At 43.8% G+C, this 231053-nt stretch overlaps 2 protein-coding genes across 6 annotated transcripts; one reads left to right on the top strand and one right to left on the bottom strand.

Annotated features, from left to right (window-relative positions):
• Positions 1-12861: 12861 nt before the first annotated feature.
• On the bottom strand, positions 12862-28323 carry Zscan2 (zinc finger and SCAN domain containing 2). Of its 5 annotated transcripts, XM_045145661.1 has the most exons (4): positions 28200-28272; positions 27583-27722; positions 24808-25301; positions 12862-14409 (listed from the first exon to the last, which is right to left on the bottom strand). In XM_045145661.1, exons 3-4 carry the CDS (start codon positions 25205-25207, stop codon positions 12965-12967), a joined length of 1845 nt encoding a protein of 614 aa, XP_045001596.1. In that variant the 5' UTR covers positions 25208-25301; positions 27583-27722; positions 28200-28272; the 3' UTR covers positions 12862-12964. The 5 variants fall into 5 exon arrangements, with proteins under 5 accessions (XP_045001596.1, XP_045001597.1, XP_012804152.2 ...); XM_045145662.1 differs by lacking the exon at positions 27583-27722 and having other exon boundaries at positions 24808-25304; positions 28200-28323; XM_012948698.2 differs by lacking the exon at positions 27583-27722 and having other exon boundaries at positions 28200-28317.
• A 77537-nt stretch (positions 28324-105860) lies between these two features.
• Positions 105861-225137, top strand: Iqgap1 (IQ motif containing GTPase activating protein 1). Its single transcript, XM_004658206.2, has 38 exons — positions 105861-105990; positions 109635-109734; positions 147342-147498; positions 150482-150559; positions 155503-155579; positions 160708-160775; positions 161989-162102; positions 163604-163782; positions 167443-167527; positions 171623-171786; positions 173341-173425; positions 175018-175181; positions 175342-175502; positions 176191-176315; positions 177572-177735; positions 188756-188846; positions 189026-189193; positions 190667-190809; positions 193958-194128; positions 195241-195324; positions 195424-195495; positions 195591-195660; positions 195999-196207; positions 196913-197068; positions 197309-197472; positions 198558-198782; positions 200939-201079; positions 201169-201253; positions 202472-202704; positions 203648-203780; positions 206455-206557; positions 207191-207326; positions 207620-207707; positions 210354-210566; positions 211385-211551; positions 212674-212796; positions 217670-217778; positions 222803-225137. The coding sequence occupies exons 1-38, from the start codon at positions 105936-105938 to the stop codon at positions 222914-222916; spliced, it is 4974 nt and encodes a 1657-aa protein (XP_004658263.1). The 5' UTR covers positions 105861-105935; the 3' UTR covers positions 222917-225137.
• The last annotated feature ends 5916 nt before the right edge of the window (positions 225138-231053 follow it).

Below are 231053 nucleotides of genomic sequence, written 5' to 3'. Positions count from 1 at the left end.
CAAAATTTTATTTTAGTTCAGTATCATGGGGTTTGGACTATCAAAGGGAGAAGGCATTGTGGAGCAGAGCAGCTCACGTCATGGCAGTCAGGAAGCAGAGAGAAACAATGCCTGTGCTCCAGGTTTTCACCTTTCCCCCTTTATCCTATCCAGGCCCATAAAGGTGCTGCCCAAGTTTAAGGTAGGTCTTGCATGCTTAGTTAATGTTGCAGTCAGGTTCACATTGCTGGCAGAAAACACCAGGACTAAGGTAGCTTATGGGAAAAAAGGTTTGTTTTGGCTTACAGACTTGAGGGGAAACTCCATGATGGCCGAGGAAAATGGTGGCATGAGCAGAGGGTGGACATCACCTGGTCAACATGTTATGGAAAACAACAAAGGGAGAGTGTGCTAAACACTGGCAAGGGGAAGCTGGCTATAACATCCATAAGCCCGCCCCCAACAATACACTGCCTCCAGGAGGCTCCAATTCCCAAATTGCCATCACCTGGGGACCTAGCATTCAACACACCTAAGCTTATGGGGGATACCGGACTCAAACCAACACAGTTAATTTTCTAGAAAGCTCTTCACAGACACATCCAGAGGTCAGCATTAGTAATGTAGGCCTTTTGCAGTCTTAAGTGATGCACACTAATCCCAGCACTCAGAAGGCAGAATGAGTTCAAGGCCACCCTGAAATTACCGAATGAATTTCAGGTCTGCTTGAGCTAGAGTGAGACCCTACCTTGAAAAAAAAAAAGTTTGGCCAGGCATGGTGGCACATGCCTTTTATCCCAGCACTTGGGAGACAGAGGTAGGAGGATCACTATGAGTTCAAGGGACAAGTTGGCACATGTATCTGAGTTCCTTTAAAATAATATATTAGGCCAGATGTGGTGGCACATGCCTTTAGTCCCAGCACTTGGGAGGCAGAAGTAGGAGAATCGCCATGAGTTTGAGGCTACCCTGAGACTACATGGTGAATTCCAGGTCAGCCTGGGCCAGAGTGATACCCTACCTTGAAAAACAAAACAAACAAACAATAATAATAATATATATGTGTGTGTGTGTGTGTGTGTGTGTGTGTGTGTCGGGCTGGAGAGATGGCTTAGCGGTTAAGCGCTTGTCTGTGAAGCCTAAGGACCCTGGTTCGAGGCTTGGTTCCCCAGGTCCCACGTTAGCCAGATGCAGATGCACAAGGGGGCGCACACGTCTGGAGTTTGTTTGCAGAAGCTGGAAGCCCTGGCGCGCTCATTCTCTCTCTCTCCTTCTATCTGTCTTTCTCTCTGTGTCTGTTGCTGTCAAATAAATAAATAAATAATTTAAAAATAATAATATATTTTTTTAAAGAAAGAAAGAATCTGCTAAACCACCTTCCCAGCCCAGGGTTTTAGGTTTTTTGTTTTTAATACTTGTATTTATTTGCCAGGAGAGAGTGGACATGCCATTTTTCAAAATATTTGATTTATTTATTTATTTAAAGAGGCAGATAGAAAGAGAATGGGATCTCTAGCTACTGCAAACTCCAGACACATGCACCACTTTGTGCATCTGGCTTTACATGGGTACTGGAGAATCAAGCCTGGGTCATTAGGCTTTGCAGGCAAGTGTCTTAACCACTGAGCATCTCTCCATCCCTGTTTTGTTTTGAGCAGAGTCATGTTCCTCAGGCTGGTCTTGAACTCCTGCTCCTCCTTTCTTCACCTCCCAAGTGCTAGGACTCTAGGTGTGCACTAACACACCCAGCTCTCTGACGATGTCTTAAGAAACACAGCATCTGCAGTTATTCTTTCCTTTAGATGCAACTAATTTGGTTCTCACAGACCCAGGCAATCAGCCTCAGTTTATATGCTACGCATTCCAAGTGGAGGGGAGCTGAGCTCTCTACCCATATTCCTCACTCAGAGGGTCCTTCCAGCCCTCCCCAAAGAAGGTTCTACCTTCCCCCCTCACCAGCTGCTGCTGACTGCTCCAGTGGAAAGGTGGGAACTCTATTTTGGGGCTTAGTTCAATTATATACCACTGGTTCTGGTTGCCAGCTCTTCACCACTGCCTAGAACAGACAGCATTCTACCTATGCTTGCTTGCTTGCTTTGTTTTCTTTTCTTTGATTTTTTTTTTTTTTTGAGGTAGGGTCTTATTCCAGCTCAGGCTGACCTGGAATTCACTGTGTAGTCTCAGGGTGGCCTCGAACTCACAGCGATCTTTCTACCTCTGCCTCCTGAGTGCTGGGATTAAAGGCATGCGCCACCACGCCTGGCTCATCTGTGCTTTCTTTGAATGATGTTTATGGAATTCACTACTGGTTCTGAGTGCTTCTAATTGCATATCCCATCTACATCCAAGGACTGAATGTCACCAAGTAAGAACTAAAACTCAAGACACAAAGAACCAAAGGATAAAGCCAGTCTGATGCAAACCCTCCCAACAGCAGAGTGTGGATATGTGAAGGACTTCACAGGGCCAAGGCCTGGCATGCAGGCCCATTGCAACCTGGCCAGACAGCTCTTGGCTGCCCCTACCTGCCCTGACCACCTTCCTTATGCAAAACATATAGTACGTCAGCTATTTTGCAATAGACTTAGTAGTGCCAATAAAGACCACTGAAACACTTTGATTTCAGCTGGCTGTGGTAAAATGACAGCCAATCTCCAAAAAGTTACCCCTGTTGTACTGACACTCAGAACACCTAAAGCTGGGCACTTACTGAAGAGTCAGTCCATTAGGTTATCTATCAACTCAGGCATCCTGTATGAGCACTTTCTCCCACACATGATGATTTTCGCTGGTGAAGATTACATAAACTTTAAGAGCAAAGATAATAAACATAGGGCAGGAGAAATGTCTTAGCGGTTAAGGCGCTTGCCTGCAAAGCCAAAGGACCACGGTTTGATTCCCCAGGATCCACGTAAACCAGAGGCACAGGGTGGCACATGCATCTGGAGTTTATTTGCAGTGGCTACAGGCCCTGGCATGCCCATTCTCCTCTCTCTTTTTCTATTCTATCTATATCTCTATCTGCCTCTCTCTCAAATAAATATTAAATAAGAAAGAACTGGACATGGTGAAGCACACCTTTAATCCCAGCACTTGGGAGACAGAGGTAGGAGGATTGCCATGAGTTCAAGGCTACCCTGAGACTACATAGTGAATTCCAGATCAGCCTGGGCTAGGGTGAGACCCTACCTCAAAAAAAAAAAAAAAAAAAAAGATTTAGCTGGGCATGGTGGGGCTCAGGTCTTTAATCCCAGTACTAGGGAGGCAGAGGTAGGTGGATTGCTGTGAGTTCAAGGCCAACCTGAGACTACATAGTGAATTCCAGGTCATCCTGGCCTAGAGAGTGAGAACCTACCTCGAAAAAGCAAATAAATAAGATAAAAAACACAGGAACACAGGATGTTAGCATTGCAAAGAAAGCTGATACTCTGGCTTCAACTCTTGTTGCTGAAGGAATCCTGACTCAGAGATTCCAGGGACTTGCCCAAGGATACACGGCACTTTTGGCCCACAAAGTGCACAAGAGTTGAGCCCTTTGATCAAGGACTTAGTCTGGACGACTACTCAGCTCCGTAAGCCACCCTCCACCCTCTCCACAACCTTTTTTGGCCCTGAATACAAGTGTGTTGGAGGCTCCAGGAAGGTCCTCACCACTAGGGACTCCTTCTGCCACAGGTCTGTGGGGGTGGGGTGGGGAAAGCCAGGTGGAAGTCCTCTTAGACCCCAAATGTGCCACGCCCACCTGGCGGGATGGCCCTGGGCAGGGGCAGCGAGCCGCTCCTGGCCACTCAGAGACTCGCTGGGGGGACTTTCAGCACCATAACCTCTCACAAAACTTGAACACTGAGCCCACACCCGAAGCCCAGCATTGGCAAGTCCACTGACACCCTCCCCCCACACCCCAAAGGGAGCAGCAAACCACAGGACTGTTTCCACCAGAACTACATTTCCCGAAGGCCTCCACACCTAGACTGACAGCAGCATTAACCAATAATATACGAGAACGTCCAGCAGCTTAGTTCCCTCAAGGGACTCATTGGCCTCGGCGGGACCTCCTTGCAGTTCACTCAAAAGTGTTTTCACTGTGGCTGAGGGCAGAGCTGTTTCTCTCTGGTGTACCAGTGAATAAACCATGGCCACAGTTGGAAAACAAGCTCTCTGTCAGTATGGAGCTGAAAGTCCAGGTACGTTTTCTGCCACTTAACGATGTCTAGCTGGCAGCGCTTCTCACCTACAATGACTGGCGCCCCAAACGGGCAGACACTTTCTCTTTTGCAGCACACAGAGCCCTAGTTGGTTCTTTTGTCCTTTTGATGTTTTAGTCATTCAACAGCCAATGATGGAGCATCTACTGTGGGACAGAATACACAACACTCCTTTAAAGGAGTACAGTCCAGTAAGGGTGCATTTTCCAAAATGCTCTTCTGAACAGTATAAATGAACTACTGTGCAGTGTGCTGAGTGCTAAGTGTACGTGTGTTCAAAGTAAATGCTACCTAAGGACAAGGTGAGCCCAGGAGGGAAAAGGTGTGGCTTCAAGGAAAGGGGGCCGAAAGCCACTTCGTTCATTTAACACCTATTTTACGGATGTACTAAGGTTATCTGGGGCTATTTATGTCTGGACAGAGGCCTATGCCTGCAATTTCAGCACTCAGGAAGAGGCTGGGAAATGGAGACTTCAAGGTTAGCCTGGGCTACATAATGATCCTTTGCCTAAGGGGGAAAAAAAAGAGAAATAAAACACCATTTTTTGTTATCTGGGTTTTCCCTGTTTTTGGTGTTGGCAACCAAACCCAGTGCCTCACACATGCTAAGCATATATGCCGCATCACTAGGCTACACTTCCAGCTGCTTTCAGTCCCTGTGTAACAGGGAAGGTGTGACAGGAAAAGCAGCCTGTGGAGTGATAAGGGAAGGACAGGATGACAAGAAAGGTTTTTGAGAGTCTCATTTGCAAGACTGGGCCTTGGAGGATTATTTATTGTCTGCCTGCCTTTCTTTGTCACCTTAGGGTCAGGAGTTAGAAAAGGCTTATGTCAGCCTGCCCACACTACTAGCTGCTAAACATTCCTGGACCAACCCAGGATTCCACAAAATTCCCTCAGGGACCAACAAGATGGGGCAAAGGTGTAGCCCAGGAGAGGGATTGGGGCTTATATCCTCACCACCAGGGCTGCTCTGTTTTGACATGTTTTACACCACCTTGAGCTATGAGGAACCTCTCTCCCAGTGACAGTTCTCTCAGCTGTCTCAGGCCTGTGAGCAGATGGAAAGTTTCTCCACTCAGAGACAGAAGAGTAAGCAGCAGAGAGGGAGCCTGGGGCAGGTGGGCCCTGGAGCCACAGCTTTTGCTCAGATACCAGCAGCATAAGTTTAACTGAATTTACACAGGAGTGGAAAGCCAAAGGGAATTAACTGAAGTCTCCTTCCACCCATGAAATTTTAGTTCCACTTCCTCTATGCTTTGGGCTGTTTCAAGAGGATTAGATAGAGGAAAAACAGCCAAGCGTGGTGGCGCACACCTTTAATCCCAGCGTTTGAGAGGCAGAGGTAGGAGGATCACCATGAGTTCGAGGCCACCCTGAGACTCCATAGTGAATTCCAGGTCAGCCTGAGCTAGAGTGAGACCGTACCTTGAAAAACAAAACAAAACAACAACAACAACAAAAAAAAAAAACACCAACATATTTGATCTGAAAAGAGGTTTGGGGAACAGTTCAGTGAAATCCTTGCTTTCTGAACTCAGGCCCTCATGCTTGCATGGCCAGCACTTTACTGATTGAGCCATCACCCATCTGAAGATGTGTGTGTAGGGGTGGGGGTAAGCTTGTCTAGGTACACAGGTATATGTGAGTGCCCCCTGCCTTCAGAGATCAGAAGTACATACCAAGTGTCTTCCCCAGTTTCTCCTCATCTGTTTTTTGTTTTGTCGAGGTAGGGTCTCACTCTAGCCCCGGCTGACCTGGAAGTCACTGGGTAGTTCCAGGATGGCCTTGAATTTAAGTGATCTTTCTACCCCTGCCTCCTAAGCCCTGGGATTAAAGGTACATATTACTTTTTTTTTTTTTCCAGTCAGGGTCTCCCAGTGAATCTCAACAAACCTAGAGACCTCTGATCTGCTAGCTAGCCAACAGGACCTGGAGCTCCTCCTGCCTCCACCTCCCCAGCACTGGGATTGTAGGGGTGCACTGCCTCTCCTAGCATTTTAGATAGGGTTCAAATTCAGGTCCTCACACTAGAGTGTCATAAGCATTTTGCCTACAGAGTCATCTCCCCACCCTCATGGTCTTATGTTTTTTTGAGACAGAGTAGTATCACACAGCCTAGGTTAACCTTGAACTCTGTATGTAGCTAAACCGGGTGTGGTGGCGCACGCCTTTAATCCCAGCATTTGGGAGGCAGAGGTAGGAGGATCATCATGAGTTCAAGGCCACCCTGGGACTACGTAGTTAATTCCAGATCAGCTTGGACCAGAGTGAGACCCTACCTTGAAAAAAAATAATCTATATGTAGCTAAACTGGCTGTGATGATCCCCCTGCCTCCTCCTCCCAAGGGTTGGGATTATAGATTTACTGAATCTGTTGCTTGAAGGTTCTAGATAGTAAAACTGCAAATTATTTTGAAACAGACCTGAATGTGGGATTCTTTTTAGTGACTTCTTGGCCAAGGAGGTCCCTGATGCTCCCAAAACATTACAGGCCAATGCCAAGTCTCTTGGTTACTCACCAGAAACACATGGTTAAGACCCTATTACTGAAGATGTCACATGCTTATGCTACATGTCATTGAGAAATCAAGTTGGAGCTGAGCTGGAAACCTCCTCCCTGTTGACTAGCTGTCAGAAAGCTGGAAAGAGCTATCCTGCAAGCCTTTAAGGTGCAATAGTGGCATGTCTGTTGGGGGGAACCAACTGCTAATTGGACTAGAGGCCCACTCTATGGAAGGGACTACATGCCTGGTAATGAAAACCTAGTCAAAAGCCTGTGGCTGGGGTGGTCATGAGCTCTAGGGGATTAACAACTGCTGTTGTCTGGCTAAATGCATACATTTGCCCACCAAACGGCCCTCTAATCATTTTTTATGTTTAAACTCGATATAGTAATGCTTTTATTCAGGTGTCCCCCATAAATTTAGGTGTTCTGAATGCTAGGTTCTCAGCTGATGGAAATTCGGGAATTAACGCCTTCTGAAGACAGTGTATTGGTGGGGCAGGTTTATGGGTATTATAGCCAGTTTCCCCTTGCCAGTGTTTGGCACGCTCTCCTACTGCTGTTGTCCACCTGGTCACCTGATGTTGGTGAGGAAGTGATGTCCACCCTCTACTCATACTATCGTTTTCCCCTTCCATCATGGAGCTTCCCCTCGAGCCTGTAGGCCAAAATAAACCTTCCCCCCAACCCTTGCAAGCATGCTTTTGGTTAGGGGAGTTCTGCCAGCAATGTAAACCTGACTGAAATATACATACATGCATATATATATATATATATATATATATATATATATATATATATATTTGTTTGTTAGTTTATTTGTTTTTTGTTTTTCAAGGTAGGGTCTCACTCTAGCCTAGTCTGACCTTGAATTTAATATAGTCTCAGGGTGGCCTCAAACTCATGGCAATTCTCCTGCCTCTGCCTCCCAAGTGCTGGGATTAAAGGCACACACCACCACACCCAGCCAAAGCTGTTTTTAAACATACATTAAAGACAAAATCAGGGGGGAAAAGGACAGATTTGGGGGCTGGAGAGATGGTTCAATGGTTAAAGTGCTTGCTTTCCATTCCCTAGTACCCACATAAAGCCAGATGCACAAGGCATCTGGAGTTCCTTTGCAATGGCTAAAGGCCCTGGTGCACCCATTCTCTCCCTTTCTCTGCTTCTTTCGCTCTCTCAAATAAGTAAATAAATAAAATATTAAAAAAAAAATAGGCCAGACATGGTGGCACAAGCCTTTAATATCAGCACTTGGGAGGCAGAGGTAGGAAGATTGCTGTGAGTTGCATGACAGCAAGGGCTAGAGCAAGACCCTACCTCAAAATAAATAAATAAGTAAAAAAGCAAATGAATGGCAGAGAGACTCCGAATCTGGGCATGATATTCCATACATATAATCCTAGCATTTAGGAGACTGAAGTAGGATGACAGCAAGTTCTAGGCCAGCCTGGACTATCATGCACCGTCATACCTCCAAAAACAAACAGCTAGAAGAATGGTACTCTACTTTATTGGACAATAATCAGCACCCGTCCTCAGAAAAAGACTCCTGAGCAGAAGCCCCACGTGGAGGTGGTAGTGGTTTCACATTTCTCAGACACCTTATCTACTCTCTTCCTAACAAACGCCCTTACCAACTGTCATTCCATTCTCCTGTCTTCATTCATTCAGGTTCAGGGTTTAAGAACAAAGCCCTGGAAGCAACCAAGGTTACTGTGAATCTACAGGTCTAACTCATGATTCAGGCCCAAATCTCTCCAGAGGATTTTTTACTGTTTTTTTTTTTTTCTCCCGAGGCAGGGTCTTGCTCTAGCCCACACTGACATGGAATTCACTATGTTGTCTCAGGCTGGTTGATCCTCCTACTTCAACTGTTGCAGTCTGGTTCACATTGCTGGTAGAAATCACCCAACCCAGAGCAGCTTGTGGGAAAAATAAATTTATTTTGGCTTACAGGCTCAAGGGGAAGCCCCATGATGGCAGGGAAAAATGATGGCATGAGCAGAGGGTAGACATCAGCCCCTGGCCCACATAAGGTGGAAAATAGCAACAGGAGAGTGTGCCAAACACCGGCATGGGGAAACTGATTATAACGCCCATAAGCCCGCCCCCAACAATACACTCCCTCCAGGAGGCATTAATTCCCAAATCTCCATCAGCTGGGAACCTAGCATTCAGAATACCTAAATTTATGGGGGACACCTGAATCCACTACATCAGTCTACTGAGTTCTGGGATTAAAAGCATTTGTCAGTATGCCCGGCTTCTTCAGAGGACTTTGTTAGCCTCAAACTCAGAACTTCTGGGCTGGAGAGGTTGCTTAGTGGTTAAGGCATTTGCCTGAAAAGCCAAAGGACCCCAATTTGATTCCCCAGGACCCATGTAAGCCAGATGCACAGGGAGTGTGTCTGGAGTTCATTTACAGTAGCTGAGGCTCCAGCACACCCATTATCTCTCTGTCCCTCTCTCAAGTAAATAAATAAATAAAAATTTTAAAAAGAGGGAACTTTTTAAAAAAAATCAGAATATCCTTAAAAAGGATGCTGTTAGTATACAACGTATACTGGGAAGCATTCTGAGGCTGCATATATAAAACTGAAAATTATAAGGTGTTGGAGATGTAGCTTATTTGGCAGAGTGCTCACTCATCATGCAAAAGGTCCTTGGTTCAATCCCCAGCACTGTATAAATGGGGTGTGGTATCTGGGGCCTGTAATCCTAGCACTTGGGAGGTAGAGGTAGGGGGATCTGAAGTTTAAGGTCATCTTCAGTGAAATAAAGACAAAAAGAAAAGGAGGGCTGGAGAGATGGCTTAGTGATTAAGGCATTTGCCTGCAAAGCCAAAGGACCCAGGTAAGCCAGATGCACAAGAGGGTGCATGTGTTCATTTGCAGTGGCTAGAGGCCCTGGTGCACCCATTCTCTCTCTCTTTCTGTCTCTCTCTCTCTCAAATAAATAAGTAAAATATCTTAAAAAAAAAAAAAAGAAAAGGAAGTGTGGTGGTTTGATTCAGGGCAGGTGTTCCAAATGGTAGGTTCTCAGTTGATGGAGATTGGGAATTAATGCCTCATGGAGGCAGTGTATTGTTGGGGGCGGGCTTATGGGTGTTATAGCCAGTTTCCCTGAGCCAGTGTTTGGCACACTCTCCTGTTGCTACTGTCCAGCTTATGTTGGCCAGGGGATGGTGTCTACCCTCCTTTGCTCATGCCATCAGGGAGCTTCCCCCCGCCACCACCCCCCGGAGTCTGTAAGCCAAAATAAGCCTCTTTTTCCCACAAGCTGCTCTTGGTTAGGTGATTTCTAACAGCAATGTGAACCTGACTGCAACAGTAAAGTGGTACCGAGGAGTGGGATTGCTGCTAGACACCTGACTGTGTGGCTTTGGCCTTTTGGAGCTAATTTTCAAGAGGAATATGGAAGGAGTTGAAACCTTGGCCTAAGAGACGCCCTGTAGTGCTGTCTTGATGGACTATTCTGGTCACAGTTGAAAGACTGGATGCAGTAAGAACCATGGACTGTGAGGTTTGGCTGATGAGGGTGAGAAAAAGCTTTGCTTGAACTGGGCTAGCAGTTTGTATTAGAAGCTTGCTCATATGCCCATGTCCTGAGAAGTTGTGCAGGGTTGCTTTGTGTAGAAATGAGCTGGTGTGAGCAGAGGGATTGGCACAAAAAGAAAAATCTCTGGGTGAATTAATGCCTGTTCAGTTGCAATTGAGAGATTATAACCTTTGAGATTGGGCCAGCTGACCTGCACTGGGGCAACAGGAAGAATGTAGACTCCTTTTGAAGGGGCCTGAGTGCTCAAGGAGTGTCCTATTCTTTCAAAGTCTGCTTTTATTCCCCCCTGGATTAACAAACTGGTACCCTACCTGGTATTGTGGAGTATAAGAAATGCAGGAAAAAGAAGGTCATTGAGTTTGCAACACAGTCTTGTGTTTTGGAAATGACCATGGGCAATGTGAAGCAGGTTTGCTGGTTGCCTGCGCAGAGACCCCATGGGGCCATGAGGATGAATCGTGGATTGCAGTGGAGACCCAGTGGAGATGCCAGAACCATGAGGGGGCTGCTAAGGAAAGCTGCTGGCCCTGATGAAGTTTTCCAGGACTGTGAGTAGCCTAGCTGGAGGGGTGGAGTTGGAATTCCAGAGACTTGTTGCTGGTTAGAATTAATGGACTTGGAGATTTGTCACTGGCTAGAGTTGTTGGACTTGGAGCTAGAGTTTGATGTTTGCCCTGTTTAAATCATGTATTGCTTGAGTATTTCTTTGCCATGCCCAATGCCATCATTTGCAGTGTGAATGTTTAGTCTGTGCCATAATGGGATTTTTAGGGATGTTTTTGGTATTATGACTAAATTAAAAGACCTTGGACTATGGGGACATATGAACATCACTGGGATTGATTAAAAACTACAGGGATGCTGGGCATGGTGGTGCACACCTTTAATCCTAGCACTTGGGGGGCGGAAGTAGGAGGAGGATCACCATGAGTTTGAGGCCACCCTGAGACTCAATGGTGAATTCCAGGTCAGCCTGGGCTAGGAGCCTACCTTGAAAAACCACACACAAAAAAACAACTATGGGGACTTTTAAAAGTTGGACTGAATGCATTGCATTTTACATCATGGATGTTTATCAGTTTATGGGAACCAGGGGCGAATGTGGTGGTTTGATTCAGGTGTCACCCATAAACTTAGGTGTTCTGATAGGTTCCCAGCTGATGGAGATTTGGGAATTAACACCTCCTGGAGGGAGTGTATTGTTGGGGGCGGGCTTATGGGTGTTACAGCCAGTTTTCCCATGCCAATGTTTGGCATACTCTCCTGTTGCTATTGTCCACCTTATGTGGGCCAGGGGGTGATGTCCATCCTCTGCTCATGTCATTGTTTTCCCCTGCCATCGTGGAGCTTCCCCCTTGAGTCTGTATGCTAAAATAGACCTCTTTTTCTCACAAGCTGCTCTGGGTTGGGTGATTTCTACTAGCAATGTGAACCTGACTGCAATAGTAAATAAAGTTCAGATAGATGATAAATAGGTGAGTGGTAGGTAGATAAGGAGAAAACAAGTGTATAGAGTAATTTAGAAAACAAAAAATATATTTTTTTTCGTTTTTGGTTTTTTGAGGTAGGATCTTGCTCTAGCTCAAGCTAACCTGGAATTTACTCTGTATTCTCAGGGTGGCCTTGAACTCCCATATTCATCTTACCTCAGCCTCCCAAGTACTGGAATTAAAGGTGTGTGCCATCATGTCTGGCTAAGAAATTCTTAACATAGTGTGCAGGGCTGTTTCATTCTTGATAGCAACTACCACACAATGTGAGCAAACACAAAACCACATGAGAACCATTGTAGAAAAGGTGGTAGGAAAAATGTAACAGTCAAAAGAAGGGGAGAAGTGCCTAGAATACTGCTTCCAGACACAAAGTGGCCTTGGTATTCATGACCTCACAGTGATGATGCTACCTACACAAGACTTGCAAAACAGAGGGGGAAAATGATCCCATCATCTGGGATGGAGAGATGGCTTAATGGTTAAAGCACTTGACTGAGAAACCTAAGGACCCAAGTTTAATTCTCTAGTACCCACAACCTGGTGCAATACGTCTGTAGTTCATTTGCAGTGACAAGAAGGCCTGGCGTGCCCATTCTATCTGCCTCTCTCTCAAATAAATCAGTAATATTTTGAAAAGTGATATCAAAACAGAAGAGAGACTAGGACAAAAAGGAACTAGTGGAGGGGGATTCTGGAGGAACAAAAAGGAGGGTGGTGGGAGGAGATTATAATCATGGCACACTGTCGATATGTACGGTATAAAAAGTTTTGAAAAAAGCTACATGAGAACAAGTTAGCTTCCTCAGCAACTGACATTGACCATCAGCAGAGAAAGGCTGGGTGTGGTGGCACACACCTTTAATGCCAGCACTCAAGGAGGCTGGTGAGCTGGGAAATGACATGAGCTCAAAAGCCTTATATCTGGTTTGGTTTTTTGTTTTGTTTTTCAAGGTAGGGTCTCACTGTGGTCCAGGCTGACACTCTGTTTTTGAACTGCACAGGACTTCACTCTAACCAACTAAGATGACAGTGTCCTAGAAATGAGGATGAGCAATGACAAAATTCTGGCAAAAAAACCCAACCAAACAACAACAACAACAAAAAAACCCAAAGACTGTTTAGGAAAAACGTCTCTTTTAAAGGAAGGGACATCATTGTCTGGGGCAGGGTGGCAATCCCCTCTCCAGAGTCAGTCCCCCCACTGCCCCGTGACTCCCACCTCAGGAGAGTTTCTCTTTCGTGTGAGTTCTCTGGTGTGTGATGAAGTTGGAGCTGTTGCTGAAGCCCTTGCCACACTCGGGGCATTTGTAGGGTTTCTCGCCGGTGTGAATTCGCTGGTGTATGATGAGAACGGAATTCCAGCTGAAGCCTTTCCCGCACTCGGGGCACCGGTAGGGCTTGTCTCCCAGGTGGGCTCTCTGGTGCATGACCAGGATGGAGCCCCTGCTGAAGCTCTTGCCGCACATGAGGCACTCGTAGGGCTTCTCGCCCGTGTGGGTCCGCTGGTGCACCACCAGCTGGGAGCGCTGGCTGAAGCACTTGGCGCACTGGGCGCATTTGTAGGGCTTCTCCCCGGTGTGGATCCGCTGGTGCTTGATGAGGTTGGAGCTCCAGCTGAAGCTCTCGCCACACCGCAGGCACTCGTAGGGCTTCTCCCCCGTGTGCATGCCCTGGTGCGCGATCAGGCTGGAGCTCTGGCTGAAGCTCTTCGCGCACACCCCGCACTTGTACGGCTTCTCCGCCAGGTGCGTGCGCCGGTGCGTGGCCAGGTTGGAGCTGCGGCTGAAGCTTTTGCCGCACTCGCCGCACTGATAGGGCTTTTCCCCCGTGTGAGTCCTCCGGTGGGTGATGAGAGCCGAGCTCTGGCTAAACCGCTGCCCGCAGTCGGTGCACTTGTACGGCTTCTCGCCCGTGTGGATCCTCTGGTGCCTGATCAGGTTGGAGTTGTAGCTGAAGCTCTCTCCGCACTCCTTGCACTCGTAGGGCTTCTCCCCGGTGTGGATGCCCTGGTGCGTGTTCAGGCTGGAGCGGTTGCCGAAGCTCTTGCCGCACTCGGGGCAGGAGTAGGGCTTCTCCCCGGTGTGCGTGCGCTGGTGGGCGATGAGGTTGGGGCTGCGGCTGAAGCTCTTGCCGCACTCGGCGCAGCGGAAGGGCTTCTCGCCCGTGTGGATCCGCTGGTGCGTGATGAGGTTCGCGCTGCGGCTGAAGCTCTTCCCGCAGTCCCGGCACTTGTACGGCTTCTCGCCCGTGTGCGTGGTCTGGTGCCGGCTGAAGTTGGAGCCGTCGCTGAAGCTCTTCCCACACTCGTCACATTTGTAGTACTTCTCTCCCGTGTGGGTCCGCTCGTGGGTGACCAGGTGGGACTTGCGGCTGAAAGTTTTCCCACACTGGGGGCACTCGTAGGGCTTCTCGCCCAGGTAGGTGCCCTGAAGGCCTATGAGCTGGCCAGCTTTTCGGCCCTGGGATGACACCTCTCTGTGGTCCCCACCTGGGGCATTTCCCTCCCCAGGTTTCCCTGAGCCACGGTCTCTCTCAAAGTCACTCTCCCTGTCGGACTGTTGACCTTCTTCTGCTCCAGGCACTTTCAAGAACATCTCATGTGATTCCACGTCTTCAAATATATCTTGATTTGAGTTCTCCCCATTTTCACTCTGGATCTCAAAATCTGAAACAATGAAGAAAAACATATAATGTCCACTCAATTCTTCATCATGATGAGAAAAGGAAACCAAAAGGGAAATTAAAAAGAGAGAGAAAGTTTTGAAAATTAAAACTTCTGCTGAAAATAAAAAAGGATAAAAATTCTCAAATTTAAACCGGGCGTGGTGGCGCATGCGTTTAATCCCAGCACTCCAGAGGCAGAGGTAGGAGGATCACCATGAGTTCGAGGCTACCAAGACTACTTAGTGAATGAATTCCAGGTCAGCCTGGGCTACAAGGCCCTACTTTAAAAAACAAAAACCAAAAAAAATCTCAAACTTTCAAAAGCCAGACTAAGGGCTAGGAGTGGAGTCCAATGACTTTAGCATGTTTGAGCTCTGAGTTCAAATCTCAACCAACAAACCAACAACCACCACAACAAAGACTCCACAAGGAAAAGAAGGTTCATTTCCTTCCAACTGGTTTTCAGCAGCTCTAGGCCTCATATCCTATGCAACCCCCCAGGGTTCCAAGTCTTAAAGATGTGAGTTCTGGGGCTGGGAAGATGGCTCAAGGGTTAAAGGTGCTTGTTACAAAGTCTGCTGGTTTGGAGTTCAATTCCCAAGCCACCCATATATAAGCTAGATGCAAAAAGTAGCACAAGCATTTGGCATTCACACACATACACACGCGTGCAGATTAAAAAAAAAAAAAGTAAAGAAAATCTTCTAAAAAATTGGATTTCATGTTTCTGCATGAGGCAATGAAATCAGACAATGATTTTACAAGCCCAAGAAGGGTTAGAGAGATGACTCAGTGGTTAAGGATGCTTGCTTGCAAGGACTAGAGGCTTTTCCCCAATACCCACATAAAGCCAGATGAACAAAGTGGCGCGTATATCTGGGGTTCATCTGCTGTGGCTGGAGGCCCTGGCTTGCTCATTCTCGTTCATCCTCATTCCTGCTCCCTCTCCTCTCTTTTAAATAAACAAGTAAATAAATAGATAAATAATAAAATTCCAAGTAAAGGACAGTGACAGTATACATAATGACCCTCAACAGTCACTATGGTAAGCAGGGCCTGGTGGCACAAGCCTTTAATCATGAACTTAAGAAGTTGAGGTAAAAGCCTGTCGTGGAGATGCATGCCTTTAATCCCAGCACTTGGAAGGCAGAGGTAGGAGGACAGCCATGAGTTTGAGGCTACCCTGAGATTACATAGTGACCCTGCAGTGAGTTCAAGGCCAACTTGGGGCTACAGGGGGAGCTCCACATTCACCTGGGATAGAGTGAGATGCTAGCTCAAAAGAAAAAAACACGGTCACTATGGTGCCTGGAGCTCAGTAGGTGTTCAATTAAATGTGACAAATGGATTAGAGAGCTTTTGAAAAAAAATTGGATATCACAGAAATCTGCCTGTAGCTCCTTGTGATAAAATGTATCTGGTGTTCGTACTTATTGTTTGACAATTACAGAGCACAGACAAAATGAGAGTCCTTGCAACAAAGAGCCTATATGCTTATATATAAAATGACTGAAAACAAGCGAACAGTTAAGAGTCCTTAAACTTGTCTGTAGTGGGAGTGGTAATGCAAAATAACTATTTTCTTTGAAACTGTCAAACTCTCTACAATCCAAAACTTGACAAGTGTCAAGTGATGTGGTGCAAGTCTTTAATCCCAGCATTTAGGAGCCAGAGGTATGAGTTCAAGGCCACCCTGAGACCACATAGTGAATTCCAAGTCAGCCCAGTAAAGCAAGACTCTACCTCGAAAAACCAAAAAAGGAAAAAAAAAAAAAAAAAAAACTTGACAAGCACTTGGATGAAATAAGTATTAGACAAGAGACTAAAATCTACCCTGGGATAAAGCTAGACCAGGAAGCCGCTGAAAACCTGGATTGCACTGTGTTGTGCTGTGCAGAGATGTGTTCACTGAACAAGGTGACTTAATGGCTGACACTGATGTTTACTCAAAGAAGTACATGCCATCAGAAAGTAATGATTGCCAGGAACACTGATGTTGCCAGGAGGTTGTGGATGACATTGTTATGCCATTCAATGTCCTCTTGATGAGCCTAAAGAGGAAGTTTCTTCTTGACCTTAATTCCAAACACGGAGTTTTCTGAGCAACTGATCTGTGCTCAGTGACGCAGTGGTAGCTGCCGTTTTGCTCTGCCTGATTAGAAGCCAAAAGCTTAGAGGAAGAATACTAGATGTTTTAATAGCATGCATTTTGTTTACTTTCAAGCTTATCTTCCCATTGTTTCCTTTTAATTATATTTTCCTTGTGCTCTAATTCTATAAAATAGCTCAAATTCATTTTTAGAATTCTGTGCACACAGACTAATAATTTTATTGGTAAAGATGGTAGTCTATTCCTAAGATCAACATCAGACCTCTTAAGAAAACAAGAAAGACAGGGCTGGAGAGATGGCCCAGCAGTTAAGGTGCTTTCCTGTGATGCTTAAGGACCCAGGTTCCATTTCCCAGAACCCACATAAGCCAGAAGCACAAAGTGGTGCATATGTCTGGAGTTGGTTTGCAGCAGTTAGAGGCATTGGCACACCCATTCTCTCCCTTCCTCTTTCTATCTCTCACAAATAAATAAAAAGAAAACAAGGAAGATATTAGTAAAATGACTACTCAAAATCCTAGGGGCATTTTCTTTTTTTTCCTTTTCTCTTCTTTCTTTCTTTTTTGGTAGGGTCTCACTCTAGCTCAGGGCTGACCTGGAATTCACTATGTAGTCTCAGGGTGGCCTCGAACTTACAGCAATCTTCCTACCTCTGCCTCTCAAGGGCTGGGATTAAAGTTGCGTGCCACCATGCCCCAGCTCTTAGGGATATTTTCATTATAAAGACTAATAAATGGGGGCTGGGGCTGGGATATAGCTCAGTTGTAAAGAGCATTGCCTTGTATTCATAAAGCTATGTGCTCAATCCCCAGACCACAAAAAAGGGCTAATAAATGGTTACTGAAGGTGAGATACTCAATTCAGTAATTGTTAGCTTATATGTGCAATTTTCCACCCATTATCATGTCTCAGGCAGGATCTGGGTTCAATCTATGCCATCAGTCCACACAAGATCATATTTAGTGGCTTTGGCACAGCTTGGTGCTATGGTGGTGTTTAGCATACACAAGACCCTAATTTCAAGCTCTAGCACACAAAAGAAGGGAAGAAAGGAGTCAGGTGTGGACACACCTTTAATACCAGCATTCAGGAGGCAGAGGTAGGAGGATTAGTAAATTTGAGGCTAGCCTGGGACTACAGAGTGAGTTCTAGATCAGTTTGGGCTACAGTGAGACTCTACCTTGAAAAAAAAAAAAAAGAGAGAGAAGGAAGGAGAAAGGAAAAGGAAAGAAAAAGAAAGGTCAGAGAGGGAGAGAAAGAAAAATCATATTTTAGAGCTGGGCATGGTGGTGCACACCTTTAATCCCAGCACTTGGAGGCAGAGGTTGGAGGATCACCATGAGTTTGAGGCAACTTTGAGACTACACAGTGAATTCCAGGTCAGCCTGGACCAGAGTGAGACCCTACCTCAAAAAAACAAACAAACAAAAAAAGACTTGAGCTTGTAACTTGGGCCTCCAGCAGGCCAGCTGGAGGAGGTAATGCTGGAGAGTGGATCTTGGTATGGTCAGAGCTGTTTGAGCTTGCTGGTGCTGGTGTTTGCTTGTTACAGTTGTTTCACTTTGCTTGGGTGGATGGAAGTATATAGCTTCTTCCACCACTGATGGTGTTCCCCTGGACTCTGTAAGCCTAAAATAAACCCCTTTCCTCCCATAAGCTGTGTCTGGTTGGATGTTTGTCCCAGCAAGGAGGAGCTGACTGCAACATGGGATGAGACTGAAAGTTCTAGTTAGCTTCCAGGTAATGGTAATGCTGTGTAGCTGACTTGCTATGCTTCCCTTCTTCAGCAGACAAAAGCTGCAATCCTAGGTTGGTCTAAAGCAATGACTTTTGAGTTTTCCCACCCTTGACATTCTCCAGGACTTCAGTGCACAGCACATTCCTATAGCTGATTACAGGCCCTGTGTATTTCCTGCCCTGCTATGGACTTCCTTTTTCTCTCCTGCAACAGGAAGTGTTTCAGGATATGGGTGAAGGAAGCTAATGTCCATGTGGTAATAAACCTAAATTTGAAACAACAACAATTTCCTGCAGAGTAGTACTCTCACTTTTTTTTTTTTTTTCAAGCTTTTTGAAGGCTGGGTCTCACTCTAGCCCAAGCTTATCTGGATCCTGCTCTGTAGTCTCAGGCAGGCCTTGAGCTCACAGCAATTCCCCTACCTCTGCCTCCCAAGTGCTGGGATTAAAGTCGAGCTCCACCACACTCATCTTAAATAATTTTTTTTTCTCCTGTTTTTGGTGCTGAGGACCAAACCCAGGGCCTTGAGGTTGCTAGGCAGCTAGGCAAGCACTCATCCACTGAGCCAAATCACCAATCCCGCTTAAATAACTTTTTTTTTCCAGGTAGGGTTTCACTTTAGCTCAGGCTGACCTGGAATTCACTATGTAGTCTCAGGGTGACCTAGAATTCATTTATCCTCATACCTCTGCCTCCTGAGTGCTGGGAGTAAAGGCATGTGCCACCACGCCCATCTTTAAATAAATTTTTAATGTAACAGTTATAACTTGTATTTTAGTTGTCAGTATCCTACTGTATTTAATTTATAAACTTTAGGGTTTTTTTAGAGAGAGAGCTGGTACACTATAGGTCCTCGGCCACTGAAATTGAACTCCAGATGCTTGCACCACCTAGTGGGCATGTGTGACTTTGTGCTTGCCTCACCTTGGTGCATCTGGCTTATGTAGGATCTGGAGAGTTGAACATGGGTTCTTAGGCTTTGCAGGCAAGCACCTTAACCACTAAGCCATCTCTCCAGCCTACCTCCAAAAAAAAAAAAAAAAAAGAGGATCACTGGGCTACAGGTATGGCTCCGTTGCTAGAATGCTTGTCTAACAAGCGTGAAGACCTGGGCTCAATCCCTAGCACCACATAAAACTGGATGTGGTGGCACACACCTGTAATCCCAGCACTGGTGAGATGGAGGCAGAAGTGTCAGAAGTTCAAGGATATCCTCAGTTAAACAGCGAGCTTGAGACTAGTCTGGGAAAAACTGAGACCCTATCTCGTGTGTGTGTGTGTGTGTGTGTGTGTGTGTGTACACGTGCACACACGCACCACCACGCCTAGCTTTTACAAGGGTAATGGAGAACTCATGGCTGCACGGCAAGTACTTCACTGGCTGAGTCATATTCCCAGCCCCAGAACAATTTCTTTTAATTTAATTAAGTTAATTTTTTTGTTTTTGTTTTTTTGAGGGAGGGTCTCACTCTAGCACAGGCTGACCTGGAACTGGAATTCACTAGGTAGCCTCAGGGTAGCCTTGAACTCATGGAAATCCTTCTACCTCTGCTTTCCAAGTGCTTAGAGTAAAGGCATGCACCATGACACCCAGCCTTAATTTTATTTTTATTTATGTATTTATCTATGTATTTATTTGAGAGAGAAAATAAGAACACACACACACACACGTGTGAACCAGGGCCTCCAGCCACTGCATATGAACTCCAGGTGCATGTACTCCCTGGTGCATCTGGCTTACATGGGTCCTGGGGAATTGAACCTGGACCCTTTGGCTTTGCAGACATGCATGTTAACTATTAAGCCATCTCTCTGGCCCCCAATTTTTTTTTCATTTATTTATTAGAGAAAGTGACATAAAGAAGTAGATAGAAAGAGAGAGAAAGAGGTAGAGAATGGGCATACCAGGGCATGTATCCACTTCAAACGAACTCCAGACACATGAACCACCTTGTGCATTTACATGGGTACTGGAGAATCAAATCAGAGTTCTTAGGCTTTGCAGGCAAATGCCTTAACCACTGAGCCATCTCTACAACCCCAGGACAAGTATTTTAAATTCAGGATTGTCCTCAAAAATCTAGGTTTTCATTCCCAAAGCATTCACAATGGGGGGGGGTAGGGGGAATGGAGAAACAACCGCTGAAGTGTTTTGGTTTTTACATCAGTGAGTTAGAACTGGTTACAGATGTAGCTAACACTGCATAAGTGGCCTTTCAACAAGCCTGTGGTGGACTGAAAGTACAGCTACCAAACATGAATGATGTGGTCAATGTCATCCAAACCTCAAGGCCAAGCCACTGAAGAGCTGGTCTCACAAGGAACAGGGATGGCCTTTTGAGGCTGGATCACCTATACTCACCCAATTTCAATTTCCACTGAGGAACATTCACCGCAACCAGGCCAGCTCCTCCGCTCCAAAGGCTTTGGGACAAATGTTCTCCCCCACCAGTACAGATTCTCCATAGCCCAAACGTCCATTTAAGTAAATGGGGTCCATCTCACATACTAGGACTGGAGTTAGCTTAGAACAAGAGTGAAAGAGCCAGCCAGCAAGTTCGTATTCAGACCAGGAGGGGCGATCTCCTGAGTTTTTGTAACGTGAGAAGTGAAACTAGCATACCTCTTGACTCAAAACTGGGCTGCCTTAAACTCTGTATTGACATACATGACGTACTCATTGGATAGGCTGAATATAAGCAAAGGAGTAATGTGCAGCTTGGAGAATGAAAAAACCCTGAAGTGGCACACTCTCCTGTTGCTATTGTCCATCTGATGTTGACCAGGGGGTGACGTCCACCCTCTGCTCATGTCATCATTTCTCTTTGCCTTCATGGAGCTCCCCCTCAAGTCTGTAAGCCAAAATAAACTCTTCCCCCTCCACCCCCCACCAAAAGCTGCTATTGGTTGGGTGATATCTGCCAGCAAAGTGAACCTGACTGCAACAGTAAGTGGTACCAAGAGTAGGGTTGCTGCTAGACACCTGACTGTGTAGCTTTGGCCTTTTGGAGCTAATTTTCAAGAGGAATGTGGAAGGATTTGAAACCTTGTCCTAAGAGACACCTTGCAGTGCTGTAAGTACAGCTTGATGGACTATTCTGGTCAGAGTTGAAAGACCTGAATGCAATAAGAACTATGGACTGTGAGATTTGGCTTATGAAGGTGAGAAAGAGCTTTACCTGGACTGAGCTACAGTTTGTAAAATAAGCTTGTTGTCCTGAGAAATTGTGCAGGGTTGGATTGCGTAGAAATAGACTGGTGTGAGCAGAGGGATATGGCACAGAAATGAAATCTTTGAGCTGAAACTTCTGCCCGTTCAGCTGCAATTATATGAGAGATTACAACCTTTGAGATTGGGCCAGCTGACCTGCACTGGGGCAACAGGAAGAATGCAGTCTTTTGAAGGGGCCTGAATGCTGAAGGAGTGTCCTGTTCTTCAAAGTCTGCTTTATTCCCCCTGGATTAACAAATTGGCACCCTACCTGCTATTATGGAGTATAAGAAATGCAGGAGAGAGAATGTCATTGAATTTGAAACATGGTCCTGTGTTTTGGAAATGGCCATGGGCAGTGTGAAGCAGGTTTGCTGGATGCCTGCATGGAGACCTGATGGAGCCATGAGGATGGACCATGAGTTACAGTAGAGACCCAGGAGAGATGCCGGGACCATGAGATGGCTGCTAAGGAGAGCTGCCAGCCTGATGAAGTTTTCCAGGACTCTGAGTAGCCTAGCTGGAGGGGAAGAATTGGAACTCCAGAGACTTGTTGCTCCAGAAACTTGTCAGACTTGGAGACTTGTCACTGGCTGGAGTTCCATTGCACTTGGAGATACGGAGTTTGATGTTTGCTCTGTTTAAATCTTATATTGTTTGAATATTTCTTTTCTATGCTCAATGCCATGTTTTACAGTATGAGTGCTTCTTCTGTGCCATTATGTTTTTTTTGGGGGGGGGATTTTTTGGTATTATAGTTCAGTTTAAAAAAAAAAACAAAAACCTAAGCCGGGCATGGTGGTACATGCCTTTAATCCCGGCATTTGGAAGGCAGAGGTAGGATGAGCGCCATGAGTTTGAAGTCACCCTGAGATTACATAGTGAATTCCAGGTCAATCTGAACTAGAGTGAGACCCTACCTCAAAAAACCAAACCAAACCAAACCAAACAAAAAAAACCCTGAAAACAAAGAGTGAATGCTTTTTTTTTTTTTTTGAGTCTAAACTGCCTGACTTGCCTACTGCCTGAATATTTCTCTAGGTCTACAGTGCTTACTCTCCCTTTGCAGGTTTGGAAGTATCCCTGACGTGTGTGTATGGAAGCTAGAAGAAAATCTAAGGCTTTCTCAAGTGCTGTCCATCTTTTTAGAGACAGGGTCTCACCAGGTAGGCTAGACTGGCTGGCCAGTGAGCCAAGCCCTAGGATCCACGTGTCTCTGCCCACCTCAGTGCTAGAATACAACCATTCTCGTCACCTAGTCTGGCACTGTTTTTTTTTTTTTTCATCTTTTACATGGGTTCTGGGGAACAAACTCAGGTCCTCATGCTTGCAAGCAAGTATTTTACCAACTCAGCTCCCTCCCCAGACCTAGCTGCATAACCTTAAAGTGAGTTATCTAAGTTCTCTGAGAACAGTAAGAATCCACTTACCTCACATTAATGTGAGTTATACATATTAGATGCTTAAGCACATTGCCTGCCCTGCAGAAAGAACTCAACAATGCCAGCTATTTTTACTAGCAGTTCTTTCTCACAAATGTCTGATCTCATATTCACCCACTGTGGTCTCTACCTTGAAATGAACCCCCTCACTGCATGCCGGATGACCAGGTCACTTCCTGGCTACTCTCCTGCTTCCAGCCTCGCCCCATGCTAATCAAACCTACATCCTGTTGCCAAGCACAGCTTCCTCCCATGCCTCATGGCCCTTAGTTCAAGAACCTTCCAGGCCCAGTAGCATTTAGCTCAAGCCTCCATCCACCCTTCCCCTAAACTCCTATCACTTCCTAAAAACAATCTTTCCATTCCAGCACGAAAACGACCATATCTCATGGGTCCTGAAACTGTCCTAGGGCACAGGTATATCATAATCAATATTTGGTAATTAAGTGAGTACAATTTACCACTGAAAGTCACATCGAAATAGAGTTGTTAAATTGCCAGTATCCTCCAATTAACAGAAGACAAGTACAATAACCTTTGTAATAGCTGTTTGAATTTTTTTTTCTTCAGATAGGGTCTCCCTAAGTAGACCAGGCTTGAAATCCTCCTCTCTCTATCTCCTGAGTACTGGATAACAGGTATACTTATCCATGCCCAGCCAATAATTACTCTCTCTTTTTTTTGTGGGGGAGGGGGTTGGAGGTAGTAGGGTCTCACTCTAGCTGAGGCTGACCTGGAATTCACTATGTAGTCTCAGGGTGGCCTTGAACTCACAGCGATCCTCCTACCTCTGCCTCCCAAGTGCTGGGATTAAAGGTGTGCGCCACCACGCCTGGCCTCAATAATTACTCTTCTAAGAGTCTAAGATGACTTCCTATCACAGAAAGTCCCTAGGTGTTAAGTGATTTACTTTTATTTTATTTACTTTACATTTATTGTGGTTTCACAAAAATAACCAGCTTGAAAAAATTGATTTCTTTTAATAACTGTTACACAAACAACTGAAGGTGACAAGGGACATATTACATAGGTCATAGGTTGCTTTTCCCATAGCCTTTAACATTTGTTAAAAAAAATTGTTTTGGGCTGGAGAGATGGCTTAGCAATTAAGTGCTTGCCTGTGAAGCCTAAGGACCCCAGTTTGAGGCTCAATTCCCCAGGACCCACCTAAGCCAGATGCACAAGGGGGCACACGCATCTGGAGTTTGTTTGCAGTGGCTGGAGACCCTGGCACGCTCATTCTCTCTCTCTCTGTCTCTTTCTCTCTGTATGTCTGTCGCTCTCAAATAAATAAATAAAAATAAACAAAATTTTCTTTTTAATTGTTTTGGCCGGGCATGGTGGTACACGCCTTTAATCCCAGCACTTAGGAGGCAGAGGTAAGCGGATAGACAAGACTTCAAGGGCACCCTGAAACTACATAGTGAATTCCAGGTCAGCCTGGGATACAGCAAGACCCTACCTTGAAAAACAACAACAACAAAAATTTTTAGGGCTGGAGAGATGGCTTAGTGGTTAAGGCACTTGCCTGCAAAGCCAAAGGATACAGGTTTGATTCCCCAGGACTCACATTAGCCAGAAGCACAAGGTTGCACATGCCACATGCATTTGGAGTTCGTTTCCTAAAGGCATGCACCACCATGTCCTTCTAAAACAATTAAAAAAATATTTTTTCAAAGCCGGGTGTGGTGGCACATGTCTTTAATCCCAGCACTCAGGAGGCAGAGTTAGGAGGATCGCCATGAGTTCGAGGCCAGCCTGAGACTACATAGTGAATTCCAGGTCGGCCTGGGCAACTGCCATCACCTCTCCATCTACTCCTCCTCCACAAACACTACCCTTCTCCACCTGGGGCGGGGGTTGCTCCCACCCTCTCCTTATGTGGATCTATGTCTTACCACTGTTTTGAAGGGTCTGGGTCAAGTCTTCTACCAGGGCCACAGCCTCCTCACTGCTTTCAGGCCGATGCTCTTGCAGCCAGGCCTGAATTTCCTTTGGCAGAACTGTTAGCATCTGTTCCTGAGTGTGCACCTCTGGCCGCAGCCAGCGCCGGCAGAGTTCCCGAAGGCGGCCAAGAGCACCTTCTGCTCCCCCAGCTGTGCCCTCCTCCTGTGGCCTGCCCTTTCCAGCTCTCTGGGAAAAGGGCTCAGATTCAGGGCCGTCCTCCTGCAGCACGGCTTCTTGCACCCAGGAGTCATCCTCTAGGATCATAGTGGTGTCCTCTGTCTGTTCATCTTCTTGAGGTACCTGGACTAAAGGGTTGAGGGGAGCAGTCACTGTCGGAACCTCCATAGCCATTGCCCACCTTCTTGGGCAATCACTCAGGCTTCAAGTCTTACACCGCAGTCTTCTCCAGGCAGGCACCTCTTTCCACAAACCTCAGTAAGAAACTCTGCTGAAAAACAAGACAGAGACCCAGAATCGCTAAGTAGACTGTCCTAAAACCATCTAAGTCACAGCAGCCTAGAGCAGGCCACCAAATGATCTTTACATCCGCAAACCAAGAGAGGCTTCCGGTCCCTCATAAAGGAAGGATGTCTTATTCCTAAAAATATTATCTCCCTTTGCAAATCTCTCTCTCTCTCTCTCTCTCTCTCACACACACACACACACATACACACACACACACACACACACACACACACACACACACACACAATGGGGGGGTAGAGAGAGAGAAAGAAATGCAACACTTATTTTCAAAAGACAAAAGGAGTATTGGGAATGCAAAAATGCCATGTTCTTGGGGGGGGGGTAAGGGTAGGACTAAAGTATCCTGACCTGAGTCAGCTCAGACTTGATGCAGAGCAAGTGACCTTGACTTGACACACAACTTAAGTCATTCAACCTCAGTGACCACCTAGTAAACAGAGACAATAACACTCTTTCTTCTTAGTCTTTCAGGGCCATCTAAAGATTTCACAATGAATCAGATGTTCAAGTGAACTTCAGAAGGTATTACTGCCAGATTTTTTTCTTTTTGAGTTTTCATGGTAGAGTCTCACTCTAGCTCAGGCTGACCTGGAATCCACTATGTAGTCTCAGTGGCCTTGAACTCAAGGTGATCCTCCTACCTCTGTCTCCCAAGTGCTGGGATTAAAGGTGTGTGCCACCATACCCAGCCATACTGCCAGATTTTAAAGTGCAATCAAGCCTCTTATATAAATGGCACAATATGTACTTTAAATCACTCTAGACTATATATACCTAAGTATAAATACTAAGTATAAATACTATGTAAATAATTGCTACTCTGTATTGTTTAGAAAATGATAAGGAAAAAGTCTGTACTTTTTTTTGGCTTTTTGAGATATGGTCTCACTCTAGCCCAGGCTGACCTGGAATTCACTATGTAGTCTCAGGGTGGCCTTGAACTTAAGGTGATCCTCCTACCTCTGCCTCCTGAGTGCTGGGACTAAAGGGGTGCACCACCACGCCTGGCCTGTTCTATATCCTAATTTGCCAGCTGCTGCAAAAAAAAAAAAAAAATAGCATGCACATGGAATTTAAGATTTGAGAACTTTTGTGGTGCTGAAGCTAGACTGGGCCTCAAACAGGGCAATCACTATATTATAGTAACAAAGATTATTAATCACTACTGATTTCAGGTAATATTCCTGATATGAAAAAATGTATAAAAACAAAACCAGGGCTAGAGAGATGGCTCAGCAGTTAAGGCACTTGCCTGTGAAGCCGAAGGACCCTGGTTCAACTTCCCCAGTACCCACATAAACCAGATGCACAAAGTGGCACATGCATCTGGAGTTCATTTGCAGTGGTTAGAGGCCTTGGCACATTCTCTATTTCTCAAGTAAATAAAAACATTTAAAAAAACCAAGCAAGGCAGAAACACCATAGACAGTAAGATCCCAATTCCCCTTTGCTGTTTTGTTCATTGAGACAAAGTCTCTTGTAGCTCAGGCTGGCCTTAACTCTGATGTAGCCATGGATAACTACTGATCCTCCTACCTCTCCACCTTGTGAGACTGGGATTACAGGCATGGGTCATGTCCCACCCCATTTCCCAATTCTCTTTAAAAATTAACACATATAGCTGGGCATGATGGCGTGCCTCTAATCCTAGCACTTGGGAGGCAGAGGTAGGAGGATCGATGTGAGTTCGAGGCCACCCTGAGACTACATAGTTAATTCCAGGTCAGCTTGGACCAGGGTGAGACCCTACCTCGAAAAACCAAAATAAAATAAAATAAATGAACATACATGGGGAGGAGACCTGAATAGCAATTTTACAAAATATTTGAAGCAATGGAATTAAAAAATGATTTAAACATAAAAGTTATGAAGATAAAAAAATTATTTATTTGAGAAAGGGAGGGAGAGGAAGAAGAGGCAGGTAGAGAGAATAGGCATACCAGGGCCTCCAGCCGCAGCAAATGAACTCCAGATGCATGTACCACCTCGTGCATCTGGCTTATGTGGGTTCTGGGGAATCAAACCTGGGTCCATTAGGCTTTGCAGACAAGCACTTTAACTGCTAAGTTATCTCTCTCTCCAGCTCTGCTCCCGGAAAATTTATTTTTATTTATTTGACAGATACAGAGAGAGAGAGAGACAAAGAGACAGAGACAGAGACAGGGAGGGAGAGAGAATGGGTGCGCAGGGGCCTCCAGCTACTGCAAACGAACTCCAGATGCATGCTCCCTCTTGCGCACCTGGCTTACGTGTGTCCTGGAGAATGGAACCTGGGTCCTTTGGCTTGGCAGGCAAGCGCCTTAACCGCTAAGCCATCTCTCCAGCCCCCGAAGATTTATGTTTTTAAAAACTCTTAATACATCGAAGATTCAGATAATACCTTCCTCAACGGAAAAACAGGAAAAGTAAAAATAGAGCAACAATCAAAAAAAAGCCGAGTGGAAAATCAAAGCTCTCAATGTGAATTTACCAGCGATCAGATGAAACACGAATAAATATATCAGAATTTCATCCTGGTAAGTCTGGGAAAACTGAGCCTAGACAGCTCATTCGCGAAACCGGACAAGACACGCCCCCTCGGAACCTCAGTTTCCCCATCTGTACAATGAGGAGGCTCCCCGGGGATGTCGTCGATTGTACCTTTGCAGTATAAAACCTGCGCTCCAAGGTAGGATGTGCAAGTTCTGGCGGGAGGAGAGTCGCGGCGGCTCCCAGGAGCCCGGCCGCGGCGGACAGCGCCCCCGACGCCCCTCCCCCAGGAGGGCTTGCCCGCCGCTGGCTCCAGGCCCGTTACTCGCCAGGCTCGGGCTGCCGGCGGCGGCGCGCGAGGCTCCCGGCCTGCCTCTTCCGGGCTCACCTCTCCCGTCACCAGGTCCTACGCCTGCGGCCGCTCCGCAAGCCCAAGCGCACGGGGTGTCGGCCCCGCCAGCCCCGCCGGATTCACCTCCGCTCAAGCCCGAGGGGCACCGAGAACAATGGACGGGAGATGTCCGCCCGCTACCACACTCATTGGCTACCGAGGAGAACCCTTGGTAACTCTGCTCCACTATTGGTGGAGATAACGCCCAGCTGGGCGGAGGGAGGGAGGTTGCGCCCGAGGCATTGTGGGAAATGTAGTCCACTCAGAGACAACCGCATTCCGGTCTAACAAGTGTGTGTGGGGGCGGTGGTGACGGCGGGGGTGGTTGATAGCTAAGCGACAGTGCCTTAGTTAGGATGACAGCAAAGTGTTGCCCAAGGACTTGACCTAAGACAAATTGTTTCACTTCTTTGAGGCCCGCGTGTATTTGTTTATAAAAAGTGAAAGTTGGATGGGATTACGTGAAAGTTTTTTGTTGTTTTTTTTTCCAGTTGAGAAATGTGTGGCAAGTGATAACCTTGGACCCGTTGTCAGGCAAAAGCTGACTGAGCAGAAAAGAAATCTGCGCAGGAAAAGTCCCTCGTGGTCCAAGCCAGAACTTCTCCCGCAATTTGCAGCGATGCACATGCACCCGGCTGTCTTAGACCCCTTTGTTTTCACACGTGGTATTCCTACGTCTACAGGAAAGCCCCGCCCCGCTCTCTCGGCCCAAGAATTCCCATGCTTTCTATCCTCCCCCATTGGAGCTGGCCATAGTCTCACCTTCCTGAGGCCATCCGCCCCTAACACACTTGCCCAAGGGGCTCCATTGGAGTACTGATCTGTCACAGGACAGCTTACCAGCTCACCTCGGCACTGGGTGTGGCTACCATTTTGGTGTCCCTTGGTGTCACAGCAGCCCCTTGGTGTTCCTAAGATGGGTGCTGTTGAAGAAATTGCTCCCTCAACACTGCATGAAAATCAGAGTAACTACATCTCCACCCAAGTGGGAAGTCTAAGACGGGAGAAGAAGTCACCCTCCAAGGTCTGTGCAATTACTGAAGGCACGCATAACCAAATAACTACATTTTATTTATTTATATCGTGCGTGTGTGCAGGTGCACGTGTGTGGGTGCATGGGGAGGCCAGATGACAACTTCGGCTGTTATTATTCCTCAAAACCTTGTCCATCTTTTTAAAGACAGGTAATATTTTTGGTCTGGAACTTGCCAATTAGGCTAGACTGGTTGGCCAGCAAGCCTCAGGGATCTGCCTCTTTCTAGCTCCCCAGTGCTGGCTACCACACCCAACTTTGTTGTTGTTAATGTGGGTTCTGGGAATCCAATTCAGCTCCCCATGCTTTTAAAAAATGTTTATTTATTTATTTATGGAGAAAGAATGTGTGTGTGTGTGAGAGAGAGAGAGAGAGGGAGAGAGAGAGAGACTGGGTGCACCAGGGCCTCTTTGACACCACACACAAACTCCAGATGCATGCACCACTCTGTGTATCTGGCTTCACTTGGGTTTTGGGGAATCGAACCCAGGCTGTCAGGCTTTTCAAGCAATTGTCTTTATCAGCTGAGCCATCTTTCCAGCCCTCATTGCTTTTGAGGCAAGCACTTTACTGACTGAGCTGCATCTCCCTAGTCCTTCAAATGACTACATTTAAAAAAAATTCTTATTTACTTATGAGTGTCTTACAAATGTCTCACGTTTATTGGTGACTTTAATCTTGTTTTCTATGAACTGATTATTCTTACCCTTTTCTCATTTTTAAATTAGTTTTATTGCTGGCAAGGTAGCAGGTAATTGTAATCTCGGCATTTGGGAAGTGGAGGCAGGAAGTTCAGGAGTTCAGGGTCATCTTCAGCTACATAGTGAATTGGACACCAGCCTAGGCTACCTAAGACTCTATCTCAAAATAAATAAATAATAAATGAAAGAAAGAGTTGGGCTTGGTGGTACATACCTTTAATCTTGGGAGGCAGAGATAGGAGGATCGCCATGAGTTCAAGGCCACTTTGAGAGTACATAGTGAATTCCAGGTCAGCCTGGGCTAGAGTGAGACCCTACCTCAAAAAACCAAAAAAAAATCATAATAAATAAATACAATAAAGTAAAGAAACTTTTAAAAAGAGCAAAATTTTAAAAGCTGTGTGGGGTTGGAGAGATGGCTTAGTGGTTAAGGCACTTACCTGTGAAGCCAAAAGACCCAGGTTCAATTTCCCAAGACCCATGTAAACCAGATATGTCACATGTGTCTGGAGTCCATTTCCAGCAGCTGGAGGCCCTGGTGTGCCCATTCTCTCTTTCTCTCCCTGCCTTTCTCTTTCTCAAATAAGTAAATAAAAACATATTATTATTTTTGTTTTTTGTTTTTTTTGAGGTAGGGTCTCACTCTGGCTCAGGCTAACCTGGAATTCACTATGTAGTCTCAGGGTGGCCTTGAACTCTTGCTGATCCTCCTACCTCTGCCTCCCAAGTGCTGGGATTAAAGGTGTGCACCACCACGCCCGGCAATAAAAACATATTTTAAGAGAGAGAGAAAGAAAGAATGGGAGGCCAGGGCCTCCAGCCATTGCAATGGAACTCCAGATGCATGTGCCACCTTGTGTGCACGTGCAACCTTGCACGCTTGTGTCACTTTATGCATCTGGCTTATGTGGGACCTGGAGAGTCGAACATGGGTCCTTAGGCTTTGCAGGCAAGTGCCTTAATCACTAACGCTAAGCCATCTCTCCAGCCCTAAAAAAATATGTTTTTTAAAAAAGCTATTTGGACTTATTATTTTTTCTTTTCTTTCTTAAATGTGTGCTACCTTGCCCAAATTCTTTTGTTTGTTTTGTTTTTTGAGTTTTATGTACCTCAGGCTGGACTTGAAATAACTGTGTAGTTAAGAATGGCCTTGAAGCCAGGTGTGGTGGTGCACGCCTTTAATCCCAGCACTCGGGAGGCAGAGGTAGGAGGATTGCCATGAGTTCGAGGCCACCCTGAGACTCCATAGTGAATTCCTGGTCAGCCTGGGCTAGAGTGAGACCCTACCTCAAAAACCAAAAAAAAAAAAAAAAAAAAAGAATGGCCTTGAACTCATGATTCTCCTGTTTCTACCTCCCAAGTGCTGGGATTACAGGCATGCACCACCAAGCCCGACTCTTTGTATAGTATTGTTAAGCAGGAGGTTATCTCCAAGAGGGACTGACTAGTAGGCCCTGGAAATAAGACATGAACAATAGTAGGTGGTAATGGGCCAGCTCAGGGACCAAAAACAGGAAGTAAAGATAGTGATGCTGGTCAACAAAACAGGATGTAAGAACAGGAATTTAAGAGGGTCAACTACAGAGGGACCAGCTCAGAGCAGCTGGAAGGACTTCCTCACCAAGGAAGCATGCAGAGTCTCCTTCTCTAGTGAACTTTTCAATTGCAGGGGTACTTAAATCTCTATATAGTAGCTTGGCATGGTGCTGCATGCCTTTAAACCCAGCACTCAGAAGGCAGAGATAGGAGGATCACTGTGAGTTTGAAGTCAACCTGGGACTACAGAGTGAATTCCAGGTCAGCCTGGGCTAGAGTGAGACCCTATCTCAAAACAACTACTACAACAACAAAAAAAGTCTGTACATATTCTTGCATTGTATACATTTATTTATGATAGACTACATTCTGGGTACAGTTGGCTTCCTAGAAAAGCACATCCCCTTCCTGGAAATGCTACCGGGGTGCAGGGGGGAGGCACAAGAGTGGATAACAGGGAGAAGAGAAATACACCTGCCAGAGCCACTACTGCTTGACTCATCCCATTGTACTCTTTTTCTTTCTTTCTTTTTTTAGGGGGGAGGGTATTTTTGAGGTAGGGTCTCACGTTAGCCCAGGCTGACCTGGAACTCACACTGTAGTTTCAGGCTGGCCTTGTACTCACAGCGATCCTCCTCCTACCTCTGCCTCCCAAGTGCTGGTATTAAAGGTGTGCACAACCACACCCGGCTTTTTTATTTTTATTTATTTATTTATTTGGTTTTTCGAGGTAGGGGCTCACTCTAGCCCAGACTGGCCTGGAATTCACTATGGAGTCTCAGGGTGGCCTCGAACTCACGGTGATCCTCCTACCTCTGCCTCTCGAGTGCTGGGATTAAAGGCGTGCGCCACCACACCCAGCTCATTTTTATTTATTTTTTTTCAAATTTTTATTAGCAACTTCCATGATTATAAAAAATATCCAATGGTGATACCCTTCCTCCCCCCACTTGTCCCTTTGAAAAACTACATTCTCCATCATATCCCCTCCCCATCTCAATCAGTCTCTCTCATATTTTGATGTCATGATCTTTTCCTCCTCTTATGATGGTCTTGTATAGGTAGCATCAGGCACTGTGAGGTCATGGATATCCCGGATTTATTTTTATTTTTGAGGTAGGATTTCACTCTAGTCCAGGCTGACCTGGCATTTACGTAGTCTCAGGGTGGCCTTGAACTCAGGGTGATTCTCCTTATTTTGCCTCACAAGTGTTAGGCTTAAAGGCATAGGAAGAAAGAAAAAGAGTGGGGCTTGCTGTGGTGACCTGGCCCCACTTTTTCTTGCTTCCTTGCTTGTTCCAATTAAACTCTTAGCTGCTTCTCTACTACTATGCCCCATCTGAAATTTTCTCTTTCAGGTGTACATGACCCCAGAATACTGCTGGGGTTGAGACCAGAAGCAACTGAAGACTCTCCCCCCAACCCCATAACAGTAAAAAAAAAAAAAAAAAGTAAAAGTATTTCCTTGAGCTGGAGAGATGGCTTAGTGGTTAAGCACTTGCCTATGAAGCCTAAGGGCCCTGGTTCAAGGCTCGATTCCCCAGGACCCACGTTAGCCAGATGCACAAGGGGGCGCACGCATCTGGAGTTCGTTTGCAGTGGCTGGAGGCCCTGGCGCACCCATCCTCTCTGTCTCTATCTGCCTCTTTCTCTCTCTGTCACTTTCGAATAAATAAATAAAAATAATTTTTAAAAAGTATTTCCTTGTCACAATCACTACTATTTTTCTCAGTCTGTTGCTTGCTTTTTCATGGTTTATCAAGAATAGAAATTTGGGCTGAAAAAAAAATTTGGTCTGGGCATGGTGGCACATGGGAGGCATTCGGGAGGCAGAGGTGGGAGGATCACAGTGAGTTTGAGGCCAGCCTGAGACTATATAGTGAAGTCCAGGTCAGCCTGGGCTAAAGTGAGACCCTACCTCAAAAAATAAAAAAATAAAAAATAAATAAAAAGAATTGAAATTTGGGCTGAAGGGATTGCTTAGTGGTTAAGGTGCATTCTTGCAGGCCTGATGACCCAGGTTTGAATCCCTAGTATCCACATAAAGCCAGATGTACAAAGAGATACATGCATTGCGAGTTTCCATACAGTGGCAAGAAGCCCTGAAGTGCCCATTCTTTCCCTCTCCCTTTCTCTCTCTCCCTCTCTGCTTCTCTCCCTCTCTCTGTCCCTCTCTTCCTGCTTGCAAATAATAATAAATTTATTTTTTTTAAGAATAGAAATTTGAAATTTTTTTTGGTTTTTAGAGGTAGGTTTCACTCTAGCTCAGGCTGACCTGGAATTCACGATGTAGTCTCAGGGTGGTCCGGCTCAGAAATTTGAAGTTTTAAGCCGTGATTTGGGGTGGGGGGTAGATTTTTAAAAGGTGTTTTCAAGATAGGGTCTTACTCTTTTTCTTTTTTCTTTTTTTCCAAACACAACCGTTTTCAAGGTAGGGTCTTAGTGTTTTTCTTTTTCTTTTTTCAAAAAACAACCGATGGATTATTTAACCAACATGCTCAGTGAAAGCTGTACACAAGACTGCATCTTCTCAAGTGTTTTCTCCTTGTTTTTGCCCCTTTCCTGTGCTACTTGGGATGATTTCGCTTTCAGTTCCAGGATCTTCCTTTGATCTTTATCCATTCTAGCCTGGTGATAACCACCCTGCTGGGGTGAATGCCCACATGGACAGTCATGCCATTAGCCTTTTCCCTCTGTACCCATTCAGTATAGATGGCATGCTTCTTCCTGTAAACCTGGGCTACTTTGCCATCTGCTGACCTTTACAGTGTCCTCCCACAGCCTGAACTTCATCGTCCTTTTGATTTTTATTTATTTATTACATACAGAGAGAGGGAGGGAGAAAGAGAGAGAGAGAGAATGGGCCTGGTGGCACACACTTTTTAAGATATATTTTTCATTTTTAAAATATATTTTATTTATTTGAGAGAGAGAAAGAGGGAGGGAGAGAGGGGGAGAGAGAGAGAATGGGCATGCCAGGGCATCCAGCCACTGCAAATGAACTCCAAATGCATGTGCCCCTTGTGCATCTGGCTTACATGGGTCCTGGATAGTCGAACCAGGATCCTTTGGCTTTGCAGGCAAACACCTTAACCACTAAGCCATCTCTCCAGCCTGGTGGCACACACCTTTAATCCCAGCACTGGGCAGGCAGGGTAGAAGGATCGCCATGAGTTCGAGGCCAGCTTGAGACTACATAGTGAATTCCAGGTCAGCCTCGGATAAAACGAGACCCTATCTCAGAAAGCAAAACAAAATAAAACAAAAAGTCACAAAGGGATTGAACTTTGTTTTGGAGCTGCCACTCTGGCGATGGCTGCTGAAGGGAAGAGCTCACTCTTTGTGTAGCTTCTGAATTTTGTATTAGAAAGTGCTCTGTGCCACTACCAAGATCATTTGAAATTCACATTTTTCATTAATTAACCTCATTAATTTAGATTTGTTACTGGAGATAGGATTGAACCATATCACCAGTGGCTACACCCTGATGGAGTCTTGCTTTATTAAGCCTAAACTGAGCACATGTAAAGACCGCCATCTCCAGGCCAGCCTGAGAATTAAGTTCCTTGGTGCAAGTTCCCCTTCTGGCGTCAGCGTACTCAGAGAGGGAGATCTAAAGATGATTGAGGGAATGATTTTATATTAACAAGGATTTATTTCTCACCTAGTCATCCTCACCAGAAATAGAAATTTACATAAAATGCAAAAGATTTGATGGTATAGTGAACTCGTTGGTCTAATTTAAGCAAAAGAGACTTATTGAATGTCTTTCAAGGAATAGATGGGAGCTGGAGAGGCAAGTCTGAGAATGTCTGGGAACCAAGAAACAAAGTATAAGGCCCCAAGAACCACAATAACCATCTCTTAGCAGCAGTGCAGCCTGCCTGGTCCATGAGCATGGGGATCCCATACACGTCTGTTTCCCTGCTTTCCTTACTTTATGAGTGGCGAGGAAGAGTATTTTGTAGGCTGAGTCTAAATCACATGGCCACCCCCTGGATGTGTCAAGTGGAGAAGGGGGTTGGGTCTGGCCCTCAGCCTCTCCTCTCTAACACTCTACTTTATTCTTTTTTTTTTTTTAAATTTTATTTATTTATTTATTTGAGAGCGACAGACACAGAGAGAAAGACAGGTAGAGGGAGAGAGAGAGAATGGGCGCGCCAGGGCCTCCAGCCTCTGCAAACGAACTCCAGACGCGTGCGCCCCCTTGTGCATCTGGCTAACGTGGGACCAGGGGAACCGAGCCTCGAACCGGGGTCCTTAGGCTTCACAGGCAAGCGCCTAACCGCTAAGCCATCTCTCCAGCCCTAACACTCTACTTTAAAGCAGAGTCTACAGCCCAGAGACTGAAGGCCTTTGAGGAAACAGCTAGACAAGCAGAAACTACATGTGTCATCATTTATGTTTCAGATGCTGAGCAAGAAGGGACCTCACAGCCGGGCATGATGGCGCACGCCTTTAATCCCAGCACTCAGGAGGCAGAGGTAGAAAGATCCCCATGAGTCCCAGGCCACCCTGAGAATACATAGTGAATTCCAGTTCAGCCTGAGCTACAGTGAGACCCTACCACGAAAAACCCAAAAGAATAAATAAATAAAACGAGGTGAAGGTCCATATACGACAGTCTTTCTAGTTCTGTGATTTTTTCCCCCACCTTTCATCTCTCCTCAAGGCCTTAAAACTGGGGGATCCAGTGAGCAGATAGGAAGTTTCTGCAGGACAAGCACTTTTCATGCATTTCCAGTAAGTTCACAACTTACTCTCAAAATGTAAAAGTAAGCCGGTGTCGTGGTACATACCTTTAATCCCAGCACTCAGGAGGCAAAGGTAGGAGGATCTCCATGAGTTCAAGGCCACTCTGAGACTACATAGTGAATTCCAGGTTAGCCCAGGCTAGAGTGAGACCCTACCTCAAAAAATGAAAGTAATAATAATAATAATTATAATAAAATAAATAAATAAGAAGGAACTTCACCTCAAAAAATGCCCAGCCCAAGTCCTTCTGAGGTCCTTAGTTCATCTAGATTTGAGGGAAGTAAGGAGTAGGGACAAGGAGTGCCTACTTCTCATGACACTTGGTCACAATCAGGACCCAAGAACCCCAAGGAGATGAGGCTCAGGCCCTGCATATGCCGACGGTACTTCTTTCTACCTAACACCCCATCATTGCTTAATCAACTGATTTCCCCAATGTCAGAGAAGGAAGGGAGCCTCTTATGGTTGTATACAGAGGGGCTCTCTCTCTCTCTCTCTCTCTCTTTTAAATATATTTTATTTACTTATTTGCAAGTAGAGAGAGAGAATGGGCACGCCAGGGCATCTAGCCACTGCAAAGAAACTCCAGACTTATGTGCCACTTTGTGCATCTGGCTTTACAGGGGTGCTGGGAAATTGAACCCAGGTCGTCAGGCTTTGCAGACAAACACATTATCTGCTAAGCCATCTCTCCAGCCTTCTCCCTCTCTCTCTTTTTGAGGCAAGCCTAACAGATTGGCCTTCTTTAATTTTTTTTTAAATGTGTAGCCTAGGCTGGCCTTGAACTCTTGATCCTCCTGCCTCTGCCTCTGCCTCTTTAGCAATATCTTACTGGTGTGCGCTACCACAAACAGCTGCCGTTTTTTGTTTGTTTGTTTTTGTTGGTTTTTTTTATATGAGAGAGACAAAGAGAGGGAGAGAATTGGCACATTGGCACATCAGGGCCTCCAGCCACTACAATCAAACTCCAAACTCATGTGTTACCTTGTACACATGTGCAACCTTGCACGTTTGCATCACCTTGTGTATCTGGTTTATGTGGGACCTGGAGAGTCGAACATGCATGGGTCCTTAGGCTTTGCAGGCAAGCATTTTAACTACTAAGCCATCTATCCAGCCCCCTCCCTCTCTTTTTTTGAGGCAGGGTCTCATTCCAGACCAGGCTGACCTGGAACTCTCTGGGACCCAGTCCTCAAATTCATGATCCTCCTATCTCCACCTTCCACGCACTGGGTTAAATATGTGAGCCACCACATCTGGCCCAAGGGGTCTCATTTTTGCTAGTTATGGGGTAGACCCAAAGCTACTAAATATGACTTGCATCTAGGTGTGGTGGCGCACTCCTTTAATCCCAGCACTCAGGGGGCAGAGGTAGGAGGATCACCTTAAATTCAAGGCCGCCCTGAGACTACATAGTGAATTCCAGGTCAGCTTGGGCTAGAGTAAGACCCTACCTCACAAAACCAAAACAAATAAATAAATGTGACTTGGAAAAAAACATTTAAATGGCCAGGGTGTAGGAAGGAAGAGGTAAGACCAGCCCAGGGAAAATGAAAAGACAAGGAAGGATCACTCATTGTGAAAATTCTGAGAAACTGGGCAGAAAGTTCAGGGAAATACTTATCTTAAGGAGGGAAGAGTAAAACTCAGTTTAAGGAAGTGTCACTGAATCATTGTGAAATGCCACATGACACAACGTGACATAATAGGTGAAGAAAAGACTAGAGGAGAACTTTCTTTCTTTTTTAAAATTTTATTTATTTATTTATTTATTTGTAATCAGAAAGAGAGAGAGAGAGAGAGAGAGAGAAAGAATGGGCACATCAGGGCCTCTAGCCATTGCAAATGAACTCCTGATAGATGTGCCCCTTTGTGCATCTGGCTTACGTGGGTCCTGAGGAATTGAACCTGGGTCCTTTGACTTTGCAGGAAAATGCCTTAACCACTAAGCCATTTTTTCCAGCCTTTTTTTTGTATTTTTGAGTTAGGGTTTCATTCACTCTAGCCCAGGCTGACCTGGAGAGAATTTTCTTTTTTGTTGTTATTCAGTCTTTTTGTTGTTGTTCTTGTTGCTGTTGTTTGTTTTGTTTTGTTTTCAAGGTAAGGTCTCACTCTGGCCCAGGCTTACCTGGAACTGTATATAGTTCCAGATTGGCTTCGAACTCAAGTGATCCTCCTACCTCTGCCTCCCAAGTGCTGTGATTAAAGCTGTGTGCCACTATGCCTAGCTTCAGTCTCGTTATTTATTTATTTGAGAGAGAGAGAAAAAAAATATGGCCTGTTGCTACTGCAAATGAACTCCAGATTCATGAGCCACTTTGTGCACCTGGCTTTACAAGGGTACTGGGAACTGAACCTGGAACGACAGGTTTTGCAAGCAAGTGCCTTTAACTGTTGAGCCATCTCCCAGACCCTGCCTCAAAACCAAACAAAACAAAAAAATTGGCATGCCAGGGTCTCCAGCCACTGTAATACAATTCCAGATGCATGAGTCCCCTTGTGCATATGTGCGACCTTGCATGCTGTGTCACACTGTGTTGAACATGAGTCTTTTTTTTTTTTTTTTTTTTTTGGTTCTTTCAAGGTAGGGTCTGGCACTAGTCCTGGCTGACCTGGAATTCACTATGTAGTCTCAGGGTGGCTTTGAACTCATGCCGATTCTCCTACCACTGCCTCCTGAGTTCTGGGATTAAAGGCATGTGCCACCATGCTTGGATCTTTTTTATTTATTTGCATGTGTGTATGTGTGTGTGTAAGGGCATGCTAGGGTCTCTTGCCACTGCAAATACCAGACTCATGTGTCTGCCTGTACATGGGTACTGAGGCATTGAACCCAGGCTGGCAGACTTTGCAAGCAAGTGCCTTTAACTTGTGAGCCATCTTCCCAGCCCTGCTTTCTTTTTTTTTTCTCAATTTTTATTAACATCTTCCATGATTATAAAAAATATCCCATGGAAGCCGGGTGTGGTGGTGCATGCCTTTAATCCCAGCTCTTGGGAGGCAGAAGTAGGAGGATCACCATGAGTTCGAGGCCATCCTGAGACTCCATAGTGAATTCCAGGTCAGCCTGGGCTAGAGTGAGACCCTACCTCAAAAAACCAAAATATATATATGTATATCCCATGATAATACTCTCCCTCCTCCCACTTTCCCCTTTAAAATTCCATTCTCCATCATATCCCCTCCCCATCTCAATCAGTCTCTCTTTTATTTTGATGTCATGATCTTTACCTCCTCTTATGATGGTCTTGTGTAGGTAGTGTCAGGCACTGTGAGGTCATGGATATCCAGGCCATTTTATGTCTGGAGGGAGCATGTTGTAAGGAGTCCTACCCTCCCTTTGGCTCTTAACATTCTTTCTGCCACGTCTTCCGCATTAGATCCTCAGCCTTGGAAGGTGTGATCAAGATGTTACTCAGTACTCCAGTCACTTCTTTCCAGCACCATGACACCTTCTGAGTTGTCCCAAGGTCACTGCCATCTGAAAAGAGAAGATTCTCTACCCAAAGATAAAGTAGCATTAATATAAGGGTATGAATATTACCAGAAGTGCTTACTGGGCAGTTTGATAAGCATAATATATACATTTATCCAGACATCAGCAGATGTTACACCTCTAGAGCTCATGACTACACCTGTTTTAAGTTTTCAGTATCAGGGATGTATTCCCTCCCATGGAGCAGACCTCCAGTCCAATTAGAGGGCAGTTGGTTTCCACCATGACAGATGTGCCACTATTGCACCCGTTGGCTCATTTTACCTGGCTGGCCAAATATAAGGCTTGTAGTGTCCACTGTTAAGTATCTTCACTGGTGATTTCTCTCTCTCCCCCATTGAACTTCATGCAGGATGGCTTCTTCTAGCTTTCTGTCAGCTGGTCTACATGGAGGAGGTTATCAGCTCAGTTCCAGCAAGATTTCTCAGTGGCCTTGCAGCCCAAGTATGTGGAGTCTTCAGCAATAGGGTCTTACCATCTATTCCTGGTAGGAAACCAAGGGCCTAGGCAATGGCCTATAATGTTTTGGGGGCATCAGGGACCTCCCTGGCCAACAACTCCCATGATCTTTTAGCTGAGCCATAATACCAAAAAATAACCTCAAAAAACCTATAATGGCACAGAATAAATATTCACACTGCAAAAGATGGCATTGGGCATAGCAAACAAACATCCAACCAATACAAGACTTAAAACAACCAGGGCAAACATCAAACTCTAGCTTCAAGTCCAACAACTCTAGCCAGTGACAAATCTCCAAGTCCAATAATCCTAACCAGTAACAAGTCTCTGGCATTCCAATTCTACCTTTCCAGCTAGGCTACTCATAGTCCTGGAAAACTTCATTGGGGCCGGCCACTCTCCTTGGCAGCCATCTCGTGGTCCCGGCATCTCCACTGGGTCTCCACTTCAATCCATGGTTCATCCTCATGGCCCGATGGGGTCTCCATGCAGGCAATCAGCAAACCTGCTTCACACTGCCCATGGCCATTTCCAAAACACAAGACCCTGTTGCAAACTCAATGATCCTCTCTTTCCTGCATTTCTTATACTCCACAATACCAGGTAGGGTGCCAATTTGTTAATCCAGGGAGGAAATAAAGCAGACTTTGAAGAACAGGACACTCCTTGAGCACTCAGGCCCCTTCAAAAGAATCAACGGCCCCAGCTCAGGTCAGCTAGCCCAGTCTCAAAGGTTGTAATCTCTCCGTTGCAGCTGAACAGGCAACAGTTCACCCAAAGATTTTTCTTTCTGTGCCATATCCCTCTGCTCATACCAGTTCATTTCTATGCAAAGCAACCCTGCACAACTTCTCAGCACACAGGCATAACAGAAAGCTTCTCACACAAACTGCTAGCCCAGTCCAAGCAAAGCTCTTTCTCACCCTCATAAGCCAAACCTCATGGTCCATAGTTCTTACTGCCTTCAGGTCTTTCAACTCTGACCAGAACAGTCCATCAAGCTGTACTTATAGCACTGCAAAGCATCTATTAGGCCAAGGTTTCAAATCCTCCCACATTCCTCTTGAAAATCAGCTCCAAAAGGCCAAAGCTACACAGTCAGGTGTCTAGCAGCAATCCTACTCCTTGGCACCACTTTACTGTTGCAGCCCAGTTCACATTGCTGGTAGAAATCACCCAATCAAGAGCAACTTCTGGGAAAAAGAGATTTATTTTGGCTTACAGGCTCGAGGGGAAGCTCCACAATGGCAGGGGAAAATGATGGCATGAGCAGAGGGTGGACATCACCCCCGGCCAACATAAGGTGGACAATAGCAACAGGAGAATGTGGCAAAGACTGGCATGGGGAAACTGACTGTAACACCCGTAAGCGTGCCTCCAACAATACACCACATCCAGGAGGCATTAATTCCCAAATCTCCATCAGCTGGGAACCTAGCACTCAGAACACCTAACTTTATGGAGGACACCTGAATCAAACCACCACAGCTCCCATGGAGCAGGCCTCCAGTCCAGTTAGAGAGCAGTTGGTTCCCCCATAACAGACATGCCACTATTTCACCCATTGGCTCATTTGGCCTTGCTGGCCAAATTTAAGGCTTGCAGGATCCACTGTGATTTCTCTCTCTGCTGTTGAACTGCATGTAGCATAGCTTTTTCCAGCTTTCTGCCAGCCAGTCTACATGGAAGAGGTTTTCAGCTCAGCTCCAGCCCACCTTGCAGCTCAAGTATGTGGAGTCTTCAGCAATAGGGTCTTACCATCTATTCTTGCTGGGAAACCAAGAGCCTTGGCAATGGCCTCTAATGTTTTGGGAGGTACCAGGGACCTCCCTGGCCAACAACTCACTGGAAGGCATCCTATCCCTGTCACTGAAAATTTTCTAGTAACAATATATGGCTTCTGAATGTTCCATTGTCCAAAAAAGTAGGTTTCCATATGACTTATTTATATCCTCTTAGATTTTGAGTAGCCCTCCCTCCACCTTTTACCCATTCTCTTCCCCTGACCTCACTTAGGCCTTTTCAGCCCCATTAATCTGTTCTTTTACTTAAGTATATACGGTACCATAATATTAAGTGCCCCCTCCCTCCCTTTCTATTCCCTTTATATCTCCTTTCTTTTATTTTATTTTTTTTGTTTTATTTTTATTTATTTCTTTGAAAGCAACAGAGAGAAGGAGGGAGAGAGAGAGAAAAAGAGAATGGGCATGCCAGGGCTTCCAGCCACTGCAAACGAACTCCAGATGCGTGCGCCCCCTTGTGCATCTGGCTAATGTGGGTCTTGGGGAATCGAGCCTCTAACCAGGTTCCTTAGGCTTCACAGGCAAGCGCTTAACCGCTAAGCCATCTCTCTAGCCCTATATCTCCTTTCTAGCTGTTGCAGTCCGGTTCGCATTGCTGGTAGAAATCACCCAACCAAGAGTAGCTTCTGGGAAAAAGAGGTTTATTTTGGCTTACAGGCTCGAGGGGAAGCTTCACGATGGCAGGGGAAAACAATGACATGAGCAGAGGGTGGACATCACCCCCTGGCCAACATAAGATGGACCATAGCAACAGGAGAGTGTGCCAAACACTGGCATGGGGAACCTGGCTATAAAGCCCTTAAGCCCACCCCCAACAATACACTCCCTCCAGGAGGCATTAATTCCCAAATATCCATCAGCTGGGAACCTAGCATTCAGAACACCTAAGTTTATGGGGGACACCTGAACCAAACCACCACACTAGCTTACTGGTTTCTGCCACTGAGTTTTATTCCTACTCACATAGAAGTCCAATCATTTGTAGCTAGGATCCACATATGAGTGAGAACGTGTGATATTTGGTTTTCTGGGCCTGAGTTACCTAAGTATAATCCTTTCCAGATCCATCCATTTTCCTGCAAATTTCATAGTTTCATTTTTCTTTACCACTGAGTAGAATTCCATTGTGTAAATGTGCCACATCTTCATTACCCACTCATCAGTTGAGGGACATCTAGGCTGGTTCCATTTCCTAGGTATTGTGGATAGAGTGGCAATAAACATGACTGAGCAAGTATCTCTAAGGTAATGAGATGAGTCCTTAGGATAGATGCCTAGGAGTGGTATAGCTGGGTCAGATGGTGAATCTATTTTTAGCTGTTTCAGGAAATTCCACACTGATTTCCACAATGGCTGGACCAGATTATATTCCCACCAGCAGTGTAGAGGGATTTCTCTTTTTCCGCATCCTCACCAGCATTTATGGTCATTTGTTTTCATGATGGAAACTAATCTGACAGGAGTGAGAGGAAATATCCATGTAGTTTTAATTTGCATTTCCCTAACTGCTAGGGATGTAGAACTTATTTTTCAGATGTTTATATGCCGTTTGTATTTCTTTTGAGAACTCTATTTAGAACCATAGCCCATTATTTATTTATTTATTTATTTTCAGTTTTCTGAGGTAGGGTCTCACAGTAGCTCAGGCTGACCTGGAATTCACTATGTAGTCTCAGGGTGGCCTCAAACTCTCAGCGATCCTCCTACCTCTGCCACCCAAGTGCTGGGATTAAAGGCATGTACCTCCATGCTCAGTTTCATAGCCCACTTTTTAATTGGGTTGTTTGTTTTATTGTTATTTAGGTTTTTTGAGTTCTTTGTATATCCTAGTTATTAATCTTCTGTCAGATATATAGCTGGCAAAGATTTTCTCCCATTCTGTAGGTTGCCTTTTTGCTCTATTCAGTGTCCTTTGCTGTACAAAAGCTTTGTAATTTCATGAGGTCCCAGTAGTTATCTGTGTTTTTATTTCCTGAGCCATTGGGGTTATATTCAGAAAGTTTTTGCCAAGACCAATATGTTGTAGGGTTTCCCCTACTTTTTCCTCTAGCAGTTTCAGAGTTTCAGCTCTGGCATTAAGGTCTTTGATCCACTTGGACTTAATTCTTGTGCATAGAGAAAGATAAGGATCTATTTTCATCCTTCTACAGATACATATCCAGTTTTCCCAGCACCATTTACTGAAGAGGCTGTCTTTTCTCCAATGAGTACTTTTGGCTTTTTGTTTTGTTTTTCGAGGTAGAGTCTCACTGTAGCCCAGGCTGACCTGGAATTCACTCTGTAGTCTCAGGGTGGCCTCAAACTCATGGCAATCCTCCTACCTCTGCCTCCCGAGTGCTGGGATTAAAGGTGTGTGTCCACCATGCCCAGCCAATTTGTATCCTTTTATGTGTGACCCTTGCCTTATTGCTATGGCTAAGACTTCCAGTACTATATTAAATAAAAGTGGGGACAGCGGACCCTCTTGTCTTGTTCCTGATTTTAGTAGAAAAGCTTCAAGCTTTTCTCCTTTTAGTAATATGTTGGCTGTAGGCTTGTCATAAATAGCCTTTATAATATTGAGATATGTTCCTTCTATTCCCAGTCTCTGTAGGACTTTTTTTCCTGAAGGGATGTTGGATTTTGTCAGGTGCTTTTTCTGCATCTAATGAGATGAGCATGTGATTTTTGTCCTTCAGTCCATTTATATAATGTATTACACTTATAGATTTGAGTATATTGAACCATCGCTGCATTTCTGGGATAAAGCCTTCTTGGTCGAGGTGAATGATATTTCTGATGTATTCTTGTACTCTGTTTGCAAGTATTGAGAATTTTTGCATCTATGTTCATGAGGGAGATTGGTCTGTAATTTTTGTTTTTTTATTCTATATTTGTCTGGTTTTGGTATCAGAGTGATGCTGGCTTCATAAAAGGAGTTTGGTAAGATTACTTCCTTTCCTATTTTATGGAAAAGTTTAAGAAAGCATTGGTGTTAGTTCTTCCATGAAGGTCTGGCAAAATTTACTAGTGAATCTGTCTGGGTCTGAACTTTTTTTAGTTGGAAGATTTTTTTTTTTTTTTTTTTTTTTTTTTTTAGTTTTTCAAGGTAGGAGTTGGGAGATTGGATCTCCGTACTTGTTATAGGTCTATTTAAGTGGTTAATCTCATCTTGATTTAATTTAGGTAAGTCATATAAATCAAGAAAACCATCCATTTCTTTTAGATTTTCAAACTTTGTGGAATATATATGTTCTTATAGTGTATCCCAATGATTTTTAAAATTTCTCTGATATCTGTTGTGATGGTGCATTTTTAATCTCTAATTTTATTAATTTGTGTCTCTTCTCTCTTTCTTTTGGTCAGATTTGCTAAAGGTTTATCAATCTTGTTTAGCCTTTCAAAGAACCAACTCTTTGTCATTGATTCTTTGGATTTTTTGGGGGGGAGGTGTCTATTTCATTAATTTATGCCCTAATATTTATTATTTATTCCCATCTATTGATTTTTTTAGTTTGCCTTGTTCTCCTTTTTCCGAGGCTTTAAGATGAAGCATTAAGTTGTTTACTTGAAACTGTCCTAATTTCTTAATATAGGCACTTAAAGCTATAAATTTCCCTCTCAGGACTGCCTTCATTATGTCCCAAAGTTTTGGTATGTTGTGTTCTCATTATCATTTGACTCTATGAATGTTTTAATTTCTTTCTTAATTTTTTCATCGACCCATTCATCATTTAGTAGTGTATTGTTTAGTTTCCATGATTTTGTGTATGCTCTATAGCTTATCTTGCTATTGATTTGTAGTCTGATCCCATTGTGATCAGATAGAATGAAAGGAATTATTTCAGTTTTACTGTATTTGTTAAGATTTGCTTTGTGTCCTAATATATGATCTATTTTAGAGAATGTTCCATGTGCTGATGAAAAGAATGTATATTCTGCAGCATTTGGATGAAATGTCCTGTATAGATCTGTTAGGCCCATTTCTTCTATGACCTCATTTAATCTAGATGGCTCTGTTTATTTTTTGCTGGGATGACCTGTCAATTGACGAGAATGGGGTGTTGTCACCCACTACAACTGTGTTTGGTGTTATTTGTGACCTTAGTTCTAATAGCATTTGTTTGATGAAGTTGGGAGCCCCCCATTAGGTGCATATATGTTTAGGATTTTGATATTCTCTTGTTAGAGTGACCTTCCTTATCTTTCCTAACTACTGTTGGACTGAAGCCTACTTGTCAGATATTAACATAGTGAACCCTGCTTCTTTGCTAGGCCCATTTGCTTGAAACACTGTTTTCCAACCTTTCACCCTTCCTTTCTACAGAGTTTTTTATTTCACTGACTGTTCCACATTGCTCATATTTCTGACTGGTTTTTCTTTATTATTTTCATTTCCTTATTCATGTCTTGTATTGACCTCCTTATTTCATTAAATTGGTTTCCTGTCTCTCTTTGATTCCTTTTATTTTTTCCTTGATTTCTTTGAGCATTTTAAAAATATTTTTTATTCATTTTTATTTATTTATTTGAGAGTGACAGAGAGAGAGAGAAAAAAAAAACGAGTGAAAGAGGCAGATAGACAGAGAGAGAGAGAGAGAAAAAAAATGAGTGCACCAGGGCCTCCAGCCACTGCAAATGAACTCCAGATGCATGCGCCCCCTTGTGCATCTGGCTAACGTGGGTCCTGGGGAATTGAGCCTTGAACCGGGGTCCTTAGGCTTCACAGACAAGTGCTTAACTGCTAAGTCAGCTCTCCAACCCTTCTTCAAGCATATTTATAATCATTCTTTTGAACTATTTCTCAGGCATTTCCTCTAAATCAGTCTCACTGGAGGTCATGTCTCATGGATTAATACTTTTTGGTGGATTTATATTGTCTTGATTTTTTTTGTACTATAAATTAGATATTTTTGCATCTTGGATTAATTTAATGCTTGGGTTTTCTAATTATCTGCAGTATTAATAGCTGTATCACTTAATCTGATGTTATATATCTTCAGGGTAGGAGCTTAAGGTCCTAGGTGTGGCTCTTAAGACTCTAAGAGTAACTACAAAAGTGACCCTAGGTGTTGAGTTTGCCTGCTGTAAGAGTATTATAGTAGGCTGAGTAGAACAAAATACAGGCAAATTCTAAATTTTAACTAAACAATATACACATTCAATGAAAAATAGCACAAAGTATTTATACAAGAGTAGGTATTATGACAACCAGGTCCTCTAACAAAGTCACAGTCCCTAAGGTTGTATGTTGTCCCATACCCTGAATTCTGTCAACTGGGAGGCTGAGATTTCTGGTCTGTAGAGGGTTCCAAGTCAGCTTGTGACCAAGTGAAACCCTTCCCCAATGAATGACAGAAGAAGAGACAAAAGCACTCTAAGTCAGGAAGCAACAAATAACAAGCCCAAAATATAGCTTATTTAAGAGTTACAAATACAACCATCCATCAGATTTAACACGTAGTTTACCCTGACATAGAAGGTGCAATTGGCACTTTCAATGCTAGCCTACATACCAGGCTGTTTTGGCGGTTCCTGACCTGGTGGGATCCCAGTTACCTTTTGGGATGGCTTTGGGCTCAGCTATGCTGTGTGCCCACTTGGATCCCCCTTTGCTGAGCTATGGGCTCAGGTAGGCTGGCTGGGTCGCTGGATCACTGCTCTGATCGCCTGTCCCGGGTGCTGTGTGCGCCCTTCCCCAGGTCTCTGGTGCTTGCTGGCGGTTGTGCTGGTGGTGGGGGAGGGGAGGCTGTGGGTGGTGGCTGAAGTTCTCCCACTGGTCCCTGAGATCCTCTTCCTTACAGCCGCTCCATTGTTTCCTGCTGTCCTCCCTTCATGTTTCTTGAGTTTGCAAGCAGGTCGGTGTGAGTGGAGAATCCTATCACCTGCTCTTCCTGCACGCCACGGACCCCCTGCGGCGCTGCTGGAGCCATTTCTACCTGCTTCTGTGGTCTGTAGATGCGCTGGGTCTCTCCTACTTCTCTGCTGTGGTTGATAATTTCTTATACATCTCACTTTCCAGTACAAGAGTGTATCTTGCTGGTTTTTTTCCCCTACTTTTTCTCCCTTAGGCTGCTTTGGCGTGGTTCTTAACTGGAAGTCTCCTAGTCTTGTTTTTTTTTTTTTTTTTTTATATTTATTTATTTATTTGCAAGCAGAGAGAGATAGAGGAGAGACAGACAGAGAAAATGGGCGTGCCGGGGCTTCTAGCCATTGCAAATGGACTCCAAATACATGTTCCACCTTGTGCATCTGGCTTTACATGGATACTGGGGAATAGAACTCTGGTCGTTAGGCTCTGCAGGCAAGTGCCTTAATCACTGAGCTATCTCTCCAGCCCCTAGTCTTGTTTCTTTTGATACAGGGTTTCACTGTGTAGCTCCCACTGGCCTTAAAAGACCCTGTGTAAACCAGGCTGGCCTCTGATTTGTTACGATACTTCTGCCTCTACCTCCTGAGTGCTGTGATTGCAGATAAATGCCACTATGCCATGCTCTTTCTGGTTTTCTAAGAATGGAATGCTGTCATCCACCAAACCACTGTATTGTCCCGCTCCTTGTTCATTTATTTATTTATTTATTTGAAGCAAGGTATGCCTCTAGTTCAGGCTGATCTGGAACTCACTCTGTATCCCAGGCTAGACTTGAACTCACGGTGATCCTTCTACCTCAGCCTCCCGAATGCTGGAATTAAAAGTGTTTACCATCAGGTCCAGCTTTTTTTGCTTTTTCTTAACGCTTTGCCTTCACCGTTTGGACCTTGTGTTACTCCTCGGGGGGCTGCTGGATTTTCTCTAAATTGTCCTGTGCTGGCCTAGGCTTCTCTGGGACTGGACACTCAGGCCTGGTTCCAGCCCTTTCCTGCCAAGAGGAGGGAGGAGAATGGATTTACAACCTCCGGCTGGTTCCCATGCCCTATTCTGAACTACTCTATTCAAAGATAATTGTGGGAAGGCACAAGAGTGCTTTGGGCTACACAAAATGACTCAGAGGCAGCCCCAGGAAGAAATGGTTCTTGCCAAGACATGGAGACAAGTGTGGCGCCAGAGATGGCTTGGGACAGCGTGCATTTTAGAGGGGATTTCTTTCCATAATCTACAATGCTCTTTAAACTATTACAAATAAAGACTAATTATAAAGATAGGAAGGAAATAAAAAGAAGGCTAAATGTAAGTAACATACACATACCCACACATGGTCCCTTTGCTATAGAAAAAAAAATTGTTCCTAAAATAGTTGGCCACAGGAAGAAAAGAAATCATATAGCCTGTAGCAAAAGCAGTTTCCATACAAGTTCCCGAACCAGCTTGTTAAGCCTGATGCTGTCATAAGCTAACCCTGTGAAAATTACTGAAGCTAAAAAAAAAATAATAATTGAAGCTGCAAAGGCAGGTATAGTGGTGCACACCTTTAAACCCAGCACTGGGAAGTCTGAGGAAGGAGGATAGTTGTGAGTTTGAGACCAGACTGTGGCTACAGAGTGAGTTCCAGGTTAGCCTGGACTAGAGTGAGACTCTACTTGGAAAAAAAAACAAACAAAAAACAAGGACTGAAGAGATGGCTTAGTGGTTAAGGCACTAGCCTGAAATGCCTAAGAACCCAGGTTCAATTCTCCAGTGCCCACATAAGCCAGATGCACAAGATGGCCCATGCATCTGGAGTTTGTTTTCAGTGGCTCAGGGTCCTGCCACACCCATTCTCTCCCTCTCTCTCTCTCCCCCCCTCTTTCTCTATCTCTCATTCTCAAAAATAAATTAATAAATAAAATATTTTAAGAAAAAGGAAAAATCAGGGTCTAGACAGATGGCTTAGTGGTTAAGGCATTTGCCTGTGAAGACTGAGGACACAGGTTTGATTCCCCAATACCCATGTAAGCCAGATGCACAAGGTGGTGCATGTGTCTGGAGTTCATTTGCAGTGGCTAGAGGCCCTGACATGCCCATTCTCTCTGTTTGCCTTTCTCTCTCTCTCTCTAATAAATAAAATAAAATATTAAATGAGAAAATAAAAAGGAGGGCTAGAGAGATGGCTTAGTGGTTAAGGCACTTGCCTGCAAAACCAAAGGATCCAGATTTGATTCACCAGGACCCACGTTAGCCAGATGCACAAGGGGGCGCATGCATCTGAGTTCGTTTGCAGTGGCTGGAGGCCCTGGAGCACCCATTCTCTCTCTTTCTATCTCTCTATCTTTATGTCAAATAAAGAAAGAAAGAAAAAAGGTGAAAAAAACAAAATAGAGCATCCAGGTGTGGTGGCACATGTCTGTAATTTCACTAGTTGAGAGGTAGAAGGATCAGGAGATCAAGGCCAGGCTCAACTACATAGGGAGTTTGAAACTAGCCTAGGTTACCTGAGATCCTGTATTTAAAAGGGGGGGGGGGAGGCTGGAAAGATGGCTTAGTGGTTAAGGCACTTGTTGGCAAAGCCAAAGGGTTCATGTTTGATTCTCCAGTACACACATAAAGCCATATGAACAAGGTGGCACATGTGTCTAGAGTCCGTTTGTAGTGGCTAGAGGCCCTGATGTGCCCATTTTTTCTCTCTCTCTCAAATAAATACTAAGTAAAATATTTAAAAACAAAAAAGCAAAAAAGGTCACCTAAATCCACCAAACAATTAAAAAGTAGATTGGATACAATCACTGCACAGCATATTTACCTAATATGAGGGAGGCCCTGGTTTGATCCTACAAGGCCATTCAAAATAAAGGGAGGATGTACTATTGAGATGGCTTAGCAGTTAAGACACTTGCTGGCAAAGCTAAAGAACCTAGGTTCGATTCCCCAGTACCCACATAAGCCAGCCAGATGCACAAGGTGGCACATGTGTCTAGAGTTCATTTACAGCAGCTGAAGACCCTGGTATGCCTTCTTTCCCTCTCTCTTCTCACTCTCTCTGTCTTTTTCAAATAAATAAATAAAAATAAAATACTTTTTGAAAACTTAAAAAAAAACCCAACAAAGTAAAGGGGGAAGAGAACCCATAAATGAAATCAAAAGACATACGACAAACTAGGGGAACTATTTGTAACACAAGATAAAGGGCGAATTACTATGAATTTGTACAAATGAGCACAAAAATGAACAAAGGCTGAGGATAAACAAGCCACAAGAGAGGCAGGGGAAGTTCAAACTCACTTGTAGTTTGAATGTTTTGGGATTTTATTGTTTTTCTGATGTTTTAGAGTAGGTTACTTTTGTTGAGGGGTAAATAGTGACTTTGTGTGCATGTGCGTGTGCTTGTGCATGCATGCATGCTACTTGTTGCAGTCAGCTCCATGTTGCTGGGATGAGCATCCAGCCAGACACAGTTACGGGAGGAAGGGATTTCAAGCTCACAGATCCAGGGGAAGTTCCATCAATGGAGGAAGAAGCTGGTTCCCTTTCATAGATCCAAGCAGAGGGAAACCACCAACAGCCAGCCATCACCATAAAGCAGAAAGCACAAGCCACCAGCGTTCAAATTGCTCTCCACACAAATTTGGGCTGAAATTCAGATCCACTCACTGCCCCTCAGCGAATTTTAGTAAAACACCTCAGCCTATGGGGCCGTGCATTTGCTTTATGACATTCAAACGACCACTCCACTGTACAGGTGTGAAGGTCAAAGATGTCAGTCCTTGCCCTCCACCTTGTTTGGGGCGGGCTTTCTCTCTCTTGTTCAGTGCTGCCCATGCCAGCCTAGCCGACCTGCAAGCTTTTAGAATTCTCCAGGCTCCACCTTTCTTTGTACGCACTACCACTGAGCTATATCCACGTTCAGGGATGGTTCTTTTTTATTTATTTATTTATTTATTTTTATTTTTTGTTCTTTTTCGAGGTAGGATCTCACTGTAGCCCAGGCTAACCTGGAACTCTGTGGACACAGGCTGGCCTCACAACTCACAGCAATCCTTCTACCTCTGCTTCCCAATTGCTGGGATTAAAGGAGTGTATCACCACGCCTAGCTCAGTTCTGGTTCTTTTAAAATACATTTTATTTATTTATTTAATAGAGAGAAAAAAGGAGAGAGAGAGAAAAAAAGAGAGAGAGAATGAGTGTGCCAGGGCCTCTAGCCACTGCAAACGAACCCCAGATGCATGCACCCTCTTGTGCATCTGGCTTATATGGGTCCTGGAGAATTGAACCAGGGTCTTTGGCTTTGGCAGGCAAATGACTTAACCAATAAAGCCATCTCTCCAGCCCTTGTTTTTGTTTTTTTGAGGTAGGATCTCACTTTAGACCAGGCTGACATGGACTCACTATGTAGTCTCAGGCTGGCCTCAAACTCACAGCAATCCTCTACCTCAGCCTCCTGAGTGCTGGAATCAAAGGTGTGTGCCACCACACCCAGTTTCAGGGCTGTTTTAATAGATTTTTTTCTTTTTTCAAAAATAGGTGTGCCTGGTGGTGCATACCTGTAATCCAACCACTGGGGAGACTAAAGCAGAAAAATCTTTAGTTGAAGGCCAGCCTGGGCTAGCGTGAAGCACTATCTCAAACAAAACAAATTCTCAAATAAATGAAATTAAAGCCAATTCTAATTTTAGCTAATTCAGCCATTAGCCAATTACCTTTCTTTTCTTTTTCTTTCTTTCTTTTTTTTTTCTTTTCTCTTTTCTTTTTTTTGAAGTACGATCTCACTGTAGCCCAGGCTGTCCTGGAATTCACTATGTAGTCTCAGGGTGGCCTTGAATTCACAGCGATCCTCCTACCTCTGCCTCCCAAGTGCTGGGATTAAAGACGTGCACCACCCACACTTGGCCAATTACCTTTCTTGCAGCTGTCCTTTCTCCAGGATTGCCCAGGGCTGAGGAGCAATGCAATTCACAAAGGAGACCTGTGGTGAACTCTCAACACCTACTGAGAAAATTTGTCCAGGTATCCTGAGCATTGGACTGTGGCTGCTTCTGTCATTGCTATCTGCCACCACAAGGTGTCACTCTTTGATGCTCCTGCAAGTTCCCACCAGGGTGACTTGACATGGCCGTAGACGCAGACAGGCCAGTGAGGTCCCACTCTGCGCAGCTGACTCGAGCCCCTTACAGGTCCCCAGGCTTGATTCTGACCCTCTCGTCCTTACCATCTTTCCCACTCCACGGCTTCCCACTTCCTCCAGCGCCATCTCAGAACTGGCTCAGACAAGCAGCAGTTTCAGACTTTCTCTTTCTTGTCCAGGGGTTTTCAACCCTTAAATCCAGTCTTATTTATTTGTCATCCCTACTGGACCATAGAGATATAAATTCTACCAACCCTCAAAGATGACTTTTTTGTTTTGTTTTGTTTTGTTTTTTTTCAAGGTAGGATCTCACTCTAGCCCAGTCTGACCCAGAATTCACTGTGTAGTCTCAAGGTGGCCTCGAACTCACGGTGATCCTCCTATCTCTACCTCCCAAGTGCTGGGATTAAAGGTGTCTGCCACCACCCCCAGCTCTTTTTTTTTTTTTTTTTTTTTTTTTGAGACAGAGTCATTTGGCCCAGGCTGGCCTTGAATTTGCTATGTAACTGAAGATGACCTTGAACTCCTGATTTTCCTGTCTCCACTTTCCAAGTGCTGGGATACAGCATGTACCACCACATCAGGTTGATAGGTGCCAAGGATCCAACTCAGGGCATCTTACATACTAGACAGGTGCTCATTAGCTGAGTTATATCCCCAGCTTGTGTTGTTTTCTTTAAAAAAAAATTATTTAAGGGCTGGAGAGATGGTTTAGAGGTTAAGCACTTGCCTGTGAAGCCCAAGGACCCCTGTTCAAGGCTCGATTCCCCAGATTCCCCACGTAAGCCAGATGCACAAGGGACACATGCATCTGGAGTTTGTTTGTAGTGTCTGGAGGTCCTGGTGTGCCTATTCTCTCTCTATTTGCCTCTTTCTCTCTCTGTCTGTCGCTGTCAAATAAATACATAAAAATAAACAAAGCCAGACATGGTGGTGCATGCCTTTAATCCCCACACTCGGGAGGCAGAGGTATGAAGATCGCTGTGAGTTCAAGGCACCCTGAGACTCCATAGTGAATTCCAGGTCAGCCTAGGCCAGAGTGAGACCCTACTTTGAAAAACCAAAAAAATAAAAAAATTATTTAAGAGCTAAACAGAGGGAAAGAAGCAGACAGAGAGTTGTCATGCCTCTAATTCCCAATTGCCGGCATTACAGGAGTCTGCCACCTTACCTGTTTCTTCGTGAGAGAACTAGTATTAGAATTACTAAATTAAAATCATTTGTAAGCACTTATTTTATTTGTTTATTTATTTACTTGAGACACAGAGAGAGAGTGAGTATGGGTCTGGCAGAGCATCTGCAAACAAACCCCAGATGCATGCACTGTTTTATGCAACTGGCTTGATGTAGGTACTGGGGAGTTGTACCTGGGCCATCAGGGTTTGCTTGCAAGCACCCTTAGCCACTGGGCAATCTCCTCAGCACCTTGTAAGTACCTTTCTTCACATTGTAAGAATTCCTAGGGTTGGAGAGATGGCTTAGCAGTTAAATTGCTTTTGCCTGCAAAGCCTAAGGACCCATGTTCAACTCTCCAGATCCCACATAAGCCAGATGCATGAAGGTGATGCAAGCAGAAAGTTGTACATGCTTACTAGGTGGCACAAGTGACTGGAGTTTGATTGCAGGGGCTAAGGCTCAATCCTCTCTCTAAAATTAAAAAAAAAAGAATTCCTAGAAAGCTTGTACTATTTGAACTACCAACAAGGAATATTTACCTTACTGCTTGGTGTTTGCCCAGCATGGAACACAGCCTAGCAACACACACACATAGTAATTACAGTTTCTTGTGTAAGTGTGTGTGGTATGCATATGTGTATGCATAACCACATGTGTGTGGAGACCAAATGTCAAGTCAGATGTCTTCCTCAACTGCTCTCCACTTTGAGATAGGGTCTTTGGGGCGCGGGGGGGGGGGACTTAGAGCTCACCTATATGGTTAGACTTGCTAGCTAGTGAGTGCCTCTTACCTACCCGGGATTTCCTGTCTCTACTTCCTCAGTGCTGGGGTTATATAGACACACGATGATGCCTGGCATTTTATGTGTGAGCGTGTGTGTGTGTGTGTGTGTGTGTGTGTGAACTCTGGTGCACTCATATTGTCCCTCTCTTACACTTGCTCAGACTGACCTGGAACTTGCTCTGTAGTCCCAGGCTGGCCTCAAACTCCACAGTGATCCTCCTAACTCTGTCTTCCAAGTGCTGAGATTAAAGGTGTGCACCACCACACCTGTATATATGTATATGCATATATGTATGTATATATATGTATACACACCACACACACACACACACACACACACACACACACATATATATATATATGAACTTTGGGGGGCTTTTCAAGGTAGGGTCTCACTCTAGCCCAGACTGACCTGGAATTTACTATTGTTGCAGTCAGGTTCGCATTGCTGGTAGAAATCATCCAACCAAGAGCAGCTTCTGGGGAAAAAAAGGTTTATTTTGGCTTATAGGCTTTAGGGGAAACTCCATGATGGCAGGGGAAAATGTTGGCATGAACATAAAGTAGACAACAGGAACAGGAGAGTATGCCAAATACTGGCATGGAGAAATTGGCTATAACACCCATAAGCCTGCCCCCAATAATACACTGCTTCCTGGAGGTGTTAATTCCCAAATCTCCATCACCTGGGAACCTAGCATTCAGAACACCTAAGTTTGTGGTGATCATCTGAATCAAACACATTCTGCTCCTGGCCCCCATAAACTGATAACCATATATGATTTAAAATGCAATGCATTCATCCAACTTTAAAAGTCCCCAAAGTTTTTTTTTTTTTTTTGGTTTTTCGAGGTAGGGTCTCACTCTGGCTCAGGCTGACCTGGAATACACTATGTAGTCTCAGGGTGGCCTCGAACTCACAGCGATCCTCCTACCTCTGCCTCCCGAGTGCTGGGATTAAAGGCGTGCACCACCACACCCGGCTGTCCCCAAAGTTTTTATGAATCCCAATGATGTTCAAAGATCCCCATAGTCCAAGATCTTTTAACTGAGCCATTATACCAGAAAAAAATCCCCCCCATAACCCATAATAGCACAGAGCAAATTCACTGCAAAAGAGGACATTGGAAATAGCAAAGAAATACGCAACCAATACAAGATTTAAACAGGGGCAAACATCAAACTAACTCCAAGTCTAACAACTCTAGCCAGTGACAAGTCTCCAAGTCCAATAATTCTAACCAGCAACAAGTCTCTGGAGTTCCAATTCCGCTTCTCCAGCTAGGATACTCACAGTCCTGGGAAACTTCATCTGGGGCCAGCAGTTCTCCTTGGCAGCCACTCGTGGTCCCGGCATCTCCACTGGGTCTCCACTGAAACCTATAGTTCATCCTCATGGCCCCATGGGGGTCTCCATGCAGGCAACCAGCAAACCTGCTTCACACTGTCCACAGCCATTTCCAAAACACAAGACCTTGTTGCAAACTCAATGACCCTCTCTTTCCTGCATTTCTTATACTTCACAATACCAGGTAGGGTGCCAATTTGTTAAGCCAGGAGGAAATAAAACAGAGTTTGAAGAACAGGACACTCCTTGAGCACTCAGGCCTCTTCAAAAGAGTCTACATTCTTCCTGTTGCTCCAGTGCAGGTCAGCTGGCCCAATCTCAAAGGTTATAATCTCTCAATTGCATCTGAGCAGGCAGAAGTCCACCCAAAGATTTCTCTTTTTTTCTGTGCAATATCCCTGTGCTCACACCAGTTCATTTCTACGTAAAGCAACCCTGCACAACTTCTCAGCACACAGGCATAACAGCAAGCTTCTCACACAAACTGCTAGCCCAGTCCAAGCAAAGCTCTTTCTCACCCTCATAAGCCAAACCTCACAGTCCATAGTTCTTACTGCATTCAGGTCTTTCAACTCTGACCAGAATAGTCCATCAAGCTGTACTTACAAGGTTTCAAATCCTTCCACATTCCTCTTGAAAATCAGCTCCAAAAGTCTAAAGCCACACAGTCAGGTGTCTAACAGCAATCCCACTCCTGGTACCACATTACTGTTGCAGTCAGGTTCACATTGCTGGTAGAAATCACCCAACCAAGAGCAGTTTGTAGGAAAAAGAGGTTTATTTTGGCTTATAGGCTCCAGGGGAAGCTGCATGATGGCAGGGGAAAATTATGGCATGAGCAGAGGGTGGACATCACCCCCTGGCCCACATAAGGTGGACAACAGGAACAGGAGAATGTGCCAAACACTGGCATGGGGGAACTGACTATAACACCCATAAGTCCACCCCCAACAATACACTGCCTCCAGAAGCCGTTAATTCCCAAATCTCCAACAGCTGGGAACTTAGCATTCAGAACACCTAAGTTTATGGGAGACACCTGACTCAAACCACCACACTGACATTATTATTTTTATTTTTAAAAATATTTTTATTTTATTTATTTACACGAGAGAGAGGGGGGCAGAGAATGGGCATGTCAGGGCCTTCAGCCGCTGTAGACCAACTCCAGATGTATGTACCATCTTGTGCATCTGGCTTATGTAGGTCCCAAGAATCGAACCTGGGTCCTTAGTCTTTCCAGGAAAGTGCCTTAACTGCTGAGTCATCTCTTCAGCCACCAAACTGGCTTTTTTTTTTTTTCAAGGTAGGGTTTCACTCTAGCCCAGGCTAACCTGGAATTCACTAGGGAGTCTCAGGGTGGACTTGAACTCACAGTGATCCTCCTACCTCTGCTTCCTGAGTGCTGGGATTAAAGGCATGTGCCACCATGCCTGGATTTTTTTTGGGGGGGGTGGATTTATTTATTTATTTGAGAGAGAGAGGAAGGAGAATGGGTGCACCAGGGCTTCTAGCCCTGCAAACGAACTCCAGATGCATGCACCATCATGTGCATCTGGCTTACCTGGGATCTGGAGAATTGAACCTGGATCATTAGACTTATAGACTTTACAGGCAATCGCCTTAATCACTAAACCATCCCTCCAGCCTCCAACTGACATTCTTTTTTTTTTTTTGGTATTTCAAGGTGGGGTCTCATTCTGGTCCAGGCCCAACTGACATTCTTTTTTAAAAAGATTTTTATTTATTTATTTGATTATTTGAGAGTGACATAGAGAGAGAGGCAGATAGAGAGTGAGAGAGAGAATGGGCGCGCCAGGGCTTCCAGCCTCTGCAAACGAACTCCAGACGCGTGCGCCCCCTTGTGCATCTGGCTAACGTGGGACCTGGGGAACTGAGCCTCGAACCGGGGTCCTTAGGCTTCACAGGCAAGCGCTTAACCGCTATGCCATCTCTCCAGCCCCCAACTGACATTCTTAATTACAGCATCAAGAAATACTAGGATGAGCTGGGCGTGGTGGCACACACTTTTAATCCCAGGTCTCAGGAGGCAGAGCTAGGAGGATCATCATGAGTTCAAAGCCACCCTGAGACTACATAGTGAATTCCAGGTCAGCCTGAGCTAGAGTGAGGCCCTACCTCAGAAAAAAAGAAAAGAAGAAAGAAAGAAAGTGACATGGAAGTTTTTTTTTTAGCTTTATTTTTATTTATTTGAGAGAGAGAAAGAAAGAGATAGAGCATGGGTGCACCAGGGCCTCCAGCCACTACAAATGAACTCCAGACACATGTGACCCCTGGTGCATCTGGCTCACATGGGTCCTGGAGAGTTGAACCAGGATCCTTTGGCTTTGCAGCAAACGCCTTAACCTCTAAGCCATCTCTCCAGCCCGACATGGAAGTTTTTATGCACAAATAAGGGAAGCTTGCAGGTCTCAAGAAGGAAGGAAGTGAAACAGGGAGGACTGGAAGGGGCACAGGTGAGAGAAGAATCTGCCCTAGGCCAGGTAGCCCAAGGCACTGATCCCAGGATGTTTGTATCCTTTTTGAATTTTTCTCCATCTCCTCTCCACTCCTCGGGCCAGTCAGATGACAAGGCCCCTGACAGCTGGGAGGAAAGAGACTGTATGGAATCTGGCTTGAGCTGTGCTGGCTGGTCATGCCCCTCTGGGCATGTGGAGGCCATGTCTACCAGCCTGAAAGCTGTAGAAGTAGGTGGTGGGGAATACTCTACTTGGAGATGATGCTGTGAGTAGATTAGAAAGCTGGAGAACAGGACCTCTAGGTAGAAAGATCCCTTGAGCCCAGGAGTTTGAGATCAGCCTGGGCAACATAGTGAGAACCCATCTCCATCTTCAAAAGAAAGAGGAGCAGAGATGTAGCTCAGTTGCCTAGCCTACCCAAAGCTCCTGAGCTTGATTCACTGCATAAAACCCAGCGTAGTGGCCATGTGTGCAATCCTAGCACTACGGGAGGTAAGAGGATCAAAAGTTCAAGGTCTGGCTGAGCGTGGTGGTACACACCTTTAATCCCAGCACTTGGGAGGCCGAGGTAGGAGGATCACTGTGAGTTCAAGGCCACCCTGAGATTACATAGTGAATTCCAGGTCAGCCTGGACCAGAGTAAAACCCTACCTTGAAAGAAAAAAGAAATTATTTATATATATATATATATATATATATATATATATATATGTATATATATAAAGTTCTATTTTATATATAAAAATAAAGTTCAAAATTAGGGCTGGAGAGATGGCTTAGCAGTTAAGGCACTTGCTGGTAAAGCCTAAGGACCCAAATTTGATTCCCTAATACCCATGTAAAGTCAGATGCACAAGAGGGAGCATGTGTCTGGAGTTTGTTTGCAATGGCTAGAGACCCTAATGTGCCCCCCTGCCTATTTCTTTCTATATATTTCTCTCAAATAAACAAACAATATATTTTTATAAAGTTAAAAAAAGGGGGGAGGGAGGGAGGGAATTAACATGGGATATTTTTATAATCATGGAAAATGCTAATAAAAATTTTTTTTAAAAAGGGGATGGAGAGATGGCTTAGTGGTTAAGGTGCTTGCCTGCAAAACCTAAGGACCCAGGTTCAATTTCCCAGTACTCACATAAGCCAGGTGCACAAGGTGATACATGTGTCTGGATTTTTTTTTTTTTTTTTTGCAGTGGCTGGAGGCTCAGGTTTTCCCATTCTCTCTCTCTCTCTCTGCCTCTCTTCTCTCCTTCAAATAAATAAATAAAATATTTAAATTTTTTAAATGAGTCAATGGGGAGGAGAGAGAATTATCATCATTTATTGTCTATAACTATGGAAGTTGTCAATTAAAAATAGTTGTAAGAGCCAAGCACCTTAACGACTAAGCCATCTCTCCAACCTGGAATTCACTATGTAGTCTCAGGGTGGCCTCAAACTCATGGCAATCCTCCTACCTCTACCTCCCAAATGCTGGGATTAAGGGTATGTGCCATCACATCTGGCTCCGAAATACTTCCTGGTTTTTTTTTTGCAAAAGGAAAGAAGAGGGGCTGGAGAGATGGCATAGTGGTTAAGGCGCTTGCCTGCAAAGCCTAAGCACCTAGGTTCAAGTCCCTAGAACCCCACATAAGCCAGATGGACAAGGTGGCACATGCATCTGGCGTTCATTTGCAGTGGCTAGGTGACCTGGCACACCCATATTCTCCCTCCCTCTCTCATAATAAAATAATAAGATATTTTAATAACAAAAGGAAAGGAGAGACAATTGAGGGAGAGAGGGAAGAAGGAAGGGTGGGTGCCGCACAATGGACCAAGCAGAGGCGCTCCGCTGACACCTCACAGCAGACGGCTGTGGTCATATGCGCAGGAGGTTGGGGCGTCCTCAGAACTTGTGCCAGAGCTGAATCGTTCCATCGCCCACGTAGCAGCTGCAAATCCAACTGGAGATGATGGGAGCCCTGGGGGTGCGGGTGGGAGCAGAGTTTGGTGGGTGGCAATGGGGAGGCTGTGCAGGGGTCCTGCTAACATGGCATTGCTCTTGGAGTTGGGGGCAAGTCAGTAAAGCGCTCCCCACTTTTCCTCACCTGAGTTTGCAGTTGAGATACAATTCATTCAGATGGATTACTCACTTGTTCAAAACAAGCAAAAAAAAAAAGTATAGTAAGCCAGACATGGAGGTACAAGCCTGTAATCTTAGCTACTCAGGAGGCTGAGGCGGTCACGTTGCAGGTTTAATGTTAGCATGGGAAATCCAGTAAATCCTGTTTCAAAATTAGAAATCCAAAATAGGTTGGGGATATAGCTCAGCAGTAGAGTGCTTTTCTGGATGTGCAAGGCCCTGGGTTCCACCCCCAGTACTAAAAAAAAAAAAAACCACGTAGGGTTGGAGATATGGCTTAGCAGTTAAGGAGCCTGCCTCAAAGCCTAGGAACCAGGTTCAGTTCCCCAGGACCCATATAAGCCAGACGCACATGATGGCACGTCCATTCTCTCTCTATATGCTTCTTTCTCTCAAATAAATAAATAAAAATATGAAAAATATATATTTAGATAATTTGTGAAATTGAGAGCTATTCTGTATTTTAATTTTAATTTTATTTATTTATTTGGCTTTTCAAGGTAGGGTCTCACTCTAGCTCAGGCTGATCTGGAATTCACTATGTAGTCTCAGGGTGGCCTCGAACTCACCGCGATCCTCCTACCTCTGCCTCCCAAGTGCTGGGATTAAAGGCATGCACCACCACGCCCGGGGTATCTGTATTTTCAAAAATGTCGTATATTAGGTATGTTGGACTGGGATATGCTGATGATTCAGCCATGGGTAACCCAGCAGTGCCTCTCCTTCACTGAGCTTACATTCTAACTGAAGACTGAGACAGTCCATTTGTCAAAATCCGATATGTTAGAATTAAACTAAAGGAGAGAGGAGGCCTGAAGAAGCTGGGTATAGTGTTGTATATAAGGGCCAAGGCTGCACTCCACTTCCGTCCTTTAGGCCACACGACCATTACTTTCTCTCGTCTCCCTCCCCCACCTCATTCTAACTCCTCACATCCTTTTTCTACTCCAGTGTTAAGAAACCACAAACCACATATCCTGGGCTGGAGAGATGGCTTAGCAGTTATAGTGCGGTGGTTTGATTCAGGTGTCCCCCATAAACTTAGGTATTCTGGATACTAGTCTCCCCAGCTGATGGCAACTGGGAATTAATGCCTCCTGGAGGCAGTGTATTGTTGGTGGCGGGCTTATAGGTATAGTAGCCAGCTTTTCCTTGCCAGTATTTGGCACACTCTCCTGTTCCCATGTCTACCTTATGTGGGCCAGGGAGTGATGTCCACCCTCTGCTCATGCCATTGTTTCCCCCTGCCATCATGGAGCTTTCCCTCGAGCCTGTAAGCCAAAATAAACCTCTTTTTCCCACAAGCCGCTGTTAGTCGGGTGATTTCTACCAGCAATGTGAACCAACTGCAACAGTAAAGTGGTATGGAGGACCGGGATTGCTGTTAGACACCTGACTGTATGGCTTTGAACTTTTGGAGCTGATTTTCAAGAGGAATGTGAAAGGATTTGAAACCTTGGCCTAAGAGATACCTTGCAGTGCTGCAAGTATAACTGGATGGACTATTCTGGTCAGAGTTGAAAGAGCTAAATGTAGTAAGAACTATGGACTGTGAGGTTTGGCTTATGAGGGTGAGAAAGAGCTTTGCTTGGACTGGGCTAGAGGCAGTTTTATGAAAAGCTTGTTGTTATGCCCATGTCCTGAGAACTTGTGCAGGGTTGCTTTGCGTCGGAATGAACTGGCATGAGAAGAGGGATATGGCACAGAAAAAAAAGGAAATCTTTGTGCCTAAACTGCTGCCTATTCACCTGCAAATTGTATGAAAGATTACAACCATTGAGATTGGACCAGCTGACCTGCATTGGGGCAATGGGAAAAATGTAGAGTCTTTTGAAGGGGCCTGGGTGCTCAAAGAGTTTCCTGTTCTTCAAAGTCTGCTTTATTTCCCCCCTGGATTAACAAATTGGCACCCTACCTGGTATTGTGGAGTATAAGAAATGGAGGAAAGAGGATCATTGAGTTTTCAGTGTGGTCTTGTGTTTTGGAAACAGCCATGGGCAGTGTGAAGCGGGTTTGCTGGATGCCTGCATGGAGACCCCCATGGGGCCATGAGGATGAACCATGGGTTTCAGTGGAGACCCAGTGGAGATGCCGGGATCATGAGATGGCTGCTAAGGAAAGCTGCCAGCTCTGATGAAGTTGTCCAGGTCTGTGGGTAGCCTAGCTGGAGGGGCAGAATTGGAACTCCAGAGACTTGTTGCTGGTTAGAATTATCAGATTTGGGGACTTGTCACTGTATATTCTGTAGCATTTGGATGAAATGTCCTGTATATATCTGTTAGGTCCATTCCTTCTATGACCTCATTTAGTCCAGATGCCTCTCTGTTTATTTTTTGCTGGGATGACCTGTCAATTGATGAGAGTAGGGTGTTAAAGTCACCCACCACCACTGTGTTTGGTGTTATCTGTGACCTCAGTTCTAATAGCGTTTGTTTGAGGAATTTGGGAGCCCCCATGTTAGGTGCATATATGTTTAGGATTATAATGTCCTCCTGTTGGAGTGTGCCCTTAATCCATATAAAGTGACCTTCCTTATCTTTCTTAACTAATGTTGGACTGAAGTCTACCTTGTCAGATATTAGGATAGCAACCCCTGCTTGTTTTCTGGGCCCATTTGCTTGAAACACCATTTTCCAACCTTTCACCCTAAGATAATGTCTATCCTTTGTAGAAAGGTGAGTTTCTTGGAGACAACAAATTGTAGGATCCTGCTTTTTAACCCAGTCTGCAAACCTATGTCTTTTGGTTGGGGCATTGAGGCCGTTGATATTAAGTGATATTATTGAAAGGTGTGTATTTATGTTTGCCTTTTCTTTTGTGTGTGTGTGTGGTTCCGGTTCTACCTTTGCTCTCTTGTGTTAACTAGTATTGAATATTGCTTGTTTTTTCCAGGTTCCTTATATGTGTGCTTTTCCTTTTCTTCAGCATGGAGGATTCTTTCAAGTATTTTCTGTAGAGCTGGTTTTGTCTTCAAATACTCCTTTAACCTGCTTTTGTCATGGAATGTCCTTATTTCTCCGTCTATTCGAATGGATAGCTTTGCAGGACAAAGTAACCTTGGTTGACAGTTGTTATCTTTCAGAACTTGGAATACATCACTCCAAGCCCTTCTGGCTTTTAAAGTTTGTGTTGAATAATCCACTGTAATCCTGATGGGCTTGCCTTTGTAGGTAACTTGATTTTTCTCTCTAATTGCTTTCAACATTTTTTCTTTGGTTTGTGTGTTTGGTAGTTTGATTATAATATGGCAAGGAGAAGTTCTTTCCAGGTTTTGTCTGGCTGGAGTTCTAAAGGCTTCCTGTATCTGCATTGGCACCTCTTTCTTAATTTGGGGGAAGTTTTCTTCTATGATTTTGTTGAAGACGCTTACTATGCCTTTGGAGTGGAATTCTTCTCCTTCTATTATGCCCTGAATTCTTATATTGGATCTTTTCATAGTGTCCCGAATATCTTGAAATTCCCACTCATACTTTTCTATAAGGTTGTCTTTCTCTTTGTTGGACTGTATTAGATCTGCCACCTGGTCTTCTAGCTTAGATATTCTGTCCTCTCCTTCATCCATTCTACTGGTGAGATTTTCTACAGAGTTTTTTATTTCATTAACTGTGTTCTTCATTGCTAGTAATTCTGACTGGTTTTTCTTTATTATTTCTATTTCCTTATTTATGTCTTGTATTGCCTTCTTTATTTCATTAAATTGGTGTCCTGTGTCTTCTTTGATTCCTTTGATTTCCTCTTTGATCCCTTTGATTTGTTTTTTGACTTCTTTGAACATATTTACAATCATTCTTTTAAATCTTTCTCAAGGAATTCCCTCTAACTCGTTCTCACTGGAGGTCATTTCTGATGCATTAATACTGTTAGGTGGATTTATATTGTCTTGCTTTTTAGTGTTTCTTGTGTTATAATGTATATATTTTTGCATCTTGGATTAAGTTAATGCTTGGATTTTCTAGCTAGCTGGGTATTCTTAGCTGTATCAATTGATCTGATGTTATATATCTTCAGGGTAAGAGCTTAAGGTGTTAGGTGTGGCTCTTAACACTCTCAGAGTATCTACAAAGGTGCTTCTAGGGGTTGAGTTTCCCTGCTGTGGGAGTATTCAAGTAGGCTGAATGGAATAAAATACAGGTAGATTCTAAAATTTAACTAAACACTGTACACATTCAATCAAAATCAGCACCAAATACTTATGCAAGAATAGTTATTATAACAACCAGATCCTCTATCAACAAAGAGGTTAAGATTTCTGGTCTGTTGAGGGATCCAAGTCAGCTTGTGACCAAGTGACACCCTTCCCAGGTGCAATCCCAGTTACCTTTTTGGATGATTTTGTTCTCAGTCAAGTTGCTGGCTGGGTCGTTGGGCTGCTGTTCTGATTTCTGGAGCTGGGCACTGGCTTTTCCTGCGGGGCAAACCGAGCCTGGCAACTTTGGCCCTGCAGATGGGCACCCCCACTGCTGGAACCGCTACTGCTGCTGCTGCTGGATCTGTCGCCGCTGCTGCTAAAGCTGCCACTGCTGGATCCACCACTGCTGCTGCTGCTGCTGCCGCTGAAGCTGCCACTGCTGGATCTGCTGCCCTGGGGCTGCTGTTGCTGGTGCCTGAGCCGCTGATGTTGCTGCTGGACTGTGCTCCTGCTTGGGTCCCACTGTCTGCTCAAGTTGGCGTGGCCGGGTCCCAGGACTGCTACTCTGTTCACTGGAGCTGGGCACAGGTGATGGGGGAGGGGAGGGTGCTGATGCTGCTCTAGTTCTCTCTCTATTATACGTGTTTTTCTACCTTGTGATCTGCTCCTCCGTTGCTCACTGCTGCTCTCCCTTTACGTTTCTAGAGTTTGCAGAGAGCTCTGGTGTGGGGGAAGCTCCTACACCTGGCTTTTCCTGCCTGGCCACTTTCTGTTGCGCTGCAGCCGCCCTGGTTGGCGGAGCTGCCGGAGCCGCTTTTGCCAGCCTGTGCGGGCTCTGGATGCTCTGGATCTCTTCTACTTCTCCGCTGCTGTTTCAATTTCCTAAACATCTCGCTTTTCAGTAAAAGTGTGTATTTTGCTGAGTTTTTTGGTCTTTCTCCCTTCTAGGCTGCTTTGGCATGGTACCTACGCCACCAAATTAACCGGAAGTCTTCTTAGTTGTTTTTTGAGGTAGGGTCTCATGTACCCAGGCTGGCCTCCAATTCTCTCTCTTTCTTTTTGTTTTTCTGAAGCAGGGTCTCACTCTAGCACAGGCTGCCCGGGAATTCACTATGTATGTCATGGTGGCCTCAAATTCACAGCGATCCCTCTACCTCTGCCTCCCAAGTGCTGGGATTAAAGGCATGCACCACCATGTCCAGCCTTCAAGTTTTCTTTTTTTTTTTTTAAATATTTTTTGTTCATTTTTTATTTATTTATTTGAGAGTGACAGACACAGGGAGAAAGACAGATAGAGGGAGAGAGAGAGAATGGGCACGCCAGGGCCTCCAGCCACTGCAAACGAACTCCAGATGTGTGCACCCCCTGTGCATCTGGCTAACGTGGGACCTGGGGAACCGAGCCTTGAACTGGGGTCCTTAGGCTTCACAGGCAAGCGCTTAACCGCTAAGCCATCTCTCCAGCCCTCAAGTTTTCTATTACAGGAAATATATGCAGCAAGACAATAAAAATGAATTGCTGTTTTTTTGTTTTTTGGATGGTAGTATTTCTCTCATTTTTACTTATCTATATTTCATTTTTTTAAGAGAGAGAATGAGAGAGAAAGAAAGAAAACTGGAGTACCAGGGTCTCAGCCTCTGCAATCAAACTCCAGATGCTTGTACCATCTAGTGTACATGTGTGACCTTATGTTTGCATCACCTTTATTCATCTGGGTTATGTGGGATCTGGAGAGAGATTGAACATAGATCTTTAGGCTTTGCAGGCAAGTGCCTTAACCTCTAAGCCATCTCTCCAGCCCTGTATTTCTTTTTATTTTTAATTTTTAAAATATTTTATTTTTATTTACTTATTTATTTGAAAGAGAGAGATACAGAAATAGGCAGGTAGAGAGAATAGATGTGCCGGACCCTCCAGCCACTGCAAACAAACTCCAGATGCATGCGCCCCCTGTGCATCTGGCTAACATGGGTCCTGGGGAGTTGAACCTGGGTCCTTTGGCTTTGCAGGCAATTGCCTTAACCGCTAAACCATCTCTCCAGCCCTCCAGCCTTGTATTTCTGGGGTTTTTGTTGTTTGTTGTTTGTTTTTGTTTTTTTGAGGTAGGGTCTCGCTTTAACCCAGGCTAACCTGGAATTCACTATGTAGTCTCAAGGTGACCTCGAACTCATGGCAATCCTCATACCTCTACCTCCCATGTGCTGGGATTAAAGGTGTGAGCCAGAATGCCTGGCACCAGCACTGTAGTTCTTAACAAAATGAACTTTGTGGTTGGAGAGATGGTTTAGCAATTAAGGTTAAGGTGCTTACTAACAAAGCACTCAGGTTCGATTCCCCAGTACCCACTTAAAAGCCAGATGAACAAGTTGGCACATGTGTCTGGAGTGCCCATTCTCTATCTCCCTTTCTCTCTTTCTCAAATAAATAAATACAAATTTAAAATGAACTTATATTACTTATACAACCATAAGATGCACAAGGTGGCACATGCATCTAGAGCTAGTTTGCAGCAGCTGAAGGCGCTGGCATGCCCACTCATTCACTCTCTCTCTCCCTCTCTCAAATAAATAAATAAATAAAAATAAAATACTTTATACAACCATAAAAATGTCCCATAAGAAGAAACGAGAAACTCCCTATGGTGGTCTATGTGAGTTAAACATGCATCTCAGAGAATAAAGAATTTCTTGTCTTGTAGAAATTAGTGTATTAGGGTCACAAAGACTTCCTCATAGTGATCACAGCAACAAAGAAGTCTTTTATAAAAAATATGAGGTTCAGGGGCAGAGAAGGAAGTTGGTTCTCAGATCTTGGCAGGACATGGTAGGAAGCCCTCTAGAAATCTCTCCTTGTCTTTGTGTGTGTGTGTGTGTGTGTGTGTTCCACGTGTGTGCACATGCATGTGGAGGCCTGAAATTGATGATGGGTGTCTTCCTCAATAGCTCTCCTCATTTCTTTTTTTTAAAAACTTTTATTTTATTTTTATTTATTTGAGAGAGAGATAGAAAGCAGCAAAGAGAGAGGAGGAGAGAATTGGCACTCCAAGGCCGTCAGCCACTGTAAATGAATTCCAGATGTATGTGCCACATTGTGCACCCAGCTTACGTGTGTCACGGGGAATCAAACCTGGGTCCTTTGTCTTTGCAGGCAAACCACTAAGCCATTTCTCCAGTCCCCTCCTCTTTATTTCTGTGGCAGGGTCTCTCACTTGATCCCAGAGCTCACTGATCCAGCTAGTCTAGCCAGCCTGCTTTCATGGAGGATTCTGGGTCTCTATCTTCCACATGCTGGGATTGCAAAACGTCAGGGTTATTTCTGGCCTCAGTGATCCTGGACTCAAATGCTCTTGGGAGTATCTCAGCTTGTGCTCTCTTTGAGTCCATTCCTTTCCCTCAGGCTGCAAGTCAGCTGTCAGGAAACATGACCTCTGTAGCCTGAAGCCTCACCTCCAGCCCATCTTTACCTTCAGAGGGAATGAGTTCAGCTTGAATCACCTATGACAATTGTTATAGACAAGGCAGAATGGTCCTATAATTGGCTCAGTTTGGGTCACATGCCCATCTTTAATAAAGTGTTTTATTATTATTATTATTAATTTATTTTTAATTTTTATTTATATGAGAGAGAAGCACGGGGGGAGGGGGGACACAGGGAGAGAGAAGGGGCACACCAGGGACTCCAGAAACGCAAACAAACTCCAGATGCATGCACCACCTTGTGCATCTGGCTGATATGGGTCCTGGAGAATCAAACTGAGGTCCTTTGGCTTTGCAGGCAAACGCCTTAACCTCTGAGCCATCTCTCCAGCTCCTTATTATTTATTTTTGAGAGAAAGAGCGAATGGGCATGCCAGGGCCTTCAGCACCTGCAAACGAACTCCAGATGTGTGCGCATGTGCGGCATTGCTCCCTTTGTGTTAATGTGCGTCTGCTTGTGTGGGACCTCGATATTCGAACTTGAGTTCTTAGGCTTTGCAGGCAAGTGTCTGAACCGCTTAGCCATTTCTCCAGTCCACATAACCATCTTTAACGCCAGCCCTAAACCAGGTGTGGTGGTGCACACCTTTAATCTCAGCACTCAGGAGGCAGAAGTAGTAAGATTGGGTGAGTTCAAGGCCACCCCGGGACTACACAGTGAATTCCAGGTCAGCCTGGGCTAGAGAGAGACCCTACTTCGAAGGTCGAAGCAGTAAACTGTTCAGCACCTGGGAGCGGAGGACATGCTGGGTCGCTGGTGGGTGGTAATTTGGTGAGGCCAGAAGGTTCTCCTCTCAGGCCCTACTCTGGAAGTACAGCAACTCTGGGTTTAGCATTTGTCGGCCACTTGTTCTCCCTCCATCTCTCCCCACTCCTCCCTCTCAATTGACTGAACCTACGGCTTCAAATACTGAGCTTAATCCGCAGCTCACTTCCACTTGCCACTGCTTGAAACTTGGGTATCCCAAGACTCCCAGGCCTTTGAAGTCCAGTCAGAGACTACGTTTCCCATGAGGCTCTACGGTGACTGACAGCCACCGTACCCAATAGACGGGGGAATAATCTGGTGAGCTAAAAGCCAATGGCAAGAAGGCAGGGGTGGAACCTAGAGTCCCACCTGAGTCCCCAGGGCCCAGTGGTGGTGAATCCTGGTCTCATCTGGGAGGGAGCGGCTCCGGCGGGGGTGCTGGGTGCGGCTCTCCGCGGGAGGACCTGCTGGACCGGCTCCATCCCGGGCTGGGCCCCGGGGCCCTGGCTGTCTGCGGGGTGCGGGGGTAGGGATCCCCGGCAGTGGAGATGCGGTTTCGGCGCCAGGCTCCTCTGCGGAGGTCCCTGGGTCTCAGCCTGTCTCGGTGACCGCTGCCCGCCGCTCCACTGTTAAGGTCCGGAGCCCCTCGCGGACGAGCTCGGCCCCTCCGGTGCGGTCATGGTCCTGTTATTAATAAACCTGTGCTTCTCGCAATGGCACTTAGTCATCGCACCGGCAGCTCGGCGTAATAGTGCCTTTGGGGCAACCTGTACAGAGGGAAGGCGTTAGTTTCTACAAACATGACCAGTCGTTTCCTCTCCCTCAGTCTTCTGGCAAGTGGCCTGTTTCGTTATGAATATTATAAGAAAAATAATATCTATATTTAAAACCTCCATTACAATTTTTAACCTCCTTAATATCCTTTATGTTTGTAAAGGTTTTAACCCGGAGAGACGAAATTGTTCATTGGTTTTGTTTGTGGGGATGGGGTCTTAAAACGTCAGTGCCTTGTAAATAATCAATATAGCATTGTCAGTAAATACATAAAAAGGGGTGTGTGTGTGTGTGTTGATGTAGTAAACAGGTGATTTGGTGGGAAAAATAAAGTATAAAAGATTAGCCAGTCATAGTGGTGAACATTTTTAATCCCAGCACTCAGAAGAGTTTAGATAGGACTATTGCTGAGTTCGAGGCCAGCCTGGGCGACATGAGTTTCAGGTCAGCCATGATTACAGTAAGACTTTGCCTCAAATAAAAAAGTATGAGAAGGGCTGGAGAGAAGCCAGCCGATGTGGTGGTACATGCTTTTAATCCTAGCACTGGGGAGGCAGTGGTAGGAGGGTTGCTGTGAGTTCGAGGCCAGCCTGAGAATACAGGGTGAATTCCAGGTCAGTCTGAGCTAGAGTGAGATCCTACCTCGAAAAAACACACAAAAAAAGAGGGGGCAACATGGAGCCCTCCCATAGAGGGAGAGCAGGAGCCCTTGGCATAAGAGTCTTAAACATGGTCTTGGATGGATATGTAGGAAATAAGCCTGTGTGTGTAGAATGTGGGGAAAGCTTTAATCAGAGTTCCTATCTCATAAGACACCGGTTTTATGGCAAAATTCCCCTGCTTTAAAAGCAGTGAACAACTTTGCCAGCTTTTATCCAAAGCAGCTGGGACAACTCACAAGAGAAGGCATGGGGAGGGTCATCAGGTACATGAGGTCTTGTGGCCTCAGGGGGACATGTAAAGTATATAGAGGGTAAAAGATCAAGGAATGAGGAACTCCATCTAAGTAGTGTCTTCAGAGTCTCCATGCTCTGAAGCCCTCCTCCTGAGACTGAGGGAGGGGCATCTGTGATGGTGGTGAGGGTAATCCCAACATAGTAACTGAAGTGCTGCTCTGCACTCCCATTCTCTTGGACAGGGACAAGGAGCTCATTGAAGTGACCACAGGGAAGTTTTCATTCAAGATAGGATGAGACTTCTTGGTGGTGAGGCTGTTCTGGGGTTCCCATGCTCTATAAGTAAGACTTCATCCTGAGGCTGAGGGAGGAGCGCCGAGGAGTACTCTTGACCCAGGAGGCCCCATCAAAGTGGCTGCTTGGGAGGTTCCACATTCCTATATGTAATTCCTCTTCTTACTCTGTAAGTAATCCCAATAAATTTGTTGGTTCACCAAACTGGTATTAGTGTGGTCATACTTTGCTATCTGATCCCTATTTGGGGTGAAGATTTGTCTCCTCAGGGGAAATGTTTCCTGAAACAACACCTAAGAACCCATACCGGTGAGAATTCATTTATTTATTTAAAAGTGATAAGGAGGGAGAGAGAGGGGGAGGGAGAGAATGGAACTGCCAGAGTCTGTAGCCGCTGTAAACAAAGTCCAGCCTCCAGACGCATGTACCACTTTGTGCATCTGGCTTCCATGGGTACTGGAGAATTGAACCTAGGTCCTTTCTTTGCAGGCAGAGCCTTAATTGCTAAGCCATCTCTTCAGACCAGTGAGAGGGCTTTTTTTTTTTTTTTTAATGCACTGAGTGTGGCAAAGGCTTCAGAGTTAAAATTTTTGTCATTCAACCCAGATGGCAGCCTTACCAATGCAGAGGATATGAGAAAAACAAACTGAGTGACAGCTCAACAGCCATCAAACATCAGAGATGCCCACGCAGATGAGAGACCCTTTGAATACCCAGAATTCAAGAAGCCCTTAGGGCTGAGGCCACATCACATGCACCAGAGAACCCACACAGGGGAGAAGTCCTACACATGTCTTGAATGTCATAGAAGCTTTAGTTGAAACTCCCATTTAATCAACCACCACAGAATCCACACAGGGGTGAAGTCTTATATGTGTAACCACTGTGGGAGCATTGTAGCCAGAGCTCACACTCAATTAAGCACTAACACACCCACGCAGGAGAGTGGCCTTTTCAATGTCCACAAAGCAGGAAGGCTTCAGAGACTGGCCTCAAACTCACAGCGATCCTCCTACCTCTGCCTCCTGAGTACTGAGATTAAAGGCATGCATCACCATGCCTGACCTAAGAAAGCGCCTCTTTTATGCCATAAAAACACTTGGTTTAGGGATGGAGAGATGGCCTGGCAGTTAAGGTTCTTGCCTGCAAAGCCAAAGAAATCAGATTCGATTCTCTAGGACCCACATAAGCCAGATGACACAAGGTAGCATATGCATACAGAATTCATTTGCAGTGGCTGGAAGCCCTGGTGTGCCCATTCTCAATCTCTCTGTTTCTCTCTCTCTCATACACACACACACACACACACACAAATAATAAAAATAAAATATATTTTATTTATTTAGGTGTGGTGGCGCACGCCTTTAATTCCAGCACTCAGGAGGCAGAGGTAGGTGGATTACTGAGTTTGAGGCCAGCCTGAGACTACATAGTGAGTTCCACTTCAGCCTGGGCTACAGTGAGACCCTACCTCGTAAAACAAAAAAACAAACAAAAACAGCACTTGGTTTAGGAAGTGGTCTTTCATGGTTCTGCTGCTCCCTCCAAATCTCCACTGCCTCTGTCTTCCAGTATCCCAAGTAGAGCAAGCCTGAGCATGAGAGACTTGTCAGGCCCCAATCTGTTCTCTCCTTTCTGTTATAGTGAACCAGCCAAACTTACAGGGTCCAAATAACGTCCTAAACACAAAATACATTCATTAAGTGCATATGTCTGACTCTTTCTTTTTCAAGATAGGGTCTCGTTCTAGTCCAGGCTGACCTGGAACTCACTCTGTAGCCTCAGGTTGGCCTCAAAGTCTCAGCGAGCCTCCTGCATCAGCCTCCCGAGTGCTGGGATTCCAGGCCTTCACAATGACAAGGTGAGACCCCATCTCAGTCTCTGCCAGTGGCTGGGTGTGTAGTTTAGTGATGGGCTACTCATCTAGCATGTGAGTGGGTTTGGAGTCAACCCCCAGTATCATGAAAAAAGCAGAAAATAGAGCCGGGGGGTGGTGGTGCATCCCTTTAATCCCAGCACTCGGGAGGCAGAGGTAGGAGAATGGCTGTGAGTCTGAGGCCACCCTGAGATGACAGTGAATTCCAGGTCAGCCTGAGCGAGAGTGAAATCCTAACTCAAAAAAAAAAAAAAAAGAAAAGAAATCAGAAAATACCTTTCGTGCAGTTCCTGGCCTTTAAAATATTCTCAGTAATGAGTGTGGTTATTTTAATGAACCTTATTACAACCATCCAAGTCCTGAATTTGCAAGAACGTAGATTGGAACTAGAAGGGTCTAAACACGTAGATTCAATAAAATGGAAACTCCCACGGCAGTGCTATGCCGTATGCCGGCGTTAGTCACCACCGCTCTCATTGCCGTGCCCAGGCAGAAGCATGCTAGCGGATGTTTGTGGTTTTGTGACTTAGACGATGAAAGGATCCCAGAAGCTCTTGGTACAGCAGTGGACGGTGCTTTTGCCAAAGGTTCGCTGTCATCCGAGTGTAGTAAACATCCTCTGGTGAACAAGCCAGGGGGACCTGGAGGAGTTCAGTTGTGGAAGCAGAACTGCTGAGGCCAGGGCTCCTTCCTTTGGCGTTTAGCCAAAGGAAGCAATTCTTGTTTTCTAAAGTTGCTGGGTCACTGTGGCTCTTTAGTGTGAACGCCACACTCTCTGATCCCTTTGGGGCCATTCCTTTTATGCATGAGTCCATTTCTGCATTTAATTGAAGTAAGGTGAGAGAAGTCAGTATGATGGAAAGAACACTGCCTTTGGGGCTAAGGAGGTAGCTCAGTTGGTAGTGTGCTTGCCTGGCATGTGGGATGCACTGGATTTGATCTCCAACACCTAAAAAAAAAAAAAAAAAAAAAAAAAAAAGAAAAGCCAGGGGCTGGAGACATGGCTTAGTGGTTAAGGTGCTTGCCTGCAAAGCAGGAGGACCTAGGTTCACTCACATAAGCCAAGCGCATAAGCTGCAGCACGTGTTCGGAGTTCGTTTGCAATGGCTAGAGGTCCTGGTGTGCCCATTCTCTCTCTCTAATAAATAAAAATAAAATATTTTTTAAAAATCCTAGCTGGGTGGCACTCAGGAGGCAGAGGTTGGAAGATTGTAGTGAGGTTGAGGCCACTCTGAGGCTACATAGTGACTTCCAGATCAGCCTGGGCTAGAGTGAGACCGTACCTCAGGAAAAAAACAAAGAAAAAAAACCCCTTTCACAGACATTGTAGAGCCTCTGTTACCTCTAGAGTAACAGATATAAAACAGTTTTCTGATTTCACTTTCACTGTGGAGGAGTGGCTGGAGGCAGACAGTAAAAGATAATTTTAAAATAATTTTTGAATGGGCAAATGCAGTATTTATTCATAGATGTAGCTAATATTTGGGTGCAGATGGGAGAGATACCACTAAGTGATGAACAAGAGAGACCAGCTCATGAGGGTCAGATGTGGGAGAGAGTGTGGTCAGGGGGGAGGAAGTAGGAGCACTGGAATTTTAAGGTCATCCTTGGCCACATAGCAAGTTTGAGGCCAGCCTGGGATACATGAGATCCTGTCTCAAAGAAGACTGGAGGCTTAGGTGGGAGCAAAGCCACAAGTTCAAGGGTCAGCTTCAGACAATGGAATAAATTACAGGTCAGCCTGGGCTAGACTGAGACTTTGCCGCAAAACAAAAATTAAAAAAAAAAGAACTTTATTGTTGGGCCTAGTGGTGCATGCCTTTAATGTCAACACATAGGAGGCAGCGGTAGGAGGATCCCTGTGAGTTCAAGGCCAGCCTGAGATTATATAGTGAATTCCAGGTCAGCCTGGGCTAGAGTGAGACCCTACATAGAAAAACAAAAACAAAAACCCCAAACAACGGGCTGGTGAAGTGCCTTAGCAGCTAAGGTGTTTGCCTGCAAAGCCTAAAGACCCTGGTTTGATTCCCCAGGACCCACGTAAGTCAGATGCACAAGGGAGTGCATGCGTCTGGAGTTTGTCTGCAGTGGCTAAAGGCCCTGATGCACCCACTCACCATTCTTTCTTTCTATCTGCCTCTTTCTCTCTCTGAAATAAATAAATAAAATATTGAAAAAATATTTAAAAAAACCTAAACAACAGCAACCCCCCCCCCCCAAAAATAATGCTATGCCTAGGCATGGTTGGGGATATAGAGTGAAGTCCATGTTAGCACAGGCTAGAGGAAGGTCCTGCCTTGAAAAAACAAACAAAAAAGATACTGGCTACACTGCAAAGGTAAAGTGCTTGAGTCTGACCCAGATACCTTTCAGTCCCAACTTAGGCCCACCATATCAACTTCACAAGATTGTGTTGAGGGACAAACACACACACAGACACACACACACTTTGTTGTTAAATAGCTATAATGTCTCTGAAGTTTAATGGTACAGTACTTCTGCTAATGCCTTTTTTCCAAGAAATTTTATTTCTCCAGGGTCCCATATTCTTTTATAACCGCTATATATACATATATATATATATATATATATATATATATATTTTTTTTTTTTTTGGTCTTTCAAGGTAGGGTCTCACTCTGGCTCAGGCTGACCTGGAATTCACTATGTAGTCTCAGGGTGGCCTCGAACTCACAGTGATCCTCCTACCTCTGCCTCCCGAGTGCTGGGATTAAAGGCGTGCGCCACCACGCCCGGCTAACCAGTATATTTTTAAAAAGAGTTCTATTTATTTATTGGAGAGACAGAAAGAGAGAAAGAGAAGGGAAAGAGAAGGGGTGCACCAGGGCCTCCAGCTGCCACAAATGAACTCCAGACACGTGCACCACCTTGTGCATCTGTCTTATGTGGGTCCTGGAGAATTGAACCTGGGTCCTTTGGCTTTGCAGGCAAGTGCCTTAACTGCTAAGCCATGTCTCCATCCCTCCAGTGTCTTTTATTTATTTATTCATTTATTTTTGAGGCAAGTCCAACAGACTGGCCTTTAATAAAAATTTTGTTTGTTTTTATTTATTTATTTGAGAGTGACAGACAGAGAAAGAGGCGGGGGGGGGGGAGAATGAGAGAGAGATGCCAGGCATCTCTCAATGCCAGGGCCTCCTGCCATTGCAAATGAACTCCAGATGCATGCGCCACCTTGTGCATCTGGTTTATGTGGGTCCTGGGGAATTGAGCCTCAAACCAGGGTCCTTAAGCTTCACAGGCAAACACTTAACCACTAAGCCATCTCTCTAGCCCCCCCTTTTTTATGAGGGAGGAATGGGCGCAGCCTTGTGCCCTTGCTTTACTGTGTGTCTGGCTAATGTGGGACCTGGAGAGTTGAACTGGGATCCTTTGGCTTTGCAAAACTAAAAACTAAATAAAATGAAATAAAATAAAAACGAAAAACTAAAACTAAAACCAAAACCAAAAACAAAAAAAGAATGTCACTGTGGTCATTGCCTGTGAGGGATCCCAGCTTTAGGAGGCAGGGCATGGGAGCCACCCAGAAGCAAGGGGGCTGACGGCTCAGCTTCTACTTTGGATGCAGCTCTACACCAGCCAGCTGTCTTTGTCAGAGAAATTCGTCGCTCTAGGCATTAGTCGGTTGCTAAATCAGATAAAGATTCCTCTCCAGAGCCCAGTACGCCCCGCGATGTGAGAAGGCTCTTCAACATGTACAGCTTTATACACAGAAAAGGCACCAGCAGGGAGCCCCGAGCCCCGCTCCCTCTCTGGTTCCCACTAATCAGCTTGCCCTAGCCCCTAGAGCAGAGGTGAAAGCTCAAGGCTGCCAGTAAAGTTGCCAGATCCCTTCCAAATTAAGGAAACACAGCTTAGTGGACTTCACATGTGTTGAGTGGTTTCTTTTCTTTCTTTCTTTTTAAAATCAGGGCTGGAGAGATGGCTTAGCGGTTAAGCGCTTGCCTGTGAAGCCTAAGGACCCCAGTTCGAGGCTTGATTCCCCAGGACCTACGTTAGCCAGATGCACAAGGGGTCGCACGCATCTGGAATTCATCTGCAGTGGCTGGAGACCCTGGCGCGCCCATTCTCTCTCTCTCTCTCTCTGCCTGTTTCTCTGTGTGTTGCTCTCAAATAAATAAAAATAAACCAAAAAAAATTTTTAAAAATCATTATTGGGGCTGGAGAGATGGCTTAGAGGTTAAGGTACTTGCAGGCAAATCCTAACGACCCAGGTTCGATTCCCCAGGACCCACATAAACCAGCTGCATAAGGTGGCACATGTATCTGCAGTTCATTTGCAGAGGCTGGAGGCCCTGGAGCACCCATTCTTTCTCTCTTTATCTGTCTCTTTCAAATAAGTAATAAAATAAAAGTTTAAAAAATATTTATTATATGTTTATTTGAGAGAGAAAGAGGTGGGGGTGGGGAAGAATGGGCACACCAGGGCCTCCAACCATTGCAAACAAACTTGTGCCACCTGTGCATCTGGCTTATGTGGGGGAATTGAACCTGGGTTATTTGATTTTGCAGGCAAGCACCTTAACCCTTAAGCCATCTCTCTAGCCCCCTTTCCTTTAAATATATATTCTGTCTCTCTCATATATATGTATATATATATGAGAGAGACAGAAAAAATCAGAGAGGTAGAGAGGTAGAGAGGGAGAGAGAGAGAAATATCAGGGCCTCCAGCCACTGCAAACAAACTCCAGATGCATGCACTACCTTGTGATCTGGATCCTCTGACTTTGCAAGCAAGTGCCTTAACCACTAAGCAATCTCTCCAGCAGACAACCCCACCCTTTTTTGATTATTTGTTTGTTTGAGGTAGGGTCTCACTGTAGCCCAGGCTGACCCAGAATTCACTATGTAGTCTCAGGGTGTCTGAACTTACAGCAATCCTCCTACCTCTGCCTCCCAAGTGCTGGGATTAAAAGCATGAGCCACCATGTCCAACCTATATGTGAGCTTTTGAGAGACAATGTATGAACTTGCTTTGTGGTCCTGCCACCGCCTTCTCCTCCATGCTATTCCCCACAATGTCATGAATAGAAATAATTAAAAAATATATATATATATATATATTTGTTGTTGTTGTTGTTGTTGTTTTGGAGGTAGGTAGGGTCTTGCTCTAGCACAGGCTGACCTGGAATTCACTCTGTATTATCAGGCTGGCCTTGCACTCACAGTGATCCTCCTATCTCTGCCTCCAACGGCTGGGATTAAAGGTGTGTGCAACCATGCCTGGCTTAGTTTTTAATTTTTTTCTAGATTTTATTTTTAATTATTTATTAGAGACAGAGAGAGTGAGAGAAAGAGAGAGAGCAAAAGATTGAGAATGGGTGCACCAGGAACTCTAGCAAACAAACTCCAGACACATGCACCACCATGTGCTTCTGGCTTATGTGGGATCAGGAGAACCAAACCTGGGTCCTTAGACTTTGCAGGCAAACGCCTTACCACTGAGCCATCTCTCCAGCCAATATTTTATTTTTAATTAGTTACTTACAAGATAGAAAGAGAATGGGAGCACGGGGGGCCTCTAGCTATGACAAACTCCAGATGCATTCACCACCTTATATAGCTGGTATTATGTAGGTTTTGGGGAATCAAACCCAGGTGGTTAGGCTTCACAAGCAAGCGCTTTAACCACTGAGCCATCTCCCCAGCCCCCAGAAATAATTTTTACTTTTTTGTGATGCTAGGGATTGACCCCAGGATCTTGTGCATGCTAGACAAGTGCTCTACCACCGAGTTATACCACAAGTCCAAGCCAGGAACATTTAAATGCTATTCATGGGCTGGAGAGATAGCTTAGCAGTTAAGGTGCTTGCGTGTGAAGTCTAAGGACCCATGTTCTACTCTCCAGATCCCATGTAAGCCAGATGCACAACGGTGAGGCAAGTGCAAGGTCAGACATGACCACTAGATGGCACAGTGTCTGGAGTTTGATTTCAGTGGCTGAGGCTCTGGTGTGCCAATTCTCTATCTCTCCTCTCTCTGTCTCTCTCTCTCTAAAAGAAAATAATAAATGCTATTTATGACAGAAGAGATAACTACCTTTCCATGCTTTTCTTTTTTTTTCTAGCATATGCACCGGTGGCTAGTGTTTTGCACATGCTCCACAAATTCTCTGTCCTTCACCTTAAACTTGAAGTCATTACCCAGCCCTCTCAGCTTTGCCTGTCAGAATCCTCTCAAGTCAATCAAGTCTCCCTATCGCTGCCGTTACTATATTGGTCTCAAGTGACCAGTTTCTTATCTGAACTGCAGCAGCCTCCTGAGCTTCTAAATTTCATTTTGCATTAATATCCTCTCACAGATCAAGGCTGATCTTTGAAACCTCTAAATCTAATCACATCCCCTCTCTGCTTAATATCAATAGCTTGCCGTTACTTTAAGATGAACACTCACATTTTTTGTTGTTGCTGTTTTTTGAGGCAGCTCAGGCTGACCTGGAATTCACTATGTAGTCTCAAGGTGCCTTCAGCCTTCTTCTCTTCTGCCTCTTTCTTTTTCTCCCTGTTTTTTTTGAGATGAGGTCTCATGTAGCCCAGGCTAACATTGAACTCCCTACATAGCTATGTAGCTGTAGATGCTCTTGAACTCCTGAGCCTCCTGTCTTTGCCTCCTCAGTGCTGGGATCACAGGCATGTGCCTCCACACTCAGCCACTCCAGCCTCTTCTGATGCTATCTTCCCTTTTTGTGCCTCGGCGCTCTTTGTTCCTTGGTCATGACAAGGTTAGGACCTGGGTACCAACTTTCCTCTCTGCCATCTCTCCAGCCCAAGTTCTGTATTCTTGCTAGTCCTTTTCAGATACCTTTCCCTGGCTCCTCCTCTTCTTCTAGATACGACTCACCCCCATTTTGGTCTTTTGTCTTCTCCTTTTTATTCTTTTTTTTTTTTTTTATGTAGGGTCTTACTCTAACCCAGACTGACCCTGTAGCTCAGGATGGCCTCAAATGCTTGCTGATCGTCCTGTCTCAGTCCCCTGCATGCTGGGACTGAAAGCTATATCACCATGCCCAGCTAGTCTTTTTTGTTTGTTTTTGTTTTTTGAGATAGGGTTTTTCTCTAGCCTAGACTGACCTGGAATTCACTATGTAGTCTCAGGCTGGCCTCAAGCTCAATCTCCTACCTCTGCCTCCCTAGTGCTGGGATTAAAAGTGTGCACCACCACGCCCAGCCTACACAGTGATTTTTATTCACCTGTATATTTTCTTTTTTTTTCATCTTTCTACATTTTCATTTTCTGTTTTTACACACCAGTCTCATGGCTTTGACTATTATCTTTCGGGACATGACCTGGCTTGGCCGATCTGGGACTTCAGACCTATAAGTCCAGTTGCTTGGGAAATACTTGCTAACAATAACTTGTTTGAAGTAGAGAAATAGCTTAGTGGTTAAGGCACTTGCCAACAAAGCCAAAGGACCCGGGTTTGATTCCCCCCACACCCATAAAGTCAGATACACAGGGTGGCACATGTGTCTGGAGTTTGTTTGCAGTGGCTAAAGGCCCTGGAACACCCATTCTCTCTATCTGCCTCTCATCTCTCTCTCTCTCTCTCAAATAAACAAAATATTTTAAAACAGATGACTTGCTTGCCTCTCAAACCTAGAATCTCCAATGGCAGTCAGGCTCTCCTCCCAATGCCTCCCCATGGTGTTTGCTATTCTGTAGAGACCTCCTGCTCAGCTTGGGGAGTCTTTTTCTTCCGTGTTTTCTTTATTTTGCTGGTGCCAAGTCTTGTAGTGTCTGCATGTGGTGGCTTGAACCAGGTGTCCTCTCAGAATCTTGCTCCCCAGCTGGTGACAATTTGAGAGGTAGAGTCTTGCTGGACGAGGTGTCATTGGGGCGGGGGGCAGATCTTGAGGTTTATTAGCCCCTAGTTTGCCAGTATTAGTGGGCACACTCTTCTGCTGTTGTTGTCCCCTGATGTTGGTAAGGAGTTGATGTCCAGCCTCTGCTTGAACATCTTTCCCCTGCCCTCATGGAGCTTCCCCTTAAGACTGTAGACCAAAATAAACCCTTCCTTCCATGAGCTACTTTCAGCAGATACTGTGTGCCAGCAATGCGAAGGTAACCGCACGGCCTCTACATTGTTTCTTTCTATAAGCATTGTAACGTAACGTGTCTGTTGGCTGACCTGGAATTCACTATGCAGTCTCAGGGTGGCCTAGAACTCATGGCAATCCTCCTACCTCTGCCTCCAGAGTGCTGGGATTAAGGTCATGCACTACCATGCCCGGCCTCTTTTTTAAGTTTTTATTTGTTTATTTATTTATTTGAGAAAGAAAGGGAGAGAGAATGGGTGCGCCAGGGACTCCAGACACTGCAAACAAACTCCAGATGCTTGCCCCCCCACCCCCCAGTGCATCTGGCTTCCGTGGGTCCTGGGGAATTAAACCGCAGTCCTTCAGCTTTGCAGGCAAATGCCTTAACCGCTAAGCCATCTCTCCAGCCCTGTTGTAAATTTTTTAAAATACAAAAGTGCCCAAGATAAGAGAATGGAAATGCCTTTTTTGTTATGTATTTTTTATTAGTTATGGACGTATGTAAACAGCACATGTTGGTTCTATCCTTGCACTCATCCCTGCCCCCCTCCAAAGGGACCCTCCTCATTGGGGATACCAGTTATCCCCATGGGGATTGTGGGTTGTGCATTGTGGGGGTAGCAATCAGTTACGGGGAAGAAGCAATGACTCTGTGTGTAATGTCTCAATTTGCGGCTCTAACACTCTTTCTGCCCCTGGAAATGCCTTTAGCCTTCCCCTGTCTCTCCCCGAGTCTCACTCCCTGAATGTCAGGCCAGCATGCTGCATCATGTTTCCAGCGCTTCTTTTCCATTCCCACGGCCATGATCTGAACCATAGGAACGGGTTTCCATCTGGTCTCCTTGACTTTTCATTTCAGTCCAGATCAACAAACATTTCTTGAGTGTCTTCCACACACCAAGTCCTGCCCTAGATCCTGGAGGTGTGAGAACAAGCTAGATCAAGAGATCTGGGGGAAAAAAACGGAAAAAGAAGAAGGAGCCAGGCGTGGTGGCTCATGACTTTAATCCCAGCACTCGGGAATCAGAGGTAGATGGATCACTGTGAGTGGGAGGCCACCCTGAATTCCAGGTCAGCCTGGGCTAGAGTGAGTCAGGGAGAAAGAGAGAGACAGAGAGAGAGGTCAGCACTTAAACACTGCTTAGCTTTGGGCGAGTCGCTTGGTCTTACTTACTTCTTTGTAAAATGAGGGTAGTCACTGTGCCTTCTTCATGGGCCTGGGTGAGGACTGATGAGATAACAGAGAGCCAGCACAGCACCTGGCATGTCATATCTGCTCCATAAATGTTCAGTGACAACAGCACTAATGATGACCTTTTGCCGTGGAGGGACTTCCAGTTTAATGGGGAGGCTGGAAGGATAACTAGGTAAAGAGATGACATGGTGGCTCATGCCCAGGAGGAGGTAGCCTAGGCTGACCTGGAATTCACTATGTTGTCCCAGGCTGGCCTCATACTAACAGGGATCTTCTACCTCTGCCTCCCAAGTGCTGGGATTAAAGGCGTGCACCACTACACCTGGCTTTTTTGGACAGATGCTTTTTTGGAAAAGGGAGTGAAACAGTATAAATAAAGTTAAAAGACTGAGGCAAAGAGGAGATTGAAAGTATGAATTTGGACTTCGTCCTCTAAGACACAAATTCTCAAAATGTGGGCTAAATACAACCTATGTCAATTTTACCTGGGTGCTAGTTCAAAGTGTGTACTTAGTGACTTCAACTTTGAAGTAGTTGGCAATTCACATTGTGAAATACTATATATCCAGGGAAAGGAATGAGTTCTAGTTCCAACCACTAATACAGATAAACACTGGAAAGTCAACACTGAATTCAAAAAGCAAGACATCCAAGTATGGTGATGCATCCCAGCAACTGGGAGATGAATACAAGAAGACAGAGGAAGAAGATAAAGAGTTCAAGGCTATCCTTGGCTACATACCAAGTTTGAGGTCAGCCTGGACTACATGACATATCAGAACATCTTCCTTCCACAAAAAAAGAAGACAAGACAGAAAAATATATGCAAGGGCTGGAGACATGTCTTAGTGGTTAAGGCATTTGCCTACAAAGTCAAAAGGCCCAGGTTCTAATCCCCAGGACCTACGTAAACCAGATGCACAAGGTGGCACATGTGTCTGGAGTTTGTTTGCAGTGGCTGGAGGCCCTGGCATGCCCATTTTTTCCTCTCTCTGTACCTCTTTCTTTCTCTCTCTTTCTCAAATAAGTAAATAAATAAAAATAAGAAAAAATATATGCAAGCTGGGCATGGTGGCGCATGCTTTTATTCCCAGCACTTGAGAGGCAGAAGTTGGCGGATCACCATGAGTTTGAGGCCACCCTGAGACTACATAGTGAATTCCAGGTCAGCCTGAGCTAGAGTGAGAACCTACCTTGAAACCCTCACCCCTGCAAAAAATGTACTATAGTAGAGGCAAAATGCAACAGAGGGGGAAAAAATGTTGACTGGAGAGGTTGCTTACTAGTAAAGGGTATTTGTTTGCAAAGTCTGATGGTCCTGGTTTGATTGCCCAGAACCCATGTAAAGCCTGCTGCACAAAGTGGTGCATAAATCTGGAATTGGTTTGCAGTTACAAGAGGTTTTGGTATACCATTCTATCTCTCTCTCAAATAAATATAATAAAAATAGTGTTTTTTTTAAAGGGCACAATTAGACAGAATCTTACTTAAGCCAAGTATGATGCACACAAATTTTCATGAAAATCAAAGAAGTTGCCGGGCATGGTGGCACATGCCTTTAATCCCAGCACTCAGGAGGCAGAGGTAGGAGGATTGCCATGAGTTCAAGGCCACCCTGAGACTACATAGTGAATTCCAGGTCAGCTTGGACTAGAGTGAAACTGTACCTCAAAAAAAAAAAAAAAAAAAATTGCCAGGCGTGGTGGCGCGTGCCTTTAATCCCAGCACTTGGGAGGCAGAGGTAGGAGGATTGCCATGAGTTCGAGGCCACCCTGAGACTACATAGTGAATTCCAGGTCAGCCTGGGCTAGAGTAAGACCCTACCTCGAAAAACCAAAAAAAAAAAAAAAAAAGAAGAAAAAAAAATCAAAGAATTTACCAATACAAACTTTAAGATCATGGTTAACTGGAATAAAGGAGAAGGAAACTAAATTTCTGTTTCCTGTGCTAGGTGCTGGCCACACTAGTTTCCTTTTTCAAATAATCGTTCACATTGTTATTAGGTAGTCTATGTACCTTTCATGTGTAATATATTTTACAAGAAAAAAAAGCAAACAAGCAAAAAAAATCTAAAGAGGAGAGGTGGGTATGGTGGCTTACACCTCTAATCCAAGCATTCAGGAGGGAGAAGCAAGAGGATCTAGCAGGCTCATCCCAGCCTGCTCTGCACGGTTCCATGAAGCCAATGCTGCTTAGCAAGACCTTGTCCCAAAAGATCAAACACAGCCAGGCGTGGTGGTACAAGCCTTTAATCCCAGCACTCGGGAGGCTGAGGTCGGAGGATCACTGTGAGCTCAAAGCCACCCTGAGACTATATAGTGAAGATCAGCCTGGGCTAGAGTGAGACCCTACCTAAAAAAAAAGGGGGGGGGGATCAAACACAACAACAAAGAACAAACAGGAAAACAGAACAGACTTCCAAAGACTGACCTTTTCTATTTGAATCTCATAAAGCTGAGTTATACCAGGGGTGGGGCAAGGCAATCCATGTTCCTGGGCCTCAGAACAGACACCAACAGCTTCCCTTCTCCTGACCCTTTTAGTTTCCCATAATGCAGGGGACTGGACCCGGGGCTTCACACACGCTAAACAAGCTGCGTCTGAGTCACACATACCAAGCCATCCTTTATGTCTGTCAGTCAGTGCCCGTTGAGAAGACTGAAAGCTTACACATCTATAAATAACCCAACTTAGACCTGCTGGCCGAATAGGAGGTGCCTGCTGTGTTAGCATGGTTCATGTGAACAGCTTGGGTTGTTTCCCCTCTGGGAAAAACTATTTCCCCATTTTACATTATTCCCATGGGGTGTGAGCATTTTTGCAGCTCTAGCTGCTGCCAAATCATTTTCTAAATGTATTGTACCAGTTCACAATGTTATCAGCAAAATGAATGACTGCTGGTTTTACCACACCCTCAGCTTTAAAAAACAAATTTGCTAATTTCATAGATATGAAATTACACAGATATTCTGTTTAAATATTTGAGAGGAAGAGGTATACACACACACACACACACACACACACACACACACACACATATGTATATATATAGAGAGAGAATGAAAATGGTGTGGCAGGGCCTGTAGCCATTGCAAATGAACTCCGGACACATGCCCCACCTTGTGCTTCTGGCTTATGGGGGTACTGAGTAATTGAACCCCGGGTCCTTAGGTTTCGCAGGCAAGTGCCTTAACCACTAAGCAATCTCTCCAGCCCTGCATAGATATTCTTACATGTGGTTTTAACTTACATTTCTTTGATTACTTGAGAGACTGAACGTTTATTTTTCCTGTTAATTGCTTTCTTGTATTTATCCTGTTGGCGGTTATTTGTGAACTCAATGCAGGATAGGGAATCAGAAACTTGACTATTGGATTTTGAGAAAGTCATTTACTTTTTTTTTTTTTTTTTTTCCTTTCGAGGTAGGGTCTTACACTGGCCGAGACTGATCTGGAATTCACTATGTAGTCTCAGGGTGACCTTGAACTCACGGTGATCCACCTACCTCTGCCTCCCGAGTACTAGTATTAAAGGCATGTGCCACCATAACCCGCTAAAATGACATCTTTTTTTTTAATTAAAATACTTTTTATTTGCAAGGAGAGAGAGACAGAGACAAAGAAGAGAGAAAGAAAAAGAGAGGGAATGGGTGCACCAGGGCCTCCTGTCACTGTAAACAAACTCTAGACACATGCACCACTTTGTGCATCTGGCTTTACATGGGTACTGGGGTATCAAACCCAGGCCATCCAGCTTTGCAAGCAAGTGCCTTTCACTGCTAAGCCCTCTCTCCAGCTCTTTGACTTCTTGTTTGAGTTCTTCCTGCTGAACTGTTACTCATGCTTGCTCCCTTTCCCTTCCTTTCCCTTCCTTTCCCTTCCTTTCCCTTCCTTTCCCTTCCTTTCCCCTCCTTTCCCCTCCCTTCCCCTCCCTTCCCCTCCTTTCCCCTCCCTTCCCCTCCCTTCCCCTCCCTTCCCCTCCCTTCCCCTCCCTTCCCCTCCCTTCCCCTCCCTTCCCCTCCCTTCCCCTCCCTTCCCCTCCCCTCCCCTCCCCTCCCCTCCCCTCCCCTCCCCTCCCCTCCCCTCCCCTCCCCTCCCCTCCCCTCCCTTCCTTTCCTTTCCTTTCCTTTCCTTTCCTTTCCTTTCCTTTCCTTTCCTTTCCTTTCTAGAAATTGCATCCAGAACCTTGCACATGTTAAATACTTAGTCACTGAGTCACATTCTTAGCCTCTTTCTATATTCCTGAAAAAAAAAAAACTTAAACATAGGCCTGGGCAAGTAGCTCGGTTGATAGAGCGCCTGCCCAACATGACTGAAGCAGTAGGGTTGACCCTCAGCACCGAATAAAACTGTACTTGACTGATAGGTTCACAGTACCACACCTGGCTACCAACTACAACTGGATGTGGTGATGCACGCCTGTCAGCTCAATGTTGGGGAGGTGGAGAGGGGAGGATCAGGAGTTCAAGATTATCCTTGGCTACAGAGTGAGTGTGAGGGTTTGAGGCCAGCTTGGAATATATATATTTTACTCATATGTATATATGTGTATTATATTTACATAGATATAGGTGTGACCATAGCACCCAGCTTATCATGCGGGTGCTGGGGTCCAGGCTCAGGTCCTCATGCTTATGCAACTGCTGAGGCATCTCTCCAGCCCTCTCTGTCAGTCTTTACTGACTCAATGGTGACCTAATTCCTGCAATAATTCTGCATTGCCCTCGTTTGGCAATATTAATTGGTGTAGAAATGTCCCCAGTTGTCTTTTTTCTTTTTTTTTGGTTTTTCAAGGTAGGGTCGCACTCTACCTCAGGCTGACCTGGAAGTCACTATGTAGTCTTAGGGTGACCTTGAACTCATGGTGATCCTCCCACCTCTGCCTCCCCCCCCCCCCCCCCGGTTGTCTTTAATCTTATGAGAGGTCCAGTAAGATTTTTCTTCCCTCCACTTATTGGGGATGTAGGGGTTGAGATAGGACCTCACATAGCTCAGACTGGTCACTCAGTATGTAGCTGAGAATGCCCTCGAACTCCTGATCCTGCTGTCTCTACCGTCCCCCATTCCACTTAAGGCTATGTGAGAGAATTTACTACTTTGCTCCTCTGACCATATAATAACAACCTGAGTAGAATATCAAGAGCCAAGTGTGGTGGCTCATACCTGTAATCCCAACACAATGGAAACTAAGGAAGGGTGATTGCCAGGAGTTCAAGGTTAGCCTGGGCGGCATAGTGACTTCCAGGCTAGCCTAGGCTACAGTATGAAACTGTCTCAAAAACAAAAACAAAAAATGTATTCCAAAGGTTTTGCCTCACAGAAGAGGGAATGTTAGGCCAGTGTCAAAGTGGCAGATAAATGGTTATTAGGATTAAAGAGGGCTGGAGGGATGGCTTAGTGGCTAAGGCATTTGCCTGTGAAGCCAAAGGATCCAGGTTTGATTCCCTAGCACCCAGTAAGCCAGATACACAGGTGGTGCATGCATCTGGAATTCATTTGCAGTGGCTGGAGGCCCTGGTGTGCCTATTCTCTCTGTTTCTCCTTCTTTCCCTCTCACTCAAATAAATAAATAAAAATAAAATGCTTAAAAAATTTAAGAAGAGGATTAAAGATAGCCCAATATCATTGTGGCTCTGGATCTGCAACATTCCAATCTTCCAGGTCACGATGTTCTAATCAGCCAGTCTGCAGAGTCCTCAACACAGGTACAGCTTTTCTAGAGAACACAGCCTTCTCTCTGATACGCTGTCCCTACAATGACGGGTGGTGTTCAATGATGATTTGTGAGCAATTTCAGATCATAAAGGCCTGGGCTTGATTCCCAACTCTAACGCCTATGGCCTTGAGCAAAATACCTAACTGCTTTGTTGCAATTTCCTCATTTTACAAGTTACTATGAGGATTAAATAAGACCTTGTGTAGGGCTGGGATATAGGTTGGTTGATAGAGTGCTTGCCTTGCATGCACAAAACTGTGGCATGATGGTTTATCTCCACTGTCAATTTGATTGAATCTAGAATCACCTATGAGGCAAAGCTCTAGGCTTGCCTGTGAAGGAGTTTCTAGATTCAGTTGATTCAAGTGAGATGACCCACTCTAACTATGGGCAGCACCATTCCATGGGCTGGGGACCCAGGCCAAATAAAAAGTGGCCTGGTGCCAGGTGTGGTGGCACATGCCTTTAACCTCAACACTCGGGAGGCAGAGGTAGGAGGATTGCCATGAGTTCAAGGCCACCCTGAGACTATGGAGTGAATTCCAGGTCAGCCTGAGCTTGTGTGAGACCCTATCTCAACAACAAACTAACAACAACAACAAAAAAAAAGTGGGCTGTTGAGATGGCTCAGCCAATAAGGCTCCTGCCTGCAAAGCCTAATGACCCAAGTTTAATCCCCCAGGACCCACATAAAGCCAGATGCACAAAGTGGCACATGCATCTGGAGTTTGTTTGCAGTGGCTGGAGGCCCTGGCACACCCATTCTCTCTCTTTCTCTGACTCTCTCTCTGTCTGTTGCTCTCAAATAAAAAATAGATGAGGAAACCTAATTGTCATTGCTTAAAGACATGTGAATTCAGGCTTGGGTATTGCTCAACTGGTCGGGTGCTTACACACCAGCTTGCCCAAAGTTCCAGCACTGCCTAAGCTGAGAATGGTGTTGCATACCTGCTATCCCACACTCACGAGGTAAAGGCAGGAGGACTGCAGGACTTGAAGCCAGCCTGAGCTATGAAGTGTAAAAGGAGAGTTGTCCTCCAACCTACACACACACACACACACACACACACACACACACACACAGGATCCTGTCTCAAAAAGCTGGGGAAAGGGACCGGAGAGGTGGCTTAGCAGTTAAGGTATTTGCCTGCGAATCCTGAAGACCCAGGTAAAATTCCCCAGGACCCAAATAAGCCAGATGCACAAGGGGCACATGTGTCTGGAGTTTGTTTGCAGGGGCTGGAGGCTCTGGTGAGCCCATTCTCTCTCTATCTGCTTCTCCCTCCCTCCCTCCCTCTCTCTCTCCCCTTCCTTCCCCTCTTCCTTAAATAAATAAATGAAATATTTAAAATAAAAAAAACTGAGGGAAGCTGAGCATGGTGGTGCACACCTTTAATCCCAGCACTCAGGAGGCAGAGGTAGGAGGATCGCAGTGAGTTCGAGGCACCCTGCCTCAAAAAAATCAAAGAACAGAAAAAAAAAAAAATCTGGGGGATAAAGCCTATCTGATTTCAATAGAAAACTAACCCATGTCCCTAAGGGCATTGGATGTTTGGGGAGAAGTTTAGGGTAGTTTCTAAATAGAGTTGCTAAATATGTTTCAAAAAATTTGTACAAAGAAGACCATGAGCTGGGCTTGATGACTCATCCCTTTAACCCCAGCATTTGGGAGGCAGAGGTAGGAGGATCACCATAAGTTCAAGACCACCCTGAGACTACACAGTGAATTCCAGGTCAGCCTGGGCTAGAGTGAGACCTTACCTCGAAAAAACAAACAACAACAAAAGGGAATACATGCCTGATACTGAAAACCTAATCAAAAGCCGATGGCAGGGGAGGTCATGAGCCTTAGGGATATAAAGCCTGCTCTTGACAAATGTATATATTACTCTCACCAAATTGCGTGAATACACTACACTTAATGTTCATACTCATATATTAATGCTACTCTCACTTCTGGTTAGAGAAGCTTCTCTTTTCAGATGGCGATGACCACTGGGATGGAAGAAGGAAAGGAGGAGTGTCCAGCACTGAAACATCTCACACCCTCCAAGGCTCAGGGTCCAGTGTGGAAGAGGTGGCAGAAAGAATGTAAGAGCCAAAGGAAGGGTGACACTCCCTACATACAACTGTCCGGACAGAATTTGGCCTCGATATCCAAGACTTTGCAGTGCCTAGCAATTCCTTCATAAGACCCTCATATTAGGAGAAAAAGATGATGACGTCAAATTAGAAGAGAGAGGGGATATGACGGACAGCAAAGTTATAAAGGGGAAAGTGGGGGTGGGGAGGGAAATGCCATGGTTTGTTGTCTGTAAGTATAGAAGTTGTTAATAAAAAAAATATATTAAGGGCTGGAGAGATGGCTTAGCAGTTAAGCGCTTGCCTGTGAAGCCTAAGGACCCTGGTTCAAGGCTCGATTCCGCAGGACCCACGTTAGCCAGATGCACAAGGGGGCGCACATATCTGGAGTTCGTTTGCAGTGGCTAGAAGCCCTGGCACACCCACTCTCCTCTCTCTCTCTCTCTCTGCCTCTTTCTCTCTGCCTGAGATCTCAAATAAATAAATAAAAATAAACCAAAAAATTTTAAAAATACATATATATTAAAAGCCGGGCGTGGTGGCGCACACCTTTAATCCTAGCACTCAGGAGGCGGAGGTAGGAGGATTGCCGTGAGTTCGAGGCCACCCTGAGACTCCATAGTGAATTCCAGATCAGCCTGGACTAGAGTGAGACCCTACCTCAAAAAAACAAAACAAAAAATTTATATATATATATATATATATATATATATATATATATATATTTTTTTTTTTTTTTAGGCTAATTGCTTAAGAAAAAAAAAGATTATGCTCTACACCCTGCTTCTCTCTGACAGGGTGATGCAGCCCATAATAAATGTAGGCAATCTCTGAGCTCATTGTTTTTTCCTCTGCCTATAAATTCAACACCACATAGCAAATTACAGCATACCACCAAACAGGCCTCTTTCAAGCACCAGTGTTAAGCTTCTAAGTGTTAAGCGTCACAGCAGAACCCTCCATTACCCTTTGCTTGAGGAGAAGCTAACTTGCCTTATCCTTCGGGTGCTCAGATAGCCCGTATCTTGTACATCTGGCACAGCTCCTGCCAGATCTAACTTCAGATCTTTCAACTCTTGAGTTTGCAGAAAGGAACAAAAGCATTTAACTTACCTTTTTGTGTCGCGGCCATTTTCTCACTATTTCCATGTTCCCAAACATGCTAGTGTTTTACATACATGGTTTCATTCACTGACTCGTCTTGTTTTTTTTTTTTCATGTGTGCGGGCAAGTGCCTGCGGTGTATGCACATATAGGTGTCCTGATAGTATCCCATGCCCAAGTTGGGCATTTGTCGGTAGTGACAAGAACAGAAAGTCGGGTCCCACTCCATCACTCTTTCCTCCCATTCTTGTTTAAGCCTGTGTCACTGGAGCTTGCTGCTTTTCATGAGCCTGGGGAATTCCCTGATCTCTGCTTCCCATGCCGGGCAAGGTTACAGGTGCATGGGGCCACGCCCCTCTGTTTACCTGGCCCTCATGCTTGTGTGGGAAATGCAATGAACAGCAGCTGAGCCATCTCTCCACCCGCTATTTACTTTTTTTTTTTTTTTTTTAGATAGGTTCTCATATAGCCCAGGCTGGGCTCAAAACTCTCTATGGAGGGCTGGAGAGATGGCTTAGCGATTAAGTGCTTACCTGTGAAGCCTAAGGACCTCGATTTGAGGTTCGATTTCCCAGGACCCATGTAAGCCAGATGTATAAGGTGGCGCATGCATCTGGAGCTTGTTTGCAGTGGCTGGAGACCCTGGCACGTTCATTCTCTATCTATCTGCCTCTTTCTCTCTCTGTCTGTCACTCTCACATAAATAAAAATAAACAAAAATAATTTAAAAAAAACTCTCTATGGAGCCAAGGATGACCCTGAACTTTTTTTCTGAGGTAGGATCTCACTCTAGCTCAGGTTGACCTGGAATTCACTATATAGTCTCAGGGTGACCTTGAACTCACAGCGATTCTCCTGCCTCTGCCTCCCAAGTGCCGGGATTAAAGGCGTGTACCACCACGCCTGGCTTGACCCTGAACTTTTTTTTTTTTAAATTTATTTGAGAGCGACAGACACAGAGAGAAAGACAGACAGAGGGAGAGAGAGAGAATGGGCGCGCCAGGGCTTCCAGCCTCTGCAAACGAACTCCAGACGCGTGCGCCCCCTTGTGCATCTGGCTAACGTGGGACCTGGGGAACCGAGCCTCGAACTGGGGTCCTTAGGCTTCACAGGCAAGCGCTTAACCACTAAGCCATCTCTCCAGCCCATTGACACTGAACTTTTTAAGCATTTTATTTATTTGAGATAGAGATAAAAAGATAGAGATGTAGAATGTAGAGTATGGGCACGCCTCCAGACACATTTGCCACACTGTATATCTGGATTTACATGGGTACTGGGGAACTGAACCTGGGCTGGCAGGTTTTGCAAGCAAGCAACTTTAAGCACTGAGAAATCTTCACAGCCTCCTTTTTTATTTTCGTTTTAAAAAATATTTTATTTATTTATTTTATAGGTAGAGAAAAGAAATGCGCAAAGAGAGAGAGAGAGACAGAGAGAGAGAGAGGGAGAGAGAGAGATGAGAGAATGGGTGCACCAGGGCTTCTAGTCATTGCAAACAAACTCTAGACACATGTGCCTTGTGCAACTGGCTTTATGTGGTACTGGGGAATTGTAGCTGTGTCCTTTGGCTTTGCAGGCAAGCTCTTTAACCACTAAACTATCTCTCCAGCCCTTTTCTTTTGGGTTTTTGAAGTAGGGTTTCACTCAAGCCCAGGCTCACCTGAAATTCATTATGTAGTCTCAGTTTGGCCTTGAACTCACAGCAGTCCTTCTACTTCTCTCTCTCTTTAGTGCTGGGATTAAAGGTGTGTGCCACCATGCCCAGCCACTTTATTTTTTAAGTATTTTTATTTATTTGCAAACAGAGAGAGAGAAAAAGAGATGCAAGTGCCACTTTGTGCATCTGGCTTTCTGTGGGAACTGGGGAGCCTAACTGAGGCCACTGCAAACAAACTCCAGATGCATGAGCCCCCTTATGCATCTGGCTAACGTGGGTCCTTGAACCAGGGCCCTTGGGTTTCACAGGCAAGTGCTTAACCGCTAAGCCATCTCTCCAGACCCCTAGCTTGGTTTTTAAAATGCCGATTCTAGCCCTTGAATGCTTTTCACTTAAGTGGCCGGCTGTGTTTCAAACCTTTACTATAGCTTTGCCCTGCATAAAGTTTCTTGCTGCTTCATTTGTGTGTGTAAGGTAGGTGTGCATGTGGGGGCCAGAAGAGAGTGCCATGTGCTCACCTGCATATTTTCTTGACTCGGGGATCTTTCCCTCAACTCAAAGCTGCTGTCACTTAGAGAGCTCCAGAGATTTTTCTGGTCTCTTCTGCCCCCGGACTTTGGGGTAACAGATATGCATGGCCATGGCCAGTTTTTTACATGGGTTCTGGAGTTGAAGTTGGTGGTCTCTGATAGAGAGGGCCTCTCCTGTTTAAGTGGCAAGTACTCAACCACTGAACCATCTTCCCAGCCCATCTTGATGCTTCAAAATAACAAACAAACAAAAACTGATTCAAAGACTTATCCTGATTTCAGAAGCATTTAAATGTGAAAGACCTTGAGACTTATTTTTATATTGCTGAGTAATGTTACTGGGTAATGAATGAGGAAGTGATTAACTTAGGAGAAAGGGGTGACATTTGAGGTGAGTCTGGGTAGTTGAGCTGTATTTCTCAGACAGACAACAGGCTAGTTATTCCAAGCCCAGGGAAACTTCTATCATGGTCCTTATCTCAAGCTATTCTGTTCATATTGCTCCACTCCCATCAGCTTGTAAATTCCTTGAGGACAAGAACTGAAAGAACCAATTTAAAAAATAAGCCTGGTGTGGTGGCGCACGCCTTTAATCCCAGCACTTGGGAGGCAGAGGTAGGAGGATTGCTGTGAGTTCAAGGCCACCCTGAGACTCCATAGTGAATTCCAGGTCAGCCTGGGCTAGAGTGAAACCCTACCTTGAAAAACCAAAAATAACTAAATAACTAATAATAATAATAAATAATAAAAATTAAAAATAAATTAAAAAGGCAGGAGTGGTGGCTCATGCTTTTAATCCCAGTATTTGGAAAGCTGAGGTAGGAAGATCATCATGAGTCCAGGCCATCCTGGGGTTACAGAGTGAGTTCTAGGTTAGCCTGAGCTAGAGCGAGACCCTACCTCAAAAAAACAACAAAAAAACCCCAAAAGAACCAATTTTCTTCCTCCCTCCCTCCCTCTCTCTCTCTCTTTCTTTCCTTTTTTCTTTCTTTCTTTCTTTTTTCAAGGTAGGGTCTCACTCTAGCCTAAGCTGACCTGGAATTCATTATGTACTCTTAGGTGGCCTCGAACTCATGTGATCCTCCTACCTCTGCCCCCTGAGTGCTGGGATTAAAGGCGTGAGCCACCATACCTGGCCAATTTTATTTCTTAAAATGACCATATATCCCACTATTTTGTCACTTAACTTTTGTTTACCAATCAATTTTATATTGAATAATTTTATTCAAATATATGTTTATTGGCAGAACCATATTTCTAGTACTTCTAGTACCACTTTATGCATCTGGCTAAATATGGGTACTGGGATATCAAACCCAGGCCACAAGGCTTTCCAAGCAAGTGCCTTTAATCACTGAGTCATCTCCCCAGCCCTTCTTTTTTTCTTTTTTAACTCAGGGTAGAACTATGTAGTTCAGGTTGGTCTTGAACTCATCATCCTGTCTTAGGGCTTCCAGTGCAGGAATTGGACACATGTATCACTACATCTTTTTGCTTGTCTTTAAAAAAAAAACTGAGAGGGAAAGAGAGACAGACAGACAGAAAGAGAGAGAGAGAATGGACATTCTAAGGCCTCCAGGCACTGCAAACAAATTCCAGACACATGTACTGCTTTATGCCTCTGGCTACATGGGTCATGGAGAATTGAACCTGGGTCCTTTGGCTTTATAGGCAAGCACCTTAACCACTAAGCCATCTCTCCAGCCCATTTTCTTATCTTTTCCTTATGTTGTGTGTGCATGTATGGGGAAGAGTCAGAAAGAGACACATTCATACTTCATATAGCCCAGGGTGGCCTAGAACTTTTGGCCACCCTCCTGCCTCAGCCTCCCAAGTGCTGGAATTACAAGGGGGGAGCCACCATATCTACCTCTGGCTTCTTTTTTGTACTCACATGCATATTTCTATATATGTGTATGTGTATGTATGTATTTTGAGACAAGAGTCTTATATATTCCAGGGTGATCTTGAACTTGCTATATAGGTGAGGGTGACCTTGAACTTCTGATCCTTTTGCCTTCATCTCCCAAGTGCTGGGATTACAGGTGAATATTATCATGCCTAGTTATCTGTGTACCCTATTTTTATTTATATTTTTGAACCCAAGTTTTTTTAAAGTTTTTATTTATTTATTTGAGAGTGTGAGTGGGGGGGGGGACAGAGAGAGAGAGAGAATGGGAACACCAGGGCCTCTAGCCAGTGCAAATAAACTCCAGATGCATGTGCCACCATGTGCATCTGGCTCACGTGGGTACTGGATAATCAAACCTGTGGACTCAAGTTTTTATTTAACACTAGGAGAGACTGAAGGGATCTGAAGTAAAAGTGAGGGAAACCTTAGCAACTCTGAGTAAAAAAAGGTTATGTACTTTTATTTATTTATTTTTATTATTATTGATTTTGGTTTTTCAAGATAGGGTCTCACTCTAGCTCAGGCTGACCTGGAATTCACTATGGAGTCTCAGGGTGGACTCGAACTCACTATGATCTTCCTACCTCTGCCTCCTGATTGCTGGCATTAAAGGCATGCACCACCACACCCGGCTGATTATGTACTTTTAAAAAGTAAAAAATTCAAAAAAATAAAACAAAAAAAAAAGTAAAAAATTTCTCAGACCTAATGGCATAATACTTCCCCTCCCCCAGGTAGGGTCTCACGCTAGCCCAGGCTTACCTGGATTCATTATGTAATCTCAGGCTGGCCTTGAACTCACAATGGTGTGCCATCATGCCCAGCATGTCATAAACTTTTAACTCTAGCAACTGGAAGGTTGAGGTAGAAGGATAGCAAGTTCAAGGACTGCCTGGGCTATAGAATGAGTTCAAGGCCAGCCTGGGCAACTTAGTGAGATTCCATCTCAAAATAAAAAGTAAAAAGAAGCCGGGAGTGGTGGTACACACCTTTAATGGGAGGTAAAGGTAGGAGGATCGCCATGAGTTTGAGGCCACCCTGAGACTACATAGTGAATTCCAGGTCAGCCTGGGCTAGAGTGAAACCCTACCTCAAAAACCCAAAAATAAGTAAATAAATAAATGAAGTAAAATAAAAGTAAAAAGAGGGATAGTGAGATGGTTGCATGGTTAAGGCACTTGGTTGCAAAGCCAAAGGACCCAGGTTTTTTTAAATTTTTTTGAGGTAGGGTCTCACTCTAGCCCAGGCTGACCTGGAATTCACTATGGAGTCTCAGGGTGGCCTCGAACTCATGGTGATCCTCCTACCTCTGCCTCCCAAGTGCTGGGATTAAAGGCATGCGCCACCATGCCCGGCTGGACCCAGGTTTGATTCTCCAGTACCAACATAGGCCAGATGCACAGGGTGGCACATCTGTCTGGAGTTCATTTGCAGTGGCTAGAGGTCCTGGTGTGCCCATTCTCTCTCTGTCAAATAAATATACAAATAAATATTTTTTTAAAGTAAAAAGAGGTTGAGGATATATGGTAGAGTACTTGCTTACCATGCACAAGATCCTGCATTCAATTTCTAGCAGTACAAGAGAAAAAACTATGCTGCAAATATGGTTTCATAATACATTTGTAAGTTTCAGATTTGTGATTTTTTTTTTAAATTTTTTATTTATTTATTTGAGAGCGACAGATACAGAGAGAAAGACAGATAGAGGGAGAGAGAGAGAATGGGCGTGCCAGGGCTTCCAGCCTCTGCAAATGAACTCCAGATGCGTGCGCCCCCTTGTGCATCTGGCTAACGTGGGTCCTGGGGAATCGAGCCTTGAACCAGGGTCCTTAGGCTTCACAGGCAAGCGCTTAACCGCTAAGCCATCTCTCCAGCCCCAGATTTGTGATTTTTATTTAAGCTTTGTATCAGAAATTTGTATTTGTTTGCCTAGCCTCCTCCCCATCCCCCAAGGCAGGGTCTCACTCTAGCCCAGGCTAACCTGGAACTCACTCTGTGGCCCCGGGCTGGTCTTGAACTCAGGGATCCTTCTACTTCAGCTTCCAGAGTGCTGGGATTAAAGGTTTGCACCACCATTGGGCTGGAGAGATGGCTTAGCGGTTAAGCGCTTGCCTGTGAAGCCTAAGGACCCCGGTTCGAGGCTCGGTTCCCCAGGTCCCACATTAGCCAGATGCACAAGGGGGCGCACGCGTCTGGAGTTCGTTTGCAGAGGCTGGAAGCCCTGGCGCGCCCATTCTCTCTCTCCCCCTCTATCTGTCTTTCTCTCTGTGTCTGTCGCTCTCAAATAAATAAATAAATAAAAATTTAAAGGTTTGCACCACCACACTTGGCCTTAGCCAGTCTCTTACTAAAGAAATATAGATGTTCTTCTACTTGTAGTGTTATGTCCAAAAATATTCACATAAATTGAAAACATGGAAAATTAAAAATGTATTTACTTGGGGAGGTAATATGATGGAGAATGGAATTTCAAAGGGGAAAGTGTGGGAGGGAGAGGGAGGGAATTACCATGGGATTTTTTTTATAATCATGGAAAATGTTAATAAAAATTAAAAAATTTAAAAAAATGTATTTATTACAGCTAACTTAATGGATGTCATGACCTAGTCTAATAGTGCCCAGAGCACTAACCTTATTATAAAGTTGGGATCTGGCCTGAAGAGATGGCTTAGCGGTTAAGGCAGTTGCCTGTAAGACCTAGGTTTGATTCCCCAGAACCCACATAAGCCAGCTGCACAAGGTGGTACATGCATCTGGAGTTTGTTTGCCCCAGCTGAAGGCCCTGGTGCACCCATTGTCTCTCTATCTGCCTCTATTTCTCTCTCTCTCTCAAATAAATAAATAAATAAAAATTTAAAAAATATTTAAAGTTGGGCATCTATTGAATATCTCTAGCTCAAGATTATACTTTATTTTTTTTTTTACCATATATATTTATTTGAGAGATAGAGACACAGAAAGAGGCATATAGAAAGAATGGGTGTGCCAAGGCCTCCAGCCACTACAAATGAACTTCAGATGCATATGCCACCTTGTGCCTCTGGCTTATATGGGTCCTGGGTCATTGAACCTTTGGCTTTGCAGGCAAAGTACCTTAACTGCTAAGCCATCTCTCCAGCCCTCAAGCTTATAATTTAAAATCCAAAGTATGGTACCTACTGAACCTGTATTGCTTTCACATTCACACCATAATAAGTATTATAAGTCTTTTTTGTTATTGTTATTGAAACAGGATTTTACTAAGTGCCTTTGGCTAGCTTCAAACTTGAAATCTTTCTGCACCAGTCTTCCAAGTGCTTGGATTACCAGATATGTACCACCATAAATAGAGCCATGTGGGGACCATCTGTAATGCCCAGCTTATGGATCTCACTATGTAGTCTCAGGGTGACCTTGAACTCACAGCGATCCTCCTACCTCTGCCTCCTGAGTGCTGGGATTAAAGGTGTGCACCAGCACGCCTGGCTAGGTTCTCTATCCTTAGTTGGGTCTGCCTCCTCATCACAGATAATTGAACTAATAGATCAGCATCTAAGCTGATGGCAGCCCACCTGTGTGTGTTCGTGGGTGCACCTTTGGGGTGAAAAGAGGAACTGAGTCAGTTTAAAGCCATTCTATAGGCTATGGAATTGGGCAACTAAGATGGCCTTCAATGGAGAGGAGGACAATGGTCACCAATAGCGTGCATGAGCAGGGACCCTGCAGACTACAAAATCAATCAGCCAGACAAGTACACACTTACACATTAGTGGCACACAGCCTCCGAGGGGAACCAACTATTCTCTGATTGGACATGAGGCTGGCTCAGTGGGAGAGAACTCATATCTGGCACTGGAAACCAAGTCAGAATCCCATGGTCTGGAAACTCAGACTTTAGAGAGAACCCTCTACTGGTCTCTGGAGAGGAAAAGTGGGCTACCACACACACAAAAAAAATCTAAAGATCTCAAATAACTTTGTATAACCTCTTTAACCCAAGCTGCTCTCACTCTTGTTTGGAGAATCTGCTTTATTTTAGTACTGACAAAGAAAATGGAGGTGAACCAAGATCCATCCAAGAAGACAAGAAGATTGTTGACTTCCCACCATGAGGCATGCCACCTCTACCACATCTGCCAGAGCTCAGGAGAAATAACAGAAGAAGCAGAGACATGAATACTACTCTTTTTTTGTTTGTTTATTTTATTTATTTGAGAACAACAGACAGAGAGAGAAAGAGGGAGAGAGAGAGAGAGAATGGGCGCGCCAGGGCCTCCAGCCACTGCAAACGAACTCCAGACGCGGGCGCCCCTTTGTGCATCTGGCTAACGTGGGTCCTGGGGAATTGAGCCTCGAACCGGGGTCCTTAGGCTTCATGGGCAAGTGCTTAACCGCTAAGCCATCTCTAGAGCCCATGAATACTACTCTTACTGCTAGCCTGACAACCAGTTCTGGGGTGATGGTGAAAGACATGGTGATTAATCAAAACCTACCAAAGCAGAAATCCAGAGGCTACAGAGAGCTCAACACTAAATCAGACAGGCAACAGGCCTGTCATGGCCCAAGAAACATTGAGGAAGAATGAGCAGAAAGATCGTAAGAGTCCTCTCACTTGCTCTCTGTCTTTTTTTTTTTAGGTAGGATCTCCCTCTAGCCAAGGCTGACCTGGAATTCCTTATATAGTCTCAGGGTGGCCTCAAACTCATGGTGATCCCCCTACCTCTGCCTCCAGAGTGCTGGGATTAAAGGTGTGCACCACCATGCCCAGCTTTCATTCTCTATCTTTCTCTCTGCCTCTCTCTCAACTAAATAAATACATAGAAAAAATTTAAAAAGGGATGGAGAAGGCTGGGGATATGGCTTAGTGGTTAAGGCAGCATGCCTGTGAAACATAAGGACCCAGGTTCAATTCTCCAGGTCCCACATAAGCCAGATGCACATGGTGGCACATGCATCTGGAGTTCGTTTGCAATGGCTAGAGGCCCTGGTGTGCCCATGCTCTCTTTCTCTCTTTCCTTCCCTCTGTCTCTAATAAATAAATAAATAAAAATACAATCTATTTAAAAAAACAAGGGATGGAAAGATGGCTTAGTGGTTAAGGGACTTGCCTGCAAAGCCAAAGGACCCAGGTTCAATTCCCCAGTACCCACATAAGCCAGTTGGACAAGGTGGTACATAGATTTGGAGTTCATTTGCAGTGGCTGGAAGCTCTGGTGCACCCATTCTCTCCCCACTCCTCTCTCTCTTTGCTTCTCTCTCAAATAAATAAATAAAAAATAGAAAGAGTCACACAGTAAGTAGGAATACTCTGAGGCATGGTCCCTACCACACTACCCCACAACAGGAACTGACCCAGACCTTCATGACCTCACAGTGAATACCTTAACCCCACTGAGAAGGGCCCTGGGTATTGGGAGCAGGGGCGAGGGGATAAAAGAGTATAACCTGTAATAATATGTGTAAAAATTTTTTTGAATGTGTGGGGGGAGGAGTGATAAAAAACATTTAAAATTGGGGAATGGGGAGATGGCTTAGTGGTTAACAGCACTTGCTGCTTCAGCATGAGGGCCTCTCAGCCAGAGATGCCAAGTCACTTACATGAAAATCTGGAGATGGAGCTAAAGAGATGGCTCAGCAGTTAAGGCACTTGCCTGCAGAGCCTAAAGGCTGGAGTTTGATTCCCCAGTACCCACGTAGAGCCAGATGCACAAGGTGTTGCACACATTTGGAATCTGTTTGCAGCGGCTTGAGGCCCTGCCGCACCTGTTCTGTCTGTCTCTCTTCTAGCTCTCTTAGCTCACAAATAAATTTTTTAAAAAATGTATTTTCAAAAACTTGGGCATGGGTCTGCAGAGGGTGGAGATGGAGGAATCACTGAGGCTCACTGACAGACAACAAATCCAGGGTGAGGTAGAGAGTCCATCTCAATAAAAGGAAAATGTGAATGAGCAATAAGAGGACACTCAACACGTCCCTCTGTCCTGTACATGCACAGACATGGGGTGCACATATCTGAACACACATGTGCATACATTATACATCACACACACAACAGCACATGCACATGCGAACAAGTTAAAAATGTACCATTCATATTATATTGCTTAGTATCAGTGTTAATACAAATATAAAGCTTTTCGCTCATGTGTGGATATTCCTTAAAAGCCAAGGAATATGGCTAGAGAGGTGGCTCAGCTGCTAAGTGCACTTTCTGCCCAGGCATGAGGGCCTGAGGGGGCCCAAGACCCCCAGAATCAAATCTCTAGATTGCACATAAATAGCTGAATGTGGTCATGTTCACCTGTAACCCCAGTCTGGGAATCACAGGATCCCTTCAAGCTCTGGAGACTCACACTCACAAAAACCAAGGTGGGCTGGGCATGATGACACACACCTTTAATCTCAGCACTTGGAAGGCACAGGTGGGAGGATGCCATGAGTTTGAGGACAGCCTGAGACTACATAGTGAATTCTAGGCCAGCCTGGACTGGAGTGAGACCCTACCTCAAAAAAAAAAAAAAAAAAAAAAAAAAGATGGAACAGTGATGGAGCAGGAAAGCAGGACACCTTATGTTCTGCTCTGCCACAATAGTTCAAGGTCACATTTGGCTACATGATGAATTGGAGGTCAGCTGGCTTCATGGCATCCAGTCTCAAAAAAAAAAAAAAAAAAAAAAAACCAGGCTGGCCTGGCACTTGCTGGAGGCATCCTGCCTCTGCCTTGAGAATACTTGCATTGCAGGTGTGAGCTGCCACACTGGCTTCTTATGGGTTTCAAGTATCTTCTTACTTAACTAGTTCAGGGCTTCTGATAATTGCTTAGTAGTAGAGTACCTGCCTAGCATGCATGGCCTGGATCCTCAGAACCACAGAAAGATAGCGTGAAGGAAGAGGAAGTGAATTGAAAATGGCTGGAGCAAAAAGCCTGGAAGGAAGTAGTAGTGGGCTTACTTAGCTGCTAAAGAATTTGAATCATATTGTGAAGGAAGTAATAGAAAAAAATATGTATATATGTTAAATAGAGCACTGCATTTGCAGTTTGGAAAGAGCACCCGGTGACTGAGAATCTGGTTGGCAAAAGGGAGAAAAAGAGATAGTGATAAGCTAGGTATATGCCGCCACACCCAGCCCCTCCGATACTATAAACAGTTTCATCACAAGGGGGACAAAAGCTGGACACAAACCAAAAATACAATATGTTGAATATAGGGTATGAGGTGAAGCAAGGAAGCTGGGGTGTGACGGGGTCTGGTGTTTGAGTACTCATGTTAACGGAGAATGTAGCAGGATGTATTTCTAGCAGTTTTCACCCAGTCTGCATCTCAGCCAGAGGAACAAACTCAAAAAAAAAAAAAAAAAAAAAACACCAAAAACTCACTTGTAAGGCAAACTTTTCATTTCTGGGTCAGGGTAGTGGGGAGAAGCTCAGAAAAAAAAAAAAAAAAGATACCCAAGACTTTAAAGAGGAAGAGAGAAGTCCAGGTCACCAAGGCCAAGTACAGAGCTGGTGTAGTCTGTTTTCCTGTGAGAACGACCAGCTGCATCTGACAGAGGTGGGCACTAGAATAACTTCCCACCCTGGCAGTCACATCAGGTGCACCCAATGGCAGTCACATCAGGTGCACCCAATGAAAAGAGAAGTAGAAGACCCCTCCCTTCCCCCAGCAACTTTGAGCATTAGAAGTCTGCAGGGACTCCAGGTCCAAGTTCACCTAGGGCCAGCGCTTATGTTGGACAGAGGTGATGCCAGGTGGGCATCTTTCACCATCCTTCTACAGCCAAGGAGTGACTCTGCAGACATCCTGAGGCAGACAAGGCGAAGTGAAGAAAGTGAGGAAGAGATTGGCTGATGCCTTGAAGGCAGACAAACTTGCTAAGGAGGCAGACTGAGGAGCTAAAAGGAATTGTCTGAAAAAGAGATGAAAAACTGAAAACAACACTTCAGAAGTTTGCCAATGTGGTGGCCTCCAGAGAGCAGCTCACCATGAAGGAACATTGTTTTACTCTTCTATCTTAAATTTCTCTTTATTAAAATGTTTTTTTTTTTAAACACACCAGAGCTGGGCATGGTGGTGGCACATACTTTTAATTCCAGCACTTGGGAGACAGAGGTGGGAGGATTACTGTGAGTTCAAGGCCATCATGAGACTATATTGTGAATTCAGGTCTGCCTGGACTAAAATGAAACTCTACCTCAAAAATCTCCCTCCTGGGCTGGAGAGATGGCTTAGCGGTTTAGCGCTTGCCTGTGAAGCCTAAGGACCCCAGTTCGAGGCTCGGTTCCCCAGGTCCCACGTTAGCCAGATGCACAAGGGGGCGCACGCGTCTGGAGTTCGTTTGCAGAGGCTGGAAGCCCTGGCGCGCCCATTCTCTCTCTCTCCCTCTATCTGTCTTTCTCTGTGTGTCTGTCGCTCTCAAAAAAAAAAAAAATTAAAAAAAAAAAATCTCCCTCCTGGGCTGGAGAGATGGCTTAGCGGTTAAGCGCTTGCCTGTGAAGCCTAAGGACCCCAGTTCGAGGCTCAGTTCCCCAGGTCCCACGTTAGCCAGATGCACAAGGGGGCGCACGCGTCTGGAGTTCGTTTGCAGAGGCTGGAAGCCCTGGCGCGCCATTTCTCAATCTCTCTCTCTCTGTCTCTTTCTCTCTCTCTGTCACTCTCAAATAAATTAAAAAAAAAAAGAACAAAAAATAATTTAAAAAAAAATCTCCCTCCTCAAGGAAAAAAAAGGCAAAGGAGGTGTCTCATCAGTTAAAGGTACTTGCTTGTTAAGCCGACCTGCGGGGGTTTTAATTTCCTCTTACTTGTGTAAAGCCAGATGCGCAAAGTGGCATTATGTGTCTGGAGTTCATCTGCAAGAGGTCCTGGCATGCACATTCTTTCTCTCTCAAATAAATATATAATTTTTTGAAAATAGAAATTTGGCTGGGTGTGGTGGCGCACGCCTTTAATCCCAGCACTCAGGAGGCTCGCCAAGAGTTCAAGGCCACCCTTAGACTACATAGGGAATTCCAGGTTAGCCTGGGCTAGAGCAAGATTTTATCTTGAAAAAGCAAAATAAATAAATGAATAAAATTCTAATGTGTATGGGCTGCCATAACAATTAAGGCGCTTGCCTGTGAAGCCTAAGGACTCAGGTTTGATTCCCCAGTACCCACATAAACCACATGCACATGGTGGTGCATGTGTCTGGACTTCGTTTGCAGTGGTTAGAGGCCCTGGGGCGCCTATTCTCCGTCTATGTGCTTCTCTCTCTCAAATAAATAAGTAAATAAATAAAACATTTAAAGATTCTAATGGGTATGCATGTGCTGTATATACAAACGTGTGCACCATGTGCCATGCACGCAGTATCATTTCCGTGAGAGTGAGCCTCTCATCTCACTGAACCTGAGCATGTTGCTTCATGTCCAGTGGCTGACCAGCGAATCTCAGGGATCCCCTTGTTTCGGATCCCCTCAGAGCTTGGGTTACAGGCACGCGTGGTCATGGCTTGGCTGTTTACGTGGGTGCCTGGGATGGAACCAAGATCCTTCTGCTTGAGCAACAAGCGCTCTTACTTGCTGGGCCATCTCCCCATCCCCTGGACTCTGAGGTCCCTAGGGGTGACACGCGGAATGTGAAGTGTCTGCAGGACACATGGGGTGAAAAGTGCTCATTAGACAGTCTGAAAAATACTGAGGGCTTTCAGATGGTCTGGATTGTAAAATACTCTTGAAATCGCCGAGCAGGGGCCATTTAAAATTTTTTTTCTTTTCCTCTCCCTCTCCTCTTCTTTCCTTCCCCTTTAAGGATAAGTTTTCATTCCGTAATCCAGGCTGATCCTCCAGCCTCCGCTCCTCAAATGCGGGGATCACACGCGTGCGCCACCACACCCTGAAGTTACTGGGAAGGGACAGAGAAAAACCAAAATAGGTTGAGGTCCTATTTCCATTGAATACCGACAGGCCGGCCGAAGGGCAGCGGAGAGAGGCACCACTAATCACGGCGAGGAGCCCCTTGAGAAAGAACTAATTGCAAAGAGCAGCAGGGAGTCCCCATCTCAAAACCCTCGAGATGATTCAACAGTTCGGCGACCGCCGGCGAATCTGGGCGAGGAATGAGGCCAGCTTGACAGCATGTGGAGGAGCCTGGGATCGGAAGTCCTTCAGGGCAGTTTGGGTCCTGAAATTAAGTGTAACAGGAGCACCCTGGGCCACCTGAGCAGAGACCTTAAGTCTCCGAGTCCCGGTGCAGAAGGGTTCAACTCAGCAGGCCGGGGAAAGGGAGCGGCTCCGGGCAGCCGCTGACAGTGCCTGGAGGCTTTAAAAGCCGAGGAGCGGCAAGGCGGTGGCGGGAGTGCCCGGCTGTGGGACACGACTGGGCGCGAAGACCGCTGCGGTCGGGCGCGCTCCGCCTCCCGGCTTCCGTGGACGGCGGGGCGGGGCCTCGAGGAATGGGCGTGACCCACACATGTGACCACGCCCCCTTCCGCCCTCTGCCGGGCGGTGCGCGGCTGGGCGGGGGCCCTCGGGTGGGGCCTGCGGGGTGGGACTAATGGCGCGGGGCGTGGCCTCGGGGACCGCGACTAGCCGCGCACCCAGGCAGGAGCTGCAGCTGCCGCCGCCCGCGTCTTCGAGGGCTCACCGCTTCCTCACCAGACACCCGGGCTCGGCCGCCATGTCCGCCGCGGACGAGGTCGATGGGCTGGGCGTGGCCCGGCCGCACTATGGCTGTGAGTGCGGGGGCCTTTCGCGGTGCGGGGCTGGGGTGTGTGGGGGGCCGGCCGTGTCGGGTTCCCTCGGGGGTGGCGGGGGTTGTGGGGGGAGCATGGCCGGACGGGTGCGGCCAGGTGGCAGCGGGCCGCGGGGACCCGGAAGAGCCGGCCCGGCTGGGTGGCTGGCGGCCAGGCGCTGCTGCGCCCGCGTGCCCCCCATCCCCCCCAGCCCCGAGGCGGCGGGTTAGGACCCCGGAGGCCTCCTGCGCCCCGCCTGGCGCGGCTGCCGAGGAGCCCCACCCAGCGCCAGTGCCGCTCGGCTCGACCGAGATTGGGGAAGAAGGACCGGGGTGAGGTGGCAGGAGCGCGGTGCGGTGCAGGGCGTGTCCCCGGCTTCCGAGATCGGGGCTGTGCTGGGCTCGGTGGGAAGGTGCCGTGCCTGCGAGAGCCACGCCGGGGCTAGCCGTGCGCCGCCTCAGGCTGCCTGCGAGGTGCAGTTTGAGCAAGCCACATAAGATTTCTTGGGGTTCGCTCACTCGTCAGGATTTCAGAAGTAAAATCACATACACACACACACACACTCACTCTCCAAAAACCTGACTTCCTCATTCTCTGTGGCCATTCCTGGAACATCAATGAACCCTACGTGGGACAGTTGCCATTGACTGCAAGAGGGTCCTTGGGGGGGGGGGTCTCTAGGGTTTCGATTTTGTGTTCTGGGAATAGTGTGTTTTTAAAGGGTCCTTACAGTCATTCACAGTTTTTGTTTTGTGTGTGTGAGATACTGCCACGTTTGTGGAATTAGAGATGAGTGAGACAAAACCGTGTCTTCGAAAAATTTTAATCACAGAGACAAACAGGTGTACAAATGAGTGACAAGATGCAGTAAAGATAAAAGATGCGGGAGCTCACTAGGTGTAGTCAAGAGTAACTTGGGCGAGGAGAAGGGACTGGGGGAAGCCGTCTGAAGTCAGGTGGTGACATTTGAACCGAGCTTGAAATGATGCTGTGTAGGGCAGGGTGGGGTCAAGACATGACTTAAAGAGGAAGCAGCTGAACTAAATGTAGTGTTGAGGACACAGGGCACTGTGTGTGTTGGAAACTGAGTCAGTGTGAGGACTGGACAGTGATGAATGGAAGGACAAAAGACAGGGGTAAAAATCATTTCCAAGAGCAGCTGAGGTCAGACCGGGAAGAGCCTTGTCTGCTTTTCCAAGGCTTTAGGAATTTATTCCATAGTTTGGGGTGAGCATGAAGGAGGCAGATAGCTTCAAGGTTAAGTCCACAGGCCTTGGAGACAGGTGGATTTGGATCCAGTCCCCTTCCTCTTATTAGCCCTGGGGCTAAGTTCACCCAGCCTCAATTTCCTCATCTGTCAAAATAATCACAGGATTGTTGTGGGCTTTGGTGAGAGAATGCATGTAAAATGCTTAGCACAATTACTAACACTTAGCTCTCAATAACTGTTGGCTGTGGCTGTTAATAAAAGGGGAAAGCATGATGAGATATGTGATTAGAAAGACTTCTGACAAACAAAGGCAAAATCTCTAGTCAGTACTTTGAGGTTACAATAAAACGAAGAACATGGGCCTAGAGAGATGGCTTAGTGGTTAAGGTATTTGTCTGCAAAGCCAAAGGGCCCAGGTTCAGTTCCCCAGGACCTATGTATGTAATCCAGATGCACAAGGTGGCACATGCCTCTGGAGTTTGGGTTCCCCAGAGCCTCTAGCCATTGTAAACATTCATTCTCCCTCTGCCTCTTTCTTTCTTAAATAGAACGTGTACATAGGACCATACTTTTTTTTTTTCTCTTTTATTTTTTGAGGTAGGATCTTGCTCTAGCTCAGGCTAACCTGGTATTCACTATGTCTTCTCAGAATGGCCTTGAATTTATGGCAGTCTTCCTACCGTTGCCTTCCAAGTGCTGGGATTAAAGGTGTGTACCACCATGACCAGCTAGGACCATACCTTTTTTTTTTTTTAAAGTCTTTATTTTTCTTTTTTTCTTTTTGTTTTGTTTTTTCGAGGTAGGGTCTCACTCTGTCCCAGGCTGACCTGGAATTCATTATGTAGTCACAGGGTGGCCTCGGACTCATGGAGGACCTCCTACCTCTGCCTCCCGCGTGCTGGGATTAAAGGTGTGTGCCACCATGCCCAGCATCTTTCTTAAAAAAAATATTTATTTATTAGAGAGAGAGAAGGCAGAGAAAGAGAAAATGGCCACATCAGTGCCTCCAGCCACTGCAAACGAACTCCAGACATGCACCACCTTGTGGCTTAGGTGGCTCTTGTGGAATTGAACCTGGGTCCTTTGACTTTGCAGGCAGGTGCCTTAACCACTAAATCATCTCTCTAGCCTGGACCATACGTTCTTTTTTTAAAAAAATATTTTATTTTTATTTATTTATTTGAGAGAGGGAAAGGCAGCTAGAAAGAAACTGGGTGTGGCAAGGCCTCCAGACACTGCAAGTGAACTCCAGGTCATGTGACACCTGGTGCATCTGGCTTATATGGGTACTGGGGAATCAAACCTGGGTCATTAGGCTTCACAGGCAAGCACCTTAACCACTGAGTCATCTCTCCAGTCCTGGTAAGGTCTCACTCTAGCTCAGGCTGACTTGGAATTCACTATGTACACTCAGGGTGGCCTTGAACTCATGGCAATCTTCCTACCATTGCCTCCCAAGTGCTGGGATTAAAGGCATGCACCACCACGCCTGGCTGGACCATACATTTTTAAAAAAATATCTTAGGTCTGGAGAGAGGGCTTAACAATTAAGCACATGCTTGTGAAGACTAAGGACCCTGATTCGAGGCTTGATTCCCCAGTACCCACATAAGACAGATGTACAGGATGGCGCATGCATCTGGAGTTTGTTTGCAGTGGCTTGAGGCCCTGGCGCACCTATTCTCTCTGTTTCTCTCTGCCTCTTTCTCTCACTCTCTCTGTCCCTCTCAAATAAATAAAAATTAAAAAAAAACCTTATTTATTGGGCTAGAGAGATGGCATAGTGGTTAAGGTACTTGCCTGTGAAGCCTAAGGATGCAGGTTTGATTCCCCATTACCCATGTAACCAAATGCGCATGGTAAAGCATGCATATAGAGTTCATTTGCAGTGGCTAGAGACCCTATTGCGCCCTTTCTATCTTTTTCTTTCTCTGTAAATAAATAAATAAAATAAAATATAAGATGGCTTCTTCCATAAGAAAATGTGAACTATTATAGTTCGTATGAAAATAAAGCTACAAGATTTAAAAAATATTTATTTAATTGAGAGAGAGAGGTTGGTGGGGGTGGGAAGGAGGGGTTGCCAAAGCCTCCTGCCATTGCAAATGAATTCCCAGGCACATGCGCCACTTTGTACATCTGGCTTTACATGGCTACCTCAAACCCAGGCTGATAGGCTTTGTAAGTAAGTGCCTTAACAGCTGAGGCATCTCTCCAGCTTCAGGACCAACATTTTAAAAAGGAGCAAAATGAGTATAGTTGAAACCACATGGTTTTTTAAGGAATGTCTTTGTGGTACCCCTGCCTATCTACTTACCGCTCAGCTGTCCTGGCTCTCGCTGACTAGCAGGAACTTGATTGATGGCCATGGCCTTCTTTCATTGCTGAGGAAGGTACAGGTTTGAGTATTTACATTCTTTCCTTCATGTTTTAGCTGTTCTGGATAATGAGAGACTCACCGCAGAAGAAATGGATGAAAGGAGACGTCAGAATGTGGCTTATGAGTACCTTTGCCATTTGGAGGAAGCAAAGAGGTAAAGATGGGCTGGCTGGGGAGAAGGGTGATGCCTTGTGAGCACAAAGATACCTCTGTGTTGTCGGGGTGACCAGTGAGGCTGGTAGTTGAAGGAATAAGTGCAGGAAGAGTGTTGATTCATGGGATCAAGTAGCCATGGGAGCGTATCATGAAACACTATGATGTATATTTGTGTATGTTGAAAATTTTCTAGGTATAGTGAATATTTTGGGTACTTCCAGCTGTGAGAAATACTGCATTTTGGGGATTTAAAGTTCTTATTCTTAATGTTTTACTAATTCTACACTGGCTTTGGTTTATATGCTGAGTTCCCTCTTCCTATAACTTGTGGAGTAGGTATTAGGTTTTGGGAACTTTTACTATGTAATATTGTGTAAAGGACTGAGCGTGTAGCTCAGTGGCAGAATGCTTACCTCGTACACCCAAGGCCCTGAGTTAGATTCCCCAGTACCGGGAATAAAAAAAAAAAAGCAAAAATAAAAAACAACAACAAACACTGAAAACCTTGTCTGACCAGGGAAGTGCTACAGGTGTAGATCTAGCCATCCTCAATATTCACTGATGGCATCCTCTGTATTCTCTCTCCTCTTCTCCTTTGGTTTTTGAGGCAGGGTCGTATGTAGCCCAGCTGGCCTCAAATTCACGTAGCTACGGTTTGCTGTGAGCTCCTGATACTGTTGCTTCCTCTTTTAGGTGCTGGGTTTACGGGCATATGCCACCATGCCCGGTTCCTCTGCATTGCTTATGAAGTGCGGCTGCTGTGGATCTTGTGCTCTTAATTTTAGGTTGTCAGTTTGCGATCAGGTGTTCTTTTGCTTATGTTCCTTTGCAAGGTTTCGGGTTGATAGAATTGTAGATCACATATCCTATAAGTAAGCTTTGGTGAAAAGGTCAGTGAGGGATGAGGAAAGGTGTTTGTCATTAGAGTTTAATGAAAATGTTTCAAATGGGGCTGTAAAGCAAGGTTGGTTTTTTTTTTTTTTTTTTACCATTCTCTCTTAAAATGCTATAGGAAAGTCCAGATAACAACACAACAAACATACTTAAGTCCCAGAACTAACACTCAGCCTTTCAAATCTTTTTTTTTTTTTTTTTTTTTTTTCCGAGGTAGGGTTTCACTCTGGTCCAGGCTGACCTGGAATTAACTCTGTCATCTCAGGGTGGCCTTGAACTCATGGCAATCCTCCTACCTCTGCCTCCCGAGTGCTGGGATTAAAGGTGTGTGCCACCACGCTGGCTAGGCCTTTCAAATCTTGCCCTTTCTCTAAAAGCCATAGCAACTCCTGTTAATGTCCCCTCCATGCTCTACCCCAGTCCTGTTCTTCCTCCCTGGTAACCACTAACATGCATTTGGTGTCTTCTTTTTTAAATTTTCATTTATTTATTTATTTTTAATTTTTTTTTTATTTATTTGAGAGAACGGGTACACCAGGGCCTCTAGCCACTGAAAACAATCTCCAGATGCATGCACCCCCTTGTGCAGCTGGCTCACATGGGTCATGGGGAATCCAATCTGGGTCCTTTGGCTTTGAAGTCAAATTCCTTAACCGCTAAGCCAACTCTCCAGCCTATTTACTTATTTTTAAATCCTTTTTGTTTGTTTTTTGTTTGTCGAAGTAGGGTCTCACTCTAGCCCAGGCTGACCTGGAATTCACTGTGTAGTCTCAGGGTGGCTTTGAACTCACAGCTATCCTCTTATCTCTGCCTCTTGAGTTCTGGGATTAAAGGCATTGTACCACCACTTCTGGATTTAAATCATTTTTAAAAAATTTATTTACTTGAGAGAGAATGGTCACACCAGGGCTTTCAGCCACTGTAAACAAACTCCAGACACATGTGCCACCTTGTCCATCTGGCTTATGTGGGTCTTGGGGAACTGAGCTTGGGTCCTTTGGCTTTGCAGGCAAATGCCTTTACCACTAAGCCATCTCTCCATCCCTGGTGTTTTCTTAAGTTTAGGCTGCTTCTTAGAGTTTCAAGCACTTGGGAAGTCAGAGAGGGATATTAGTGATGATCTATATGAGCATTATTGATAATGCTTTCTTAATAAATGAAAATTTATAATTTCTGTGAAGCAGGGGGTCAAACTCATGGCCTCATCTATGCCAAGCACGTGCTCTACCACTGAGCTTTATTCCCAGCACCCTGACATGAACATTCAGATAGCGATGAGTGTGTTATTAGGAAAGAGAAGAGGTTTGTAAAGGAACAAAAATATTAAATCATCTGTCACTTAAATTGTGGACTTCTAGTTAATGTTAAAGTATTGCATACTGCTTCAGTCTGAGAGACCATCTTGTGCTTGATGAAGTCACTCTCTTGAGGTCAATTGAGATGAGAGAAATCCAGCTACTTTCCTTTTCCCACACACAGCTGTCCTGCCTTTGTTTCAGTGCTGGATTTCCACCATACTGGTATGAGGAGCTTCTTTTTTTTTGTTTGTTTTTTTTGTTTTTCAAGGTATGGTTTCACTCTAGTCCAGGCTGACCTGGAATTCACTATGTAGTCACAGGGTGACCTCCAACTCACAGTGATCCTCCTACCTCTGCCTCCCAAGTGCTGGGATTAAAGGCGTGTGCCATCATGCTCGGCAGCTAAAACCTTAAAACAAAAAAGTATTTTTATTTGTGAGGAGATAGAGGGAGATAGATTAATTGTCTGGGTTTTATTCCCCAGTATCCCTATAAAGCCAGATGCACAAAGTGGCACATGATTCTGTAGTTTGTTTGCAGTGTCAGGAAGTCCTAGTACACCCATACTCTTCCTTCTCTCTCTCTTTCTCTCTCTCTCAAATAAATAAATACAAATACTTGAAAACAAAACAAAACTTGGGGGCTGGAGAGATTGCAAAGTGGTGCATGTGTCTTGAGTTTGTTTACAGTGGTAGGAGGCCCTGCCATTCTCTCTCAAATAAATAAAATATTTAAAAACTTGGGGGGCTGCAGGGATGGCTTAGTGGTTAAGGCGTTTGCCTGCAAAGCCAAAGGACCCTGGTTCGATCCCCTAGGCCTTAACGTTAGCAAGATGCACAAGGAGGCACATGTGTCTGGAGTTCATTTGCAGTTGTTGGAGGCCCTGGTGCGCCCATTTTTTTTTTTCTCTCTTTCTCTCCCTCTTTCTCTTGTCAAATAAGTAAATTAATTAAAATTAAAAAAAAAATTGCAGCTGGGCATAGTGGTGCACACCTTTAATCCCAGCACTGAGAGGCAGAGGAAGGAGGATCACTGCAAGTTTGAGGCTACCCTGAGACTCCATAGTGAATTCCACATCAGCTTGGGCTAGAGTAAGGCCCTACCTCGAAAAACCAAAAAATAAAATTTTGCAATAGAGAGAACTAAGAAACCTGAGAATGTTATAGTCAGAAAAGACTAGGATTCCCACCAGTCCCCTAATGAGGCTCCTGACAGCTCTAATCATAATTAGTCAAGATTCCTCTCCTAGCTCTGTTGCCTTACTTGGGGAGCTGGGCTGCATCTGTATACTGCTAGGGCTCCTCTTTTCCTTTAGCACAGGGCCCAGTTTGCCTTCTTGGGTTGGCCTGGTCCTATTTCCTTTCAACTTGGAAGAGCCCCACGGTCTGGGATTTACAGTGCTCTGAGGCCAGGAATAAAAATCAGTGAAATCTTGGGGAAAAAGATTCCCCTCCTTGGTTCTATTTATACTCCCTCTGCTCCTCCTACTGAAAGCTCCACCTTTTAGTACAGCAGCCCTGTTGTGTGCCTTTCCCTTGTACCTTTAACCAAGCTCATTCTTGGGAAAAGAGAGGAATGTGTATAAAGGGATTATGAATGTGCAGAGACTGTGTGTGCACATGTCTGTGTGTGTAAAGATACTAGAGTGTGCTGTGGGTGTGGATTTGTATTTCCCTAAAAGGCTAGGTGGGAGAATTTTAAGGGTGATATTCATAAAAGCATGCACATGATAGAAAATAACATTTTTTTTGCTTGTTTGAAAAGTAGCTTCAATATGAAAATTAAGCTACTGTTATAATGAGTGATTTAAGGAATCAAGGCTTTTTGTTTCTGTTTTTTCAAGTTAGGGTCTCACTCTAGTTCAGGCTGACCTGGAATTCACTATGTATTCTCAGGATGGCCTCGAACTCTCCTCCTACCTCTGCTTCCTGAGTGCTGAGATTAAAGGTGTGTGCTACCACACCTGGCTGGAATCAAGGTTTTTTGCTATGGGCTGCATAGCAGAGCAAGGACTATAAAAGGAAGCCTCTTAAGTTCATACTTAAGTAAGAGTTTCCTTTTCCTTTTTTTTTTTTGCCTGCTCTGATTGGGATTTAGATTTGTTTTCGCTAAAGAGTCCTTGTATGTGAGAGGTGAATGTTATTTCACCCAGTTGAAGAAGGTGATGTTGAAATATGTGAAGTATGTAGGCAGTCAGGTCTTGGACAGGAAAATATGAAAGAAAGAAAGAAAGAAGACAGCTTGGGTAAAAAGATAAACAAACAAAAGGATAACATATCAGGCAGGGCAGAGGGAGGAAGGCCAAAGCTGAGAGAGTACGAGTGGTTTTAGAAGTTGAGAAAAACTCAGGTCATGGGAAGATGGTTAATTCTAGCACTCCCTGAGTTAGTCTAATTAATATGTCTTCTTTCAGACATTTTATGGTATAGTCTTTCAAATTTTGTCTGGACTACCTTCTCCACCCCTGTTTATGGGGTATAGACCCTACATACTCCTTGTAGAGGGACTGTACAGGCTGTGGCTGGTGGCTGTCAGTACAAGGTGTTAACAAGAGTTTAGCATTAAATAGAAGCACTTTACCTTTGGTGACTGAGGAGAACTTAAAAAGTGTGTTGGAAAGAAATCTGTTCTTGAGAACAAATTCTCTTTTGTGCATACATCTTTATTGTTGGCAGGGAACATTTTCTGGGTTGGTCTCTTCCTAAATGGCATTAAAATTCCAGGAACATCAAGACATTTCTAGGCTAGGACACTGAGATCATGAAAACAGACATTTAAGAGGCAAACAAACAAGATAGATAGGCCAGGTAACTAGGAAGAGTGGCATGCCCATTAGCTTCTAGAAATCTAGAAGGACAATTATTATTATTATTATTAATAGTAGTATTAGTAGTAGCAGCAGCAGCAGCATGATGGAGAGAGAAAATAGGTGTGTGGCCTGCTATAATTCCAGCACAAGGAATGGCAAGTCTGAGGCTAGCCTTAGCTACCTAAGACTGTCTTCAAAAATTTTTTTTTTTTTAACTAGTATCTCCCTATATGTAGCCCATGCTGTCCTAGAACTCACTGTGTTCTTCCTGCCTCAGCCTCCTTAATGCTGGTGCCAGAACATCCAATCCAAACACTCCTTTTACACATGAGAAAACTAGTCACTTCAAAAGACAGTAGTGGATGGGCTGGAGAGATTGCTCAGCAGTTAAGGCACTTGCCTCCAAAGCCTAATTAATACCCAGTTTCGATTCCCCGTTACCCATGTAGAACCAAATGCACAAAGTGGCATATATATCTGGAGTTTGTTCACAGTGGCAGGGGTCCCTAGTGTGCCCATTCTCTCTGTCTCTTCCCCCCCCACTCTGGTTGCAAATAAATAAATAAATATATTTAAAAAAAAAAAAAAAAACCTGTGTAGTTTGGTTCAGGGCCCATAGTATTTAGCTACTTACTGTCATGGTGAGATTAGAACTGAAAGCATTCATGTAATTCTAAGTATTGGAGAAGCATATGGTGGCATTTCTTCTTCCTCTTTATTTTATTTTATTTTTAAATATATATATTTTTTAATTTATTTGAGAGAGGGAAAGAGGCAGAGAGGAAGAGAGAGAATGGGCGTGCCAGGGCTTCCAGCCACTGTAAACAAACTCCAGAGGCATGCGCCACCTTGTGCAACTGGCTTATGTGGGTCCTGGATAGTCAAATTGAGGTCCTTTCTCTTTGCAGGCAAATGCCTTAACCGCTAAGCCATCTCTCCAGCCCTATTTATTTATTTTTGAGGTAGGGTCTTGCTCTAGTCCAGTCTGACCTGGAATTCACTATGTAGTCTCAGGCTGGCCTTAAACTCATAGCAAACCTCCTACCTCAGACTCCTCTGAGTTCTGGGATTAAAGGCATGCACCACCATGCCCAGGAATTTATTCTTAAATTGGTAAGAGATAGAAATACCTATATCTTGAAGTTTAATTTAGTGTGAACTGCCATGGACCGTCCTTTTTTTTAAAAAATTATTTATTTCAGAGCGACAGACAGAGGGAGAGGGAGAGAGAATGGGTGCACCAGGGCCTCCAGCCAGTGCAAATGAACTTTAGACGCATGTGTCACCTTGTGCATCTGGCTTACATGGGTTCTTGGGAATCAGGCCTCAAACCGGGGTCCTTAAGCTTCATAGGCTAGTGCTTAACTGCTAAGTCACCTCTTCATTCCCTCCCCCCCCTTTTTTTTAAATTTTTATTTATTTATTTATTTGAGAGAGAAAGACAGATAGAGGGAGAGAGAGAGAATGGGCGCGCCAGGGCTTCCAGCCTCTGCAAACGAACTCCAGACCTGTGCGCCCCCTTGTGCATCTGGCTAACGTGGGACCTGGGAAACCAAGCCTCGAACCGGGGTCCTTAGGCTTCACAGGCAAGCGCTTAACCGCTAAGCCATCTCTCCAGCCCCCCTCCCCTTTTTTTAAAGGCAGGGTCTCACTTTAGCCAGTGCTGGCCTCAAACATGCTTCAATCCTCCCATTTTAGTCTGAGTGCTGGGATTAAAGGCATGACTCACCACTTGGGTTTTGGACAGACTCTTATAAGAAATGGGTTACATTTAAAATTGTATTTGTTAAAGTGCTTGAAACTAAATACCTTCTCACATAATAACAATGTTACAAAGAGGTGCATGCTTTCCTAATGTGGTTGCCAAAAGCTCTTCATCTAGTGTCATCGTTGAAACACATCAAGAAATGTGAAGCTGGTGTGGTAGTGTTGCCTTCAGTTCAAACACATGTCAGGTGGAAATTTAGAAGTTCAAGGTCATCGATGGCTACTTAGGAAGTTCAAGGCCAGCTTGGTCTATGTGGGACCATCTCAAAAAGAAAAGAAAAAGAAATGTTGGGTGTAGTAGTGCATACCAATAGTCCCAGCACTTAAGGGAGACTAAGACAGGAGGCCAGACCTAGCTATGGCTAGATTCTGTAACATTAAAATTAAATAAATAAATAAATTGGATAGTAGTTTGGCATAAGGTAGTCAAGGTGGTTAACAACTGTCATTACTAAGAGTAGTCACATAACTACTCTCATGACACTTATAACTAAGTAAAACAAACTTAAAAGGTCTAAAATGTCCTTGAAAATCCCAAATACTAAGATATCTGGGTGAAGTGAAAATAATGAGACTTTCCATCTGGTCAGGTATGCATGAGCTTTCATTCTGGTTTTGCCAGCTGCTGAACCTTAGGGAGTGGGCCTACATGCACTTGGCAGACGAGGAATCTGCATTATAGAGTTGCTGTGGGGTTTAAGTGCTGGCCAGTGAGATATCGAAGGTACTTGTAAAAACACTGTTTATTCTGGCCCGTAGGCAAAAGGAGATTTAATATGAACTTGATGCAGTATAAATACACTTATGGGAGGAATTTTCTGGGTACTTTCAAGGTCTTAAAGGTTGGTAGCCCTAGCCTTTTCACTCCAGAGTTAATTTTTTAAAATTATATTTGTTAATTTATTTATTTGAGTGAGAGGGAGAGGGAAAGAGAGACAACTGTAGACCAAGGCCTCTAGCTACTGCAAACAGACTCCAGATGCATGTGCCACCATGTGCATCTGGCTTATGTAGGTTTGGGGAATTGAACCTGGGTCCTTAGACTTCGCAGGCAAGAGCCTTAATCACTAAGCCATTTCTCCAGCTCCCATTTTTTTTTTTTTTTAAAAGGTAGGGTCTCACTCTAGCCCAGGCTAACCTGGAATTCACTGTGTAGTCTTAGATGGGTCTTGAACTTACAGTGATCCTCCTACCTCAGCCTCCCAAGTGCTGGGATTAAAGTTGTGTACCACTATACCTGGTAAAGAGAAAGAGAGAAAATGGGCATACCAGGGCCCCTAGCCACTATACTACTGACCTGTAAGGACATAGTTTTTAGGTAGCTATAATTATAAATTCAGATTTTAAACAATTACTGTATTTCATAAATAACTTTTCTCAATTTCTGTATCGTATCTATAACTTATTGATGTTTATTACAATTTAAAGCGATATTGGTTTGATTACTGGCCAAATCCAACATTTTCAAGAAACATTTTTAACAGCTGAGCCATTAAGTTGAACATTTTCTTTTATACATACATACATATATATATGTACATACATATATATATGTATATGTATATGTACACACACATTTTATTTTTAGATTTTATTTTCATTTATTTATTAGAGACAGGGGGAGAGAGAGAGAGATTGAGAATGGGCACATCAGGGCCTCCAGCCACTGCAAACGAATTCCAGATGCATGTGCCACCTTGTGCATCTGGCTTATGTGAGACCTGGAGAATCGAACCTGGGTCCTTAGGCTTCACAAGTATGCACCTTAGCTAAGCCATCTCTTCAGCCCATTTTCTTATGTTTGTTTACCAGTTTCATTTGCTTATCCATATAGTCTCTTGCTGTTTTCCTGTCTTTTTAGAGCCATATTATAAATTTTTCTAAGCTGTCTTATGATACTGACCTTCTATCATATTTACTGGATGTATTGCTCTTTGATTTTTATGTTTTTTTTTTACTATGCAGTTTGTTTGTTTCTTTTTCTTTTTTTTTTTTTTTTTGTATTTTTTGTACGAGAGAGAGAATTGGTGCACCAGGGCCTCTAGCCACCGGAGTCAAACTCCAGATGTGTGTGCCATCTTGTGCACATGTGCGACCTTGCACACTTGTGTCACCTTGTGCGCTTATATCACCATCTGTGGTCTGGCTTATGTGGGATCTGGAGAATTGCACATGGGTCCAACTTAGGCTTCACAGGCAAGTGCCTTAATCACTAAGGCATCTCTCCAGCCCCTGTTTAATTTTATTTTGTTTGAGGTAGTGTCTCACTCTAACGCAGGGTAACCTGGAACTCACTCTATTTCAGGCTGGCTTCTTACACTCAAAGTGGTCCTCTTTTCTCAACCTCTTGAGAGCTGGAATTAAAGGTGTGGAGCCACCACACCAGGCCTTTTTCTTTTTCTTTTTTTGTAATTTCATTATTTTTTCTTTTTTTGATTTTCGAGGCAGAGTCTCACTCTAGCCCAGGCTGACCTGGAATTCATGCTCATTATGTAGTCTCAGATTGGCTTTGAACTCCGGGTGATCCTCCTACCTCTGCCTCCTGAGTTCTGGAATTGAAGATGTGTGCCACCATAACTGGATGTGATTTAATTTTTTAAAGACTTTATCTTTAAATATTATATTTTTAATTATTCTAATATTTCAAATCTCTCTTTTTTTAAAATTTGAGACAGGGTTTCATGTAGCCCAGGTTGATTTTGAACTTTTATCCTCTTACCTCCACTTCGCAAGTGCTGAGATTAAAGTTGTGTGGCTCAAAACTATCTGGTTTTTTTTTTTTTTCTTTACTATCAGCATTTGGTATCTAGTTTGTCAAATCTTAAATTATATATAGTTCCAGTTTGGGGCCTTTCTATTATGGTGGGTCATGTTTTTTCTCTAATAGATGTATATAACTTGATTTGTTTGTATCCTTATTTCTGAGAAGCTCTTTGAAAGCCAGCTGAATTTTAGCTTGTTGACAAGAATTTTGGTTTGTTTATCTATTTACATATGTGTGTGTGTGTTGTGCATGAAGGTGGAGACCAGAGGATGATATTGGGTGGCTTATTAAATTATTCTTCACCTTCCTTTATTGAGACACTATCTCTCATTGAACCTGTAGTCAGTCAACTTTTTTTTTTTTTTTTTTTTTCCTGAGGTAGGGTCTCACTCTAGCTCAGGCTGACCTGGAATTCACTGCATAGGCTCATGGTGTCCTCAAACTCATGGCGATCTTCTTACCTCTGCTGGGATTAAAGGCGTGTGCCACCATGCCCAGCAGGTCACCTGGTTTTTAAGTGGGTACAGGGGTGCCAAACTCAATTCCTTACTTTATCAACTGAGCCATCTCCCCAGCCCCTTGATTTGTTTTATTTGTTAACTTAAAATAAATTTTAAACTTAGAATTGTTCCTTGAAGTATAGTGTAAACCTTTCCCCAAGTTTTGGTATTGGCTTAGCAATGTTGTCTGTAATGTGCACTATTTTTTTCCCTAGCCCTGAGGATTGAACCTGGGGTCTTGGTATGCTGGGCATGTGAGGCAGGCACCAGCACTGAGCTCACCCCTCAGCCCAAGACTCCTTGATGATATAATGTCTGTTTCAAGTGCCCCCCTGCCCCATTTCCATTTTAAAATTATTTTTCTAGCTAGTGTACAAAGTAGTGGGTTTCATTATGGGATTTACATACATGTCATTATACTTTGTCCTAATTTGTCCCCTTCCTCCTTATCCTCTACCCTCCCTCTGTCTGGCTTCCTTCTTTCCATAATACCTTTTTAGTTTATTATGGTTCTAGGAAATTATCTATTATACTTTTAATAATTATTTCTGATTCATTGGTTCTGTCTTGGGTGTAAGATCTGCATAGTCTCTTATGACTATTCTTCATTTCATTTGTTTATGTTAAATCATTTAACATAAACAATCTTCTAGAATATTTATTCTAGGTGTGTGTTTCACATATCTTTTGTTTCACTGACTTGATTTTCTACTCTTGATTCCCCTCCCCTCTTGGTTCTGTTATTAGTAGTTGCTTGACGTATTAATTTTTAATTTTGACCTGTTAAGTCTTTCTCCCTTCTACTTTTGGTAAGAGTAGATGGTTGTGAAGAATGGGGATAGGGGCATACAGGCTGCCTTTGAGGTGGCAAAAAGGAGGGCCCTCAGGAGAACTGTTCTTTCAGTCAGGAGTGTTGAAGTGGATGTGACCACAGGAGATCAGCAGTAACTGGGCAGCTGAGTGTACAAGACTGTCCACCAGTCAGTGTTGGGAACCTCTTATAGGCTAATAATAAGCAGCCCATTCATTTGACCTAATTTGCCATATATTTCTTCTGGACTTGAGACCAAAGCAATCATTGTGTTTATGTATTTTATTTATTACTATTATTTTGTTTTTCGTAGTAGGATCTCCCTCTAGCCCAGGCTGACCTGGAACTCACTATATAGTCTAAGGGTAGCCTTGAACTCACAGGGATCCTCCTACCGCTGCCTCCCCAGTGCTGGGATTAAAGGCATGCGCCACTAGGCCTGGCTTTTTTTTTTTTGAGGTAGGTTCTCACTCTAGCCCAGGCTGACCTAGAATTCATTCTGTATTCTCAGGGTGGCCTTGAACCCATGATGATCTTCCTACTTCTGCCTCCCGAGCACTAGGATTAAAGGCATGCGCCACCATGCCTGGCTCTGTGTTTATGTATTTTAAACCCCAATGACAAAATAGTAAAAATGTATTTGTGCTCCCAAATTGGTATGCTGTAGGAATTTCATTTTTTCTAATCTTGCTTGGTAACCTGTCTCTGATATCTGTATAATTTCTTGTGCTTCACTGTGTAGCAATTTGGAAATACCTGTTGGTAGGTAGCAAGACTAGTTTTGAACTGACTTCAGATCATTTCCAATTGGAGCTGCCTAAATAAAACCCTTTGACAAGTATTTGTGTAAGAAAGTGCTGGTAGGCAAAGTGAGGCTTCCGGAAATGATTCATATTCCTGCTGCTGTTTGTTTAGTTTGGGACTTGGTTGCCTAGAGATCATATCTTTGAGCAAGCTGAGTGTGAAGTGCTAGTTTATTGCCCTTGGCCTACCTGATCAAGTAAATCAGAGCTCTGCTTCTGAATTTTGATTTTGGAAGGTTCCTAGTGGAGGTTTTTTTTACCACATAAATGGAAGATTTGGTTAGAGGTTTCTTTGAAAAGTAAAAATTTATTTAAGTTTGGATTTTTAGAAAAAAAATTATAATTGTTTGAACAGAATTGGTTATTTTAATAAGGCATTTTATTATAGGACACTTAGTACTTTACTTTTAAGACAGCTAAAAGGGCTGAAGAAATGGCTCAGTGGATAAAGCTCTTGCCAGCTCAAGCTGGAGTACTTGTTTGATCCCCGGACCCTGTGTAAAAAAAATAAGCCAGAAGCCATGGTGGTGGGCTTCTCTTATTCCAGGGAGCTGCTGATTCTGGCAGCAAGGTCGGAGGCAGAGAAAGGAGAATTTTCCTGAAGCCCATGGTGAGCACAGCAAAGAATAGCAGAGTTAGAATCCAGAGCAAGAAACCCTGTCTCAAATGTAGACAGGTGAGGACCAACCTGAACCTTGTCTTCTGACTGCACATGGCTTCGCTGCACTCATGCCTGAATGCGCACGTACGCGCACACACACAGAGATATATCTTTAAAATGAAAGAAAAGACAGTTAAAGGAATTTCCTCAGTCCTTATAAAGCTCCAGATCCCCCAAACCTTGCATTTTCAAGGCCATGGTGACTGAAGTGTTTCCCATGTGCTTTAAGGTCAGTGTCTTCCTTTTGTATGTGCCTTTTTTTAAATTATTTTTTTTAATTCAAGGTAGGGTCTTGCTGTAGTCCAGGCTGACCTGGAATTCACTATGTAGTGTTAGGGTGGCCTTGAGCTCATGGCAATCCTCTGCCTCCTGAATGCTGGGATTAAAGGCATGCACCATCACTCCTGGCTTGTATTTGCTTCTCCTTGCTGTCACCATTAGTATCATTTATTGGGTACTTACTATGTGCAGACAGGATGCTAAGCACCATATGTGTTTATCTGGTTAACTATTCTTTTTAAGAATATTATTATTTATTTGCAGAGAGAGAGGGAGAGTGAGTGGGTACAAATGGAGAGTATGGATGCACCAGGGTCTCTTGCTGCAAATGGACTCAGGTGCATGCTCCACTTTGTGATCTGGTTTTACATGGGTACTAGGGAATTGAACCCAGGCTTTGTGAGCAAGTGTCTGTAACCAATGAGCCATCTCCCTAGCACTGGTTCACTATTCTTGATGACCCATGAGGTGCTGCTTATTTACCTGTAGCAGAAAGCAGAGCTCAGAGACGTTCATCACCTATCTAGTAGATTTCAGGTTTTGCAAGGACTCCAAAGCCCTTGTTCATAACCACCATGTTTTTGCTGCTGTGGTACTAAGTCACCATCATTAATTAAGCTGAATGATGATGCATCGAATGTTATTGACATGAGCATTTATTTCCAGGAGGGAAAAATGAGTTAGTAACACTTGTCCCAAGGCCACTTTTAACTGTCTATACAGTTCAAGCTCAGGTCTGTCTGTGTAATACCAACCACTACTAGTACCCTTGACTGCTACAGGCCAGGAAGGAGCAACGTCAAGACAGCTGGTGTCTAAAGACATTAGGTAATTTGTCTGGTTGTCAAATGACTGACAATTAGAGCTGTTTCCTGCCTGCCTCTTATTACACCATGTCTTCCACCTTCCGGTCTGTATTAGGGCAATTCTCTGGCCTTAATCTCTTGAGTTGGTTGAAATTTTTTGTTTAACTGGATTATTGGATGCTTCTTCATTGAGCTTTTTTTTTTTTTTTTTTTTTTTTTTTAACTCCCTGTGCTTGGGATTGCACCTAGGGCCTCATGCATGCTAGGCAAGTGCTCCATCACTGAGCTATATCCCCAGCCCCTGTTTTTCTTCTTTCTAACCTGATGTCAGCTGAGAAAGTGCTCCTTCCTACCATATTCTCATCTGTTAAATAGTGACCTCATACAGACAGGAGTGGTAAGTTGGATTGGAAATTGTCTTGGATCATTTGGCAAGAACTATATTTTAGGAGATTGTGGGTGGAGGAAAGACTTGTCTAAAGACTTCAATTTCTTCTTTTACTCAGAATACCTTCCTGTTGACTCATTGGAAAACATAACAAAAAGCAGAAGGAACACTGGAGAGGCAGCTGCCAACCCATGGCAGCTGTTGGGGGACCGAGAAAACTGGGCTCTAAGAATTGTGAGAATTTTGTAGAAGGAAAAATAGAAGAAAATAATATTATTGTGATAGATAATTTAAAAAATATGGTCTTGGGCTAGGGCTCAATGGTTAAGGCATTTGCCTGCAAAGCCTAGTGACCTGGGTGATTACCCAATACCCACGCAAAGCCAGATGCACAAAGTGACACATGTGTCTAGAATTTGTTTGTGGTGGCTGGAGGCCCTGGTATTCTTGTTCTTTCTCCTCTCTCTCTCTCTGCTTGCAAATAAATTAATTTAATTTAATTTAAAAAATGAAGTCTTACTATATAGACCCAGGCTAAAACATTTTTTTTTTTTTTTTTGGTTTTTCAAGGTAGGGTCTCACTCTAGCCCAGGCTGACCTGGAATTCACTATGGAGTCTCAGGATGGCCTCGAACTCGTGGCAATCCTCCTACCTCTGCCTCCCGAGTGCTGGGATTAAAGGTGTGCGCCACCATGCCTGGCTTCAGGCTAAAAAATTTTTAAGATCAATTTGGCCACAATCAGAAAACAATTTTCTTTTTAAGGCAAGCCCAACAGATTGGCTTTTTTTTTTTTTTTGGTTTATTTTTTACTTATTTATTAGAGAGAGGAAGGAGAGAGAGAGAGAAATTGAGAGAGGATGCGTGTGCCAGGGCATCTAGCCACTGCAAACAAACTCCAGATGGATCTGACACCTTGTGCATCTGGCTTATGTGGGACCTGGGGAATCAAACCTGGGCCCTTAGGCTTTGCAGGCAAGTGCCTTAACCACTAAGCCATCTCTCCAGCCCTTTTTTTTTTAAATGAGAGAAAAAGAGAGAGAGCGTGAGAACATGAGAGAGAATTGGTACACCAGGGCCTCCAGCCACTGTCAACGGACTCCGGGTGTGTGTGCATGTGTGACCTTGCGTACTTGTATCACCTTGTATGTCTGGTTTACCTGGGATTTGAAGAGTTGAACCTGGGTCCTTAGGCTTCGCAGGCATGTGCCTTAACTGCTAAGCCATCTCTCCAACCCCTCATTTTTATTTCTTTCTTTAGAAGTGGTTGCACACCATACATTTTGTTTGGTGTCGTGAAACTCATCTCACATTGATGTGATAGAGATGCTGCTTCATTTTTATTTTTCAGTTACATGTTTTTCATAGTCATAGGTTTGACCACCAATAAACATCTTTCTCCTTTATCTCCTGTTATGAGCAGCACTGTTGTTTGTAATATTGGGTGTCGTATGTCATTGTGTGTGTATACAGAAGCTTGTATAAATTCTGAAATGGCATTTTCTAAGTTAAAGGGAACATGCACATTTAATTTTGATAAATATTACCAGTTTGTTTTTGGAGGTTGAACATGTCTGTCAGTAATGTATGAGAAGGTTATTTTCCTTAGTTAGAATGTTAAATATTTTATATTTGTCAGTTTTGTAAATGCAAATGTTATTCCATCATAATTTCATTTAGTATTATATAGTCATAATTGAGGCAGAGCATTTTATATATGTTTAAAGAACATTTGTTTGCATTTAATTTTTTAAAATATTTTATTTGAGAGAAAGGCAGAGAGAGAATGGGCACACCAGGGCCTCCAGCCACTGTAAACAAACTCCACATGCATGCGTCGCTTTGTGAATCTGGCTTACATGGGTCCTGGAGAGTCAATCCAGGATCCTTTGGCTTTCAGGCAAATGCTTTAACCGCTAAGCCATCTCTCCAGCCCCTTGTTTGCATTTTTTGGATATGAACTATTTTGACAGGTTTTGTTTGTCTGTCTGTCTTTTTTTTTTCTTTTCACAATTTTTATTAACATTTTCCATGATTATAAAAAATATCCCATGGTAATACCCTCCCTTTCCCCCGTCTGTCTTTTTTTAACAAAACTTTTCACTGTTTAGCCCAAGCTGGCCTTGAATTCATGACAGTCCTCCTATCTCAGCCTCTTAAGTGTGAGAATTACAGACATGAGCTACCATGTCCTAGAGTGAGACCTTGCCTTGGAGAAAAAAAATCAAAATAGAACAAAAACCAAAAAATAATTTAGCTACTTGATCTATTTTGAGTTTATTTCGGTATGAGGATTCAAGTAGAGATCCTAATTTATTCTGTTTTTTTCCAGGTGACTTATAAATGTTTCAGGTTCCCACTGCTCCTCCCCCTCAGTAGGGTCTCTCTCTAGCCCAGGCTGACCTAGACTTCACTATGTAGTCTCAGGGTGACCTTGAACTTAGTGATCCTCTTACCTCTGCATCCTGAGTGCTGGGACTAAAGGCATGTGCCACCACACCCAGCAATATTTCAAATTGTGAACACTGTTTATGGCTTTTAAGAAATTTTATTATTATTATTATTTGGTTATTCGAGGTAGGGTCTCACTCTTACTCTTGCTGTCCTGGAATTCACTGTGTAGTCTCAGGGTGGCCTTGAACTCTCAGAGAGCCTCCTACCTCTGCCTCCCAAGTGTTGGGATTAAAGGCATATGCCATCACGCCAGGCTTTTATGGCTTTTTGTTTTGTTTTTATTTATTTACTTGAGAGTGACAGACAGAGAAAGAGAGAGAGTATGGGCACGCCTGGGCCTCCACCCACTGCACATGAACTCCAGACACATGTGGCCCATTGTGTATCTGGCTAACGTGGGTCCTGGAGAATCAAGCCTCGAACCGGGGTCCTTAGGCTTAATAGGCAAACGCTTAACCACTAAGCCATCTCTCCAGCCCTTTTATGGCTTTTTAAAATTTTTTTATTTTTTAAAAATATTTTATTTCTTTATTAGAGACACAGAGAGGGAGAGAGAATGGGCATGTAAGGGTCTCTAGCCAATGCAGACAAACTCCAGACACATGTGCATCTGGCTTACTTGGGACCTGGAGAATCAAACCTGTATCCTTTGACTTTGCAGGCAAATGCCTTAACCTGTAAGCCATCTCTCCAGCCCTTTTATTTTAAATAAGCAAGGAAATATGCTATATTCTCCAGTTTATTAGCTGAAGTCTTAATTTTTTAAAAAAATTTTATTAGTATTTTCCATGATTATAAAAAAATCCCGTGTTAATTCCCTCAAATCTTAATTTTTTTTAAAAAGAACAAAGGGGTTCTAATTAATCAAGTTTTTGTAAACATGTAGCTTAAATATCATTTGAGGATTTAAAAAATACTTATTTTTTTGAGAGAGGCGCAGGGCGTGGGGGGAGAGAATAGGTGTGCCGGGGCCTCTAGCCACTGCCAACTCTAGATACAAGCACCACCTTGTGCATCTGGCTTTATGTGGGTACTGGGGAATTGAACCTGGGTCCTTAGGCTTCACGGGAAAGCACTCTTAACCACTAAGCCATTTCTCCAGCCCTCCTTTGAAGAGTTTAAAGCCAGTTTTGACCAGGATACTTCAAAGCAAGTTGGCACTAAGGAAATGAATTTTGGATGAATAGTTTTTAAAATTGTTATTTATTTGTAAGCAGAGAGAGAATATGGGTGTGTCAAAGCCTTTAGCTGCTGCAAACGAACTCCTGATGCATGTGCCACTTTGTGCATCTGGCTTTATGTGGGTACTGGGGAATCAGAACTGGGATTGTTAGGCTTTACATGCAAGCCTTTAACTGCTGGGTTATCTCTTCAGCCCCAGGATGACATAAAGTTTTGACATAAAGAGTGTGAACAGAGCTGGGGAGATGGCTCAATGGTTAAAAGCACTTTCTTGTAAAGTCTGACATCCTGAGTTCGATTCCCCAGTATACATGTAAAGCCAAATGCACAAAGTGGCACATGCATCTGGAGTTTGTAGTGGTAAAAGGCCATGGTATGCCTTTTCTTTCCCTCTCCATTGCAAGTAAACAAATTATATACATACATATATAAATTATATATTACATTATATATGATATCATATATATATACACACACACACATATATATATATATATATGACTGAAGAGATGAATAGACTTGCCAAGACTAACATAATTTATTTTTCTGCTGAAGGATAGTACAAGCTTGGGATTTGAAAACCTGTGTGGCTGGGTTTCTGTATTAGTACTTTTTGAGGAATATTAATGAATACTGCAGTATTAACGAAGAAGGGGTTTAGTGGTAAAAGGAGTTTTAGAAATGATGAGTCAGACCACATTACATTAACTGATAGTTTACTTAGAATCTTTTTTTAAAATTATTTTTATTTATTTATTTGAGAGCGACAGACAAAGAGAGAAAGCGGGAGACAGAGAGAGAATGGGTGCACCAGGGCCTCCACCACTGCAAACGAACTCCAGACCCGTGCGCCCCCTAGTGCATCTGGCTAATGTGGGTCCTGGGGAATCAAGCCTCGAACCAGGGTCCTTAGGTTTCACAGGCAAGCGCTTAATCACTAAGCCATCTCTCCAGCCCATAATCTTTTTGTTTGTTTTTTCAAGGTAGGGTCTTGCACTAGCCCAGGTTTGAGTTCAAGGTGGCCTTGAACTCAAGGCGACCCTCCACCTCTGCCTCCCAAGTACTGGGATTAAAGGCATGTGCCACCATGCCTGGCTTACGTAGAATCTTTATCATGGGGCCATAAATTGTGAATGTCTAAAAGTGTATGCATCATTTCTCAAGACAAACTTGATTACTATCCAATTCTTCTCAGAAATAATCTATCTTGGGACCATTCCACATGCTTCTGGTTTGGGAAACACTGTTCTCTGTCAGAATAAAGGATTTGAGCACTATTTCACAAATGAATTTGGACCATATACATGGTCACTCTGGTCCAGGCTTGACCTGGACATCACTATGCATTCTCAGGGTGGCCTCGAATATAAATTCTTAACATAGTCTGTTGTCTTATGTTCCTAGCTTATAGAATTAGAATTGAAACCACATTGTTTTCAAATTTGATAAGTATACTTGCTGAACTGTAGTCTGTGATCTTTAAGGCATCGTAAAGGACAGAAGTATGTTTTTTTTTTTTAAAATAGGAAAGTGAAAAAAAATATTCAAAAGGAAAAATAATCACAAATTCTGCTGTAGTAAACTAGTTTCAGGGAAAACATTAGACTGCAAAATGCCAGGGCACATTGTCAATAGATAGCTCATGAGGATCACCTAAGGAATGCACAAACATGGACTGCTTCAGGAAAGCCATGTTGCAGTAACATCATTTCCAATAATGATTAAGACTTTTAGGTGGGTCAATAAACCAGATTTTAGAAGGGGAGATGATTGCTTAGTGGGTGTAAGAATGATTTAGATACTTAGGGTGATTGTACAGTATTGTGAATATACTAAAAGTCACCAAACTGTGTGCTTCAAAATGGTTAAAAAAGGTGGCACATGCCTTTAATCCCAGCACTCCGGAGACCGAGATAGGAGGATCAGGATCACTTTGAGTTTGAGGCCAGCCTGGGGCTGCAGAATGAGTTCTAGACCAGCCTGGGCTAGAGTGAGACCCTCCCTGGAAAAAACCAAACCAAAACAAAAACCCAAGATACTACTTTAAGGCACTGGAAACCATTTTAAGCTCCTTCATGGTTTAGGACAGTGTGGTAGAACTGGAAAGGATTCAAAACTGAACCTAGTCCTACCATCAAAGTGTTTCCAGATTAATTGGTCAGACAGGACATAGACATTTGAAAAGTTAACTCGACATCAAAGAAGGAATGGTCTAAATGTCACAAGGCAATGTATGATTGCTGAGGGAATGATGCAAATAGTTACTGTGTGAGAGTTTAGATGGGAGGAAGTTTATTTGCTGGCTGGGTTTTGCAAGAGTGCAAGAAGAGAAAAACCTTTAGGGTAGGGACTTCATTCTTTTTTTTTTTTTTTTTTTTTGGTTTTCGAGGTAGGGTCTCACTCTTGTCCAGGCTGACCTGGAATTCACTATGGAGTCTCAGGGTGGCCTTGAACTCACGGCAATCCTCCTACCTCTGCCTCCCGAGTGCTGGGATTGACTTCATTCTTTTTACTTCTCCCCATAGCACCTCTAGCCACAGTGCTTTCCACAAAGTAGATGTTTAGGAATGTGGCTCAGTTGAATGAGTGCATAGTTGTGTGTACTGTGGGACTTTTGGTGGGTAGGAGGATTTCAGTAGTATGGTCATAATGAACTTGATGTAATTTTTGTTTTGGGTTTTGGTAAGAATTGAGGCCAGGAGTAGTATGTTCTTTAAGCAAGAGAGAATGAATGGTTGGTGTTTTTCAGTACAAAAATGAGGAAAGGATGTCACCCTCATGTAGGTAGATAACTTTTGGGAAGTAAAGAAATACAAGGAGGGCTGGAGAGATGGCTCAGCAGTTAAAGGCACTTGCTTTCACAGCCTGAAGCACAAAGTGGTGCATGTGTCTGGAGTTTGTTTGCAGTGGCTGGAGGACCTGGTGTGCCTGTACTCACTCACTCTCTCTCCCAAATAATTTTTTTTTTGAAAGATAGAAATAGCCAGGCATGGTGGCACATGCCTTTAATCCTAGCACTTGTGAGGCAGAGGTAGGAGGTTCACCATGAGTTCAAGGCCACCCTGAGGTTACATAGTGAATAGGTAGGTCAGCCTGAGCTGCAGTGAAACCCTACATCACAAAAAAAAAAAAAAGTAGGAGTTACTTAAGAAAGATTAGATGAATTTACAGCTAGAAGAGATTCTTTTCAAAGGCAGATCATGACAAAGGTGACTTCTGAGGTTTCATTTGAATTGGTGGGAATGGGTGAAGCTGATCAGGAAGACTTGCTCTGCCTTTATTCTTATGCATCCGTGGCTTTCTACATCTAAGCTTGATGACATCTGTTTTCTCCATAAACTTCCTCAGAGTTTGTTTCCCTCCCACATATATCCCATTTCATTTTATATGCTGTTTTGGCCACCTTCCCTGAGCAGAGGGAGAGCTTATTTCCTCAGAAGGTTCAACCTTCTTTCTGTCTATGGTCTGACTCCTGGCCCTTGTCTTGTAGGTTTTCATTTCAGTGTGATTTTCTTAACCATATCAGGCTCCCTTTTCTATTCCTTTCTGCATAGCATATCCTTTTGCATTCCAGATCCACTCCCTCAGTCTCAAGCTCTCCTGTGCTTATATCACTTTTTCAAGGAAAAAATCCATATGTGACTGTTTCTTCTTAAGTCCTATGGAGGTAACACTTGAGCTGTCTCCTCCCTTCCTGAAATTTCGTGCTCAAATCAACATTGACCTGATTGCTACGCACAAGGGAACTTTTTCAGTATTTACCTTCTGTAATCTCTGCTGCATATCTCACTTTAATTCTTTCATTTGGTGAAGCTTTATTATTATTATTAATATTATTGTTTTTTCAAGGTAGAGTCTCACTCTAATTCAGGCTGACCTGGAATTCACTATATAGTCTCAGGGTGGCCTTGAACTCATGGTACTGCTCCTACCTCTGCCTCCCAAGTGCTGGGATTAAAGATGTGTGCTACCACATCTGGCTGAAGCTTTCTTTTTTTTTTTTTATTATTTTTTTTTGTTCATTTTTATCTATTTATTTGAAAGTGACAGAGAGAGAGGGAGAGAAAGACAGACAGAGAATGGGTGCGCCAGGGCCTCTAGCCACTGCAAATGAACTCCAGATGCGTGCTTCCCTTGTGCATCTGGCAAACGTGGGTCCTGGGGAATCCAGCCTCGAACCTGGGTCCTTAGGCTTCACAGGCAAGCGCCCAACCGCTAAGCCATCTCTCCAGCCCTGAAGCTTTCTTTTAAGTGGAATTTTTTTTAGACTCTGAATTTTAAACTATGTGTTCAAATACTGTCCTATGTGAAAATATATTTCCTGAGCTGGGCATGGTAGCGCACGCCTTTAATCCCAGCACTCGGGAGGCAGAGGTAGGAGGATCTCCGAGAGTTCGAGGCCACCCAGAGACTACATAGTGAATTCCAGGTCAGCCTGAGCCAGAGTGAGACCCTACCTCGAAAAACCAAAAAAAAAAGAAAAAAAAGAAAATATATGAATATATGAATGGGTGCACCAGGGCCTCTAGCCACTGCAGAAGAACTTCAGACACATGCACCACTTTGAACATCTGGCTTTCCGTGGGTACTGAGGAATAATAGAACTCTGGTCATTAGGTTTTACAGGCAGCGAGCAAGCATCTTAACCGCTGAGGTGTAGCTCCAACCCAACTAACCCAACTTTTCATAGTTTTTTTTTTTTGTTGTTGTTGTTCATTTGCTTTTGTTTTTGGTTTTTCGAGGTAGGGTCTCACTGTAGCTCAGGCTGTCCTGGAATTCACTCTGTAGTCTCAGGATGGTCTCAAACTCATGGCGATTCTCCTACCTCTACTTCCCGAGTGCTGGGATTAAAGGCGTGTGCCACAAAGCCTGGCTTTTTTTTTTTTTTTTTTTTTTTTTCTTTTGGAGACAGAGTCTCACTCTAGGTCAGGCTGACCTGGATTCATCTGTAGTCCAAGCTGGCCTTGAATTTATAGCAATCCTCCTACCTCATTCAGCCTCCTGCGTGCTGCTTGGATTAAAGGTATGTATGCACCACAGTGCATGGCTACAGTTTGAGGATTTTATTTTTAAAGATTTGTTTTTATTTATTAGAGACAGAGAGGAAGGAGGAGAGAGAGAATGGGCGTGCCAGGGCCTCTAGCCACTGCAAATGAACTCCAGACACATGTGCCACCATGTGCATCTGGCTTACATGGGACCTGGAGATGTGAACCTGGGTCCTTAGCCTTCACAGGCATGTGCCTTAACTACTAAGCCATCTCTCCAGCCCCAGTTTGAGTATTTTATACGTTTCTCTTCCCTAAGGTGCTGTGAACCTTAGAGGGGAGGGTTATGTCCTTAATGAGATTCATAGTTAACCATTCCTCCTAATAATGTTGTTTCCAAGTAATAGATTTGAAAATCAGGTTTTTGATGTGCATTGCTGTAGAGACCCCCCCCCCTTGTTTCCAGTGCTCTAGCAGGATTTTATTTATTTATTCATTCACAAAGCTATACATGTATTGAGGGGGTGGGGAACAATGGGTGTTCCAGGACCTCTATCATCTGCAAAGGAGCTCCAGATGCACACACCACTTTATGCATGCAGCTTTATGTGGGTACTAGGGAACTGAACCCTGTTAGGCTTTCCAGGCAAGTGCTTTAGCCACTGAACCATCTCTTCTGCCCTCTAGCAGAATTTTGCTCTTCCAAAGAAACACATGCCTCCCTTTTATAGAGGACTCCTGCCTCCATATACTTTTCTAATTTTGTGGTGCTGAGGATCGCTAGTACTCTACTACTGAACCCCTGGTCTTTTTTAAAGAGCTGCTCACAATTAGTAATAACTGCTCTGTAGCTGCTGAGACTTAATAAATATTAGCTGTTGTCTGGGTTTAATTCAGTTGCAGAAATTTTTTTCTTGTTCTTTTGAAGTAGAGTCTTGCTCTAGCCTAGGTTGATCTGGAATTCACTATGTAGTCTCAGGGTGGCCTTAAACTCATGGCAATCCTCCTACCTCTGCCTCACGAGTCCTGGGATTAAAGGTGTGTGCCACTACACCCGGCTTTTTTTTTTTTTTTTTTTTTTTTTTTTGAGGCATGTTCTCACTCTAGCCCAGGCTGGTCTTGAACTCACCTCCTAAGTGCTAAGAATATAGGCGTGAGCCATCATCATGCCTGGCTTCAGTTTTTTTTTTTTTTTTTTAATTTAAAATGAAAAGGTCTTTCGTTGCTTCATGGTAAGTGGTAAGTTAGACAGGGATGGGTAGATAGATGACTGCACATGGTAGTGTTTTTCCAGGTTCTGGGTCCAAATCTAGATTTGTGCATAATAGTTAATTGCTCTGTGTGTGTGTGTGCAATGTAATATGTGTGGTGTGATGTGTGCATGGTATATGCATGTGCGTATATGCTCATGGGAACCCATGGGTTTACCTGCTGCAGTCGGAGGACATTGGGTTTCCATCTCCCATCAATTCAGCCACCTGCTTTTTTTCCCCAATTTTTATTAACATTTTCCATAATTATAAAAAATATCCTATGGTAATACCCTCCCTCTCCCCCCACTTTCCCCTTTGAAATTCCATTCTCCATCATATCCCTTCCCCATCTCAATCAGTCTGTCTTTTATTTTAATGTCATGATATTTTCCTCCTCTTATGGCCTTGTGTAGATAGTGTCAGGCCCTGTGAGGTCATGGATATCCAGGCCATTTTATGTCTGGAGGGAGCATGTTGTAAGGAGTCCTACCCTTCCTTTGGCTCTTATATTTTTTCTTCCACCTCTTCCACATTAGACCCTGAGCCCTGGAAGGTGTGATCGAGATGTTACTCAGTACTCCAGTCACTTTTTTCCAGCACTGTGATACCTTCTGAGTCATCCCAAGGTCACTGCCATCTGAAAAGAGAAGATTCTCTACCCAAAGTGAGAGTAGCGTTAATATAAGGGTATAAATATTAAGAGAAGTGCTTACTGGGCAGTTTGATAAACATAGTATATACATTTTTCCAGACATCAGCAGATGTTACACCCCTAGGGCTCATGACTACCCTGTTTTAAGTTTTCAGTATCAGGGATGTGTTCCCCCCATGGAGCAGGCCTCCAGTCCAATTGGAGAGCAGTTGGTTTCCACCATGACAGACGTGCCACTATTGCACCCGTTGGCTCATTTGGCCTGGCTGGCCAATTTTAAGGCTTGCAGTATCCACTGTTGAGTATCTTCACTGGTGGTATCTCTTTCTCCCATTGAACTACATGTAGAATGGCTTCTTCCAGCTTTCTGTCAGCTGGTCTACATGGAGGGAGGTTATCAGCTCAGTTCTAGCAGGATTTCTCAGTGGCCATGCAGCCCAAGTATGTGGAGTCTTCAGCAATAGGGTCTTATCATCTATTCCTGGTGGCAAACTAAGGACCTCGGCAGTGGCCTATAACATTTTCTTGTGGCGGAGTCTCATCATTGATTTGGAGCTTACTGCAAGTCAGCCTCAGCAATTCAGTGATTCTCCTGTCTCTACTTCCCACATGAGGGGTTACAGACTTGCATGACCGTGCCCAGCTGTTTATTTAGATTCTGGAGATCCAGTCTCTGGCCCACATGCTTATACAAGAAGTGTACTTAACTGATGAGCCAGCTCTCTAGCTGATAGCCATTCTTAACTGTTAACTTCTAAAAAACTTACTGCAGGGCTGGAGGATGGCTTAGCGGTTAAGCGCTTGCCTGTGAAGCCTAAGAACCCCGGTTTGAGGCTCGGTTCCCCAGGTCCCACGTTAGCCAGATGCACAAGGGGGTGCACGCGTCTGGAGTTCGTTTGCAGAGGCTGGAAGCCCTGGCGTGCCCATTCTCTCTTTCTCCCTCTATCTGTCTTTCTCTCTGTGTCTGTCGCTCTCAAAAAAAAAAAAAAAAAAAAAAAAAAAATTAAAAAACTTACACTTTTAATCCCAGCACTCGGGAGGTAGGAGTAGGAGGATTGCTGTGTGTTTGAGGCCAATCAGGAAGTATAGGTGGCTGGACTAGAGTGAGATCCTACCTTGAAAAAAAAAATATTCAAGTCTAATTTATATACCATGAAATTCACTTTCTTTTAATGATAATTCAATATTTAGTGAAATTGGTTGTGTACTTCATCACCAGTCTACTTTTTAATCATTCCAGTAAGAAAGGGAGCTCATTGAAATATGATCAGACATTTAATTTTGGCAAGAAGACTTACCTTCTCCAATTCAGCTACCAATGAAGTTATTTGTGCAGAAATGAATCTGTATTAGGTATAAATAGACACAGAAGTTAAGTGAGCTACTTAAGAAAAGAAAAACATTTTTGTTTTTTAAAAGTATTTTTATTTATTTGTGTGTATGAGAGAGAGGAAGAAAGAAAAGCCAGGCTTGGTGGCATACACCTTTAATCCTAGCACTCGGGAGGCAGAGGTAGGAGGATCACTGTGAGTTCTAGGCCACCCTGAGACTCCATAGTGAATCCCAGGTCAGCCTGAGCTGGAGTAAGAACCTACCTCGAAAAACAAAAAACAAAAAACAAAAAAAAAGGAAGAAAGGAAACCAGGCGTGGTGGCCCACGCACTTGAGAGGCATAGGTAGGAGGATTGCAATGCATTCGAGGCCACCCTGATGACATAGTGAATTCGAGAAGGAGGGTGGGCATGCCAGGGCCTTCGGGCCACTGCACACGAACTCCAGATTCTCCAGATATGTGTGCCACCTTGTGCATCTGGCTTACATAGGTCCTGGAGAATCAACCTGGGTCCTTTGGCTTTGCAGGCAAGTGCCTTAATCACTAAATCATCTCTCCACCTCTCTTGTTTTTTATTTATTTTTTCCCCGTAATTTTAGTTTTTAGAGGTAGGGGTTTCACGCTAGCCCAGGCTGACGTAGAATTGACTATATAGTTTCAGGTGGCCTTGAACTCCTACCTCTGCCTCCCAAGTGCTGGGATTAATGGCATCCACCACCACACCCAGCTCTCTCTTTTTCTCTCTCTTTTCTCGTGTTTTTCTGTTTCCTTTTCAAATTGGTTTAACTTATACCCAGAAGTTCTCTTAAAATGGACGCTATCAGGATTTCTCCTTTTGCTGGTATGGCTCAGAAACAAGCTTTTATTTTTTCTTACCCAAAATACTACAGCGCTTTCATGCTACTCTCCTCTCATTGACCCCTCTTCCTTTTCCATGCTGACTCTTAGATTGAATGCTTTCTTTATGTTGTTGTTTTTTATTTTTTTTTAAATTTTTTTTGTTTTTATTTATTTATTTGAGAGTAACAGACAGAGAGAGGAAGTGGCAGATAGAGACAGAGAGAATGGGCGCGCCAGGGCTTCCAGCCACTGCAGACGAACTCCAGACGCTTGCGCCCTCTTGTGCATCTGGCTAATGTGGGTCCTGGGGAATCAAGCCTCGAACCAGGGTCCTTAGGCTTCACAGGCAAGCGCTTAACCGCTAAGCCATCTCTCCAGCCCTGTTTTTGATTTCTTTTAAAAATATTTTACTTTATTTATTTGCAAGCAGAGAGAAATAGAATAGAGACAGGGAGAACGGACACTCCAGGGCCTCCAGCCACTGTAAAAAAACATCAGATGCACGTACCACTTGTTGCATCTGGCTTTACCTCGATTCTGGGGAATCTAACCTGGGTTGTTTGGCTCTGCAGGCAAGCATTTTAACCACTGAGCCATCTCTCTAGCCCTGTTTTTGATTTCTTGAGACAGGTTCTCCTCAGGCTGGCTTTGAACTCACTATATAGGTTAGGATGACCGTAAACTCATGATCCTCCTGCCTCCACCTCCCAAGTGCTGATATTATGGGAGAACATCACCCTGCTATTCCCAGTGTTAAATCTAATCTCTTTGTTCTTGTTTCACATCACCAATCAAAGGTCTGTGCATCCTCTTTCCTTTGTCTGACATACTTTCTTTCATCATACTCCTCATCCCTTAGCAAAGTCCTTCAATATGAGTGGGTTCTCTTTTCTTTGGGCATCAGCCTGCCTGCAAGCCTTCTTCCAGTGATGCAGAATACTTTCTATTTTTTTTTAAATTTTATTTTTTTTGAAGTAGGGTTTCATTCTAGCTCAGGATGACGTGGAATTCACTGTGTAGTCTCAGGGTGGCCTCGAACTCATGGCGATCCTCCTACCTCTGCCTCTCGAGTGCTGGGATTAAAGGCATGCACCACCACGCCCGGCTTCTTTTTATTTTTAAAAAGTTAAAAAATAATATATTTATTTGTTTATTTGAGAATGAGAGGGGTGCACCGACAGAGTGAATGGGTATGCCAGGGCCTGTAGCTACTGCAAATAAACTCCAGATGCATTGTGCCACCATGTGTATCTGGCCTACATGGACACTGAGGAATCAAACCTGGGTCCTTAGGCTTCACATGCAAGTGCCTTAACCATTGAGCCATCTTTCCAGCTCTGGAATGCCTTCTTACATACTCTGTTCCTTTTCCTCTGGCTGGCACCTGCCACACTACTGACATTCCGAGGCTATTTTCATGCCTACGTGGTACTCCAGTGTGAGAGTGGTTAATGGAATGCTGAGTGTAGGGACGGTAGCCGTATTTAGGAAGCTTTTAATGGAGGACAGTCCTGGCATGGGGGCCTGCTCTCCAGGATGGGCGTTGGTAGTACAGGAGTGGGTCTTGAGGAACCGAATCTCAGCGGTTGGAGCAGTCAGTTCCGGCATTGGTGTGTTCCCCTTCTGTATTTCACAGAGCCGGGAAACCACTGAAGTCATGTGCTCTGCAGAACTCGTTCAGCTGGTTTCCTCTTCACAGACCCCTAATTCAGATTCCCATCCCAATTCTTTCCTGCATATGTTCCTGGTCTGAACTTGTTTTAAGGCTTACCACAGTAGAGTTCTCAGTATAGTCATTTCTTTGTTTTGCTGGTGGCAGAATGGGTAGGGCTGAGTATTTATTCCCTTTGAAAAATGTTATCAGTAGGACAAGGTAGACAGGTATTATGTAAATTACTGAGCTCAGCCTCTAAAAGTAGGTTTATTTCTGGACATTATACTGCATAAATACATAGTTACCATTATTTAGAGCTTGTTATCAAGTGATCTCATCCCCACTTAATCCTCATGCAGTCTTGTGAGGTCAGGTATTGCTCCTAATCCTGAGTTACAGATAGGACATTGAAGCTCTGAGGGTCTCTCAGATAACATGTCATTCTTGCTCTTTGTCATTTCTTTCCCTCTTGCTCAGAGAAGAAGCAAGGTATGTTCCTTTCTACAACCAGTTGCCACCTCTGCACTTCTGAGCCTTGGTTTCTTTATTCTTGTGTTTTCAGTCCCTCCTTCATGTCCCTGAGGGTTTTTATAAAACCCCCAGTGAGAATACTCTTCACCTAAACCTGAAGAATGTTTGCTGCCTCTTCCTCCCCACTCCTTATTGTTCTCCTCGAGTCATTCTTGTGGTTTTCAGACTGACTTTTGCCTTAGTCCTTTTGTAGAGGTCACAGAAGAATGAACGTTCCCCCCTCTTTTTTTTTTTTGGTCCCACATCTTTTTGCCACATTTGAAGGTGGTGAAAGCCTCCAAATTCCTGAAATGTTTTCCTTCCGTGATTGCCACCATGTGAAAACCTCCTGATTCTCATTTTACGACAGCCACTTTCACCTGTTAGAGGCTCCTGTGCTCTGAGGCAGTTTTTCATTTTGTGTTTGTCTCCCTGGAGAACTCATTCACCTTTAGATTTGAAATTGCTGTTTTCAAACCTGCATCTCCCTCCCTAGTGGAGTGTCAGTCTGACTTGTATTGCCAGTTTGTTGCCTTAGGATGTCAGCATCTGGATGTACATTTCAAGCTGAGCATGCTTTAGATAGGAACTTATCCTCTTGGGTTTCTGTGGCTGTCCCTGGTCTTGTTTAATGGCATCATCTTTTATTTAGTCATCCATGTCATAAATTGCCAAGTCATTATTTAAAAATAAAACCTTTTCATTTTCCTTTTATAGAAAATTTGGTAAGTTTGAGATACGTAGTAAATGGTGCCAGATTTGTTTTTTCTGGAACTGTGTGTGATAATGTGGGTTTCCCCCACACACTGGATAAGTCATCTTCATTGTTGTCATTGTCATCATTATTATTACTGTTATTTTGGTTTTTCGAGGTAGGGTCTCTCTCTAACCTCAGCTGGCCTGGAATTCACTATGTAGTCTCAGGGTGGCCTCAAACTCACAGCAATCCTCTTGCCTCTGCCTCCCAAGTGCTGGGACTAAAGGCGTGTGCCACCTTATCAGGCTTCTGTTTTTTCTTTTATGAGTTGTCTACTTGTGTTTCTAGTCATTCCTTTGTTTTTTTTTTTTTTTTTTTCGGATTTTCGAGGTAGGGTCTCACTTTAGCTCAGGCTGACCTGGAATTCACTGTGTAGTCTCAGGGTGGCCTTGAACTCATGGTGATCCTCCTACCTCTGCCTCCCCAGTGCTGGAATTAAAGGTGTGCCCCACCATGCTCGTCTAGCCATTTTTTCTAGTGGAATGTTCGTTTTATTTCAAGTATTTAGTATATATCTATATACATATATGTGTATGTGTGTGTGTATGTATATGTATGCACAGGAAATTATTAGCTGTTTGTTGTATGTTGCATTTTCCCCTCCAGTCTCCTTTTTGTTTGTTAGTTTTTTTAATTTATTTGAGAGAAAGAGGCAGATAGAGAGAAGAAAGCCCCAGGGCCTTAAACCCTGCAAATGAACTCCAGACACATGCACCACTTTTGCATCTGGCTTATGTGGGTCCTGGGGAATTGAACCTGAGTCCTTTGGCTTTGTAGGCAAGCATCTTAACCACTAAGCCATCTCTGCAGTCCTTGTTGGTTTTTTGTTTTGTTCTGTTTTTTTTTTTTAGAGATGGGTTCTTGCAGTGTAGCCCATGCTGGCCTGATACTTGCATTATAGTCCAGACTGGTCTCTGAGTGTAGGGATTACAGCAAGCTCTGTTTTTTTTTTTTTGTTTGTTTTTGTTTTGTTTTGTTTTGTTTTGTTTTGTTTTTTTTGAGATAGGAGATAGGGTCTCATATAGTTCAGGCTGGAACCAAACTCACTATGTAGTGTAGAATGACCTTGCATTCTTTGTCATCTCTATTTGCCTCTACCTCTCAAGTGTTGAGGTTATAGGCATGGGCCACCACACCACACATGGTCTATCTGATGGTGGGGATAGAATCTAGGGCCTTGAGCCATGCAGACACCCTTCCAACTGAGCTACATCTCCAGCCCCTTTTGACTTGTTTTTGTTTTTGTTTTTGTTTTTGTTTTTGTTTGTTTCAAACAGGGTCTTGCTAAGCAGCTCAGGCTGGTCTTGGAACTCACTGTGTACTTCAAATGGTTCTCAAAGTCACAATCTTCCTGCCTTGGCCCTATGCTCAGGTCCTCTAGTTTGTTTTCTCTTAAAGTTTTGCTTTTTATAAAACTTTTTATTGGGGCTGGAGGAAATGGCTTAGTGGTTAAGGTATTTGCAAAGCCAAATGACTCTGGTTCAATTCTCCAGGACCCGTGTAAGCCAGATGCACAAGGGGGTGCACGTGTCTTGAGTTTGTTTGCAGTGGCTGGAGGCCCTGGTGTGCTCATTCTATCTGCTTCTTCCTCCCTTCCTCCCTCCCTCTCTCTCAAATGACTAAATAAGTATTTTTAAAAACTTTATTCACCGGGCATGGTGGCACACACCTTTAATCCCAGCACTCGGGAGGCAGAGATAGGAGGATCACCACAAATTTGAGGCCACCCTGAGACTATATAGTGAATTCCAGGTCAGCCTGAGCTAGAGTGAGATCCTACCTTGAAAAGCCAGGAAGCTTTATTGACAGCCTCCATAACTATAGACAATAAAACCATGATAATTCCCTCCTTCCACTCCCATTCCTCCCTCTGTAACCCATCCTCCATTGAATCCCCTCCCCCTTCTAATTGCTTTTCTTTTATTTTGATAAAATTGCTTCTTAGAAATTTAAAGAATTTTTTGGCAGGCAGGAGGTACTGGGGATTGAACCCTAGGCCTGTGTATACTACACAAGCACTTTACCACTAGGTTATTTCCTGAGCCCCTTTTCAAATATTTTTTTTCCCCGAGGTAGGGTTTCACTGTAGCCCAGGCTGACCTGGAATTCACTATGTAGTCCCATGGTGGCCTCGAACTCTTGGCAATCCTCCTACCTCTGCCTCCCGAGTGCTGGAATTAAAGGCGTGTGCCACCATGCCCCGCCCCTTTTAAAAATTTTGTGTGTGTATGTGTATGAGAGAGAGAGAGATATCTTGGGTTTTTTTGAGGTATAGTGTCTTTCTGTAGCCCAGGTCAACCTGGAATTTACTCAGTAGTCTTAGGGTGTCCTTGAACTCACAGCAATCCTCCTGTCCTGCCTCCCAAGTGCTGGGATTAAAGGTGTGTGCTGCCATGCCTGGCTTAAATTGTGTTTTGAGACAGAGTCTTATTACATTGTCCCTGCTGCACTTGAACTAACTCTGCTATTGGATGTCCTTCTGGCTTTAAATGGGCAGCCGGGGAATTGAACCCAGGCTGGTAGATTTTGCAAGTAGTGCCTTTAACTGCTGAGTCATCTCCCCAGCCTTCACCCTCCCCCCCCCCCGAAGTCACTCCATAGTCCCAGTAGGCCTTGAATTTACGGTTCTCTTGTTTCAACCTCCTTCATAGCTGTGCAGGCCTGTGCAGTTGCACCCAACTACATACTTTTTTTTAGGGCAGGGTTTCTTTTTGAAATATTTTATTTTTATTTATTTGACACAGAAAGACGGGGAGAGAGAGAGTGGGTCCTGGGGAATCAAACCTGGGTCCTTTGGCTTTGCAAGCAAGCACTTAACCGCTAAGCCATCCCTCCAGCCCAGCTAAATACTTTTTAATGTAGCCAGTTTATCTATCTTTTCCTTTCTGATTTCTACCTGTGTAGTGTTGTTTGAAATTTCTTTTCCATTTTAAGATTATACAACTCATTCTATTTGTGTGACACACACACACAAACACACACATCTATATTTATTTATTTTTATTTAAAATATTTTTATTTATTTTCAAGGGGGGGAGAGAGAGAGAGAGAGAATGGTTGCACCAGAGCCTCTGCCCGCTGCAAACAAGCTCCAGATGCATGTACCACTCACTTTGTGCATCTGGCTTTACATGGGCACTTGGAAATCGAACCTGGGTTGTTAAGCTTTGCAGGCAAGCACCTTAACTGCTGAGCGGACTCTTCAGTCCCCTGTTTCTTTCTTTTTTAAAAATTTTTTTTCATTTTCCATGATTATAAAAAATATCCCATGGTAATACCCTCCCTCCCCCCACTTTCCTCTTTGAAATTCCATTCTCCATCATATCCCCTCTCCATCTCAATCAGTCTGTCTTTTATTTTGATGTCATGATATTTTCCTCCTCTTATGATGGTCTTGTGTAGGTAGTGTCAGGCACTGTGAGGTCATGGATATCCAAGCCATTTTGTGTCTGGAGGGAGCACGTTGTAAGGAGTCCTATCCTTCCTTTGGCTCTTACATTCTTTCGGCCACCTCTTCCGCATTAGACCCTGAGCCTTGGAAGGTGTGATCGAGACACACATCTGTATTTAAATCTCGAAGTCACTTCTGGTCATGTGAGGTCTTAAACTAACTTTATGCATTGGGCATGGTATCACCTGCCTATAATCCCAGCACTTGGGACACTGGCAGGAAGACTGGGAGTTGGAGGCAAGTTTAGATTACATAGTAACAATGTTGCAACCTTCCTCCTCCTCAAAAAAAAAAAAAAAAAAAGAATTACTTAAAAATTATTATGTAGGGCTGGAGAGATGGCTTAGCGATTAAGGCATTTGCCTGCAAAGCCAAAGGACTTCAGTTCAATACCCTAGGACCCACATAAGCCAGATGTACAAGGTGGCACATGTGTCTGGACTTTGTTTTCAGTGGCTGGAGGCCCTGGACTGCACATTCCCTTTCTCTCTTTATCTGCCTCTTTCTCTCCCATTCTCTCTAATTAATTAAAAAAATTATTATGTAATTATATTCAAGATAGGCTTTTGTACAAGCACTCAGTTTTTCTCCTATTTCTGTCAATGTCAATCACCAAGGATTAATATACTCCCTTTGTCCCTCTTTGAGGGCGTGATAGTATGAAGGTTATTAATGAGGTTGAGACCTGTGCTAAGGATGCTTCTGGAAGCCCAGCTTCAGAACCTGAGCTTTTGTGAGTGTTGAGTAAGAGCTGCCTGTTTTCATTTTTGAAGGAAGCAATGATTACGAGTTTATTTTTTGATCACAACAGCTTAGGCTCAAGTGTAAGCTTACTAGTTAGGTGGCATTAGGCAGGTTACTTTATATTTTTGGAAATCTGTGTTCTTAACCTGTAAAATAAGAACAGCATGATTCTACTGAGGTTGGTACAAAAATCAAGACAGATAGTTTGTATATTTAGTCTCATCTGTGACATGGTGTTAAAGGTTTCTTTTCTTTAGTTTTATTTGTATTGAAAATGAGCCATTCAACCAAATGTTGTTATTCCATTGCAGTCATTGTTTCATGTCAGGACCTTTTGTCACTGCAAATGAATGGGCCATTTTGAGCATTTGGCTCTTAAGTGGGGACTGGGGAATTGAACTCAGGCCAGAAGGCTTTGGAGACAAGTACCCTAACCACTGAGCAATCTCCCCAGTCCTCCTGTTTGTTCTTTAACAATTCAGTAGTTGTGAATGATGTGAAGCTATAAAGGAGGTTAGTAATTTGGACAATAGTTAGGAGCCAACAGGTGCTGACCTTAGAGATAGTTACTGGCGTCTAACATGAAGAAATACAGAGACAAAGGCTGAAGAGATGACTTAGTGGTTAAGGTGCTTGCCTGTGAAGCCTGAAGACCCAGGTTTGATTCCCCAGTACTCATGTAAGCCAGATGTACAAGATGGCACATGCACCTGGGGTTCATTTGCACTGGCTGAGGTCCTCACATCCATTCTCATTCATTTTGTCTCTTTCTCTCAAATAAGTAGAAATAAAAAAATAAAATAAAACAGAGATAAGGGTAAGCAGTGGCTTATATGAGAATTATAGAGATAGGCTTTATCAACTTTATATGTACAAAAACCAAATTTCTATTGGTTGGAAAAGTACAATATAATCAGTTGAGCAGCTCTGTTTGTAGTTGTAGAGTGTTTAGAACAAAGGTCCTCGTCCTCCACTTAAGGCTAACATAACCATTCCTTGAAAACAGCATTCAGTTGGAGAATGTTCATAGATGAATGAGAAAGATTGGGAGGAAGGAGCAGGTCCCATGATTCCTGGCCGTGCTAGATGGCATTTTGTGTGCTTTCTCTGTGTCTGGCAGTGTTCTTAGTACTTTATGTGTATTTATTTGTTAATTTTTGGTTTTTCGAGGTAGGGTCTCATCTAGCTCAGGCTGACCTGGAATTTACTATGTAGTCTCTGGATGGCCTCAAACTCACAGTGATCCTCCTACCTCTGCCTCCTGAGTGCTGGTATTGAAGGCATGCACCACCATGCATGACCGTGTATTATCTATTTTAATTCTCCCAGTCACTCTGTGGGTAGGTGCTATTATTATTCTCTTCACAAGGGTACTTGAAGAAACTGGAATCAACGCAAGTGTCAGTGGTGGTGGCATGTGTGACTCATAGGAGGAAAGGCACAAGTATTTTTTTCAATCACGCACAAAGCACTGTGCTAGATTCTGTTTTACTTGCAATCTTAATGAACTTTTAATGACGAACCTATTTGGTGGAAGGTCTTGCATCCCCTTTCAACACATGAGAAACTCCAGGGCGTCCCTGCCCAGGCCTGTGATCCCAGCACTCAGGAGGCTGAGGTCGGTGGATCATGTTCAGAACCAGTCTGCACTACATAGTGAGACTTTGTCCCAAAGCAAAACCAGAAAACAAATGAGGAAACTGGTTAAGTGGCTTGCTGTCTTGATATGTGCCAGAGACAGCATATCAATCTAGGCCTCTTTCTAAGTTCATCATCAGTTCTAGTCACAAGATACTTTCATTCCTTACATTGTTTTGTTCCAGAACACAGCCTAGGGTGTCAGTGGAGAATTGTTGCTAGCTTCGCAAAAACTTTCTGGCTACAGGTATTCAGAAATGAAATGATTAGCAGGGTGTGATGGCTCACACCTTTTTTTTTTCTTTTCAAATTTTTTTTTATTAACAACTTCCTTGAGTATAAAAAATATCCCATGGTAATATCCTCCCCCTCCCCCCACTTTCCACTTTGAAACTCCATTCTCCATCATATCCCTTCCCCATCTCAGTTTCTCTCTTATTTTGATGTCATGATCTTTTCCTCCTGTTACGACGGTCTTGTGTAGGTAGTGTCAGGCACTGTGAGGTCATGGAAGTCCAGGCCATTCAATCCTGATTTAATTTATTTTATTCTCATAAACCATTGATGATGAACAGCTGATTTTGGTGGGTGAGCCACTCATGGTGACTGGAGGGCAGGATTATTTGTCTCTGTTTTAGCTTTTGCTACTGTTTATTCCTTTCACCAAATCACAGTTGGCTTTCCTACCTCTGTGTTTTTTTTTGTGGTTTTTTTTTTTGTTATTTGTTTGTGTGCATCTTACCCCGCTGCAGAAGACTTCCTAAGATAGGCATTAATCAGGACTGTTTTATAGCAGTCACACCAGGGAAGGCAAAGATAAAAGGTTGTGGGAGGTGTTACTAAAGCCTCTCATTTTGTTTTGAATTTAATCTAGCAATTTCGGAGAAGTGGAGTACATAACATGCCTGGTAACTTGTCTGTGACTCAAGGCAAAATAATCCATTACGTTTTTATCCATAGTCTGTCTTGTGTGTTGACATCATATTGAGAAAATAATAAAATATTTTTCTTTGTTATATGCTAGTAGGTTGCTTTTGGCTTATGCTGTAGTTGCTGCTCTAGTTGCTAGATTTGTCTCTGTTAATGAGATCCCAAATTCAACTGACCCTGAGAGCTGGGGCTGCAGCGGCTGTTTGCCAGAATGATTTTTATCTGTATTGTTTTTTAGCAGTAAAATATTGGAAAGAAAATGATAGGATAGGTGTCCTTGGCCTATAGCTCTTTTCCATATCAGCAATTGCCATTCTTTTCCATGTTGTCACCATTCTGATCTTTAGGCTCTTAAAAGGTAGTTTGAATTGTATATTGGTTGTAAGTGGTAACGAATTTAGTTACTATGACAACTCCTCTGCAACACTCATTTATTTCTTTTCACTCCCTTTCTGACAGTTTAAATTACTCTGCTACTTGAAAGAAAACCAGAGACACTTACTGTCTTGTGTTGTATTTCTTATAAATTTTTATTTTGCTCTTTTGAGAGCAGGGTCTTACTCTAGCCCAGGCTGACTTGGAACTTACTCTGTAGCTGCAGACTACCCTCAAACTCATGGCAGTCATCCTAAGTGCTAAGGGCCCAGGTTTGATTACCCCGAACTCACATAAGCCAGATGCACAAGGTGGTGCATATGTCTGGAGTTTGTTTACAGTGGGCTGGTGGCCCTGACTATATTTGCGTCTCTCTTTCTCTCTGCCTCTTTCTCTCATATAAATAAATATATGTATCTTTTAAAAAACCTCTCACTGGGCGTGGTGGTGCACACCTTTAATCCCAGTACTTGGGAGGCAGAGGTAGGAGGATCACCGTGAGTTCAAGGCCACCCTGAGACTTCATAGTGAATTCCAGGTCAGCCTGGGCTAGAGTGAGACCCTACCTCGGAAAAAACAAAACAAACAAACAAAAAAAAACCCTGTATCTCAAATACAAATAGAAAAAGTCAGGAGGTGGATGAGCTGGGAAGATGGCTTAACCATTAAAGGCACTTGCTTGAAAAGCCTGCCAGACCAGGTTCCCAAGCTATCCATGTGAGTCAGATGCAAAATGTGGCACAAAGCAGCAGCAGAAGACTCTGGCACTCATACATGCACACATACACACACAGTGTGCATACAGACGAATTTTTTTTTTTTAAAGAGTAACCTATTGGGGAGAGTCTTAAGGTTCATGTAGCAGTCAGCTGGCTGTGTCCTGGAGAAGGTGTCAGTCATACTCACTGTTTTAAGTTTCCACCATGCAGAGCTGAGCTGGTCAAATATGTGGGCATAGATCCTGAAAGTTTGTTGTTACATTCAATTTAAACTTGTCAGGGGCAATTGGAATTGAAATCTGTGAGGAAGAGTTCTGACCCTCTTTTTTCCACTTTTCTCTTGTAGGTGGATGGAAGCATGTCTTGGGGAAGACTTACCACCTACCACAGAACTGGAAGAGGGGCTGAGGAATGGAGTCTACCTTGCCAAACTGGGAAACTTTTTTTCTCCTAAAGTGGTGTCCCTGAAAAAAATCTATGATCGAGAGCAGACCAGATACAAGGTAAATTCTTTGCTTAGTGTTTAGAGATGGTTAAAATACTTATTCTGTGTGAGAGCTTTTGAGAAGTACATGTCAGGTATGTGTTTGTTCCAACCAAGTATAGCCTTTTAAAAGCTTGACAGACTAGAGAAAAGAGTGCAAAGGTAAAATGTAATAGTAAAAGAACTTCTCTGCATTTCTGCTTAGATTCTTCTAATGATGGTGTATATCTAGAAAGTTTCATAGTCCTGGTGAAGCTTCTCTTCTTCATTCTTAGAAAGTAGAGGAAGGAAGTAGGGGATTACCGCTTTGAACAATTTTAAGGTGTAGCTATGTCAACTTGGGAAAAAGATCACCCTATAATATCGGAGTTCAGGGTAGAGGGGAAAGGTGACTTGGGCTGGGAATAATTAAAGGGCTTTCCTTGCAAGCACAACGGCCTGAGTTTGGATACCCAACACCCATGTAAATGCCCAGAGGGCATGATGGCCTGCCTGTAGTCCAATGCTCAGGAGGTGGAGCCAGGGTATCCCAGGGCTAGCTAGACTAGCTGGGTCAGTGATTCGCCTCTGAGTTCAAGTGAGAGATCCTGCTTCAGTCAGTAATGTGTAGTGTGACCAAGTTAGACACCCAGTGTCAACCTCTGGCCTCTGTATGCATATTCACAAACATGCATACATGCACATGTAAAAAAAAGTGATTCGATTTTAGGAAACTGAAATAAGTGAAAGGGTATGATTACTATGGCTCAGGGCATAGAAAAGATTAAGATGTTGACATGACCCAGGTTCTCCCCTTGGCAGAGCTACTAAAAGGAGCTCGCCTATGAATTCTCACTTGAAAAAGGATGACTGAACCATAGCCAAAGACTACATAGCCAGAGTGAATGTAAGAGGCTGACTGTCAGAATTGGGTCACACATCCTATGGAACTAAGGCTTCAGACTGATAGGGTACAAAAAGAGAGGGAGAGAGAAGAAAGGGGAGAGGAGAAGATACACCTTTCAGAGGCATGCCATCAGTGGCCTAAATTCAATTAGGTGTCACCTCCTTATAATACATTCAGCTATCAACTAATACACTGGTGAGGTTACAATCACCTCTGTGCTAGCTATTGAGTAAACCTTCAGCCCATGAATCCTTGGGGCCATTTAAAAAAGGAGGGCTGGCCAGGCATGGTAGTACACACCTTTAATACCAACACTCGGGAGGCAGAGGTAGGAGGATTGCCATGAGTTCAAGGCCACCCTGAGACTACATAGAGAATTCTAGGTCAGCCTGGGCTAGAGGGAGACCCTACCTCTATAAACCAAAAAAAGAAAAAAAATAGGGCTGGAGAGAAGATGAGATGCTTGCCTGCAAAGCCTGAGGACCAAGGTTCAGTTCCCTAGGACCCACGTAAGCCATATGCACAAAGTAGCACAAACATCTGGAGTTCATTTTGTAGTGGCTTCAGGTGTGCCTACTCTTTCTCTGTCAAATAAATAAAAATAGAAAATATTTTAGAAAAGTAAGCTTGTTCAAAAAACAGCAGACATAGGAGTTGTGGATATAGCTTGAGGTGGAGCTCTCAATTAGCATGCATGAGACCCCAGATTTAATCCCTAGCACTATTAAAAAGAAGATCTAAGGCTGGAGAGATGGCTTGGCAATTAAGGTGCTTGCCTGCGAAGCATAAATACCCACATTCAACTCTACAGGTCCCACATAAGCCAGACACACAGTAGTGACACAAGCATGCCAGGTCAAATATGCGCACAAGGTAGCCCACACATCTGGAGTTCGATTGTAGTGGTTGGAGGCCTTGGTGTGCCAATTCTCTCTCACACACATTAAAGAAAAAATTTAAAAAAGATACAGGCTGGAGGGATGACTTAGCAGTTAAGGTGTTTGTCTTAAAAGCCAAAGACCCAGGTTCGATTCCCCAGGACCCACATTAGCCAGATGCACAAGGTGGCACATGCATCTGGAGTTCGTTTGCAGTGACTGGAAGCCCTGGCACACCCATTCTCTCTCTAATAAATAAATAAATACAAATAAAATATTTTTAAAATATGATATAGAGGTTTACAGGGAGTATTTTCTTTTACTTCCTTTTTTTCTTTCTTTCTTTCTTTCTTTTTTTTTTTTTTTTTTTGAGGTAGGGTCTCACTCTAGCCCAGGCTGACCTGGAATTCACTATGTAGTCTCAGGGTGGCCTCGAACTCACGGCGATCCTCCTACCTCTGCCTCCCAAGTGCTGGGATTAAAGGTGTGCGCCACCACGCCTGGCTTGTTTTTTTTTTTTTTTCTTTCAAGGTAGGGTCTCACTCTAGTCCAGGCTGACCTGAAATTCACTATGTAGTCTCAGGCTGGCCTCCAACTCACACTGTCCTTCTACCTCTGCCTCCCAAATGCTGGGATTAAAGGTGTGTGCCATCACTGTCAGCTACAGGGAATTTTTTTTTTTTTTTTTTTTAGTCTATTAAAACATCACACTAAACTGAGTGGTTTATGTGTACATTATCTCATATAACCTTTGCAACATATAAAATAGGTGTTTAAGCTGGAGAAACTTAGACTGTCTCCTATCACCAGTAGATAGCCAAACCATCTACTGAGAATTGATTCCAGGATAATGTCCTTCTAAATATCATGTTGGTCAAGCACATTGTACCCAGGAAAGTTCTCTGAGTGAGAGGAGTTGAGATACTTGGCTTCCTCAGTTCTTTTTTATTTGTTGTTTATTTGTTTTTGTTTATTGAAGTAGGGTCTTTACTAATCAAGGCTGACCTGTCACTATGTAGTCTGAGGGTGGCCTTGAACTCACAGTGATCCTCCTACCTCTGCCTCCTGAGTGCTAGGTTTAAAGGCATGTACCACCATGCCTGGCACTTCTCAGTTTTGAAATGGGAATATAATGACCTTTGAGGGGCTGTTGTAAAGACTCACAAGGAAACTTTTGCAAGGAGAGTTCTTATTTAGAATTGGCCAACAGTGCCTAATGCTCTTTTTATTTCTTCTAGGCAACTGGCCTTCACTTCAGACACACTGATAACGTGATTCAGTGGTTGAATGCCATGGATGAGATTGGATTGCCTAAGGTAACTTACCTGCTTGCTATTCATGGTTCTGGAAGTTCTGTTACATAGTTCTCATTTAGTCTATAAAATTATTCTCCAAACCAACTTGTCTTTTTCTTTTCTCTTTTTTCATTTTTCTTCTGATAGTGTCTCACACTCTAACCAAGGCTGGCTCTGAATTCAAAATCCTCCTGCCTCATTCCCCAGAGTGCTAAAATTTAATGTGTGTACCAATATGCCTGGCTGTTCTTCTTTTTGTACTAAACAGTCTCTCTTCTTCAGCTTGATTTAGGAAAAGACTTTTATTATTTTTCTTTTATATTCTTTGTACCTGTTTCACCTCACCCTAGAGAAAATCCCTATGGTGATATTTACTTTGACTTTAGCAGTGGTAGATTTATTTTTGTGGGTGTGGGCTTTTCTCTCTGCACTACTCCCCCTCTCCCCTGGAAATGTTAGACATCACTGCACATACTTTCTAACTGTGGTTTTTTTGGACCAAATCACTGTGTATTCCAGGCTGACTACAAATCCTCCTGGCTGAGCCTCCTGAGCTGCAGGTGTGTATTATCACACCGGGATAATTTACATTAAGGTGATTTTTCTCAGATGAGATTCTCATACTATGAAATTCATCATTTTTCTCTTTTTTGATTTTTTTCTTTTTTCTTTTTTACTTCAAGGTAGAGAGTCTCACTCTAGCCCAGGCTAACCTGGAAATCGCTATGTAGTCTCAGTGTAGCCTCGAACTCATGGCGATCCTCCTACCTCTGCTTCCCGAGTGCTTGGATTAAAGGTGTGTGCCACCACACCTGGCTTCTTTTTTGATTTTTAAAAAATATTTTATTTTTATTTATTTATTTGACAGAGAACGAAGGAGGGAGAGAGAAGGGGCGTCCCAGGGCCTCCAGCCACTGAAAACGAACTCCGGACATGTGCACCCCCTGGTGCATCTGGCTATCATGGGTCCTGAGGAATTGAACCTGAGTCCTTTGGCTTTGCAGGCAAACACCTTAACTGCTAAGCCATCTCTCCAGCCCCTTTTTTGTTTTTTTGAGGTAGAGTCTCACTGTAACCCATGTTGACCTAGAACACGTTCTGTAGTCCAGGTTCCAGGCTGGCCTCAAACTCAAGGTGATCCTCCTATGTTTATCTCCTGAGTATTGGAATTAAAGGTGTGTACCACCACACCTGGCTTTCCTGCTTTTTCTTAATGTTTTGCCTTAGCCCTTTGGACCTTGTGTTACTCCTCAAGGACTCCTGGCTTTTGTCATAATTGTCCTGTGCTGGCCTGGTTTTCTCAGGGACTTCTTTGTCACTGGTATGTTTGAGAGTTTAGTCCCACCAGTGTCAGGAAATATAATATGTGAAGTTCTTTTAGTTACTTGGCCTTTCTGTGCTTCCTGTGACGTTCTATATCTACATATCTATGTATGTAGCTATAAGATATTATGCTGTGCAGTATAAAATGCTATGCTGTGCACTTGTAACTTCCTGCTTCTGCTTTTTAAGCTATATAATATAATCTATTTTACTGTGTGGTATGTAATGCTATATACTATGCATCTCTAACTTCCTTTTTCTGTTTATTTTCTGGGTAGGGTCTTACTGAGCCCAGGTTGTCCTGGAACTCACTCCTGCCTCTGCCTGCCACCTGCTGGGATTAAAGACATATGTATATAAAACGTGTTTTGTTATTTTCCCTTCCTCAGTTATCCTCTTAGCTCCCTCTCATTACACCCTTCTTCGCCATTATCTCCCATCTTACTTGCCTATTTAAAAAAATATTTTACTTTTATTTATTTATTTGAGAGAGAGGTCAAAAGAGGTAGAGAGAGAGAGAATATGATTCAGTACTTCAGGGCCTCTAGCCACTGCAGAGGAACTCCAGATGTATGTGCCACTTTGTGCATCTGGTTTACATGGGTCCTGGGGAATCGAACCTGGGTCCTTTGGCTTTGCATGAGCCTTAAATGCTAAGCCATCCCTCCAGCCCTTAAAAATGTATATATTTTTTATTTATGAGAGAGAGGGGCATGCGCGCACATGCAGATAGAAAGAATGGGCACACCAGCGCCTCTAGCCTTGCAAAGGAACTCCAGACTTGAGCACCACCTTGTGCATGGGTACTGGGGAATTGAACCTGGGTTCTTTGACTTTGCAGGCAAGTGCCTTAACTGTCCAGCAACATGCCTGTTTTTTTAATTTTTATTTTTAATCCATTGAGTTCAATAGGACTAGTTGCGTGACACAGGTAGAAGATTCAGTTTAACTTCTTTTTAATTTTTAAATACTTTATTTTTATTTATTTATTTAAGAGAGAAAGAGACAAAGAGAATGAGAATAGGCACCACAGGGCCTCCATCCACTGCAAACAAACTCCAGACACATGTGCCACCTTGTGCATCCAGCTTATGAGAGTCCTGGGGAATTGAACCTGGGTCCTTTGGCTTTGCAGGCAAGCACCTTAACTGCTAGGCCATCTCTCCAGCCCCCAGATTAACTTCTTTTGAATGGTACTCAGACCTGTGCTATTTACTACTGGTAGTAGTATTGTTACTATAAAATGCTCTCCCCACTTTTTTTTGGTGGTACTAGGGAGTAAACCCCAGCCTGCATGCATTCTAGAAGTGCTTTACCACTGAACTACCCCCAGTCTTTTTTTAATTTTAATTTTTTTATTATTATTGTTTATTTATTTATTTTTGTTTATTTTTACTTATTTGAGAGCAACAAAGAGAAGAAGAGGGAGCAAGAATAGGTGTACCAGGGCCTCCAGCTACTGCAAATGAACTCCAGATGCATGCGCCACCTTGTGCATCTGGCTAACGTGGAAACTGGAAAATTAAGCCTCAAACCTGGGCCCTTAGACTTCACAGTCAAGCACTTAACCACTAAGCCATCTCTCCAGCCCAAGTCTTTTTATTTTTTGACACAATCTTGCTAAATTTCTCAGGCTGTCCTTGAACTTGTGATTCTCCTGCCTTAGCCTCAAAATTTTGGTGATATCCTGGACTCCTAATTCCCCTCTGAACCTTCTTCAGTTATTTGAAATGCCTTTTTTATCCATCCACAGTTAAAACAGCCTCCCAGCCTGTTTCTCAACTTACATCTTATTAGTCAGCATATCCTAAGTCCTGTCTCCAGACAGATCTTCCAAAGCTTGACTTTTATCCTTTGCTCCAAAGCTGATACTTTTTATGTGTGTGTACTGTTTGCCAAGTCAGTCTTTGAAAATGCTTATAATCATGTGATTTCATCTTACATAGCTCCCTCATTTTTCTGTTACATTCTAGAATGTATTTTGTATATTTTAGAAAGTTATGGCTTATTATCTTATACTATATTTCACACATAAAGGACTGTTTCTGCTATTTCTTTGATTGGAAGATTTTTGCTCCAGATTCTTCTTACCAACTCATTCAGTCATTCAGTCTTTTACTTTCTTTTCTTTTTTAAAAAAAAAAAATTTTGGTTTTTTTTTTTTTTTAATCTTATTTCTTTATTTACAACTATTTATTTAGTTACAATTTAAGAGAGAGAGAGAGAAGGAGCAGGAGGAGGAGGAGAATCGGTGTGCCAGGGCCTCCAGCCACTGTAAGCAAACTTGAGTTGCATGCGCCACCTTGTACATCTGGCTTATGTGGGTCCTGAGGAATCGAATCGAGGTCCTTCGGCTTTGCAGGCAAACACTTTTAACTGCTAAGCCATGTCTCCAGTCCAGTCTTTTACTTTCTTATCTACTTTTACCCTTTATTTCTCTTAATTCCTAGATCATGTTGTGTGGTTATACACTGGTATGAGAAAAGGTCTTGAAATTCAGGGCTACTTCCATTGTAAATCTCTGTTGTTTTCCTGCTACATTAATCTGTCAAGTATAGAGCTTCCTTCATGGCCCTCACTCTAGGTTTATCCCTGAAGCTGTGAGTAGCATAGGCCTAGTTCCCAGCCTTCTTGTGGCTTAGCTCTGTGGGAATAGCCATACAGAGGAATACACATAATTGGTCGACTGTGGTAAGTGCTACGAAGGCAGGAAAATTCCCTGTTTTCCCCATTGCCCTGTATGCCTTCTGCTCGGTTACTTCACTGTACATCACCCTGTTCTCCCCAAGCATTATAGCACATTTTATGTTTAATATGTTGTCATTTTCCAATGTCTACTTATAGCAGTTTGTACACATACACACACCACAGCCAGGCATGATGGTGCACGCCTTTAATCCCAGCACTCAGGAGGCAGAGGTAGGAGGATCACTGTGAGTTCAAGGCCAGACTGAGACTACACAGTTAATTCCAGGTCAGCCTGGGCCAGAGTGAAACCCTACCTTGAAAAAAACAACAAAAACAAACAAACAAACACTTTGTATTTGTTGATATCAATTTAGACTTGATAGATAGTAACTAGGAAGCTTGTGATCCTTTGAAGCCTCATACACTTGCCAGTAAATTTCCTTTTGCCGAAGTCACCTTCATACACCTAATGCAACTCAGCAGGATAGGAATTTTCTAAATAGTACTTTTAATTTTATATTGTTGCACTTTTAATTCCTTGTAGTACTTAGATTAAAAAGTCTGTTTACAGTCTGGGCGTGGTGGTGCACGCCTTTAATCCCAGCATTTGGGAGGCACAGGTAGGAGGATTGCTGTGAGTTCGAGGCCACCCTGAGACTACATAGTCAATTCCAGGTCAGCCTGAGCTAGTGTGAGACCCTACCTTGAAAAACCAAAAAAAAAAACAAAAACAAAAAACTCTTTACTTGAAAGGTGTTTTTTGAGGAATGCCAATAATGTTGTCCATAGTTTTAATTGGTTTTGTTGTTATACTGGGGATGGAACTCGGGGCCTCATGCACACCAGACAAATGCCTTCCCACTGAGCTATACGCCCTGGCCAGTTATATTATTGACAGTTGGTGAATGTCAGATGGAACCAGCATATGGATAACTTCTCTTGTTTCTACCTAGATTTTCTATCCAGAAACCACAGATATTTATGATCGAAAGAACATGCCAAGATGTATCTACTGTATTCATGCACTCAGGTAACCATATTTTTTTTCTTTGTAAAGTTACAATTTAACAATAATATCTAAGTTGGGTGTATCTCTTCCCTCCCTCTCTGACCTGGAACTCACTCTGTACCCTGGCTGGTCTTAAACTCAGGGTGATTCTCCTACCTCAGCTTTTTGAGTGCTGGGATTAGAGTGTGAGCTGCCACACCTGGCCTCCTGGTTGACTATATATTTTTCTTTTTTTTGCCTGTGCTATAAGAATGAACTCCCCCCTTCCTATTAACCTGAGGATTTTCTAATAGATTAGAAGGCTTTTATCCTTACAAAATGGTGAGAAACAGCTGTGTTTTTCTAGGGAGTTGTACAGAAGGGATTTATTTATTCCTATAACAGATAATTTTGTTGTAAAAACATGGTATAACCTTTCATTATTCATTTAATAACTCTGAATGCTGCATTTTACTTGGGGTACTCTTTTTATTTAGTCATCCAGGCCCTTGCCATTCTTCAGCCATTTGTTCACCCATTAAGTAATTAAAAAAATTTTTTTTCATGCATGCAGAGAAAGAGAGGGAGGGAGAGAGAAAATAGGTGCTCCAGGGTCTCTTGCTGTTGCAAATGAACTTCAGGGGCATGCTCTGCTTTGTGTGCCTATGTTTATGTGGGTACTAGGGAATCAAACCCAGGTTTCAGACTGCAGGCAAGTGCCTTCACCACTGAGCCATCTCCCCAGCCCCGATTAAGTAATTTTTATAACAAAAATATAGGAGCTGGAACCAAGTATAATTTTTCATAACTTCATGGAAAATTACTTAATTTCAGGTTCCTACTTCTTAGTATCAGCAAAGTACCAATTTAGAAGTAAAAGATGCTATTTCTGGAAGGAAGTAGATACTGGTCACACAATATACTACAGTAGAAGAGAATAGTGTATAGTCTTTCAGCTAGTTTACTTCATGGCTGTAGGCCTAAAGGAGTAAATGGTGGAAGTAAGTGGGACATGAAAATGAGATTTGTTGGCTTGGGCTGCTCTTCTCATATAGCCTATTGTATGTGTGCTTACTAAATGTTCATTTTGTGGGTGGATGCATATATAATAATGGATTTAAGAATCCTGTTGAACCCCTAGTTGAACCCAGAGCCTTGTGTGCGCAAGCACACACTCCGCCACTGAGCTGCTCTTTCAGCTCTGCCTCCAGGGCTTTTGATGATCGTATGCTGGATTTCTGGTGTCGCAGCATCAGTGTGAAGCCCACAGAAAGGTGAATGTGGCTGAGTGGACCTGCTGTATTGGAGATTTTAGCTATTTCAAATATGTGTTGGAGCCCAAACCTGAATGACTGAGCACTGTGATTGGCTTAGTGTTACACATGAGATCTGTCTATGTTGATAACTTTGTCAAGGCTGTACCTACAATGACTGTCTAAGCTTGGCAGGCAAAGAGGCCAAGCTGGCAGAATATCCTGCTCTTATTTTATGGTACCTGATATAACCCAAGTCCCAGGCCCTCAATCCTTTGAAATGCAGATGAAGAAATAACTGTGCCTGTCTATTCATGGAGTCCAAAGGACAAAAGGAGGAAGTCTGCTATTGTTCTCCATTTCTCTTGCATACACAGTCTGTGGTTAGAAAGTATACAGAGCAGTGTGTTCTGACTTGGGATTTATGGTTTCTTTCCTCTTATTTGGTATTTTTCCTGAAAGGTGAGTTGGCAATACTTGATGTTATGTAGGAAGTGGGTGTAACTGCTCAGAGCCACAAGAGACAACAGCTTCTAGGGCAGGTTCCTCATTTGACTAAATTAGGGGAGCCATCACTTTCCTTTGCATTAGCAGTAATTGGGGACCTTCCCCACCCATACAGTTTTGTGCTAGTGATCAAATCCCCTGCTTTGTTTTTGCTAGGCAAGTGCTATATTACTGAGCCACACCCTCACCACCTCCCCCTCCTTTAAAAAAATCTTAACTGACATTGTTCCAGAGGTGGTCATTGTACCTCAGTTATATTATTTTGTAGATAACATCCCACACACTCTTTTTCTGAATATGTCTGTGCACTTGCTTGCTTGCTTTTCTAATGCTTTACATTTCCAAGAACTGGTCTTGATGTAAAAAGGTTATAATCTTCTTACCCTAAACTGAGAAAAAAAGTCCCTAAATATTTGTGAAAGTTGAGTTTAGGTTTGTAAGAGTTCATTTATTGGCAAGACCCAATAAGAATTAGTTGAGGTTAACCAGGCATGGTGGCACACACCTTTATTCCCAGTGCGTGGAGGTGGAGGATCATCATCACTTTGAAGCCAGTCTGGAGCAACAGAGTGAGTTCCAGGTCACCCTGGGTTGAAGTGAGACCCTACCTTGAAAAAAAATAAATAACTGAAGTTATTTAGAATATTTATCTATTGAATATAATTATTTTATGTTTCTCAGTGGAAGAATAACATACTTGATTAGGAATACTGCCCCATCATGGGGCTGTCTTATAATCCCATATACGCTATAAATTCTATATTGGAACATATCTGGTCTAAAGACATTAAATAGAGACTATGCTCGTTAATCGCTTGCTGTGTTTATTAATTGCCTTTGACATTTCTGATTGCTGTGATATTCTGCAGTCTACAGAGATAATTGGAATCTAGACTGGTGACTAACACAGCTGTCTGCCTCCTATTGCTGTAAGGTACAACTTAAAGAGAAAAAAGTAACTAAGCTCTACAGGATGACCCCATTGTAGGTGCCTGACAGCTCCTAGGCTTGGGAGAGCACAGGGACCAAGGTTGGAAACTGGTAGGATTCCTAAGGTTCAAGTTTGAGATTAAGCTCTTCTGAATCTGAGCAGGAGTATCTGAGTTACAATTACGATTCCATTTACAGCTTTAGTGTGTCCCTAAAATACTCCCTAGTAATTAAAGAATGTGAAGGAAGATGGTGCCCATGCTTGTCTGTCTACCTTTTATATCAGTACTGATACCCTTGTCCTGTCCTTACCATTAAAAGACATTAAGAGTGAACCTGCTGGGCTGGAGAGATGGCTTAGTGGTTTAGGCACTTGCCTACAAAACCAAAGGACCCAGGTTCAGTTCCCCAGGACCCACATAAGCCACATGCACAAGGTGGTGCATGCGTCTGGAGTTGGGGTGGTTGGAGACCCTGGCACGCCCATTCTCTCTTTCTCTCTCAAATAAATAAATAAACATTTTAAAGTATACCCACTCTTGGGGCTGTGAAAGTGATGTCCTTAAATTTTAAAGTGTGGCAGCCACTTTTCTATTTCAAAATGGGAATAAAAGAAGAAATTGCTGGAGAAAAAGATTCTTACTAATTTAGAATGCCAGTAGAGTATATTGGGGAAAACTACATAAGGGAACATAATACATGTATTAAAAAGTTACTAGTTGGGCTGGAGAGATGGATTAGTGGTTAAGCACTTGCCTGTGAAGCCTAAGGATCCCAGTTCGAGGCTTGATTCCCCAGGACCCACATAAGACAGATGCACAAGGTGGTGTGTGCATCTGGAGTTTGTTTGCAGTGGCTGGAGGCCCTGGAGTGTCCATTCTCTCTCTGCCTTTTTCTCTCTCTGTGCCTGTCACTCTCAAATAAATAACGATAAACAAACAAACAAAAAAAAAAGTTACTAGTTGGACTGGAGAGATAGCTTAGTGGTTAAGCTCTTGCCTGTGAAGCCTAAGGACCCTGGTTCAAGGCTCAATTCCCCAGGACCCACATTAGCCAGATGCACAAGGGGTTGCATGCATCTGGAGTTCATTTGCAGTGGCTGGAGGCCCTGGTGCGCCCATTCTCTCTCTCTTTCTCTATTTCCCTGTTTCTCTCTCTCTCTGTTGCTCTCAAAAAAAAAAAAAAAAATTACTAGTTATTTTGCTTTGAAAAAACTTTTTGAGCAGATTATAAATTTTCTAACAGAAGTTGTTTATATAGTTTTATTTTAGCTGTTCAAAGCAAAACACTTACTCATGCATGTATATAAGAAGGTGTGGCCAGGAGTGGTGGCACACGCCTTTAATCCCAGCACTTGGGAGGCAGAGGTAGGAGGATCACTGTGAGTTTGAGGCTACCCTAAGAGTACATATGAATTCCAGGTCAACCTGAGCTAGAGTGAGACCCTGCCTCGAAAAAAAAAACAAACAAAGCAAAACAACAACAACAAAAAATGTATGATTTGTTCTTGTATTTCCCTGAGAAAACGATTAGTTGCTGTTGGTGTATACATTTCTAGGATTAGTTTCTGAGATGTATGTGTATACTTTTATTATTTTATTTATTTGAGCAAGAGAGAGAGGCAGATAGAATGGGTGAGCCAGGGCTCTCGTCCACTACAAACGAACTCTAGATGTATGTGCCACCTTGTGCATCTGGCTTATGTGGGTCCTGAGGAATCAAACCTGGGTCCTTTGGCTGCCAAGGCAAATGTCTTAACTGCTAAGCCATTCCTCTAGTCCCCATATTTTTTCATTCCGTCCCTTATTGTTAGGTTGCCACTGTCTTGCTCATGTTGGTGGCTGTAAAATGCCCTTCTGATCTCTATGAATTCATTGATTTTGTTCTCTAGGAGCCTTAGAATCCTCTTACCTAATACAGGCATACAGACACTCACCATCTGTAAAAGATTGACAGTATTTAGTAATACATGCTGGTTCTATGGAGCTTAACACCCAGCCTTTTCATTTCTTTGAAAAATAAAGATACATACAATGTACTTAATTTGAAACTTTTAACATACCTGGATTATACTTTTCTGTCAGCAGTATGAATTTAGTTTAAGATTTGCTGTCTTGAGACTGTTCCACAGTGTCTCGTCACCTCAGATTTACTTATCACAGGAAGAAAGTAAACAGAAGTGAATAGGCTGCAGTAGTATTAACTTAATGTCAGTTGTACTAACAGTAACATGCCACTCAGATTTGTGTTTAAAGAAAATCTTTTCATTATGTTGTATGACTTGCAGGACCATATTGTTAGGTAAAAACAAAAAACGTCCTGAGTAGAATACCATCCCTGCAATGAGGGCTTGTAGGGTACTGAAAGTCTCTTTCTTAAGAATATTTCTGTTCTTTTTGTTTGCTACTTTCCCTCTTTCATATAAGAGTATCAGCCAGCTACAGCTGGAAGGTCTTACTCTTGCATATTGTGTTTTCTAGTTTGTACCTGTTCAAACTTGGCCTAGCTCCTCAGATTCAAGACCTTTATGGAAAGGTTGACTTCACAGGTAAGAGTTACAGACACTTGGTAAGAAGTGCTTGATTTATGTGGTAAGCCTGAAAAGCCAGTACCTATTTTTAAAGAAGTAGGGCTTTAAAAATACTCTTGGAAGAGAGATGAAAGAAATAGAAATTGCTTTTATTTGTTGTAGAACACTAAACTTAGAATTTCAAGCTGTTCTTTCACTTATGATGGGAACATGATTACTGAGTGTCTGCTTTCTTATATGTTTTTTATAAGAATATATAAATATATGTATTTTGAAGCTGGTAACATATAAAACAGTAGTATTAACATTTAACACTAGACATGTGATGTAAAACACTACATGAAGTCTTTCTCTTTAGCAAGTACTTGTTGGGATCAGAGTAAAGGGCAAGAGTAGGAGTGAGGTGATACAAAGATTCCAGGAGCCAGAAAGCTGGCTAGGGCAGGCTTGTCCTGTGAGGTGGTTGGGAGAGCTAAGGTTCCAGCAGAAATATTGTAATCCCTTTTAGAGCAGTGTCTCCAATGATCTGGGAACCTCCGTCTAGAACCACCTCTTAAAGGGCCAGCACTTGTCACAACTGTACAGTGAGGGGCCCAAGCCCCTCACGTAAACTCTTGGAGGACAACCACCACGTAGTACTACGTGTATTTGCTATAGTCAGATGCTTGAAGAGAGATGGCAATTTGGGAGAAAAAGGACAGTGGTAATATTGGTTAGAAGTAAGATAGATTCAAATCTTTCAACTGGTGATTATTAAATGTAGGCCTGAGAGTTTAAAATTTGGTAATAAAGCTTTTTATCTATGATAGTTTTCCTTCTAGGAAAATTGTTCACCAGATTTGAGGCCAAAGCTTACACATTGTTTTCTTTATCATTTGGCTTTCTGCCTTAGAAACAAAATTGTTGAATAGCAGCAAGCTATTTAGATTATAAAATCTGAGATATCTTGTGACTTTCTTGTTGAGCTCTCATTAAAGCTTTCATTCATAAGCTTACTGTAGAAAATGCCATAAGTAGCCATTTTGAGAAACTGTCCCATAGAGCTTTCTCGCATTGTAGTTGTATTGATGCTGTTGGTGATGACAGTAAGATTGTGCTTATGACATGTTATATATGGCATATATAATTTCACTAAATCCCCAGGGGCTGATGCCATTGCATCCTGTTTTATAGGTGAGGAATTTGATTGTTCTTCAAATTCTGATATGGACTTGTTTTTCATTTTTTGTAGAAGAAGAAATCAACAACATGAAGATCGAACTAGAGAAGTACGGAATTCAGATGCCTGCCTTCAGCAAGATTGGGGGCATTTTGGCTAATGAGCTCTCAGTGGATGAAGCTGCATGTGAGAGAACTTTCTGGGTTCGAATAGAACTCCTGCTAGCACTAGTAGTACTTACAGCTATGACAGTAATCTTGGGCATTGGGAGGTTGGCTAGCAAGTTTCAGTCTGTAGATTCAGGTTTAAATGCTGCTTTCATTTTTCTGTGCTAGTCTTGATTGGAAGTAAATTGCTGATTTTGCATAGAAAACATTTAGGCTAGGTGTGGTAGTACCCATCTTTAATCCCAGCACTTGGGAGGCCAGGGTAGGAGGATCACTGTCAGTTCCAGGCCAGGCTGAGACTCCATAGTGAATTCCAGGTCAGCCTGGGCTACAGCAAGCCCCTACCTCCAAAAACAACAACCCCCCCCAAAAAAGAAAGAAAAAAATTAGAAAGTAGGTTTTTTATTTTAGTGCCCTTTTGAGTTTCTTCCTCCCCCTCCCCCAAGGTAGGGTTTCACTGTAGCCCAGGCTGACCTAGAACTCACTCTGTAGTCCCAGCTGGCCTCAAATTCATAGCCGAGCCGGCCGTGGTGGCGCACGCCTTTAATCCCAGCACTAGGGAGGCAGAGGTAGGAGGATCACCATGAGTTTGAGGCTACCCTGAGACTACATAGTGAATTCCAGGTCAGCCTGGACCAGAGTGAGACCCTACCTCAAAAAACAAAAACAAAAACAAACAAACAAACAAAAAAATTCATAGCCGATCCTCCTCCTCCTGCCTCTCAACTCCTAAATACTAGGATTAAAGGCACGTGCCACCACACCTGACTTGAGTTAGAATTTTGTTGTTGTTGTTGTTGGGGGGGATGGTTGAGGTAGGTTCTCACTCTAGCCCAAGCTGACCTGGAATTCCCTATGTAGTCTCAGGTGGGCATTATACACACAGTGATCCTCCTACTTCTTCCTCCCAAGCACTGGGATTAAAGGTGTGCACCACCACACCTGGCTTGAGTTTCTTATTCTTAAGTTATTTACTACCTAATTCAGGATAGACATTTTCTTTTCTTTCATATGTATGTATTTTTTATTTGCAAGCAGAGAGAGAAAAGAGGGAGAGAAAGAGAGAGGCAATGAAAGAATGACAATGAAAGTGCTAGGGCCTCCAGCCACTGCAAATGAACTCCATATGCACGTGCCTCTTTGTGCATCTGGCTTTATGTGAGTTACTGGGGAATTGACCCAGGGTGTTGCTTTGCAGGCAAGCACCTTAACCACTTAACCATCTCTAGACCCCAGGGTAGACATTTTCCATAGCATATGTTCTTTGCAGGTTCTCTTGAGAATATTTCCATGTGATACTGCAAATTCAGTGTGGGCCATAGGTAAAGCTGTGGCTTTGTGCATCATGAGGAAGAGGTGGGGTATGTAGGACTGGGGGAGCTATTCCTCTAGCCAACCCCTTGTTACTTCCCTCTGTAGAAAGCAGCCTGTCCCTGTAATAGCTAGTTTTGCAACATTGTTTTATCTGTGCCATGTACATTTATTACTCTGTAATCTCAATGCTCTGTGCTTTTTTTTAGTACATGCTGCTGTTATCGCTATTAATGAAGCTATTGACCGTAGAATTCCAGCCGACACATTTGCAGCTTTGAAAAATCCCAATGCCATGCTTATAAATCTTGAAGAGCCCTTGGCTTCTACTTACCAGGATATACTTTACCAGGCTAAGCATGACAAAATGACAAATGCTAAAAATAGGGTAAGATGAGACATCTTTCTCTCTCTCTCTCTCTCTCTTTTTTTTTTTTGAGGTAGGGTCTCACTCTAGTCCAGGCTGACCTGGAATTCACTATGAAGTCTCAGGGTGGCCTTGAACACCCAGTGATCATACTACTGTCTACCTCCCAAGTGCTGGGATTAAAGGCATGTGCCACCATGCCCAGCTCTTTTTCTTTTCTTTTCTTTCTTTCTTTTTTAATTTTTTTTTTTTTTTTTTTTTTTTTTTTTTTTTTTTTTTTTTTTTTGCGGTAAGCTCAACACACTGGCCTTTTTTATTTTAGTGAGAGGGAGAGAGAGAGAAAGAGAGAATTGGCAGGCATTCCAGGTCCTCCAGCCACTGTGGTTGAACTCCAGATGCATGCACCACCTGTGTGCATGTGCAGCCTCATCTTGTGCATCTGGCTTACATGAGACCTGGAGAATTAAACAGGGGTCCTTAGGCTTTGAAGGCAAGTACCTTAACCGCTAAGCCATCTCTCTAGCACTCATATTCTTTTCTTATCTGATATGACTTCACTTTAAAAATTATTTTTATTGGGCTGGAGAAATGAGTTAGTGGTTAAGGTGCTTACCTACATAGTTAAAGGACCCAGGTTTGGTTCCCCAGGACCCACGTAATCCAGCTGCACAAGGGGGCTCATGCATCTGGAGTTTGTTTGCAGCAGCTGGAGGCCCTGGCACACCCATTCTCCCCTCCCTCTAATAAATAAAGAAAAATTAATATTTTTGTTGAAATTTAAAGTATGTGCAGTATAATTCATCTATTTTTAAAATGAATTTTTTTAAGTATATATGTGTTGTTGAAGTGAGCACAATTCACCCATTTTAGGTGGTGAGGGTTTGGGTTTTTTTTGTTTGTTTGTTTGGGCCCTCTCCCCAGTTCCTGGTCCATGTTGAGTTCCCCCTTCCTGAGATAGGGTCTTACTCAAGCTCATGGTGATTCTTCTACCTCTCGCCTCCTGAGTGCTGGGATCAAAGGCATTCATCACAGTGTCCAGCTTCATGTTGAGTTTTTAAAAATTTTTTTTTTAATTTATGTATTTGAGAGCGAGAGACACAGAGAGAAAGACAGATAGAGGGAGAGAGAGAGAATGGGCGCGCCAGGGCTTCCAGCCTCTGCAAACGAACTCCAGACGCATGCGCCCCCTTGTGCATCTGGCTAACGTGGGACCTGGGGAACCAAGCCTCGAACCGGGGTCCTTAGGCTTCACAGGCAAGCGCTTAACCGCTAAGCCATCTCTCCAGCCCTCATGTTGAGTTTTGACAAGTGTGTGTGCTCATTAACCATCCTCACAGTTTCTTGGTGCCCATTTGCAGTTAGTCTCTACCTCCCTCACTCCAACTCAAGGAAATTAACAATCTGCTTTTTATCACTATACTTAACCTTTTCTAGAATTTCATATAAATGGAATTACACTGTAGTCATTTAATACTAGCCATTTTCCCTCTTTACTATTCTCAAAATTTTTTGTGAGTGAAAATTTGAGTGTGTTCATTAAAAATCAATGCTGCCAGGTGTGACAGTGCATGCCTTTAATCCCAATTACTCAGGAGGCTGAGGGAGGAGGATTGCTGTAAATTGGAAGCTATTCTGGAGCTACAGTGTGAGTACCAGGTCAGCCTGGGCTAGAGTGAAACCTTTCCTGCCAAAGCAAAACAAAAACAAAACAAAAAATGTGTAAGCTGGACATGGTAGCTCATACCTTTTTTAATCCCAGTACTCGGGAGGCAAAAGTAGGAGGATCACCATGAGTTTGAGGTCACCCTGAGACTACATAGTGAATTTCAGGTCAGCCTGGGCTAGAGTGAGACCCTACCTCAGAAAATAAAATGTGTGTGTGTGTGTGTGTGTGTTTGCTAGTGCACATGCACCAGTGCACATGTGTCAGAGGGCAACCTAGGGTACTGTTTCTCACCTTCTACCTTGTTTAGATTCAAGGGTTCTTTGTTCACTGCTGTGTTTGCCAGGCTAGCTGGCCTGCAAGCTTCTGGGGATCCTCCTGTCTCCACCTCTCATCTTATTTATTTATTTTTATTGACAACTTCCATGATTGTAAACAATGTCCCATGGTAATACCCTCCCTCCTCCCACTTTCCCCTTTGAAACTCCACTCTCCATCATATCCCCTCCCCCTCTCAGTCTCTTTTATTTTGATGTCATGATCTTTCCCTATTTGATGGTCTTGTGTGTCCACCTCCCATCTTTATGTAGGTATGCTGAAATTATATACATGTGCTACTGTGTCCAGCTTTATGTCGGTTCAAACTCAGGTCATCAGTCTTGTGTAACAAGTGGTTTTCACCCATTGAGCTACCTCCTTGGCCCTATTAAGTATTTTTTTGAAAGCTGATCTGTAAATATTAACATGACCCTTTTCCTTTCTCAGTTTCTTTGGGGTGAAATATTTATTTACCATTGATGTAGTATGCAGAAATTATTTGTCTCAAAACAAAGAGAGGGTAGAGAGTTGGGGAGACCACTGTTTTTTGGGTGTTTTGTTTTGTTTTGGTTTTGGTTTTTCGAGGTAGGGTCTCCCAGGCTGACCTGGAATTCACTATGGAGTCTCTCAGGGTGGCCTTGAATTTACGGCGATCTTCCTACCTCTGCCTCCTGAGTGCTGGGATTAAAGGCATGTGCCATCATGCCTGGCCATAGACCACTGTTTAAGAGTACTTTCTACTTAAGCATGAGTGCCTCTCGGCTGGAAACTGCCAGGTTTGATTTGCTTGTAACAACCACTGCAAAAAGTTGGATGTGGCCACTCACATCTGTAACCCTGTCTGCAGAGTTTGTGGGTAGGGACAGCAGGTCCGAATTGAGAGAGAGAGACCCATCTTAAGGAAATATATAGATGAGTGAGTGATAAGAAAAGGACACTGGAAGCTGGGTGTGGTGGCACATGCCTTTAATCCCAGCTCCCAACTCGAGAGGCAGAGGTAGGAGGATTGCTATGAGTTCAAGGCCAGCCTGAGACTACATAGTATGAATTGCAAATCACCCTGGGCTAGAGTGAGACCCTACCTCTAAAAACCAGAAAAAAATGCAGTGGAGGGAGGACACTGGACATTCTCTTCTGGCCTTTGCATATACATGCATGGGGGCACACAGCATGTATGTATACCACACCACACACATGCACTTAAACAAAACTTTACACAAATTAATTCAGTCCTTGAAATTAGTAATTGAAATGTTTCAGATCAAAGTGAAAACAACCTCACACTTTTATATTCTTTTTATCTTCTGTCATAGAACAGAGATTTCAAGTCCAAAGATAAGTGTCCAACTGGCCAGCAGGCAAGTAGTGTGTCTGCCTCTGTGCATCATCAGTGAGAGGCTCCAAGACTGATGCCTGCACAAGGCTCTTGGTGCTCAGCCTGCTGCCTCTGGAGTAAGCAGGGTGGGGTTCATGCAGTGCTTCCTTCTCTGCCCAGCTCCACAGAGACCCCTGCTGTCATTAGCAAGTGGATCGGAGTTTGTTTCTAGTTACCTTCATGTAGCATTCTTTCTTGTTCCTTACAGAGGGTTTATAGTCATAACCATGCTGGTTCTTGTTTTTGCTATGGTTGAGAAGCACACACATATTTCTGTGGTCTCCTTGGAGACCTGTGCTAACTTACATTTTTTACTCATTTTCAGACAGAAAACCCCGACAGAGAACGGGACGTTTATGAGGAGCTGCTCACCCAAGCTGAAATTCAAGGCAATATAAACAGAGTCAATAGTAAGTATGTTTCTGAGTTCCGCTCCTTAAGGGCTATCATAGAATGATGTGTCGATCTACTTTTGGACTAAGGACATTGCTTAATGTATTCACTTCAGATATTGGTGGATTTGGCTTATTATAGTCTCATGTGTTCCTTTACTTGTGTTTCAACTGTTACTGTCTTCGAGCAGACCCTCAGTGCCACTGCTGCTTCTAGAATGGTCTTTTGGGCTATAGTTTCATTCTTTCAGTCTTATAAACTTTCAAAAACTATTTGTTTTGCTTTTTTTTTTTTTTCTTCCTCTCAGACAGGTCTCACACTGTAGCCCAGGATTGCCTGGTCTCACTTTAGCTCAGGCTGACTTTGAAATCATGGTAGTCATTCTACCCCCACCTACTGACTGCTGGGATTATAGGCATTAGCCATCATGTTGAGCTCATGTTTTCTTATTTTCTTTTAATTTTTATTAGCATTTTCCATGATTATAAAAAAAAAATCCCATGGTAATTCCCTCCCCCCCCCACACACTTTCCCCTTTGAAATTCCATTCTCCATCATACTACCTCCCCATCTCAATCATTGTACTTACATATATACAATATCAACCTATTAAGTACCCTCCTCCCTTCCTTTCTCTTTCCTTTATGTCTCCTTGTTAACTTACTGGCCTCTGCTACTAAGTATTTTCATTCTCACGCAAAAGCCCAATCATCTGTAGCTAGGATCCACATATGAGAGAGAACATGTGGCGCTTGGCTTTCTGGGCCTGGGTTATGTTTTCTTATTTTTAAAGAATAATTCTAAGTTATTCCAAAACATAGCATAACAAATTAGTTTCTATTATTTAGAAATAACTATTAACATTCATTTTCAAAATGTATATTTAGTTTAAAAAATGAGATTACAATTTTTATATTGATATTTTGAATGTTTGTGGTATGAACTTTTGAGAATTAATTTTTCCAGAGTATCATTTCATTTTGTCACTCTTCTGGTAAAGAGACTGCATTTGATCATCGTAACATGAATACACCATCCTAAGTAGCACTTACCTTTTTTTGTTGTTGTTGTTTTTTTGTTTTTTGAGATAGGGTCTCACTCTAGCCCAGGCTGACCTGGACTTCATTATGTAGTCTCAGGGTGGCCTTGAATTCATGGCGATCCTCCTACCTCTGCCTCCCGAGTGCTGGGATTAAAGGCGTGCACCACGACGGCTGGTTTGCAGTTACCTTCTCATTGCTGGGAAAAAACGGCCGGGGTTTGTTTCAGTTTACCATCTCAGGGGAATTTCCATCATGCTGTGGAAAGCATAGCATGAGCAGAAGCTTCTCACAAGATCACATGTCTTCAGGGAGGTAGCAGAGAGTGAGCTAAGGTCTTTAACACCCAGTAGGCTAGACTAATAAACTTCAGGGTCCATCCCCAGGGACCCACATCTTCTAAGCAAGGCTCCACCTCCTAAAGGCTCCACAATTCTCCCAAATTACTAGCAGCTTGGGACCAAGTATTCAAAACACATGAGCCTATAGGGGACATTTCATTCAAACCACCACACTGACCTAGTGGAGTTCTTATGCAATATTCATGTATACAACCCACTATTAGGAGGATCATTTGCCTAATTTCCCTCATATTCATTTGATTTATTTCATGACTCGCAGAGTTTTGACTGCAAAGTGACACAGACCTGGTATGTCATCTCTTGTCTTCTTCCCCCTCCCTCCATTTTGGTCTGCCAGGGCCTTCCAGTCCCTTTTCCTTCTTCCTGTTCATCTCTTCCTCACTACCTCTTCTCCCCCCTCCCCTATACCTAGGGCCTATGCATGCTAAGCACTGAGCTACAGCCACAGCCCTTATCCTCATGATCTTGAGTGTCGGGTGTAATGGTGGCTCAGGTGCCTGGCACTAAACATTCATAGTCTTAGTACTTTGCTAATCATGTCATCTCATCACTATAATGCTCTTATGCCTCATCTCTTACCTAATATAAATTATACACATTATTCAAGCTGAATCTCAGGCCTTGTGCAGTGGTTCACACCTGAAATCCTACCTAACACTCAGGAGGTTGAGATAAGAGGAATACCAAGAATATTCACTTACATTTATATATGTTTAAGTGATTTGAACTTGTAGAAAAAGCAAAGCTGACTTGAGGCTTTTATAGAAAGCTGGCTTTCTGGGCTTAATTCAGCAGCACATACACTAGAATTGAACAATACAGAGAAGATTAGCATATTCATGAAGCATGATGCGTTCCTTTTGAAGTAGGGTTTCACTCTGGCCCAGGCTGACCTGGAATTCACTATGTAGTCTCAGGGTGGCCTCAAACTCACAGTGATCCTCCTACCTCTGCCTCCCAAGCACTGGGATTAAAGGTGTGTGCCACCATGCCTGGCTTGCTTTTTTTTTTAAGCTTGCTTTCCTAGACAGCTAATGTTGAGAGCAGCTAGAGTTAATGGAGGTGGGTTAGCAAGGAGGTGGAGATATAAATAGCTGGAGTGCTTGTGTTACCAAGGAAACTGTAGAGTGTCTGAGGCCACATCCTGTGTTAGAGAGGCATGAAGTTTGACAAGTGTAGGAACAATGAACCTGTCAGAAAAACCTTTCTTCATAGCAAGGGTTGTGCTATTCCTGAGCTTGCTCACCCACCAAAAGAAGCTTTCTTAAGAGATTAGAGTTTCATCATTCTTTTGTTTTTCATTCTTTCTTTATATACGTCATTATGAAGCATCACATGCATTCTTTTTTGTTTGTTTATTTTTTTTTTATTTTTTTTCAAGGTAGGGTCTCACTCTAGCCCAGGCTGACCTGAAATTCACTATGTAGTCTCAGGGTGGCCTCATGGTGATCCTCTTGCCTCTGCCTCCCAAGTGCTGGGATTAAAGGCATGTGCCACCAGCCCGACACATACTTTTTTTTTATAACCGTGTAATATTCTCTCTCTCTCTCTCTCTCTCTCACTCTCTCTCTCTCACACACACACATTACACACATGTGAATAAGTAAATTAATTTTTTTTTTTTTTTTTTTTTTGGTTTTTCGAGGTAGGGTCTCAGTCTAGTCCAGGCTGACCTGGAATTCACTATGGAATCTCAGGGTGGCCTTGAACTCATGGTGATCCTCCCACCTCTGCCTCTCGAGTGCTGGGATTAAAAGCGTGTGCCACCACGCCCGGCTTAAATTAATTTTTTAATAGGACTATTGGGGACTGAGGGGTGTTGGGCAGAACAGGGAGAAATGAGAGGAGAAGGAAGAGGGTAGAAACACAGGTGGATGGATGTAATTTTGATGCACAGTACGTGCATATATAAACATAGCACAGTGGTGTTTGGGGAGATGACTGTACAGTTAACGGTGCTTGCTTGCACAGCCTGTTGGCCTGGGCTTGATTCCTTAATACCCATGTAAAGCCAGGTGTACAAAAGAGTTTGTTTGCAGTGGCAAGAGGCCTTGGTGTGCCCATTCTCTGTTGTCTCTCTGTCTGTCTGTCGCTCTCTCTACTTGCAAATTAGTAATTTTTTTTAAAAAAAAAACCTTTGAAGCATTGACTACAGCTTAAATAGATATGAAAGATCCCTTTTTGGGTTTTTGTCCATGAATAATCTGGAAGACTTGACATTTTAGAGGAATATAGCATTGGATTTGGTCTGGCTTGGTGGTTCTTAAATATTTTATTTTTACTTACTTATAATTTGATAGAGAAAGAGGGGGAGAGAGAGAGAGAGAATGGGCACACCAGGGCCTCCAGCCACTGCAAACAAACTTCCGACACTTGGGCCCCCTTGTGCATCTGGCTAACTTGGGTCCTGGGGAATAGAACCTGGGTCCTTTGGCTTTGCAGGCAAATGCCTTAACCGCTAAGCCATCCCTCCAGCTCTTGGTGGTTCTTACAGTGCTGCCTCAGTTGATACCAAGCCAAGCTTAGCCAGAGCTTGTAACTAGGCCTGGAATGTGTGTATAACCTGAAGAATAAACAGGCTGATTGGGACCTTTTGAATCTTGAGTTGTTTCTGCAATCTGGAACTGAGATGGTTTGGGAGGAAGTAAAAGTATTCCAGGTTACTATGTGAATGCAAGTTTGGTTTTAAGCCTTTGCTTTTCTCCCTCAGCATTTTCTGCGTTAGCAAATATTGACCTGGCTTTAGAGCAGGCAGCTGTGTCAGCCCTGTTCAAGGCTCTGCAGTCACCAGCTCTGGGTCTGCGAGGGCTGCAGCAACAGAACAGCGACTGGTACTTGAAGCAGCTCCTCAGTGACAAGCAGCAGAAGAGACAGGTGAAAGTACTGGGGTGGAACTTGAGGGAGTTTGTGTGTGTCCACTGAACCCCATACTGTCCCTTAGGATGTTTAAGTGACCTTTTAACAAAAGTCATAATGTAACTTTTTCCTATATAAATTAGGATTTTTTTAACCTTCAGGTAAAGTACAGTTAAGTTCTGTTTTACTTTTGTTGTTGTTTTGTTTTTCAAGATAGGGTCTCACTGTAGCCCATGCTTATCTAGAATTCACTATGTAGTCTCAGGCTGGCCTTGAACTTACAGTGATCCTCCTACCTCTGCCTCCCTGAGTGCTGGAATGAAAAGCTGTGCCACCACACCTGGCTCTGTTTTATTTTTATAGCTGTGAATTCTCTCTCTTTTTTTTTTTTTTGGTTTTTTGAGATAGGGTCTCACTTTATCCCAGGCTGACCTGGAATTCACTATGGAGTCTCAGGGTGGCCTTGAACTCACAGAGATCCTCCTAACTTTGCCTCCCGAGTGCTGGGATTAAATGCGTGCACCACCACACCCGGCTTGAATTCTCTTTTTTAAAGAAAATTTATTTCCTTATTTATTTGAAAGAGAGAGAGAGAAAAGAAGAAGCAGAGAAAGAGAGACTGGGCATGCCAGGTCTCCAGCCACTGTCAACGAACTCCAGACACATGCGCCCCCTGTGCGTCTGGCTTATGTGGGTCCTGGGGAATTGAACTGGCTTCTCAGGCAAATGCCTTAACCGCTAAGCCTTTTCCCCAGCCCGACTGTGAATTTTCTTTTAAAATAACTGATCTCCTTCCCCAATCTAACCACCCCTTCAGTTCTCTCCCTCCCTCCAAGAAGAATCTGGAGCAAAATGAAGGTTGGTTTTTTTCTTTTTTTTTTTTTTTTTACATTCTTGCTTCAGGAATTTCCACTTAAAAAATAAATCAATAAATAAATAAAAGAAGGAGCTGGGCATGGTGGCATACACCTTTAATCCCAGTACTTGGGAGGCAGAGGTAGGAGGATCACCTTGAGTTCAAGCCCACCCTGGGACTACATAGTGAATTCCAGGTCAGCATGGACTAGAGTAAAACCCTACCTCGAAGAAAAAAAAAAAAAATCCCTGAATAGTTTCCTCTGGCTAACACTGGGAAAATACTTAATGCGTGGCAAGGATAGATTGTGTGGAGCTGTATTCTGTGGGTTAAAAAGAAAAAATAGAACAAACATGAAGGTCTGTTTCTTCTGCTAAATAAGGACAAGTATACACTTTTCAAATTCCCAGCATATGTTGGTCAGAGTAAGCTAAGTTAATGTCCTTGTAATTCCATAAACATTTGCTCACAGAACATTTCAGTGTTTTTCATGAGGTATTCTTTAAAAAATGCACTGGTATCTGGAAAGCCATTCTGTCCCAGAGTTGGCAAGGGCTTTTGGCCCTAGCCATGAGTCCACTTTGGCTGCATGAATCCTGGAGCTATCACATTTGTGGCTCTCTGAACTCTGTGACCACTGTTAAGATAATGGAACTATCTGGTCTGGAGGCCTAAGCAGGAGTAATTGTCTCATACATGTCCTTTGCTTTTCTCAGAACGGACAGACTGATCCTCTGCAGAAGGAGGAGGTGCAGTCTGGAGTGGATGCTGCAAACAGTGCTGCCCAACAGTATCAGAGAAGTAAGGTCTTCAGCAGGATGCCATTGAAATTTCAGTCGGGGGGGGGGGGTTACTGAGGAGAGATGGCTCAGTGAGTGTCAGAGAAGTAAGGTCCTCGCTGGATGCTGTTGAAATTTCATAGTCAGGGAGGAAGGGGGACTGAAGGAAGGAACCAGGCACAGGCTGTGAGGTGGCAGAGGGGTACATCTGAGTTCCTTGGCCTTGTATCCCCTTTCAGCCAGGGGATGAGTGAACATAATTACCTTCCCCTACTTCCCAGCCAATGGCGTGCAGGGCCTCTACCCCCTGGGCCATAATGGCTCACAAGGCAAGGACTGACTAGAAGCACCAAGTTTTATCCCTTATGACAGAGGAAGAAAAGAAGGGAAGAATGCAGGAAGGGGGGGAAAGATAGAGGTGGGGGTTAAGGGTGGCCAAGACAACCTCTTCTTGCATGTCTGCACCCAGCCTGTGATTATGGGTAGTCCAAGGGAACAGCACTGAAGAGATTAAAAAAAGGGTTGTGCTCTCAGGGAGCCAGAGCCCTAGTCTGTGGGGGTTGAAGTCAGCCCTGCACAGAAAATGGAAGTTCAAGGTGCAGGCAGTCCAGAGTGAATTAAGTCCTCAGGGCTGAAGGGTTTGTACACCCAGGCAGTCTGTGAAATGTAGCTCCCACCCCCTTGGCGCTTGGCTTCGCCTTGGCCACCTGAAGTTGGTCCTCAACCATGGAGTAGGCAATGCCAGCCCAGTGTGGTTCACCACGAAATTAAGTGCCGCTTGCTTGAGTGATCACCAGCTGGCACAAGGTGCCTGGCATGTTGGACTACCTGTTGGTCTGCAGTCTCCCATGCTGCCTGTAGGCCTTGCACGTCACCAAAATTGGGAGTGTTACCTTGTTCCTCTGCGAATAGGTGGGTGAATGAGATCCCCATAGCGAGTAACCTGGAAAGGTATATATTCAGCCAACCAGACAGCCAGATGAGTTGACAGGCATAGAGCAAGTATCAAATACCAGCCAGGAGTCCATGTCTTCTGTCATGATTTCTGTGGCTAGGTGCTCAGCAGTCAAGCCACCCTCTGGCCTTGGCTGCATTCAGCATAGGTCCATCTTTGAGCTGGCTCTGTCCCTGCCCAGCCGGACTCTGCTGCGCTTAGGCTGAGGGTTCACCCCCACCATAGGCCTGCCACCACCATCTTCAAGGAGGATGGGCTTTTTGTGTTTGTTTTTCTGAGGTGGGGTCTCATTGTAGCCCAGGCTGATCTGGAACTCATTCAGTAGTCCTAGAGCTGGCTTCAAACTCAATGATCCCCCTACCTCTGCCACGCCTGGCAAGGAGGATGCTTTTTAAAGATTGAAAATAATACTTCAAACTTTATGGCTGATAGTGTTCAGGCTGTAACTTTTTTTCTACAAAATTTTGCATGTCTTAGCCAGGTGTGGTGGTTCATGTCTGTAATCCCACCCACTCAAGAGGCTGAGGCAGGAGGATCATGACAAATTTGAGGCCCGCCTGAGTTACATAATGAAACCCTATCAAAAGAAGAAGAAAACTTGCTACTCCTTCCCCACAGGGCCTCCAGCCTGCTACATTTCTGATCTGTTTTCTGCACAGGATTGGCAGCTGTGGCAGCAATCAATGCTGCGATCCAGAAGGGTGTCGCTGAGAAGACTGTTCTGGAGCTAATGAATCCTGAAGCCCAACTGCCCCAGGTGTATCCATTTGCTGCCGATCTTTATCAGAAGGAGCTGGCTACTTTGCAGCAACAGAATCTTGAAGTAAGTTAACAAGCCTGCCAGTGGATTTAATATCCACGGGTTAATGCCCTTCTGTAGAAAGTTTTTTTTCCCAAAACTTAGTTTCATGTTGAAGGAACTTCTAATTCCTTTGGTATTAGAGAATATCTTTCCTCTTGTTTTTCTCTCCCCTTCTGTACAGCACAGCCTCACCCATCCCGAGCTGTCGGTTGCCGTGGAGATGCTGTCATCTGTGGCCCTCATCAACAGGGCTTTGGAGTCAGGAGACATGAATACAGTGTGGAAGCAGCTGAGCAGCTCAGTTACAGGCCTGACCAATATTGAGGAAGAAAACTGTCAGAGGTGGGTGCCCAGAGCGAATGCTTGGGTCTATTAGGTGGCATTCTTTTTTTTTTTTTTTTTTTTTTTTTTTTTTTTTTTTTTGCCTGGAGGTAGGGTCTCACTCTAGCTCAGGCTGACCTGGAATTCACGATGTAGTCTCAGGGTGGCCTTGAACTCACAGTGATCCTCCTACCGCTGCCTCCTGAGTGCTGGGATTAAAGGCTTGCACCACACGCCCGGCATTATGTGGCATTCTTTTATTAGCCAGCACCCCTGTTGTCCTTGTCATTCCCAGCTCTAGGCCTTTAGTGTTGTCATCCTGTTTTCACTCTTCTTCAGTACATCTCACTCTGTATGGTGCTGAAGTACATTAGAGATATACTGTGGCATTCATTTTTGGGTGGTGGTGCTTCCTAGAGCTGGAACCCAGGACCTTGTGCACACTGGGAAGCACTCTCGCACTGAACTGTATCCTTAGCCTTGGCCCTTATCTGGTCTTTCCTTAAAGACATTCCTTGATTGTAAATCTGGTTTCTCTTAGAACCTAAAATATTAACAGGCTTTAAAAAAATAAATGGTTTCCTTGCATGTGTATACCTTAAGGTAACTCCAGTTCCAAAACTTGCCTAGACATCTTGTTCCATAGTCTTCTCTCTCCTGTTATCACTGATAATCATAAAGGTTTTTGTTTTTCTTTTGGCCTGAGCAGGTATCTTGATGAGCTGATGAAACTGAAAGCTCAGGAACATGCAAAAAACAATGAATTCATTTCATGGAATGACATCCAAGCTTGTGTGGACCATGTGAACGTGGTGGTGCAAGAGGAGCATGAGCGTGAGTGTGCATCCTGCCTCCTCAAAACACGGCTGAAGATGGCATTGGCCCATGAGTAGTTCTGAGTGAAAGATGCACATTCATATAATACAAACAGCTAAGGCTGGACAGTGTTTCAGATGTCAGGCAACTGCTGTCATTGTGTATATATCTAATCAATCTTTCAGGAGGCAAGTGGAACATTGTCTGATACTATAAATGCTATTTTAACAAGCAGTTCTTACATGCACTACCTAGAATGAGGTCAGCTTGTACAGGTTGAGGGTCTAGTTCTTCACAAGATTCCTTGTTTCAGACATCAGCCTCAAGCTCTGGCCACTGTACTTCTGAACAACAGGCTATAAATTTGGAAGTTCCCTCTGTCCCCTCAGATTCAGTAGTTTGCTAGGATGTCTCACAGAATACAGAAAAGGGCTAAATTTAAGATTAAACTTTGAACATAAAGGATATAAATTAGAACCAGCCAAAAGAAGAGACCCATTGGGTTATGTTTGGGAGGATTCTAAATGCAAAGTTGCTGTGGCCTCAGGAAGTATCATCTGTTTGATACTGAACTTCGTCACCAACCTGGGAAGCCCATCTAAGCCTTGAGTGTCCAGTGTTTGTATATGGGCTTTAGTCTGTACATACACATGATGGATGGAACTACTAGCCCTGTCCTTAAACTCAGTGTCCAGCCTTACAACAGCATGGTTGATCTTTCCAGCATGGCTGGCTCCCATCCGGAAACCATCTAGAAGCTCATTAGGAGCCCTCCCATTGCCTATATTTAGGTGTGGTGCAAGAAACTGCTGCAAATACAAGACACTTCTGTCCCTCGGGGTATTCCAAGGGGTTTAAAGGCTCCTTGCCAAGACCAGCCAAATTTTGTATTATACAACAGACTCTTCACAAGAGTAGCATAGCTGCCTAAGGTACCTGACAAGTTGATGATTCTAGTTTTATTTTGTATTTCCTGGAGAATACGCAAGTAATTGGTGGGAAGAGATTTGTTGAGAGGTTTGGGCTTAGCTCTTCATTTGCCCCTCATTTACTGAATAATCTTAGAGAAGAGGTGCCTGAACCTAGTGCTTTCTTCTGTAAAAATGATGAGTTAGACTTCTCAGTTATTGGTCTTGAACTTGTAGGTATGAGACATCTTCCTATGTCAGCCTCCTTAATAGCTGGGAATATAGATGTTTGCTAAAGTGCCTGGCTAGGTTTGGTTTGTTTATAAATTTCTTAATTAAAAATAACTTGTTTCTCTGTGCATTTAGGGATATTGGCCATTAGTCTAATTAATGAAGCCCTGGATGAAGGTGATGCCCAAAAGACTTTGCAGGCCTTGCAGATTCCTGCAGCCAAGCTTGAGGGTGTCGTTGCAGAAGTGGCCCAGCATTACCAAGACACACTGATCAGAGCAAAGAGAGAAAAGGCCCAGGTGAGCAGCCTGGGAATTGTTCTTTGGGTTCAGAACATTTCATCCCTTTTAGAACAAGGGTGGAGTTAACAATGTCTCCCTTAATTCACTTATTGGCTATTTCCTGGGCACCAGATTCAGAGCACTGGAGAAGCAGATTCATTTGAGGAACGATTCCACCATCCAGGAGCTCATGGCATTTGACCCATTAGGGTTTTTGTTTTTTGTTGTAGACATGTCTCTTTAGCTGAATTCCTTCCTGAAATATAAAATCCAGGAAATTTACAATTAAGTATATAGTTACATCAATTTTCAAAACTGAGTGTAACTATATAATTGGTATTCAGATCATAGCAAGAATTAGTACCCCAGAGCTGTCACTAATGTCCCCATCTAGCCTTATCTGCCTCCACATTCAGTTTGTGGTAACCACTATTTGAATTTCAAACACCACAGTTCCTTTTTGAATAAATATTTTATTGATTGATTGATTTGAAAGTCAGAGATAGAGATAGAGAGAGTGGGCACACCAGGGTCTCTAGCTGCAGGAAACGAACTCCAGAAACATGTGCCACCTTGTGCATTTGGCTTCTGTGGGTCTCGGGGAAGCGAACCTGGGTCTTTTTGCTTGGCAGGCAAGCACCTTAAATGCTAAGCCATCTCTTCAGCTCTACAGTTCATTTTTGCCCTGTATTTAAATTGAACCTTAACACCCAAGCAATTTGTGTTAGGGATGGTGGAGTTGAGGTTCAGTGGGTTTAGTATATTTAGTATATCACGTACTAGTGGTTATACCAGCATTGTTGACTACTGCCATGAGAGTAGCTGAAATTTGTATATGCTAATCATGCAAGTGTAGTGTTTGATAATGATTTAAGAGGCACATTATTTAGAATGTCACTTGGTTCTGTGCACGGACCAAAGCACAACCCATTTCACAGCCTAAAATTGAGATTACAGGACCAACTGATTTCACTTACGTTAGGGAAGCTGGATGGGAGGTCTCAAGTCTTAACTCATTTTGTCGTATCTGAACTTCCCAGATTTGGTTGATCATCAGAACACTTTAAAACCTTTTTGGTTTTTCAAGGTAGGATTTTACTCTCATCTAGGCTGACCTAGAATTCACTCTGTATTCTAAGGGTGGCTTGAACTCACGGTGTCCTCCTACCTCTGCCTCCGAGTGCTGGGATTAAAGGCATGCGCCACCATGTCCGGCTAAAATCTCATTTTTTAAAGACAGGTTCCTGGGTTGAAGAGATGGTTCAGTGGCTAAGGCACTTGCCTGCAAAGCCTGATGACCTGGGTTCAGTTCTCCAGTATCCATGTAAAGCCAGATGCATAAAGTGGCATATGTACCAGGAGTTTGTTTATGGCAGCTAAAGGCCCTGGTGTGCCCCCTCCTCCCAGTCTGTCTCTGTCTTGCAAATAAATAAGTAAATGAAATATTTAAAAGATTGAAAAAAATACAAGTTCCTGGGGCTGAGGAGATGGTTCTGTGGTTCAAGGTGCTTGCTCTTCAGCCTGTCAGCCTGAGTTCAATCCCTAGCAACTGCATAAAGCTGTACACAAAGTGGAGCAAGCAGTTGTTGCCAGCGTACCAATGGGAGGTGGCCTGAAGTTCAAGGAACAGCTAGACTACCTTCTCAGTGGCAAACCGTGTCTCGAAGAAGGCGGAAGGGAGGACCACTACCCAAAAGATGTCCTTATCTACACACACACTGTGGCACATGCATGCCCATACACACATACAAATTAAAAAATACGGGGCAGAGGGAGGTGGATTGCTGTGAGTTCAAGGCCACTCTACATACATAGTGTACTCCAGGTCAGCCTGAGCTAGAGTGAAACCCTATCTCAAAAAAAAAAATTTTTTGTGTGTGGGTGTGTGTGTCTGGAGAGATGACTCACTTGCTTGCATAGTCTAATGAATGACCTGAGTTCAATTCCCTAATACCCACATAAGCCAAATGCATAGTAACACATGCATCTGGAGATCATTTGTGACAGCTAGAGGCCCTGTTGTGCCCAGTCTCTCTCTTTCAATTCTTCTCTGATCTCTGTGCTTGCAAATAAATAAATTTTTTTGAAAATTTGAGTTCTTAGCCAGCTGTGGTGGTACACACCTTTAATTCCAGCATTCATGAGGCAGAGAGAGAAAGGAGAATTGCTGTGATTTCAAGGCCACCTTCAGACTACGCAGTGAATTTTAGATCAGCCAGGGCTAGAGTGAGACCCTACCTTGGGGGTGGGGGGAAGATTCTTAAGTTTTAGTGCTGCTAATTGGTGTTCTCTGATGGGTATTTGGCTGTAATGATTTTGTGTTGGAGGAAGTAATAGTGCATATTTTTGCTTTTCAAAAAGTCCAAAGGGAGCCTGACAACATGTGTCAGAGGAGTGGGTTGGGGGAGGATAAGCCAGGTTGGATTCCATTGTCTAAAGGGAAGCAGATTGAGCATGTGACTTGCGGAGTTGCTCCTGCTTGTTCTGTGAGGTTGTATATTTTTGTTTCAGTCATGGAAGTTAAATCTTAGGAGGATGTGAATGGAACTCAAGACATTTCATTTTGCTGTGAAATAACTTTTCAGAGTTAATCAAGGATAGAAGAAAGGGAGAGTTAAAGAAAAGTTTGCTTAACATTGCATGGCCAAGCTGGATGAACTATGCTTTAGGTTGAATTGTCTTTTTTTAGGCATCAATTTAGCTTCCAAGTTTCTACAAGTATCTAGAGAGTAGTTTTAAAAATAATTATCCTTGAGTTCCAAATTTAGCAAGCAAAAGGTCTTAAATTTAGTTTGTAACTGGGCACGGTGGTGTATGCTTGCAATCCTAGCGCTTGGGAGGTGGAGGCAGGAGGATAAGGAGGAACTCATAGTTATTCTCAGCTATATCGTGAGCTCAAGGCCACTTTGGGCTGTTACACCCTATCTCAAAAATAAAAATACTTAAGGTATAATTCTCTAGTGATGTATTTGTCTCTAATATTGGTATGGGGTAATGCCTTGTAGAATGAGCCTGAAAATGTTCCTTCTAAATTTCAGAGGAGTGTGTAAAGGATTGTCAAACCTTTACATAGAGCCAGACTTCACCAGTGAAGCCATATGTCCTGAGGTTTGGTTTTGTTGTTGGATGTCTCTTTATTATTAATCCCATTTCCATACTTACTATATAGGTCAATGTTAGATTGTCCTCAAGTTTTAAGTATTTAAAATTTTTTATTTATATATATGCATGGATGTATATACCAGGATCTTTGTTTCTGAAAACAAATGCCTATCCATCATTATGTGAAATTGAAACCAGGCTAGCAGGCTTTATAAGCAAGCACCTTTTACTGCTAAGCCCCAAAGTTTTAAGTTATTTGTGAGTTGTGCATGTTGGCATGAGTATGGACATGTAAGTGCCATGGCACACATGCAGAGATCAGAAGACCATTTTTGAGTTGGTCTTTTCCTTTCCTTTCTTTCCAGGTAGGGTCTTGCTCGAGCCCAGGCTGACCTGAAATTCACTATGTAGTCTCAGTCTGGCCTCAAACTTATGACAGTCATCCTACCTCGGCCCCCCCACGTGCCACCACTCCGTCAAGTCCTCTCCTTTCTGTCTCATCTAAGGCAGGGATTTTTCTTTCTGGATTCTCGCTGTGCTCTTGCAGTTTGCCACACTTCCAGAACCTTCTGTTTCCTCTCTTCCCATTTCCTCATCATCGTGCTGGGATTATATGCCTAAACTGTTGTCCATTGCTCCACACACATATACATAATGTTAAACAGTTGCATCTTACTGTTTTTGATCAAAACCCCAGGAACAAAGACTATACTAGGTAAGCTCTTGGTCAAGTCAGGTAAGGGCAGTGGCACGTGTTCTTTTCCAGGGAATCACCACTCAGGTCAGCTGATGGCAGTTCTCAAGGCAGGTGAGAAAATGGCACTGTAAAGCTTACAGTTAATATTTTTTCTTCTTACTGAGATTCTGTTTTTTGAGATAACTGATTGCTGAAAAGCTTTGGTTCATCACTACCATTTTGAAAAGACTGATTGTCAGGCCTCTTCTGCCAGTGTCTGTGTTACTTTTAGGGCAGAGAGGTTTTTTTTAGAGGCCCTTACTCTACCATTTTTACCAATGCCATTTTTTTCCTTAACTTAAATTTAGTGCTTTTGGAGTGTTTGCTGAAAGTGAACTGTCAGTCATTGGATAATAAAATCTTAATGCCAAGACATGGCTGGATCTTGGGAATTACTTTTTAAAAATATTTTTTATTTATTTATTTGAGGACTGGAGAGATGGCTTAGCAGTTAAGGCGTTTGCCTGCAAAGCCAAAGGACCTTGGTTCAGTTCCCCAGGACCCATGTAAGCCAGATGCACAAGGTCTGGACTTTGTTTGCAGTGGTTGGAGGCCCTGGTAAACCTATTCTTTCTCTGTTTGTGTGTGTATGTCTGCCTCTTTCCCTCTTTTGCTCTCTCAAATAAATAAATAATTTTTTTTTAATGATGGCATGTAACTATAAAAACTATTTGTTTATTTGAGAGAGAAAAAGAGGCAGATAAAGAATGGGTGTGCCAGGGCCTGTAGCCACTGCACACTCCAGACACATGTACAGCCTTGTGCATCTGGCTTTATGTGGGTACTGAGAAATTGAACCTTAGGTCCTTGGGCTTTGCAGGTAAGCTCTATAACCGCTGAGCCGTCTGTCCAACTTCAAGAATCATTTTTTCAATTATAAATGCCAATGACTTTTAAAACTGTCTCCACTCCTCCATGCGTGCACAAATGTACACATGCATACTTGCATGTAGATCATTAGTAGCCAGCCAGCATGTTCCAATACATCTGTATTGCTGATTAAGGTATTGAAATACTTTTGTTCAGTACATTGCTGCTCTCCCAGCCTTCTCAGATCTGCCACTGCAGCCCAATCATGCCTCTTCCTGTCTGCATCCATTATAGGATTAATTCTTAAACAAGTAGAGGCCATTAAGGCTCTTCTCCTTGCTGATAGGGCTATTGTTTGCTTGAATTGAGTAGTTGATAACTATGTTGTATAGATTGGTGTTAGGAGTATGTTTACATATATATGTATGTACTATAACCTTGATTGTATTTGCAATACCTTATCTATGTTCACCAATGCAAATAATGCCACATAATAAAGGACAGGCTTTAGAGGAAGTTTTAAGGGGTAAGAAATGCCATTTAGGAAGGGAGTGTGCCACTCCAAACTGACTCCAGATGCATGTGCCACTTTGGGCATCAACTCAGGTCATTAGGCTCTGCATGCGAGTGCCTTAACCACTCTCCAGCCCCAGATGACTTCTTCCCCCCCTGCCGCCCCTCCCTGCCCCCCCCCGTGGTGTGTGTGTGTGTGTGTGTGTGTGTATGTATGTGTGTGTGTGCACATGTGCACGTGTGAAGGTCAGAATAACATTCAGTTCCAGCTCATCGTGAGGCAGGTCTCCCTCATTCTCACTGCTGCTGCTAGCCAGTGTGTTCACCCCAAGCCAAGCTTTGGAGCTTCTGGGAAATTCTCCTATCTCCACTTCCCATCTTACCATTAAAGTGAGATTACAGAAATTTGCCACAGTTTATGGCTTTTTTTTTTTTTTTTTTTTCGAAGTAGGGTCTCACTCTGGTCCAGGCTGACCTGGAATTAACTATGTAGTCTGAGGGCAGCCTTGAACTCACGATGATCCTCCTATTTCTGCCTCCCGAGTGCTGGGGTTAAAGGCGTGCACCACCATGTCTGGCCAGTTTCTGGCTTTTTACACAAAGTCTGTAAACTCAGGTCAAACTCAGGCTTGAGCAGCAAGCACTTTATCCACTAAACTGTCAAACTGTCTCCCCAGCCCAACTTTAGATGATCTCCTTAGAGCACTCATGACTGGGAAGATTTTGAGTTTTTTTTTTTACATAGTGATAAAGTGATGTATGTCTCTCTCATTCCTTCTTCAATCTGATAGAGGATTTTTATTTTTATTTTATTTTATTTTATTTTATTTTATTTTATTTTATTTTATTTTTTTGGTTTCTCGAGGTAGGGTCTCACTCTAGGCTGACCTGGAATTCACTATATAGTCTCAGGGAGGCCTCGAACTCATGGCAATCCTCCTACCTCTACCTCCCAAGTGTTGGGATTAAAGGTGTGCACCACCATGCCCGGCTTGATAGAGGATTTCTGTTGGGTTTCCCTGGCATACCAAACTATTCTCTTTCTCTTGCCTTTCATACTTTTCAGTTATTTTACTTGTTTCTTAGAGCACTCTGTGTGTGCCTAGCTTTACGTGGGTACTGAGAATTGAACCTGGGCCTGCAGGCTTTATAAGCAAGTGCTTTTAAATGCTGAGTCATCTCCGGAGACCTGTGTGTGAGGTTTATTTACATTCTTGGCTTTGCCTGACCAGGGAGGCGGGACTGAATGGTCAGAATTCTTGCCGGGCTCTGCCTCTCTGAATGCAAAGCCTCTAAGCTGTGCTGACAACTTCTGCTCAGGCTGTTCTCAGCCTAAAATTGTATCAAAAATGGCTTGATTCTGTGGAAGTACTTCTCATTTTATGATGCAAGGATTTTTAGGCTGCTTCTCTTGGAGACTTGGACCTTCGGTCTTGAACTTCTCAGTTTACATGGTCACAGGCCTATGACTGACTCATTGTAGCTGCACATTGGAGCTATTGTTAACGTTTCCAGTACTTATTTTGAGGACTCCAGGGAATTGTGTGTGGTCATTTTCTATTTCCAGTAATAGTGACCAGTGGTAGGAAGGCTCTAGGTTCTGCAGCCATTCATGAATTGTGCTTTCATTCTGTTTATTGGTTTACTTTTTCCTCTCCTAGGACCAAGAGCTTCTTAAAACTGGGACGGGGTCAGTGCTACTATAATTTTTAAGTGATTTTTCTTCATGACACTCCACATCTGAGAAAAATCACTGTTCTCAATTTTAGGTGCCTTTCTGGGGCCTCATCCTTCCACAGCTCTCTCTATAAACCTCAGGGTTGGGCTGCTTCACTCAGTGTGGTGAGCTGTTGTGCTGCCCTCCACAGTCAGGTGGGAGGAAAGCCAGGCCTCCCAGAGGTATTGTGGCTCCAGCTGTTGGGTAGTGAAACTTTCCACTTTGCCCTAAAGCCCAGACACTGCCTCATCTGGCCGCAGAGTTGTGGTGCTTGACTGAGTCCTTTATTCTGCCTCATTGGTGCTGTATCAGGTTGTGTTTCATGTCAAACAATGTAAATGAACTTTTCCTAAGTGTCGGAGATGGAACACAGTGCCTGATACATGATAAGGAAGCGCTTTACCACTGAGCTACAGCTCCAACCATAAGTGAATGTTTTGAGTTACAATTTATCCTAATTGTTAGTCGCTTAAGTAAGCCTCAGGAGCATGTTAATTTTGTTAAGTTTTCCAGCCCCCCTCCCCTTCCCCCACACACACCCCTAAACATGATTGCACACCTAGCCATTTTAAAACCATGGTGCCTTGCCTTTTCTGAGGAAGAGTATCTTGTTAGTCTCTTGAATTGATACTTTCTGTAAAGGCCGTAGAAACACCTGAACAAAGGACCCTCATTTGTTCTTTGAAACCATGTTAGCTTATATAACCTCAGCCCCGCCACTGAAATCTGACTAGGTATCTCAGTAACTTCCAACTATGACTCTCACATGAAGAGAAAAGAGACATACTGTGCAAATTATCTGTGGTGAATGACTGGGATGAATCCATACTTTGCTTTTCCGAATCAGAGGATGATGGCTAGATTCTTAAAAATTGAAAAAATATAAGAGAAAGATACTTCTTTACCTCTCTCCCTTCTTCTCTTTCTTCCTCTATCTCCTCCTCTCCCTCTGTTTAAGACAAGTCTCAAAATCTCCCATGTAACCACAGATGGTCAATTTCTGTTCCTCCTACCTGCATCTTCCCAGTGTTAGGATTATAGGTGTGCATGACCACGACATGGCTGGCTTATGTAGTGCTGAGGATTGAACTCACTGTGTCATACGTGCTAGGCAGACACCTTCAACCTTGTTTTGTTTTTTTGAGACAGGTTGTCACGTAGCCCAGACTGGACTTGAGCTTCTTACCATCCTGCATCCACTTTACACATGCTAGGATTGCAGGCACGTGCTGCCATATTGGCTTGAGAGGAAGATACTTCTGAGTATATGCCTTATGCCTTTCAGAGCAAATGATCACCAACGGGCTTCTTAAAAAATGTTTGTCGACATATCTCAGAGATACTTGCACATTCATATTAATTGCTACACTATTTATAGTAGGTAAGAACCAGCCTGGGGCCTGGGGAGATGACTCAGTAGATAAAGCACTTCCTGTGCAAACATGAGGGCCTGAGTTGAGAACCCCCAGCACCCTCATAAAAAGCAGGAGGACACTGCGGTAGGCGTTTGTAGTCCCATAGTGGCACAGGTGAGAAGGGAGGCAAAAACAAGAAGATCTGCGAGAATGCTGTGGGCCACTGAATCTGCAGAAAGCGGTGGTGAAGCTGGACGTGGCGGCCCATGCTTTTAATCCCAGCTCTTGGGAGGCAGAGGGAGGAGGATTGCTATGAGTTCGAGGCCAGCCTGTTACTACAGAGTGAGTTCCCAGTTAGCCTGGGCTAGAGTGAGACCCTACCTTGAAAAAACAAAACAAACTAAGAAAGTAGTGCGAAACAGTGTGAGACCTTGCCTCAAAGAAGAGGGCCAACACCTGAAAGTTGTCCTCTCACCTCCACATGTGCACTGCGGGATACGTGTGCCTGTACTCAAACACACGCAATACAACAAAAAATGGAAATGGAACTAACGTAGATATCCATCAACAGATGAATGGATTAAAAAAAATTGGTTGATGGGTTGGAGACATGGCTTGGAGATTAAAGATGCTTGTTTGCAAAGTCTCAGGGCCCAGGTTTGATTCCCCAGTACCCTTGTAAAGCCAGATACACAAAGTGGCACAGGTGTCTGGAGTTTGTTTGCAGTGGCAAGAGGCCTTGGCGTACCAATTCTCTCTGTCTCTTTGCTTGCAAATAAATAATAAATAAGATATTTTAATGTGGTTGACATATGCAATTTATTCAGCCATAAAAGAAATTAAGACTGGACATGATAGTGTGCTGATAAGGTGGAAGCAGGAGAGTCAGAAGTTCAAGGTCATCCTAGGCTACATAGCAAGCCTGAGATACAACTGGAGATCATTATGTTAAGCAAAATAAGCTAGATCCAGCAGAATAACATGTTTCTCACATATGCAGACTCTAGATTTAAATTTATATCCGTGTGTTATGAAAGTCGAAAGAGGACTATGAGAGGAAGAGAGATCTTGAAGGGGGTGAAAAGAGAGTAATGAAATACATGTAATATGAAAGCAGAAAGGAGGAATATTTGGAGGTAGGTATGGGACTAGCAAGAGGAGGTCATGGGAAATGGCAAAGGGAGATGGGTTAGAGCAAGTGATGTAATAATGTTTGTGTGAAAATGCCAGTGAAACCAGTTACTTTATGTGCTTACTTACAATGATGGTTGTAAAACTCCAGGAAGAAGAAAGTAAGTCTCTTCTGCTACATCCTCTGTCATTAAAGTTTAAAATACAATCTGGTGAAAGTTTAGATTGTCTATAGTGACTCCAGGCTTTAAATGTCAAAACAAAAAAAGATTGTGTTTAACGTATGACTTAGGAAAAATAAATAAAGTATGACTTAGGGCCTGGGGAGATGTCTCAGTGATTAAAGGCACTTGCTTGCAGAGATTGTAGGCCTGGGTTCGATTCCCTGGTACCCATGTGTAAAGCCAGATACACAAAGTAGTTTTGTGTCAGGAGTTCATTTATAGTGGTAAGAGGCTTTGGTACACCCATTCTCCCTTCCACTCTCTGCTTGCAAATAAATAATTTTGTTTTGGTTTTGGTTTTTTGAGATAGGGTCTCACTGTTGCTCAGGCTGACCTGGAATTTACTGTGTAGTCTCAGGGTGGCCTTGAACTCACAGTAATCCTCCTATCTCTACCTCCCGAGTGCTGGGATTAAAGGTGTATACCACCATGCCTGGCAATAATTTTTTTTTTAAATTAAGACTTCGGTCTTGGAGGGGTTGCTCAGTGGTTAAGGCGCTTGCCTATGAAGCCAAAGGATCCCAGTTTGATTCTCCAGGACCCACATACGCCAAATGCACAAGGGGATACATCCATCTGGAGTTTGTTTGTAGTGCCTGGAGGCCCCAACACATCCATTCTCCGCCACCCCCCCTTGTCTCTCTCAAATAAATAAAAAACATATTTAAAAAATTAAAATTTGGGGCTGGAGAGATGGCTTAGCGGTTAAGCGCTTGCCTGTGAAGCCTAAGGACCCCGGTTCGAGGTTTGGTTCCCCAGGTCCCACATTAGCCAGATGCACAAGGTGGCGCACGCGTCTGGAGTTCGTTTGCAGAGGCTGGAAGCCCTGGCGTGCCCATTCTCTCTTTCTCCCTCTACCTGTCTTTCTCTCTGTGTCTGTCGCTCTCAAATAAATAAATAATTTTTTTAAAAAAACCTGAGGCAATCCTCTAAAAAAAAAAAAAAATTAAAATTTGGCCAGGTGTAGTGGTGCATGCCTTTAATCCCAGCACTCGGGAGGCAGAGAGAGGTAGGAGGATCGCCATGAATTTAAGGCCACCCTGAGATTCCATAGTGAATTCCAGGTCAGCCTGGGCTAGAGTGAGACCCTACCTCAAAAACCAAAAAAAAAAAAAAAAAAAAAAGATTAGTAGTCACAGAGAATTTAAATTACTTCTGTATATCTTGGGCAAAGGAACCTTTCTAGACTAAATACTGCATATTGTATACACGCTTTGGCCTTTGTCACTCCCAAGTTTATTTGCTCACTCAATTCATCTTCATCTATCCTTGCCTTATAGGAACCATTTCCTTCACAACCTGTACCAAGTTTTGGTGCCTGGCTTTTTCCAGTTAATTAACCCATGTGTGTCATATGTTTAAAGCTCATTCTGCCATATATGAGTCTGAGATTCCTCGTCACAGGTACCCTGACTTAAGGCTCTGTTGTTTTGTTTTTAATGATATGTAGGAAACCCAGGATGAATCAGCTGTGTTGTGGTTGGATGAAATTCAAGGTGGAATCTGGCAGTCCAACAAAGACACCCAAGAAGCACAGAAGTGTATGTATCTGCTGTTCTGCTTCTGTTGGTGGCAAGGTGCCCCATGTCTTGACAATCATCTTGGTCTAGATAGAGAAATCTGAGGGATAGCTGGCTAGTAGGTATACTTGGGTGAAGAAGTGTATATGTGTGTGTAGACATTTTACAGATTGCTCACTAACCATTCTCTTCTGGCATAGTTGCCTTGGGCATCTTTGCCATTAATGAAGCTGTAGAAAGCGGTGATGTTGGCAAAACACTGAGTGCCCTTCGTTCTCCTGATGTTGGCTTATATGGAGTCATTCCTGAATGTGGCGAAACTTACCAGGGTGACCTTGCTGAAGCCAAGAAGAAAAGACTGGCAGCAGGTGAGTTATGGGAAAATAAATGAGTGCCTGAAGCTAAGTACTTGAGCATCTGAGGGAACAGATGTAGAGGAAAGGGACAAGCTGTAGGGAAAGATATTTTGGATATGAATATACTGTGTTAGGACTCATTTTAAAGGAGATAGCATTCGAAATTTTGAACATTCTATTTTCCTCCTTTGTAGAAAATTTAACTAGACCAAGTTTATGAGTGTGGAAAGGATGGAAATATTTGACTGTTTATCTTTCATAGTAGTTCTTATTGTCAAAGCCTGTGGGCAGTTAAAAGTAGTCACTAGTAGCTGGACGTGGTGACACATGCCTTTAATCCCAGCACTCAGGAGACAGAGTAGGAGGATTACCGCAAGTTTGAGGCCACCCTGAGGGTATATAGTGAATTCCAGGTTAGTCTGGGCCACAGTGAGACCCTATCTTGAAAAACAACAAAAAAGCCACAAGTAGAGATACTTTCATGACCTCCTTATTCCTCTCCTGAGGTGCTGTATCGTTGCGAATCTTTATCAGAATAGTTTTCTGACACATAGGTCTTAGCCATAAACTTTTTGTTTGTTTGTTCGTTTTTCAAGGTAGGGCCTCACTCCAGCTCAGGTTGACCTGGAATTTTTTTATGATACAGGTATACAATGAAATAAATTACATATTATAAATCCTCAATTTAATGAGCACATAGGATGGATGCCCCTTTATTATCAAAGATCCAAGGAACAGGTTTTGGGAATGGTCTTCATTTATTTTTGCTTGATTGTTTGGTTAGTTTTGTTTTTTTGAGGTAGGTCTCACTGTACACTGACATGAATTAATCTTAGGCTGGTCTGGAACTCACAGCAGTCCCACTACCTATGCCTCCAGAGTGCTGAGGTTGAAGGTGTATTCCAACCACATCCAGCTGTTATTTTTTAAAATATTTTTATTTTATTTATTTGCAAGCAGAAAGAAAGAGAATGGGTACACTAGGGCCTCTTGCCACTACAAACAAACTCAAGATGCATATTCTGCTTTTAAAATTTTGTTATTTTGGAGGATCGCCATGAGTTCAAGGCCACCCTGAGACTACAGAGTTAATTCCAGGTCAGCCTGGACCAGAGTGAGACCCTACCTCGAAAAACCAAAAAAAAAAAAAAAAATTTTGTTATTTATTTGCAAGAGAGAGAATGGACACACCAGGGCCCCCAGCTGGAATTGAAATGCGGTCCTTTGGCTTTTCAGGCAAACGCCTCAGTCGTTAAAACATTCCTCCAGCCTGCATGTTCCACTTTGTACATCTGGTAGTACTGGGAAACTGGACCCAGATTAGCAGGCTTTGCAAGCAGGTCCTTTAACCATTGAGCCGTTTCCCAGCACTGGTGGTCCTCATTTAGATTATCAAGTGTGACTAGAATCATTCTGTAGTGTTGAACTGTGTTGAAATGTGAGGAGCATGGCTCTTGGATGTCCATTTCCTTTACTTTTTGCCAGGAGACAGTAACAGCAAGTGGGTGAAGCACTGGGTGAAAGGCGGATATTATTATTACCATAACCTGGAGACCCAGGAAGGAGGATGGGATGAACCCCCAGGTTTTGTGCAGAATTCTATGCAGCTTTCTCGGGAAGACATCCAGGTAGGTCACTTTTCTTCACATAAGGAAGGAAGTGAGAGAAAATAGTGTAGAGCTAATATTAGCTCAAAGGAGCAACACATGTGGTCTGAGGCTCCAGACTCAAATGTAGGCTATATAATGAGCTATTAGGGAGATATAGTTTGGAGGAGGGATGATATGCCTGAATTAATAATTAATATCTGAATTGTAGAACGCTGTGAGCTAAATTGTGTGATTATTAAAGAAAATTCAGGTGATAGCACACACCTTTAATCCTAGCAATAAGAGGCAGAGATAGGAGGATTGATGTGAGTTCCAGGCCAGCCTGAGTCTACATAGTGAATTCCAGGTCAGCTTGTGCTAGAGCAAGACTCTACCTCGAAAAACAAAGCAAAAAAAAAAAAAAAAAAAAAAAAGGAGAGGGAGAGGGGGAGAGAGAGAGAGAATATTCAGGTGATTCAGAGAGATCTTGCAGTGTTGTGAAAACAGCAGGTCCAGAACTGAGCGTGTCAGTGACAGAGACAGGTGGGGTTTTAGTTTCAGGACAGTCATGGAAATGTTAAGGGAAAGCTTAATTCCATCCTGCAGGAAGACAGCCTAGGTTACATTTGAGCAAGTGAGTAAGAGGAAAAGCTAGTTTGGACAGAAAGCACTTTGTAGGAAAAGTCTGAGAACTGAAAAGATAAGGACCATCTAAGGAACGATAAATAGTAGTGTTGACTGCTGTGCTGAGGAATGCAGGCTGCATCTTGGAGCAGAGTCGTTTCTTATCCTGATTAAGCCACATACACCTGAAATTTCACCAGTCTCCATAGGCACGCTCAGGCTTAGATGATGATTTGCATATGGACGTAAGAATTTAAACAGGGGGTGATTGATGTTCTACTTTGAGCTCATGACCTAATCTTCTAATAGTTTCCACCAAATGTGGTGCCTCCCACCCTCTACTACAACTTTTCCCTTGGTCCTTCATCAGTTTCTCCCTGAAGGGAAAACCTCTCCTTTCCAAAGCTCATTCATTGTTCGTACCGCCACCTAGTGCCTGATGCTACCCTCCTCCAGTTCCTTGCAAGGCCATCTCCTATTGTACATAATTCTACTCTGTCTCCTGGATCACTGCTTGCCCTAATTTATGGGGCTCTTTTTAAAATGCAAATTTTAAGGCATCGCCTGAGAATCCACATTTCTGACAAGTTCCCAGGTCATGCTGTTAACTGCTTGTCCAAGGACTATATTTTAAGTATCAGCTTACATATATGTATTCATGTGTCCTTTATCTTTTTGGGGGGAGTGGGGGTTTGAGGTAGAGTCTCACTCTAGTCCAAACTGGCTTGGAACTCACTATGTAGTCTCAGGCTGGTGACCTTCCTACTCTGCTAAGGTGTGTACTACCACACCTAGCTATCTTTTTTATTTTTAACTTTTTTTCTTTTAAAAAAAAAAAAAACAGAGAAAGGTGGAGGAAAGCCCATGAGATTTTTTTCTTACTTTATTATTTGTAAGGGGGAGAGAGAGGATGGGTGTGCCAGATCCTTTTGCCACTGCAAATGAACTACAGATGAATGTACCACTTTGCTTTATGTGGGTACTAGGTAATTGAACCTGGGCCACCAGGCTTTGCAAGCAAGTGCCTTTAACGGTTGAACCCTTTTCCCAGCCTGATTTTTTTTTTCCTGTCTTGACTTTTTCTATGTTCATATTCTGTCCTTGTCTGGTACTTAGAAAGTTAGCCTGCCCCACAAGAATTCATTCTCAGTTACCATTCAATCTTAGCTCACAGCAATATAGCTTCCTGTCTATCTTCTTCTTTAGTAAAGCTCTTTAGAATTCATCAGTCACCTTTTAATTGTCAAATGCATTTAGAAAGCCTCTGATATACCTTCCTTAAACCCTCAGTTCTTTGGGTTTCTCCAGTACAATTCTCTCTGAAGTCAGGTGTTTGTTTTTTCTTTAACTTGTATATGCATGTAATGATTTGTGTGGTGTATGTGGTGTATATTACCTTGCAGCATCCCAAGCACTCACCTGGGAGTGGGGAGAGGGCGCTTTCCTGAGGTGGCTGGAGCAGAACATCAGGTGTCTTCTGCCCCGTTCTCACTTTGAAGCTGGAGCCGCTTACTGATAATAGAACTTGCTGGTTTTTTGTGGGCCTAAGATCTCCCTAGGTTTCTGATCTCCTTTGCAGGATCGGAGTTACAGACACTGGTGGACACACCCAGCTGTTTCACATGTGACTGGAGATTCAAACTTGGGTATTTCAGGCCCCCTCAGGTCCTTATGCTTGCATAGGAAACACACTTAACCACAGAGCAATCTTGCTAGCCCTCTTCTGCTTTTGATGTTTCTTGTTTTGAGGCAGAGTCTTGATTTAGCCCAGGCTGACCTGGAACCTACTCTATCCAGGCTAGCCTCGAACTCTCAGCCTCCCCGAGTGCTAGGATTATAGGTGTGAGCCACCATGCCCATCTGATGTCCCTTTTCAATCTCTCTACTACCTTCCTTTTCTCTGCTTCTGCCAGAATTGTATTTAGGTTCTGCAGGCCCTCTTTCCCTCCACATAGTATTCTGAGTGATCTCTTTCAGATCTGTGGCTACAGCACTCACCATTGTACTGTGATCCCCAGATCTGTACCTCTGTACTTGCTAGGACTACCAGGTTTCCTCTTCCTTTTGCAGTCTAGAAATCAGATACCTCAGACACAGCTTAACCAGAAAAAAAAATTGTATGTAAGGGGTGTGTGTGTGTGTGTGTGTGTGTGTGTGTGCGCGCGCGTGTGCGCGCGCATTTATATCTGTGTCTGTCTGTCTTGTTCTGTCCCTCTCACAGAACATGATTCTGGACCTTGGCAGTTCAAGGACGGTATGGTGAGCTTCATGACATAAGATGTTCAGGAGCCCTCTGTTTTAGGGCTCTGACATTCTTTGCATATGGCATCCATTCTTAAAGTCATCTTTCATCCACAATGACAGCTTGGAACTCCGTCACAGGTAGCAGTCCAGGAAGAAAGTAGGGGAAAAAGGAAAAAAAGCAACAGGACTTTTCAGCTCTCTCTCCCTGTTGAAGATCTTTCCCCAGGGTCTCACCACACTGTGCTTGCTCAGAAAAGCACTGCGGGTGACACGTTGTGTTCATTTTCATGCATTTGAGTGTGACCAAATATTTTTTCAGAGTTCCATCTCTGGGGTGACTGCTGCATATAACAGAGAGCAGCTTTGGCTGGCCAATGAAGGTCTGATCACCAAGTTGCAAGCCTGCTGCCGCGGGTACTTAGTTCGACGGGAATTCCGATCCAGGATGGACTTCCTGAAGAAACAGATCCCCGCCATCTCCTGCATTCAGGTACTCACAGAGCAAGTGACCTCTGGAGCAGGAGGGGAAGCTGTCAGCCCTGCAAACTCAGTGCGCGAGTGCGCCTCTTCCAACCTTTCCTCCTCTCTGTAACCCTGAGCCGATGCTGCTTAGTGCCAGGCACCTTTCCTTACCTGCACTGTGTGGATAAGATTTGAACCTGGATAGAAACACTGGGTTTTGCTTCAGCAACTGGATAGCATTGTCGAATAAAGAATTCTGGGTTAGGAATTATGGCTGCACTGCTCTGAGATTTGGTAAATCTGTAAGTTGAATTCACCAATATGCCTTCCTCATGTGATAAAAAGGATAACCAGCTGGGCACCTTTAATCCCAGCACTCAGGAGGCAGAGGTAGGAGGATCACCATGAGTTCAAGGCCACCGTGAGACTCCATAGTGAATTCCAGGTCAGCCTTGGCTCAAGCAAGACCCTACCTAATATCAAGGAAGTAGAATTTAGCCATTGTGCTCTTATGATGGAGGTATGGTCTGTGTGTTCCCTCATTTTCCTACCTCACTGTTACAAGTGCTCCTTTCTAGGGCTGGAGAGATGGCTTAGCAGTTAAAAGTCTAAGGACCGGGCTGGAGAGATGGTTTAGCGGTTAAGCGCTTGCCTGTGAAGCCTAAGGACCCCGGTTCGAGGCTCGGTTCCCCAGGTCCCACGTTAGCCAGATGCACAAAGGGGTGCACGCGTCTGGAGTTCGTTTGCAGAGGCTGGAAGCCCTGGCGCGCCCATTCTCTCTCTCCCTCTATCTGTCTTTCTCTCTGTGTCTGTCATTCTCAAATAAATTAAAATAAAAAATTAAAAAAAAAAAAAAGTCTAAGGACCCAGGTTCAATTCCCCAGTACCCATAAAAGCAGATGCACAAGGTGACACATGCATCTGGCATTGGTTTGCAGTGGCTGGAGGCCCTGGTGTACCCGTTCTCTGTCTGCCTCTTTCTGTCTCCTTTGCTCCCTCCCTCTCTCTCTCATAAATAAATATTTTTTAAAGTGTCCCTTTCTGAAGCTTTATCATCAAATTGTATAGCAAGATGCAATTTATTTTTACTTCTACTGATTCTTGGGACATAATACCATATATCCTATTTGGTGCCTTTAGTCACAGTGGAGAGGATACAAGCAGAAGAAGGCATATCAAGATCGTTTAGCTTACCTGCGCTCCCATAAAGATGAAGTTGTAAAGGTATGGCAGTCCTAGCCGGGTTCCTGCATATGGGGTTCAAATGTAAACAACATGATGAGATAAAGGACTCTTCTAAGTTTCAGGATCCCTTTCCCACAGATTCAGTCCCTGGCCAGGATGCATCAAGCTAGAAAGCGCTATAGAGATCGTCTGCAGTATTTTCGAGACCATGTAAGTACCCTGGGGTATAAAGTGGAGCAGTCACATTCACTCTGCTGTGTATCTGGTGAACTAGTCAGTAAAGGAACCTTTTCTTTGTTCCTCAGATAAATGACATTATCAAAATCCAGGCTTTCATTCGGGCAAACAAAGCTCGTGATGACTACAAGACTCTCAGTGAGTAACTGTGGCTCAGCGGTGAAGAGTTGAGGCAGTGTTTGGGAGCCCTCAGGCCCTGGGCACTCTCCACAGAACTCTTTGGTTGTCCTGAAGGCAAGGCTTGGGGGAGATGGTGTCACTTGTAATTTAAATCCCTTTGCTAACGTGGCTAGATGTCTTGCTGCTTGCCATATACATTAGCCTGTGTGGTAACATAGCAATAACACGACTAGGGAGACTTACTTGACAGCACCAGTGTGTCACTAGAGCTACTGTTGTGACTGAGCTGCTACTTCCCCAGGCTTAGAACGTTTTCTGTTCAGTCAGTTCTTTAATGCATATTTTCTTTCTGTCAGTAAATGCTGAGGATCCTCCTATGATTGTGGTTCGGAAGTTTGTCCACCTCCTGGACCAAAGTGACCAGGACTTTCAGGAGGAGCTTGATCTCATGAAGATGCGGGAGGAAGTCATCACCCTCATCCGATCCAACCAGCAGCTGGAGAATGACCTAAATCTCATGGACATCAAAATTGGGCTGCTAGTGAAAAACAAGATTACCCTGCAGGTATGGCCCAGTGCCTGCAACGCGGGGAGCATTTTGTACACTTCTGACAGAGTCCCCAGGGAAGCTTTCTTATCAGCATAAGCACTTTTTTTTTTTTTTTTTGAGTCAGGCCCAACAGACTGTCTTTTATTTTTTTAATGCAAAAGAGAAAATTGGTGCACTAGGGACTCAAGCCACTAGATTCAAATTCCAGACACATATGCCACCTTGTGCACATGTGCAACCTTGTGCTCTTGTATCACCTGTGTGTCTGGCTTACGTGGGTCCTTAGGCTTCGCAGGCAAGCCTTTAACTGCTAAGCCCAGCCCAACCCAGCATTAGCTTTTTGTTTTGTTTTTTTTGTTTTTCAAGGTAGGGTCTTGCTCTAGCCTAGGCTGATTTGGAATTCACTGTGTAGTCTCAGGGTGTCCTCGAAATCAGTGATCCTCCTACCTCTGCCTCCCAAGGGCAGGGATTAAAGATGTGCGTCACCATACCCAGCTAATGCTCAGCTTTTTTTACCTGGGTGCCAGGGATCAGGCTCAGCTCATCACGCTGCCACAGCAAGCACTCTCACCCACTGAGCCATCTACACAGGCCCACAGCTCAGGATATCTGTTAAGTTGGCTGTAGAATGGTTTAGGGATGGCCCAGAAGACCTTTGCATAATGCCCATAGTTTATTCTTTGAAAACCTTTTGATCTGTGCATTGGCTTTTGTTTATAGGATGTGGTTTCCCACAGTAAAAAGCTTACCAAGAAAAATAAGGAACAATTGTCTGATATGATGATGATAAATAAGCAGAAAGGAGGTCTCAAAGCCTTGAGCAAGGAAAAGAGAGAGAAATTGGAAGCTTATCAGCACCTGTTTTATTTATTACAAGTAAGTATAAAATTGGTAATGTAAAATTTAGTTAGTTTACTTTTTCATAAAGAAGCTTCACCTACAGATCTCTCTTGAAGTATGTGATTTCCACTGAGGCATATGTGAAGGGCTTTCTTATATTTCTAATGTTTTATTTTGTTCTGTATGTTCTAATCCTTAAACTTTAAAAAAATTTGTGGATTTTTTTTTTCAGCCTTTATATTATCTATAATTTTCTTATCCTTGGTTCAATTGCAGACCAATCCCACCTATCTGGCCAAGCTAATCTTTCAGATGCCTCAGAACAAGTCTACCAAGTTCATGGACTCTGTCATCTTCACACTGTACAACTATGCATCCAACCAGCGAGAGGAGTACCTGCTCCTGCGACTCTTTAAGACAGCACTTCAGGAGGAGATCAAGTACGTGCAGAGTTCTGCAGACCCATGGGACCCCTCCCACCATCATAGATGCTCATAGTTTGGATTCATTCCTGCCGGCACCTTTTCATGATCTCAGTTACTCTAAAGAAGTGTCCACTTTTAAAATTGCTGATAGTGTTGGTAACTGCCCAGGTTGGTGGCACACCTCTGTAATCTCAGCACTCCAGAGGCTGAGGCAGGTCCATCATTAATAGGATTAACTACTTAATGCCCCCAAATCTTTAGATCCTGACAAAACATTATTGTAATAAGATCAGACATGCTCAGTTGGTGTGATCATAGACTGGCAAAGCATTACTCTGTTCAGTATGTCTACCTGTCTAGTTTACCATTTACTGTAAAACATGCACTATCTGAAAGTAAACTAAGAGCAATGCCTGGTGGCTCATGTCTATAATCCTAACACTGGGGAGGTTTGAAGTAGGAGGACCACTGTTGAGTTCTAGGTCAGCCTGAATGAGACTCTACTTCAAAAATAAGCCAAAAAATTAAAGTTAATGATAGCAAAGTCTCATAAATTATTATTATAGCCTACTTAATGCCAAATGTGAGCAACTCTTACAAAAAGACCCAGGAGTAGTGGCGCATACCTGCATTCATACCATTCAGGAGGTCGAGGCCAGGAGATCATGAGTTTGAAGCCATCTGGGCTACAGATAAGGGAGACCTTATCTCAAAAAGAAAACACATGCATGCATACACATTGCTATTTTTTAAGTGGGGAGAATAAAAGATTTTTTACTAAATTAATTTTGTACATATTCAATATTAGCAGGGCATGGTGGCACATGCCTATATTCCCAGCACTGTCAAGCAAAGGCAGGGAGATCAGGAGTTGGAGGCCAGCTACATGGGGGGGGGGGGGAGCGGTGATAAGCTCCTGGTGCAAATGTGAAGGTTTCAGTCATGACCCTAAAACTGAGTGTGCAGTTATCAGAAGGTTCTGTGAGAGCTTAGAAATGCTTCTAGAGACAGACTTGACCTCTTTCTAGAAGACACTATCTTTAAATTGGCAGATTGCGAGATTAGTCTAAATTTAATTTGTATTTGATGTTTGTTTATAGGTCAAAGGTGGATCAGATTCAGGAGATTGTGACAGGAAATCCTACAGTTATTAAGATGGTTGTGAGTTTCAACCGTGGTGCCCGGGGCCAGAATGCCCTGAGGCAGATCTTGGCCCCTGTCGTGAAGGAGATTATGGATGACAAATCTCTCAACATCAAGACTGACCCTGTGGATATTTACAAATCTTGGGTTAATCAGATGGAGTCTCAGACAGGAGAGGCAAGGTAAGGTACTGGTACCACACCACTTTCATTTTTGTGATTTTCTTTCCCTTTAAAAAATAAGTAATGACTTAGATTTGCAAGATAAAACCTGTGGGCTAGGGGGCTGGAGAGATGGCTTAGCAGTTAAGGCACTTGCCTGCAGAGCCTAAGGACCCAAGTTCTATTCTCCAGATCCCACATAAATCAGACTGCAAAAGGTGGCACATGTGTCTGGAGTTCCTTTGCAGTGCATAGAGGCCCTGGCATGCCCATTCTCATTCTCTCTCTCTCTCTCTCAAATAAATAAATAAAAATAGATAATTTGGGCTGGGAAGATAGCTTAGGGGTTACAAAGCCTGCCAGTTTCGGTTCAGTTCCAAAGCCACGCACGTAATCCGGATACAAAATGTGGCACGAGTGTTTGGTGTTCATTTGCACTGTCAAGAAGTCCTGGTGCACCCATACACACATGCATACATGTGAGCTGGGTGTGGTGGTACATGCCTTTAATCCCAGCACTCAGGAGGCTGATAGGATTGCCATGAATTTAAGACCAGCCTTGGCTACAGCAAGACCCTGCTTTAATAAACCAAAATGAACAAACAAAAGCATACAAATAAAGGGCTAGGAATATGGCCTCATGGGAAAAGTACCTTATAAGCATGTAAATGTGGTGACCTGTGTGCAGATCTCCACCACCCACATGAAATGTCAAACATGGTAGCACGTGCCTTTAATCCCATGATGGAGAGGCAGAGACAGGTGGAGCCTTAGAGCTCTAGCCAAATCAGTGAGTGAGCTGCAACTTCAGTGAGAGACCCTGTCTTAAAAAATGTAATGTAGGGCTGGAGAGATGGCTTGGCGGTTAAGCGCTTGCCTGTGAAGCCTAAGGAGGCTCGATTCCCCAGGACCCACGTTAGCCAGATGCACAAGGGGCCGCACGTGTCTGGAGTTCGTTTGCAATGGCTGGAAGCCCTGGTACGCCATTCTCCCTCCCTCCCTCCCTCCCTCTCTGCCTCTTTCTCTGTCTGTAGCTCTCAAATAAATAAATATAATAAACAAAAAAAGTTTAAAAAACAAAATGTAATGTAGGGGTGGAGAAATGGCTTAGTTGTTAAAGCACTTGCCTGTAAAGCCTAAGGACACAGGTTCAATTGCCCAGTACCCATGTAAGCCAGATACACAAGGTGGTGCATGCTTCTGGAGTTTGTTTGCAGTGGTTAGCGACCCTGACACACTCATTCTCTATCCCCCCCCCCATGACACCTGACATCAACCTGTAGCTTCCACACCCACACACATCCATGTGCCCTTGTACCTGCTAATATGCAGAAACATATCCATACACACCAAACACGTGCCAAAACATTTTACAATGAAAGAAAATACTGATTCCTTTGAGAATTGTGCTTTAAAGTGTTGAGCTGGTAATTGAGCAATATGAACACTTGCTGCCTGCCAGGTACTATGTCACTTATGCATACATAAGAACAGTGAGTGAAACAGACTGATCTCACCTTCTCTTTGTAGTTTATTAAGGAAGCGAGAAAACAAGCAAGTACATAGAAGTCAAGGGATGTTTGATGAGGTTTTTTGTAGGGTACTATAACACAGAGTAAAAGTGGGAGCTAATGTGAAGTGGGGATTAGGAATAGCCTATCTGAGGAAGTGATTATTTAGTTGAGTCTGAAAGATAGGATGCTGTAAGTCCTAGGTGTAGACTGTTCATATCCGAGCACCCTGAGGTGGTGGCCCAGGACCATACTATAAGCAGAACTGCAGTTGAATGGGAAGGCTTATTCAGATTGGGATCATTGTTTTATTTAAAGGAAGAAGAAAATGGTGTGGGGCTGGAGAGATGGCTAAGTAGTTAAGATGCTTGCCTGCAAAGCCGAAGGACCCTAGTTTGATTCCCCAGTACTCGTAAAGCAGATGCACAAGATGGTGCATATACCTGGAGTGCTTATTAGAGTAACTGGCATGTAACATACAACACCCAATTCACAGCTGAAGACCTGATTTTAAATTCTAGCCCCACTACTTACCAGCTCTGTGCACTCTGTGAAATTAATTTACTTGACATTTCTTTGTCTTTCTGTTTACAAAAGACATGGTGTCTGCCTCAAGCTGTTCCTGGTTATTGGCCTAATATAGCCGGGTCTTTTCTGCTTTCTCAGCAAACTGCCCTATGACGTAACCCCTGAGCAGGCTCTGGCCCATGAAGAAGTGAAGACCCGGCTAGACAATTCCATCAGGAACATGAGGGCTGTAACAGACAAGTTCCTGTCAGCTATCATCAGCTCTGTGGACAAAATCCCGTGAGTGCCATCAGTTGTGACCCTGAATAGAGCCGAGCAGTAGTCATCTGCTCCATGGCCTGATTCTTACTGTTTTGTTCATCCCACAGTTATGGGATGCGTTTCATTGCCAAAGTGCTAAAGGACTCGTTGCATGAGAAGTTCCCTGATGCTGGTGAGGACGAGCTGCTGAAGGTAATAATGAAAGCAGGCAGATCCCTGCCCTTCTAATAATAGCCATTTCAGGAAGGACTTAGAAAACTGATCCTTACCATAGACCATCAACAAGTGCCTGAGATTCTGGGACAGCTCATCGACTGTCAGCTTTTGAAAGCAGTTGTAAATATAAGATATTAGCTCTCCATGAAGGCATTTGCCTGTGAAGCTTAATTTCCCAGGTCCCATATAAGCCAGATGCGCAAGATGGCACCTGTATCTGGAGTTTGTTTGCAGTGGCTAGAGGCCCTGGTGTGCCCATTTTCACTCCCTTTCTCCCTCTCTCTGTCTCAAATAAATAAATAAATAAAAATTTAAAAAAGATATTAGCTCTCCTAATACAAAACTGTTCCTATTCAATTTGAATGGCACACAATGTGGAGGGTTTTTTTCCATCTTGAGTGTAATTTCTTTGAATCCTGTCTTTTCTCTGAAGAACTGCTCCCTCTACTGGTGGCAGGTGAATAGCAGTGAGCATAATTCTGCTAAGGCTGTTGCTGGTAACTCTTTCTTACTTGGCTATGCTCCTTTCTATTTATTTTTTTTAAATCTGAACTCTTTTTTTCTTCTCTCTCCTAGTTCTGTGCTTTTCTACAGTGAGGCCTCGATTCTAGACTTTCTGTTCAGGTGAATTAATTTTATTTTTTTTCTGAAACTCTAGGGGAAATGCTGTGACTGTCCTTGAATTCTTCTGTGGAAGTTATGTGTTGAGTGAATTTCATTTCAGAGGCATGAACTTAGCCTTTGGTGTCTTCAGCATGAGGATGATGGGGGAGGGGTCATTGCCAAATAGCTCATGCTTAAGGTCTTATTTTCAGTGTGTACCTTAGCTTCATGTACTGACAGCCCACCTGTGTGAAAGTCAAATGTGCAGGTGGGTAGCAGTGGCCTTTTTTGCTGCCATGACATGTGAACAAGAGATGCCCTGAAATGTTTGATCCCATACCTTAAGAGTCACTTTCACTCTCTGTAACTGTTCTTTCATTAATTACTGGTAGTGATGTTCAGTTCTGTATACCCCCTACATCCAACAAAATACTTTGAGGCCTTACAAGAGGATGTATGTGCATGTATGCATGTTTTTGTGTATTTTTTATTTACTTTTTCCCTACAGGACTGCATTTTCTCATTTTCGTTGCTAACAAAGTCACTGTGGCTCCTTCAGTATGGTTTTTAATACCTATGTCTCTGTTTCAGATCATTGGTAACTTGCTTTACTACCGATACATGAACCCAGCCATTGTTGCTCCTGATGCCTTTGACATTATAGACCTGTCAGCCGGGGGCCAGCTTACCACAGACCAGCGGCGAAACCTGGGCTCCATTGCGAAGATGCTTCAGCATGCAGCTTCCAATAAGATGTTTCTGGGTGACAATGCCCACTTAAGCATCATTAATGAGTATCTTTCTCAGTCCTACCAGAAATTCAGGTAAGGGGGTAAAGGTAAATGGTACTCAAAAGATCCTGTATTTGCTTTTGTCTTGGAGGAGAGAGACAAGGTTGAATGCTACCCTTGCTTTCCCTGGATGCTGTGTTGTAGGGTGTGCAGTTGAAGTGCTCAGGAATCAGTACTTACACAGTAAGCCTGTGTTTGCTCTGTAATTGGAGAATTAGAGAGTACTTATTTAATTTTTGTTTGTTGTTTATTTTTTGTTTGTTCTTTCAAGATAGGGTGTCCCTCTAGATCAGGCTGACCTGGAACTCACTCTGTAGTTTCAGGCTGGCCTTGAAATCACAGCAGTCCTCTTCCCTCTGCCTCCTGAATACTGGAGAGAGTGCTCTTAATAGTTATAAATTGATGTTTACTTTGAATTCATTGCCTCAGAGCAGTCTCTTAGAGATAAACAGCACAAATATCTAAGAACTGTTTTAAGGTGTGGTTGAGTGGTTCTTTGGATAGAACTAAAACTAGATGGGGGGCTGGAGAGATGGCTTAGCGGTTAAGTGCTTGCCTGTGAAGCCTAAGGACCCGGGTTCGAGGCTAGATTCTCCAGGACCCACGTTAGCCAGATGCACAAGGGGGCGCACGTGTCTGGAATTCATTTGCAGTGGCTGGAAGCCCTGGCGTGCTCATTCTCTCTCTTCCTATCTGCCTCTTTCTATCTCTGTCAGTCTCAAATAAATAAATAAAAATGAACAAAAAAAATTAAATTTTCTTCCCATCTAGTTTTTTTTTTTTTTTTTATTTCCATTGTCTCAAGGCTGCCAAACAGCAATTTCAATAGCAAACATGAGGCTGTTTCTCTAGATTTTAATTTTCTTGACTGGTTTCTGCCTGAACTCTGTGCTTGAAAGGTTTGTAGGATGTCCTTTTGCCAGCTTCCCATGCTTATGTCACTTGTTGGGGGCCTGCCACATGTGCTTATTTTCAGACGGTTTTTCCAAACTGCTTGTGATGTTCCAGAGCTCCAGGATAAATTTAACGTGGATGAGTACTCTGATTTAGTAACCCTCACCAAGCCAGTGATCTACATCTCCATTGGTGAAATCATCAACACCCACACCGTAAGTGTTGTTTAATTACTTAATTTCATTGTGCTGGCATTAATTACCTTTCCTGGCTGCCGCTTACTATCTCTGTCGGCTGGCTAACTCACCTTCCTGTGATCTTAATGACACCAAATTTTCTTGTTTTCCTTCTTCCTCTGCTGTTGCTTTTTGGTGGTGTTAGGAATCAAATCCAGGGCTTTATGTGTGCTAGGCAAGGGTTCTCTAAAGTACGCCCATGCCTGGCTTGTTCTCATATCTACTACTTGATTTCTGCAAATCATTTCCATATTACTTGCATCAGAATCATCCAGACTAGCTACCAGGCATGGTGGTATATGCCAACAATCTCAGAAGTTGGGAGGCTCAGGTTGGAGGATCGCTTGCCCAGTGCAAGGGCATTTATGTGGCAGGAGGAGCCCACAGGGAGCCCAGAGCGAAGGTATTTACTTGGCAGAGGGAGTGGCCAGAAAATGTGTTCACCTGGCCGGGGGAGCACACAGCAAGACCGTTCTCGTGGCAGAGGGAGTTCACACAGGTGTGGGGAGCAGGCATGGCGTTCATACACGCTGCCAAGGGAGCACACGATGAAGGGTTCCTGTAATGGGGATTGAGCAGTGAGTGCATTCATATGACAGGTGGAGCTTGCATCGCGGGCATTCATGCGGCAGGAGGAGTGCACAGTCGGGGCATTCATGTGGCAGGGGGAGCATGCAGCAAGTTCATTCACACAGCATGAGGTGCACGTACCGATGGTGATCACATGGCGTGAGGAGTGGGTAGCCAGTTTCTTCACATGCGGGGGGAGCACGCAGCAGGGGCATTCACACAGTCAGGGGATTGGGCAGCAAATGGGTTACCAAGGCAGGGGAACATGCATCAGTGGCTTTCACGTGGCAGGAGGAGCACACAGCAAGGGCATTCATGCTGCAGGAAGTGCACAGTGAGGGCAGTCACATGGCAGTGGGAGTTCCATTTGGAGATCAGCCTGGGCTAGAGTGAGACCCTGGCTCCAAAACAGAGAAGGGGGCTGGAAGGATGGCTTAGCGGTTATGGTGCTTGCCTGCAAAGCCAAAAGTTTGGGTTCAGTTTCCCCAGGACCCATGTAAGCCAGATAGATAAGGTGGTACATGCATCTGGAATTAGTTTGCAGTGGCTAAAGACCTTGTTACACCCATTCTCTCTGCCTGCCTGCCTCCCCCCCCCCTCAAATAAATAAATAATAAAAAGGGCTGGGGATGTGGCTTAGTGATAAGTTACACGAGGTCCTGAGTTCCATCCCAGCAGTACATAAACTGGACATGATGGCACGTACCTATAACTCTTGCACTCTTGCACTCGAGGTGGTGGCAGGAGGATCAGAAGTTCCAGGTTATCCTCAGCTACATAGTGAGTTTGAGGCCAACCTGGGCTACATGAGACCCTGTCTCAGCAACAACCACAACAACAAAGCAAATGAGAATCAGGGACTGGAGAGGTAGCTCAGCAGTTAAAAGCACTTGCCACTTATGGATAAGACCCTCTTGGCTGGAGACCACCAAGTTCAACTCTCTAGAACCCATTTGAAAGGCTGGGTGTGACCACACAGGTCTGTAACCTCAGGGAATGAGGCTGAGATCCAAGAATCTCAGAGGACTGCTGACAAGGTTGAGAAGGAGATTCCATCTCAAGGAAATAGAGTTGAGAAGGGCACCCAAAGTTCTCTTCTGGCCACATGTATGCAAGCACTGACCTAGTGGCTTACTAAAATAGTGTTTTTACTGTTCGTTCTGTGTGACCCAGCACTCTATCTTGTTATTCTCACACAATCTATAATATCAATGTCATCTCTCTGTAGCTGGGGACTTCTCCTTTGGGAGCCCCCTGTTTGTTCAGATTTTTTTCAAACAATTTCTTTCCCCTTTGGGGACATGTAGAATAAGAAATGAAAATGTGCATAAAACATCAGTGAAATTTCAGCCTTGTTCTTTTTGAGGAAATCATCTGAGAATGGATGCACCAGGTCCTCCAGCCCCTGGAAACGAATTCCAGATGCATGTGCCCCCTTGTGCATCTGGCTTACGTGGGTCTTGAGAAATTGAACCGGGGTCCTCTGGCTTTGCAGACAAATGCTTTAACTGCTAAGCCATCTCTCCAGCCCCTCGTATGCTTTTCTGAGTGAAAAGGTTGTGCACTGGCTCAAGTCACTTCTGAGCACTGCAGCAATTTCAGATATTGAAGTTCTATGTTTCATGACTTTGTTTGTTTGTTTGTTTGTTTGAGAGCGACAGAGAGAGAAAGAGAATGGTTGTGCCAGGATTTTCAGCCACTGCAAACAAACTCCAGATGCATGCACCCCCTTATGCATCTGGCTGATGTGGGTCCTGGGGAATCAAGCCTTCAACCGGGCTCCTTAGGCTTCACAGGCAAGCGCTTAACCACTAAGCCATCTCTCCAGCCCATCGTGGCTCTTTCTTACATGGTGTGCATTTATCCTTATGTCCAAGTTATAAGGAAAGGGCCACGATCTCTTCTCCATGCATCACAACATATGTCATTCCCTGTATCCCTCACATGTTTTCCTGATTAGCTAGCTTGTTAATCCTTAGGATGTGGCAGCTTTGTGGTGTGGCCTCTTGTGCAGGTTAAGTTGGGTCTTGGGAACAGGGAGAGAGATTGAGAGTGAAAATGAGATTTCATTGGGTCTTTGTAGCTCCTGTTAGACCACCAGGATGCCATTGCTCCAGAGCACAATGACCCAATCCACGAGCTACTGGATGACCTTGGCGAGGTGCCCACCATTGAGTCCCTGATAGGTAATGTTCTTATTTCTTGATTCTCCTTAGAGAGTGAGGGGAGAGCATGACACAAGAGTGTAGTTGTTACTTCCTCTGTGTGCACTGTACTAAGTTATTAATATACACTGGAAAACAAAACAGATAGGATCCCCGTCAACAAGTAGTGAGTACAATGGGAGAGGTTATTTCAACTAATCCTATATAATTAGAAATTATAAGTCCTATAAAAGATAGGGTATTTTTGATGGGTATGGTGGTTCATGCCTTTAATCCCAGCTGTCTGGAGACTAAGGTAGGAGAATTACCCTGGGTATAAAGCTAACCTGGGCTACAGAGTGAGTTCCAGGACATTTGAGGCTAAAGTGAGATCCTGCTTTAAAAAAAAAAAAAAAAAAAAGTATTTTGAGGGACAATTGTGATATTAGATTGTTGAAATAATTTTTCACACATTTACGAACTTCTATTATAGTCCTTTCCCTTTATTTGGCATATTTTCTTTTATTTCTTATTAAAAGATACTTTTGCCGTGTTATATGTATTAGTTTATTCAAGTATTATGTTAGACTTATATCATCTTTTATTTGTATTATTTTCCCTCCAAAGTTTTCTCCTTTTATTGCATTGACTCTTTCTACTCTCCCAAAACTCCAGGGGAAAGTTGTGGCAATTTAAATGACTCCAGTAAGGAGGCACTAGCTAAGACAGAAGTATCTCTCACATTGACCAACAAGTTTGACGTGCCTGGGGATGAGAATTCAGAGATGGATGCTCGGACCATCTTACTGAAGTGAGTACTGAAAGGAGGAAGTGGATGGAATCCAGAGACCCCTGAAGGGGGTCCTGCTGGGCTGTACCTGAGATGTCACCTCTCATACTGTACTAGGCACAGGATGTGTTTGCTAGTATGGTAAAATAAAATTACAGTCTTGGAAATCCACCCCCAGCACCTGCAGTGTGGTATTACCACGATCCTTGTGTGAGCAGGGGCCTCTGTGAATGGACCTGCGCAGTCACTGCAGCTCTGCTGGAGAGGAGGTAAATTTTATGGTCATGCTGAAATGCTTCCCCATCTCATTTCAGCACAAAACGTTTAATTGTGGATGTCATCCGGTTCCAGCCAGGAGAGACCTTGTCTGAAATCCTAGAAACACCAGCCACCAGTGAACAGGTAGAAATGAGGGTTCAGTGTCCATTTCCCTGGAATGGATTAGCTCACCGATAATATGTATATCCCAGGATTGGGGGGTGGAGGCACAGTGAAGAGATTGGGTCCTAGAGTGAGTATGGATTTAACCATAGGATGGTGGAGTCTAGGGCTTGTCTGAGAAGGTTGGTGGTTCCTAAGTCCAGAAGGTGTTCTTAGGATGTGAAGTTCACTGGCCGTTACATGCGGAGAAGGGGAGCAGGGAGGAGAAAGGGGAGACAGGGAGAAAGAATGCTAATTTAGTCTAGGGCAGAATCAGTCTGTCTAGTAGCTTATTAAATATTTTATAATTGTCTTGGGAACCTTTTATTTGTTTAGTACTTCAATCCTGGTGATGTTCTTATGAGGCAGTCTTTTAACGCCCATTTTACAGATACAGAAATGAAGGCCCTCACAGGTTAAATAACTTGCCTAAGTCCATCAACTTGTAGTAGCAGAACCAAACTTGGACCCAGTACTGTTTCACTCGAGAGTTTATGCTCTTTACCTTCACATTAGAAGAAAGTATGATCGTTCCAGTTTGGGAGGAACTACAGGCCACTGCAAATGTCACATCTCCAAATAAACCATTCAAGATATGCCACTGGAACCTTAAACTCAAACACTTAGGATCCTTGATATCCGTGACCAAACTGTGCCTAGCACTATCTTCACAAGCCCCTCATAATAGGAAAAGATGACAGCAACATAAGACAGAATGATGGAGAGAAGGGGAAAATAGGGAAGGGGGGAATGGGGAAGTAGCCAATAAAAAGGAAAAAAATCTTAGGATCTATCATCATAGTGGTTATTGAAGTATGAAGAGTTCAAATAGGGCCCAGGCATGGTGGCACACACCTTTAATCCCAGCACTCAGGAAGCAGAAGTAAGAGGGATCACGTAAGTTCAAGGCCACCCTGAGAATATATAGTGAATTCCAGGTCAGCCTGTAATAGAGTAAAACTGTACCTTGAAAACCAAAAACAAAGCTAATAGGGCCAGGTGTAGTGGCATATGCCTTAAATCCCAGTACTCAGGAGGCAGAGGGAAGGAGGATCGCTGTTAGTTCAAGGCCAGCCTGAGACTACAGTATGAGTTCCAGATCAGTCTGGGCTAGAATGAGTGCCAACTTTGAAAAAACAAAGTGATGATAATGAAGAAGGGGGGGGGGGAGAAAAGCTGATAGGACTGGCCACAATTGCATGCACTTTTAGTCCCAGCACTGGGTAGGCTGAGGATCCCTGCAAGTTCAGAGCCAGCCTAGGGCTACAGAGTGAGTTCCAGGTCATCCTAAGCTAAAGAGAGACCCTAACTCAGGGGGAGAAAAAAGTTAGTAGGGGATAAGGTTGTTGTTCAGTTGGTAGAGCACTTGCCTAACATACATAAGGCCTTGGGTTCATTCCCTTACACTACATAAACCTGATGTGGTTCATGTTTATAATCCTATTAAGAGGTGAGGCAGGAAGATCAGGAGTTCAAGGCAAGACTCAACTGAATAATGAGTTTGAAGTCAGCCTGGGCCACATGAGACCCTATCTCAAAACTAGAAAAAAGCCAGTCATGAGGGTCACACACCTTTAATCCCAGCACTCAGGAGGCAGTGGATCACTGTGAGTTTGAGGCCACCTTGAGACTACGTAGTGAATTCCAGGTCAGTCTGGGCTAGAGAGAAAGACACCCTATCTTAGAAAAGAAAGAGAGAGAGAGAGAAAAGGAATTAGCTGGATATGGTGGCACACACCTTTACCAGCACTCAGGCGGCAGAGGTAGGAAGATCACTGTCAGTTTGAGGCCAGCTTGAGACAGACTGCATAGTGGATTCCAGGTCAGCCTGGGCTAGAATGAGACCCTACTTCAAAATACCAAAATAATCATCATTATCATCTGGCAACTGGGGGAAATGGCTTAGCAGTTCAAGGCACTTGTTTTCAAAGCCTGCCATCCTGAGTTTGATTCCCAATACCCACTTAAATATGTACACTTGCATCTGGAGTTAAGTATTCAAAGAAAAATAAGTACTTGCCTAGCATGTATAAGACCTTGGGTTCAATCCTCAGTACCACAGAAAAAAAGGAAAAGAAAAGAGAAAGTGCTGAGTTGAGGTTATATGTTGAGCAAGGATGGGTAATGGACAAATGGAAAGTAGTGAGGAAAGGTGGCAGAATCAAAGGAGAGGTTTTTCCTGGTAAGGTGGTTGTAGCATGTTTGAAAGCTAGGGACAGCTTGAGCATGCTTCCACCTGGGCATAGTGTCAAAAAGCATTAGCCAGGATTTACTTGGCACTGCTATCACATTAGTGTAGTTACATCCAGCAATGACTTGAATAGAATGTAGTGGCTTTGGCACCCCAAAATGTGATAGGAATTTTGTAGCCAGTAGAGTCTAGTCTCCTGATTGTACCCGTTGTCCAGCATGCCCTGAGGAATCTGTGGGTCTATAGATGTACTTTCTGTAGGTAGAATGAGGTCTGCCTCAGTGTCCTTATCTGTCATCTGCTAGGGGGCCAGATTTGATCCCGTTTCAACAATGAAATTTGAGAACTTCATACATTCACGTGCAGTTCTGCTCTGTAAATGTTAAGTTTAGGGCTAGTGGAGTGAAATGACCAAGACTTGTTCCTTTCATCTCTAGGAAGCAGAACATCAAAGGGCCATGCAGAGACGTGCTATCCGGGATGCTAAAACTCCTGACAAGATGAAGAAGTCAGCATCTGTGAAGGAAGAGAATAACCTCAGCCTCCAGGAGAAGAAGGAAAAGATACAATCAGGCTTAAAGAAGCTGACAGAGCTTGGGGCTGTGGACCCAAAGAACAGATACCAGGAACTGATCAATGACATTGCCAAGGTACTGCATGCGGGGATAGTGATGGTTTGGCCTTGTTTAAAGCCACCTGAGAGGCTCATAAAGTTTCTCAGATCATAGCACACCTTCCAGTCATGGGTGCCTTGGCAGATTCTCTAACACTAGGTCCTCAAACATGTGGTTTATCACAGAGCCTAAATTAATTGGGAAACCCTTAATTAGAGCTTCTTGTGTCTAATTTCCTTTGGCCTTAAAGAATTCCTTAGACCTTTTCATAGTTGCTGTGTAATATGTCAGGTTGATCATGACCAACTTGATTTGTGAGCATCACCTCCAGCAAAGGGCTTGGGGTTGTAGGCATCTCTGTCGACAGCACCAAGATGTGCCTGTGCCAACACGAACTTGGTAATTGATGTCACAGGTTTTTGGTTTTTGTTTTTATTTTTTGAGGTTGTATAGTCTTGCTCTAGCCCATGCTGACCTAGAATTCACTATTTAATCTGAGGGTGGCCTTGAACTCACAGTGATCCTCTTACCTCTGCCTCCCAAGTGTTGGGACTAAAGGTATGTGCCACCACTCCCAGCCACAATTCTTTTTTTCTCCCTTCCCAGACAACGTATTTAAGAGCTTTATAAGCAAATTCTAAATCTCAAAATACGTTTTCCTAGTGGTGTAGAAGATATAAGTGGGATGAGGTTAAAATTTTTCTGTCATGAACACGGACTGATGTCTATTAAGAATGGTCACCATGTTCAAGGCATAGTTAAGCATGGCTGGTTTTAGTGTTAATAGACAGTGATGATTTAACAGGCACATGCTTTGTTTTGTTATTTTCCTAATTGTGATGATTATGTCTCAGGACATCCGTAACCAGCGGAGATACCGACAGAGAAGGAAAGCCGAACTGGTGAAACTGCAGCAAACCTACTCAGCTCTGAACTCTAAGGCCACCTTCTATGGAGAGCAGGTGGACTACTACAAAAGCTACATCAAAACCTGCTTGGATAACTTAGCCAGCAAGGGCAAGTGAGTAGTTTTTTCAATGATGGAGTTTTTTGTTTGTTTGGTTGGTTGTTTGAGGTAGGGTTTCACTCTAGTCGAGACTGACCTGGAATTCACTATGTAGTCTCAGGATGGCCTTGAACTCTCAGCAATCCTACCTCTGCCTCCCGAGTGCTGAGTATGCACTACCACACCCAGCTAGGATTAGTTTTTTAAAAGATCAATCCAAGGAAAGAATTTGTTGGTAGTGAGGGAGAGAGGTAGAAGCAACTGAAGTGACATTATGTTTTTGCAAGCAAAAGAGTTACATAGCAAGTTTTGAGCCCAACAGAACTATATAAGGAGGCCATGTATCAAAAAATAATACAAGACAAAAATCTCTTTAAGGAATATTATAAAACTGAATTCCCTAGTTCCTGAAGACAGGATCATATGCTTCAAGGAAAGTTTGTTAGAGCTTTCCTGGCATTTGTCCACAAACTCTCAGCCTGCCCATTTTACAGGAAGACTATAAACCCAGGGAGCTGAGGTAATCAGCCCAGGTTCAACCTGTAAATCTAGTTTAGTTTCTATTCCCAACCTCTAATTCTAAGACATTCCCAACCTTTGAAAGGTTGCGTGGAAAGAGCACAGAGAGTCCATGTGCCCTTCCCTGGATTCTGTGGTGTTTGTTATTTTGCTGTCTGCGCTCCCCCTCACTGGCCCCCTCACTCCCAGTATGCGTAATCCTTCCCTCCCTCCATGAAGAGAGGCGGTGTTGATACTGAAGGATGTTCCACCTAACCCAGCTGGGAGAGCTCACTACTGTGCCCTTAAAATTTTTTTTAAATTTATTGGGGGGGGGGCATGCCAGGGCCTTCAGCTGCTGCAAACTCCAGATACATGTGCCACCTGGCTTGTGCCCCTGGCTTATGTAGGTCCTGTGGATTTGAACATGGGTCCTTTGGCTTTGCAGGCAAGCATCTTAACCGCTAAGCCATCTCTCCAGCCCTGCCGTGCCCTTTTGACAAGTGCCTGTCATTCTTTGTGCAACTCCTGACTTTCTGGTACAAAATGTTTTCAGGTTCAATTTACAATTTGCTCTCCCCAGGCTGAGAGTGACTAAAAGTGACAAATGTTCTATTTTGTTTTATTTTTATTTTACAGGGTCTCAAAAAAGCCAAGGGAAATGAAAGGAAAGAAAAGCAAAAAGATTTCCCTGAAATATACAGCAGCAAGACTGCATGAAAAAGGAGTCCTTTTGGAAATTGAGGACCTGCAAGTGAACCAGTGAGCATTTGCCTTCTAACTGTATTTTATACATTGGTTTTTCAATTTTTGCATTCATTACCCCTTTATCTTCACCTTATTTCTCTTTCTTGATGGCTCATTTATTTCTCTTAGTACTCCCCCTCCCCTTAGTACTTTTTAATGTGCAGAAATAGGCCTTTATATGTCATAGAAGGACACATTTCTTTTCCTGTTTGTCTCAAGAGGGCATGTTGACGCTGTGTGTGTACATCCCATCTTCATTTTTCCTCTTAAAAGCCAGAAGTTATTCCATCTTCTCTGAGCCAAGAATAAATAACAGTGAGAAGCCTCACTTTGTTCCATTTGTGGCTAGGAACAAGGGTTACCTGCATTCTCCTTTCTGGGAAGCATCAGCTTGCTTTGCACAGGGTTCATGGTCTGGCCTGACATCTCCACAGGCCCTGGGCCCTGAATTGTTGGGAAGCACATACTGAACACCCACTTGGTCAGACCCATGAACTGGCACTACTGACCTTTCCCTTCTTGTGTCTATTTAAGAAGAAACATTTTGGTGATTCTAAAGAGTGTGTGTGTGTGTGTGTGTGTGTGTGTGTGTGTGTGTGTGTGTGTGTGCAGAATTGGAAAAGGAAAAGGCACTTGCTATCCAGCAAGTCGGAGATAACCGCTGGATTGACCTTAGTATAGTTTCCTTCAGCGTTCCTAGTCCCATGAATATTGTCTACCTCTACATGCCCAATTAATCCACTGTGTGTGGGGGGGCTCATTGATCCTCGCACTTCAGCCTCCTGCATAGCTGGGACCACAGGTACAAACTTGTCAGGAGCATTGTTTTTGTTTTGTATTTCGTTTTCCATGTGTGTATGGAAACAGATGTGCATTCACAAGTGTGTGCATGCATATGGAGGCCAAAGGTCAAATCTGATATCTTTTTCACTTGCTCTCCACCATATTCACTGAGATAGGGTCTCTCTGAACCTAAAGTTCAACAATTCAACTAGATGGACTAGCCTGTGAGCCCCAGGTGTTCCCTATCTGGGTCTCTCTCACCAGTGCTGAGGTTACGGGCCTGCACTGTCACACCCAGCATTCTTACGTTGGTATTGGAGATCTAGACTCAGATCCCTTTGCTTATTCAGCACACACTTTGCCCACTGAGCCATCTGCTCCACAGCCCAGGTGGACCTCAAACTCACATCCCCCTGCCTCAGCCTTCTGAGTGCTGGGATTGCAGGCATGTACCACTATTCTGGGATTTTTTAAAAAACATTTCTTTATTTCTTTTAACACAGTCGCCTCTGAATTGAATTTCTGATCAAAAATTACTTTGTTTTTGGTTTGGGTTTTTTTGTTTGCTTGTTTTTCGAGGTAGGGTCTCACTATAGCCCAGGCTGACCTGGAATTCACTATGTAGTCTCAGAGTGGCCCCCAACTCCTGGCGATCCTCCTACCTCTGCCTCCCAAGTGCTGGGATTAAAGGTGTGCACCACCATGCCCAGCTTCAAAAGTAGTTTTTGTAACTTTTTTTTAATGCAAGAGAGAATTTGTCCAGCCACTGCAGTCGAACTCTAGACGTGTGCACCACCTTGTGTTCATGTGTGAACTTGCATGCTTGTGTCACTGTGTGTCTGGCTTATGTGGGACCTGGGCAGTTGAACATGGGTCCTTAGGCTTCTCAGGCAAACACCTTAACTGTTAAGTCATCCCAAGGGGCTGGAGAGATGACTTAGCAAGAGATGGCTTAGCAGTTAAGTCTGTTGCCTGCGAGGCCTAAGGACCCAGATTCAGTTTCCTGGTACCCTATCTATCTGCCTCTTTCTCTAATAACAAAAAATATTATGAAAATGCATAACGTATTCTACTTTTGTTGTTGTTATTTCAAGGTATGATCTCACTGTAGCCCAGGCTTACCTGGAATTCACTATGTAGTCTCACAGTGGCCTCAAATTCACAGTAATCCTGGGATTAAAGGCATGTGCCACCACACCCAGCCTGTTTTGTGGTTTTTCAAGGTAGGGTCTTTCTGTAGTCCAGGCTGACCTGGAATTCATTATGTAGTCTCAGGGTGGCCTCAAACTCACAGTGATCCTCCTACCTCTGTCTCCCGAGTGCTAGGATTAAAGGTGTGCGCCACCACACTCAGCTTATTTTACTATTTTAACCATTTTTTTTTGTTACTATTTTTTCAAGGTAGGATCTTACTCTAGCCCATGCTGGCCTTGAACTCATGGTGATCTTCTTCCTTCTTTTGCCTCTGGATTGCTAGAACTAAAGGAGTGCGCCACCATGCCCAGCTTTATTTTAACCATTTGTAAGGGCATAGTTCAGTGTATTCACATTATTGTGTAACAGATCTCCGGAAATTTTTCATCTTGCAAAACTCTGTACCCATTAAATAGCAACTCCCCATCTTCCTCTCTTGCCAGCCTCTGGCAGCCACCATTTCCTTTCTGCTTCTGTGTGTTTGACTTCATTAGTTACCTCACATAAGTGGAGTCATGTACTGTTTGTCTTTTGTGCCTGGCTTGTTGCACTTAGCATAATGTCCTCACGGTGCATCCCCATGACAGGATTTCCTTCATTTTTCAGGCTGAATGATATCCCATTGTCTGTATTAATTACATTTTGTTTAGCTCTTCAAGCATTAATGGACACAGACATTGTTCCCACTGTTGGCTGTTGTGAATAGGGCTGCACTAAACATAGTGTGCAAATATCTCCTTAGGACCCTACTCTCAATTCTTTGGGTATTTCCTCAGATGTAGGGTTTTGCTGGATCTTGTGGTAACTCTAGTTTTATTTTATTTTATTTTGTTTATTTAGTTTTTTGAGGTAGGATCTCACTCTAGTCCAGGCTGACCTGGAATTCACCAAGACTCAGGGTGGCCTCGAACTCTCAATGATCCTCCTACCTCTGCCTCCCTAGTGCTGGGATTAAAGGTGTGCACCACCATGCCTGGCTTCTAGTCTTAATTTTTTTTTTGAGGAGCTGCCATACTATTTCCCATAGTAGTTAAAAGCCATTTATACATACTGCTGCCAATATTTTCCAGTAGTGCTGAAGTGTCTGAACATGCTTTTCTCACTCTTACCTTGCCATCAGTGAGTACATTAGCTTTCAGTACTTTTGAATTTGTCAGGCATGGTGGCACACGCCTTTAATCCCAGCACTCGGGAGGCAGAGATAGGAGGATCGCTGTGACTTCAAGGCTACCCTGAGATTACATAGTGAATTCCAGGTCATCTTGAGCTAGAGTGAGATCCTACCTTGAAAAAAAACTTCTGAATTTAACAGCATAAGAATATCTCCTTAGGGGCTGGAGAGATGGCTTAGTAGTTGAGGACACTCGCTGGCAAAGCCTGCTGGCCTGTGTTCCATTCCCCAGTGTCCAGATGCACAGTGTCGCAAGGTTCATTTGCAGCAGCAGGAAGCCGTGACTTGTCCGTTCTCTCTCTTCCTCTCCTCTCTCAAATATTTTTCAAAAGATTTTAAATTGTCCATTTCTTAAAGACTGGGGAGATGCTGAGTGGGTAAAATGCCCACCATGTAAGCATGAGGCCCTGAGTTCAGATCCCAGTACCCATATTCACAAAAAAAAAGAGCCTAGTGTAATGACACATGCCTAAATCCCAGCATAGGGAGGTGGAGACAGGCCCTGGGGCTTGCTGGCTAGCGAGTCATGTCAGTCAGGTCTAGGTTCAGCTCAGGACCCCATCTCCAAAAATAATAATAAGGTGGAGAATGACTGAGGAAGACGCCCAAGGTCAATTTCTGCTCATGTGCACCCCAAATTTTTCCCCTCATTTCTTAGATTTCTGACTGGGGCATTACTTTTTGCTTTAAGTGTGGCTCATCTGTACTCCTGGTCAGTTTTTCCATCCTGTGATCTTTTGTCTTTCTGACTTTGTTTGTTGGGGAAGGGGTGTTTGTTTGTTTCAGTACTTTATGCATTGCTGCAATCTAATTGATTGTTTTGTCCCTTTTTGTCATAATTTTCCACTCTCTACCTGTGTTTGCTTCTCTTCTTTCTAATTTGCTACTATGGACTTAGAGACCAGATAACCCAAGCAAATCCATTAAAATTAATTACTGCATGGAACAATTATCTTGAGGAAATAACTTATGAAGTGCTTCCAATTAGGAAATAAGCCAGTATCAGAGGATGGATTTTGTGAGCTCAATTTTAGCTTCTCTGTATCCTCTCTTGCATCCTTCATGGTCCTTAGCTGTTTGTGGTAGATAACTTAGCTCCATGGCAGAGCTAGAAATCTGAGGTGATGCCCCTTGTTCACCTAGGGAGCAGCATAATCTCTCTTTTCTTTCTGGTACCCTGAAACTTCCTGGAATGTGACATATTGGGACAGAGTGATGTAATAGTAGCCATTTGTTTTTGGTTGTAGTCAATGCACTTAGTACACAGTGCCTGCTCTTTCCAGAAAAGAGTTCATATCATTGCTTTTCACTTGACCCCTTTGCTTTGGTTTCCCTGCCTCTGCCAGTCCTCAAACATGCATGAGTTCAAACTGAACACCGTCCTCAGTTCACCTCTATTCAGCTTCTTTCTTTTTCTCCTTTCATCATTACAGTTCAGCAGTGGCTACAAGGGAGGCCAAAAGAATTCTGGGACGTCACTCTTAACAAGCCACATGTGGCATTCCCCAGTGGCTCCTTGTTTATAGAATTCAAGTACTTCAGAGAGAGGTGGTCATTCTTCTCTCCAAAGGAGAGAAGCAAAGGAGGTGACACATGGCATGGTCACCATGCTGCATCGCCTACAGGAGGACTTTGGTCCTGTACCTTCCACCTATGAGGACTTGATGCACTCCCTCGTTTCTCAGAGTATCGTTGCATGAGAACGTAATAACATACCTGTATATGATGATGTCTCAACAGGTTTAAAAATGTTATCTTTGAAATCGGTCCAACAGAAGAAGTTGGAGACTTTGAAGTGAAAGCCAAATTCATGGGAGTTCAAATGGAGACTTTCATGTTACATTATCAGGTGGGTATGCACCAGCCCAAACCAAAAGCCCTCTGATGAGAGAGCGTATTCTCATCCAGGTGGGAGAAGAGATAAAAGAAGGCCCTTTGGGGAAGGCTGCCTGTGTGCGTCTGAGCTCAGCACTGAGTGGGTGAAAGAGGCCAAGGGTTTGGGGGCACAGGGTAGCCTGTATTGTGTGAGAATTTCCCAAAATGTGTGCAGTTTAGAACACGTTGGCTTACTAGAAGCTTCCACTCAAGCATGCTGCTAAATTGAGCTGGTTCCCTGGACTTGAAGGAAGGGCTTAAGTACAGTTTTGGCAATATAAAGAAATAAGCCTAGTCAGGAGCCTGGCATTGCTTTGTTTTGTTTTTCCAGGTAGGGTCTCACTCTAGCCTAGGTTGACCTGGAATTTACTGTGTAGTCTCAGGCTGGCCTCCAACCCCTGGCAATCCTCCTACCTTTGCCTCCTGAGTGCTAAGATTAAAGGCATGCACCACCACGCCTGGCATCTTTTTTTTTTCCCTCTCATGTTGGTTTGATGTGGGTACTTAAAAGTTAGGTTCAGTCCTGAAAAAATGTGTGTAAATTGGATCCATTTAAATTTTTAAAAGAACTCTGTAGTGATTGGTTTTATAACATAATTATCCCTAATTTATATATATATATATATATATATATATATATATATATATATATATATATATGTATATGTATATGTATATGTATGTATATATATATATATATTTTTTTTTATGAGACAGAATTGGCATGCCATGGTCTTGAGCCACTGCAGTCAAACTCCTGATATCTGTGCCACCTTGTGTGCTTGCATGACCTTGGTACACATGCATCACCTTGTGCATCTGGCTTACATGGGTTCTGGGGAGTTGAACCTGGGTGCTTAGGCTTTGTAGGCAGGCGCCTTAACTGCTAAGCCATCTCTCCAGCTCCCTAATTTTTTGTTGTTGTTGCTGTTTTGTTTTTCGAGGTAGGGTCTCTCTCTGGCCCAGGCTGACCTGGAATTTACTATGTAGTCTCAGGGTGGCCTCAAACTCACGGCAGTCCTCCTACCTCTGCCTCCCGAGTGCTGGCAGCCCCCTAATTTTTATTTCTAAATATATAATTCTTTTTAGGAAGGTCTGTGCTACTGAACTAAATCCTCCCCTAAATATCAAATTTTTAAGGGGTAGGGATCACAGGTTGCCTCAAGCTCACTGTGTTGCTGAGGCTGGCCTTGGTCTCCTAACCTTCCTGCCTCTACCTCCCTAGTGCAGGGAATATAGGCATGTGCCACTATGCCCTACTGCCTGAATATTTTATTTAATACTCATTAAAAATTAAAGCCACAGATCTCTTGGCTCTGTAGTTCCCTCAATAACTAATTTAATCCTTAAAAAGTTTACAGCCATAGGCTGGAGAAATGGCTAAGCAGTTAAAGTGCTTGGCTGCAAAACTTAAGGACCCAGGTTCAATTCCCCAGGACCCATGTAAGCCAGGCATAAGGTTGTGTACGCTTTTGGAGTTCTTTTGCAGGGACTGGAGGCCCTGGTGTACCCATTCTCTTCGTCATCACCCCCCTCCTTTCAAATAAATAAAATATTTAAAATAAATTTTTAAAAAATTACAGCCAGGCATGGTGTGATGGCACACCTTTGAATCCCAGCTCTTGGGAAGCTAAGGTAAGAGGATCACTGTGAGTTCCAGGTCAGCCAGGGCTAGAATGAGACCCTGCCTTTAAAAAAAAAACAAAAAACTGCTTAGTGGGGCATGATGGCTCATACTAGTAATCCTAGCACTGAGGAAGTAAGAGACAGGGGATCAGGAATATGAGAACAGCCCAGGTTTCATGTGCACTTGTTGCCAGCCCAGACTAGATAGTGAGGCCCAAGGGGACACTAAGGAGTTGGCTCAGCAATTAAAGGTACTTGCTTGAAAAGTTTTGCCTGGCCCAGGTTCAATTCCCCAGTACCCACATAAAACCAGCTTGTTGGCAGCAGCAAGAGACCCTAGTGTACCAACATCTCTCTCTGACTCTCTCTCATAAGTAAGTAAATAAAAACCCAAAGGGAGGGACTGGGAAGATGGCTTCTATGCAAGCCTGAGGACTTGAGTTCAGACCCCCAACACCCATCTAAAAAAGTAGGCATAGCAACCCACTTGCAAGCTGAGTACTCAGGATGCAGATTGTGGGACAAGGCATCCTCAAAGCAAGTTGGCTCACTGGAGTAGCCAAATCTGAGCCCGGGGTTCAAATGAGAGACCCTGCCTCAGCAAATGAAATAGAGGGTAATGGAGGAAAACATCAGATACGAACCTCTGTCTCTACACATAGGTACACGTACATGAACATGCATGTATACCACACACACACACAAAAAAAAAAAAAAAAAATACAGAGGGGCAAGGAATTAGAAAATTGAGAAGCGGGCCGGGTGTGGTGGTGCACACCTTTAATCCCAGCACTTGAGAGGAGGAATGCCATGAGTTTGAGGCCACCCTGAGACTACGTAGTGACTTCTAGGTCAGCCTGAGCTAGGGGATGGAATTGAGAAGATTCATAAAGCACACCCAGACTGCAATAGCTTTGTATGTTACCAGTTGATAGGTCTTTTGGGGTTTTGTTTGTTGCTGTTGTAGTGTTGGGGACCCATCCTAGGACCTGGTGCATACTAGGCAGGTACTCTGCCTCTGCTTTGCCACAGTGGGTGAGAGCCTTCCTGGAGTACCTGGGCTTCTGCACATGCTGCCACCCGTCCTTCCTCACCACCCGCTTTATGTCTCCGTCAGATCATGAGCTCTTACATGCCTGTTACCTTCCTGAAAGCCTCCCCCAGCATAGCCACAGTCGTCAGTCTTCCCTTTGCCTCAGTAGCCCTGGGAGACATCCTCATCCTCTGTTTATAGTGTGTATTGACTCATTTCCCTGCCACCCCCCAAACTGTGAACTCCTTAGGAAAGGTAGTATGTCTTAGTCATCTGTTTCCTTCTTTGTAACCAGAAGCCCACAGAACATATCAAATGAACAAATGTGAAATAATTTTGTGACGCACATAGTCACACAAAAAAATCTGTTTATTTCATTTGTTCACTAAGTCTATATGGTTAGCCAGCCTGCCTAAGGAAACTCATTCTCTTGTGCACAAAATTCACTAAACATGCAAGGTGTTTTTAGGAGTAGGGGACACTTCATAGTCTCTGTCTTTATGGTATTGTTAGGATTTTCCCAAAAGATGAATTGGTTGAAATACTGGGACCCCTTCAAGCCCCCTAACCCTTACTTTCTCCACAGTGAATTTGAGTGGCAGTAACGCCACCCTGACTCTCTGGGCCCTTGTGTATGGCAGGGTGGTGGGAAAACAGCAGCTCCTGTCAGGTCTAGACCCACATCACTAGCTCTGTTCAGTTCAACATCTCTGAGCCTCAGTAGCTCATCTTTAAAATCTAGGTACTCGCACTTCCTAGGATTTTTATCAAGACTTAAAGAGAGACTGTATAGTGTGCTTAAACAATGACAAGCACAGGTAGCACCTGATCAATGTTTAGTTCGCTTTGTTCCCTTTGCCTTCAAAACAGAAAAGCTTTCTTGTATGAAATAACTAAAAGAGTCCAGGCATGATGGTAAATGCCTTTAATATAAGCACTCAGGAGGCAGAGGTAGGAGGATCACCATGAGTTCAAGGCCACCCTGGGACTACAGAGTGAGTTCCAGGTCAGCCCAGACTAGAGTGAGACCCTACCTCACAAAAACCAATGGCAGCAAAAAGAAGAAAAAAAAGAGAGAGAGAGAGAGAGAATCTAGCTGGGTGCAGTGGCGCACACCTTTAATCCCAGCACCCAGGAGGCAGAGGTAGGAGAATTACTATAAGTTTGAGGCCACCTTGAGACTACATAGTAAATTCCAGGTCAGCCTGAGGTAGGCAGACCCTACCGCAAAAAAAAAAAAAAAAAGAACATCGGGTTTGAGAGATGGCTCAGCAATTAAGGCACTTGCCTGAGAAGCCTAAAGGACCCAGGTTCGATTCTCCAGGACCCACGTAAGCCAGATGCACAAGATGCATGCAGAGGCCAGAGGAATTGATGTGCCCATTCTCTCTTTCCTTCTCTCTGAAATAAATAATTTTTAAAAAAATTTTTAAACAAAATCTAAAAGGGCCAGGACTGCAACTCAGTAGAAGAGTGCTTATTTAGCATGCAAGAGGCCCTGTGACTTCAAACCCTTTTATCACCCAAAACAAAAAGAATCTAGTAGACTGTGGGGCTGGAGATGCATCTTAGAGTATTTTCCTGGCATCGTGGCATGCACAAAGACCTAGGTTCTGTCCCCAACACTATAACCTAGGAAGTAAAAGCAGGACAATCAGAAGTTTAAGGTCATCCTTAGCTGCATAGCAAGTTTGAGGTCAGCCTGGGCTACATGAGACCCTATCAATTTTTTTTATTATTATTTCATTTTATTTTTTGGAGGGGGTTTTTTGAGGTAGCAACTCACTCTGGTCCAGGCCGACCTGGAATTAACTGTGTAGTCTCAGAGTGGCCTCAAACTCTTAGCGATCTTCCTACATCTGCCTTCCAAGTGCTGGGATTAAAGGCATGTACCACCACACCCATCTTATCTCAGATTTTTTAAAGAATGTGATAGATTTATTGAGACACAGTACTAACGTCTCATTTTTGTGGTTAGTATATTTTTACCGTGAGTTGAAATTTCTGTCTTTTCCACATATTAAAATTTTCTATAGCTAAAGTGAAGTGGGAAAATGCCATCATAACTTATGAACTAAGAAGGCTTAAATGTTTGTACTTTAATGAGCACACTTTTTTTTTTCTTTCCATGTTTGGTGCATTTATAAACAAAATGATTCCCCAAATGCCAAATTAATCAGAAAGTTCCATCAGCAGTGGACACTTCCATGCTGGGAACTTCGGCCTTGCCCCACTTCACATCTGGCACATGGGTCATGCCTTGTTCCTCCTGGCATTAATTATGGTCTTTCTTTTCTTGTTCCAGACCTGATTGTCCTTTTTTTTTTTTTTTTAAACAGGACCTGCTGCAGCTACAATATGAAGGAGTTGCAGTCATGAAATTATTTGATAGAGCTAAAGTAAATGTCAACCTCTTGATCTTCCTTCTCAACAAAAAGTTCTATGGGAAGTAATGGGTCATCTGCTGCCAGCCCAGAAGAAGGCTTGGAAGATACACTTCACAGCCTCTGGAGGGTCCTCCTTTACTCCTTGGAAGCAAAGACCAGCTCAGCTGGTGCCTCAGTCAGATACACTCCCAGTGCTCCATTTTTAATCCCTCTCCCTCTGACAGGACATTGTTTTACCTTTTTTCATATGAAATTATATATGCCAGGCTTAGTCTGACCCCTGCTTCCTTCATCGTTCTTCATCATTTAGGAAAGAGTGGAAGCCCCGCCAGTCCCAGACTCTCTTACAGTCTTTGAAGCGGTATTACTGTTTTGTAAGCTTTGGTGTTTGTTTTGCTTAGCAATAAGGATAGGAGGATTTAAATTCATGTTTAGAAATGAAAGCTATTGGCACCAATAACATACATGCACATAAGATTCACAATTAAAATGCCAAGTTTTCAAAAGTGTAGCTCCTTTATATTTTTGGTCCATCAGTGAAATCGAAGGATAACAAAGGTCTTTATTTCTCTTCCATTCTGTCATCTTTGTGGACAGAGTTTGTGCAAGTTCTGTGTTCAAATGGAGCGGTTTTAGAAAACAAGGAGATAGTGCTTTTAACCTTGACGGTCAGATATGGACAGTGCTGTTACTGTAGTGCCCTCCCTAGTTGATGAGAATTCCACTGATAACATTCCGCTCTTGAGGTAAATTCAGAGTGGGCCGCGGAGTTGTCCTGTTCAAACCAGGCCTCAGAGGTGGATGGGATTCCCAGAGACTGTCCACTCCATCCTTCGACAAAGGAATGGTTTGCCCTAGTGTAGAATGTAACTTCCCAAAATTGTTTGTGTCTTAAAAGTGCCTTATTAAAGCGTAGATTTATTTCTTAAAATGTGAGTGATAGGAATTTTTAAAAAATTTATGTAATGCTTTAGAATACTCTTGAGAAAGGTTTTTTTTTTTTTTTAATTGGTTTATCTGTATATCTGAACTCTTGAACATTTCCTTTAGCTGAAACACTAGGATTTATCTGCAGGATTGCAGAGACTCCTGCCTTAAATAGTTAAAACAACAGCCAGCCCATGTATATGCTTAAGATGAAAATCAATTTTTCCCACCTATTCATCTCTTGCTGCCAACAATCATGTCTTTATAAACCCCAAATATTTAGGCTTGGTTTTTTTTTTTGTTTGTTTGTTTGTTTGTTTTTTTAAAGAAAGCTCAATTTTAAATATTGAATTTAGAAACTTTGCCCTTGGATAAAAAGTCATAAACTTTTTTCTAAATGTTTTTCAAAAAAAACAGGTAAATCATGCTACTGAGCTTCTAGTTTCTCTGTTTTGGTTCAGTATTGTTTTATTATGAAACATGAAAGTTAAATTGAAAAGTTTACTCATGTACATTGGAGGCCAGTTAACCATTTAAATTAATAAATTATGTGGTGTGTCCCTATTACAAATGTAAGTTTCAGAAAAGTATCTTTCATGATTGGTAATGTGGCCAAGTCAATGGGTACAGCCCACAGGGAGTGTGGGTACCGGGAGGCATGGGTGCCATGGGAGGACTTGCCTGTACACTAAAAAAAAACTTGCTTTTTAATGAGTTTTGGAACACGGTTTTTTGGTAAATATTTTCTTCAAATAAAAGCCAAATGCTAAAACCTGAGGTGGTAGGATACACAGGTTTCAGGCACTTGACAGGCTGAGACAGAGGCTAGGTCAAGGCCAACTTGGGCTAGATAGACATACTCTGTCTAAATAAAAGTAGAATTCGTTAGAACCACCATCACCTGAAAGACTGAGACTGACAAAAGTGTGTTAACTATGTCTTCTTGAAAGAGCATACCCATCTCAAATGCTTGTCCCAAAGGCCACCTCCAAGACAATAAAGTTTACAGCACCTTTACTAAGATGTTTCAATTATTTAGAAGGATGCCCAGAACACAGCTTCTAATGCAGAATAGCACCAAACGCTCTTCAGGAATTTTGATTGATGAATGCAGAACTGTTTTAAAGGCAGAGATTGCCCAGCACACCTCAAGTCCTGGCATCAGAGCCATGTTGTGCTTGCTTTATTTATTAGCTGTAGCAGTCTCTGTCTCATCTCATCCTCCTCTCTCCTGCTCCTTGGCCAGCCGTCATGACATTTACCATGAATTCATTTCCTCCCAAGAATCGGGTCTGCCCGTGGGCTTGTTGTTACACACAGTTGCCTTTGTATCTCTAGATGAAATAAAAGGTCATTTGTTCCTGTTGGTGTTTCTTTTTCTCAGCTGCGTTGTTAACACTGTTTAACAGGAGCTGCTAGCTAGAGTAAGATTTAATAATTAAAAACCACAACAGAAAAACAGCTAACTTCCTTTTACTTTTTTTTTTTTTCTTTTTTTGAGGCATGCCCAACTGGCCTTTTTTTTTTTTTTTTAATACAAGAGAGTGCAAAAGAGACAGAATTGGTGCCCCAGGGCCTTTGGCCACTGCAGTTGAATTCTAGATGGATCCCTTGTGCACATGTGTAACCTTGCATGCTTGCCTCACTTTGTGCATCTGGCTTATGTGGGACCTGGAGAGTTGAACATGAGTCCTTAGGCTTTGCAGACAAGCGCCTTAACCTCTAAGCCATCTTTCCAGCTCTTCTAATCCCCTTTTAAAAGAGAAGCACCAAGTCAGAATATTAGTCGCAGAATATTACAAAATGATGTTTAGGTGTGCATTTAACCTTTTTAAAGTATATATGCTTAAATTAGCCTTCACATAAGAATGATGTTGAAGCCAGGCATGGTGGTGCACACCTTTAATCCCAGCACTTGGGAGGCAGAGAGGAGGATTGTCATGAGTTTGAGGCCACCCTGAGACTACATACTGAATTCCAGGTCAGCCTGGGCTAGAGGAAAACCCTACCTTGGTGGTGGGGAGGGGAGGAACATCAATAGTACCTGCTATTGTCCATTTTTAAAGACATGAATGAAGCTCTTTTTGCATCTTCCCCCCCTCTTATTTTTTTCAAGGTAGGGTCTCTCTGTAGCCCAGGCTAACCTGGAATTCACTATGTAGTCTCAGGGTGGCCTCAAAGTCAAGTGATCCTCCTACCTCTGCCTCCCAAGTGCTGAGATTAGAAGTATGTGGCACCATGCCCAGTCATTTTTTCCCTTTTTAACCTTGTTTTTTTGAAAATATATTTATTTATTTGAGAGAGAAAAAGAGGGAAAGAATGGGCACATCATGGCCTCTAGCCACTGTAAACAAACTTCAGATGCATGTGCCCCCTTGTGCATCTGGCTTACATGGGTCCTGGAGAGTTGAACCAAGATCCTTTGGCTTTGTAGACAAACACCATAACTGCTAAGCCATCTCTCCAGCCCCCGTCATGGTTTTTAAACAATTTTTTTTTTTCAGTACTAGAGAATGAACCTAGGGCCTCACACATTCTAAGCAATCACTCCACAACTGGCCTTTATTTCCAGCCCTAAACTGATGACTCTGTTCCACTTCCCTCACAGTATTTTATCCCGCTGTAATTTCTTCTGGTGTTGGGCTTGAACCCAGGGCCTTGTGTCTGCTAGTGTCAGGAAACCTTTCCTCTGGAGAGACGTGAGCACACATCTTCACCCCAAATAGGGCTCAAATGGCAACCAAACTACGCTTGCACCAATACCAGAAGACCAGTTTGATGAACCAATGAGTTTATTGGGGTTACTTACAGAACATGGAGAAGGATTATTAATGGGAACATAGAGCCCAGAAACAGCTGCCTTGATGGGGCTCTGTATGTCAAGATTACTCCCCCAGTGCTGTGCCCTCTGCTGCAGGGTGAGGGCTTGCTTACAGAGCATGGGGACCCCAGAGCAGCTGCACCAACCGAGACGTCTCATCCCATTCTGAATAACAACTTCCCTGTAGCCGCTTCAAGCAGCTCCTAGTCCCCGTCCAGGAGTGTGGGACCACAGAGCAGCTGTGGCAGCCTGGTGCTTATTCATAGAGCATGGAGACTCCAAAGAATGTGCCTCAGTGGAACCAGGTTTACCCCTGCAGATGCTTTCCCTTCAGGTTCGGGTGCGGGGATAAGGGTTAACTTACAGAGCATGGAGACCTCTAGGAAACCACTGTGATGGAGCTCTATGCCATGATTACCCCTGGGGATGCTCCTCCATCAGTCTTGCGGGGAGGGCTTGCTCATAGAGCGTGGACAGGCCAAAGAAACCCATGCAATGGACCAGATTGTTCTTGCCCATCCTAGGCAAGTGTTCTGTCAACTAGGCTACACACCCCAACCCTTTTTAAAATGTAGACAGATACTGGTTTTTTGAGGTAGAGTCTCACTCTAGCCCAGGCTGGAATTCACTATGAAGTCCCAGGGTGCCCTCAAACTCACAGCCATCCTCCTACCTCTGCCTCCCCAAGTGCTGCAATTAAAGGCATGCACCACCATGCCCTGGCTTAAAATATATGTTTACTTTTGACCATTTTATACATGTATATGATGTATTTTGATCTGTATATTTGATCAAGGTAATCACTATGTGGTCTCAGAATGGCCTCAAAGTAAGGTGATCCTCCTACCTCTGCCTCCCGAGTGCTGAAATTAGAAGTGTGCGGCACCTTTTTGCCTTTTTAAGCACTTCTTCTCAGCTAGTCACACTTTTATCAACTCCATTTTTCAACACAATGAGTTTAACTATGGTTATTTACATGAGCATTGACAGGGGATTAGTTACAGAACATAGCCTTACCAGTAGCCGCAACACTCAAGGTAATGTCTCCCCTTCCATAGTAACCATAAACTGCCAATAGCTCCTTAGTGAGATGTGGCCCTTCATGAGCACCTCTCTCACCCACGCTAGAATGTTGGTGAGCTCAATCTTGGTGGGTAAGAACAACTGCTGTGTGTTCATGAGTGCAACTGACCGTGTCATGCCCAAAGACAGTGTTCCAAAGCACTCCTCCCCCTCCACCTGCTTTTACATTCTTTCTCTACTGCAGTGTTGCCTGGACTTTGGAGGGGTAATATAGGTATCCCATGTAGGTCTGAGCATTTAATGGTCTCTGCACTCTGATGAGTTTTGTTTTGGTGGTGTTTTTTCAAGGTAGCATCTCGCTCTAGCCCATGCTGGCCTGGAACTCTCATTCCAGGCTGACCTCAAAAATCACAGCAGTTCTTCCTCTGCCTCCCAAATGCTGGGATGAAAGTTGTGTGCCACTCGTACTCAATTTTATTTTATTTTATTTATTTGCAAGGAGAAAGAGAATGGGCATGCCAGGGCCTCTTGTTACTGCAAACTCCAGATGCATGTACCACTTTGTGCATCTGGCTTTATGTGGGTAGTGGGGAATTGAACGTGGGTCAGTAGGCTTTCTAAGCAAGGGACTCTAACTGCTGAGCCAATTTCCCAGCCCAGTATCAATATTTCTTTGTTTTACCTACATAATAGGAGGGGGAAATGATGCCGTCAAACTCTCTCTCGAAAGAAAGAGGAAGGAAGGAAAGGAAGAAAAAAGAAAGAAAGCTGGGCGTGGTGACACACGCCTTTAATCCTAACACTCAGGAGGCAGAGGTAGGAGGATCGCCATGAGTTCAAGGACACCCTGAGACTTTATGGTGAATTCCAGGTCAGGCTGGGCTAGAGTGAGCCTACCTTGAAAAACAAACAAAAAAAAGATAAAAGAAAATAGAAAGTGAACAAGAAAGAAAAAGTATTTTTTAAAAACAGAAGAGAAATTAGTTGGAAAAAGATGGATTCAGTGGAGGGAGGGATCAGAAGAGAAGAAAGGGAGGGGGTTGGTAAGAATGGATTATGACCATGCTATATTGTCTATATTTGTGGATGTTGTCAATAAAAAATACAAGCTGGGTGTGGTGGCGCACACCTTTAATCCCAGCACTCAGGAGTCAGAGGTAGGAGGATTACTGTGAATTCAAGGCTACCCTGACACTACATAGTGAATTCCAGGTCAGCCTGAGCTAGAGTGAGACCCTAACCTCAAAATCAAAAGTTAAAATTTGTTTTCTATAACCATAAAGCTATTAACCATAAAAGATGGTTTGCATAATTACAACTATTGTTAATGCATGTTTCACAATAATAAGATATCCTATTGCTTTGACAATTCTAAAAGATTTGGAATGCATTTCTTTTTGCTTTAGGTTTTTTTTTTTTTTTTTTTTTTGAGAAAGAGGCAGATAGAATGGGCTTGTCAGGGCCGTTAGCCACTGTAAATGAACTCCAGGCTTACATGGGTCCTGGGGAATTGAACCTGGGTCCTTTGGTGTTGCAGGCAAGTTCCTTAACCACTAAGCTGTCTCTCCAGCCCTACTTTAGTTTTTTAAGTTATTTATTCATTTCTTTGAGAGAGACAGAAAAAAGCAGACAGCCAAGAGAATGAGTATGTGTACGTCAAGGACCCCAACCACTGCAAAAGAACTCCAGACATATGTACCAATTTGTGCACCTGACCTTATGAAGGTACTGGGTAATCAAACCTGGGCTGTCAGGATTTGCAAGCAAGTGCCTTCAACTTCTATACCATCTGTCCAGCTCTTGCTTTTGTTTTTTGAGACACTGTCTAATATAACAGGCTGGCCTCAAACTCACTGTGTTGCCAAGGACAGACTTGAATGCCTGATCCTCCCACTTCTGCCCTTTCAATGCTGGGATTACAGCTGTGTGCCACCATGCCTGGCTCAAATGCATTTTTTGGTGGTGGTGGTGGTGTTTTGTTTTGTTTTGTTTTTTCAAGGTAAGATCTCACTCTAGCCCAGGCTAAGTTGGAATTCACTGTGTAGTCCCAGGGTGGCCTTGAACTCATGGCGATCCTCTGACCTCTGCCAACTAAGTGCTGGGATTTAAGGTGTGCACTACCACACTCAGCTCTGGAATGCATTTCTTAAAATGAAAGTACTTAAGACTTCTTAGTCACATTAAAAAAATAATAAAGGGGGGGCTGGAGAGATGGCTTAGCAGTTAAGCGCTTGCCTGTGAAGCCTAAGGACCCCGGTTCGAGGCTCGGTTCCCCAGGTCCCACGTTAGCCAGATGCACAGGGGGGGCGCACGCGTCTGGAGTTCGTTTGCAGAGGCTGGAAGCCCTGGCGCACCCATTCTCTCTCTCTCCCTCTATCTGTCTTTCTCTCTGTGTCTGTCGCTCTCAAATAAATAAATAAAAATTTAAAAAAATAAAATAAAGGGGGCTGGAGGGATGGCTTAGCGGTTAAGGCGTTTGCCTGCAAAGCCAAAGGACCCAGATTCAATTCCCCAGGACTCACGTTAGCCAGGTGCACAAGAAGGCGCACGCATCTGGACTTTGTTGGCATGGTTGGAGGCCTGGGCATACCCATTCTCACTTCCTCCTCCTTTCTCTGTCAAATAAATAAAAAATAAAATGTTAAAAATAAATAAATAAAGGCTGGGGGCTGGAGAGATGGCCTAAGTAACCCGTTCAAGGCTCGATTCCCAGGACCCACATAAGTCAGATGCACAAGGTGTTGCATGCATCTGGAGTTCCTTTGCAGTGGCTGGAGGCCCTGGCGCGCCCATTCTCTCTCTCTCTCCCCCTCTTTCTGTTTGTCACTCTCAAATAAATAAATAAAAATAAACAAAAAAAATAAAAGCTGGGGTTGAGGTAGGCCAAAGGTTGATCACAAGGATGTCTAGGGCCCTGGGTTCTATTCCTAGCACCCCACCACCACCACCACCACCACACACACACACACACACACACACACACAGAGAGTTTGGTACGAAAGAAAGAAAATTACCCCATTTGGAAAAGGATTTTATTTATTTGAGTGAGTGAGAGAGAGGCCGTGCCACTGCAAAAGGACTTCAGATGTGTCCGGTGTGGTGTCACATGTCTTTAATCCCAGTGCTCAGGAGACAGGGGTAAGAGAGAGCGCTGTGAGTTCAAGGCCAGCCTGAGATTATAGAATGAGTTAGTTCTAGGTCAGCCTGGGCTACAGCGAGACCCTACCTAGAAAGAAAAAAAAAAGAGGGGTTGGGAAGGAAGATGCAAAATTTGTAGCAGAGCTTCATTTGCACCTTTTTTTTCTCAATTTTTATTAACATTTTTCATGATTATAAAAAATATCCCATGGTAATACCCCCCCCCCACTTTCCCCTTCGAAATTCCATTCTCCATCATATCCCCTCCCCATCTCAATCAGTCTCTCTTTTATT

Source organism: Jaculus jaculus, chromosome 3 (genome assembly GCF_020740685.1).
Source record: "Jaculus jaculus isolate mJacJac1 chromosome 3, mJacJac1.mat.Y.cur, whole genome shotgun sequence".
Taxonomy (NCBI): domain Eukaryota; kingdom Metazoa; phylum Chordata; class Mammalia; order Rodentia; family Dipodidae; genus Jaculus; species Jaculus jaculus.
The sequence above is the reverse complement of the archived record's forward strand: the minus strand, read 5'-3'. Positions and strand labels throughout refer to the sequence as shown.

Excerpts from the sequence above, each read along its gene's own strand:
- Zscan2 (XM_045145662.1), bottom strand. The coding sequence starts at position 25,207 with ATGGCTATGGAGGTTCCGACAGTGACTGCTCCCCTCAACCCTTTAGTC. Across the intron at positions 14,410-24,807 it reads CCAGACCCTTCAAAACAGTG|ATTTTGAGATCCAGAGTGAA; the intron begins GTAAGACATAGA and ends TCATTGTTTCAG.
- Iqgap1 (XM_004658206.2), top strand. The coding sequence starts at position 105,936 with ATGTCCGCCGCGGACGAGGTCGATGGGCTGGGCGTGGCCCGGCCGCAC. Across the intron at positions 207,327-207,619 it reads GCTCGGACCATCTTACTGAA|CACAAAACGTTTAATTGTGG; the intron begins GTGAGTACTGAA and ends ATCTCATTTCAG. Across the intron at positions 210,567-211,384 it reads TGATCAATGACATTGCCAAG|GACATCCGTAACCAGCGGAG; the intron begins GTACTGCATGCG and ends ATTATGTCTCAG.